The sequence below is a fragment of the Rattus rattus genome, chromosome 10 (genome assembly GCF_011064425.1).
Source record: "Rattus rattus isolate New Zealand chromosome 10, Rrattus_CSIRO_v1, whole genome shotgun sequence".
Taxonomy (NCBI): domain Eukaryota; kingdom Metazoa; phylum Chordata; class Mammalia; order Rodentia; family Muridae; genus Rattus; species Rattus rattus.
In genome coordinates, this window is record NC_046163.1 from 4,279,082 (window position 1) to 4,544,167 (window position 265,086).

Here is a 265,086-nt window from a genome sequence, read left to right on the forward strand (position 1 = left end):
TCCAAACCCAGTCAAAGTTCCACAGGGTCATTTAATTGAATAATGGCCTGTATAGTACTTCAGAGGCTCCTTTGAACAATAATTGGTCAGACAGTCATAGGACTATTGTTCAGGAGGTTTCACACTTAGGTATAAAACAGATGAAAGGACATAGAGATGTGTGGCAATGCTGAGAATCTTAGGTCCTGAGGGATTCTGAACAGCTGACTCACGCAGATCCAAATGCGGAGATCGAAATCACTATCAGTGTAGGCTTAGGACTTTAGTGTCCACGACATAAATGCAGCAGTCTATACCTACTTCCTAGTCTACCATGCCTCTGTCATCAGCCTCTTCAAGCCGTCACTCTTTATTCTCTGTTTATATTCAATATGTAAGCTTTTCTATGGGCTGAATTTTGTTGTTGTTGTTTAAAGACAAGGCCCCATGTAGCTAAGGTTAGCCTCAAACTCACTATGTAGCCAGGATTACTTTGGAGTCTTGATCCTTCTGCCTTCACCTTTAGTGCTGACGTTGCCGGAGTGCATCGCCGTGTCTAGCTTCTGGGTTTAATTTTGTCCCCACTAATATACATCTGTTAAAGTCTGAACTCTCAGTATTTCAGAACAAGGACTTCTTTGGAGATAAATGCTGGTGTCCTTATAAAAAAAGGAAATTGGAGACAGACATCACAAAGGCAGGACACCATGTGAAAACAGCCATCTGCAAGCCAAGGAGAGAAGCCAGGAACAGACTCTTCCGGCAAAGCTCTCAGAGAGATCCAGCTTGCCAACGCCCTGATCTTGTGCTTCCAGCCCCTAGAACCATGAGACAATATATCTCTGCTGTTTAAGTCCCCTAGCTTGGAGTGCTTTGTCACAGCAGCCCTTGCAAATGAATGTCATTGGTTCTGGCCGATGAATAAGAAGTTCTCTTAAAAAAATAATAATAATAATGAAATGAATCTGTGGAATGTTAGAGTTGGAAGGCATCTCAGGAAGCGTATTGCTTAACCCTTTTGTTTTGAAACAACGTTCAAGGCCACACAGCGATTAGGGCTTAGTCCCCCTTTCAGCTCAGCCTCCAGTCCATCAGTGTCCTATTACCTTCTGCCAACAAAGTTAATGATTGGCAAAATCTGCCAATGGTGGTGATTACATCCAGAGTGTTGGCATCTTCTGGGGGAATGGTATATACGTCTTTAGCCCTCCTAAATATTTGCAGATAGAAATATTTGCTGGGTAGGGGGATTACCTGCTAGCTGGCTGGCATACAGAAGATCAGTGAGCAGTAGAACAGCATTGACCTCTGGCTGGGCACACGGGCTCCAGCATACTGTCCTCAGGTGAAGGTCCGGTTCCACCCCACTGAGGATGATTCAGCAGAACGGCGGTTTATCAACGGACAAGTCAGAAGCTCAGGTTCTTTCGATCAGAGTGGGGGAAAAGGGATGCAGAGTCTGAGTAATGTTTCATCATGAGTGTGGACGCTTGTTAGACTAGTAAGCGTGCTCCTGATGAAAGCACACGACCCAAGTCATTGCTGGAGATTCCAAACCAGCCATCACCAGGGATCACAGAGTTCTAGTATCAGACCAAGAATCCAGCTTCAACTCTGCAGCAGAGACTTTTGAGAAGTCTCAGGGACAATTGGCACTGAACTCACCAACCGCCAAAAGGAAAAATGTATCGGTATAATTTGATCATCAATTACACTTGATTCACAGTCCCAGACTGGGTAGGAGTGGAAATATCTACACATTTATATATTTAAGATACAACTTTTATGTCACCAAGAATTCAGTTCTGTCTGAGTTATACAGACAGTGATAGTTGTTTTCCCTTGACTGAGGACTAAGCAAATTATTTTGGTCAGAGAGTAAATGCTACAGCAGGCTGCTTAGTGATTGCTTTTTCTTTAACCCTCTTGCCTCTCACTGAAATACTGGCTGTTCTCTTCCTGGCGAATAGAAGGGGCATCCACAGTTTATAACTAAGAAGTGCTGACCACCGTTTTACTTCATAAAGTGTCACTGAGGGTGTCTCTCTGGGTATTTAAGGAGGATATCCCTCTCTTTGAGAGTATGAACTACTTGTGTGTATGCTTTTCCCTGCAGGAATGGTCTCTTGTACCATAAGGGCAAAGGATTAAATATAGTTGTGGTAGGTAGATGCTGCAACAATCCGTCCTGTACCATGTGAATTTTGGCAATGTGACTTAGCCACAACTCCCATAAAGAGATGAAGTCTATTTTTCTCTCCCCTGAATTGAGACCATCCTTATGATTGACTTTGACCAACAGAATGAGGCAAAAGTGTGACTTCCAGATTTAGCTCACATTTTTAACTTCTTAGAGAGCAGCCACTACATAAAAACCAGACAGAACCCTCAAGCTAGATTACTGAAATGGTGGGAAGACGAACCTAGGAAAAAGGGCTTAGCATTTAAGGAATCCCATCTTGTGAGTGGAATCGTCTAGGGCCTGTTAGAGCGGAATACTTGATAGCTGAATACAGCCACACACACACAAAACCACGTGAGATCAACAGAACCACTCCTGATTAAGTGTGGGAGAGGGTTGTAATCGATAACCGAAAGATCAGTGGGTTTCAGGCTTGCAAATTCTAAAGGGACAAGTACTAGGCAGTCTCTAGAAACAAGAAGCCATCCACATCTTTACACAGATATCTGTCATTTACTTGAGTTATATTATGTGTGCTTGCTTACATGAATTAAGGTATACCTCATACATGCAGGAGCCCTTACAGGCCAGATTCCTGGAACTAGAGTTGCTGGCCATTGTGAGCCTCTATGTAGGTGGTGGGAACCAAACTTGGTTCCTCTGCAAGAGCAGTAAGTACTCTTAACCAGTGACCCATCTCTCTAGCCCTGTTACTAACATCATTTTATTACTACCGCTTTTTTTGAGGGTCTTATATAGCTGGGGGTGACCTTAAACCCTGACCATCCTTCCTCCATCCCGGAAGTTCTGAGAGTACAGGCATGAACCACAGTGCCTGGCTTTTTATTTTCCAACAGAGTCTACTGGAGGCTGGGTCTCCAACCTTCTGTGTCAATGAGCCTGCCCTTGAATTCCTAATCCCCTTGTTTCCACCCATGTGGTGAGACTGTAGGCATGTACTATCTTGCCTGGCAAATCTACCATATCACTTTAGTCATGATCTAGGCATCCGGAAGGAACTATATTTCAAGCCATATCAAGGCATTATGTTGGATTAGCAAAATGGGTAATCAGTGTGTAGTCACCATCCCTTTTTCCAGTGAAGTTGGTTCTGGAATCGACTGTACAAATGCATATGTGCATATAGCTAACAAAAAGTAAATTATACACAAACTGCTAGCTGCAAGGGAGTCTGGGAAATAAAACAACCTTTAAAAATGTATTATAGAAAGGTATTAAAGGGTTTTTTTCCTTTAATGAGTTGTAAAAAAAACTGTAATATTTAAAAATAATGCCCATAATATAAAATATGCTAAGTGGTAATAAATACAAGATATGATTTAGAGATGATGGCTTCAGGTTAGGGCAGAGTATGGCATCCTGTATGCCTAGAATTCTGTTTCTGTCATTTCACTTCGTGAATATACACTGGAAATGTCCAGAATTCTTTCAGATTCAACATTTTTCCAGAGTAATAGTTTCTACTTTTGTTACTACTGTATAATCATCTTAAAATAAACATGCTTAATCTGTTTGCTTGCAGTAAATTTTCATTACAAGTGAATTTGGGAGGGTGGACAGGAGCTCCCGGAGGCCAAACCCATCGCACCTCCTGCAGCTTTTGCCATCATCTCTTTGCAGGCTTGTTCTTGAGGACACTGACAGCTTGGCTTCTCTGGGTAGTGTCGTAAAGGAAATTAGCTCAGTATGTCTTCTACTGAATCCCATCTGTGGCTCAGTATTCTAAGGTATTTGGGAACGTGGTTACGGAGCCATTTTGATGAGACAAGGCAATGTTCCAATGGCTGAGAATGTTTCTCCTTAAAAAAACATTTTTTTTTTTTAAATTCACTGCACACCCTGGGAATCCACCCACGCACAGGCAGTCTCCCACAATCCTCAGGTTGCTTTTCAGGTGTCATAGCCATAATAACAGGTGCTTCCTCCGGGGAGAGAAAAAGATATGGCAAGGAGAGAGAAGCAGAAAGCAAACTGTTGGGCTATTCCGGGTGCAGCACTCCCATATGCTGCTTCTGCTGGGGGCCCTTGGCAGAGGGGAGGATTTGTGTGAACGGGGGTGGAGACACACATTCTGGTGGCAAACTTCAGTGGGGCCCATCCGGGGCACATCCTATGGATTGTTAGCTGTTTGTCCAAGCTCTCCACCACAAATACCAAAATGCAAAGTGAACATGGATCTAATACCTGCTTTTTTGTTTTTCTCCTAATACATGCGTAATCATGAGTGAAAAAAAATCAAGTAATACTCATTTACAGCAAGATAGCTTCTGAAATTATACATAAATATACTTTAAATATAAACTTATAAGAAAATGGAGACCAGGGACATTTGCAAAAGGTAGACGTGCATTTTTTTTTTTTTTTTTGCTTTTAACAGGATTTATTTTTTTCCCATCTTTATTAAATTGGGTATTTCTTATTTACATTTCAAATGTTATTCCCCTTCCCAGTTTCTGGGCCAACATCCCCCTAACCACTCCCCCTCCCCTTCTATATGGGTGTTCCCCTCCCCACCCTCCCCCCATTACCTCCCTCCCCCCAACAATCACATTCACTGGGGGTTCAGTCTTGGCAGGACCAAGGGCTTCCCCTTCCACTGGTGTCCTTACTAGGCTATTCATTGCTACCTATGCGGTTGGAGCCCAGGGTCAGTCCATGTATAGTCTTTGGGTAGTGGCTTAGTCCCTGGGTAGACGTGCATCTTAAAGCATTTACTGTACTGTTAACTTTTGTTATTTGAAGGCTGAAAGTCTAAACTTGTGAAAATGACTTCATTTCCAGACAGACATACAGCAAAGCTGGGAATTGGGAAACCTCCCAACTCCAGTGATTTATAAGACCAGCTTTCTTATCAGGTGTGGTAAAACACGGCTCTCTTGCTAAAAAGTGAGATGCTGTTCCCATCTTAATTTACAATAAACTCACTCAAGGATAAGAGGGAAACGTGCACAGGAAGACTGATGCTAATGGACACTTGACTTATTTGAGTGGAAGTCAATGATACTGGGAACATGAGGAAACATGGCTGTATGCTGATTAACTAGAATAACCCTCTGTATTTCACAGCGCCGTCATTTAGTTGCTCCGCCAGCTTAGGAAAGGTATTTTTTCAAAACCTCTCTCTGCCTCAGTTTGTTTATTTTTTATGGCAAGGATAATAGGAACTAGCCATTAGGGATTATGTGCAAAGAAAGCACTGTGAGTGGCAGCTGGCACACAATAAACACTCACTGAATGTTCCGTGTTTTCTTCCTTCCCCTCAACAACATGGCTGTATTTCTAGCATCTGTTTGGTGCACAGGAAGGTCCACAATATTTGTTGAATGGATGAACTAAAGTAACTGAATTTTGAAAGTCAGAGAAAATTTCCCTTTGGAGGGGCTAGAGCTCAGTGGTAGAGCGCCTGCCTAGCGTGCATGAGCCCCTGAATTTGATCCCCAGGGGACGGGCAGTGTGTGTGTGTTTCGGGGGGATGAGGGGAGCACACTTAGAAAAATTTGTCCTAGGTTTCAAAGCTTGGGAGGAAAATAGATTTCAGGCTCTTTGGAAGGAAAGAGAGATTCTCCCTAAACAAAAAATGAGAAAACTCAAATCTACTTTACAGTCTTTTAATTCTTTAGGTGTTTGAGTTAAGATTTTCTCTAGCTTAGCTGGGCATAGTGGTGCCCATTTGTAATCTGAGCACTTGATCAACGAAGGCAGGATTCCTGCAAGTTCAAGACCAACCTATGCTAACCAGTGAGGCCTCAGGAGGCGGGGGAGATATTCTTAATTTGTAAAGTGAAAATGAAATGATTGACTCTAAAAGGATTCTAAGAATTACAGGACATGTGACAGCTCTCAATAAAATATAAAAAGGTGACACTGTCAATTTTTACACTCTTAAGTTTGTACGTTGAGTAACAATAAAATCATTCTTTAATGTTGGAAGAAAGAACCTTTCGTTAAAGATTTAAGTTCTAAAAATATTCAACCCCAGAGGTACCACAGACATAGACTAATTTTTTCCATCTGTGCAGTTTAGGGTAGATTTGGCATACACTCAATACCAGGAAAGAAAGAAACTATGGTTTAGTCTGCTTATAAAGGAGGGAGGGGGAGAGAGAGAGAGAGAGAGAGAGAGAGAGAGAGAGAGAGAGAGAGAGAGAGAGAGAGGACAGAAAAGAAAATATTTCCTTTTATGAGCATGAATGTTAAAATATAGAGTCACCATCATGTAATTCACTATTGAAGCAAGAACATTCAACCCGTTCCCTCCCTATCTCTGCCTCCGCCGTTTGGATTCTCTATAGCTAGTTGTTTTCTAAATTGTGGTTTATATATTATGGTCACTGCCTTCTTAACAAAGGAAAGTAAATATAGATAATTCTTAATCAGTCCCATGTGACTCAGAGGTCAAAAGAGCAGTTCTTAATAGGTAACCTCCTTTAAATACTAATATCTAAGGACAAGCTTTTAGAGCCTGGGGCTATTAAAAAACATTATAGTTTAAGATTGGGTTCCACCCAAGATGCCTCCACAGAGCCTGGGGTTGGGAAACTGGCTGAGGAAGAGATAAAGTGGCAGCAAAATCCACAGCAAATGAACAGATGACTCATTGTCCCTTCTTTGAACTTCAGGAATGGTGAGATGGAGAGGGGAAAAAGGCAGGGGCTCTCTGAAAGACGAGAGTCAGGGAGCGGCAGGAATTACACATGTTTAAAGGGCAAAGAAATGGCATTCTCAGTCAAGTGAAGCCCTTCAAGGAAAGAACATTAGAAAACTGTAACTTGATTAGACTTTAAGAGAACCATTGTCCTGAATATGGTAATCGTATTCCCTCCTTTACAACTCCAACGACTACCGGGTGAAGTCTGATGCTGACAAACCGTGCTTTATCTTGAATTAGTCCTTAATATTTCCTCACCAGGGATGGGGGCCACTTGGAATTCCCTAAGCAAGCAAGAGAATTTCATCCCTTCATCCATTTCTTCACATGTTCTCTGCCCCAAGCTCTCATCCCAGCTGGCAAACTTCTGTGCACAAAGCCTGCCTTAAGTGTTATTTTTTTCTTTAAGAATTTCCCAACTCCCACTCTCTCCTTTTACTCAGTATGATTGTGCTTTGTCTCTGGTCTCACAGCCCCTTAAGCGTGTCTTTGTTAACCTACTTGCTGCTGTGAATTAGATCCTCTCTCTGACCCCTGCAGTCTCCCTCAAGTCACATGGAAGCGGATTATTGTGCAGTTCTTACCACATGATAGGAGCATGATATAAATTGTTGAGTATTATTAAAAGATGACAAACACATAGATGGTTTTAAAACTGTCAATTATGCCAGGACCAGAAAATCATATGCTACACACATACATGATTCTGTTTTGGTCTTTCCAGACTATGTAATTTGCTTTTATTTAGTAGCTTAGTGGTAGATACCTTGTCTAGCATGCCTGAGGCCCCAGGTTCAATTCCCAGTGCAAAGGGGAAAAATTTAAAAAAATAAGCATCATCAATGTACTTCTCGAGGTAAAAATGTATGTATGAATTCATTTGCTATCTAAAATGGGCTATCTAAATGTAGCTGAGTAGTCTGAGATACTGTCCAGCTGTCAGAGAGCATTTGGGTTTATTTAGTTCAGTCAGTGTGCCTCTGTCTGGTATCGCCTCTTCAGAGCACCCAAATCAAATAGCATGTGAAGACCTGAGCTGATGGGGGCGGGGGGGGCAGAGGAATTCTAGCGAAGGTTAGCCTTGAATTTTAACATTCTTGACTCCAGCATTAAACTCTGTTTCTTTAACTGGAGAATATATAATGTGTTCTGAACTTCATTTTTGTTGTTTTAAAGCCTACCCAAGTATCCACCTTTTTTTTTTCCAGTTCAAGATTGAAGAGGACAGGAGAGCAGAGAGCTGATTCTGCCCCCAGCTGGCTGAGGCTGGGTGAGCCAGCAGGGCAGTCCTGGAGAAGTCATCCTGGTAGTGGGTGCAGGAGAACTGGTGAGCTGACCGGCTCATCTACCACGCAGGGCCAGATCCGGGGCTCTGAGTTGGCCACCATTCAACTGTATGAATTGTGAACATGTGAAGGGTCTGGTCCACAGATCCAAAGCTGCAGGAGCTCCATGACACAGGGCAACAACAGGAGATCTGAGAGGTGTCCCAGTTAAGGAGCCAGTATTGATGTGTAGCAGAAGCCAGAGGCCTTGAAACAGACCAATGACTCAGGGCAACAAATATTTGTAAGGAAGGAAGTGGGGCACCCTGTGACACACTACAGCTTCCACAATGAGATGTTCTTTCTTTTGGTGAGGAGGTTGCAAGAATGAGGGTAGGTAAGAAGAGACAGGGGGGGATGAGTAGGATTGGGGTACATGATATAAAATTCACAAAGAAGAAAAAAGAAGACAAGAGCAAGCCAGGCCTGGATATAGTGTCAGCTACTGAGGAGGCTGAGGCAAAGGATTATAAATTTAAGGTCAGCCTGATCTACACAATGAGTTCCAGGCCAGTCAGGGCCACATGGTGAGACCTAGCCTCAAAGTCAGAAACAATGGAAAAAGAGGGAAAACTCTTTTATAATGTGTGTTGGCTTTAGTATCGCTGCTTTAGTTTATTCCTATTGTAGGCTTTGGACCTAGACCACTTATCTACAATTCGTAATTCACAGAAAAATCCCCAGGGAGTGGATAACTTAAAGAGGAAGGCTGACTTCACCTGGCTCACGTGGCACAATAGCTACAATGGCTTTAGAAGAATTTAAGTAATTAGCATTTCTAGACAGCGTACATTAATGATTTTTTTGTTAAACTGATGTCTAATACCTCTTTCTTTTCTTTCTCTCTCTCTCTCTCTTCCTTCCTTCCTTCCTTCCTTCCTTCCTTCCTTCCTTCCTTCTTTCCTTCCTTCCTTCCTTCCTTCCTTCCATTCTTACATATAAGCACACTGTAGCTATCTTCAGACACACAGGAAGAGGGCATTGAATCCCATTACAGATGGTTGTGAGCCACCATGTGGTTGCTGGGATTTGAACTCAGGTCCTCTGGAAGAGCAGTCAGTGCTCTTAACCACTGAGCCATCTCTCTAGCCCCTACCCCTTTTTTATTACTAACACCACTTTCAATACTAAAGCAGTCATTACCAAAAAAGCATATGATAACCAGTACCCACGGGAACCTGACAGCCTGATCTTTATTATTATTATTATTATTTTTAATCATTATATGCAGTAGAGCCTCATATTTTGTGTGGCTGACATAGGAGGGGGTATTAATGTTCTTATTCAGGAATATAGAATCATGCTATCTGGCATCAAGTTATAGAAAAACTCTCCCCATTTGGAAGTGACACATGAAATTTCCTATTTGAAGTCAAGAATATGCCAATTGGAGCAGAGAGTTAGGGGAGAGGAAGCAATAGAAATAGAAGAAGAGAACTGACTTAAGTTGAATTGAAGCAATTAATTTGAAATCGCAAATAAAACAGTAAATGTTCCACTGGTATTTTAAACCACCAGCAAATCTTTACTAGCAATGTTAAAAATTGACCAATTAAATACTTTAAATAGAAAAATTATAAAAACCTTCATATAGTACATCATAATTCTCTCATCGAATATACTCTTCTGCTGAAATCTCTAGCATTTCTTCATCTGTGCATTCTTCTGTCTCTGGCAAATTGCCCCAAAGTAGGAAGTTTACACCTGAAAATAAAAGGCCATAAAATTCTTCAGAGCTTATTACTACAGTTCAGAACACGATATATAAAATTTTATATGCCAAGCTTACCATATAAACTCTGGCATCACTAGTGAAGACAGTGGCAGAAAGAGATGTCTTACAAATAAAACTAATATTATCCATCTATCACATGAGCATTTTTTTTTACCTAATCTTTTTTTTTTAAGATTTATTTATTCATGTATTTTATGTATATAAGTGCTCTGTCTTCATGCACAACAGAAGGAATCAGATCTCATTACAGAGGGTTGTGAGCCACCTTGTGGTTTCTGGGAATTGAACTCAGGACCTCTGGAAGAGCAGTCAGTGCTCTTAACCGCTGAGCCATCTCTCCAGCTCTCAACACAAACACTTTTAAGACCTGTTTAAGCAAAAGCTTGAATGTTAGACTCTTAGAACTCAAAAGGAACTCTGGAGTCCCCATCTGCTCCAACCCTGTCTCCAGGTACTCTACACTGATACTTTAAAATATATTTCAATAATTTTTAGAATAGAGATTACACAGGATTCTTTTAGATTAAGTATCTTTTTGCAGGGTACAAGGAAAATTTCTTAATGAATCATTTCCTCAATATACAGAACAGTAGCTAATATAATTTTTCTGATCAAGATAAGGTGGACCTGCTGGTATAGGCTTTAGTCCCAGCTGTTGGGGTAAATGCAAGTTCCAGGTCATCTTGGACAACTTACTGAGATACTGTCTCAAAAAGTAAGAGGCTTTAGGGAACAGTTGAGTGGTGGAGCCCTTGCCCCGGAAGTGTGAGGTCTGAGGTTCAGTCCCCAGCACGTTGGTGTTAAAGCAGTCAGTTACGATGTAGTTCCTTAAAGTAGGCGGGCTTTAGATTACAGGCTGTCAAAGTAGAGCTGTGGACTGGAGGACTAGGTCACAGGGTCGCTGTAACAAATGATACTCTAAAGCAGCACTGACAGAGAAATCAGACTTCATGTCAACTAGCCCAGCACAGGGACAGGCCAAACCTACTGAGGAGAATGAGAGGACTTAAAGTACTAAGTTAGGAGAGAATAAAAACCATCCTGAGACAATCTCAAGCTGTCTAGCTAGCAGTGAGAGCAAAAGGAAGGCCGCCCAGCTCAGGGTATCTGCTCTACACCAAGACAGGGGCCACGTGGTAGCATGGAATGAGCCAGGGCTTACAGATTGGTTTGAGTTTAGCTTCTGCCACTACTGGCATTTTCCGCTGCCCAGATGTTCACTCAGTTATTCTCCATATCTACCATATTGGACACACGGTGACCAGTAATCACTTGCAAGGGATAGGTTAAAATCCCAGTGTTTCACTGCACCGATGTAATATTTCCTTCACTCACTATCAGCATTTTTACTTCAAGTGTACACAACTGTAGATAGAGATTATTGCTCTGTGTTATCTAAAGTTTTTTTGTTGTGTTTTCTGTTTCTACGATAGTCGCATGTAGCCTAGGCTAGCCTCTAAGTCATTATGTAGCTGAGGATGACCTTAGACTCCTCATTTTCTACCTCTACATTCCAAGTGTTGAGATCACAAGCATGTGCCAGTACATTTGGCTAAAATTTTTATAGAATGGTATTATATTGTGTGTATTTTTCTAATTTATCTCATTCGTCTTATTTCTGAGTTTTATCTGTTTGACATATGGTGTCGATTTACTTGACTTACTTTTTATTCTGTAGAGTATTTTATTGAGAATATTTTGTTTTTAACTTAACTGGTGTGTGGGCACATGCATATATGCTAGTGTACAAGTGGAGCACTGGACAGCGGCTTTGGGACTCTCGCCTTCCTTCCACTGTGTTGAGGTGGGGTCTTTCTAGTTTCTACTACACTGGTCCAGCTATGCTTGTATATGAACTTCCAGGCAATTCTCCTGTCTCCAACTCTCGTGGGGACTGAACTGAGATCAGGCATGTACAGCAAGGGGCTTTTACCTGCCGAGACATCTCATCTTTTAGATCTTTTAAAACACATTGAAAATTCAGCCTGTCATTGCTGAGCCCAATTTGCTTCGGCACCAAGTAAAATGTGCACATGGTTGAAGCAGTGGGGCTAGACAAGTTTATCTTGTTTGGCAAAGAGATTGCGATCTAATCAGGCAAGAAGTTAGTCCTTATTTGAAGTGACAGAATCTAGAGATATCTATTATGTGCTTTTCCTTAATGGTTTTGTGTCTGAATTGCTTAGTATAAAAAAACATTTCCTAACAGCCATTCCAAGAATAAATGGTGATCTGCTTCTGTAACATGTGCTGAGGGGCTCACCAGATTGCAAAGAATTGCGAAGCCAAAACCTAAGTAAAAACTAGAATCCATAAAGGTAAACTGAATGCCTTGGGAGACAGTCTAGGGAATCTAGCTGATTTCCCAAGTGTATTTGGGAAAGTTCTGGGAAATTAGATTGATACGTGTAAGCTGACCTAAGACACAGACCTTTTAGAGAACTTTCTGGAATTTTATATAACTCCTATATGCATTCCTCTGGTCTACTTATTCAGATGATTCAAGGACAGGTCCAAAGCCATTAGAAAGCTCCTTTTGACAAGCATCTAGGAACTCTTACTTTAAATCACAGTATTAGGATTACAAAGGAGAAGTTTGATATTCTTGGAGTCTGTACTCAGGAACCATGAAGCAACTTAGCACAATTGGTTCAAAGGAGGAAAAAATAAATGAGGAGATTGGATCTGACAGAAGGACCACCTTCCTCTCTCTGTTAGGAGGGGGGAAATCCTGTGATACATCTGTTTCTCATGGATTAGAGTCAGTGCAAATGAAAGAACGCTGGTCTTTTATGTTTGAAAAATTGACCAATATTCTAAAGTAAATCAAAACTGAAATATCTCCACCCTGTGTTTTGAATCCTGTGAAGCAGGAAAAATCGTATCAAAGCAGAAACTTTCTTTAATGTGTCCCATGGGCAACACAACACAAATATAAAGTGAAAAACCTATATTAGGAGCCTCTATTTTACTTGAGAGACTTAGAGGAGTCCTTGCTTGAAAATGGCCATCTTAACATATAAAGTTTTAAATTAAAAGGCCGAAGCAATGGACTAGAAAGCCACTGTTGAATTCAGGCAAAGAAAAAAAAAAATCAATCTTGAAAACACAAGCATAATTGGAGGGTTTAAAATGATCTCTTAGTCTATCAAAGTAAATTATACACACAGACAGATAGACAACCACAGCCACGTTGTCACACACACACACACACACACACACACACACCACACACACATACACACACACACAGACACACCCACACACTCACTCACTTACATACACACACACACTCACACACACACACACACACACACACACACACATACACACACAGTCACACACAGTCACACAGACACAGACACACACATACACACATATATACACACAGCCACAGCCACAGCCACAGCCACAGCCACAGCCACAGCCACACACACACACACACACACAGCCACACACACAGCCACACACTTACACACTTTTGAAAGGAGCATGCTGGGCTAGAGATGTAGTTCAGTCAGTCTGGCATACAAAGCCCTGAGTTTAAACTTCAGGATCTCATAAAACCAGGCTTGGGTCAAACCATCCTTGGATGCATAGTGAGTTTGAGGCCAGCTTGGGCTACTTGAAACCCTGTCCAAAAAGAAGTAAGAACCTGAGTTTGATGACTGTAACCTATATGGAACAAGGGAGAATTGACTCCACAGGTTGTCCCTCTGATCTCCATATGCAAGTCATTGTGTATACACATGCATACACACACACACACACACACACACACACACACACACACACACCATACTCTTAATAAAATGTAATGAATTTTTTAAAAGAACAATTTATAATGTACTTTCCTTTTTCTCCTTCCTTCTACATGTGTGTGCACATTGTACATGTGCAGAGGTCAGAGGGGGACACTGGGTATTTAGCTGTATTACTCTCGACTTAACGTCTTTGAGACAGTGTCTTTCATAGAACTTGAGGCTTGCTATTTTAGCTAGATATGGTTGTCAGGGAGATCCTGTCCCAGTCTCCCAGTGAAGGGAGTTACAGGTACACTCAGTTATGTCTGGCTTTACATGGGTGCTGGGGGTTCAAACTCCAGTCTTCATCCTTGTGAACTCTCTCTTATCCACTGAGCCATCTCCCTATTCCCTAGCATATTTTATTACTAAAATAATTTATATAACACATTAGAATTAAATATTTCCCTCGACTAGAATTCTACTGTACTTTATTGATATACATGTTAATATATATGTATATATAGTTTAACATTTATTAATTTTGTTTAATGTGTATGTGTGCTTGTCTACTTATCTGCATGAGTATCACAAGCATGTAGGTGCCTGTGGAAGTAAGAAGAAGGCACTGGATCCCCAGGAACTGGAATTACAGGCAGTTGTAGGCTGTCTAATGTGGATGCTGAGAACCAAACCCTGGTTCTCTGTAAGAGTCATAAGGCTCTTAATCACTGAGCCATCCCTTCAGCCCCTGAAATGTATTGATCTCACAGAATCCTTAAACAGAGGCTACTCAGTCTTCTTCCTATTCCTCACTGCCACGACCCTTCCCTCCTCTCTTACAGATGTTTGCATGCACACACCCCCCTTGACTCTCCATGTACTGTCTTCAAAAGCTATCTGTAATCAGAATGTGTATTAGCATACTATCTCACAGAAATAAAGACAGTGTGTGGTGGTTCATACCTAAAGCACTTTGGAGGCTGAGGTAGAAGGACTGAGCAATAGAGGCCAGCCTGGGCTACTTAGTGTGACTGTGTCAAAGAAAACCAAAAACCAAAACCGAAACCTAATCTGAAGTCTTCCCTCAATTCAATAAGCGGTGACGAATTTTGGCTGATAGTTTTCATAACTGAACGTGTAGGGGGAAAGGGACCAGTTGTCCACTCTAGCTAATCCAATCTAGCTGTGGAGGTTACAGGGGGTTCCTTCAGGTACTGATAGAGAAGCGTTACAAGGAAATGTATAAATCAGTTGTTTCTTACCAGTCGAGTCTAGTCTGTTTATACCATAAACCGCCTGGCTGTGAAACATCCAGAAGTGTCCGTTGTTGCAGGAAAGAAGGCAGGAGCTACACGGAACAATCACATGGTAGCCTACAATGTTCCCACTTAAAAAAAAAAAATAAGTAACTGTTAGTAGATTTGTCTGCTAAGGTAACCAGACCACATAAGTTTCACGCCTCTCCTCTACACGGAACACAGCACTCACAGGTCTGTGTGTGAAACAGTCCTAACATTTCTGCATTTCCTCGCTCACATTATTTTATTCTTGCTCTCACTGAAGGCCAGTTTTGGGAGATGATCTGTTCTAGAAAGTACTCAAAACTTATGTTGCTATACAGAGAAAATATATGAAATAAACTCAGATCTATAGGTAAAGGATTTTGTTAGCCTTGGGACTGTGACAAGGTGAGTCTTTATATGTCCAAGTTTTTAAAAATTGTTTCAACAAAGCGGAGAGGTAGGTGAGGGCATGGGTTCGCTTAATTAAACCCAAGATGGCGGCTCTCATTTAGTTGCAGTCATTTTGGAGGACTTGAGAAGCAAAGCAAATCTCCAGCCCCTGGAGAAAGTGGAAAATGGTTTTACTGTCTTCAGCAGATCATGAAGTTTCTCATTCTCACAGCTTCTTTCACAAGTCTCATGCTAGCTACAGTGAACACACAGAGAATGTACTGTTCCCCCTTTTTTTTGCACTATGAATTGTTTATACCCTGATGGTGAAAATGCTTACTACAGCTCAGTACCCCGTGAGATTTGGGGAGCAGTTCCTCTCACAAGACCTTACAGAACACTATAAACTAAAACCACCCTGTCTTCGAATCACAGCACACTGAGCAGGCAAGTGAGTGAAAACCAAAGTTATTCTTGGACCAGAGCTAACAGTTATTTGTAAGGCTAGGCTGCAAGAATATATAGACTCAGCCACCACCCATGTCATTCATTTGTCTCTCCACTCACCTATGCAACTAATATTTGTTGACTATCTACTATATGCTGGGTGCTGTTCTAGGTGCTAGAAGTCCATCAGTGAACAAAGCCAAGCCCTTGTTCTTAGGGCACAGACATTCCAGTGGGTTTGTATTAGATAGTTTTGCTCCCTTGCCAGCCCCTTCAGTGACTTTCCACTGGGCGAACAGCTTAACATATTCAAAGCACATGTTAATTTTCTTCCTGCCATGGGTCTTCATATCCACTATTCCCTCTGCCCATTCTGTACGTTCTTCTTTTTTTTGTTTTTTTGGTTCTTTTTTTTTCCGGAGCTGAGGACCGAACCCAGGGCCTTGCGCTTCCTAGGCAAGCACTCTACCACTGAGCTAAATCCCCAACCCCCTGTACGCTCTTCTTATACTTAGGACTCAACTCCAGCGTTCACGTCTCTATGGGCTATCCTTCCCTCACAACGATGTCTTAAATGGCTCTTACTTGCGTCCTCAATTTCTGGTATTTCCTATCACATATTGTCATTTTCTCTGTAGTACTCCCACTGCAGTAAATATCCTATTGATCTTAGTATTAGATTGGAACGATCATGTTTCTACTAGAATACTATGTCCAGAGGTCAGTAACTTTATCTTATGGATATCCTGGGTTTCCAGTCCTGACATCAGCAACTGGTACACAGTAGGTTCAAGCACAGCTTGAATTGGTAAGGTCAGACAGCCACTAACACATTAACAGTCTGCTGACTTGTAACTCTCAACCTCTCTGCAATGATATAACACAACTTCATCCATCTTTCAGAGATACTAGTAATAGACCTCGTCCTCCTTTCACTTACACTTCATGCAGCTTTCAACATTCAGCCATTTATTTCCAGCTTACAATTTGAGAAGCTAGATTCCGCATCTAATGCTGCTTCTTAATTCCTATCTTTATGAAACTAAATGTTCAGACAGAATTTCAGAGCCGGTCATGGTGGCACACACATGTAACCCTAGTAGCTGGAAGCGGAAGCAGGAGGAGTATGAATTGGAGGCCAATGCTAACTCTATAGGAAGTTCAGATCAGGCTTGGCTTCATAGGACAGCAGTGTCTCAAAAAAGGTAGGAAGGAGGGATGGAGGGAGGTTGTGAGGTGGGGAGTGTGAGGGAAGGAGGGAGAGGAGAGTTGGGGAGGACAGAAATTAAACAAGTTGGGTGTGGTGGTTGGTGCACATAATCCCAGCACTCAGGTGGCTGAGTCAGAAGAGTTGCCAAAAATTAGAGGCGCTCCTGGACTAGATAGTGAATTCAAGATCAGCCTGAGTTACAGAGTAAGAACATGTCCCAAAAAGAAAAAAATTAGCTGTGTGTCACATCATGCCTTTAATCCCAGCACTCTGGAGGCAGAGACAGACAGATCTCTATGAGGCCAGCCTGGTCTACAAATCAAGTTCTAGGACAGCCAGGGCTACATAGAGAAACCTTGTCTCAAAAAACCAAAACCAAACAAACAAAATTTCTAACTCTACAAGTTTCCTAACTTTAGAGGTTTAAAGAGTTTATTCAAGACCATGAAGAAAACAAGAATAAGGCAGGCCTCAGATCTGATTTATATGTGGGGTCAGGTAGCATGATGTGGCTGAGTGAAAACCACAAGTCAATCTGGGGTTTAGCTCTTCAGGGGCCTTCCACCTTTTTTTCTGAGAAGGGTCTCTCACTGAAGTCTGAGGCTTGTCAGTTAGCCTAGGCTGGCTGTCAAGGGAACTCTTTGGATCCCTTTGTCTTTGAGCTGGGACTGCAAGTGTGTGCTACCACATCCAGGTCAAATTCAGATCCTCATATTTCCACAGCAAGCATGTCGAGCCATCTTCCCCTCATCTCTGATTTTTTGTGTGTGTGTGTAAATCCTATTGATTTAATTTACTAATTGATTTAATCTCTTAGGTTACACAGGTTTATTGGGGAGCAGATATTTGCAAATATACTTTGAAAAACTATAAACTGTATTTGTAAAGTATCACAAAGACTCTTTTAAAACAATAGTTCTAGGACTGGCAAGATGGCTCAGTGGGTAAAAGTTCTTGCTTCTAAGCCAGAGGACCCAAGTTCAATCCCTGGGTTCCCTATGGTAGAATGAAAGAACAAATTTTCACCTGCACACGTGTCACGGCACACATGTTACACATACATACCCATGCACATAAGTAGATAAATGTAATTAAAAAAAAAAAGCTCTACGAAACATGTTCTTTTAGTGGCTCACTGCCCGAGTTACATAAATGCGGATGCAGCCTACAGAATCTTTCTGTGGGTTTTTATGTCAATATCTACCTTCCAAACTCAGGCTATCTACAACAGTGGCCCAATTTACCATTTTAAACATGCGATGTCCTTCAGTTTACACTTGCAGATTCCTGTGAAATAGCATCTTCCAATGAAATCCACTGTGCTGGAGGAGAAAAGAAGTTTACAGATAGTCAAATATTCTAAAGCCTTTAATTCTAAAATGAGATAAAATTTTGCCATATGTCCTCTCTAAAAATTGTATGTGAATATGTGTGTGTTTGTATGTGATGTGATGTGAGTGTGTGTGTGTGTGTGTGTGTGTGTGTGTGTGTGTGTGTGTATGGCAGTAGAGATAGAACTCAGGACTTTATAAATGCTAGGCAAGCATGCTACCTACCATTGGGCTATATTCCAATAATTCAATCTTTCTTTTAAATATGTAGAGTTTTTCTTAAATTTTATGTGTATGAATGCTCCTGCAGGCCAGAAAAAGGCATCGGATCCCATTACAGATGGTTGTGAGCCACCATGTGGTTGTTGGGAATTGAACTCAGTTCCTCTGGAAGAGCAGCCAGTGCTCTTAACCTCTGAGCCGAGTCCCCAGCCCCAAATATGTACAGTTTAAAAGTATTGAATACGGTCACATTATTGTGGGATGACAATCCAGAGCATTTTCATATTGCAAATCTGAAACTCTATACTTATATAACCCTAATTTCCCCACTTCCTAGCTATCACTATTGTCCTTCAGATACTTCATATAAGCAAAGTCATACAGTATTTATTGTTTAGTTACTGGTGTTCCACTTAGCATAATGTACTCCAGGTTTATCTCCTTACAGCAAGTGAAAAGATTTCTTTCCTTTAAGGCAAATTTCTGGGTACCCACTTACTAGATGAGTCAATGGGAAATTAGATTATGTCTATCTCTTAGATTGTGGATGCTGCTGCTATAAATGATGCTGATCTGAATTCTTTGGATGTATACCTATAAGTGGAATTATATGGATCATATGGTGATTCTGTATTTAATAGTTAAAGAATCACCACATTATTTTTCTTTTTTTCTTTTTTTTTTTTTTTTTTTTGAGCTGGGAACTGAACCCAGGGCCTTGCGCTTGCTAGGCAAGTGCTCTACCACTGAGCTAAATCCCCAACCCCGCCACATTGGTTTTCTACAGCAGCTTTACCATTTCACGTTCCTGCAGCATGCCAGGGCCCTGATTTTTCCATAGTATCCCAAGGACACTTTTAGTTGTGATTTGGCACAAATTTCATAAATTCAGAGCTGAACTAGACTCTAAAATATAACCGTAGTTCATTTTTGTAAGAGTTGGGTAATATTTGTGCCGACTATAAACATTTAGCAGATTTACTCCTCTTGCAGAGGACAGCAGTTCACTTCCCAACACCCATATCATGAAACCTACAACTGCCTACCCAGAGGACACCTCTAGCCTCAAGGCACCTGTGCACACATCCACCCATCCTCGAACAAACACACACATAACACATAGTGACAAAATAAGATAAATCTTAAAGATACGTTCACTGATCCACACCCATTTAGCACATGAATCCATTGTGATTTTAACACCAACAGAGAAAAACAAGCAACACACAAACCCTGATTCTATGCTATGCACCAATATGTGAGACTTCCTTTAATGACCACAGCTGTTGTAGAGATAGAATATTTCAAATTCTTGTGTGAGCATATCTAACTAAAACAATACATTGGATCATAGAACCTTTGGGACATTTGGTTCTACGATTTTATCATCTAGGGCTTTCTTTTTCACCATACAAGTACACATACACAAATAAAATCGCACCTCATTTATCTCTGTAATAAATGATGACTGCCCTTAGGCAATTCACAGAAGATTTCAAGGGGGCAAACGAAGAGGTTATATATAGCTTTACTTCCCTATATTTTAAAATGTTCAAATTTACTCTCTTTATCAATCATGAATTTCACTTTAAATGAATCATTACACACTTTTCAAGTGACGGTTAGACTTGCTTCAGAAAGGAAGCAAGGAGCCTTAGAGTCAACATAAGGGATGCGCAAACACATGACTCTTAAGTGCCTGGAAGCATGACCTCAGTACCGACCACGTTGGGCAAACCACAGACTTGGTCCAGACAGTCTGCCCACTTAGATAAACTCCAAGGGAATCATCAGACTGATGGGAGTGGCTGGAACACCAAATGATAACCTTGACTCTCAGGGACCCATGCCATCCACTGTCCAGTAAAGGGCCACCCGTAAGACTTACTTGGTAGGAGGGATGTCTGTAGAGTAAAGGTCTATGTCAGTGTCAGCCAACAGAACAGCCTTCATTCCCCTAGAGCTGAGAACTTGTTTACAGAATTTGCAACACAGGATGGACACGCATCGGTCCTTGAAAGTACAGTTGTTGGTAGACATAGTGTCCCGCGCAGATAAGAGGTGCAGAGTTTTGAAAGGGGAAACCTTGATTTCCTCAGGCTAACAATCGAGTTTAAGGAAGGTCTTGAGTTCTCTAAGCTCTAAAACTAGGAAGAGAGTCCTGTTTTCCTGGTGGAAAGGTAAGATTAGTATTTATTGAGTAGGCGGAACAAATTTTACTTCTTTTTGACCTGGGGAGGGAAGGGAAATGGGAGTTCGAGGTAGGGAGAGACAAGTGGAGTTGAAGGAAGACTTCGCCACAGGCTTTATTTTCTCTGGTCTTCAAGAACCTTCTGCTCTTCAGCTCTGACTCCAGCCCGGGAATTTGGCGATTCCCAGAGGACTCTTCCCTTTAAAGCCTCGCCTCTCTGACCACTCCCAGCGCGAGCTCCGCCCGCAGAGCGCTCCAATTCCTTGCTCTGCTCCACGCGGCTTCTTCGTAGGATTCAACGCCCCTTAGTCCTTTCCGTGCCGGCTCTGGACCTGTCCTGCTCTCTCCTCTCCGAGCTCGGCTGCGGGCTCCCTCCCTCGCACCACAGCTCTCGGAGTCCTCTCTACCCAGCTCTCGCACTCGCTGCCCGTTACCCTTAAGGTCTCTCCCACAGAGGTGGCTCCAAAGTGAGCAGCGATGTTGCGAGGTGGAGGGGAGAGGCCTTGGAATAGGCTCGGTCAGCACCGGAGTCAGTCACGGAACACGCCGGGTTTTGCTCTTTCTTCCGCTTTCTCTGCTTTTCTAACCCGCTGTCAGTTTGAATTGTCTGCGCCGAGCAGGGATTGGGAGGACTAGAATTCGACCAAGTCCCACATTGGAAGGCCAAGGGCCTTTTCCTGACGTGGGCTCAGAGGCCGCGCCCCAGTAACGGTGCCGATGTCAGATGGGCTCTCTGATTGGTTAAGCTTAGCTCGGCCTCTAAGCTCATTGGCCAGCATCTGCTTGGATTAAACCCTTCTTCCCCCTGTGAACTTGGAAGACACACCCCGAGTTTCTTATTGGTAGATGTGCTTACTGTCCAGGCCGGTCTCTACTGCTTATTGGCTGAACTTCTCTCCTCCCTTTACCGTCCCGATTGGTCCTGTCTTCTCTTGCGAGTTTGTGTTTGGTTGTCGCTTCCATTTTATCCCGCCCATCAGTTCTACTTTAGGCTTTCACAGGCCGGGGAGTAGCTCACTCTGGGACTGAGCCTAGGCAGCTAGTGTTCGCCACACCTCTAAGTTTCGTCAGCCCCGCCTCTATTCCTGGCGTCTATGGATCAGTTATTCCTATTGGCTGGAGGCCCCGTCAGTCGATAGAAGGCGGGCGGTGATTGGCAAAGGGGTGGGCTCTGCTTCCCGGCGGGGTCTTGCGGAGTTGGCGGAGTCTCCTTAGGGAACTGGGGGGCCGAACTGCGTAGAAGAGGGTGGCGGGGAGGAGAGCGCTAAGTGGGAAGCGGAACCTTGGGCCTGGGACCCGTCGCGGCAGAGCCAGGTAAAGGCTCCTTCTCTCCTTCTTCCCCCGTATGCCCGGCTGCTGCTCTGACTGAACAAACCGGGACTGGGCGGGTGGACGCGTTGCGGATGCTGCTGCCCTCGGCGCCGCCTTAGCGGTGCCGCCGCCCGCGGTCCTCACACCGCCCTCCTCGGCCCTCCAGATCCCCCAGTGCAGCCCATAATACTTCTCAGGACTGCTCATCTCTCCGCCCATCCCTGCACTGCCGAGGACTGTCCTCACGCGGCGACACCGCCCTCCCGCAGCCCCTTTGCACACGGCTGGCCGGGTCCACCTAAGGGGCCTCGCCGTAACGGTCCGCTGGCCTCGTCCCTGGTCTCCTAGCCTTGGCTGCCAGCCGAGGACCCGGAAAGATGGGGTGTTCCTCACGGCTTGCAGGGCGCTTTCTCTGTTCAGCCCTCCAGTCTGTCTCCCAGGGCTCTCCACCCACTCTGATACCCAAACCTCATGCGGGTCCCCAAAGTTGCCAACATCCTGCACTTCACGTTGCAGTCCACCGCGGTTTCTCTCACTGCCTCGCCCCCAAAGCCGTCCTCCCTGCGCCCTCTCTGGTCGTCCAAGCCTGGGCGGCTCGAGCTGGCCCGGGCTCTCTCCCGCCTCAGGACCCCACCTCACGCCCGCCTCCCGCTTCCTGTCCTCCCGCACCGCGCGGCCTCTGCTCGCTCTTCCTGCGCGCGGCCCTTCCTCCAGCCGCCGGGAGTAGGCGACACTGCCGGGAGCCGCCTGTGCGCCGGCGGGGACAGGGCGGCCTAGGAGGCAGGGGCCCGCGGTAGCACTGGAGCTCTTGCCTCAGCCTTCCTGCGGTTGCCTCTCGCGCCTCCTGGAGCGACTATCACTGATGCCTCTCACCCGACTGGGATTGGGTGCGGTATTTGTGATCCCTGGGCTTGGGGGACAAAAAATACTGGGGGTACCATTTAGAGTCACCCTCATACCTGGCTTGGGGGAGGCGACTGTTGCCTGCTGCCTCCTATCTCCGGGTTTTCCCGGTTTAGACCCTCGCCTCTAGCCCGTTTCCTGCTTCTGCCGACCACATTGTTTTCCTGGACGTCCCGTGCGGAGCGGGCCCTTCCTGCAGCGTTCCCCCCTCACCCCCCTTTTTGCTGCCAGGAGAAGCTAGTTACCAAAAACAAAACAACTGGGAGGAGGGGCGGCAGGAGAAGAAAAGTTGTGCCCGTCTGGTTTGTCCCCTCTGGTATTGATCTTGTAGATGTCTGGGAGGTGCCCCAGCCGGGGGTCAGGGGCCGTGTCTCAGGCTAGGCAGGAGGACCCCTCTTGGGCTAGCTGGGCTGGGAAAGCGCCGAGGTGCCGCAGTCCCCACCCGCATCTCTGCTTTCCCGCCGCAGTCTCCGCCCGGAGCACGCGCTGCCGGCTGCTCCAAAGTGTTCTCTTTCTGCCTTGAAGCAAAATCTGGAGGGAGCCTTTTTCCTCCCCTCAACGCCACGCCGGGTCTTCTGAAAGAGCGGGCGTTGTTAGGCCAAGATGAATGGGCCAAAGCTGGACTTGGAGTGTCATCCCCGACCCCACCCCTGTTGCGATTAGGATCTGCCCTAGGACTGATCGCCCCCTCCCCCCTTTTCTTGCATTTACAGCCCTGTGAACCGGAGCAAAGGACTTCCGATCCACTCTGCGCTGCAGCGGCACCCTTTTGGGATTTGATTTGCAGCATCTTTGAGCTGGTACCACACCAAAAAAAAAAAAAAAAAAAAAAAAAAAAAAACCGCGAAGAACGCCTAGGCCTCCCCTGGCACCCCAAGACAAACCCACTCTCTCCAAGGGACACAGCTGGGCGCGTCCACACCCCCGCATCCCCTACACCATGTTGTGCGGAAGGACTTCCACTCCCCGCCTGTGTCGTTGATGTCAGACCCCAGGCCAGCCTCCGGGCTCTGCAGTTCTCCTGGTTAATGCTGCGGCTGTGGTTAGGGCTTTAGTACATAAGCCAGCCGCCGCCGCCCCCCGCTTCCCCACCCCCGGCCTCAGCGCCCACAGCCTGCATGTGTGTGCGGTAGCCGACTGCCCATCCTGCCGCTCGTGTTCTCCGGGAGCTCTGGATACCACCGCGGGGTATTTCTCTGCCCCTGGGAGAAGTGGCCTTGGAGGAATTGATATTAGTGGTTGGATTTTTCCCGTGGATCTATCAATTCACAATTCGGATTTGGAAGAAAAAAGGGAAACATGACGTCTCCAGCCAAATTCAAAAAGGATAAGGAGATCATCGCAGAGTATGATACTCAGGTCAAAGGTAAGGATTTTGAAAATTAGCATAAAGCTGATGTTCTGCAGACTGGTGAAGCATGCGTTTCCACCCCAATTTTCAGGGCGTTTGTTTCTTGGGTGGAGCAGGTGGCAAGTTGACCCCAGAGGTGGTTTCATGGGTGGATCAGAGCCTTGGAATGATCAGCAGTGTCAGGGGCCACAGACACTGGAAGTGGGTTTCAGGAATATCTTTGTGGAGCTGGCCAGTAATTTGGCAGTTCTTTCCCAAAGGGTGGGGGAGGGGCAAGGAGGATCTCCGGAGAGAGAGAAAAAAAGCTGCGATTTGCCTTTGGGTGTCTTGAGTCAAGCTTCCTTGAAGGACAGCTGAGATCTGACAGGTGTTTGGACATTTATTTCAAAGGTTGAAGAGAAGTCCAGATGGCAAGGCAACCTTGAGAAGGATATACCATTTGGAGAGACCTGGGAGAGGTGGGGTTTTTCTGGTGTACTGTGTTAAAGCTTGAGATTTGCCAAGACATTGGATTCAGGAAGTCCCTAGCCGTATTGGGTGTACCTTGTACTTGCCTGACCCATGGTCACCCTACATACAATCAAAGATCGAAGACCAGAAAGAATAAGACCATCCAAACTGGTTTGTACCCTCACCCAAACCTTACAGAGTTAGGCTGTTAGGGTTTCAGACTGGTGCTGAAACTGGAAAATAGGAAGACATAATTGTTTAACCCTTCTGTGTTGTCACCCCCTGCTCCAGAATACACGCTTTTAGGTCCGTTTCCTTTCAGCAAAACTGCGAAGGGGTAAGGCAGAATGTAGACCTGGGGAGTCCAAGCCTTGTCTCCTCGAGTAGTCCACTGCTTAAATGGGCTTCTCAAATCAAAACCTATACCCACATGGCTTTCCTTCTCCAGCATTTCCCTTAAGAGGTATCATGCCTGGGAAGGAGCCCTAGCCTGTGTTTGTGCAAGGCACTGCCCCTTTCTGACCAGTCACAGGGAGGAGCCATGTGGCTCCCGTTCATTGAGACCTTAGCTGGGAAGTGGGAGAGGTGGGTGGCCTTGAATGTTTCACCACATGGTTGGAGCTCTGGGTTTTTCCTTTGTTTCAGAGTAGAGAGGGAGGGGCCCCTACTCCATTCCCTGCACCAATGCAAGGAGACCTTTTCCTATCTTAGAGGACTTGGGAAAGGCCATGCCTCCCCTCTAATGACTGCCTTGGATGTGGGTTAGAGGTAGAGTGTGAAATGCATAGTCCCTTTTATCTCTTGGAAGGTTGAAAGGCAGTTTGAAGTCATCATTGTGTCTTCAGGATTTAAAAAAATATATATATTATCAATTTAGTCAATGCAGGAGTGTCCTAAGGGACCTTCAGTCCACTTGACTACAAATATTGGTCAGTTTTATTACAAGGATGGGGTAGTTGAATGATGAGAGCTTCTGCTGGATTGGAATTGAGAGAGGTGTGGTTTTGAGTTATAGCTGAGGTCTTGGGCTCTTGTCATTATTTTCAGCCTGTTTTGTAAACAATGACCACTGGCCTCTATGTCCTGTCCAGCACATTTTGCTCTTGTAATGCACTCCCTATGGTTTTAGCCAGATATATCATTAAAAAAAAAAATCCAATTCTTAACTGTTGCCGTAGGGATTGTTAATAACTTTGACTTTCCCAGGTGTTCTCCATAAGTATACATTTGACTAAGATGAAAAGTGATTTTTATATGTTGGTGATTAACAGGTATCAGAATTTGCTGATTTTTAAAAAATTGATAACAGGTTTCTCATGAGGGTCTCAAAAATTAGATACTTTGTGTATTTACAAATATTGCTCATTGAGATGATGTAATGCAGTTAGCTATTTGGAGTTTCTCTTCAATCCTGCCACAGGCTAGACACCTTTGTGTGTGTGTGTGTGTGTGTGTGTGTGTGTGTGTGTGTGTGTGTGTGTGTGTGTATTTTTCCATTGACTCTATTCAGGAGTGTAGAATTTGGTAGGTGGCTGACCCTGAGTTCTCAATCAAGGAGGTGCCCATGAACGATTTTGGGATTGATTTGGTTTAGTCCCTCAGTTTACTGCTGAGGAGGATGTAGAGAACTGAAGAGGTTTGTTCAAGGTCACACAGCCAGGTGGCAGCAGATCTGAAGGGAGGAGTAGGTTTACGGACTTCTGTATCTTCGCAGTGAAAATAGCACCTGATCGTGGTGAAAACAATTCTTAGGGCAAACGTGTATGATCTATAACAGTGATGTATAGCAGCGATGTGGTGACAGTTTACTTTGGGTGCTTATCATGCTCTATCGAATCCCAATGAGTGGTCTGTGTAATTGTCACATCTCCCCAGGAAGTATTGTTATCTGAGGAAACTGAGGCATGAGAAGGTAAAAAAAAAAAAAAAAAACCCTTTCAAGGTCACACAATCAAAAGTGGTAGCTTTACTTCCTTGTTTTATTTATTTATTTATTTTTAAAGATTTATTTATTTATTATATGTAAGTATACTGTAGCTGTCTTCAGACACACCAGAAGAGGGTTGTGAGCCACCATGTGGTCGCCGGGACTTGAACTTAGGACCTCTGGAAGAGCAGTCAGTGCTCTTAACCCCTGAGCCATCTCTCCAGCCCTGTTTTATTTATTAACTGTTTGTTGAGTGCTTAGTATGTGTTCTAGGCCTTTCTATCTCAGTCAAGAAGACAGAATGCCAGACCCTGCTGGAGCTTACATTCCTAGAACCATAGCCATGGTGGAAGACTATAATTCAAAGGGCCTTGGGTCGGGGTTGGCACTGTAGCTTGCTACCTCACCTCTGTGAGAATTAAGAATTCCAGCTTTTCAAAAAAATATGTTTTGTTTGTTTGTTTGTTTGTTTGTTTTGCTTCTTAGAGACAGGGTCTCAATGTGTAGACCATGGTAGTTTGGGATTCACTCTGTAACTCAGGTTGACCTTGAATTTCTGAATCTTCCTGAGTTAGCCTTGTGAGTCTGGGAATACAGGTGTGAGCTCCTACCCTCACCTAGTAGAGTTTCCGAGTTCTAAGCATTCTGTGGCAGTAACTCCTGGTGCTGCTAAGATTTTTTTTTTTTTTTTTAGAAAAAATGTTATACTGCAATTAATTTAGTGTGGCTGTTAAAAGTAAAGGTGTTGAAGGCAGAGAATCCAGGTTTAAACCTTTGTTCTATGTACATGTCTGAGTTTCTGAAATAGTGTGCATTTCCTATTCCTGTGAGGAGTAAAGGAGCTAGCTCGTCTGTAGATTTCTTGTAGCTCCGTATCTGGCTCCTGTGAGTGCTCAATGACTGTATAGTCTACTTGACAATTAGTCAGGCTGCCTTGAATGTTCACCCTCTTAGCACCAGCTGTTAAATGATAGGAAACCAGAGTAGGAATGAAACAGTTCTAGTTGAAGTTTGTTGAGGAGTAACACAATGTGTCATGTGCCTGTCATTTAAATCCTTAGGCCAGTCATGGTGACTCATGCCTGTAATCCTGGCACTTGAGAGGCTGAGGCAGGAGAACTGCTGAAAGTTTAAGGCCGGCCTGAAGTAAAGTGAGATCCTGTTTCAGAAACAAAACAAACCACATGCAAAACAAACACACAAACAAATAAATAAAATAAAAACAAAACAAACCCATCATCACTAAAAATCTCCCACACTCTTTGAACATTAATTTCCTCTTATGTATGAATAGGTAAACTATCTGAAAATGTTGTATGTATCTCTGCTTTTTAGTCAGAATTGTTTGAGTCAAGTAGATTTTCAGTAGACTTTGGACTCTCTTCTATTCCTTTGTTCTCTCCTGTTGTTATTATTCCTTAAAAGCACCTGCTTGCATGTGCTCTGAAGAATTTCTGAGTTTTTAGCAGCAGTCTTACCTCAATGTGGTTTTAAGGGACAGGAGCAATGTTCCCTTAGTCAGTCTGATATGTGGCTTTGTAAAAACCACCATTGTTTCTGCTTGTGGGTGTTTGGATTCCTTGGAAAAGTTCATGTCTTTCAGTGTCCAACCCAAAAGTACTAATATTCTTAGTTTTCTTGCATAGCTTTTTAAAAAAAATTATAAAGTGCTTATACATACTGGAAATTCTTGACAGCCTTGATGAGAGCCATGATTAGACACTGGTTCGTTTGACCTCTAGCCTGGTAGCATCTTTGCTGGCACTTAGGTACTGGATAGTGAAGAGTGGGTCATGGAGTAGAGATGGTTGTCTGGGGGGGACTTGGTGGATTCATATTACTCCCCACAATACCTCTACACCTCTAGGTCCTTCCTTAATTAGCTGTTAGGGTTCTCTTCCACATCCCCTTCTGTTCCTTCAACTTCGTGTACCACAGAACTAAGAAGTAAAATTATTATCATTTTTATGTTTTGAGACAGGGTCTTTTGTTGTTCTTTGTTTTCTTGAGATAGAGTGTCTCTAGGTAGTTCTGGAACTCTCAATATGCCTCAAACTCAGAGATCTGCTTAGACTGGGTCTTACTATATATTACCCAGATTGGATGAACTAACTCACAATGGCTCTCCTACCTTAGCCTCCCAAATGCTGGGATTACAGTGTATCCTACTACAGCCAGAGAGAAATGAAATCTTTATAATTTGCATCTGGAGCATTTTGATAGGAAAAGAACAATTTCCTGGAACAGTTTAACTCTTTTGGTACCCTTTGGGAACTGGAGATGAGATTTCAACTCTAGCCATATTGTGTGTGCACTCATGCTTGGGAATGCCAATTGGGGGTATTAAACAGGCTTGTTCTCAGGGGAGGGCTGAGAAGTTCTTAGCTTATGCCAACAAAGGTCTTTTCCCTGAAGCGTCTTTCCTCCCAACCTCCACACCCTTACTCCCCAAGGGAACTTTACATCTAATCAGTTTGTGAAAAGCTGCAGTAAAACATCTCTTTGGAGTCCTCAAGCAGATGCTCTCATCTTCCTGGGAGAGAGCGCCCCTCCCTCGTTTAGGGAACATAGAGACTCAGCAATAATGTGGACTCCTAAAAGAAAATGAAGCTCTTTGGGAAAATCCAGGCACCCAGAGTAGCAGGGCACTGAAGGACTGCTAGGAGCTAGGCTAGGTTGTACCCTGTGGCTATGCAAAACAGCAGCAAATGGGAGCTGCTTAGGAATGCTCCTTACCTGAGCCACAGAAGGATAGGACAGAAATTTCCTTGGGAGAAGCCCTTTGCGTTCTCATTGATTTTTATACCACTCAGGCTGAAAGCCAAAGATAAGCCCTTGTGATGTTTATAGAATATGACCTGGCTTGGTATATTTTCAGCATCAGCTAGCTCCCAGATGCTGACTTTTCAGATCCAACTGTCTGCCCAGTGTGGTCCCTGTAGAGCTCCCCTTTTGCAAGAAAGCCTTTCTTTAGGGGAGTCATGTCTACCCCACATCCTAGACTTTTGATGGCTACATTAGGAAAATACTGCATCATGCTGAAAGGAAAAACAGTCAGTGTATGATTTCTAGTAATAAAACTCAAGAAAACTGTTAGCTTCAATGGGGAATCTTAGAAAGTTACTTTTGAAGACACTTAGTTTGAAAATAAATAAGGAGAGCCTTAAATATTATAGACAAATACCTTTGATGACAATGTATAAAAACTATTTTAAACTGTTTAAAAGCATATGTTTCTTTATATTAACCAATCTTAAGTGTTATTAACTATATTGACATTGTTTTACGACCATTATCTATCCATACAACTCTTTTCATTTTTGCAGACTAGAAGCTCTGTACCAACCAAATAGTAACCCTTCACTCTCCATCTCTTGCTCCAGGCACCTACCCCCTATTTTCTGTCTATTATTATTCCTATTGGAATAATGCTGCTATGAATATAGGTGTTTTCTTATTCGATTTTTAAAATTTAATATTTTTTGTATGTATGAATGTTTTGCATGCATGTATATCTTTGTGTCATATTGTGCCTGGCACCTTCAGTGGCAAGAAGAGATTATAGATCCCTGGAACTATAATCATAGAAGGTTATGAGCCATCTTGTAGATACTGGGTATCAAATCTAAGCTCTATGGAAAAGCAGCTGAGCCATCTCTCTAGCCCCTAAGATTCCCTCTCTTAAAACATGTTCTATACCAATATTTTATAAGTTTGCTCATCTATATTTGTATAAACACCATCTCAATAACTTTTAGTTACAGTTTTAATATATGCATTTATATTATGAATATATAGCTATGTTCTTAATATAAGCATTGCATTTTATTAACAATAAGAATTTTGCTTAGCAGCTTTTTCTATTCTTTTTTTATGTATATGAGTACACTGTAGCTGTCTTCAGACACACCAGAAGAAGGCATCGGACCCCATTATAGACAGTTGTGAGCCACCATGTGGTTGCTGGGAATTGAACTCAGGACTCTTAACCACTGAACCAGCCCAATAGTAAAAATTTTGTACTTTTTAGTAATTATCTTAATACATTTTCTATGTTTTAAACAATTTGCTGAATTGTTTTGTTTGTTTAGAGACTGGGTCTTTTAGATAGCCCAGGCTGATCTTGAACTTTCAGTGTACCCAAGGCTAGCCTCAGACTTACAGTGCTCTTCCGTCATCTGTCTTCTGAGCGCTGCTGGGATTACAGGTATATGTCACCATTGCTGGCTTGTTTTTGTTTTTAAAAAACATTTAATAAGTTGTACATATTTAAAATATACAGTTTAGGGCTGAGGATGTAGTTTAGTTGCAGAATAGATGGAATGCTTGCCTCATATGCATTAAAAATGTGGGTTTGATCTCCAAAGGACACTACATTAACCTGGGTATGGTAGTGTGCAGCCCTGTAATCCTAGCACTCTGGGAGGTAGAGGCAGGAGGATCAGGAAGTTCAAGGTTATCCTTGGCTGCATAGCCAGTTTGAGGCCAGCCGAAGCTACAAGAAAATCTTGTCATTGAAAAATTTTAAAAATATGTAATTTATATATATATATGGAACTATTAGTGCTAAGATAGTGAATATAACCAGATGTTAGTTAGCATAATATACTCTTATGTTTTTCATAATATAATATAAAAAATGAGAACCATAATAACCATTCATGGGAAAACAGATACAAGGTAAGATAAGACAAAGAGGTAAAAGCTAGGAATTAATTACCAAGTTTTAAAAAATAATTAATAATGCTGCAAGTTACTGAAGCTGGTTCCTAGAAAATTGGTTTAACCTTAATGATAAAGAGCAAAAAGTGAACTGTCTCTAGGGGGTTGGGTTAATAATTTTATCTCAGCCATTACTTTATTTTTAGGAGAGAGTATGCAACAGAGAGAGAAGAAAGGAAGGTCTTGGCCTTGCTAGGAGCTGACATGACAATATCTATTTTCCTACAGACCTTACTAGCACCAGCCCCTAGGGCATTACACCTCTGTAGAAGGGGTCATAAGTGAGCCAGGTGCCAAGGGGAGGGACTCCCATGGGAGAGTCTCTCTGAAGGCTATGGGTATGACTTTCCCCCTAATGGCTGATTACCCATTGCCTGCCGAATAGAGACCAGCTCTCTTAGGTAGACATGAACTCTCTTCTATCTGGTTACACCTACTGTTCCAGCCATGCTGTCCTTTTGGGCTTTCAAAAAACTGGAGACCTGTCTGGACTGCTTGTTGTTCCTTTACCATATGCACTGCTAGCTACAATGTTGTTTGGGATTACTGTGCACTCGGCATTATCCCAGAAACTTTGTATTTTATTATCCTTACACAAGGAATGCATTACTGCCATCACATTTAGTTAATGACAACTGAGGTGTAATTCATTTGGTGACTTACCCAGAGTCTGCCCTCTGTGCATCTTCTGTCCCCTGCAAGCAGGCATTAGTACTTTGGTTGTCACCTCACCAGTGTCTGAGTTCTGAGTGCTCTCAGACATGTTCCTCTCTTCTACCCCACATCTACTGAAATCCCATCCTTCTAGTCTCTTCTATTCTGGGATGCCTTCTGTGGTCATAATAACCAGAAAGACTCTGCTATTTCATCCACATAGTACTTCTCAATAGATCTCCCAGGAGATTAATGTTGTATTGCCTTATGTTTTGAACATTTGTATTTTTGTCTTCTGCGAGGAGTTACTGTCTTTTCTTTTTGTGTGTGTGATGTTTATATATGTGTTTGTGCATGAATGGGTGCATGTGATAGTGTGTCGATAATAAGAATCTTCCTGATTGGTCTTCTGCTTTGTTCTCTTTAGGTAGGGTCTCTTACACCCATAGGTTGCTGATATAACTAGTCTCACTAGCAGGCTAGCTACTTGGATCTCCTGTCTTTCAAAGATACAGTTACACACACCCAGAACTTACATGTGTTCTGGGAACCTGAACTCTGGTCCTTTTGCTTATAAGACAAGCTGTAACTGCTGAGCTATCTCTCCTGCCCTCTTTGCCTTTTGAGATGTAGGGTCTTCTGGTTGGCCTCAGACTTATGATTCTCTTGCCTTAGCTTCTTTTGTATAGGCATTATGGGTGTCTGCTACCCTAACGGCTTGTAGGAATGTCTCAATGTTGTCTTATATAATGCAAAGAATATAGGTGATGGAGTCTTATATCACCTTTTTGCTCATTACTGAAGTTCTGTTCCAAGCATCTTCTGTTGTGATATGTAGTGAAGACTTAACTTCTTGTTATTGCAAGTGTACTATAAAAACATTAACTCAATGTATGACAGTTATTAAATGCTCAATAAGAAGCTCTTTTCATGAGTCCTTTCACATAGGAAAGATGTCTAGAATATGATTATAGCCTAAATGGTGGATTTTAGTGAATATTTATTGACTACGATGATGAATGAGTAAAAGGATGATCTAGAAATATACTTTCTTTTACAAATAATTTTTAAGTTTGACCTTGATAAATCACTGAAGCCATTAGGAACAAACAAGCACTCATTATTCTGCTTGGGTCATGGCATGTAAGGTTGTTTACAGTCATTACTTCCCATTTATCCTCATCACATTTCAAACTGCTGCAGAACTGAACGGTCTCTAGTTTCCGTACTGTCATGCTAAGGCATGCGTTGTCCATGTTCAGTTCTCTCCCAGAGAACCTCGGTAAGTTCCTTCCTCGGTAAGTTCATCTATCCTTTAAAGCTCAGCTTAGATACAGTCACCTCCGGGAAGCCTTTCCGCTTCTCTGCATATTGATGCCCACTTTGTTTACATGTGTACAGCTTCTAGCACTTGCTAAGCACTTTAACATATCTACAAATTAGGGCTGGAGAGATGACTCAGCCATTAAAGGCTAGACTAAACTGAACTCTTGTCTGAGTTGAGGTTGGATGTGACAGAATCCCATGTCACCACACTTCTGCATTTTTCCTCTCTGTTGCAGAAAAAGCCCACTCCCTTCCCTACTTGAAATTGACATAGATTAAACATTGCGAATATTGTCATTTCCTAAGGACAAGTACTGATGGTCCAGCATGATGGAGCTCCCCTGCAAGTGAGAAATGATTCTTATTTGTTATACACACACCCTTATCCTCTTTTGAATCTAATTTCCTAGAACTATTTGAGCTGTTCAGATTTCTTCAATCATATATCCTACTTTGTGGGGGTGGGGAAAGAAAAACAGAAAAGATTATTATTATTATTTTATTATTATTAACAGTGTCTTGCTTTGTAGCCCTGGAATTCACTATGTAGTCCAGGCTGACCCAGAACTTGTAGTAATACTTATTTTCTCCATCTCCCGAGTGCTGGGATTATGGATGTGAGCCACTGTCTGTACAAGAATATACTTATATATTCATATATATATATATATATATATATATATATATTTAGTGTGATATTCTCAAGAGTTCAAAAAAAAAAAAAGTTAAACCTTTTTGTAGTTGAAGCAAAATACATTCTGTACTTACCCAGGACTTACTTAAACATTTTAAACAGATATTGAAAAATTCCAATTTGAGTAAATTTTGGTCTTGTCTTGACAAGGAGTTAAGAGCATTAACTTACAGAAGGAATTGTGAGGATTCTGTTTCAAAGCATGGCTTTTGCAAGAGCCGTTACCTGGCTAGAAACAGCTGCATGGTCTGTAGCACACGCAGAGGAAAAGTCCAAGGGACAAACAGGAAAGCTCTCTTCCTTAGTTTTCAAGTCATTTGGATTTAGTAGCCTTGACCTTATTTGTGCATTGTGAATGGATGGCCTTAAAATTGAAATATATATTCCTGAGGAAGGAAAACAGCGAGGATGTGTGCCGATTTCTTTCTTTTTTTTTTTTTTTAAGGATACCATCTGTTGGTAGAAGGCAGAGTCTCTCCCCGACCAATCTGTTTTGCTTTAGATGCATTAATTGGTAGGTAGGTAACTCAGAAGGCCTTGTGGAAGTTGGCATTATCCGTGCTGCTGAAAGCCCAGCCTGTGTTAGAGTCATGACATGGAAGGCAGGGTCTGAATGTTCTTCTCCCTGGGGAAGACTTCCTCAGCCATGGGGAGCTGGGATGGCCAGGACTCCACAGGATACTAGAGCACAGAAAACAAAGGGACCCAAGAAAGGGTGAAACTTGTCAAGACATGTCATGGCAGGAGCTTAGAAAATAATTCCTCTGTGTGTGTGTGTGTGTGTGTGTGTGTGTGTGTGTGTGTGTGTGTGTGTGTGTGTGTGTGTGTGTGTGTGTACGTGTGTGTGTGTGCACAAGGAGGCTGCTCTTTGGGAGGCATCTTGGCTACAGGTAGTTATTTTGGAGCTGTTTTTCTTAACTGCAAAATAGACAACAGTTCCTGGCTTTCGCTAGTAATGAAGATGATGGTTAGCATTTATTAAGGGCCTCATAGTTCCAAGCGATGTTTTGAAAGCTTTACATATATTAGTTTAAGAATTTCCCAATTGCTCTATGAGGTAACTAGTATCATCCCAGTTTCACAGGTGAAGCAAAATGAGGTTAAATGACTTGCTCTAAAGCACACCAGTAAGTAAGTGATGAAAACAGGGCACTCGCCCAGGCTGACTTAATACTGCTGTGAGGCTCAAATTAAAGTATTCATTTGGATGCTGGAGAGATGTGGCATGTACCTGTAAGCCTAGCATAGAGGCAGGAGGATCAGGAGGATCAGGAGTTAGATATCCTTGGCTACATGGTGAGCTGAAGGCCAGACTGGACTACATGAGGCTCTGTCTCAAAATACCACCACTGCCAACAACAAAAGAGTTCATTTGAAAACGCTTTGATATTCTGAGATGTTATACATCTTTAGTTGACTTTTCTCATTTCCCAGTGTCTTAGTTAAAAGATCAAAACAGTTAACACAATGTTCTAAATGTATTCTTGGCACATATGTAACATGTCCATGCCTTGGTTTTCTCATTTGTGAAATTAGGAGTTAAATTAGAGCATCTCTGAGTTTTTTGTTTGTTGGTTGGCTTTTTTTTTTTAAAGGTTTTAGAGCTTATTGTTCTTGCTTATTTAAGAGATTAAAGATATCTCTTGTAGGAGACATTTCTACTTATGGGTATAAAAACTGTCCTTAGGACAACACTAGTGCCTGTGCCTGGATAGTTCATGCACACAGAGGTGGGCTCTAGCTAAGTGGTATTTGCCCAAATATTATGGTCTGATGGGAAGATGTGCCTTATAGGTGGACAGATGGAGGAATAGTTGAAATGTTTTCACAGGTTTTTTTTCCCAGCCAGTGCATAGGCTAAGCAACAGCCTGTTGTTTTAAAATGAGCATCATTAATAATAACTATGGCGCATATTTTCATTGCTGTAAGCATTTGAGAAATACATTCATGGGAAGAGAGGTTTTAGGGTATTGTAGGACGAGTTACCTGATCCTGAACAAGCCATTCCACCCTCAGAATTTTAGTTCTCAACTAGATAGTGAAAAGATGCAATACCATTTCTTTTTAGGATGCAGGATCAAAAGAAGTCTGGTTTACATTAAGTGAGTTGCCACAGAGTCCAGAAACTGATTATTGTCTCAGGAGAAAGATAGAAGTCAGATTAGACCTGTCCTGGGCATTTCTTAGAGCTCCTCCTCCTGGTTTAAGTTTTGTCTTTGACATAAATAGGCCATATGTTTTAGGCATCTTTAAAGTCAATTATGCAGTATCTCTTCATCTATATTCAGTGGTTTGTGGTGATGTAAGTTGTCTCAGCTCTTTGGTGTCAGCAAACATTGTAGCATTTGGGGTAGATGGCGTCTGTTACTTGAATTAATGAAATTTTTGATTTGAGTGTGTTAAGGCTAATAATAACACAGTTTTGAAATACCTACTTCCCCACCCCAAACAACAGTAGTACTCTGACCACCAAAGGATGGATCTGGTTAACTGATTTGTGCCAATTACATCTTTCTAAGTGTGTGTGTGTGTGTGTGTGTGTGTGTGTGTGTGTGTCTGTGTGTGTGTGGTGAGAGAGAGAGAGAGAGAGAGAGAGAGAAGAGAGAGAGAGAGATTTTCTCCTTATTTCTTTCCTTCCTTTGTTTTTCAAGACAGAATTTCTCTATATAGTCCTGGCTGTCCTGGAACATTCTCTGTAGACCAGGCTGGCCTCTAGGGTTAAAGGCGTGGGTCCAGAAATGCCAGTTTTTCTGGATTCAGCAGCAAAAGAGTTAATCATTATCCTGGCAGAAACAGACACTGCCTAGGTTTTTACCTTTGTGTTCCATTTCCCTCTTTTTGTCTTAGAAGAAAAGAACTTGAATACACACGTAGAACACATACATGCATCTTACTCTTTCATTCAAGACCCAACATTGAATGATCTAATGCTTACAAGAGCAGGAATTACTTGGGAGGGGTACTGTGTTCTGTGAGCTTCGTAGGCATGATGTGAAAGCAGGACTGTTTGCCCTGTGAAGATTGCAGATAAGAGTGATATGTAATTGAGTAAGAATTTGAAAAATTATCCGATAACATTAGGAGCAGCAGAGCAACTGCTTGTGCCTTTTTATGCTCAAACTATTTGGAGTAGGAGTGAGGAGTTCTCATTGTTTTCAGGGCGTGGGAACCCTCTCTCTATTCCACCAGCCAAATATGTTTGCCCAGACACAGAGTGTGAGGTTTCTGAGTGATCTTAGTATTTAGAATAGTCTTCTGTCCCTGGGCAATTCTTGAGTTTAATCATTTCTGGAAAAAGGCTGGAAAAGGCCTTTAAACTCCTTTCTAGAGCCCAGCCCAGCCCACCTTTTCATTGTGTTCTTTCTGTCATTTGCAGAGCTTGAAATCAGAGCGGGTGGGGTGGGGGCAGGGTTGCTGAATGAACTGCTGTCACCATGCGCTCTAGGTAGACTTTATTCATGAAACTTGCAAGGCCTTGGTTCCTGGCTGTTGACTACTGGGTTTTGTTCTTCCCAGTTCCCTCCCATCCTTACTTCCTCTAGTATTGGGACACTTTGTATGAACAGGAAGAATGAACTAAACGTAGCACCCATTCCTATAGAACTCACTATGTGCCTGGTGCTGTTAGGTTGTGGACATACTCATAAAGAAAGAAGCATTTCTGTCTTTAAAGTACTTCAGCCTATTGTAGGTATGGATAGATAATACAGACACAGTGGGAGAACTGCAGAGAGAGGATGGCCCTGTGGGTAGGGGATGGTAAGTCATGTTGGTAAGGTTGGTTGATAGGGAGGGTGATGATTGCCATCTAAGTGATAGGATATAGATATTATTCACATTACTTTCTAATGATTTATTTTATTTTATTTCAGTTACTACTACAGGCTTCTTTTTTGTGAGTCATTTTTGAAATGGTTTATTTTGAGATTTGTATATATTTGCTTGTAGATATAAGAATATTAGAGATTGTGTACAACTTTAGTTTTCTTCAGTACTTAATAACTTACAAAATGATAGTACAGTGTCACAACTAGGACCTTAACATTGATCTAGGTAACAAACTGACCAGTTCAATCAGCACGAGCATCCTTCATGTTGCACTTGTAACCTTGTCCTCTTCCACTCTTTACACTGTGCCTTTCCATGCTCCATCCCTAGTCCTGTAGTTACTGATGCCATAATCTCTTTTCCACGTCTGTAATTTTATCATCTCAAGAATATAATAAAAGTAGATCCGTGTGCATGTACCCTTGTAAGGTTGACCCTTTCAGGCTCAGTGAGTTAAGGAGCTTGCCAGCAAGCCTGATTACCTGGGTTTGATCCTAGGACCCACACGTTGGGAAGAGAATCGACTTCCTCACATTTCCCTCTGATCTCCACATGTGTGCCACGGCAGAGCACACACACACACACCACATACACAACAAATAAATGTAATTTTAAAAATTAACAAAAAAGATTGACTTTTTTCAAGGATGCATTCCTTTAGATTCATTGGCTCAGTAGCTAATGGTGCTTATCAGGAAGACGGGCAAGTTAAGTTCAATCTCTGGAATCCACGGGAATGCAGGAGAAGGAACCAGCTCCACGGAGTTGTTCTGGATTCCTACATGTGCACTATGATGCATGTGCCTCTTGCCTAATCCCAAACACATATCACAAGTGTCTGTGAACCCCCCCACACACACACATGCACACACAATGACAATATAATAAAATAGGGCCATGAAATGACTCAGTGTTAAATTTTAGTCTCTGGGACCCACACAAGAAAGGGAAAGAACTAAGTCCTAAAAGTTGTCCCCTGAACTTCTCACTTGGGGGTGACACCCTCATTCCAAATAAATAATGTAATTTTAGAAACAAAGTACATTTCTTATTTATTACTAAATACTGTCCCATGGTATGGCTGTGTGACTTAAGCATTTACTCACTGAAGGGTCCCTGGGTTGTTTTCTATTTGGGGCTATTATGAATAAAGCTACTATGAACACTCAGGTACAGATTTTATGTAATGAGATTTTTAAAAAATAGTATTGTGGATTATTAATTGAAATTCAAAGGTTTTGCTCATTTATAGATGAAGGTAATATAAAATAGTATTATTCCTACATCTCAGAGCTTTGTATATAAACAGATAATATGTAACAACAAATGTTATAATATATAATAGAATATTAACATATATAAGTGAGACAAGATGGTAACTCACTGTGCTCTATCCTTTAATCTTAGCTATCAGAATAATGCCTTTAAAAATTACTCACATTTATTTATTTATTTTGTGGTGTGTGTATGTTCATGCAATTGCATGCATGTGTACTGTGTGTAAGTCAGAGGACACTTATGGTTTCTCTGTCTCCAGCATGTGGGTCCTGCAGACTGAATTTAGGTTATCAAGCATTGTAGAAGGTGCCTATACTGGCTGCCTTATTTTATTACTGATGTATAGGTGGTCCTTATACTCTCTGGCTGCTGACGATTACTGGGTAAAATACCTCCTGTCAGAGTTTATTTTCTTTTTATTGAGTGCATCAATATGCGAGCAGTGTAAATTTCTTTATATTATTAAATTGTCTAACCACTTTATGACATGGATTTGTTGAAAGTGCATGCATACTTTTCCTATTCTGAAATTATAATGTATTTGTATTTTCTTTTAGGAGTTTCAAAGAGTATTACTTGTTATATATATTTGTTGAATACACCAGGAATTAATTTTTGTAAATGCTGTGAGCTAGGGATCTAACTTTATTTTATATTCAATACAAATGTTTGTCTTGCCTTCATAATTCTTTCTCTCCACTGATCTGTAATAGATACCTTTGTGCTTACTTCAAATTTATACAGATTTGTGGCTAAGATCAATTCTCCATTATGCTGAAGTAGTATTGCCCCCTGGATGGATATAAGGTGTCGCTGTCTGTTAAGGGCCTTAAATGTTCTCTTCTATAGTAGACAACACTGTGCTGACACGATTGTATGTGGCATCTAGTTACTATTTTTGTTTTAAATTTTTTTTATTTTATGTGTATGGGTATTTTGTTTTCATGTATGGCTATGTGTCATGTATGTGCCCGGTGCCCATGGGTCCCGTAGAACTAGAGATACAGTTGACTGTTAGCTGCCATGTGGGTGCTAGTGCTTAAGCCCAGGTCTTCTGGAACAGCAACCAGTGCTTTTAACCTCTGATCCAGCCCTTCAACCCTTGTTTGGTTTCTAAAGATAGAGCCTTTATTATTCAGCCCAGTTTAGCTGAGACTCACTGTGTAGACCAGGCTGGCCTTGACTCGGTGGGATTAAAGATTTCCACAACCACACCTAGCCCAATATATATTCTTTTTGTTTGTGTATGTATGTATGTATAGTTGTGTGTGTGTGTGTGTGTGTGTGTGTGTGTGTGTGTGTGTGTGTGTGGTGTATGTTATTACATGCCTATGGAGGCCAAAGATTGATGTTGAATGTTTTTCTAGATTGTTCTCCATCTTTCTTATTGAGGTAGGGACTCTTACTTGAACCCAGAGCTCAATGGTTCGGCTTTTCTAGCTAATTAGCTGGCTCTGTATGGAGATCCCATTTCTGCCTGTCAAAGACTAGGATTATAGATGGGATGTCAGGCCTCTCTGATATTTACATCGGTGCTGGGATCTGAACCCCAGTTCCCATGTATGTGTGCTCTATCTATCGAGTCTTACTTCCCTACTTACGAATTTATTTGAAGAACTAACATTTTTTAAAAATTGAAAACTGTCATCATTCATTCAATGTGTGTGTGTTTCTATGTGTCTCTGTGTGTGTACATATATGCCATGTGGGTATGCATGTACCTGTGTGCATATACATGTGGAGGCCGGAAGTCATGTCAAGTATTGTTCCTTAGGTACCATCTGCCTTGTCTTTTTGAAACAGGATCCCTCACTGTTTAGGACTTGACGATTAGATTAGATTGCAAACCTGGGTGGACTGTGCCCAGCAAACCTCATGTATTTGCCTGTCTCTGCCTTGCTGGTGCTAAGATTTACAAAGGTTAGCTATGCTTCTTTATAGAGGTTTTGGGGATCATGCTTGCATGGTAAATGCTTTACTGACTGAACAATTTCTCAGACTCCCCCGCCTTGGGGGTTGGGGACAAGATTTTATGTCATTCAGGCTGACCTCAAACTCACTATATAGCTGAGGCTGAGCTTAACCCCCAACCCCCAGCCTTCATCTTTGAGAAGTACAGAGGTGCACTACCACACTTTAACAATTTTTTCATTGTTGGGACAGAATCTCACTAAACAACAACCCAAGCTGACTTCTTAACTCACTGTTTAGCTCAACTTGACCTCAAACTTGTAATCCTCTTGCTCCTGTTGCCCAAGGACTGAAATTACATCATTCTCAGCTTAAACTGCTATTTTAGCAGATTTTATTTTGGAATGTTTTTAGTTATTTTTACTGCCAAAGTTCTTCTCTTTCATTTTGGATTAGACACAAAAAATAAGAGGTCAGGATCTAGCGGTAAGGTGACAGCGTACTTTTAAAAAGTAAAATAAAAGTCTTATTTTGTGTCTATATGTGATTGTCAGTAGTTCCATGTATATAACCTTTACCATAATAATTGTTTTATAACTTCCATAATATTGGGTTGTCTACAATCTTGTTCTTTTCCTTTGTACTGTATAAATCAGGGAAGGAAAGCAACTTACATATAAGAAAAGTAATTAAAAAAATTAACCCACAGAAATACAAGAGATGACGTCAGCCTGGGGTGACTGAAAATGAGTGATGTTGATAAGCACTTGAGGAATTCTGAGATGGGAGAGGTGTTGGCCAGAGTGAATAAGACCTCGATTTATGGAGTGGGACTTGGTTAAGCTGAGAGTAGGAGGGAAGAACAGAGGCCGTGTGTCTTCCCTTAGTGGCATTCCCACAGCCCTCTCTGTGCTCACCACTCCTGCCTCACTTCCTACACTCTGATACAATGATGGTTTTATGTACTCTCACCCCTTCTCATTTCTCTCTTAGACACACATTCTGTATGAGAAAGCTTATGAGTTATATTGGATGGCGGGCAGTGGGTGCCTTTCATCTCAGCATTCCCAGCATCCAGCACCACGTTTGCATATGGTAGGCACCCAACAAGTGTGCCTGGCTGGAGTTGAGTCATAGACAGGAGTAAGATCAGGCTGGGCTCTGCTCTGTTCTTGGGCAGTGGAGAACAATGGAGACAGTCAGAGCTGAGGAGTAGTGTGATGATGATGTTGCTTTTCAGGTCTCCTTGGTTGCTCTGGGCAGCCAGGTTGGCCACAGAAGGGAGGGGAAGGCCTGTTCCTGTCCATGCAGGGCTTGCTAGTTAGTCTGTGCTGGGCCCTGCCCTTGGTGCTGCAAGTCTGTCGCTAGCAATGAGACCCTGGAGCCACTGATGAGCAAACTGATTCCTGATAGCTGATTTGCAGTGCAGTGGGGGTTGCACTAAAGGACAACTCTGAAGCCTTGTTTGTTCTTTAACCCTTGGTATCACGTATGACCATACTATGTGGAAAGATGGAAAAGTGAGCTGTGGGGTGGGCATTAAGGGTGGGAAAACATTCAAGGAAGCCTGAAATTTCTAGCTTGAGAGAAGACAGGACCATGGCAGAAAGGGACAGAGGAAGATATGCTGCAGTTGCTAAGAAAATGAACTATTTTAGTCATCCTGACTTTGAGGTGACACTGTGACAGTGCCACCTTCAGTCCCTTCGTTAAATCTGTCATTTTCCTTTCTTCTAAATTGGGGATGTTGCAGAGAAACCTGCAAAAGAGATGACACCTCTTGTACTTGTCAAACACCTGACCTCGTTTGCAGCTGCTTTACATTTCAGTCTGAGGAGTGTTCTCTCTTGAAGAGGATTTCATTTTGTGTTTGTTTGGATTAAGTTGCATTTTCTTTCCCTCTGTAACAGCTAACCAAGGAAAGGAAAACCTTGAGTTCTAAGCTGCTCTGCCTTGAGAGTTATTTAGAAGCTTCTTCAAAAAGTCAGCTGGGAGTTTAAGAGAAGTCAAGTCAAGCCCTGTTACCACCTAAGTGCCTATGGTTCAACTAAAGATCTGGATAAGGACCAAGTTATTTTAAAGGCACTCCAGGGAGTGTTGGGAGAGGCTGAGTTCAGCAAAACATGCCTGGGTGGTGCTAGTCTTGTTTCTGGGTGTGGAGGCAGGAGTGGCTAATCACCTTAATTTTAATAAATCTGGGATGGTGAGATGATTCTCTGATTGAGGATTTGATTAGAGATTGTAAAGTGGGATTTGTTGAAAGAGGGGATCATGCTAAAGATATTATAAAAGAATACATTTCAGGTATTGACAGTTGAACTTAATGTATTCTGTCATCATCTCCAAACCATTGGGATTATTAGTGGGGTTTTTTCATTTGTTTGTTTATTTTGAACGAAGTGGCTTGTAGTAACTCCTCATCTAGTTGTTGGATCGCAGGAGACTATAGCAGTTTACTCCTCTCACTCCCTTTCTGTAAGTAGCAAAGCTGGTTGGGCTGGGAATGCCAAACCAGAGTTCATAAACACAATAAAACAAACAGCTAGAGGTTGAAAGGTCTGGATACCAGCGCTAGTGTCATCAGATGCACTTAGGCCCCTGGGTACGTCCCTGCATTACCTGGCCTCAGCTTTGCCAGCCCTAGGAAGAAACATAGTTTCTACAATTAGGGGTTGTTGTGTTGATTCAGTGAGATTATGTTTATATAGGTGTATAAATTTTTATAATTCAGGCTTTGTAAATTACACAGCTCCAACACACATGAATTAAGATTTTATTTGCTATTACAGAAGAGTGTGGATAGTCTCTCGGTGTTTATTTTACTGGGGCTTGACCCATATAACACTGTCTCAAGGATGTTTGTTAAAGTGAATCACTTATTGCTTTCTGGGCCATACCTGAAATGACATGCTATGTTTTGGTGAACTCCTTTTGTACCGCCCCAGTTTAAGATTGCTCTTACACAATTTGGGTGAAATTTCTGAATATACATATTCTCCTGTCTTGAAAACAAAACAGTGACTTGGGCATGGTACACACTGGGAACGTGACTTAGCTGGTAAATATGTGATTAATAATGTACCTTTGGCCTAAGTGTTGGTTTGGCCTAAGTGTTGGTTGGTATATGATGGTCAAATGATAACTAGCCAGTCAACCAAGTTGAGCATGTTGGGGAACCTATTGGGTTCTGTTCGTGCTTGAAGAGTGACTCTGCCAATGCTATGCTAGTTAATTAACAAAATGAGCACATCCCAGTAACACTGTTTGCACTCGTTTGTTTATACCTCTTTGTCAATTGCTAAGCTGGGAGCTCCTTGAGAACAGAGACTGTTCTTGCTTATTTTGTTTTCTACTATTCAGTGCAGTGTTTGGTATATGGTAAATCTTTATTGGGTGAACGAATAAAGGGATAAATAAGCAGATGAATGGAACTTGGCATTTGTATTCAGTTGGAGGGATTTTTGTGGAAGGCATAGGTGTGGGATTATGTGTATCATCACCTGGTATTTCCATAGACACCTTCTCAACTGTGAGGGAGAGGCCGTGCTTATGCACAGGTAGGTTGTGGCTCCTGGCCTGGTCTAATATGATAGTGGTGAGGACTGATGCAGTGTCTATTCCTTTCTTAGAATACCTGACCCCTCGATCTCTCTTCCCTCTTTGCCTTCCTTTCAAGACTTGAAACTCACTTAATTGTGCTCTAAACGACATACACTTGTTTTGGGTTGTGGATGTACCTGTATGTGTAGGCCTGAGGTCAACCTTGGAATTATTCCTCAGGCTCCATCTACCTTATGTTTTGATACAGTCTCTTGTTGGCCTGGGCCTCACTTACTAGGCTAGGCTATCTGGCTCATAAGCAGCTGGGATCCATCTGTATCTGTCTCCTTAGCACCAAGATTGCAAGCCCAGGCCACTAGGCCAGACCTGTTTACTTGGGCTTTGGGGGATCAGACACTGGTCCTTATACTTGTGCATCAAGTGCTTTACCGTATGCATTATCTACCCAGTCTCCCACTTCTTTATTCCAAGTGCCTTCTCTTTCCTTACCTCAAGGAAATCTTTTCACACCCTTGTTGATTAGGTACATTTCTGTTCATGAATTAAAGCCAAATCAAACACCTGCCCCTGGGTACCTTTGCTGTGGCAGATGAGGTTGAAAAACCCCAGTGAGGGGCCTGCAAAGAGGAAAGGCCTGACCACAAGTCCTAGAATGCAACAAAAGCGACAAAGCAGGAGTAAACCTTGAAAACATCTAACAGTGCTCCTGATCATGAAATCTCAGTTGACTTCCTCATCTTTCTTAAATGAAATTCTTAGACTTCATTCTTAAGAAAACAAAGCAGGGGCTGGAGAGATAGTTGAGTGGATAAAAGTGCTTACTGTTCTTCCCAGGGACCCAAATTTGGTTCCCATGTTCAGTTTAGACCCAAGTCTAGCACTAAAATGACTCACAGATGGCTGTAACTCAGGCTCAGGAGACCTAACACCTCTGCTCTCTGATAGCACATGTACTCACATGTACTCACTCACAGACACAGATGTCCAATTTAAAATAAAACCAATCTTTTTTTTTTTTTTTTTTTGGTTCTTTTTTTCGGAGCTGGGGACCGAACCCAGGGCCTTGCGCTTCCTAGGCAAGTGCTCTACCACTGAGCTAAATCCCCAACCCCAATAAAACCAATCTTAAAGCAGAGAAAACCATCTATGTATTTCTTATTTTCTTTCTTTCTTTCTTTTTTTTTTCTTTCTTTTTTCTTTTTTTGGTCTTTAGTAATGCAGAGGAAATGGGATTTAAAGTTAAGAAGGCCAACATAGGCCACTTAGTAGCTTTGCTACTCTGAAATTTTATCAGGTTTTCTGTGCTTCTGTCTCCTTTTATGACCCATGTATGACAAAATAGCCACCTATCCATAGTGTCTTTATTAAGTTTATATATGAAAAATTCTTTGTGGCTAAGGACCATCTACATGCCTGATATTTTTCATGTTATATCAGTTTTCTGTGTTGTTTTTTTTTTGCATATATTTAATGCATTTCAGTTGCATTATGGTCAAAGGAGTTTGCCATCTTAAGAATTGAAAAGACGGGGCCCGGAGAGATGACTCAGTGGTTAAGAGCACTGGCTGCTCTTCCAGAGGTCCTGAGTTCACATGGTAGCTCACAATCATCTATAAAGGAATCTGATGCCCTCTTTCTGGTGTGTCTGAAAACAGGGACAGTGTACTCATACATAAAATAAATAAATCTTTAAAAAAAAGAATTGAAATGATACACATAGCATGCCTTTTATAGCAAAGTATGTTTGAACTCCATCGAATTGACAAACAGTGTTGTTACACAATGTACCCTATTGGTAAATCAATTGAGGGTGTCTTCAAATTCAGCCAGGATGGAAAGATTTATTTCGTACTTATTTGTTCCTGCCACTGGTGTTTAGCAGTGCTGATCACTTCAAGGGTGATTATGGTATGCTGTTGGTAGTTTTAATCGTGACCTATAATCATTTGAATTTAGTAGTAAATCAAAATACCTTGAGAATATTAAACTCATTTATTTTAGAAATGAGAATGGGAATTTGAATACACTTCTTGGTCCGTTTTGGTGTTGTACTTTTTTTTTTCTCTAAGTTGGATAAATTTGGGTTTGTAAAATCATATTTGATTGCAAAATACTATATAAAAGCACATGTCTTCTGGGTGGCTTCCTAGTAGGGTACTTTTTTTTTTCAGAATCCTTTCCCTCCATTTTCAAGATGACATTTATTCCCAACTAATTAAGAAAACCATTCCAAATTCTTTCTTGGGGTGGGAGGGAGCTATTTCAGAAAACTATACGAGGAGGGAGAACCAGGAAGGAGAGAATGTTTATAGTCACTTACTTTATGGAGATGCTCCTGGTTTTGACACAGGTTTTCACGGTGGATGGCGGGATACCTTGATACTCACTGTATAGCTTAGGGTAAAAGGTAGGCTCCTCCTGCCTGTGCTTCCCACTGTTAGCTCCAAATAGGTATTTGTTAGTGTTGACTTTAAACATTTTTCTACCGGGAGCGTTCACATTCCCAGAGTCCAGTGTTTGTGGAGCAACTGGATACAACAACAGAGGCAGCTTGTCACATCCCCTCTCCACAGAGTTTAAAGAGAAGTGTGAACTACTTCATTAGCTAGCAGCCAGTGGGCTTGAGTACGTTAAGACAGATTTTTCATTATTATTTCTCTCTGAGCAGCTTATTTCATTTCTGCAGAGATTATGTAATGTTGGAGTCACCCCATATCAAATGTACTCTTGGCTTGATTTGGTTTCACTGTTCTTAGGTTCCCTTTGTCTTATCTTCCAGGCATGTCACTTGGAATGCTTAAATCATTAACAATTCATTTAAAGTCTTAGCTCTTCCCATTTTCTACCACCCTACAACCTGGGTGTGGTGGGAACCTGTACCGGCCTGCTGGGCTGAGCCACACCTGAGCACCTTGTATTTTGGTTGTCAAAAGGCCTTGGACTAAGCTGATTGATTGGTGTGGAGGACGAGCTACTGAAAGAAAGCCCTTGTGTTTAGGAGAGGACCACAGGATAGAGAACCACAGCCTAGAGTCAGTCTCCTGGACCTGAGGATTTGACCCTTAGCACCTCAGTGTCTTTTCATGTGGCAGCCTTTGTTCTCTCTTCCTCAGCAGCTGTCTTTGTACTTGCGTTTTTCTTCTTTCAGACAATCAAAAGTGTTCTTACTTCCATTATTACATTTATCTGTTACAGAGACAAGAATGTAAGTCCTTTCCTCCCGTGGTGCTAGGATTGAACCCCAGGGCCTTTACATTCTAGACAGATCTCTTTACTGAGCAGCAGACTGCAGGAAGTAAAGTCTGGATAGAATGGCACTATGTATCACTTGCTGGGCGGTGGAGTCTGCTCTAAGGCAGTCACAATAGATGTTCTGGCCGTCTCTCTGTGCAGCAATGGGAACGTGAAGTGAGAAATGCACTCACTGGCTGATTTTGTCATAGTGCGCCCATGGTGGGATGTATTTAGACAAACCTGATGTAGGTGGAGGTTAATCACCTCTTGATGCACAGTAAGAGGTGTGGTCAATGCGCAGATGTCTGAGTCTGCTGCCACTAGTGATGCAGTAGACTGTTTTCCAGGAAGTTTATTTTTACATAAATAATATATTCTAATATAAAAGTATAGCTTAGTAAATGACATGCAACATAATTGTTTGTTGTCATTATTTATATATGTGCATAATTACACATGCTGTACTTTTATATGGATATGATTGGCAATGCAGTAGTTTTGTTGACACAGCATCACCACAAACATGTGAGTCAAGCGTTAGGCTATGTGGTGATACAAAGGCCACAAACATGTGAGTCAAGTGTTAGGCTATGTGGTGATACAAAGGCCACAGTATCATTAGGAGACAGAAATAGTTGAGCTCCAGTATAACCTAAGGAGACATATATACTCCATTGTTGACCAAACTGTGGTTATAAGGCATACAACAGGGTTGGGGATTTAGCTCAGTGGTAGAGCGCTTGCCTAGCAAGTGCAAGGCCCTGGGTTCGGGTCCCCAGCTCCAAAAAAAAAAAAAAAAAAAAAAAAAAAAAAAAAAAAAAAAAAGAAAAGGCATACAACAATTAAAATCACCGTATATTATTAAACATGCGTGTACATACATGTATACAATCACAAATCAATCCATCTTCTTTTATTCCAGAGATAGTTTTAATCTGCATCTAATCTTCCTCTTCTCTTTTTTTCTTTTTTTCTTTTTTTGGTATTTCGAGATAGGGTTTCTCTGTAACTCACTCCATAGATCAGGTTGCTCTCGAACTCAAAGAGATCCTCCTGCCCCTGCTGGCTAGTGCTGGATTTAAAGCCACCTTCTTCTTCTTTTCTGTCACAGGATCTTTCTTTCCATCTAGCTCACGATGGCCTTGAGGGTTTGATCTTTACAACGCAGAGATTACCATTGGTATGTGATGGTTTAGTGTCTTTTAAGAGAGAACTTCAAGTGTCAGTGTTTTATATACTGGGTTGTTTTGTTTTTGAGACAGGGTCTCACTCTGTAGCCCTGGCTGGCCTGGAACTTGCTATGTAGACCAAGTTAGCCTTGAACTCAGAGAGATCTATTAAACCCTGCACTGCTTCTCAAGTGTAGGGATTAAAGGCATGCACCACACCACCCATCAATATTTATATATATATTTAATATCTTATTTTTTATACATCAAGAGGAAAATTTTTTTTGAGATAGATTTGATTTGAACCTTTGTGAATTGATCACTTGCAACTTGTTTTGAGAAAATGGAGTTCAATCAATCAAAATGTTTCTGCTACATAAGCATATTTTAAATGGAAATGAAGTAACAGCTTTTTTTTTTTTTTTTTTTTTTTGTCAGTTTAAATGAAAATGTCTCCTTTGTTCATTGCAAAAGTTAATGGTTATCTTAGCCCATAAGTACTGATGATGAATTATGGCAATGCCTGATGGTATTTGATCTTTATTTTTGCGTCTCTTAGATGTTTTTCCTGTTGAAGCGTGTGCCAGAAATGACATTTCTTGACAGTTTTGATATTTCTTGCAAGTTCAGATGTGACCCAAGACAATCTCTGTTTATCAACCTGAGGGTCTTGCCTTATCTTTAATACCTTCAATTTATTTATTCAAAAAACACATCCACTTGCCATGCATTTGTGGTGCATGCCTTTAATCTCAGGTGGATCTCTGTGAGTTCCAGGCCAGTCTGGTCTACAGAGCAAGTTCCAGAACAGCCAGGGCTACACAGAGAAACCCTGTCTCAGGAAAGCACAAACAAACAAACAACCCACATTCATTTATATATTCATTCATTCATTCATTCATTCATTCGTACATGTACTCAATCCATGCTGATGCTTGTCCATTATATATTAGGGGTCTTGTTTGCTGTGAGTTATTGATAAGACTGAGCAAGTCTCTGCTTTTGTGGAACTTTAATCTTCAAGAACTATCTAGCAAATATATGGATAAGTTAATAGGATGTTTTAAGCTATTATGTTGGTGCAAAAGTAACTATAGTTTTTGCATTGTTAAAATCTACTTGAGATAAGAATATATTTTTAATAAAGCGTTAATGTTCCATGTAGTTTTATTTTTACTTTATGGCTTTGCTAATGACTTATTACTTGGTATTTTATGCTGTGGACATATTACCTAGAAAACAAATTCAAATGGTTTTCTTAATGGGTTCAGAATGGGTCATATGCAGTGAAGACCAACTGACAACATGGACAAGGCCCTGGACCTACCAACAAAGTTACATTCAGTGGTGGATTAGGAAGTGTCGCCTTGAAGACGAGGAGTGTAGTGGCTGGCTGTTACAAGTTCTAGTGACGGAGAGCAATCATCCAAAGCTGATCTTTTACAATTATGTGAGAAGTTGTTGAAGAACTCAGCATTTTGACATTTAAAGCAAATTGGAAAGATTAAATAGCCTAAAAAGTGTGTACCTCCATGAGCTGATTGAAAAAAATCACTATTTTGAACTGTTATTGTCCTTTCTTATTCTATACAATTAGAAACCATTTCTTAACTAGATTGCGACATGAAATGAAAGTAGAGAGTATATAACTGGTCATGGCCATCTCAGAGGGGTTGGACTGAAAGAAGTTCAAAGCACTTGGAAAGCCAACCTTGTACCATAAGAGGGCACAGTCACTGCTGCTGGGCTGATTTACAGCCTCTTGAATCCTGGCAAAATACATCTGAGAAGTGTGCTCAGCAAACCGATAGGCTGAACTGAAAACTGCACACCCGAAGCCAGCATTGGTCAATAGAAAGGTCCCAGTTCTCCTCCACAATGCCTGAACAACATTGCATAACCAAGGCTTCAAACGAAACTGGGCGTGGTGGCAAACACCCTTGATCCCAGCACCAAGGTGGGAGAGGCAGGCAAATCTCTTTGAGTTCCAGGCCAGCCTAGGTTATATTACATAGTAAGACCCTAACTCAAAACAAAATACATAAAAAAGAATGAATTAAGCTATGAAGGTTTGCTTGTCTGTCATTATTTACTTTTTATTACTGACTACTGCTTCATCGTGATAGCTTTTTTGTTCTTTTTGAGACAAGAAGAGGGACTTCCTCAATCACTGGTGGGCAGGGAAGGCCTCTTGGAGAGAGGATGCCTGACATTGTGATGAAGACAAGGAGCGAAGCAAGGGAAGATGGGGGTGAGGCAGCAGGTCCAAGGGGAGATGTGAGTGAGGCAGCAGGTCCAAGGGGAGATGGGGGTGAGGCAGCAGGTCCAAGGGAAGATGGGGGTGAGGCAGCAGGTCCAAGGGGAGATGTGGGTGAGGCAGCAGGTCCAAGGGGAGATGTGGGTGAGGCAGCAGGTCCAAGGGGAGATGGGGGTGAGGCAGCAGGTCCAAGGGAAGATGGGGGTGAGGCAGCAGGTCCAAGGGGAGATGGGGGTGAGGCAGCAGGTCCAAGGGGAGATGGGGTGAGGCAGCAGGTCCAAGGGGAGATGGGGTGAGGCAGCAGGTCCAAGGGGAGATGTGGGTGAGGCAGCAGGTCCAAGGGAAGATGGGGGTGAGGCAGCAGGTCCAAGGGGCTGAAGTGGGTAGAGGAACAGGGAAAGGTGCAGAGAAAGGATGGTAGATGTGATGAGCAATAGGCAGGTGTGGCCAGACGGTGCAGAGACTAGGAAACACTCTAGGGTTCTGTGTTTGCTTGTGCAGTAGGAAGGCAGGAGGGCAGCAAGTAGAGATGGGACACATCGTATTGATTTACATTTTTAAGGTTATTCTGCTTGTTGTGTAGAAAGTGGGGGTTAGTGGGTGAAAAGCTGGAAGAAAGAGCACCAGTTATAAGGTTCTTGCAGTACTTGAGAATATGATGGATTAAAACTAGGTGAGAAAGGTGAGCTTGTTTCCTTTTTCTATTATGTAAAGCCAGAATGAGTGGTATTCTCAACATATGGGCATAAAAGGAATCTTTGCAAGGAAGAGTGTGTGGTATATGTGGAACTCCGATTCTTTTTAGGCAGGATGTATAGCATCTTTCCCTGGGACAGTATTGCTATGTACAGAACAGACTCTGAGATGACAAGTCAGGTTTGCAGGTGACACCCACAGTTCTGCAGGTCCGCTGAGCAGATACTGTAAGCCTGCTCGAACTTCTCTGGATGGACACTCTTCTAGTTTGACTACTGCTTCATTGACAATTGTTTGTTTTGTTTTGATCTCATTGTATAGATCAAGCTGGGGGTATGGTGGCATGTGTCTTTAATCCCAGCATGAGGGAAGCAGGGGCACACATGCTAATCTCTCTACATAGTAAGTTCCAGGCCAGACAGAGCTATATATTGAGGCCTTTGCTCAACAAACAAACAAACCACACCATGACCAGAAGCAACTCAGGGGAGAAAAAGATTTATTAGTCTTGCATTTCCAGGTCATAATCCATCATTGAACTGAAGTCGTAACTAAAGCATAGACCACAGAGGAACACTAATTACTGGCTCTCTCCCGGAGATACATTTTTATGTCTGTCCAAGGAATGTACCACTCAGAGTGGACTGGACTCTCCCATATCAATTAATAATCAGATAGTCCATCATAGACAAGCCCATAACCAACTTGGTAAAGGTAATTTTTCACCTGAGGTTTGAGGTCCAGTGAGAGACCCTGCCTCAGTAAAATGCAAAGTAATAAAGTCAGAAGACAGCAGATAGCCACTTTGGTCCTCAGGATCCCACACATGTGAAGAATGCCTACACATGTGTACCCAAAATTAGCCTACTTGTATGTCTGTGTGGTGTTTGTATGTACATGTGTAACATTCCTGTTCACTTCCCTTAGAAGAGAAGAAGAATGCACACTTTCAGGAATGGTATCTGTCTGGTTTCTATATTCTGATCTGATGGATGTCCTCAGTCCCTAGGGCCAGTGTTTGGATGATTATTTGTTGCAGCCAGAAGGCCTACAAAGTCACAGTTAAATTTTCATAGTAAAGTTTGGTAAGAAAGGAGGGAAAATACTTTGACTAAAGTCTTCCAGAGGAAATACTTTAAAAACAACCAGAAAATGGACATAGTTAAACAGAACAGAATCGTCCTTCTTTAAGATCACCAGGAGATCTAAACCAGAAGAGGTTCCAACTGTTTGGTTATATAGTTGCCTTATATTATATTTGCTTAGTATTTGTGCTTTTACAGATGGGGTCATATGGCTGGAAGATAACTCAGTTGGTAAATGCTCTCTGCAGCAGTCTAACCTGAGTTTGATCCCCAGAACCCACATAAAAATGTCCTTTGTGGATAATAATGAATGCTGAGAGTGGGATAAATTGAGCCCCTCAATTGGTTATCCAATTCTGAGTGGTTCAGCCCTTAAGTCATAGACATAAAGTGACGTTATAGGGACTGAGCAGCTTGTACTTAAGCATACTTAAGACACGTGTGTGTGTGTGTGTGTGTGTGTGTGTGTGTGTGTGTGCACGTGCGTGTAACAACAATTAAAGACATAGAGGCCATGAATTTGAGAAAGAGCAAAGGGATGATGTATGGGAAGGACTAGAAAGGGGGAAGGGAAGGACAGAAGTGATGTAATTACATTTTATTTTAAAACAAAATGCTCTGTATGGTGGGTTTGCGTTTATAATCTCAGTGCTGGGGAGGCAGAGACAAAAGGATCACTGAGCTTCATGGCTACTTCGTGATGAGCTCCAGGCCAATGAGAGACTCTGTCTCAAAGAAGACAGTGTTCCTGAGAGTGGTAGTTGTCCTCTGTCCTCTATATGTTAACACAGACATACATGCACATATACATGCACATTCACATTCGTCCACACATATCAATCTTAGAATAAAAGTGGGTTTATATATATTATTTCATTACAGAAATTGTTAGTCTCATTTTAAAAGATGAGAAAACTGAAGCATTAGACTAAGTCACACAAGTTAAACAGTAAGGGTAGAGGTAGAATGTAGAACACCTAATTCTTTTTAAAACAACTTAGTTGCCAAACACTATAGCATATACTTGTAATCCCAGCACTAAAGAGAATGAAGAGGGAGAAGCAATAATCTCAGGCTAGCCTGGGCTACATAGGAAGCCTATGTCTCCAAATCCACCAACTAAACAACCAAGCAACCTATTGAAATGTATGTGATTTTCATACAATAAATGATGACCTTTTAAATTTAAAAGTTCAAGTTTTCACTAGGATATGCTCTAATTACATATTGAACATTTCTTTCACAAGCACCACACATCCCCTAGTGCTCCTTTTCCCCTTCCTCATTGTTTTGATGCCTCATCCAGTGTTCTTTTCACACTCCCATACTCTGATTTAACATCTTTCATCTGTATCTTTCTGGAGCAGTTCTGGTTGGCAGTCTGCCAGCTTCACCATGTTGAATTATAAGACTGAACAGGAAGCTAGTAGAGTAGGTTGGTTATTCTATTGAGTTCTTCCTTGGAGTTTTTGCAGCTTCGGGGCATTGAAAGATATTGTGGCTTCTTTCCAGGTGAGCTTGGGAAACTGGACACCCACTCATTGTCTGCACTTGCTTTCCTGTAGCGTGCAGAGAGGTGGAGGAGAGTGGTGGGCTGGTGAAGGAGATGACCTCTAGAGGATGTTCTGCTTCTGTATGTCTATTCAGCCTCCTCCTTGGAAACTGCTCTCTGCTGCTTAGTTGCAACTCCCTGGGGCCTTAATTAGTCTGAATTCCATATCAGGTGACTGAATCCCAAGGGCATAAAGATGCCCTAGCTCTGACAAATGAGCAAACCTTGGGTTTCATAGCTATGTAAAGCAGGTCCTAGAAGAGCCCTCACTCTGTGTCCATAAGGTTGTAAGTGAGGACAGGCACTTTCTAATGTGCTGTTCTCATAGTCCTGGATTTTGCTCATAGTATCTTGAACATTAAAGAGGATCAGAAGTTTTTCTTTCCAGAAGATTGGCCCTGGACCATAACTGCTTCTAGAGCTGTTATGTGGCAGTATGCTGGCCTTGTTCCTAGCAAAGCAAAGATACAAATACTTGAGCTGAACCTCAGTAGTGCTCACAGGAAGTAACCCAGAATACTGTTTTTAACTTCCCTAGGTGTGGTTTGCTTCCATGTAGTCACCTAACCTGGGGGTTGTGGATATCTTCTGTGCTATGGTAGTTATTGCCTTCATTTGTTTGGGGCTGTTTGAGTTTTCCGGAACCATCTTTTTAGCTATCATTTCCTATTTGGTACTTTTTGTTAAGGTGAAGCTGGATCTGAAAGGGCATAATAGACTCAGACTGCCCCTGTAAGGACTCAATCCTCTTACTCTTGGTCCGCAGAATGAATATTCTTCCTAGTTAGCTTACATTTCTCTGACTTTGGGAACAGTAAAACAGCAGCAAGCTAGACTAACCTTCAGCTTCAGGTTTCTCCCTTGCTGGCGACAATCGGAGCTAATATTTTGTAGAGCCCGAAGCACTGGTTTCATTGTACTCCCTTGAATGTGACTGTCAACAGTCGGTGGCCGTTCCTTGCTTTCCTCTTTAGTTTGCTGGCTCATTGGATTGGTGGATCTCTGATATTGACTCTTTGACCTCACTGCCCTCTTTCCCTATTATGGAAACATGAAAAAGAGTGGGTTTCCTGTGTTTTTTTCTATCAGTAAAGCTTGGTACTCAGAGGCCCTTGTACTGACTCCATTGTGCTTCAGGAAGACACAGTGGTAAGAACAAAGACTTAGTTTAAAACACCACATATGTACATCGATGATAACTGCACAGAGATTGTGTGTGTGTGTGTGTGTGTGTGTGTGTGTGTGTGTGTGTCTGTCTGTCTGTCTGTCTGTCTGTCTGTCTGCAAATGGTTGTTCATTTCTGCAGGCAAAAAGACAGTTCTTTTGTAGAGGCCACAGGCTATTGCAATGAGTTCTTCATTTCCCATTGGAGTTATGTTTCCAAAGGCCCAGGAGCATTTCATTCCTTTCCATACTTCAAGAGAAAGTTCCATAACAATGGAAGACATATTAAATATTAAAAAAGAAATATTAACGATGACAGGGAAGCTTGGGGCACAAATAGCCCATGCAGGTAGCAGGGAGGAGGAAGGAGACTCTGGATTTCAAAGGTTAACTTTCTGGAGACACTCTGTAGGTGCTGCTGATTATCCAGGGAGATTGTGGATTTATTTGACAGTTCCTGGTTTGCATTTAGGCTTTATGTGTACCTGTCTTTGGGAACTAGGGACGGGAACACTAACTCTTCACAGAGCTGTGGCTGAGCTTCTCGTCCACTGGACCAGACAGAGCTGCGGTAGGTAGGAAGCAGGTTGGCTCAAACATCCATAAAGATCTCAGAGTTAGGTGGTTATTTCCTGTGTTTGTTTGTTTTTTTCTGTCATACTGTCCTCCTTGCAGTCTCTATCTTCTCTTTCCACAGGAAGTCTCCGCCACTTCCCTTTTCTGCAGCTGTCCCTGGGTTATGGGCTTCTGCCCCTTCCTTTGTGCCGCTTAGTCCTATCCCTTCTTCACAGACACCCTGGGTGGACAGTGGGTTCTGATCTGGTGCCCTCTTTCTGGAACGGCTGCACCCTACCAAGACAGATGGCTGTCTAGACTATTTTTAACTGTGTCTGGGGAAGAAGATTCTACAACCTATTTTAAAATTCCTTCCACTGATTGACAGTTCTCAACTCAGGATTTCTTGTTGATACTTGGTTTAAAATCTAACAGATATAAATGAAAATCTTTTTCTTTTGTTCTTTTAAAATTATGTAGTTGGAGGTGGAGAGGGAGTTTGAAAGTCATTTAGGCCCACCCCTAATGAAGAAAATGAAACCAATTCTTAACTCCAAATTGAAATGGAAGACGCCTTTACATCCTCCCATTGAGAATCCCATCTGTTTTGGGATCTGCCTCTGAAAGCACACATTTGGGTATCATTTTGTGAGAATCAATTTAATTTTCTGGCGAAGAAACAAGTGATTGTGGAGTCAGAAGTGTAGAATGCAGGCATTAACCGACTTACTCTATTTTGTGTCTAGCGAGAAAGTTAAATGGTGCTTGTAGAATTACCTTGCCATAAAGGTAAAAATTAAACCAATCTTCTAACATATATGGCCCTTTCCAGTTTATTCTTCTCTTTTCCATTCTCTCAAACCTTTTCTTTAAAGGGAAGAGGGGGTAGCAGTAGTTATTTTTCTCCTCTCCATTAGTGTGAGCCTCTGCGTGTTAACTATTTGTTGTAATGGTTTTGTTGGGTGGCTGAAACTCCTTTGAAGCCCCCTTTACACACAGGGCTTTCTGCTGGTGCGCACTTCCCTTGATGCAAGTCTCTGTCGTGCCTCCCTTGACTGACAGCATCTCGATAGCAAAAAGCTCTGGTGAGAAGCAATAGTGCCTCAGTTTCAGTGCAGGCTTCCACTGCGAACCAGCACAACTATCTTGTGACAATAAAGGGGTCTGGGAAGGGCGCTCACTTCTTTTTGATAATGGGCACTTATAGCTTTTCTACCTCACCTGAGATATTTTTAAACAGCAGAGGCCATTTCACATGTCAAGTTTGGGGGTAATGTTCTCAGATCAGCTGACAGACTATTCAGACCTGTGGCCAAACCTTGAGTGACACTTGGTGTAGGCTGCCAGGAGTCAGTGTACAGATTCTTTTCTACAGGAATTAGCATCTCAGTCTCTGAAAACAGGGCCAAAATTCAGTATTTTTCACCTTACTGTAACTATTTGAGGTATTTAGTATATCTCAGGTCATTTTTCTCTGCTACATAATTGGCTTTGTTTAAGGGACATAACCTCATTTTACTATCAACCTAAGAGAAACGTGCAGGTGTACTAGAGACATCTTATCTGGGGCAGTTAGGCCAGTAGTGTGTGTCTGTGTCTGTCACTCTTTCTGGTTTTTTGAACCCACATGTAAACTGTTCCCATTCCTTAGCTGCTTACCGTCGTGCTTGGCTGAACATTCATGTAGTTCTCAAATGTGCTGAAAAAGAACTGTACCATTGAGACTATCCCTAGCTCTTTTTCATTTTTCTATTTTGAGACAAGGTCTCATAAGTAGCTCAGACTGACCTTGAACTTGTGGCATTAGCCTCCTGTTTTGTTTTTGTTTTTTTGTTTTTAAATGAAGTAAGTTATTAAATATGTTTGAACAGTGAAATGCAGAAAGCACCCAGATTTCTAAGCTTCACCACTGTCCTCTTTTATTGCTGCTTTGCTTATCTAATTCAGCAGCAGTATTTAAAAATACCTGTCTTCATCGAATCTTTGCAAAGCATTAAACTTTTTTAAAAAAAAAAATGTGTGGTGATTTGTCAGCCTGTGCCTCTTGTATAACTGGTACCTGCAGAGGCCAGAAAAGAGGTTAGATTTTCTAGAACCAGAGTTACACACAGTTGTGAGCTGCCGTGTGGGTGCTAGGAATTGAACCAAATTTGTCTGGAAAAGCGGTCAGTGCTCATAACTGCTGGGCCATCTCTCTAGTCCCTCACTGTTTTTTTGTTTTTTGTTTTTTGTTTTTCCCCGTTGCTAATTGGTTAATATGAGTTAACACTTATGGGTATGACTATGAACTATTGGCACTAGCAAAGCATATAGCCTGGTCGTTTGGAGACCATGTGAGCACATACACACAATAAAGGAGCCTATTAGCAAACATCTCAGTGTATGTGTGTCTGTATACATACATTTGTATATGAATTTATCTTAACTATATGTATATGGTTGTATGTATGAATGTATCATAAACACAGCTATACACACACACACACTACATAATTAACAGCTTTTTCATTTGCTGTGTATGTAGCACTATATATAAGATACTGAAAATCTATGAGAGTCTTTATGATTTAGGAGTTTTGTTGGACCACTTCCTTCTGTTTACAAGAGAAACTGAGAATTAACTGTGGGTCTTTTGTACATGAGTTGGAACCATATATTATAGGAAGATCATCTCTTAGTAATAACTGCATCTCATTCTTAGAATAAATATAATAAAAATATCAATAATAACTAGTATTGTTGGGCAGTTACTATGTTCTAGGCACTCTGCTATGTGATTTATTTTCTTTGTTAATCTCTTTGACCATGAAAGAAAATACAGCAAGGCATGTTGTGTTGTTATTCCTATGTATAGACGAGGAATCTTTAGGCGCCAATGAGGGTAATAGTATAAGGTCTAACCCTTGAACATTCAAATAATTGGTACTGTTTTCATAGTATTTGCTTCATTTTAAGGGTATGGGGTACTTCTGGGCAGAGCGAAAAGTCTCCTTATGTCTTCAGCGACTGTTTAAAGGGAGAAACTGCTCTTACTTTGGGTTTGTTGGGAACCAGGGTAGGTACTCAATTGACTTCAGAATATAAATAGAACCCTCAGGGCTTATGTAGAGTATTTGGATTCAACTTCTGGTTCAAGGGAAGTAAAGCCAAAGAGGCCGTGAAAGTAAGCTGGTGTGGCACATTAGACTTTGTCACTTTCCTTTCAGGGTTATCCCTGTGGCAGGGCCCCTGTAAAATTCCTGTTGCTTTGGCAGCCTGGATATGTGTGATCCAGCCCTTTGATGAGGCCAAGACAAACAGTAGTGTGGGTCTTGGGGCGGGTGCTTGGTTGGGAGTTAGGCAGAAAGTGGAAAGGCTGTATTGAGATTGATAGAAGTGGTTTTCCTAATTGCTGTCACAAGGTTGTTCTGAACTGAGTTTGAGTTGAGGCCTTTTGTCTGTTCACACTTTTTGAAGCCTTCAGATAAGGAAAATTATCTCCAGAAGGGAACGTAAGGAAGTGCTAAACTTCCGGCCTCTTAGGATGATAATTGCAACAATGCCAATACTTGATGATGATGATGATGATGATGATGATGATGATGATAAAAACAGGGAGACTCTCCTCACCTAAGTCCCACTTAGACTATTCCTGTATTTGTTTGTTTTTCAAAACAGAGTTTTTCCATATAGCCCTGGCTGTCCTGGAACTCTCTGTAGACCAGGCTGTTCTCAAACTCACAGAGATCCACCTGCCTCTGTCTCCTGAGTGCTGGCATCAAAGGTGTGTGCCACCACCGCCTGGTTTTATTGCTGTTTTTATATGTAGGAAGAAAACAGCATTGAGGTAGACAGTTGGAAGCCACCTTCTCTGGTTTCCCTTCTGTAAGAAATACTTTGTGTGGTTTAAATTGATAGAAATACAGTATGGTCCACAAGTTAAATGAAAGGAGTCCTAATGTACTTCTCAGCCTCTGGGAGTTCATGTGGTTTCGCTACTTATCTGCAGTAATTTTTGACAGTTGTCTTAGAGTATAGATTTTGACTGAAGATATGATTACTAGCAAGTCCAAGTCATCTTAGGATAGATTCTGAGTCTTTCTTGTTTTTTTTTTTTTTTTTTTTTTAACATCCTTTGAAGAAAAAGACATTGACCTGACCAGAGTTCAGGTCCATTCTGAAGTAAATACAAGTGGCTAACTTAGAAAGTCTGCACTAGAGCGAGAACCGTGGAGTGTGTTGAGTGTCTGTGGAGGTGCTTAGTACTCTTCACATTGACACGTGCCTCAGCTGGCCCTCACACTCTTGGAGCTCGCGCCTGAAACGCAGGATCACAACTCTACATGCAGGCAGAATTTATTGCCATGTTTATCATCCAGAAGGCTTCTAGATTCTTGTGTCCAGGAACAAAGCAGTAGACAGACGTGGATGGTACCAAGCAGAATGAGAGAATTTCCTAAGACACTTTCAAGGGAGGAAGGGGGTCAGAGCAGGAAGAAAATTCAGAAGCTCAAAAGGCAACTGCTACACAAAGAACAGGCGTTCTTCTGCCGTACCTGGTGGGCATTCTGGCTCATTTGTAGAGAGCTGGGTTTTTGAATCATCCGTATAGTAAGTGTTGTCTTGCATGGTTTACCTATTACATGTGGTTTTTATATATAACCTCATGTACTGCAAGTCTTATTAGCGTCTTAAATCTCCACCTAGAGGTATGCATTCTAGAATTATGAAGAGTGCATCTGTCACTGTATCAGTGACTCATTCAGACCTAGTGTGCCTCGCCCTGGAGTTCCAAGCTTGTTCTTTTTCTGCTAATTCTGTAGGCCTGGGTAAGACCTCCTTCCTATCTTGGTCTGTATCCTGTTCTACGACCTCAGAATTTGTTCATACCTAGACAATAACTGAATATTTTTCACTTTCCTATCCAGGTTTTAACTTCTCTGAGTTAGAACGGAGTCATGTAGTCCTCCCCATATCTGTGGCCTTAGAAGGTCCAAAGGTAGCTCACAGAGCTTTGCGAGGTGGCTATTTTTATTCACAATCTGGATAGGAACATAAAGCGCAGAGAAATATGTTCAGGATCACACAGGTCCTGGGAAATGAGATGCCAGGAACTATTTATGTAGTCTTTGCTTTTCTCAGGGCTTCTGAATTTGCCCCTGACTTTTGACCACCTATTTCACCTCTTAGAGTCCTTGGAATTAGGTTGACTAAGAAGGGCTGAAGAGAGAAACCAGAGGAACTGTACTATGGATGTTTACTTGCTAGTGGAGGTTATCCTCTACCACAGAGGAGTAACCGGCCCTGTCTGTTTTCCTTTATGCACAGACTTCCTCATCCACTTCTGCTGACTTCACTAGGTAGAAACCGAGATGCAGTAATAGTGAGGAGGGAGCTGAGTGTAGTTTACTATAATTTACATAATAAAATCAGAACCTCCCTAGCGGCTTTTCCTGCCTCCTGATGGCTGTGATGAAGTGGGCCACCCTAGGGACTGTTTAACTTCGGGCCTCCCCATGGCTATTAGGCCCACAAAGGGTCTTGGGATCAAATGTACAGTTAAATTGAGGAGATCAATTCATTAGGATAAAGACTTCCTTTACTTTTGAAGCAGTGCTGTATTCCATCCCATCTGCCTTTAGAAGTTAATTTGTAATTGGTATTCGAATAGTGGCAATTGAGAATACCTCTTATTTATTTCTCTCAGGTTTAGGCTAAAATACACATATTACATATTAATATATGTATAATATATACACAGTTAATATAAGGAAGCTTATAAAATAGACTTCCATAAGGCTTTTTCAAATGGTCTTAATGTTAGTTATTCCTTTCCCAACCCCTCCTCTGCCTGACCTCCCATTTACACATCCTTCCATTATTCCCTTCTGCCCCTTTATACCATGCTTCTTACTGTGTCTACTTCCCTTTTAAGTTAACTAAATGTTCTGAGACAGGGTTTCATGTAGCCCAGGTTGGTCTTGAATGTACTTTGTAGGATGACTTGGAGCTTCTGAGTGTTTTACTTCTACTGCCCAAGTGCTGGGATTACAGACGGATCCAGGTTTATTCAGTACTGGTACCCTAACCTGAGGCTTTGCACACGATAGGCAGGCACCTTCAAGATAAACCACATCCCTAGTCCTAGATTTTTTTTTTTTTTTTTGGAGCTGGGGACCGAACCCAGGGCCTTGGCTTGCTAGGCAAGCGCCCTACCACTGAGCTAAATCCCCAACCCCCCTAGATTTCTTTTACTGGTACATTTCATTTTCATAAAACTACAGAGAAGGTCTTGGAGCATGGTCATCTACATAGATCTTTACCAGAATGCAAGGATAAACTGCATTCAGTAGCTTTTAAAAATTAATCTGGCCTGATAGAGGAGATGACCTGGTGGGGAAAGCACTTGCCTTACAAGCATGAGGACCTGAATTTGAACCCTAGAGTCCACATAATGCCAGATAAATTGGAAGCCTGTTCCTAATCCTAAAGTTTCTGTGACAAGATGAGAGGTTGTTATGGGAAAATCTCCTGAAGCTCATAAGCCAGCTATGAGCCGACCAGCCTCTTCCACAGCAGTGAACACCAGAGAGACTTATTCAAAACCAGGCGGAGGGGAGGAAGAGGGGATCGACACCCAAGGCTGTCCTTTCCTCTCCATGTGTGCTCTGTCACACATGCACCTGAACTCTCATATACACATACACACATCATATATGCAAATAAAGAGAAATAAATAAATAATATGTAAGTAATCTGATCATACACCATGTTGTTCTTTTTGTGAAAGTCATTTTGATGAATATAGCGTCTAATTGTCAATAAGCAGTCTTTGAGATGGAATGAGATAATCATTTTCTGAGGGCATGTGCCCCTAAGTTTATACTGTACCCAAGAAAACATTCTTCACTGTACTAGAGCATAGAGCTTGAAGCCTTGGACCAGGACTCTTCTCTAAGACTGCTTTTCCCTAATGTTCTTCAATAACCCCCCCCCCTAGTTTCCAGGTAAATGCTAAAAAGGAAGCAATTTGATCAAATTAATTTAATCTCAGAATTTATATATTATTTATTCTGTAATATGTATACTATTTAACCAAAAGAATATTTTTAAAAATGAAAATGCTAATTTTGTCATACATAGTATATATGTATATATGTGTTCACGCAGGTGTGTGTGTGTGTGTGTGTGTGTGTGTGTGTGAATGTGTGTTGGTGAGAAGTTGACGCTAGTGTCTTCCTCGGTTGCTCTCTAATTACCCCTTCTTTAAAGCGACTTTCCCTGTAGTTTAAAAAAAAACAAAAGCATTGTCAAATCAGCCAAGAGAGGAGTGAAGAGGCATGTTCACTAGAAGTTGATAAAACTTTCGCAATCTTTTACAAACCATAGAAGGCCTGGAGCAGTATAATAACATGGTTGTGTTTTTATAAAAATGGGAAAAATCAAACAAGCAAACATAAAAACCTCTGTAGGTAAAATAGTTGTGTATTTGTCATTTCTGAGCCCTCTGTGGGCTGGCTGGTAAAACATTTACCCAACAAGCCTGACAATCTAAGTTTGATCCCTGTAACCTTGTAAACGTGGAAGGAGAGAACCAACTTTGCAAAGTTGTCCTCTTCTATGTACAGGCTATAGCAACTGTATAAGTAAGGTACCCAGTAGTAGTAGTAGTAGTAGTAGTAGTAGTAGTAGTAGTAGTAGTAGTAGTAGTAGTATAACATCATAAAATAAAAAAACCTTTTATCTTTGGAGCAAAAAAGAGAAGCTAATATATAGATAAAAGCATAGCAGGACAAGATGTAGGCTGATGTTTTCTAAAACCTTCATTATTTGAAGGGTGGGGAAGGCTACATCAAAGTAACAACTCTAAAAGATGAGCTTTGGGGAGAGGGGCCAGTCTCCTCCAACCCAGCCTGTCTTCAAAGTGATTAAAATCTTCATGCTTCTACCTCTAATAGGCCTGTGCCATCATCCCTAGTCTAACATAGTTCTAAAGATCAAACCGAGGGCCTCTGTCATGCTAGGCAAGCACTGTACCAGCCAAGCACAGCACTCCCAACCCAAGATAAGCTCCTTTGAGGTTTATTTTCAGCCCACTTTTTTCTGTTAGAAAAGCGGCTCTAATAAAGGGTTTCATAGTGACTGCTTTCCTCACATATGTGAGGAAGGCCTAGCAGTCATCTTGATTCTTTAACATTTAATTACCCATTTTGTTGCCTGTATGAATGATATTAATTCTTTTAAAACCATTTCGAATCCATAAAAGATAATCGCATTCCCCAAAGGGGAATAGTGCATGTTCGTTTGTCCTGTCAGTGGACGCTTTTCTAAATGACCAATGAGACGTGTGGTGCTTTGAGTTTGTCCTCCCTTGCTTTAAATCATAGAACCCTTGTGCTCCCTTTACTGATATTATTCTGTACTCACCAAGTAAAGAAAGCCAGTTAAAGATTTAAAATATTAAACTGTATTCCCAGTTAGGAGCAGATTTTAGCAGGCAATTTCAGTTGTTGTTGTTGTTGTTGTTGTTGTTGTTGTTGTTACAATGTGTAGTGTGTTGTGTCCCACCTCTCCCCCTTTTCTTTGTAGTTCTATAATTAGCAGTCTAGTCTGAAGTATAAAATGGAAGTTTTTTTCCCTAGTAGAAATGCTGTTTATTCTCTTTATTTTACAAAGAGCCTGCTCAGTCTTTAAGAGTCATTCAATAATCCAAGAAACATCACTTAGAATGGACTGTGTAAAACAAGTGTGGGGTCTGGATAACTGGTAAAGAAAGCTTCCCGCTCTTTCAGAGCTGGAGTTTGGTTCCTAGCACTTATCTGATGGGCCATAGCCGCCGGCAGCTTCCGCTCCAGGGAGTCCGGCTTTCTTCTGGCTTCTGCGGTTGCCAGAAGAGATACTGCTCTTCTGTGTGCATCTACTTACACGCAGCACACACATACATAACAGAAACATTGTGTAAATGCTGATTTCTGAGTATCCAAGGACAATTCCTAACTGTACCTCATCTAATTAGAGGCATACATGCAAACAACCAGGTGACCAGAGGCATGTAGAAAGTGCTGGCTTTTTCATATTGCTCTGTTTGCCTACTCACTTGGCAGTGCTGTAAGGGCTCAAGGGCCAGGAAGAAATATGAATATGAATGTGAAGTAAGTGAGTGAATGAGTAGATATCTCTCATCAGTGCTAGGCCTGGCTTACAGGATCTCTTCAAAGTTGGATCACTTGAGTTTGAGGGTAGTCTAGTCAGTCTACATGGCAACTTCCTAGGCCAGAAACTATAAAGTGAGATCCTGTCTCAAAAACAAACAAGAATAACAATAACCTCCCCCAAAGAAAAAAACCCGACAACAATAACAATAACAACAGTAACAACAAAAACACAAGGTATTCTGCAAAATGTTTGCTCACTAAAGATTAATAGGAAATTGGAGTAGAGATGGTTGGATAAAAGTGGATTTTGCATTCTGGCTCATCAGCACAAATCTTACTTGATTTTTAGGACTGTTTTGGTTAACAATGAGATCAGCATTTGTAGGTGATTTCACATTGCTTGACCTGTTAAAAAGAGACAAATTTTAAGGCTCAGAACATGCACAGAGATGAAGTTCTAGGTAGATGTGGACATGCTATGTTTTGCTGTCCTGTTGCTGACTGTCTGTCTGGAGTTGTAGAAAGGATGCTTATGCCCCCTCAGTTCCTATGGGTCTTAGCTCTTGAGTGGAATTCCCCCAGGCAGTGCTTTTTGATAGATTGGGCAGGAAATAAATCTGTTGCTCTGTGCCTATTTAAAAAATGTTTCCATTTACCTTGGATAATGTACAAGAACAGGGTTTTACACATATTTAAGAGAAAAGTGCAAATAAAGAGGATGTGTACACAGTAGCATGAATGGAGTTCTATTCTTAGCTTGGGCTGTAACCCAGAGGAGAACAGGAAACAAGATGCTTCGGAATGGCGAGCCAAGAGTCTTCAAGTCATAGGGAAACTCATGACAGCTGGTAGCATCCTCCAGACCTTCCTGTTTGGGTAGAAATTTATCCTCCTATATTGAGATGGAGGAAGAGATGCCTCTTTTCTAAGAGAGCTTGGAGAAAGTAGATCAAGTCTCAAGACACGGATCTCTCGCTTGGCCCATTTCTTCTGCAGAAATCCACTTGGTAGAGGGAACTGCTTTTCTCATGTTTGGAAGGTTCAGCTTCTGATGAGAGAGACCAAGTGCTCTAAACCTTCAGCAACTTAAATGCCCTTTCTTTTATTCAGACTTTGTCATTGGGCTTGAATTCCGTTGAGCTTTGAAAGTTAAAAGGCTGGACTTGAAATGCATGATGCATAACTACAGCACACAGTGGTGAGCAACTAGAAAGTGTAGACAACTCTGGTCACTCAAGATTACAGAATCACTGAGTTGAATATATTAGTGTCTGTTGATGGTCTAATCATCCGGCTTCCCTGTCTGATATGTGGTAGAGAGTAATTTGCCTGTTTAGCATCCTCCCAGAACCCCTCCTACCTGTCACTACCCTCAGATGATAATTGGTTTGAACTTAACTTGATCTAGAGAAAGTAAGTTAAATATACATCACTAGTTATTATTTACTATTAACAATTACACGCCAGTGGGGTATTAATAAAAGGATACATCTTAAATTTGAACCTGATATGAGATGGGTTTCTTCAGAGGGCCTGCTACTGCATTTCCTCCAAGCACATTCTCTGAAAAGGACCAGGCCTAGATATAAACCATGGTACTTCCTCATTTCTTTATGTATAAAAAGACAATCTCATTTCTCCTTTTTTCTTACCCTAAATACCACATTTATCTGGCTACTCCAAAAGATATCAACAGGGTAACCCTCATGAAAGAACAGGAATTTTATCTTAACAGTGATACATAGAAACTTGGAATCTCTTTCACCACTGATAAAATTTTGTGAGAAGTAAGTGTAGGAAAAATACTGCCTGTAGACTTGAAAAACATTTACTTAGTTAAACAGAATGTTCTCAATTATGTTAACTATGTGCTTTGATTATTCAAAATCTATATGCTCTTATTAATAATCCAGTGTTCTGTTGCCGCTATGAGTTGGCCAGTAGCTGTCTTCATTTGATGAGAAAGAGGGGAAGGTAAAATGAAGACAATCAATTGCCGTCCGATTCTCCGTGGGTGTGGCGACCACGCTAGAGCCAGACCGTGGAGACCTGGCTTAGAGAGAGGCATGGAGGCACCAAGTGTATGTGATGTCACATGCCTGTGATCCCAGTTACTTTTTAGGATACAGTAGGAAGATGGTAAGTTGGAAGCATACCTGGGCAATTTAGAGAGGTCTTGTCTCAAATAAAATATAAAATTAAATGAAATAACAAAATAGGCTGTAGAGGTCGCTCAGCGATGGAGAACTTACCTAGAATATCTAAGATCCTAAGTTTATCACAGGACCACAACAGCAGCAACAGGCTGTAAGCCAGGAGATCCACAGTCACTGTGAGTGGCTCCTGTAGGTCCCGCCTGAGTTAAATGAAGTACAGAGACCGCGGGCAAAGTCATTTCCAGATGCTTACAAGAATATACTTTGATTTAGAGTATGTCACATTAGGTTTTCTGGTTTACTATTGCTACTAACTTTTTTTCCTTCCTCTGACTCCAAACTGCTAGCCTTGATTTGAGAGACAGCAAGGATTCCACTTTCAATAAGAAATTTGGAAGGAAGTAGGCTAGAGAATTGATCTTGCCTTAATCTGCCAAGTCATGATTAGTTCTTTTGAGTATGGTGAAGCTCAGAGTTGTTATTTTGCAGTTGTTCTTGGATTGAAATTCAAAGACAGGTATATAGCAGAGAATCTGGGCAAGGAAGTGTCTTTGCAAAGCAAAGCCTTCCTATTCATCTTGTCTTAAGAACTTGCTTTTGAGTTAGTGACTGCAGGGTGCCAGGCCAGTCACTGGTGTGGATTCAGAAGCATGGATGCATAGTCAACCAACCACATGTCAAAGGTAGGTGGGAAAGTGGAGCCTGAGAAGGCTGCAGCAGAAGAGCCACAAGTGGAAAAGCTTAGGCTGCCTAGCAAGATTATCTTTCTTCCACAAAAGGCAAAAGATTCCAGAAAACTCCAAAAGGCAAATGGTTTGTTGTGCACCGAGTTCATGTGTGCCTGGCTAATGGAGTAAAGTTACAGCATATTCCACTCCTCTATTTCACATAATCTGCCTCTGTAGCATTTATTTTGAGCATTGTTCACCCTGTATTCTAAATAGTTAGGTTTATGATAATTGACTGTCTTAAATATATACAGACATTTTTCTTGACATTGTTCCCTAAACAATACAGTGTAACAATGATTTATATAGCACTTATATTGTATTAAGTATTATAAGTAATTTAGAGCTGATTGAAACCGTATGAAAGGAACATGGAGATAGATGTCTCAGTGGGTGAGGTGCTTGTCCTGAAAGCCTGACATCCTGAACTTGCTCCCCAGAACCCATGTAAAAACGGAAGTCGAGAACCAAATTCACAAAGTTTTCCTCTAGCACTGTGGGATGTGTGCCCCTGTGCTATCAAGCATATGCATGTGTATGCACACACACAACACACACCCCCCACTCCCCCCCCACACACTCATGCACACACATGATAAATAAGACTTTAAATACAAAAAAAGGAATTTGTATTTCAAAAGTGTATTGCAGAATATGGCAGATCATGTGTAAATATGCCATTTATGTGAGGCTTGAGTATTCTTGGATTTTGGTATCCATGTCTGTTTTGGAATAACCACCAATAACCAAGGAGTGACTGTATACTAAACTGTATTAAGTGTAGGGGTTTAAAGGAGAAATGATGAGATAAAGGCTCAAGGTCTTCCCTCTTTTCTAGAAAAAAAGATAACCTTTGGTGTGAAATCTACTTTGTCTAGCTAATTGGAACTATGGTCTGGTTTCTGTCCATAAAAACTCTGCTGATGATATTGGACTACTTAATTCTCTTTACTTGACATCAGTAGTTAAGGCATGCAGTTTAATGTTTAAACTGTGAGGTTATTATTACTGTTGTTGTCCTTGCATTCTTAGAATAGCAGAAAGGATCCAAGAAGGATAACATAGTACAGCCCAAGCCTCACCTAAACAAGCTCGAGCAACAGAGACTTGAGCCATTTCAGCCATGCCATGTAAATTGTGAGAGTAAACTGCTTAATCTTCTAGAACCTCCGTGTTCTTATTGTAGAGTGTGAACAAGGAAGGTAAAAAGAGCCAAGCACACAAAAGCTCATAGTGAGCTTTAGCAGTTTCTGTTACTATGTGGGAAGTGTACAAACCCACTCTGTCCCTCCACACTTCCTACTTTTTATTCATAAAGTGAGTTTGACATTCCTTGTGTGGTGGTTGATTGGAAGCCAAGTGAGAGATTTGAGCTAGTGAGGATGGATGGATATCTCAAGATCCATATTTGGTCCGTACAACTTGTAGTGTATTTATAAATTGTATAAAGTACTATATTAAAAACATACCCTAACTGTTTCTCCTATCAGTCCTCTCCTTCAGAGGGGTGCTTTCTGACCACGCGCTTTAAATAACCTTCAGATGGTAATGTGGCTAGTAGATGAACACAGGCCTTGTGAGTCCATTCGCCCTATGCTTGGGAGTTCTATTCTTAGATTACAATGGCCGGAATAGAAAGCCTTTGACCCCACATCCCACTAGAGTCATGTGTGCCTGGCTAATGGAATTCTTTGGGAGCTTAGGACAAAGGACAATCTGCTTGTATCATTGACTAGACTGGCATGTAGTAGACCATTAAAAACCAGTCTCTTGTTTGGGATTTATGAGCCAGGGTTACCTGGGACATCCCATGTTACAATGCTAATTAAAATTTGGTCTGTTTAGTCTGCTCTAGTCAAGGAGTAGTAAGAAAAATAAAGGGTAAGCTTTTCTGTTTTATGTTTCCTTGGATCTGTGATTAAAGTATTAACATCGGTCACTATTTGCTAAGGAGAGCCCTGAGAAGAAGGGCTCTAAGCATATATTTTGCTTCTTTACTGAGCCTAGGGCCAGGCCACCTATATTTCACATATTATCTTGTTTAATCCTCAATATTATAAAACCAATAATAGAGGTAGAAATTGAGGTCAGAATTTGCCCAAGGGGTCATAATCATGGGTTTTCTACTATTGCATACTGCACAATGCCTTATTTCATAACAGGTGACAGTTGTGGTCATTTCAGTAAAAATACTCATGATTTAAGAGTATCACTAAATATTTATAAAACACCTGAGTATAATTATTCCATTTCTACCTAGAACTCTTGACAGTCTCTATAAAGATGTTTTGTGAGCGTATTTGGTTGTCTCATTCTGAAGCCAAATGATTCTGGGGAATCTTAGAGACTTTACCACAGGAAGTATGGTGGGTGTTTCCAGGAGCATCTTGGTTTTTACTTATCCTGCTAACAACCAGATCCTCTGTTTTGGGAGAGCCTTTTTCCAGGGAACCTTTGGAACTTCCAGAGACATGATCTCAGCTTCATAACATCCCTGTTCAGATAGGAGAGGGCTGAAATACCTAGTGAGTGGGAGAGTCAGGCACAGAGGGGAGACAGAGACACTAAAGTTAGATAATTAGTCCAAGGTCACATCAAATGGTTTGCAGCTCAGGTGATAAATGTGTCTAGGACCTGGTCTCCTAGATGTTGCAGCTTCCCTTAAAATATAATTTGTGCACAGTTACTTATCTGTCAGAATCTTTCTTCTTCCTTTTTTTATTTTGGTGAGTAAAATGTTTTCACACTTAATGCCTGATTAATGTTGGGTTTTAATTTAGCCCTCACATGGTCCATAACCTAGCTGAGAAAACTGCTTTCAGATTGTGGTTTCTAAATTCTAAATTCTACCTTTATTGTTGTTTCTCCCATGTGGTAACTTTTCTTATCCTGTACTTTGCATATGTTTAGTCTCCAGGAGTTGAGAGCCTTGGGACTCCAAAGTTTATCTTGACAGAAGAGCTTCTGAAGCTGAGAATTGTTGCCCCTTTTAAGCAACTTTTGCTTTAGGGCAAAAATGTAGAAATTCCTGTTTTCAACTTAATACAGAAATGGAGCACATACTAGAGGAATCACTGGTCTTCCGTCTAGAAATAATACAGATTTGGCTTTTTTTTATTAGTTGTTTAATTGTAATATTATTTATAGAGGTACTTTTTTAGCTGCCACGACTACTCAGTATTTGTTGGAACATGAACTTTCTCATGAAATATTTTGTATGTGTGCTATAAATCGGAGCACTGAGGTGCTGTAAAATTCAGTGACTACATATGGTCTCTTCAGGGAGTAGTTGAGTTGCTTAGATTCTCAGCTGCTTATTATGACATATTTGTGGAAGTTTTAATATTTAATATGATGAATAAGTTATGAAGGAGAAGTTTTTACAAAAAAACCATTCACCTATAGGAGAGGATCGTTAGTGAAGTAGTGATTTAGTGCTTTATAGCTTTTAGTCTACAGATCTCTTGGATTTGTGATATATTCCATTTCATCTTTATTCATTTGACAGTGTCTGGATACAGTTTTCTGTGCTGGGTACCGTGGTGGACACTGAGTGACAGACCTGGATAATTCCCTCATCCTTGGATCTCATGGCAGATGTTTGAGTCTGCGTCCTTGAGATGCTTTGGATTCTGCTATAGAATTTTCTTAGATTCTGCGCTGCACTCACTGTCTTGTACTTCAGCAGATGCTGCAGAGCCTGACTCCCTACTCCTCGCTGCTGCTGCTGTGGCCCAGAACTACCTATCACCTTTCACTGCATTGTGTCAGTAGCCGCCTAACTGGTCTTCTCACTTCTCTCCTGTCCCTCCCATCTACTCTCAATAGGACAGCTCAACAGTCCTTAAAGAATGGAATTCAGGGAGCCAGAGAGATGGTTTAGTGGTTGAGAACACTTGTTCTTGTGGAGTACTTGGGTTCTAATGGTGGCTCAGAACCATCTGTCTGTAATTCCAGGTCCAGGGGATTTGACTCCTGCTGATCTATAAGGACACCAGGCACACCACACACATGCTGTATATACATGCATAAAGGCAAAAGCACTCATACACATAAAAATAAATAAATCTAAAAATGGAATTCAGATCTTCATTCTCTGTTCATATCTACCTGTGCTTTGGCATCACAGGGTTCTTCTCTTCTCCCGATGTGGGCAGCCATACTTTCTATCATTCCTCACCTTGCACTCCATTGCATAACACTGGACTCGTGTTGTTCTCCAATATGCTTAGCAGAGTCCTGTCTTAAGGCCCTGATGCTTCTTCTTCTTAGAATACTAGCATCTTCATAGCTCGTTTCTCTGCTGTCTTGAATCTCTACTTGAAAGTTACCTTATTAATAGCTTTCGTGACAGCTCTCTGGAAAGTACACCCTGACCTGGTATGTTCTATTTGATTAATTTTAAATTACTTCTCTTTTTCCAATGTACTCTAATGTTTCTATGGGAAAAGGATTTTGTCTGGTTTATTCTACTCTAATGCTTACACAGTGCTTCGTAGGTATTTGTTGATTGAATACATCTGTCTATTTACTGATTCAGTATCCTCTGTAGAAGGAGTCTCTTGACCAATGTTGCAATTTCGAGAGGCTGTGGACAGAACAGCTCTATTTGTTTAGAATAGGAATTTTCTTAATGTAAAAAAGGTATTTATTAATCTAAGTCCCAGTTTTAGCTTTAGGAGTATCATTTATTAATCAAAAAGTCAAAGGATGGATTAGAAGGGAATCAGGAGACCATTTGATCTTTTTCTCTCTTGCTGTATATGTGAGAATAATAGAGTCCTGAGAAGATAAGTGAGTTTTCCAAAGTCATCAAGCTGGCTGGGGATAGTCTGAAATTAGGCTTCTGACATTTGAGTCCATAGTCTTCCTTACATGTGTTTCCCTAGAGGAAGGAGTTCTTGAACTTTGAGATTGGACACTTTTCCTCCAGACTCTAAACAGGAGCCTTTCTCTGCACATTATAGGTCAGTATAGATGGGTAATGACTCAGTAATATGTGGAAACTCCCAGAGACCGATGAGACTAGAAACTACCCAAGATGTGCCACGAACACCAAAGCATGCTTCCTCTTTTTATTGGCAGGAGATGCGTAGGGTGTAGAGGAAATGAGCCTTTGACACCCCAGTTGTTTTGTTACAGGCCACAGGGAATGTGTCTGCCATTTAAATTCAGATTTTTTTGATGACTGGCCAAACCAGCTGCAAGCCTAACCCTTTGGGATAGAAGCCTTGATTTTGCCAACTGTTCATTTTCTTGATAAACTTCATTATTTCAGGCATCTGTGTAAAGCTAGCTTATTGTGGGGTTGTCAGAGAGGTATAGAGCCATTTCTTAGAGACAGTCATTCCTCCCCTTGTAGCGTGTGTCTTGAAGCTGGCCCATCTCCATTCTTTTTGTAAGCATGTAAGGTCTTTTGTCTTAAAAGATGATGTGAGTACAGACTGTTTAAAGAGGGAGGAAAAGCAAATATTGGTAAGAACATGTTTTTAAATGGACCAAAGTGTAATTGTGGTGGCATTAATAAAAAGACAAGTTTATTTAACTTCTTGCTATCTGGTTTGTGATACAGGTTATACTAATTTGATTTAGGAAACACTTTGATCATTAATGAAGGAGATGCCGCCTTTAATCCTCCCTATAGCTTCTCATTATACTTCTAATCACAATTATACCCCTGCTTCTACTACATCTGTTTTATTTAAGCAAAGGTTCTGAACTTGTGTGTTTATCCACACATTGCAGTTGAGATTTGATGTCCTCTCGAGATGCTGACTTCCAGAAACATATTTTGGAACAAGTAAAGTTCCAGTGTCTTGTGTTTTGCAGCTATGCCACCTAGAAAGCTTCATTTTGCTTTGATTACAAAGCTCATTTTAACTTAGTATTTGTATATTAGGTGGCCAAAATACAGAGCACAAAGATTTAGGGCTATGCCTTAAGATACCCAGTGAAACAAAACTCATAATTAGGAACCAGGAGTTACTTTGTCTGTAGATGGGTTCTCGTTTAGGTTGGGTACCAAGTGATTTTCTGTTTTCTACCTCCTGACTTTGTAAGGTTATCGTTCGGGTGACTCTCACATGTGAGTCTCACTTGATAGAGAGAAGACAGTCCTCGAGTAGCTGAGTTCTGGTTCCTGTAGGATAGAGAGAAGACAGTCCTCGAGTAGCTGAGCTCTGGTTCCTGTAGGATAGAGAGAAGACAGTCCTCGAGTAGCTGAGCTCTGGTTCCTGTAGGATAGAGAGGAGACAGTCCTCGAGTCTGAGTTCTGGTTCGAGATAGAGAGGAGACAGTCCTCGAGTAGCTGAGTTCTGGTTCCTGTAGGATAGAGAGGAGACAGTCCTCGAGTAGCTGAGCTCTGGTTCCTGTAGGATAGAGAGGAGACAGTCCTCGAGTAGCTGAGCTCTGGTTCCTGTAGGATAGAGAGGAGACAGTCCTCGAGTAGCTGAGTTCTGGTTCCTGTAGGATAGAGAGGAGACAGTCCTCGAGTAGCTGAGTTCTGGTTCCTGTAGGATAGAGAGGAGACAGTCCTCGAGTAGCTGAGTTCTGGTTCCTGTAGGATAGAGAGGAGACAGTCCTCGAGTAGCTGAGTTCTGGTTCCTGTAGGATAGAGAGGAGACAGTTCTCGAGTAGCTGAGCTCTGGTTCCTGTAGGATAGAGAGGAGACAGTCCTCGAGTAGCTGAGTTCTGGTTCCTGTAGGATAGAGAGGAGACAGTCTGAGTTCTGGTTCCTGTAGGATAGAGAGAGACAGTCCGAGTAGCTGGCTGAGTTCTGGAGTAGGATGGAGAGGAGACAGTCCCGAGTAGCTGAGTTCCTGTAGGATAGAGAGGAGACAGTCCTCGAGTAGCTGAGTTCTGGTTCCTGTAGGATAGAGAGGAGACAGTCCTCGAGTAGCTGAGTTCTGGTTCCTGTAGGATAGAGAGGAGACAGTCCTCGAGTAGCTGAGCTCTGGTTCCTGTAGGATAGAGAGGAGACAGTCCTTGAATAGCTGAGTTCTGGTTCCTGTAGATTTTCTTGTGGAGAAGCTAGAGGAGGTGTCAGGATTAGAAGGCGCCTGACGTTTTTGGTGGTTGGGACTGTGCTAGATTCTGATTTGGATTCTTTTAACCCATGGTGAATTTCCTGATTCTTTTGAGGCAAAGGCAGCTTACAACATAAATAGTAAATAGTTAAATCCTCACCAATTCTTATTTTCCATGTTAAAACATCTTAAAAGAGTTTAGGCCTGTTTTTCTCCTTTTCTCTTTTTTCTAGTAGTATTTTTAATTGGCCGTTTCATTTGAACATAAGCAAAAGGATATTAACCCAGCCCTGGAAATAAAACTAAGCCTACATATTAGTTCCCTAGTTATTCTTCCTGTTCCACTTTTTGCTATTTTGGAAGTAGGCTGACTGATCACCCCCCACCCCCACCCCATCTCTCCCTGTCTGTCTGTCTGTCTCTCTCTCCTCTCCCTCTCTTCTTTCTCCTTCTCTCCTTCTTTCCCCTTTCCTGCCTCTCTCTCCCTCTTTCCCTGATGTTTTCTTTGACAGACACTTTTGTTTTAGGAGAACAGATGACAAGCTCTGTATAAGATTCTATGAGTGGGTACAGATAGATGACAATCTTTGCTAACGGCGACCAGAATTAGGATAAATTAAATGAACTAAACATTGTCCCACAGTGATAGGAACACAAGTGACCACAAGTGTTAAACAGATCTGGGAAGGGATTCTGACATCATCCCCAGAATCTGCAGGGAATTCATACTGCCTAGAGACCCATTCCCCCCTGACCCTATAAAGATTTTTTTAAAACAGTAATGCTTTAAGTGGTTTTCTGGCCAGCTTGCTTGCTCATTTATCTTTGAGAGAAAGGAAGAAGGCAACCTGCCTTTGGAACCTCACAACCTCCAGAGGCAGAGGTGTGTGGATTCTGCATTTGAAAGTACCAAGCCCTTGGTGAATGCTTCTCTCTCTCTCTCTCTCTCTCTCTCTCTCTCTCTCTCTCTCTCTCTCTCTCTCTCTCTCTCTTTTTCAGAGCTGGGGACTGAACACAGGGCCTTGCGCTTGCTAGGCAAGCGCTCTACCACTGAGCTAAATCCCCAACCCCAATGCTTTTCTCTATTCATTGCCCCTATACAACTTCCTGGGAACCAGCATTGACGTTCTTTCAGTTCTTTCCTGCTGCTGAAGGTGTCTGACAGTGGTGCAAGCTTTCTGGTTGCTTTTCTGGCTTTTTACGTGAGTGGTAGTTAGGGAGAGGCTAGACCGAGCTTTTGAGACTAGTGTCTGGATCCTTGTAGATGATCCCTTGAGAACTTTGTCTTCACTCTGCCACCTTTTGTGGTACTGTGTGTGGTTCCTGAGATGAGAATGGAGATGAACTGGAGTCCTTTGGGAAAATAGTTGTCTTAGTTAGGGTTTCTATTACTGTGATTTATCATCATGACCAAAAGCAATGTGGGGAGGAAATGGTATTTCATTTTACAGTTCTGAGATCACTCTCTATCACTGGGGGAAGTCAAGGCAAGAAGTCTACGCAGGAACCTGGAGGTAGAAACAGAAGCAGAAGCCATGGAAGAGTGTTCTTTATTAACTTGTTCTTCATGGTTTGCTCAGGTCTACTGTCTTAAACCATCCAGGACCACCTGCCCAGGGGTGGTACCACCCCCAATGGGCTGGGCCCTCTCACATCAGTCACTAATTAAGAAAATGCAGCATAAGTTTGCCCACAGACCAGTTTGGTGGGGGCATTTTCTCAGTTGAATTTTCCTCTTCTCAAGCAACCCTAGCTTGTGTTGACATGACAGAAAACCAGGACAATAATCTAAACCATGCATGGGTGGGTTTTTTGTTTGTCTTTTTTGTTTTGTTGTTTTTTGTGTGTTTATTTTTGTAACCCTTTCATCATCATTGTTATCGTTATTTTATTTTTTGTGGTGTGTATGTTTGTGTACCTGGTTCCCAAGGAAGCCCAAAAAGGAGTTAGATTCCCTGGAGGTGGAGTCCCAGACAGTTCTGAGCTGCCATATGGGTACTGGGAATGAAACCCAGGTCTTCGGGAAGAGCGAGAGCTGAGCCATCTCTGTAGTCCCACTCCAACTTTTCTTAACCTATGCATTTTTCTCCATGAACTCTTGTTACATTTTCCATTCCTCTGAATTTTCTACCTTCTCTTGATCGAGTTTACATAATTCATCTCCATTTTTAAAATCAGGCTCTTTTGCATTTTTGGAACAAATTATTAATGAATGGTAACTTATAAGCACTCTCTAGGAAGCCACTGTACAGGGAGTTAGAATTCCAGATCAAGTGCTAGGCAACCTGATGACTCTGTAAATTTGACACCTCTTAGTTGACAGCCCAAGAGGGTTTAGATTGCTCTTCATGTCGTAGTCTCTCTCCTGTTCATAGAAGCCTGACTTAAATCTTAAATCCTGTTACTTGGCTTAGGTTCTGTCTTGGTATGATGGTAAGCTTTGTCAACTTGACACAGCCTAGAAGCATCTGGGAAAGAGAGGGATTGTCTACCCTGGACTGTGGGCATGTCTGTGGAGGATTGTTTTAATTAACTTGATCGATGTGGGAACACCCAATCCACCTGGCTTTGTATTGTAGTGGAGAAGGTGAGTAGTAGGCATGCATGCATTTGTTTCTCCCTGCTTTTGGCTGTGGCTCTGATGTGATGTGGATAGGAACTTCCTGTAGTTGCCTGCAGTGGTGGACTGTAACCTGGAATTATGAGCTAAATAAATCCTTTTTCCCCCTAAGTGGCTTTTTGTCAGGATATCTTAGCACAGCAGCAGAAGTGAAATTAGGACACTTAGAGTTTTTGCCTGAGTCCAGGGGAGGGAAGGTTCCAATATACATTCATAAAGAAATGGAGTGCTACTGCCCCACACACCCAACAGTTAGATTAAACAGTTACTGCCCACTTCATTTCATCTTGTTGCCTGGGGGCTTCTGGAGCAGGTGTTTCAAGAAGAAGGAGAAGGAGAAGGAGAAGAAAGAAGAAGAGGAGGAGGAAGAGGAGGAAGAGGAGGAGGAGGAGAGGAGGAGGAGAGCAGGAGGAGGAGGAGAGGAGGAGGAAGAGGACGATGAGGAGGAGGAGGACGATGAGGAGGAGGAGGACGATGAGGAGGAAGAAGAGGAGGAGTAACAAGGACAAACAAAGCACATACAAATTGTAAAGTATTAAGAAGTTTCATTCCAGAGACTGCAGGATATAGTGGAGAGGAGTCAGGGTGGGTTCTTGAGTGCTCAAGAGCATCAGTTACTGCTTTGAACTTTCTGTTTATGTGGTCCGCCAGGAGAAGTTGGTTGCTAGGGACATAATGTGGACAGTCTTCTGTTTTGATGGACAGGCTTGGGTTTTATATGTCTTTACTGCAAATGTTTTTTTCTCCCATGACGCACATGCTCTTATGCCTAGCTAGGCAAAGAGTAAATAGAAGATTTTACTTAAAAATTCACCTAGAGAACATAGCTTTCCTTACTGTGTACCAGTCATCCTAAACTGGCTCAGGCTAGATCACTCCTCCACCTCTAGTTCGTCATGGATTTATTTGGGGACATGTTTCAGTGGAAACTAACTACAAAAGAGGCATTATCAAGGAGTGCTGAGGGAAGAATGGTCTACTGACTTGTTTGCAGGAGGTTGTAGATGCAGCCAAATGCATTCCAGGTTATTTAAGCTGTCTTATGCTTGCTTGCTTCAACCCATTCTAAACCACTTCCCTCAGCAACTAGATAAATAATAATTTCCTCCACCCTGTTCCCTTTTCCCCTTTTTATTAGTTTTTGGAATAATGAGTTAGTTATGAAGTAACTTTCACTAACGTACAATATATGTTTTTACCCCTGATGTCATAAACTTACATATCTTTTTGTTTGTTGAGATGCTAGAGGTTAAACCCAGGATTCCTGGATTATTTCATGGGTGTTAACCCATTGTAAGCATTACTTATTAATTGTTTTAGATTCTTTCACTGCCTGAGATTAGTAGGTAACCTTCCCAGTTAACTCCATAGCTTTAAAAATATATTCTTTTGGATTTATTTTATGTATGAGTGTTTACATCCATGCATGTATATGTGCCACATGAATGTCTAGTGTGCTACCAAGGACAGAAGGAGGAAAGTGCTTTTAAGAGCTGATCTACTGGGGCTGAAGAAATAGCTCAGCGGTTAAGAGCACTGACTGCTCTTCCAGAGATCCTGAGTTCAATTCCCAGTACCCACATGGTGACTCACAACCATCTGTAAAGAGATCTGATGCCCTCTTCTGGTGTGTCTGAGGACAGCTACAGTGTACTCATATACAAGCGTACTCATATACATAAAATAAAAATGAATCTTTTAAAGAAAAGAGCTGATCTATCTTTCCAGCCCCTGATTTCATGTTTTATTTCGGAATTAAGTCTTTTTATGTAGTTCTGAATATCCTCAAATTCCTAATTCTTCTTCCTTAGTCTCTTAAGTACTGATTCCACATGTTTTTGACATGGTTTCATTGGACTCAGTTTCTAGTTCCCTCTTGTAAAGATTCATTGTGATAGTCTTGTGCTTTAGCCCTAGCCCTCGTCTTCTTGATTCTTTCACTTTTGTCTCAGGTTTTTTGTTTTGTTTTGTTTTGAGATGAGATTTACTTTTTGTAGCTCAAATTGGACTTGACCTCACTATGTAGCTGAAGATGGTTTTGAACTTCTGATCTTTATGTCAAATGCTGGGATTACAGATGTGTGCTACTATACCTGCTTCTACTCATTTGCTAGCCCTGTCCGTGGTGTGCCTTGGGCTGTTGAGTTGTTCTTGCTGGGGCCAGTTTCTCTGACTAATAATAGTAAAGCTACTTCAGCCCACATGTGTTTAATAAATCTAGTAAGAAGTTTCTGCTTTGGCTAAGTTAAATTCTGCCATTTTAGACCCTGGGTTCTATCAAGTTTCCATTAATCCCTCTCTCCACTGAGAACCTATCTGGCCTTTTATACTGCTGCTTCCTGGGGTCTTAGTTCCTGTGTCAGTTTGAAAACCTTAGACCTGGCTCATCACCTTGGCCTCAGCCCAACTAAGATTAGGTAGGAGCAGTGGAGAGGTTTAGTGTAGTTTAGACATAGCATGCATCTGACTGATGAGTTCTTTCCTTTCTTCTTGTACACAACCCACATATTTTAGCATCTTCAGGATGGTATTTGCTAGACCATTCTGATGATTTTATGTCAGGGACTAAGAGCCACTGCTACTGAACCATCGGCAAACGCGTGTCAGAATGGGTAATGGGATGCGGTTTTGTTAAATGTTGTATGAGGAGATAGTCTTGTAAACCACTTGGCAGCAATCCTTTGAATAATTACTTCTTGGCTCTTGTGTTGATATAAACAGATCCTTGACAAGAATATTACATGGTCTTAAACCTGGAAGATACTGGTATATATCAATTAGATTTCTTGAAGAAGATTTTGGGAATGTCTTGAATGTAGATTGTAGTTCTAAGAGGTTTGCACACAGGGCTGATCATTTTGTTAACTTAGTAAGTTTGTTTAGCTTCTTCATATGGAGAGTCTAAATGTAAAGGAGGTACAGATATCAGGGGAAACTATGGAGCCTTGTTTTCCCCTTTCTTAGATTCTGTAACTGGACCATTGGTGAATGAGAAGATAGCCAGATGTAGCTTTGGTTTGTTTCTTCCAGTTCTTTATCAGACAACTCAGAGTAGAATACAGAGTAATTATTCAGACTGAGTTACCTTACACTTTATTGTAGTGAACAGGAAACACAATGATTCATTGTCATTTCTGGAGTCTGGAGATGGCTTAGCATATGCTTCGTTGAGACAGACTGTGTGGCATTAGAAGAGAACTCAGCTAGCTCACCCAACCCCCAGCCTTCAGATGCTAAGCAAGAAGGTCATGTCGAGATGACAGATGACTAGACTCAGTCTTCCAGCTGAGGGAGAGAAGGATGACTTTCTGAGTTGGTCTTTTTTCATTTCCCTTTGGTTTTGAGAAATACATTTCTTCTTCCCTAACTAGCTGGACAATTTGATAGTTCGGAACCCTCAGACCCAATTTGGTGAAAATCCCTTGGTCTTACAAGGGGCCAATAGAAATTTTTCTAAAAGCAATCATTTCCATTCTACTAGTCAGGAAGTTCTGGAAAACCTGAATCTCTTGGGTCAACAACAAAACATCCAAGTTAGAGCTTCGTTTTTGTTGTTGTTGTTGTTGTTGTTATTGTTTTTGGTTTTTTGCTAATAGATAACAGAGAATATGAACACTTGGAATCCTTGAAGAATCTTTAAATTGAATTTGGGGCCAAGTATTAAGTCTTATTCTAATGCTGCTTATAGGATATAAAACAGATGACTCTGCATTACTTCTCCTCCTGCCTCCTTTCATGAAAACAAAGTATCTTGTGCAAAAATCCTGCCTTGTTGCCTTTAAACTTAGTATTCGTTAAGTTATTACATCCAAAATTACCATTATGCTGTTTGTTGTATCCCTGTCAATTGATTTCATTCTACATTCATGGAACCAGCAGTGTTCCTAGTACTCCGATGGGTACTTGAGATAAGCAAATGTCCTTGCTTAGTGTACCAAGAGAGCATCAGAAGGCATAACATGAACTGTAGCAGCCTTGACACATAATTTGTAGTTTTGTTCTGGAGCCATTGGGGAATCTGAGGTATTTTAAGCAGAAGATTCTCTTGTGCTTTAGAAAGATAACTGGTACAAGAGATGATACCCAGGCATAAGTGGGTGAGACTGGAGGCAGTGACAGTTCTGACAACAGATACTGACTGAGCTCCTTGCTAGTTGTCAGACACAGGTCTAGATGCTGGAAGTAGGGATGAATCTGCTTGTGGGGGAAAGGTGTTGACTCAGGGTTTGCATTGCTGTGAAGAGACACCATGACCAAGTCAACTCTTATAAAGGACAACATTTAATTGGTGCTAGCTTACAGGTCCAGAAGTTCAGTCCATTGTTATCAAGGCAGAAGCATGGCAGTATCCAGGCAGATGTGGGGCTGGAGGAGCTGAGAGTTCTATATCTTCATCCAAAGGCAGATAAGAGAAGATTGGCTCCCATGTATTTTGGAGGAAGCCTCATTGCCCACCCCCACAATGACACATTTCCTCCAACAAGGCCACACCTCCTAAAAGTGCTACTCCCTGGGCCAAGTGTGTTCAAACCACCACAGGTGTGGTGATTGGGAACACAGATCAATGTGAAATACATGATTTTTTTCAGTTGATGACAAATAATTTGAAGCAAACAAATAGAGCATGGGAGTTAGAACATTTCGGTCTTGGGTGATCAGAAAAGACCCCTCTGAAGAGGTGAGTTCAGGCAGCTAAGGAGCCCTGAGAAAGAGGGTAGTGATAGGGAAATAGCTAGCGAGGGACCCTAACTGAATGGATGTAGCACAGTGCGTAAGCTCTGTAACGGTCAGAGTGGCTGGAATATAGTGGACACAGAGGAGCAGCTGGTGGTCAGCTGAGGCTGGAGGATTTCCTAGGTCATAGGAAGAAGTTTCGGTTCCTTCCAGTGGAGCAACAAGCAATGTAGTTAATTAATTAACTTGGGATCAGCAGGCTATAGTCCATTTGACCCATCTGACCTGCAGTCTATATTTCTGAAAATTACTGTTTTGGGATGGCCACACTCATTAGCTTCTGCGTTATAAGTGGTTGTTTTTATATTACCAGAGCAGAGTTGAATAGTAGTGACCGAGAAAATAGGACCCAGAAGTCTACACTGTTTACCATCTGACCTTCCATGATAAGTTTGTTCACTTCCTACTGTAACAATTTAATTTAAAATTTGAGGAAATAGTCAGAGTGCAATGTAAAGAATGAGTGGAAGGAGACAAAGCATGTGTGAACAGTGTGGGTGACAAATAATGAGACGCGACACCACCAGGAAGCAGGGATTGTACTGCTTTTATTCTGTTTAAAAGCACCTGAATAGCTGGGTAGGGTGGTGCACATCTGTATGGCCTGCTTTGGGGAGGCTGAGACAAGAGGATTGTAGTGTGTTTGGCCTGAGCCACATAACAAAACCTTATCTCAAACCTTTCCCATCCCTGAAGCAGTTCCTAGCTGTGATCTGTCCTTACTAAATGCTGCTGAATGAAGCAGGAAGTTACAAAATAAGGAGGTGTCATTGGAAATACTGGGAAGGTGAGGCTTTGAGAGGTATTTGAGGAGGTGAGAAATCAGTACAATTATTTTTAGCTAATTGCATAGAAATAGGGCTGAGGCATTTTACCTTTAGACTGCGGATGGGAGGCTGGCATCTGAAACCCCTAGAATTTCCTCAAACATGTTCCACTTTCCCTGTGCTTTCCTTCTTGGATTCTAGAGTCTCAGACCCCTAACTAACTTTCTCTTTTTGTCCTTTACAAATTCATGGTAAGTTTGAAATTGATGGGGGAGATGGCAGAGGTAGAAAGTAGGATGCTCTTTGCCTTCTGGGTCATTGGCTGAGATATATGGAAGAACCATTTACCAAGGAAGGGAAAGGTCAGATAGAAACTGTATGTTGCTAGGGAAAAGAAGTTCATATTTGGCCAAGGGATATCTATCCAGGCTGAAGCATCCAAAAGGGAATTGGGAGATCAGGCCTGGAGTGTAGTGGCTTTAGTTCTAGATGACAAGAATTCCAGTCACCAGCTAATGTGGGCCATACTAAAGGAGTGTATGGGACATAGAAAGCAGAGACAGATTACACAGGCTGTCTATGACTATTGAATATCTTTCTGTAATCTGGTAGGCCCTGATGAAGGCTTGCTTATGCTAACATATGCTCTCTCTCTCTCTCTCTCTCTCTCTCTCTCTCTCTCTCTCTCTCTCTCTCTCTCTCTCTGTGTATCTCTGTATCACTCTCATTCTTTCTGTCTTTCTCTCTCCTTCTCAGTTGCTCTCAATTTAGATCTTTTATTTGCACATGTGTGTACATGTGTGCCTGTGTATGCCAGTGCCATGGTGTCCAGTGTAAGGTATTAAATTCCCTGGAGCTGGAGTTACAGCCACTAGGCATGGGTGCTGGGGACCCAACTAGGGTTCTCTGAAAGCAGCAAACTCTCTCTCTCTTTTTTTTTTTTTTCCTTCGAGCTGGGGACCAAACCCAGGGCCTTGCGCTTGCTAGGCAAGCGCTCTACCACTGAGCTAAATCCCCAACCCCAAGCAGCAAACTCTCTTAACTGCTGAGCCATTTCTTCAGCCTCTGCGACTTTCACTTGGCTGGGGCAGCTCTGGGGCTTCTTTCCTGTGAGCTCCTGCCAACAGTGCAGCTTGTGACCATGTAACTGCAGTCGGTTCATGTCTACCCCTCTCTGTAGCTATGTAGGAGGGTCTAGTTGTCTGTGGTGCTAGACCAAGAATTCTCTGACACTGGTCTTAGACAGATAACTTAATTTTATTCATTTTGATGGCATTACTCGTGACCCACAAGACTAGATAAAACTTTAAACAACAGTTGCTTTTTTCCTTTTTTTTCTCCTGTTTTCTGGTCTGGGGAAGAGGAACCATGGATGTGACTCAAAATCACACTGGTGTTGAAAGTAACCTTAAGCTAAAGCTAATCATAGACTACCAATCTCACATACATGTCCATGTACGTATACATATACTCCTTTTGAAGGTCCATTATGAAAACAGGAATAAAACGAGAACTACAAAGGTGATAGAGAAGGACCCCTTACTATGCTATTCTCCCAACCCCCTTAATTTCCTTTAGTATTGGATTGAATCAGGTTTCATACATGCTAGGCAGTGTTTCACCACTGAGCTATACTTACTTGGAGAGCCACTCCTCTTCACCTCTGAGGTAGAGGGCCAGTGTGTCTTATTGTAAACAATCAAGTCATACATAGTCTGGCTAATCTTCTGATAAAAGCTATCTCTGTGCTAAAGTTGGCGGCTTCTGACAAGCATAGATGTGCTTCATATCTGGTTTCAGGGTTATAGAGACTGTCTGCTCTCTCATTCCATCCCCATCCTGCTAGGTGAATTAAGTAGTAAAGGCAAATTAGACCATGAAAAATATTTGGTTTTTTTTTATTTTTTTTGTTTTTTTAAATCAAGAAATATTTTCTACCACATTCTAATCCACTGTGCTGTCACCCATCCTTGTTTTTATCTATCTATCTATCTATCTATCTATCTATCTATCTATCTATCTATCTATCTATCTGGCATTAACTAATGAAATATAAACAAGAGTGAATATATTCTTCCCCTATCGTTTTATACAAATGCACAAATGCTAGTATAGTATACAGTCTGTTTAATACAGTTCTGATGGGTGAAGTATCCGGTTTATTATAAACACACTGGGCTATTCTCATTTGAGTGGGATGCCTTTGGTCTTTGCCATTATGCCCTTGGGAATCTTTCTGTATTGGTACAGATAAGGTGGTCATGTATCATTTTTTTATAGAGTTGCATATTATTCCATTGCATGGATGGCTACCATTGCTGAACCCATCTTCAGGTAGACACTTGACTCACTTCTGGTGCTTGCTATTATAAACAGTGGTTCAGTGAACAAAGGCAGCATCTTAAAGGTTTGTATAATGCTGTACCTTTAAGTGAGATTATTAAGTTTTATTTATTGCTAAATTCCCAATTACTGATATTCACTAGTGAAACATTGAGAATGGGACAAACATCCCTTTAGAACTCAAGAATCATTAGAACGACTTCTCTGTAGAGACATATTGGTCTATCTTGGCTTATTTTAATAATAAAACCTTTGGAAATTTTAATAATGGAGCCTACTTAAGGCCCTTTGCTCAATAAGTCTGAATCACTGATCACTGTGATTACTGCCACAGCAGCTGTAGAGCAATTTAACAGGGTGATAGTGAATGAGACAAATTACACTTCAGACTCTTAATGGAGTGATACGCACAAGTATGCAAGGGAAGATGGGGGCGGGGAAGGGGTGCCTTTGAATTTCAGCACATAGCTATAAAACAGGGAACAGGGTCACTGTGGCCATTACTACAGAGTTCATCATCCTGCACCAAACTCTAGAGCTCTGATGGGTAAAGTGGCCTATTCATTGTAGACAAAAAATTAGGCTAATTCTCTTGTTTGTGTGCCTCTGTGGAGTGGGTGGCAATGCTAGGTGACTTGCTAATTGTTTGCTTTAGAATAACCCCCTTTCTACTGCACACTGAGTGTGGTTTTGATGGGAAAAGAGGAAGGCAGAATAGTTTCACAAATAGCTCCTGGCCAAGGGAGTATCGGTTTATGCCTTGTGAATATGAATGATTGAAGTAGGCAGGCTGGGAGAATAACTGGGATGCTAGACGTTTCACTCTAGTTTACAAAGTAATATAAAGTATCCGTCTGCTGGGAACTGGGGAGAGGCGGGTCAGTGAAGAAGTATGGTATTTACTTTGTTTCTGATTTGGGTTTAGGGGAGACTAGTGAGGGTATGGGTCATATGGGACTTGAGGGGAAGCTTTGAATGGGCCCAAGGAGATAATCCAGGGGATTTGGCTGCATTCAACCCTTATGGACCTTTCCTGATATCTGGTCATATTGTGGATACCTCAACACCTGTGAGGTATTAGTGATCTTATAAACCTTCATTCTCTGTAATGGACACTTAGCACACATTATCTGGTTCTCCGTGGAAGCCCTTGGAGGCGAACAGGAGAACTATCCTGTTTGTTTGTTTGTTTGTTTGTTTATTGTTCAGGCTTTTGTCTTGATTAACATGTCTTAAAATACCATTGGATTAAGAGTAGTGTGTGTTGGTATAAGTCAAGTTCATGTCTTCAAGTGTATAATGCCTCTTTGGAAAAAGAAGCAGAGGCAGAGTGATGAACAAGATCTGTAGTTCACTCTTAATCTGGGCAAAGTCTAGTGCTGATGGAAGATGCCTAAATCATCTTAGAGACAGTGCGGTCTGAGAATTCTGTGTTCAAATCCTGCTTCTGTTCCTTAACCAAGTTGTGTGACCTCTAATTTGGTTATTTTATCTGTTATTTAAAATAAGGCGAATGGCTACCATGTAGTTTTATTTTTAATTATTAAATGATGTAATAAGTACAAAGTTGGTTTTTTGTTAAAGATAGCTGCTTTGGTTACTAACAGAGTCTCCTAAAAGGCCTCATTTCTAGGTTTGAGGAACAAGCAGGTGCTAGGAGATTGGTGCTTCTGGCAGTATATCAAAAAGTCCGCCTGTAGGGGAGGGAAACATATTGACAGGATTGGAGGAAGGTGTTAGTTACCATAGCAACTTGGGAATTCATTTGGAGAAAGAGTTGTGTGACTAGAGGTTATCTCACTGTAAGAGACTGAATGATGGCGGAGAAAGAAAGATGAAAGAGAATCCTTGTGGGACAGGAATTGATTCTCACTTGTTCTGTGTCTGCAGGAAACACTGTTAGATGTGCTGTAGAGAAAGCTTCAAGTGTGAGTCATAATGCAGTAGGCCTTCTGTGGTAATAATAGGGGATGGATTGTAGTGGGCAAACATGATGCAACTTATTTACTGTTTTTGTTTATATATATTAAGTTAAAACAAATTAATGTGTGGTGTTATTTCAGTGAACAAAATTGCTTTGGTGATCTGAAAGCCTGGCATCACACAGTCACACATTTTCCCTACAGTGGTTTCTTTTCTAGGGTTTTTAGTTGCCAGGAGCACTAGTGTGGAGTACACTTTAATCATTTGCTTTGTTCCTAAATTAAGTGGCATGATGAATACAGATGTCTTCTCTTGATTGGGCAATTCACATATATTTCCTTTCTGAAAAGGCTCTTTCTGTTATTTATTTATTTTGTAATTGCAACTTCAATTCTGCCTAGAAACAGGAATGGACCAAATGAAACCTTTTCAACAGTAGGGTTCTATTAATAGATTTGCTGTTAAGTCTCCTCAGGCTTCCAATAGTCACTCGCATCTACTTGAAGTAAGTAGTGACTGTGGCTTATTCTGAACAGCAAAATATGGTGAAACCCAACACTGCTAAGCAGAAGCAATTTCCAGGATGCAACAGCTTAGTGCTCTATTTTCTTGCCTTGGTCTTGATCAGATCTTGAATGTCTGTGATCAGATGCTGTGTTGGTCTGGGCCTTTAAACTACAGTGATAAACAGATTCCCTATTCCTTGCTTTTGTTGGACATTGTAAGAAATGAGCTTTTGTTGTGTTAAGCCTCTGAAATTTAGGGGTTGTTTGTTTCTGCAGAGAACCTACCTATCCTGTTTTAGTAGACAGTTTGTATTTACCCAATTAGAGTCTTGGTTAGATTTCTCTGCTGTTGCAATAAATACTGTGGTCAGAAGCAACTTGGTTTATTTTGTGTGCATCCAGATCACAGTTGGCCACTGAGGGAATTCAGGGAAAACTTCAACTGAGAGTGGAGCCATAGAGGAAAGCTGTGCTCCCCATGACTTGCTTAGCTTGCTTTCTTATACTACCTGTCCAGGGATGGCACCATGGAATGGTGGGCCCTTCCATATCAATCATTAACCAAAAAAGGGAAGGAAAAAAGCCCCTACAAACTTGTCTACAGACAGTCTGATGGAGGCAATCCCTCAGTGAAGATCCCCTCTTCCTGGATGACTAGGGCCTAAGGATGTTACATGAATGAGACTAATGGAGTCTCCACCTTCAGGGACCTTACATTTTAAAAGGAAGATATTTAATAGATAAGAACAAAAAATAAGTTGGGGATGGTGGCTCACACCTTTAATCCCAGCATTGCTGAGGCAGACAGATCTCTATGAGTTCCATGCTAGCCTGGTCTACAGAGAGAGTTCCAGAGCATCCAGGGCTACACACAGACACAGACACACACACAGACACACAGACACACAGACACACAGACACACACACACACACACACACACACACACACACGACCAACAAACAAAAGAACCAAAAATAAAAATTGATAAAAGAGTTATGAAAGAAAACAATTTGAAAGGTTATTGTCATAGGTAAATCTTAAGAAAAATCAAAGAGGAAGAAAATAGGATCCTTCAAGATCTTTGTTATTATTTTAATATTTCTCCATGTGTTAATATTTTTGAGTGTTTCTAGAGTCGTTTCTTATGCCACAGAAAGGAGATAAAATTGAAAGAAAATTAGAGAGACTTATGTTACTTAATACCATTGTGCCTAAAGAAAGTAGCTAGTGTACACCAAAATAAATGGCATCCAGGACTATTAGTTTGCTTTGTGGTCTTAGAAAACTCATTAGTATCTCAGTGGATTTAACTGGAGATTAATTCCTTGCTTTGTTTATCTGCTCTTAAGCCCCTCTGCAAGGATACCCGTGACACTGTTAAGATGTCTGATGGCTTAGCAGAGATGATCCAGTTTAGTCAGTCATGTTAACCAGGCTCTTATACTGGGATAATTGGAATGGAAATGGATATATAATCTGCATATTTTGTCTAATATGATTTTGGAAGTAGACTTCAGGAAGTAGGAAAGCATGAACTGCATACACAAATTGTTCATTTTCAGAATAGTTCTACAGCTTCAGAGAAGGGAAATCTAGAGAGTCATGTACAGTAATAAATACATAGTATTGTAAGTATAGTATAGTAAGTACATGTATAGTAAGTCATGTAGTGTTTTCCTTTTTGGTCCAGGCAGTCTTATAGTCATCCCTAGAGGAAGATGGAGAATTTATAAATTGTAAACAAGACTTTTTTTTTTGTTCTGAATATTCTGATCATCTCATGGAGACACATGCTCAGAAAATTTGATGTGGATGAAACTCCAGGCCAGTAGGAGAAAATGTGTAAAAATGAGAACTCCCAGCACATACACACATTCTTGCAAATATACAGGTGTCTTGATACATTACCATGCTAGGGCACACACCAATAGTTTGAGGATATGTAGAGCAAGTCTCTTATTAGACCTATCCAGAAATGCTAAAATTGTGAGAATGAAAGATCTGAAGATGTATGATCATGTCACATAGGGTCTCATGCATAATTCAGCTGAATTTAATATTTTTTCCATGGTGTAAGTAAAAACTGAACTGTTTGACATAATGTAGGCAAATTATACCCCCTTTTGGGGGGGAAGGTTGGTCATGGGAATATGAGGGAAGGTAGAAAAACAGAAGGACACTTCGTATTTCTTTTAACTAAATGTATGGAATCTCTCAACAGTCTATCTCTACAAGAAGTAAATATGTAAAAGTTCAAATTTTAAATGTAATGGTGTTTGTTTTGAATGCACATTTTTAATAGCACTTAGAAAATTACTCCAACATTCTGACCTCCACACACCTACCCACATTCTTTTATGCCAATACTCACAGACATGTGAAATGAACATGTGCACACACACCATAGAAATAAATAAACAAAATTCAAAATACTACAATATCTATGAACTCCCTTTCAGGACTTTATTCTGCAGATGTACTTACATTTACAGTCATTACAGCATTGAGTGTAGACAATAAAAATGGCAATAATCATCAAAATGGGAATAGTTGCAAAAGTCAAAGTACAGCAATTTGAATGCTTTTGTAGCCAGGAGAAAGAAAAAGCAAATTCATAATGTACTATTTGGAAAACTCTCTAAGATCTACTCTACAATTAAACACACACACACACACACACACACACACACACACACACACACACACACACACACACACACAGAAGAGATCTCTAAGACATAAGAAAATAGTACCAGTGTCTTCAGGATGCAAAGCTTTGGGACAGAGTAGGAATAGAAGGACACATCCTTTTTATTGTTTATTGTTTTGCATAATTTCCAAAGTATTTTCCCAGATGAACGCATGCTATAACTTTTTTAGGAAAACATAAGACAAAGCTAAGAGAAGTGTAATTTCTACTATAATCTATAGTGGTTATTTTGTTGTTACTGCTTTATCTTTGAAAGAGGATCTCTTTCTTTGGCCAAGTTGATAGAGAATTCATTGTATAGCTCACATTGGTCTTGAACTTGTAGGAATCATCTTGTCTCTGCCTTCTAAGTGCTAGGATTATAGGTGTGAGCTATCATGTCTGGCTCCCTTAGTGATTCTTACTGTAGATGCTGACGGCATGTTGGATGTGTGGGAGTGTCCACATATTACAGGACATTATAGTAAGCACAAAGTTCCTTTGTGGATTTGTAAATATATCAGGGTTTTATGCTATGTCCTACAGGGTTCTTTTTTTTTTGTTTGTTTGTTTTAAGATTTATTTATTTATTTATTTTATATGAGTACATTGTAGCTGTCTTCAGACACACCAGAAGAGGGCATCAGATCCCATTACAGATGGTTGTGAGCCACCATGTGGTTGCCGGGATTTGAACTCAGGACTGTTGGAAGAGCAGTCAGTGCTCTTAACCACTGAGCCATCTTTCCAGCCCAGTCCTATTGGGTTCTTAACATGGGTATCTGTGGTCTTTACTTACACAGAGGAAAAATATCAGTGAGCTTCTATACCCTGATTTTCCATCAGTTATGCAGTAAGTACATCGATATGGACCAGTGCTTGACTAAGGGTGTAGATTGCATGTTGATGGGAGGGGTATGGTGTTCAGACAGTTGGTAACAGGGAGTAAAAATTTAGGATTTTGTTTCCCTTCCTTAAAGCCGTGGAAGATTGATTGGTCAGTTTCTCTGTGGCATGTTGCGGACCCGCCTTTCACACTAACAAAAACCATCCTACTGCATTATTCTCTGCCAACAGATATTTTTCCAAGCTGGAAGGAGCAGGGACTTCTTCTAGAAATTGGCATCTGCCTCTTGCCTCTCTGCAGTGTTGTTTCCTCCAAGTCCGGGCTGTGTAACACTAAATTCACATTAGAAAGCTATCTCCTGAGACTCATGGAAAGAATCATTAAGACTTCAGTCTTCCAGGAGCCGAAAAGAGATGAACTGAGATCTCCTCGTGTAAAGTAGTGGTCTGTCCTGCCTGCTTGGTGATGGCCAAGAGCCCCTAGTGTAACAGGAGACAAGCTACTGAGACACAGTAAGCTTTGGATTTTAGCATTGTCTTCCCAAGCTTTATCGATCGGACCCAGCCAAGGCCAAAAATTACCCGGATAGAAACCTTTCTCCCAAGAAGACATTCGGAAATAAGGAATCTTTGTCTATTTGGAGTACTTTGTCATGCAGTGAGTGCACTTAGCCACCAGATGCCTTCTGTCATAGTTTGTTTCTCTGCCGCAGTGTGCACACGGAAGCATAGGGACATGCATATACCCTCTCCCAGTCTCCAAGGTTTTCTTCACTTTTTCTTTTATTTCCTTTTTGTTTGTTTTCATTTCTTAAAAAATTTAAACGGGACTTTGCCTTTTCTTCCATCTTCCCATTTCCTTCCCTAAAACATTGTCGGAAAGCATTCTGGGTAGCACTCCTGCTGATCTTACTCATAATTATGGGGTGTGTGTGTGTGTATAGATCAAAGGACAACTTTTAAGGAATTGGTTCTTTGCTTCCTCTTTCCAGAGATTGAACTTGGGGTATCAGGCACCTTTACCCACTTAGCCATCTCACTGGCCCTATTCCTACTGATTTTAAAGTAACATTAAAGAATATTTTTATTAATTACTTGAGAGCTAGTTCTATACAAGGTAATTTGTTCATACTTACTCCCAGTTCCTCCCCTTATCTTCTCTCAGGTCCACCTCTACCTCCTTACCCACCCCCACCCTCTCAGCACCAGTTTCACATTGTCCTTTAAAAGAAAAAACAAAACAATTTGCCTGTCTATATATGTACTTCAGGCTCTGAGGCCATGCACTAGAGCTTGGTTGGCCTACTAGCCACACCCCTAAAGAAACCCGACTCCTCCTCCCCAAGAGGCCAGCACTGTCCATAGACCCTCAGGCATGGAAGCTCATGAACCCCTTGCCACTCCGTGCTGTTGACTGGCCTGGCTGTGTGGGCAACCCCAACTGTTGTGAGTTCATGTGTTAAAATAACATTTTACTGCTTTCTCTAGTTATACAAGCAACATGATTGTCATAGACAATTTGGAAAATTGTCTGAGCAAACTGAAGAAAATACTCATTAAGAAAGACAGTGCCACTCTTTTTCTCAGCCATTATTTTTCCATCCTCTTTGTTCACTTTTCACTTCTTATTGTAGCTATGGGCAAGTGGACGATAGAGGTCCCTGAGCCTCACCATTGCAAAGACACTGAAGCGAAGCAGGTTTGCAGACAGAGAAATGCCAAGATATCTCCCTGGAGACTTTAGGGGAGTGGTTCTTGGGAGGAAGGAGCAGGGTGAGGGATCTCCATGGGACTCTTCTCTTCTGGCAGGCTTACTGGACATCTGGCATTTTTATCTTCTACCAGCATTCAGGCTCTGTCCCCTCTGTGCCCTCGCTTCTGTGTCCTGGTTGTTGTTGTTGTTTCCTACTTAGTGACATCTCTGTTGTAAAATGTTGAGTGAATTACTGACTCTTTCAAATTAATGTTGAGATCCAAAGAAAACATTTCTTCTTGAGGAGGTTAGACTTAGGCTGTTGGCTAATTCCTGGCAGATACTGACAGTAGGACAGGCAGATCCTGACTAGGGCAGAGAGGTCTGATGTCACCTCAGTTCCAGACTCTATCTCCTTTGCAGGACAGCAAGAGATTAACTTAAGGTTTCTGGGAGATTTTCATTTTTCATAAAAACCTTTCACTAGGTTGAGAGTTGAGAATCTGAGAGCCTTTCTGGTTGGTATCTTCTCTGTCTCTGTCTCTCTCTGTCCCATTCTTCCTTGTACTTGACTAGATCTTAATCTAGTCCTCATTGGCTGAAACTTGATGTGTGGACCAGGTTGGACTCCAAACTTCTCCCTCTTGAGGACTTTAATTACAGCTCGTTCTCTCTCCCTCTCCCTCTCCCATTCCTTCTCCCTCTCCCTCTCCCTCAACCTCTCTCCCTCCCTCTTTCCCTTCCTCCCCCCCACCCCCCACACACATGCAATATGTGTTTCCGTAAGACAGCTGGGGGTGTAGATATCCTGGGGGCTGAGTTTCTAAGAGTTCCTTTTCCAAGCTCGTTGGTTTCTTTTTCCTGCTCTGCCCCTTTACACAGGTGCTTGTTGCTTCCTGACATTTTTGTCCTAGGTCCTAGAACAAAAAGTACTTTTCCTTTTTCTTCCTCCCTTCCTACCTCCTCTTCCTCCTTCTCCTCCTTCCCTGCTTCTTCCTCCTTCCCTTCTTTTTCCTCCTTTTTTGAGACAGGGCTTTACTATGTAGCCCTGGCTCACTTGAAACTCACAGAGGTCTGCCTGCTCCTGCTTCCGGAATGCTGGATTAAAGGCGTGCACCAACACACCCTCTGTGAGAAGGGCTTTTATTCCTAACTCTTCCCCTGAAATGTGTATGCTTTTCAGGAGATGATAAGAAAAAAATAGAAGAGATTTTTATTAGCTATAGTGGTTTTGTAAATTGTAGTGAATAACGTCCATTGTGAATTATAATTTCTTGAAGAATTTGATGTAAGGATTTTTTTACTCTTCCTGCCAGATGTCTCATTAAGAAGAATATATTTCTTAGCTTTGTAGGCAGCCATCTGGTTCCTCTCTTTGCCTCTGCCTTGGCTTCTAAATCTTCTTTTTGCCCATCCGGTGGCAAATCAGTCTGAGAAGTTGCTCAGAGTGACCATGGGGTAGGTATGGGTTCCCATTCTATCCTTAACCTGGAGCCAACACTGGATTTTCCAAGACGCTCTTCCAGGTGTATGAACAGGAAGCCTGCTTCAGTTTTAGAATGAATGGGTCTTTGGCCTACTGTGTTTGATCTTTACTTGTGGGCACAGTAGTGAGTGCTTAATAAAGATATGTTGCATTGAAGTGACTTGAATAAAATATGATTTGTGGGTAATTTTATATTCTTATAAAATCTGTTCCCATCTGAGCTACTTTTCAAATTATATGCTGCTATTCTGAAATTTGCCATTTCCTAAATTTTCTTTTTCCTTTTTAACCCACTTACTTCTGTTGTTCCAAATTTAGGCATATTTAAAGCAGGACCAGGTGGGTATAGAAATAACTGTTGAATTAATTGTTCAGTTCAGGGAAGGTGGGAGAAATGGCTGAAGCAGATTTGAGGGGTAGGGAGGAGTGTCTAGGCAGTAGGTGTAGAAAATGGAAATTTTGCTAATGCGACAAATACCAAAGTTACAGGCTGTTTGGGGGTCTTGGGGGGTGGGGATTAAACACAGGTCCTCACATACTAAGCAGGTACAATACCCTGATCTATGTCTCCACCAATCCCCACCTCTACATTGGCTTAAATTTCAGTTTGCCTTAGAAAAAACTGTAGTAGCATAGTGAGTTCAGGCTTTGCAGCATCCTTACAACTGTCTGTGAGTGTGAAGTACTTTAGTCTTTGGGTTGAGGAGTCCCTGTGCCTCCTAGGCATAGAATCATTTCCCCTCCTTCCCCCACCATCTGCCCTTCAGCACTTGGCCCTTGATTTCCCATGTCTATTCCTGACACCCCTACCCCCATAAAAGTGCAGCAAAAAAGCCATTAGCTTCCTGTCTGCCCTGCTTTTAATCATCTTCCAAGGGCAGCAGCAAGTGCAATCCTAGCCCCTTCTATGTGGGTGTCAGACTGAGCATTTAACTTCTCCTTCTTTATGAAAGTGCACATTAGCCATTCAGAGACTTAATCTCCTAATGATTTGTGTGTGTTGGTAAAAAGGAAAAGCTATCATCCCTGACTGGTATACTCAGATGTTCCCTTTGGTACATTGATGGCAGGATTTCAAAAGAGAAGGGCCATTTAATTTAATTTTGCAGATGGCAGGAGGTGCTGCAGGAAAGCTTGGTCACAATATGCCCCCTCCTAGGAGAGTTGCTTCAGGAAATTCAAGTTGCTGGAGGGATTTAGATGTGAGAAATTTAACCCTCTGGCTTCTTTCCACTTCCTTTCATTATACAATATGGATTGGGATGGGGGACAGTAGGAAGGTGGAGTGTAGACATTGCTAGGTCGAATGACTGGTAGGACATTGCTATTTGTAACGATGCTGTTCTTGGACATATGGATTACAACCAGCTACAGATTAACTCATTTCCTATTAATTATTTTATGGCTTCATCTTTCTTAAATTGCCCCCTAGAGGCCTGAATTTTTTTTCTGTAGTCTGGAGACTGCGCTTGGTGGTTAAGAGATTAAGCTACCCTTTCTCCAGGGCACTAGCACCTTTTAGAGATTAAGAGGGTTTTTCTCTGAACTTTTATTTCTAGGGACTGCCTTCCCACAAAGAGAGCCATGATTCTGATTTGGAGCATAGAACAGCTGGGTTTTTGCTGCTCAGTTCTGTGAAAGTTTTAGGATTGGCAATCCAAACTTCATTTATGAACCAGTAGACAGACTTAGAATCTTGGTGCTTTTCATTCTGGCTCTTGAATAAATTTCATGTTTCAAATCTTGGCAGAGTGAGGAGGAATTGATTTTCTCTATGTTTTAAAGTCGTGTTGTTCTCTAAGGAAGTCTGTTTTAAATACGTTTTTTTTTTTCGTCATCCTAGATAGTATGGGGCAAAATATCCTCATGAAATAAATATCTGTTCCTCATGGAGAAATGAAACTGATAATCACTGGGAAGTTTCATTGTTACTGTCTAACTTTCATAGTGCTAGAAGGTACTGCTGGAGGAGCAAGGGATGGCCAGTCTTACCCAGCAGTGAGCACAGGGAACCACACCCAGGACTGACCTGCCAAGACATGTCCACTGGTGCAGAAGTAGCTTGTGTGACCATACATTACTGACTCAGAGGACACCTGGTCAAGTGAATACATAGCTGCTACCATTATGGGGGCCATCGGTGGTGGGTGACTACAAGACACTGTTTTCTGGATACAGCAGGACAGTTGCATATACGAGTTCACAGCGGTTGAGACAGCATGTAAAAGACCTCTGAAGGCTCAAGTCAGATGATATTCCAGCTTGGAGAGGGGAAGTGGACATTAAGGAGCAGCTGGCAGTTGATACCTGCTGCAAGGGGAAGAGTCAGGTTTTTTTTAAGGATGCAACCCCTAGTAGGTAGACCACCCTCCAGTAAAGCCACACACACACACAGACACACACACACACACACACACACACACACACTTCAAAGTGTATGAACAGAATAAACTGTTTTTGATGAGTTACAAAAACCCAGGAGAGACACTAACTTGGTTGGTAGGGAAGGAGAAATGGATCTGAGAGGAGTGGGCTGAACATGATCAAAATGTATCATATAAAACCCCAAGGAACTGGGCCAGCAGGTAAATAAATAGTTCAGAGATGCACTGTGAACATTTTTTTAAAAGACTTATTTATTTATTATATACAAGTACACTATAGCTGTTCAGACACACCAGAAGAGGGCATCAGATCTCATTACAGATGGTTGTAAGCCACCATGTGGTTGCTGGGATTTGAACTCAGGACCTCTGGAAGAACAGTCAGTGCTCTTAACCACCGAGCCATCTCTCCAGCCCAGTCTTTTAGATCTTGTGCAGAACTCTGTTGCTTTTGCTCTTTCTACCTCCTTTATGATGTCTGCTAACCTCACCCTGTAGTCACTCTTTCTCCCTAGAAATAGAGAAGAGTCTGATATTATTCATTTATCTTAATATGTTTGTCATTAAATTTAATGTGGATGAGCATGTGCATTTCTGTCATTTATCTGCTTCTGTGTTGAAGGCCCTGTTTCTTTTTATAGCCACAAGCAAGTAGGAAAAGAGATATTACATCCTACACCATGTACTCATTTATTCTTCTGTTAACTAAACATAGTTTATCATGTATCAGATGCCACTCTAGGGTCTTTAGTTTGGTTATTAAGATGAATATTTCTGAGCTAGCATTCCAGCAGAGTTTGAGGAAGGAGACCAACCCTACCTGATTAGAGTGCAATTATATAGCATTAAGGAGATAGTGTGTAGAGTAAGTTGGATATCAGTGTCGGGAAGTGAGGTCAGATTTTATTTTAAAATCAGGATAGAGAATGTTTAGGTGAGCTTTGTAGCATAGGTCACATTTGTGCAGAGATTTGAAGGAGGTGAGAATTTAACACTTATGGGAAGAACATTCCAGGCGGAGGACAAACATCTTGTAGCAGATCCCTGAGGCTCAAGTGTACTTGATGTGTTTGAAGGCTTAACAAGAAATCAACTACAGCTGAAGCAGAATGATCTAGAGGAGATGAGGGGGCAGTGCTATAAATGGTCACCAAAGGGGTGAGGTGTGCATAAGAGTTTGTAGAGGACAGAGAAAGGAATGACTGAACATGTTATGCCCGATTAGGACACTGGCTTGATTTTGTAAGCCCTCTGGTTTTAGCCCTGTACCACCAGGTTTTACAGTTTTCCATCTCTGCCATCTTCTCAACTCAGTAAAGACTCTCCTAAAAACCTGGGTGGGGCAGAATGGGTGACTGTAGGGAGAGCACAGAGGATCCTGCACCAGAGCCTTAGTCTGGATCCTCTGCTGTAAATTGGAAGGATCCTTCCCACCTTCCTCCCTGGCACATACAACAAGAAAATTACACAGCTTGCTTTAAACTTAACGTCTCCCTTTGTTCTACTTCAAGGCTCCAAATATTTATGATTTTGACATATTTGGCATTACTTTAGTCAATTTTTGAAGGTGTTTACCACTGTTGACCCTCTTATCGCAGAGAACATCCTTAAATCCTTTTTTGTACTACCTGCTTGATACTTCTAATTCTGGAAATGAACTTCCTGACATCAACTCATCAAATCAGCATAGGCGAAAAGCATGGAGAAACTCACACATGAGAAGAAGTGGACAGGCTGTGTCCATCTTTTCTTTTACCACTGTCAGACTTCAGTCGGGGATGGAGGAAGGATACATTTGATTTTTTCAGGAGCAGCAGCTCTTTCTGGCATTGGTCATATCTGGTCTAGTTTAATCTTCACCTTTTTACCAAGTCTAGTAGTGTTTTTGTTTTCTGAGTGAGGATTAAAGGATTTTTGTTGTTGTTGTTGTTGTTGTTTTCCGGTGGACATTTTATCTTGGATCTAATTTTTTATTGGTTTAGAGTTAGTATTTTGTTTTGTTTTGAGATAAGGTCTTGATACGTAGTCCTGGCTGTCCTGGAATTCACTATGTAGACCAGGCTGACCAAGAACTTGTAGCAAATCTCCTGCCCCTGCTTCTCTAGTGCTAGAACTGCAGCTGAGCCACATATGCAATTATTAGTTTTGTTTTTAAGAGTTCTATGTTGCCCTTTAAAAGCTTCCAAAGTGATTCTGGAACACTGTTCACAGCACTGTATAATACTTATTTGACTAGAGTTTTTCTTCCTGTAGATTGTGATCCTTTTGCTGGGCAGGTTATGAATTCAGTTTCTTTAAAAACTTAAATGAAATAATTTTTTTAAGCACAGAAAGAATAAAAGAAAATTGTATATAGAAAATAAATATGACTGCATCAGAAAATTTAAGAGTGATTGTACACATCACACGTGTGTGTGCTTTGTTTTATACATGTTCATACTTAGTCAGGGTGTAACATGAACCACTCGTCCTGGGGGTTGACCAAAGAGTTCAGAACGTTGCCTTAGCCTGTCAAAAATTTACACTTGTGTATTATAAGACTATAGATAGAAATGAAAGCCTTTCAAGGAATACAAGTTATTTTTCTGTCAACTATCAAAGAAATTTAAGAGAGGAAGAATTTACTTTGGCTTATGATTTCAAGGGATACAGTTTTTAATGGTGTCAGGAAGCTCCATGACAGTGGGGCATGAGACTAAGACCCCTCACCTCTTACCATCTCAGGGGCTGACTTTCAGCTGACTTCCTCCTCATATCCTTTGCTTTCAGTCTGGGGCCCCAGCTCATGGGATGGGGCTACATCTGTCCCCTCAATCCTCTCTGGAAGCACCCTCATAAAGACACACCCATAAAGATGATGCACAATGTCTACTTGTTTCTAAGGAAGTTGGGGAAATCAAAATTAACTGTCAGAGAAGGTGTTATTTTGGTAAAATATTGATCTTCAAATGATATTTTTGTTTAAAAGAATGCTGGCTTGGGTTTGCAACTCTTTTGTCAAAGTGGGCATGATGGTTAGTATTATCAACTACTGTCTTTAAAAACACCGAGGAGACAGTCTCCTACAAACACTTATGGGGGTCTCTAGATTGTTAGCCTCCAGGCAGGCCTGTGAGGGGTTATCCAGATGGATTAACTGAGGTAGGAAGACCTGTCTGCTAAGAATAGCACAGTTCCATGGGCTCTAGTCCTGGACTAAAGAAAAAAAATTATACTGAGCAATCCTTCCTCGCTTCCTGACTGTGCAACAGGACCAGCTGCCTCATGCCAAGCCCTTCCTCCATTAACTTGCTTCTTGACAAGTGTTTGGTTCGAGCAATGAGAAAAGGAATTAAGATATTGGAAGAGCTGTGCCAGGACATCATGTTGCCCAGGTCAGCAGGAACTAAACTTGTTGTTTCTCTTGCACAAAGAATTGTGCAATTTCCAGTGGGAACTCCCCACTGGAGGTGGAGAAGCAGGGAAAAGAAGAGTGGAGAAAGAGCCAGATACACAGAAATCTTTATTGTGCATCTTTGCTAGCCCAGCTCTGAGGCTTTGTTGGAGTCTTCCAAAGAGTCACTGTTGAAGACGGGGAAAGCCTAACTTATTTTCATTAATTTCAGTTCAACATTGATACAGGTTTGTGGTATGGGAATGTGAAAATAAGACATGGTGTTAGACGTAAGGTGCTCCTAGCCTTGCTGGGAAATAAATGTGAGCTGCCAGTTTCCTTCCAGTGTGTTGAGTGTCATAAGAGAATTGTTCAAGAGCTACAGAGTGAGATCATAAAGTAGAGGAATTATGCTGTAAGCTTTTTTTCCCTGAAAAATGTGCCATTTAATAAAAAGAACTAGGGACCAAGGAGATGATGGCTCATTGGTTAAGAGTGCTTGTTGCTTTTGCAAAGAACCCAGGTTCAGCTCACCACTAACACCCACATCGTGTGAATCATAATTGCCTATGACACCAGGTGTACATGTGGTGCACATACATACATACATGTAAACATTCACACATATACATAAAATAAAGCAAATAAACCCAAGAATAGGGATTTCCTTTATAGAATTTGGGAAAGCTACTCTGCTGAAAAAGAAAATGAAGTTTCTTAGTCTGTCTAGTCCAGACATGGTGCTGACTAGTTTGTATCTTTTACTCAAATGTGTTCTATTGTTTTGTTCAATATTAAAATCAGTTTGGGGCCATTGTCACTACCAAGACCAAGATGGCCAGGAAAATCTCCACCTTCCTCAAGAATGCCTGCGCAAAGGAGCCAGTGCTGGTAGTGTCTGTCCTCCTCTGTCTGGGGCCTCGCTATAATTATCCCTATGGTTAGCCCCAACACCAAGTATGTTGGCATGATCAACCAGGCCACACCCTACAACTACCCAGTGTCTGCGAGAGATAATGGGAACATGCCTGATGTGACCAGTCACCCACAGGAGCCTCTGGGCCCAAGCCTGGAAAGGCTGAAGAACCTGGGAATGCTTCTGCTGATGAAAGAGGTCCCTTTCCTGTTGTCCTCCAATAAAAATATGAATACTAACACCCTCCACCCAATAAAATCAGTTTTGACATAATTCATGCCCAGTCTAGAGACATATAAGATCATTTAAATTATTTTTCTTCTAAATGCCCTTTAAAAATACAAGCATATACTAGGAGCTTGAGTGTTTTTTTGTTTGTTTGTTTTGATGGAACCTGTAGTATTCTGTTTTTATTTTCTTGATCTTTAATATCAGCAGTAACTTTTTAAGACATGTGAAATCATGACTAATTTTGCAATAATAATATCAACATAAGTCACATGCTCTATTCAGGGACTTTAATGCCAGGCCTTCCAGCGTAAGGTCGATTGACTGCTGTCGGCTCCATTAGCCTAAGCCTGGCTTATGACTCAGTGAGTTGACTGAATCCAGACCTAAGCTTTAATGTTTTGTATTTGGTTTTAATTTTATTTAGTTCAGTGTTTTTTATTCTTAGCTGACTTGGCTCTGAATTATGTTCCAACGTCAAGTATATTCTAAATATGCCCATCTATGGATTTGAACATGAGGATGTCTCCTCCCCTCTCTTGAGGTGTGAAACAACCAGGCAAAGCATTTCTTGTGTTTTTCTGGTGGTCGAGTTAAAGTCCTTTTCGCTTCTGTTGTTGACTCATGTGGTTGAGACATAGCTTTTGGTGTATAGTGGGTAGGCAGGGCAGAAATACTTAACCACAGACGCTCAGATGGGGAAAAAGAAACCTAGGCCTAACTGGCCTGACTCATGCAGTTTTCTTGCTGTTGCTCTACTGCCTAACTCACTGGACTGATCATTTGCAAGATCATAGCTTACGGTCATTTCTGGCTAACCTTTGGTTCACCATGCTCTTTGTGCTTGGGAGGAATTTCAGTTTTTATGGAAGATGCAGGTTGAAGGAGTCATTAGAAGAAGACTGCACTCCTGACCTCTCCAAAACTGAAATGGTTCATTCTTTCTTGTGTTTGGGCACTCCAGAGGGTGTGCTTACCATCTTTGAAAGCAGTTTGCTGTATAATTTCTATATGAGATCTTTAAGGGCTTGCTTGCCATTGCTCTTAGGAGCAGTCCTATGCTGCTCAGTACCTGGTATTGTCCAGCATTGTGCCCTCTGCCTCTTCTGTCAGTCTTTGCTCACCTTCCTACTTAAAGTTGGATGTTCTAGTTAGTCTGGATTTCTTTTGTTATTTCAGTTCCTCCAATGAGTCTTTCTGTCCCCTTTCCTCTGGACCACTGAAATACACTCTTCCCTTTGGCTTAGGGAACATTTCCTGTACTCCTTTTCTGGGTAACCCGGATCCTTGAAGTCTGGCTTCTGGAAATAACTTCCTGAGTATTGGACCAAATAGGCTTGCTTCTTTTCCTAATAATGAGCTTATCATGTTACAATTCCTTCTCACGGTCTACCTTCTCTAGAGGACATTCCTTTGGAAGGCAGGCTGCTGCTTAAAATGAGAAAGTCTCATATGTGTTGGCATTTCCCAATATTTAAAAATTTATAAACTCTTCTCAGGATAATATAATTCCATGGTATCCCTCAGGAGTTTAAATAAGTATCATTTTTATAAACTACAACAAAGATGCGAATTTAGGCAAATTTTTCTTTTAAAGTATATTAAGATATATATTTTAACATACTTTAAATATTAATAACTTTTGTTATATGTAAACCTATCTAGCAAGTGATGTGCACTAACTTTTGAAATAAAGTATGTAAGAAAAGATTTGATTTGTAAAAAAAAGATTAAAATGATATGTTTGGTTTAGATCAAATACACATTAATGTACTTAGAAGTTTAATTATTTGTTCACTTGTTTAGAAAATTGTGACTGACATTATATTGCTGTGGGCTAGTTGGAGGGTCGGGGACAGGACCCCGTTTTCTTGATGGAACGTGTGTGTCTCCTGACAAAGGCACTTTGAAGGTTCTCATTGGCCGCTGTGATCTTGTGATTCTGGTTACTACATGCCTAGAAATATAAGCATAGTGAAAGTGATAACCTTTATCTTCTACTTAAAGACTGTCATAGGCCATCACTCATTTGCAAGATGGCCTCGTGCTGGGTTCTAGTAACAGTAATGAAAGAGAAAGATTGTTACAAGGGACTTTGAGATTTAGGAAAAACCTTGCTAATTTTTGCTCTGACTGGGATAGTGTTCATGGTATTTGGCCAGCCCTGGGGCAACTGAAACTTGGTTTCATAAAGTTTCCTCTTAAGAAGAGTTCATTAATTATAAAAAAAGCCCTGTGGGCATATACATTGAGTCCTTTTGTATCTGTCATAAATAATGGAGAGAAAACATTTGTCAGAACAGAGCTGACTAGATAATGCATCTCCCTCTTCTGAATTTTTGTGGGGTTTCTTTTTAAAAATTTTTCAAAGACCAATTTTATTTATGTGTGTATCTGTGAGAGCATATGCTTTGTATATGTGTTTTTCTACAAAGGCCAGGAGAGAGTATCAGACTTCTTGGAAATGGAGTTATAGAACATTGTAAGTCACCTACTCTGGGTGCTGGGAACTGAACTCAAGTTCCCTGATCCGCTGGGCCTTCTCTCCAGCGCTTTTTTCTTTTTAAAAGGAATAGTTACTGACTCTTTGGGGTATTAGCAAATAATCATGACAAAAAGTCTTGGGGAAAAAACAATAAGTTGTCTCAAATCTCATAAAATCAAAGCAACTCTTTGTTTGCTAAATGCATATTCTTTGAAGACTTTCTATATGTTGCTCATTAAGGCATCAAGGTTTAACAGGGAATGAAACAAATTCTGTGTGTCATCATGGGGCTTGTGTCAAGGGAGAGGGGAGCACAATAAATACCTAGAGTTATGCATATAGAAGTTGGAGTGGACAAATTGAAATGAACATTAAGGCTGGGATTAGATCTCTCAGTCCTGCTTTGAGAAGACAGCCTCTGAGCAGAAAACTGACTGAAGTGAAGGAGCAAGGTATGCAAAGGTTGGCAAAGGTGCTTCAAGCTAACGGAAGCAAATGTGAAAGCTTCCCTTAGCTGAGATAGAGGCGGGCTTGCTTGTCTTATGGCCAGAGAGGGCGAGTTTCAGAGCAGCTGGGCCATGTAAGGGTTTAGGAAGTTTTCACCCTTTCTTCTGTGGGAGGCCATCAGAGGGTGATGATGGACGGCCAGGAGGAGCAGTGAGTCAGAACAAAGCCATGGCACATTACACTTAACATGCAAGTAGAGAATGAATGGGTGGCTGGGCTAAGAAGAGGTTGGATTCAGGAGGCAATTTGAAGGCAATTTCAGTTGACAGAATACGAAAGAGAGATTTCTCAGCAGTAACTGAAGGGCTTTGGACTGGCAGGTAAAAAAGTGCCGTTATTAGAATAGGACCCAGGAGAGACAGAGGCCAGGGCTTGTATCAGAGTTTCAGTTTGGGCTTAGGTTGTGGATACCTGTTAAGAGAACTAAGGAGAGATGGCAAGTCAGTTCTGGGAGGCTGGAGAGGGCTCGAGTATAGCTAGGTATAGACGTAAAAAGAGGAATTCCAGCAGCAGTTGTTTGGAATAATTCTTGCCAGTGAGGAGTTCTGTGCCTTCTTCAATAGAGGGAAGTAATGAGGGAGAAGATATTAGTCATATTCTTTGAGGGAGAGACTTGCTGTTTTCTAGTTTACTAAAGGCAGCTCGGTGTGTTTTAAAACATCAACTACTCGAGGATAAGGACCAGTGTTGGCCCTGGCAGAGTGTGGTATTGCTCGTAGATTGAACGTGGCACCCGGAACCTGCTTCACAACGCTGTGCACTTGCATTATTTCACTTTCTGTAACTTTTTGTTTATTCCCCACTATCTTGCTAACTTTGAGGGAGAGTTTTTGTCCATGTAATCTCAGAGTACTAGGAAATAATAATTGCTTAATAATAATAATAATAATAATAGTGTTGTGATGACTGTAAGAAAGAACCTCAGCTTGAAAGTTTAGCTACTTGGGTTCCAATTCTGAATCTACAACCAAACAGTGATATTCACCAGTACTCTTCTCTTCCTTGGGCTTTGCTTCTCACTTCTGTCTAGCAAGACTTTTTAAGAGCCCTGGAATTAGTAAGTTTGTAGAAAGGCAAGTGAGCAGAGTAAAGAGCACAACTTGGCAGGGCATCCTGCTTTGTTTCCTGGGGATCAATTTGGAGAGGAACTGATTAGTGTTGGGATCAGAAGTCTCAGTAAGAAATAATGGGGGAGAGAACCTGATGAAAGCCTCAATTGTGTTCTTATATAACACCTTCTGGAAGGTACTGTGAGTCAATATTCTTGAGGTAGCTGAGGTGACATCATATGTTTGTGAAAGGACTAAAAGCAGGTGAGGTAGATTTTGTGGAAAAGACTGGCAATCAGACCAGGTTCCCAGTGGGAAATATGGGCTAGTATTATGTTTCATGTTGGCAACAGAGCCTGTGGGAGTCGGAGTACCTGTTTCCAAGATGCCAGCGCACCAAGAAGGGAAGGATACACCTCTGGGACTTTTCTAAAGAATGTGTCATTTTTCTTCTAGCCTGCCTTCACACTCCCATTTTTTTCCTTAAATATGTGTGGTATTTATGACTGAATTTGAGAGGTTCTGGAATATGGAGATGAATTTTGGAAGGCCAAAGAAACGAACTCTTATTTCAGGATTAAAGCATTAGGGAACACAATCCCCATCTGAACCTTGATGAATTCACCAGGTGTTCTCTGAATTGAGGACAGTTTCCAGAGGACTGGTTCATCTGCACTGGAAGTGCTATCATTTAAAGGTACATGCGTGTCAGTGAAGCAGAGCCTTGATTATTTTTGCTAAAAGATCAGCATCTTCCAATGATACCCTTACTGAAACCTGTTAGCACCTTTTAAAAGAAAGATATAAATCTCCTTCTAACTCCCAAGACGTGTAGTTAGTAGTGTCTCAACTGTACCCAGGCATAGACCAAGAGGCAAACTGCCCAGGGGAGACCCTGTTGGCTATGTCTGCTGATCCTGAGTTTGAACCTAAAACATTACTTGCTGTGGTTCGATTGGACATCCATCAAAAATAGTAGAATAATGATGTTCTAGCCAGTGGAGTTTAGTCATGACCAAGCCTGCCCAGACATACTGCTTGCACAATCTGCTATAGTGATATTCAATGCAGAACTAATTTCACCCTAAAAGTTGAGAAATAGAAACCAAGAATTCTTTATGGTGTCTGTTTGGGGCCATTTCTCTGTTAGTAGAAAGGAACTCAACCTCAAAAGAATACACTGTACCAGTTGGTGTAGTTAAAGATATTCAAGTGTGTGTGTGTGTGTGTGTGTGTGTGTGTGTGTGTGTGTGTGTTTGTGTGTGTGTTAACAGTCACATACTATAAAATTCATTCCTTAAAGTGATTCAGTGTGTTTTCACATACTCACAAAATTGTGCAAAAGCAAAACAGCAAAGTTAAATTTTGACTTGAATCAATGAATGAAATAGCAAAGGTCACTCTTGAGTACATGAAACTCATTTAAAAACTGTAGACCTTTCAAAAAAAGATTTCTTTTTCTTGTATCACTTTTAAATATGGTAGAAAAAGTTATTTTTCTTAAGACTCACAGTTTGATTTCCTTTTGTCATTGGTTATATTTGATTCTTGGGTCTTCACATTTACTCCGTGAGTTGTTAGATAGAAGAGTCGCGGCATAACCAAGACTTAGGTGCCCAGAGGAGAGTACTTTGGGCACTCCTCCCTCCGTGCAGCTAGTCCATGGCGGTCCTAGTACTTGGTACTTTATAGATACCCAGGGTGCTTTCATAGCTCAGAGGCAGCACTTTTAGAAAGTATAGCTTGGCTTCTCCTGCATAGTCTAGAGAGAGAAGCTACAAGGGCCCTGTCATCTCCAAGGACTTCTCTGTGAACTACAAAGGAGACTTGTAAAGTCTTGATTTGGTATGGTAGAACATGATGTGAATAGTGTGTCTTTGAGTGTGTTCACATGTGCACATGAGCACTTGAGCACACAGGGAACTTTGAGAAATTCCTTGTGCTTTTATAAATTGCCCCTTTTTCTTTCTGCCCTTATGGTCATCCAGAGTATGGAGGGGTCTTCGGCCTGGGCACATGGCCCAAGTGTGCTGACAATCAGTGCACTATTGTTTCTTTCTCCTTATGTGCGTGGACAGAGGCTGGCACAGCTGCCTTATTGAGGACCACTGTTTGTTGTAACAACAGCAGCCGTACATTCTGCTCTCCACAGAGCAGCCATTCTGTCTTGGAAGAGGGGACCCAAGGGTAGGGGTGGCTGGAATCTTTCTTACTGCCTTCTTCAGTGTTCTAAGGATAACAAAGGCGAGACTTCCTTCTACGCATGATGTAGGGGAGGGGTGCTATGTCACAGACTAGGGACAGGTGGTGTCTATTAGTAGGCTCTGCTGGATTGGGGTAGGGATATCATTTCTCCCCTTTTCTTCTGGATGTGTTCACAAGGGAAGGGAAGGACTTTCTTTGAAGCTGCCATGGAGAACAGATCTAGGATATAGGGAAGGGATCCAGTCTGGTTGTGGATTAGTCATCAAAAATATGTGATGGCTTGGGGCCCTGAATCTTCCTCTGCAGGAAGATGAAGTTGAGATTCCAGAGATTTAAAAAAACCATTTACTCATTGCCAATTCAACATGGAATCTCATGCTGGTGAACTTCTAAGACACATTGATATAACTCACACGTGGTCTCTGTTATGTGGATCATGTGGATAGTACAATTTCAGGGTAGCCTACCATCACCATCACCACGACCACCACGACCACCACCACCACCTCCTCCTCCTCCTCCTCTTCTTCCTCTTCTTCCTCCTCCTCCTCCCCCTCCTTTTCCTCCTCTTCTTCCTCCTCCTCTTCCTCCTCCTCTTCTTCCTCCTCTTCTTCCTCCTCTTCCTTCTCCTCTTCTTCCTCCTCTTCTTCCTCCTCTTCCTCCTCCTCCTCCTCTTCCCCTTCCTCTTCCCCTTCCTCTTCCTCCTCTTCCCCTTCCTCTTCCTCCTCCTTCCTCCTCTTCTCTCCTCCCTCTCCCTTCTCCTTCTCCCACCTCCTTCTCCCTCTTCCTCCTTCTACCTCCCCTACCCTCCTTCTCCTCCTTTTTTCCTCCCGGAGCTGAGGACTGAGCCCAGGACCTTACACTTCCTAGGCAAGGGCTCCACCCACTGAGCTAAATCCCCACCCCCTACTTCTTGAATTACATTAGTATCATGGGACTCTGTCTATAATCCCCAGAACAGTCTAGAGTGTTTCTTTCTGCATCCCTGGCTAAGAGGTTATTAGTCTTAAGAGAGTCATAGATGTCTCAGAAGGTCTTGATAGCCTCAGTATACCTCTTTCTCCCTTTGTATCTTTGTTCCTGGACAGCCATTATGCTCTAAGAGATGATTCTTATTTAATGGACAAGTTTTAAGTAATATTGATGACCCACACATGCTCTCTACCCCCAATCTTTCTACCTACTGGCAATTACTGCTGTCTTTTCATTAATATCTACAAAGGGGGCAGATGCTTCTAGCAGTGATCATAAAAAGGGATTTTATCCTTAAGAGATCCAGATTTAGGACAGGAACCATATTCATGACATGATCTCTGTAGATCTCTTGCACATGCGCACACACACACACACACACACACACACACACACACACACACACACACACACAAACACTCCTACACCCCCTTGTAATCAGACTCTAGAATACAAGAACAAGAGAGCTTTGATGAGTGATGATGCAGGCAGCTTTTTTGTGAAGCATTCTGCTTGCTGGAGACAATCCTTCAGTGCTCAGTTTCAGTTCAGGTTGGGTTACTGGAGGGCTGGCCAGCATTGGTGGTTGGCAGGAGAAAGAGATGAGGAAGAAGATTGCTCTTGGAGATTACCTAGGGTCATTTGCAAAGAACTAGCTGTGTCTGTCATACAGTGATACCTACAGAAACAGAAACTTTATAAAAAAAAGAAGATAGGAACAGATTTTGGACTTTAAGTATTCTAAGGCAAAACCCAGTGCACCCTTGTCAATCCTCATTGCTTTAAGAAAGGAGTGGTTACAAAGATTTCAGGATCATGGCCCTTATACTAAAATTTCATCTAAGGCTCAGATGAAAACTTCATTCTTCCCCTTCCCCACCTGCCAGATCTATGGGAAAAGAACTTGAAGCTTTGTAAGGAACTGCATAAAATAGATCCTTCCTTTCAGCCTCAGTTGGAGGCGTGCTTGGAGGTGAGCGTGCTGGCAGAGGAGGGATGAAACAATTGCTCTATTTTGATGCTAATGGAGACTGGCTGTAAACTAAGCTGGGCATACACTGTGTGCCTACTCCGGGCAAGAGAGCTGCCCAGTGTTGGCAGGCTGTTTGCCACGAATGCCAAGTCTCTTATCAGCAAACCATGTAGTATTATATTCAAGGCAGGTCCAGTTGCAGCTGAAGCTGCCATTGCTGTGGTTCCACACTGATGGCGATCTATGCTAGCCCCATGCAGGACTGGGTAGGACTCTGCCAGCAGAAGCATAACCAGACATAGTTCTGCCTCTGACTGAGACGACGACGACGACGACGACGACGACGACGACGACGACAACGTCGTCGTCGTCATCATCATCACCACTATCTTTTGCTGCTCTTCCACCTCTAAAGATAGGTTCTTGAAGATTCACGTTCTGTGATATTAAACTATGAAGCCACTTGACCTTAAATGTGATTTTCTAGAAGTCATGGTAAATATTTTGTTTGTGGTTGCTGCCATTTGACCTTGGAAAGGCATCTTTCTACCTCCCTGCTTCTCAGTTGCTGAAAAACATTTTGAAATGATGAGAAAAAGTATAAAAAATAAAGTGAGTCATATGCCTGGGTTTGAGTCCTAGCTTACTGGGATTTAATCACTTGTTTTCCTTAAGACTCAGTAATTCCATCTTTAAAATGGGGTTAGCAGGGGTTGGGGATTTAGCTCAGTGGGAGAGCCCTTGCCTAGCAAGCTCAAGGCCCTGGGTTCGGTCCTCAGCTCTGGAGAAAAAAAAAAGACAAAATAAATTTATTTTAAAAAAAAATGGGGTTAGCATAATTCACCCAATTCTTCTTTTGGATTTCCTGGCCAGAAAAGAACCCAAATTCTGGATAGTGTTGGCTATAGTAAATTGTTAGCACTGAATATTATTTTGTCTCTTATGTAACTTTTTCTAAGTCACAAATAGTCTCCAGTGGTCCAAAAAGAGTTGTTAGAGGTTTTTGGAGGTGCCTTATATCACAGGGCCAATTCCGTAGGCTTTGATACCACAGGGTACAGGGAACAAGCATGTGTAAGGCAGGTAAATATCTGTGTGTGCGGTGTATATTTAGAGCTGTCTGTCTGACCACACTCTTTTGTTTTCTTGCAGAGATCCGGGCTCAGCTCACAGAGCAGATGAAATGCCTAGATCAGCAGTGCGAGCTCCGGGTGCAGCTGTTGCAGGACCTGCAGGACTTCTTCCGCAAGAAGGCTGAGATTGAGATGGACTACTCTCGCAACCTGGAGAAGCTAGCCGAGCGCTTTCTAGCCAAGACACGAAGCACTAAGGACCAGCAATTTAAGTACGGACTTCATGGAAATTGTTTTTACAAACTTTGAGAGTGAGGTCTAGGGTACAGAGAAGGAGGGGTTGCCACTTAGATCCAGGTTGATTTCAAAGTTGTTGAAAGCCCTCAATAATCCTTCCTTTTTCACATTAGTCTTAAATGGACAGTTGTCTAAACAGATCAAAATAAATGGGGGAGCCCAGCTAATGAGTTTTATACCTTTTCCTGTATGTCTGCCACTGGTCAAAAGTGTGTGTATTCAAGAGAGTTATTAGCATATGTAATAGGTTTCTTTATGACATATATATGCATATATACTATTTTTCAATTATATTTACTCCCTCCTCTACCATACCATCGTACTACTCTCTCCTGCTCCCTCCCACCTACTAATTCCCTTCCTCTTCCTAGCTAGCCCCAAAGGGAAGACTTCTTAGACATTCATGAAACTAATACCTTATTGCACATTCCTTGAACTCCTTCATAATGCCTTGAGATATGGCAGAGAGCAAGCATTTCCTTTCCATGTGGCATTTTAATTAGGATGAGGTGGGGAATAAACACATTACAATCAGGCATTTGAAGTTGAGGTGAGTACTGCGGATGTGTAGTGCAGTTGGTGCAAGGACTGGAAAGGGAGCCATTTCTATTCCTGTGACTATTACTTTATGTTTGATGTGTTCCAGCTTATTCCTGACTTACCTTACACTGAGTAATAATGCAGTTGCTAGCCCTCCCACCCCGTTTTAATTCTTGCTCCGTACTGTGCTCTGTCCTGGTTCCTCTGGGAATAAGATAAGCTATAGAATACTTGGTTAACAGGGAAAAGAACTATAAAGTATATAGAAAGGGGGGGGGTTAATAGAGATAGAAGAAAATAGATATTTTCAAAAGCAGGGAAAAACAAGGTTAAGTAAGTAGAATGGGTCCCAAAGGATAATGCTTTGACAGCAAGCATAGAATTTCACATTTGACATGCCCTGTGGTAATGAGCCCTTGAGGATATTATGTTGAAAAGTATGGGCAAAATTGTGTGTGTGTGTGTGTGTGTGTGTGTGTGTGTGTGTGTGTGTGTGTGTGTGTGTGTATGTATGTATGTATGTATGTATGTATGTTTAAATCAAAGAGAAGGATATTAAGTTTGGGGGGGTAGTGCATATAGAATTGGATAACAGAACAGTGGTTATGTATTAGTGTTAGTAAACTTAGTTAGTTCCTGTGACCAGATAACTAAAATAAATAAACTATGAGGAGAAAAGTTTTCTCGCCTCATGGTTCCAGAGGTTCTCAACCCACAGTTGTTTGATCCTGTTTTGGGGGAACTTGTGGCAGCATATGACAAGAGCATAATGGGGAGGTCTGTTCCTTTTTGATGGTCAAGAAGCAGAGAGAGGATGGGACTAGCAATCCATTAAGGACAGTCCCCCAGTGTGCCAACCTCCTGTAACTAGGTCCTACCTCCTAAAGAGTCTGCTGCTGTCCTCAGATCCACCACAGTAAGCAAGTCTGTAACACACAAGCCTTTGGTGGACATTTTAGTCTTCTGTGATAGCAGTATTCAAGGGTTGTTTGAGAAAGTAAACAGGGTTGATAACTGATTAGATAAAAAGAATCTTACTGGTCACAAGAAACCTGATGTCTGTCTCTAAGCTAGGAACCCGAATAATTGTGGTGTCTTTTCTAAACATATAAGCATTGAGGAAGTGGGTGTTTTAAATAGTGACTCCATTTTGAGCATGTTGAGTTTGAGACATTGTAAGGATTTTAGGTCCCCATTTTGAGATGTGGTGCTGCCGACCAAGTGGTTTTGAGTGGGAATATTTATTGAAATCTTTAGTGTAAACAATAGTGCAGATGTTAATGAAAGAAGAAGAACCCAGTGCTAAATAAAAACCTAAGGCTCAGAAGGCCTCCCAGCGTTGGGAGGTAGTAAATATTAGGAGAAAGGAAAGTGTCTAAAAGGAATGAGTAAGAAAAGTTGGTCCCTACTCCCAGGCAGGATGGAGGGCCCTGTGTCTCAGGGAGCTAGAATTATTGGAAGGAGTAGCTGATTTGAGTCAATTTCAGCAGTTTCTTACTAATAACTTTTATTAATAACTAATAACCTTACTAATAACCTAGGCGTTCTGAGAGAAGCAGAGCCAAGTAAGGTGAGCCCGGAGGCTGGAGTGGTTAAGATGCTTGCTGCCCTTGAGAGGCTCCAGGTTGGATTCTTAGACCCCTGTCAGGCAGTTCACGCCATCTGTAGCTCCAGGAATCTGTTGCCCTCTTCTGGCCTCTATGAGCACTGTACTCAATCACACACACACACACACACACACACACACACACACACACACACACACACACTCTCACACACACACACAAATATAAATGAAGTAAATCTTTTTTTAAAAAAAGAGCTTGAAAACAAAAGGCTCTCTCTCAGAATGGAACACCTGAATTGCCGTGTTTTATGCGTCAAAAATGGTCACATAATAAATAGCACGCTTACGCGGTACAGCGTACTAGCAGAGGTGTTGGATGAGTCACATGGATAAGATGATAACCCCAGTGAGCATCTGGAGAAGCCACAGACCTGGTTGACTTCTGTCTTGTCTCACCAGTGTGGTGATGGGACCTCTACTCAGTTTAGCACTACTGATGGAACCTTCATTTTGCCACTTCCCGCTCAATTCTGAGTTAAGAAAGATAAGCAAGTGCTCGAATGCTTGTGTACTGTAAGCATCGCTGCAGAGACAGCTGTGCTCCTGCAGCTGCGCTGCCATTTTGTAGGTAGCACGAACAAAATTTGGCCTTTTCCTTTCTAATCTGTTCTTTCTTCCTTGCTCGCTCTTTCTTTCTTCCTCCCTCCCTCCCTCCCTCCCTCCCTCCCTCCCTCCCTCCCTTCCTTCTTTTCTTTGATACAGAGAAGACACTTTAGGCATGACTACTTCGGTTAAGATAGGTGTGGCTACTATAATAGACTTTAGGTAATATTAGCTTATACAAGGCAGGCGTAGATTTTTCTGTACATTAACAGCCTGCTAACAGTCAGGACTGTGTCAGGCTCCTTATCTCACCCTTACAGTGTTGTCCGTTGCTGTGTAACCCAGAGTGGCTCATTGTCACCACATCCCATTTCATCCATTGGGAAAAGCAACAGGGCAAGAGGGAAACATGTCTTTATTCTTTAAAGGTATAGTCTAGAAACGGCACATACATGCATTTAACTCATCCAGCTGGACAGTACTTGGTCACATGATTATCTATGATGTAAGGGGGACTAGACAATATATTTATTAATTTGTGTGACCTGAAAAGTAGAGTTTCTATCACTGTAGAAGGGAAAACACATTGAGGGACAGTATTTTGCAACATTGCCAAAGTTTCATGGTGTGTAGGACAGGTGTGTGAGAGAGCAGTGCCCCTCGATCATACATAGTGCACATAACAGAGTGATTTGTTCTAGTTGGAGGGCGAGGAAGAGAGCCTTTCAGAGGTGAAGTCCACTGGTTAGGAATGGAAAAGTAGAACTAATTTTAGAAAATATTGCTGAAAAGGTAATACTTTCCTAAATATTTAATATAATTGAGACAATGGAAGAAGTTAGAGAAGGAAGTATTTTAGATAGAAAATAGTGTTACCCACAGCCATGGTTTTACCAACAGCCCTGAGGTGAGAAAACCATGGCTGTGGATAACATCTGCTTTTCTGGACAGTAGGAATTATATCTATAAAAGTTGGTAAGCCAGAAGATTATGGAAGGTTATAAATACTAGCCAATAGAGTTAGGGCTTTGTTCTGTAAGTATAGAGGAACCACTGACAATTTCTGAACAAGGAGTTGAATTATGTTCATGCTTTTGAAAGGATGTCTCAGGGATCATGAGCACTGGTTGTTCTTTCAGAGGACCTGGGTTCAATTCCCAACACCCACATGGCAGCTCACAACTGTGTATAACTCCCAGTGCAGGGGATTTGACACCCTCATACACACACACACACACACACACACAGAGGCAGGCAAAACAGCCATGCAAAGAAAATAAAAATAGATAAATCATTTAAAAAGGGAGGAAAGAAACAAAGAAATAGCCTAGATGAAAGGACATAGTAGGGAGATAAGGCAGTTTAGTGATGGAATAATAGGAGCCAGAATGAAAGTCAGGACCCTGGAGAATAGAAGGATGGAGCTGAATGTGAGTCACCTAAGCCAAACGAGCTGGGCCGGAGAAAGCACTTTTTGGTTTTCTAAACTTTGGAGTAGGAAGTGTACTGTATCTTCATTCAGCCTGCAACTGTAGCCTCAATTTTGCTGACTCTGTGACTGGTCCCAGAATAGCTCACTCTCAGCAGGCACTTGTCACTTCCCCCAGCGCTGCAGCAGCTGTTGGCCCAGTAATGCCATGAATCTGTCTGCCTGTGCTGCCAGGAGAACAGCTGCCAGCAGCAGCTCGGGGTAGAGCCTGCTCTGGGATGTGGACTTTATTCAGCTTGGGACGGAGCAGGTTGGCCAGGGCTAAAGGCAGTACACATGGATTCATCCCACCCTTTTCCAGGCCAGCCTCTTACTCTGGCTCCGTTTCAGCCATTCGCCCCGGGTTAGGATGGTTATTTTGTTACAGCTTTAAGTGGCTGCATTTAGGAGCAAATGTTGCTGAACTCCTTATTTTCATCTTTTGGACAAAAAACATTTTCCACTGGAAGTCATTACCCTGTGGCCCTGTGACTCTGCTTTCTGTTCTTTGTTCCTGTTCACCTTTTGTCCTTCCCCACATGGCTCAGGGAAGATATCCTACTAAAGCCTGTCCAGCATGACTCATGTAAAATCTGACCTGATGCTCCCATTCCCTCTGCCCCAGTGAGAGAAGCTATAGACAGCTAGACTGATTATTCCACTCTACCTTCAGCTTTGAGATAGGTAATGTGGCCTCCCTGTCCCCTGACTGTTACAGCCTTGTTTGATTAAGAGCAGAGATAAAACGTTCTGAGAGGTAGGAAGCCTTCCTATGGAGGATGTTTTGGCATTTTCTTTGGCTCTCTGAAGAGCATAAATGTATTCCTCTTTGTTGTTGAGCCTTTGATTGTCTCTTCAAGTGGAATTTGTGTTAATATTGCCCCACAGGATTCTGAAGGATTCTAATTAATAATGTGCTGGCTTTTCTTCTTTTCTTTCACCAGGCTTTCTGTAAATTACTTTTCAGCTCATTTGGTTTTGATCTTCTGCTTTTAATAACTAATGTCTTTGTTTTAATTTGAGGTACTTTCTCTCCCCCACCCCTACCCCATGTGGAGGTTTAGAGAAACACTCTGCTTGGCTATCCTGCTGTGTTCCCTACACAGACCTTGTGCTATTTTATAGCCTGTTGTCAATATTTTCCCACCTTTTCCTTCTCCTTAATAAATATTTGTTGGACATTTTAAAATTATGTTCTAGACTCTTAGAAGAGGGAGCCCAAAGAAATTAAAGGGACTTTAACTTAGGACCCCACCTCCACCCCCGCAAAACAATATTTTCTTTTTTCTAACATTAAGTTAGCAGTACGTGAAGTTGGGCACATGGAAAGTAACTGCCTACTTAATGTCTGTGAGTTGTTACTCTTGGGACGGTCTCAAGAAAGCCTGGCCTTGCCATCTCATGAACTGGTAGGGGCTGGAGAGTTGGCTGGGCAGTTAGAGCACTGGTTATTCTTTCAGAGGATCCAGCTTCAGTTCCTACAACCTACATGATAGCCCCCACCCTCTGTAATTCCTGTTTCATAGGATCTGCTGCCTTCTTTTGACTCTGGGGCATCAGGCACAGACATAATATATAGACGGGCAGGCAAAGTAGTCAAACACACAAAAAATAGAAAACAATGAAATTTGATGGATATTCAACTTTCAGTACTCCCTTCAGTGAAAGAGTAAGTGCACAATCGATTAAGATTCATGTAGAGGCTGTGTTCTTGGTCTCAGGCCTAGCCTATGTGTGTGGAAGTTGCTGTAAGTACTTCCCTTCTTCCTGCTAGTGGGGTCTTCCTTCAGAGTCAAGTTCAGTCATCTGCTACTCTCACAAGATGACATTGGGTTGAAAAGCCATCAGCTGGCCATAGAGAACATTAGAGCTCTGGTTGCAAGAGAGAAAAAAGTGGAGAACCAGAGAAAACAGGTTCTCCTTGAGTATGGGATCACATAAGGAGGGCAGCAATAGGAAAGGTAAAGTTGCTAGAAGGGAGAACTCCTGACTTCCTGGGACTTGCACATCATTCATTCATTTTGGACTTACTTGGCAATTGTTTGTTTCCCCCAGGAAAGTTTTGCTCAGATGTAGTAGCATCTGGTGTTAGGCATGGGTTGAGTTCCCTTCCCTGTGGCTCAAGTTCCCTTTTTATTGAGAAATTAACAGGAAATTCCTTGGTATGTTTTCCACTAGCCCATTCCATATAGAACTTTAGGTGATGGTCCATCCTTTTTAAAGACGGTGTTGACAACTGGCAAAAGATGAAGAGACTGCAGAAACTCAGTCCTAAGTGAAACATATATTCTGCACTCCCTCCTTCTAAAGCTCAGGGGTCACTGCAGAAGAGGGGCTGGAAAGGATGTCAGAGCCAGAGACTGACTACAAGGAAACAGTATCTTCTAGTCACAGGGCAGCTGCACATCTCAACTCAATGCAGTTGTGACAATGTGTACAAGACCTCTGCAGACCAAATCAGACCAGAGGCCAACATGGAGATGGGCATTGGTCACAAAATCCCTCCGTTTGCCATGAAGCCAATAGCAGTTGTTAGGTGTTGGGAGAAGGAAAGACAGTTTTCTCTGCATATAGCTCCTATTAAGTTAACCATGCTCTAGTGGAAGACCATACACCCAAGAATATTTGGGCAGCACAGCACAAATTGGTCTTGTTTTTGTTTTTTTTTTAATGGTACCAAGTTGGGTGGATACGGACAGGAATAGAATAGATCTGGGAAGAGTTGGATGGGTGATGGAAGTGCATATGGAATTCTCAGAGAACTCGTAAGAAAATGAAAGGTGTTGGGAGGGCTCCTTACACAGGATAAAGGAGGATGGGAGTTATCAGAAGGCAACTTGAGTGTGGGCAAGACCAGTTGCTTGACCAATCTTTGGAACCGGAAAATAATTTTGGTGCAAGCCTTTTGGAAAGTTTTGCAACTTAGTAGAAAAACAAAACAAAGCAAAACTCCAGAGCTTTGAACCAGGTAAACTTGAGTCTAAACTTGACCTCTACTGCTTATATCTGTGTGACTTTGAACTAGTCATTAAAACCCCTTTCACCTTTAGTTTCCATGGGAAGTACTAGGCTAGCACCTGCACTTAGTAGGTACTCAGAAACTAGCTCATAGAATTACCACCACCACAGAAGAGTGTAGCAAGAAGCTGTTAAGATTTGTGCAAAGAGCATGAGACCTGAGTAGGAAGATGGCCAGTTCTATTCAGCTCTCTGCGGTCCATGGAGACCAGCGGGCCAGTGCAGCATCGAGTCAGCCACATGGGAAACAGAATATGGTTCCTGGGTTCCAGGTTTCAGGAGGCTTCCACACTTGTACTTAAATGGCCTTATTTCATCCTTCTGGGATAGAGAATGATAGAGGGCAGGTCAACAGTGAAACATGCTTTTATGAGCATTTGGGAGGATGCCAGACTTCCAAGAGCTTCCTATGCTTCCTAGGATCTGGCAGGAAAGGGTCAGCAGACCGCACTTCAAGCTTTTAATTCCCCAGGCAGTAGCATGCCCTTTGACAGGGGAAAAGGGAAATCTACGCCTATAAGTATTGCAATAAACCATCTCTGCATCTTTAATTCTTAAGAATTCACAGCCAATTAAATGCATTGTCTTTGACCCAGTTCTCTTTTAAAGACAAAAGCTATGCCTTGGAATTGGGAGCTGACTGTGTGAAGTGGGAGGGCTTCCAAAATAAGAAGAAAAGACAGCTAGCTTCTGCTAGACAGACTTTATTTTTTATTGTTGATTGGGGAAAGCCAGGCAGGCTGTAAGAGAATAATAGCACATATCCACACAGGCACATGAATCTAAAAATAGAATCCTATTTAAAGCAGATACCAGTAGTTTCCTGAGAAGGGAGGAAAGGTGGAATATTCAGGAAAGGACTCGTGCTTGGTTCAGTAACAGAAAGGTAGAAGATAGCACAATTATGTTCTCAATTAAATTTGGTCCCATGTTAATTGAAGTAAAGGCTTTAATATCTAAGTCCTGTGCGTGCTGAAGCATCATACTGTGAGGAGATACAGAATCACGAGGGAAGAGCTCAGTGTTAATGAAGAATTTAAGGAGGTTGAGGGAAAAGGGGGGGGGGAGGTTGGATTTTTCATTGCTGCAAGATAATTTTATTCTGTTAGCTTCTGTTTCTTCTACTAACGGACCCACCGCCCCCTGGGTTTGACATTCCGGAAGGATCAATGAAACAGGTTTGGATCTTAACATTTTTGGCACACTGATTAAGGAGTCAGGATTAGAATAAACCAAACAAACTCGGGTTGTATTCAGTGGTAAGATGCTGAGCTGTATTAACCTATTTCTGCTTAAGTGATTGGAACAGGGCATCCTTGCATGAAATTCAGACATCCCTCCCTGGCAGCCTCTGGTGCTAAAGTAGAGGTTGTAGAACAAGTCTGGCAGCTCTCAGTCTGAACCTTTGTAAACAACAGATGTTCCTAACTAAGTTCTAGGGGTGGAGGTTGAGGTTTCTGTTGATGCTTGAAATTCTTTGAATTTATAGCAGCGTCTTGGGGATTCAGCAAAAGGAGGAAGTTGTAAGGGACCAATTCTGCAATGTACAGGTGGAAATGCCTCTGACAGATTTCCTTGGAACATAAAGCGCTATTGAATGGACTCTGAATAGAGAGCGAGGCACCCAGGGAAGCAGGCACAGTTAGGAAGGCTGAGCTTCAAAGGTATATTGATTTCCTGCCTTCCTCCCCTTCAAGCTTGCTCATTTGTACACATGTGACTTTGTTCGCCCCTTCCTTGTATGGATAGAAATGTGTGCCCTTCCTACCACAACATATTCTGACAGCTGCACAGCAGAGACTTTCATTAGTACCTTCAAAGTCGTTTGCATCTTACAGTGTACAGATTTCTGGGTTATGGGCTTTTCTAGGATTTTCTTTTAAGGTCAGCATCTCACTCTTGAACCCATAGTCCTTCCTCCACTGCTTGAGTCCTGGGACTGCAGGCATGCACCACCACGTGGCACTTTTCTTGGATTCTGATCGTATTTTTTTGTACTTTCTCTGTGCTGATTTTGTGAGATTCCCATTACATCATTAATCACCATCAGTTGTAGATAGTAAGGCTCACAGCAGTTTCAGTTCTGCCCCCTCTCTTTCCTCCCTTCCTCTTGTGGCACTAGGGCTGTAACCTAAGGCCACACATATGCACATATGCTAAGCAAGTGCTCCGCCCTGAGAGCTTCCTTTTCTTTATCTCTATCACCCAAACTCCAAGTTCATGTACTAAAGCAAGATGACTTAGAAACCTTATACTTTACCATATAGTCGGGAAAATCAGAATGGAAAATAAAAGACTACAGTATATAATACAAAATTAAAATATGCTTAGAAAAGGTTCTCACCTTTAATAAAAGAAGAAAAGACAATATATCAGGTTTGGCCAAATGTTGCACTCTTGTTAGCCAGAAACAACTGTTTTCAAAATCTTTGGTTAAAAGCATTTGTCGTTTGGGGGCTATAACAATACTCTTATATTGTTAATGATTCTGGAAAGCAAGTCACTGGCTGTTTTGTCCAGAAGTTTAGGAAATAAGTAGTATTTCCTAGTTGGCTTATTTTTTTAAGCAAGCAAGCATTAATGAACACTTACTATTTGCTAGGGCCCTGCCATGAATGAACTATAACTAGATCAAGCTGATATTTTAATTAATGGAGGTTACTGACTAATGTGAAATAGTGTAAGTATGTGTGTGCACATTTTTATGTTCCAATAAAACATGGAGTTCAAGATAAGGAACCAAGAATGTTGAGGAATGCTTTTAGACACTGAGTGAACATTGGGCTGCATTTCATTATCAACAGTGAATAATTCTGCACAGATATTGCATAGGTTCTGGAGTCAGAGAGATGACCGACCTCCCCTTTTTTCAGGAGGCTCATGGTGCCGTGTGGGAGAGAGGCTTATATGAAAAAACAAAGTAACACATACTTACTGCCAAAGGAGAGATGAGGAAAATGGCATCACTTTCTTCCAGAATGGAATCCTTGATAATTTTTTTTTATTTTGACATATTTTATAATTATAGGACAAAATGTAAGAATAATACAAAATATCATATGCCATTTTACCCATATTGAAAGTAAGGTTAATATAGCACACATTTGCTTTGCATACTTCTTTTTCTTTCCATGCAGTTTACAGTGTTTATGTTCCTGAAACACTTCAGAGTAAGTTTGCCGACATGGTACTCCTTTATCCCTGTGCACTTCAGTGGGTGTCGGCTAAAACTGTTTTCCAACATAATCACAGTAGACCTGTCAAAATCAGACCATGAAGATCACCATGATAATACCTAAGCCATGGCCATCCAGAGTTTACCAGTTATTTGAATAGGAAAGTTCACATTGTGTAGGTCATAAGTTGTCTTGTCTCTAAATGTCTTAATACAGACTAAATCCCAAGTCCCTGTATTTTATTACACTGACTTTGTTTTTGAACATTTGACCCAAAAATTACTACTTAATTTGCTATTTCTGGAATGAATTCTTTTTTGTTTGTTTTTGTGGTTGTTGCGGTTGTTTTGAAACAGGGTTTCTCTGTGTAGTGAAGGCCGTCCTGGACCAGATTCGCCTTAGAGATTCGCCTGCCTCTGCCTCCTGCATGCAAGCATTAAAGGCAAGCATTGCCACCACCCTTAATTTTCTATTTCTAATCTTCTGATAATACCATCTGTGATTTGATTCAGGTAGCATGAGTTGATAGGAGTACCAAAGAGGTTACTGTCATGGTTTTCTCAGTGTGCCATGTCACTTGCTGGAGATTTACTGTTATTTGACCTTGAAGTGGTATCTTTCAGGTTTCTCTATTTTTGATATAATTCTTAGAGCTATTCTGTCTGTGCTTTGGAATTACAGGACATGTGGAGACATACTTTTCACCTGCAAATAAATACTAGTAGTTTTGGTCCTCTAAGTTAGTAATACCAATCTACTGGAGGAGAAAGAAGGTTATCCAAAAGTCAACTTCCCAATTCTGTCTATGTTTTTCAGGTGGGATTTTGTAGAAGCAAGTGATTTCCCACCATTTTTTTGTCTTGTTTATATCAATATGAAGTGGTAGATATGTACTTCCTTTAACAGTTTATGATCTCTGAATATTTTTATTTATCTTACATTCATGGTGTCCTATTTGGTTTCTGGAGTCAGGATCCTGTGACCCTGTGACATGTCTCCTTATTTCTCTGAGTGCTTTCGTACTGTGTAGAAAATGGTCCAGGCTCAGACTGAATTTTCCTTGTTTCTGCTCTAGAAGGCCATTTCTTTACAGAGTCCTGGTTGCATTTAGTATGGAATTAAATCTAGAAACAACAGTTGCTTATGCGTGCTATTTTTTACTGCAGTTTAACTATTTAGAGTATCTGTCAGCAAAGGTAGTAGACAGATGGGAAACCAATACCCAAGTACTTCTACCTTTTTTCTCCATTTATATTTACATGCTCTTCTGCTTCTGGCAGGATTACATCTGATAAATTCATAGTGAGCTGGAAATGTAAGTTGAAAGTGCATGTAATACACTTAATAAGCCCCATGACTTAGCAATAGAGCACATTCTGGAGTATTATTTACACTTGTGATCATATGTTGGCTACTGACCAGAATCACCAAAGAGAGTCATACTGCATAGAGCTAACCAGGCCATTTAAAATATAGTTTTTACTGAATGCTTATTGCTTCTATGCCATTATGAGGTAAAACGTTTTAAGCTCAACCATTATTAACCCAGACCTGTAGCAAAGCCTGTGGATTCACATTAATCATCAGCGCTGGTTTAGTGCCACCTGTTCCATTTACATGTCTCCACTCTGCAGATTTGCTCTTTTCTTCTGAGCAGTGAGGACTCTGCTCCTATTATCCACAATGTATTAATTAGATATTTACTCCTGGACTGCACAGAATGTGGTTTCAAAATTGTTAATTCAAACCTCTGAAAAACAGTGACCCAGTTACTAGTGACTTAGAGTATTCAAGGTTTTTGTCTCCAGCCAAAACATTGTGTTCAAAAAGTTGCTCCTAAATACTTTATCCTTTAAAGCTCAGACTTTCACTGTTTTGTTTGAAATAGTTTGTTTATGTTTAATTTTTCTTCTCCAGGTTGGGAGATTGATAAACTGTCTCACTTCCAAATCTTTTCTTGATGAGAGATAAAAGCTTAAGGAAGTGCTGGCATGGGCATGGTGGCACACCTTTAATCCCAGCACTTGGAGGCAGGGGCTGGCAGATCTCTGATTTTGAGGCAAACCTGGTCTATAGAGTGAGTTTCATGACAGCCAGAGTTAAACAGAGAAACCCTGTTCCAGAAAACCAAAATGCAAGAAGGAAACGAAACAAAACAAAACAAACAAAAAAAAAAAAAAAAAAGAAAGAAAAAGAAAAAAGAAAAGAAAAGAAAAGGAAAGGAAAGAAAGAGAAAGAAGGAAAGAAGAAAAGAAGCTTAAGGAAAAGCAAGGGACTTGCTCATCCATCCAAAGATTGTATCAGGATGTTAGCAGAAGTCAGTGATGGTGTCGTAGGGCAGATGGCAAATGTATCCAAGGACTGCTATGGACTTGTCTTCCTATCTCTGAGCCAGACGTGACTCTAGGACTAGATATTCTATGGATGTGGACCCTTTTAATCTTAGGCTTGTGCTGTGATTGTGTAGACCATTTACCAGGCTCTCATGTCATGTGATTGATGTAGGACCTTTTGCAGCCTTGATCTGGCCTAGGCCATCTCTCCATAGACCCCCTCCAACTCCCTGTTCTGATGCCCCTTACGTTTCCTTGTTAGCTTTCTTCACGGTGACATCGTGGCTTCTCTAACAACTCAGCTCATTTTGACCTGGTTATCTTCCTTCTCTCCGAGGATGGCTTCTGGGTTCTCCTTCCTATGCCTTACTTGACCCTCATCCCTCTACCTCCCACACTCATTTTCTTTCTTCTCCCTCCAGATAGCTGTAACCTGGTCAGTGCTGCTGTTTCCAGTTGTTCTGAATCTTGTGCAGCCTAAGTTCAAAACCAGATGGGCTCACAGCCTCAGAGGCTGAGCTGGTTTCTACAGCTTGGAAACAAATTACTAGAAAGCACCAGAACATTGTAGAGTATTTTGGGGTTTAGTGTTCTCAGTGGCACTCCTTCTTCTTCCATTCCTCCATCCCCCTGCCTCTTCCCTCTTAACCCTCACTATTCGTCCTTTGTATGCCTTCCTTAGCATAGTTCCCAGAACCTCCACTCTATTTTTATTCTCTCCACATGTTAATGGATTTAATCCATTATGTGACAACCAAGCTGGAGATGCTGACATTTTTCTAATTTTGCTGCTTTTGAATCTTCTATTTAGGACTATATTTTATGTCCTTTTGGTCATATAAAGGAGACAAGGCTCAGCTTCTCTCAGTGATCAAGAAGTCACCCACTTAAGAACAAAAGTGCCCTCCTATTGATTTTAACCGTAAGGGTATGAAAGGGGGCCTCCCACTTCCTGCCTGCCTGCCTGCCTGCCTTGCCAAGTGTGTGTAGACGCTTCCTACAGTTAGCAAGTGTGTCACTTAGGAGACAAGTAACATTGTGCCCACATCATTATTTTCAAAATCTTTCTTCTTGGAAATTGCCAACCACTTTCTTCCCATGTTCTTTAGAAGATTGTTTAACTCAGCAACTCTAGGCACTGTAAATAAAAAAGAAATCAACATAGTGGAGCTATTTATCATACAGATGCACAACAAAGACAGTGGCTGTCAGCTATAGAGCGTCAGGAAGAAGATAGTATAAATGTGGTAAACTTGGGATGTCTGCTGTGACCGGAGCACTGAGTACCTGTAGGGGTTGTCCTGAAAAGAGCTTCTTAGGGAATGGGCTTCCAGAAGCTCAGGGAATTCTGTACTTACGTGGAAGTTAGGAGATTTGTCCTTGATTTCTCTCTCTGGCCACAATTCCTTTGTGTGTGTGGTTGTAGTCCTGGAGAGGGGGGGGTGCTCCTCCATACATGGAGTATGAAGCCTAGAGATCAATGTTAGGTGTTTTTCTCTATCACTTGCTACTGGATTTGTTTGTTTGTTTGTTTGTTTGTTCGTTTGTTAAAGGCAAGGTCTCTCTGTGAACCTAGAGCTTGATCTTTTGGCTAGATTAGTTGGCTAAACAAGTTTCCAGGATCCACTTGTCTCTACCCACCCCAGTATTTAGGCTACAGATGCCCATCACCATCCTAGCTTTTATGTGTGTGCTGGAATCCGAACTCAGGTCCTGTGCTTGCACAGCAAGTACTTCATATCCAGTGGGTCATTGCAGGGCCCCTTCCCTCAATTCCTTTTCTCCGTCCTCCTTTCTTTCTCACTTCTGGCTCTGGATGAAAATACTTTAAGGAGAATTTTTAGATTCTTAAAAGGACCTGGGATATCTGATCATCTTCTGGAATTTAGGACCATTGGCTAAACTTTTAAACCATATGGTAAGCGGTAATACACAGGTCTATTCATAAGAATATGTGCCAGCCATGGCTGTCTACAACTGAAATCTATATACTGGAGAAACTGAGGCAGGGGAACATGAATTCTAAGCTAGCCTGGGCTACATAGTAAGACCCTGATTAAAATAAACAACTAACAAAACAAAACAAAGAACAGAAAAATACAAGGCAATGTACATTTGTATTATTAAGTAACTGAGGACATCCCTTTCAAAAACAAAGACAAATTTTGCTATATACAGTATAGCCTGTGATATTTTATTTTAAAAAATATTTATTACTGAGTTAATGTGTCTGTGTGAGTATGTGCATGTGTGAATGCCAAGAAAGGACATTGGACGCCCTGGAGCTAGAGTTACAGGTGGTTGTGAGCTGCCTGACGTGGGTGCTGTGATCCAAACTTGGGTCCTCTACAAGAGCAGTACTCACTCTTAAAACAGTAGCCATCTTGCCAGCCCCAGGACATTTTCTACTATGTTCTGTTATTCTGCTCTACTGTTTTCGAGTTTTAGAGGTTGGGGAGTAGAATACTAGTTTTAAATTTATTATTATTTCAGCTACATTAGTGACTCGTATCACATAGATTGAAAAGTATTCCTGTAAGAACATTAGTTCAAAGTGTTTTGGCAGTGTGCAGAGTTACCCAGAGTGCTTATTTAAAAAGGAAGATCCCTGGGCATTCCTCCAGTTCCCAGTTTAAGCAAGCACTCCAGGTGATTCTGTTGCAGGGTGATTTGGGGTCACTTAGAGAAAAGGCTCTCTTAGGAATTTAGGAGCCTGGCTGTCTAACGAGTCAGTTCACTTACGAGCTTGGACAGTAGATAACAGGATTCAAATCCTGATTGAGAATCTTCTGTTTCAGAATGACCCTAATCACCTACAGTGCCTCATGGATCTTCCCTAGTAGGCCTTGACAGTTCTCTTTTAAAAATGTTTGTTAAGGTTCTTATACAGCAGAAAACATTTCAACTGAAGCCACAGAATAGAGAATGAAGGAACTGAAAGGTCCTTTTACAGAGTGGCCGGGTATGGCACAACCCTCCAGTAGGTGCCCAAAGCCAGTCCCAAATTAGAATGGGTGGGATTCAAAACTGTTTTCTCTTCACTTGCCTTTCATGTGTAACCACATGCAGTGTGTCAACATGTTTCCTGGCGCCGCCAGTCACCAGCAGCTTTGCTCCCTCTGGGTTCATGGACCCTTGGTATTCCTGTTATGTGTCGTCTTAGAATAGCTCCGTGCTCCGGGCAGCTAAGCATTGTCCATTAACACTTTCAGCACTAGGTCTTTGTAGACACTAAGTTAGGCGTTCTGAGTGAAATGTAGTGACCATCACAATGAAATAAGAAATGGCTGCCAGTCAAGAGACCTGGGCTCTTGTCTTGTTCCACCACTATTTGTGTGACCTCAAGATCCATGAGTATCATTTTTCTCCCATGGAAAATGATGGGTTTGGTTTAGACTCTTCACCATCCTGAAAGTCCCTTCTATTTCTGAAATTGCATGATTCTATTTTTTGTGCCTTCTGGCTTTTTCTTTACACTTTAAACTTTTCCCCTTTCAAGTCTGGGCAAAGTTGGGTGCAGCAGATTTACTAAGCTTGGAATTTCCCTAGAATTGGCTGATAAGTTAATAGTAGTAGCAAGACTTATTCCTATTAGTGCACTGACATAGTCTAAGTGTGTCAAACATATTCATTGTCATATTTAGAGTATCCGAGAAGTTTAAAATGTATTTGTCTTTAGGAAAATTACAACTTCATTGAAGCCATTTTGTGAGTGTAGAGTCATTGAGTGGGCTGTCAAGTAGTAATAACAGGTGTTAAAGTGATAAGTATTGATGACATGGCTGCAGAACACTTCCTGTGGGTGAAACTTTTTAATACATCACCTCGTTTAATTTAATCTTAACAGGAGTCAGATGAGTTAGGCATTGGGTCTGTTGTTTTCATTTATACTTTTAAACAGGAAAAGAAACTATGAAGGCCACAGTATATTGTCACTTAACAAGATCACCTGGCTATCAAGTAGCAGAGCTGAATCTAGGTCTTAGGGTGCTTTATACAGAATACTTTCTCACTGGGATAGAGTCATTAGTCGTCTAAATTCCATAAGGAACTGAACTCAAATTTTGACCTACTAACCTGGAAACTTACTAGGGCATCCTTACACCACCAAGCCCTTTAAAGCTTCACTAATAAAGTACTAACCTAGCTAATAACATGCCTGAGTTTGGAGTGCACAAGCCAACAAGGATACAAATGCGGTCACTGGGCTGCTACTCAGAGAGTAAACACGAGATAACAGCACACGGGGAGTAGTAATGACATGTGAAGCTGCTCCGAGGACTGCATGACTCTGTTCCACTTACCTTTGCTTTCCCCATTGTTACCATGAGCCATAGAGTAAGGACTCCCATCCCAAGAACATACATTGGAAAGGGAGGTACGCTGTGGTTCCCCTTTCATACCAACGGGCCGTTAGTACTCAAGCTTATCCCCTCCTGGCTGGCAATCAGTCATTGCTGGCTATAGATCAGATTTCTGCACTTGCGCCTGGTGCCTGAGATGCCTGCTCCTAAAGGGAGCATTTGATGCTTTGAAATAGTGTGTGGCTTTCGGAATGGTGCCGTTCTATTTTGGCACACATAGGTATTTCATTCCCTGGCATAAATGACCAAGACTGAGCCAGACAGTGTGCCCCAGTCATCTTTCAAGGTTTTATTTATTTTAAAAATATGTTCACACATCTGGGCTTTCCCTATACAGTTGCCATTACTTACAGGGCTTCTGGTGACATCTTAATTAAGTAGAGAAGGAAAAACTGAAGATTTAATTGTAGAATTGTTCACAGTTCTTTCTACAGAACACATGGATCCAACTGAAAATGTAATGGTGGTGACGATAAACTGTCCCAGCCCAGGAGCCTCTGATTCCTGTTGTTTGCTTATTGCTCAAATCTTTGCTGTGCATTTCTGTCTCTTGCTGTATTTTAGTTCTGCCGATTATTTGTACTTCAGGCCTTTCGATGTGATCACTGCCTTTTTTGAGACATGGTATCATTGTATAGGTCTAGCTAGCATAGAACTTGCAGCAATCCTCCTGCCTCCCCCTCCCAAATTCTGGGATTATAGACATAAACTATGCCTAGTATTAATCCCTGCTTATTCCAGTGTGTCTTGAGAAGGGTCTGTCTAATGTCCAAATGACTTTCTAGAGATTACATAGAAGTTGAGTTCATAGTTTATGTTCTCCAGTATTAAGATTATATGTATAGCATACAAGAAGAGTTGAGTAAAGGAGGAGAAGGCCCCAGGTCTACAGAAGCCATAAAGAAGTCTGTGATAAGCAGACTTCTAATTCAGTCAAATGAGGCTTTCTCAATGGGCTTGTCTATATCTGTTTACACACAAACAGTGAGACAAAGAAAGAGAGAAAGAAAGAAAGAAAGAAAGAAAGAAAGAAAGAAAGAAAGAAAGGAGAAAAGAAAGAAAGAGAGAGAGGAAGGAGAAAGAAAGAGGTAAATTTCTAAAGCTCTCAGTCCTTGGGCGTGCTTCTGTCCAAAGGTTATGAAGGTTGTAGCTGAGCTCCATGGGACTGCTCCTCCACTGATGCAAAAATCCCATTCACAATAGCTCTTTCCCCAAACCTGATTAGAAGGGAGGGACAGTTAGTCTGTTTTGAGTAAGGCACATACACAGCTTCTTGAATCCTTTCTAATCAGCTGTCTAGGCAAGCATGGTCCCTAACTTGACAATTTGAAAGCTTATTTCTTCACTCATAACGTGTATTGGTTTTGCCTTGGGTACCTCTCTGTCCCTGTCTCTAAGCTCTCCTACTCTGATCTCATTGTTGGCAAAGCTGAAGCCACAGCTGTGATAAATCCAGAGAAGTGTGCCCACCCCCTGTCTGCCTGCCTGTCTTTGAAAGGTACCTCCAGGCTGCCACTGTACTACTGTATCACACAACCAGAAGCCACCATTACAGATGAAATCTTTTTAAGTCAGTTTCTGCCTTGGCAATTTAATTTTTAAATTCTCCCCTCCTTTTAACACCTTCCCTAGCAAATCCAATCCATCCTCTGGCTTATCTGGGTCAGCAAGGGTCTGATTTTATGCACGGCACTGTCAGACCACAAATCCGCTGCAGCTTTTCCTCTATGAGCTCGTCTGTTTCTGTCAGCATCAGCAAAATGCATAATAAAGAAAATAAGCCAGAAAGGCTAATAACACTCATCTGAATAAAATAATCTCTTTGGCTGCTTCAGTTCATTTCATTTTAATCAAGGTGCCAAGAGGGAATTTGGGTTTACATTTTTTTATTTATTTTATTTCTTTGAATTCAGCTTCTCTCTCGTCATTCGTTTGCTGTCAAACCATCACCAAATGAGCTCCTTTATCACGCACATACCTGCTCCTTTTCTCATTGGAGACTTAATAACATATATTGAGCGATGAATTTAAATCATTCAGAGTTTTGTCTGTCATCGCAGAACTGTTATCTAAAAGTGGGAAATTGTGTTCTTAGATGCATTGGCAGTTGCCAGCCTTTTAGAAACTGGCAGCTCTGGTGGGGACTCTGCTGTGGCTTTGGAAGTCTGGTGCTACAGGGATTCTGGGCTCCCTTTGAATTCTTTCTTGTCAGCCTCGGCACACAGTTCCCACTGAGGGACACAGGACTATTGTTCTACCTTGTCTCTTTGGGAAAGGACAGTGGAGTACTGAAGGCTGCTCTCCTTTCATATTTCTCTCCTGTCTTCCCAGAGACATGCAGCTGCTTGGTTAATTGCCTGTCGCTGTCTTCTCCAACTGCGATTTGCTGAGTGTTGTGCACTTTGAGCAGGCTGCGCTCTTGGCTGTGGCCCGGTGCCTGTTGCAGAGCATGTTGGGAATGGATGAAAGCTAAGTCCTCAAGTATTTGGAAATGAAAATACTAATATTTCTCCCATTTGCATAGTGTTTTGTGTTGCTAAAGTTCTCTCGCATCCATCATCTCAGCTGATCTACAACAACAGCCCTGCGGAAGGGCAAATAATAGACTGTAGACCCAGAAGGAAACCTCAGAATAGCAGTGCAGAAGCTCTAGCCATCCGAGCATCAGGCTTGTGCTCCAAGGGCCTTAAATGTAGCTGTGGTTAATTAATAGCCATCCGTACTGGAGGAGCTTCTGGGAGCTTAGCAGTGATCTATTGAAGCTGTGTCAGGAGCTAGGTGGGCACTGTCCACTCTGTAGATGAGCTGGTAGGAAATTGGTGGGACAAGTGTCTTTGTATGTGAGCTTACTAAAACAACTAGGAGATATGAGGGGGAGATAGTATTTAATATACAGATTTTATGATCGAGGGGCTGCTTTTTATCTTGGTCATCTTAGAGATCTTTTTAGTCATCTGTTCAGAAGTTTTTGAGCATCCATAGGTGTAATCTCTACTGAGGGAGAAAAACTGGGCTCCTGTCTTCAAACTAATGTTAGCGGTTCAGTTGTGCAGGTTTCTCTCGTGTGGTACCTTTGTAGTGACAATCTCTTTTGTAGTTGTACACTGGCTTGTGACTCTCTGGGTTTCCTTTCTTTTGACTAAAGTCATCTCTTATGCAGCACAGTGGTATTTTCTTGATCTTCCTCCTGAATTTTTTTAAGTAAGGAAAACACTTCTGGATACTTTGTTTGCTTTTTAGGGATGGGTTTAAGGAGGTTCACAGCTGTGTTCCAGCACAGTCCTAAGAGACGCAAACCCTTTTAAATGTCCAGGGATTGTACAGCCTGAGACTTGGGGTTGGGGACAGGAAAGTAAAGACAATGTACTAACAAATGTTAGATGGAAAAGATATATAGACAGATTTTAATCTCCTAAACAAATGAAGTTCTCCCAGTTTCATTGGCTACAAATCAAACAAGCTGCAGAACTCCTAGAGCAGGAGGCCGTCCTCTCAGAGCCTTGCTACTCTCCTAGGAAAGCATGTCTGACTGGCTTGCTTGTTTTCCAGCCTGAAGAGTGTTGCGGCTTTGTTCTTATCAGCCAGGAAAATTGCCTGTGTAGTGTACTTACTTCTCCCTTCTCCACAGTCTCTTCACCTTTCTTGTCCTGACATGGCCTGAAAAGAAAAAGCATCTATTTGTATGAGAATAGTGTCTGAGAAATAATTCAGATTTATAGAATCCAGACACTGCGTTAAAAGCTATAGTACTATTAAAAGACTGCAACTCCTGGAAGAAACGAGGTAGCTGTTGATACTGGCTTGTGTCTGCTGTTGTCTTCTGCGGCAGGGTCCTTCTGTGTGTCTGTCTGGTCAGCCCACACTAACTTCAGATTCTGACCCTTACACCTCTACCCTGGATTCGGGGATTATAGCCACCGTGCCTGGTCATAGACTAGACAGACACAGATAGAGAACACGATATTTTTAAACTACAGCGTTTTAGAGTTTATCAGAATCAGTCATTATGAACGATGAGGCTGTGTTTATGAATTAAGAATATTGATACCAGAATTATGACTAAAAGTAGTTTTCTGTAGTTTCCTCATCACCTTTATTTCTGTGTTTGGTTTAGATTCTTCACTATTAATAAAGTCCTGCAGGATAGAGATATGGCTCAGCCGTAGAGTGTTTGCCTAGAATGTACAAGGCCCTGGTTCAATCCACAGACGCTCTTGCCACGCCTCCAATTTTTTTTAATAGGTACTCTTGGTATAACTTCAAATTGATTGGGGTGTTTGCAAAAGAACAATATTTTGTTTTAAAATTAAGCCATTAATATTACCTAGAGACTATTCCCATAACATATTAATTGTGTGAATCCTAATGTTTAAAATAAGCATTGTAGCAACTGGATAATGAAATGACAAGACTCAGGTGTTGATTTTCTAGCTACCCATGGTCTCCCATGAATCTTGCATAGACCACTAACCTATCTGTGTACTCTCATAAGAAGCAGATAGAAACCAATTGTAAAATTGAGTCTCATAAAACCTCCCCTTTAAGAATTATGTGTAACAGCCTGACATATTCTTTTCTTACCAAGGACATGGGTTCTGCCAAGAGAAATGTCCTGAAAAAAATGTTAGAGTTTTAATACTGCATCTTTTAAAAATTTAACATTGTGAATGCATGTCACAGCATACATTGGAAATCAGAGGCCAACTTTCAGAGTCAATTTTTTCCTTATATTGTGGGATCCAGGGATTGAACTCAGGTCATTAGGTTTGCATGGCAAGTGCTTTTACCTACTGAGCCATCTTGCCAGACCTCTTTAAATACTACTTTTTAGGGGGTGGAGAGATGACTCAGCAGTTAAGAGCATTGGCTGCTCTTCCAGAGGACCCAGGTTCAGTTCCCCGCATCCACATGACAGCTCACAACTGTCTATAAGTCCAGTTTCAGGAGTTCTGACCCCCTCACATAGATATACATGCAGGTAAAATACCAATGCACATAAAATAAAAATAAATACGTTATTAAATAGTACTTTTTAAAACTGTGTGTTTTTCAGAGTATTGTTAACTATCTGTTAACTAATCTGGGGATTACTTTGAAAGTTTCCTTGAATGAAGATAGGATATCATTTAATACATATATTGAAATCTGTTACCATTGTGAAATTAGGATTATTTTCTACTTATGCCCCCACCCTGTGCTAAACATTTTAACGGAAATAGATTAATTATATCTCTTTACCCCCTTAGCTAGTGTATTTTTAAGTTTCCACAGAAGTCCATTTATTTCCCAAGAAAGTTAATGGTCACTATGGTTAGTGGTTAGTACTTAACATTGGCAATTTTGTCTGAAGAAGAATGGTGGAAGGAGGCAGGGCCAAGGTTAGAACAGTTTCAGCTTGACCTCACGGGGTTACTGAAGCAGCTTCTTAGATTTGGTCAGGTCAGTGTTTGGTTTGCTGGTGAGGAGTGTCCTGAAGCCCAGCGAGCTGTAACGACATTACTTGTTAATAGCTGTTGTTGCAGAAGTGGAAAGCCGCTGAGTTGAGTTCTGAGCTGACAGGTTGCTTGGCAGCCTCCAGCTCTGAATGGTGACAGTGCTCTTCTCAACTCACTACTTTTGTGCAAAGAATCTGAGCAGAGGGAGGAAGAGAAAAGGGCTGAGTTCACAGGTTTGCCTCCTTTCTGTGGCCATGTGCACCTTTTGCGGTTGCAGGCTTGTCCAGTGCCACCATTGCCATTCTGCAGTTGTCACTTAGACAGAAGCTCTCCCGTTTCTTTTTGCTTTACCTCTCCTCAGCTTTCAGATCACCTCTCGACAAGCTGTGAGCTATAAATTAAGCAGCAATGTAAAGTACATGAAAAAGAATGTCAAGTACATAGCATCCCTTAAGAAGGCACCATAATAGACCCTTTTTTCTCTCCTTAAAGAAACCCAACTTCGGGAGGTATAGCTATGTGTTCAGATTAGAAGTGCAGACTGAGCCGGTAACTGATGTGCTTTGGGAATCACATTGTTTGCATTGGAAATGAACATACAGGTTTAGAATTTATGGTCTTACCAAAGCATGAATACTAGGAATACATATATTCAAATCAGGTTACTTTCTTAGTAATATGGGACATGAGATAATGGTTCAGCCAGTGATGTCAAAAACCCCCTTATATGTGTTCCACAGAACTAATTTTTCATGGCACGTATCTTTGTGGACTCCTATAGTGGGCAAACTTGTAGAGGTTTTAGTTTGTAGTATTCCAGTGATTTTTATCTCTGATAAATTATTTTTTAATTTATTTTAGCTATGTATATGTACATGTATATGGGTTTGTGTACATAAGGGCAGGTGCCCATGGATATGAGAAGAGGGGTGTGATCCCCTGGAACTGGAATTACGCGTGGTTGTGAACTACCTGATGTGGGTGCTGGGAAGTGAAGCTAGGCCCTCTGTGAGAGTGGCAGGTCTCTTAACCACTGAGCCCTCTGCAGCCCTCCTGTAGAGAAGATCTTAACCTTGTCTTTAACCCTAACGGTAAGCCCAGTGCTCCAAGCTCCAAGTCTGTCTCTAGACTGTGGAGAAAGTCTGATGTGTCCCAGTCAGACAGTACAGAGCTGTGTTCTGACTTCCTCTTTCTCTTTACTAGTGTGAGAGTTTTAGTTTTCTAATCATGAAAACAGTGGTAATTGTGGATGCTTGACAAAAGACAAAAGGGAGGGAGAGGGAGGGAGAGGAGGAGAGAGAGAGAGAGAGAGAGAGAGAGAGAGAGAGAGAGAGAGAGAGAGAGAGAGAGATGCTGGAGTTTAACTGAGATAGAATATTTGAAGCTTTTTATCAAGTCTTCAGAAATGTTTCTGTCTTCCTCTCACATGTTTCCTTTTCCTCTTCTTGTTCTTTCTTACTCCCCTTTAGGGTTTTTCAAAAAGAAAAAATGTTGTGGTGTAGATGTGCTAGTCACTTTTCTTACTACATTCCTATTGTCAAACAATAACAAGAAGCAACAGCCAGGAAGTATTTATTTTGACTCCTGGTTATAGTAGGGCTCATCATGGCAGGAGATGCAAGCAGGGCTATTTGGTTGTGGGAGCATGGGGTTGCTATTGGCTCTTATCTCAGAGAGACAGTACGAAGTATAACGGCCTGTAGACCTTAAGACTCATTCCCACAGTGACTCACTTCCTCCTGCTAAACCCAACCTCCCAAAATGGTAGCTGGGGCACAGAAAGTGCAGAAATCTGGGTGCCCAGGGCTGGGGCACATTCAGACCACAGCAGTAGGCTTCAGGGAGGGTGCCCTGACGTCTGCTCCGGCTTTGATTATTGTGATTGTTGTGACATGGACTTTAATCATAGCTGCTAGCTCTACCTGCTTGCTAACACTAATTTTTTTCCTTTGATTTATTTCTCTGTAGGAAGGACCAGAATGTTCTCTCTCCAGTCAACTGCTGGAACCTCCTCTTAAACCAGGTGAAGCGGGAGAGCAGGGATCATACCACCCTGAGTGACATCTACCTGAATAATATAATTCCTCGATTTGTTCAAGTCAGTGAGGACTCAGGAAGACTCTTTAAAAAGGTAAATGGATAGCTGTTCCTAGTCACAAAGGCTCTTGGCTGGAGCAATGACATGACTTTGTAAATAAAAGAAAGGGTATTTTCTTGACTCACTTAACAGGTTTTCCACTGACCATTCTAGCCCACATACTCTTAAAACAAAAAAAATGAAGTGGCAAATGCTTTAACCTTCCTAAGCTGAATTGATACTCCCAGAAGACACAGCCAAGTGTCCATGGACCAGCAGCACTACCTACCAGCTTTATATATCGATGCTGTTCTGGCAGCTTCCTGTGGGCTTTGAAACCTCTAGGGACTCAGGGCTCTTTAGTGTTGTAACATGTTTTCCTCATCTAGTTCACTTAGTAATTCCTCCATGTTTATATTTTGAACTTAGCTTTCTTTCCAAGTTCTCTCTTAGCCAATTTGAACTCGTGGATTTGGTTACTCTTAGCGTGGACACCTCACTGCTTTCTGACGTTTCTTTGTTATCTCAATTTGTTGCATGTAGATTGAGCAATTAGACCAAGGAATACCTAAAAATAGTTGTCCTAATCTTAAGACATTTTTGTCAAATACTCCTTTTTTGTGTTAGTGTTAGAGCTAGCCTCTTGGGAAGCCAGGAACTCCCCTTTCTTGAACTCTCTGTGGAGTTGTTCTTTCATGAGGCTTGGTTTTAAGTGACAGCAGAGACCTGACTACTGTACATAGTAGCTGTCTTAGTCAGTGTACTGGTGCTGTGAGGAGACTCCATGGCCACAGCAGCTTGCATAAAACAGAACATTTAGCTGGGGCTGGCTTGCAGTTTTAGAGGTTTAGTCCATTTTCACCATGGTGGCACACAGGCAGACATGATGCTGGAGAAATAGTTGAAAATTCTACAGCCTAATCCATAGACTGCAGGAAGAGAGAGACACTGGGACTGGCTTGAGCTTTTAAAACCCATACTTCTCCAATAACGTCACTTCTACTTCCACAAGAATACACCTCCTAATCCCTCTCAAGTACTGCCACTCGCTAATGACCAAGCATTCAGATCTGTGAGTTTGTGGAGACCAGTATTAGTCAAACTCCATACATATCATGTCTGACTTTCAGTCTTTGACATTCCCCCAGAGAATTTCTAGAAAGTAAATGTCACAGAAATTCACAGAAAGTGAGCGTGTGTGTGTGTGTGAATGTATATATCTATATATAATGTAGATAGTATGTGGAGGTAGCGTGGTCGAGCGGTCTAAGGCGCTGGATTAAGGCTCTAGTCTCTCTGGGGACATGGGTTTGAATCCAACTAATAATATAGATAGTATATAATATATATATATTCACTGACTTATAGATAACATATCCAGAATTAAAATTAAAGGTTAAGTAATCAAAGAGTCCAATAATCAGAATTATCATTGCTATAGCTTAGCTCTTAATCAGTTTCCTACTTCTTAACATTGGAGAACGTTTCAGATTTGATTAGACTTGAAATTAGTTTAGCATTTCTTCCACTTTCACTGGCTGGCCTGAACAAAGGACTGAGTACTATACTGGGGTCTTAACTGCATCTATGAAGGAGCACTCTGTTTACAGGCAGGGTATTGAGGGTGCAACATCTGAAGAAGAGGAAAGGGTGACTGCCCTCAGTGCTCACTGACAGGCTGTTGTGACCCAGTCTAGTCACTGTGTTCTGTGATTAGAGTTTCCTTTGTTTTGGGTTGGGGACACTTTCTATCACCTCATGGTTCCCAGCATCTGCTCTGGCATACTTATTGTTAATCTGAATTTCTGTGTATCACACATTAATACATGTTTAGTAATATCAAATGGTAATGCATGTTTCCATGATTGAAAACACTTATTTCAGGCTGTGATCTCTTTTGCCTTTTGTGACCTTGACACCTCCTTATCTTAGCCCTGCAAAAGTTAGACTAGAAGTTTCCTCCTTCATTTTCTCTGTCCATTTGAGAACAACACTTCCATGAGAGGTATTTACCTAACTCAATTTCAGACAGTCTCTTGGCTTCCTTTTCTTCTAGCTTTAAGAGTGTATTAGTTCCTTTTCTGCTGCTGTGATAAAATAATACAGCCAAAGGCACCTTACAGAGAGAAGGGATTATTGGATATATGGTTCTAGAGCAGTAAGAGTCCATCGTGGTAGAGAAGCATACATTTAACATCAGGCATGGTGGCGGGAGCAGGAAGCTGAACGCTCACATTCCAATGAAAGTGTTCCAGAGGGTGAACTAGAACTGGAGTGAGACTTTACTCCCAAAGCCTACCCTCTATGACTACTTCCTTCCGCAAGGCCACAGCACCTAAACATCTCAAATAGTGCCACTAGCTGGGGACCAAGTACTCAAATGTCCAAGACTATGAAGAACATTTCCCATTACATCACCACAGACAGGAATAAGCTGAGAGAGATTTGTAACCTCCACATCTCAGAGAAGTCTGTAGTAGCAATAGCCAGATGCCAAAACCACTTGTGTCCTGGCTTCTCCAGTACCCATCTCCATTTCACCAGAGACCTGGGGCATGTCACCTTTAGAGGGAAAAATCCTTCCACTTATGGCATTACTAACCAGCACCTCTGGGCTTACCTCTATAAACTGTGTTCCTATACTTCTGATAGAAGGAGGAATTCACTCTCAGGATTGTTTATAATACTTTGTAGAAGAAAAACCAACATCTGATAAGTTTCTAGTTAAGTACATTTTCACAAATGGAGTACACCTACATAACCAGTTCTCTAGTCAGGAATCAGAACAGTTCAGTACTCCAAAAGCCCCATCTTCCTTTCCCAAATTCTGAACCCCTAAGGACAGCCACGTCCCTGATTTCTAACAGCAAACTTTGGTTGTGCTTAGATTCATACTTTGTATGAGTAGAATCATACAGTAGTAAGGACTTTGGGTATGATTTCTCTCGTTGTCCTTAAGTATATTATAATATTGTATCAGCACAGATCTTAAGACAGTTTCTCAATTGTCATTACTTGGTTTCAATATATTATTAGTTAGAAATATGAATAGGAGTGTTGCATTAAAAAATTCAGTGTTTCTCTAAACCCCAGTTCTCCAGTGTCTTGTTTAGAGTATATTGCACCTGAAGAATTAGAATCCCACTGATAAAGATATAGTAATGAGATGTGAGACCAAAGGAATGGCTCCGGGCATCTTTTCTATAGTATGACGCTTTGTGCTACTTGAATAGTACGGGTGACCTTTCTCATGTTGGATCTGCTGTTAACTTTGAGAAACTGAGCTCAAGACCTGGACTTTTTTATTTGCTACAGTTCTTTGACATTAGAGAACAAAGCAACAAATCTCCACAAGGTCAGTTTAGGCTAGAGACCTCCGTGGTATCTTCTGTGCTACACTAGAGGTCTCTTCTGGTTGTTGGGTAACTTCAGTTACATTTTGAAAGGTAAATCTTAGTTCTGGAGGTTGGCAATCATACATGGGGCCAAGGGCTAGCTGATTTGCACAGTAGAAGACTGAGTATGACGAGGATTGACCCATCATTTCAAAGGTCCTTACTGTGATCAGCAACCAAGAGATAGCAAACTAGAATCCTAGCATAGATAGCATCTTTTGTTTTACCAGTAAATTTGGATCTAGTATCAAAAAGAAAGTTGATTTCTTCAAAGACATGGGCTTCAGAAAAGGTACTTTTATTCCTGATCTTGCTTGTGTTTTATGTTAGTCTAGGAAAGTTAACAACAAGGATTATAAGGAAAGTCCGCTCTTTGCATCCGCATATGCTGAGTGTTGTGCTAATCCTTGTCCATGTCCACCACCCTTGATCCACGATGTACCCATGGTTACTGTCTCTTTAAAGACAGAAAACCGAAGCTCAGGGATGGAAGCAAAGCAAGCACTGAGGCTAGCATTCGGTCAGCCGTCTGGCTCTAGACGCTGTTCTCATCCACAAGCTCTCTCAGGAGGCTGTGACGCATCGTGCGAGGGAGAACCTTATTCTTTGCCATTGAGTCTAGAAAGCCACCTAGAGAGTTGGACTAGTATTCTCTTCTGCACACAAACCTCCTGGAAACATTTACTCTATTGTTTCTCTATCCTGATGTGGGCAAGAAGCTCAGAGTTGTAGTGGAAGAGGAAACATGTTTTTTTCTCCCCAGGTTCAGAATTGTTAGCAAGAAGGGAAACAAGACTCATTAAATGTGAGGTATGGCCAAAATCTGGTTCATAGTTAATTCAACTAGTTTGGGGTTGTCAATTTGGCTACACAATTGGCCCCTCTATGCACTGAACTCTCTTGAGGGATACTCCCTGCTGGCCCTCTGGTTTGTGGTTATACCTACTGGGACATATTATATATTTTGCATGAAGCTGTGTTGGAGATTCCTTTAAGCTAAATATAACATCTGGAAAGTAGCCTTCTGTCTACTGCTAAGAAACAGACCCACTTTGTCCAGGATTCTAGGGAAACTTGAGTCCATTCGGTGTTCCTGACAGCTCCTTCATTTAATGAAAGCTCAATCTGTCCGACCCTTGTTGGAAGCAGTTTGGATAAATATTATTACTACCACCTTCGTTTATTTAATGTGGTGGCTTCAAAAATGGCGACTCTCACCACCATGTGGAAGAGGAATAATTTTCCCATTTTATCAGTTAAGCCATAACACATTTAGGTATGCTATTCCCCACAAAGGGGAGGACGTTCCTATTGGCTTCCTCCTCTCACCATGCAGATGACACTTAGAGCACCCCTGGCTCTGGATTTTTTCAACTCATGTAGCTTAGCTCTTGTCAGATACTCACATTTAAGCTTGGGGGCTGCTCGGTTCAGGCAATCCCACGGCTCTTGATTGTACCCTTGCTTTTCCAGTTAACTGTACTTCTAATTTAGCTTTACTGCTCTATTTTCCTCTGGCAGAAACTCAGCTCAAATTAAGAAAGCTAGGTCACATTCCCCACAGACTACTAGTTCTCAACTTTGTGCATAAGAGTTATTTGGGGAATTTTAAGAAAAATCTTTGTGACCTTGAATTGACAAAAGTATCTCAGAATATTAAAAAGTGTGCACTATAAGAGAAAAAATGTTAAGTCAGACTTCATCAAATCATGAACCTTTTGAAAAGATATTGTAAAGAAAATGGAAAGCCACAGACTGGAAGAAAATATTGCAATGTTCTAACACAATAGCTGAGACTGAATACTTTTTTCAGAATAAAGGTTTATTTCTTGATAGTTGTGGAGACAGTGCACATGGGCTTGCCTGGCAGGGGCCTCCGCACAGTGTCATAACATGGCAAAAGCATGGTATGAGTGACGGGGCAGAGAAAGGAAGGGAGAAGGTGATTTATTGTCATCCTTTTACCAGAAACTCACTCCTGAAATAACTAACTCACTCCCATAATAAAGACATCATCCACTAACCGAATCACCCCTCTTCATTACTGTAGCGAGGATTAAGCGCATGAACTTTTAGGGGCACATCAAATCATAGCAGCATATATCTGACCAAGACTTGTATCAGAATGGAGAATTAAAAACTACACCTCAACCATTAAGAAGACACACCACCTAATTATTTAAATGGGCAAAACTTCTAGTAAACAGTCCTCTAGTAAAGACACATAAGTGACCAGTCAGCATGTGGAAGATGTTCTGCGTCATCCATCACCAGGACATGCTCATTAGAGTAACGAGGACACGTGCTAGCAAGTCCCTAAAGTGCCTAAAATGAAAACAATCGACAATACCAAGTGTTGTCCAGTGTGTGTGGACATCTCATGTTGCTTGTGAGAGTGTGAAGTGATAATAATCACTTTGGAAAATAGTTTGACAGCTCCTTAAATATTATATACTCACTGTCTTGATGCAGCAGTTCCAGATGTCATTCACTGAAGAGAAATAAAAGCACGTGGCCAGTGCAGCATGGCTCTGGCAGTCCTTTACCTTCTCCCTGATTGCCGCCCTTCCTAAAACCGTTAGATTAATATTACTAAAGCTAGCCATTGAGTTCTATCTATCTGGCCACTTCCTCCTCTCTAGGCACACTACCAAAGTCTAGCTATCAAAGTACAAATGAAGTCCAGCTCAAAACCCCCTTTAACTCACCCAATTAACACACCCAATTAAAATTAAATACCTCAGCCTAACTAACACAGGGATTTCCCCCTGTACCTTTATACACTGCCATTTTCCAGTGTACCACATCTGTCTCCTCTCTATCCAGAGGCAGTCCTTTATCCCTCAGGGATAAATACCCCCTTCCCTTGTTCTCTCCCCCCACCTCCCTCATCCTCTATCTACAGTCTGTTTCTTATTCCCTGCCCCCTGTTCCTCTGGGAGAAATAAATCTTTGTGTGAGAACTTGGTCTTGGTTCCAACTGATACTTTTCCTTTCAATATGTTTGCCATCAGTCCTGCACCCGATTATTCCTAGCAGTTTCTGATATAATTAAGTTAAGTGTCTTATGATGAGGATGCATGCTTGAGTGGCCAGGTGGATGCTAAATGTAGTCAGCAGTGTCCTGATGGGAGGGAGACCACAGACTTCTCTCCAGAAGAAGGCTACGTGATAGAAAATGTTGTGCCACTGGTTTAGAACATGGGAACAGGTCATAAGGTAGGGCTAGATGCTAGAAAACTGAAAGGTACAGATTCTTCCGGAGAGTCACAATGTAGCCCTGCTAGCACAGCAATCTCTTCACAAGAAAATTACTATGACGGGTCAGATTTTCACTGACACCAAGTATCTTGTCTTAGTTTTCAATTGCTTGATAAATAAAACACCATGAACAATACATGGCAGCACGGGAAGGACTCATTTCCTTTTACAGTTTGTAGTCCCATCAACCAGGGAAGTCAAAGCAGGGACCTGGAGGCGGGAACCTACAGATACATAATACAGAGGCCATGAAGGAGTGCTCCTTACTGGCTTTTGTTCTTTATAGCTTACTCGACTCTTTTCCTGTACAGTCGGGACCACTGCCTCGAGGTGACACCACCTACAGTGAGCTGCACCATTCCATATTACAAAACAAATGAAGAACATATCCCACAGGCTTGTCTATAGGCCACTCTGGTTGGAGGCGTTTTCTCTTGAGGTTCCCTCTTCTCTGACTCTAGCTTTCGTCAAGTTGACATAAAAATTAACTAGTACAGCAAAGAAATAGGGTTGGTAGTAAAAGAGGATAAATGAGATTTAAAGTTAAAAAAAAAGCAGTACGTGTTACTCCTTGGATGGTAACATGATTTCCCATGTATGCTGAGAGAAGATGATTATTCTATGAGACATGTTCTATAGTGTTATTGTCATAAATAATACTAGAAGAACTGACACGTACTTTTATATGTTGATTAATGTCTCTAGCAGGTATAGCTGGCCTTCTATGTCCACATTTTCAATTGTAGACTAAAAATATTTGGGGAAAGCAAGCATGTGTATTGTACACAAATAAGATTTTTTTCTTGTCATTTTCCCAAATCATGTAACAACTATTTACCAAGTGTTTGCAGGTGATATAAATCCTCTGGAAATGATTTACAGTATAAAGGAGGTTATGAATGCTTGTATACAAATACTGTGCTACTTCATAAAAGACTTAAGCATCATTGGATTTTGTTATCCTCGGGAGTTCTATAAAACATTGCCTGAAGACACTAAGGTGTGACTGTGCTATTGATTGAATGGGAAAAGAATGGATCCTAAAGGTTATAGCCCTGTATTCTGCTTCTTTGAGAAAGGATTTAACATACAGATGTCTCTAGAAGAATAGATGAGGGCTTTTATCCCCCTGTCCACCACTCTCCATCACCTGTCCTCCACTGAACTCAGTATCTCTAAGTGACTGAATTTCTTCCTCATTATGACATGGTTACTGACAGCATTTTATGATGCTTTGTAGACAGCTATTTCAATTGTAGTCTATTCTCTTGGTAGAAAAAAAGAATTTGTTGTGATTACTTGAACTTCATTCTCTCATTTCTGATGAAGAGATTGTCTTTGTAGAAACAAATAGGATGTGAAGCCGAGATTATCTGAGTAGAGAATGGAAGGCTGCCAGAGACTTCAAAGGTTTAGCTGCTGATAAAAAGTCAGGTTTGCCACCAAAGCCTACACACAGGGGAGACTGAAGCTAGGGCTGTTCATGGTGTTTTAGCTTTGGTTTCTGTGACACTGAGCAGTATCTGTGCTGTCCCTAAGGGTGTCTCTCTGGATGGTCCAGGATTATTTTGGACTTAGGTAGCTGCAAGCTTTTGCTTAGGTTAGCTTGTATGTTGCCTTTTGGTTCCATCTAGCTGCTCTTTCTGAAGGATCCCATTGTGCTAGACATAAAATATTCCAAGGTATAGTGGTACATCGATTTTTAGAATTTTTATAAAGTATAAGAGAATTTGAAGACATACAATATAGGGGGTATGAGGCGTAGATATCAGGAAAACAAGTGTCTAAGAACAACCTTGTAAGTTGACCTAAATTAGAAAATCAAGAGGTCATTAAATATATTAGTTAATACTTAAACAGTGTTATGCTAGGTACTAGGAACTAGCTCAGGAACCCAATTTAGTAGGAAGGTTTGCCACAAGGATTGTCGAGGGCATTTCATCTCACTTAGAACCCCACAAACTTTGTGTAAGATTGTGGTAAGGGTTAGTACTAACTACTGTTCATTAAATGCCACTCAGTGTAGTAAATAATATTTGCTGTAACCCTTTTGTCTTCTTAGGGAAAAATTTAGTACTTAAAGTTTACATATTTGAAAGCATTTAAGTCAGTGATTTTTTACAGATACCTCTTTTGTTCCTTTCTAGTCATTAACCCCTTAAGTGCTGGCTTTTGACAAAATGAAAGCATTTGCCTCTTCAACTTTTATGTTAATGAAATCTTCAACTATTCTAAATGTGGTTTTTGGTTTTTTGTTTTTGGTTTGTTTGTTTTGTTTTTTTGTTTTGTTTTGTTTGTTTTTTTGTTTTGTTTTGTTTTTTTTTTGTCTCCTGGTCACTGTCATTTACACAATGGGTGTAATAGAAGTGCTGATCTTCTCTGAAGTTTTAAACTTTGTTAAAAAGGCAGTAAAATTAACCAATTGATTACTTTGAACTTTCGGGGACTTGGCTTTCTGTTTTCCTGTGGTGGATATATTTTGCTTTTATTCTTAGTCCTGGGACAGTCTGTATAAGGCCTTTCTTGGGTTTCTATAACAAACACAAGATGTTTATGCCTTTTAACATGGCAGCTTCAAAATCTGTTTCCTGTATCTCCCCCTACTGTGGGCAGTTCCTTAGATGGACAGCTCACCCAGTTTGCTTGGAACTGAGCAGCTCCCGAGACTGGGGTTTACAGGGTTAACTATTCTGCTATTGATGGCATTTTGGTAGGTTCTGCTTTGAAACTATTATTAGTAATATTGCTATGAATATTACATTGGATTATTTCTTCCTAATGTATATCTGGCAAATTAAAATTCTCGTTGTTAAAAATATTCCTATAAGACCAGGAAGAAGTGACATTGAAATTTGAACTCTTGTGCCATTTCCACTACAACATATTGCCACCTTAAGTTTCAGGGTTTACGGTCAATATCTTTAAGATCAAATTGTTGTACCTGATCACAAGCCAAGCTTTCAGGCAATGAATTCAAACCAGAGCCTGCTGCTTGCTCTCTCCTCTCAGTCCTTTAATTTCTCTACTGCTTTTCTTCCTCCCCTTTCTTTCTTCCTTCCTTCCTTCCTTCCTCTTTCCTTTGTCTTGTATTCTTTCCCCTTTAGCCCTATGACTAATCTTTAAGTCTTACAGTATTGTTTAGCTTCTGCCTATAAATTGGAAGTTTGTTCTAAAGCCTAAATGGAATTTTGTATTTATTATTATTATTGTTATTGTCATTATTAGTAGTTGTAGGAGAGAGAGACAGAGAGACAGAGAGAGAGACACTGACTCTCTCTGGAGCCAAGGCTGATCTGATTTGGAACTTGAGATCTTCCTGCCTTGGCCTCACAACTGTTTTGATTATAGGCAGTACTATCATACCCAACTTTTTTATTTAAAATGTGTAATATATGTTATATCAATACTTCATGTTAGATTAACACTCCATAAGGCATTCACAATCTAAACTCTCAATTTTGCAGTAATTTTTCTCACATGAAATAAAAGAAGATAGATAGATAGATAGATAGATAGATAGATAGATAGATAGATAGATGTCATAGAAAGGTTGGGTAATGGTTCATCCTTTTATCGAGTAGTTTAAATATCACCTGATAATTACTCATGTTATCATTTACCATCTCTGTGCCTCTTATATTCTGAGAAAAGGAGAGGTTATTAGTGAAGCTCACCAGGTGAGCAGGCAGTGGTTGTAAAAGAGTACTAATGGTGTATGCAAGTCAAGTAGGTACCGATTTTATTTTTATTATAAGGTTCACAACACTAATAAAAATAATAATTGTAACTAATACTAAACGAATGCTAACCATGTCCAGGGACATCGCTACATATTTACCTATAGCCCATTTAATCAACACAACAGGCCTTTGCAATGAGTATTCCTTTTGTCACCTGTGTTTATAGATGAGCATAGGCAGAGGGGTTAGGCAACTGCTTCAAAGTTGTACATCTGGCTGACAGGAGAATGGAGATTCAAGCCTAAGCAGTCAGCATCCCCCAAGTCATTTCTTCGCACCACTATGCTCTGTGTCTAGTGTGCATGGGAGGTAGCAGTCATGTGGCTAAGCCGCAGAACCAGTTCTTGTGCAAGGAATAATGGCCTATGGATCCCACAGACATACATTTGCATGCTATTATCAGGCCAAGCTTTCTACCGTGTTACGCTTCGTGCTCAGCTTGTCCACAGAGAGGCAGCACTCTTCCTGCAGAACTAGCTTCTTTTGACTCTCCAATTTATCTTTGTTAGGAGTTATCTTTTGAAATTCTACCAGCATGTCTGAGCATGATTTTTATTTAAAATGAGAACAAAATGTACAATTTTCCATCTTCTGAAACAGAATCTTCATGTTTTCGTTTATATTTTTCTTTGGTAATGAAATCTTTCTGATCCCTTATTTTTTCCAGTCAAATCTTCGTCCTTTTTTTTTTTTTTTTTTTTTTTTTTTAATCCCTCTACCACCCTTTTTTCCATCAGACAGGGTCTCAGTGTATCACCTAGGTTGGTCTTAAACTTCATTTTGAAATAGACAAACTCCTGGGCCTTCGTTGCGTTTGTTTTATTTTCTGTTGTGTGAGTCGTGCATTCAGCTGGAGTCACGTGTATGAGCTCAGTACTCAGGAGGATGAGCACAGAAAGGTTGCTACAAGTTCAGGGGAGCTGCAACTACATAGTGAGTTAAGGCCAGGCTGAGCTACATAATAAAGCACTGTGGGAAGAATAACAAATAGGAAGTTATAATTATTTGGAATTATTATGAACAATTTGATATATTTTCAAAATTTTCTGTGTTTTGTAGAAACGAGGATTATATGATGTCCGTGTTTTGTACTTTTCATATTTTTTCATCTCTCCTAGTGGACATTTTTTATGTCATCGCATCCTTTTTAAAGAACACCACTTTCTGTAACTGTGCAGCATTCTCCTGTCTCCCTCGGTGTCTTCGTGTTCTTATGGTTCTTAGGTCTCTGTTGACTTGACTACTTGGGTAGTCTTATATATTCAGAAGCAATCTAAATTCTGTTTGACATCTTCAGGGAGTGACTTGTTTTTGAGGTGATTAGGTAGCCTACAGTTGCATTTAGTATTACCCTACTTCCATTTAATGTAAAATAAGAATATATTTTTTTTAATATTTATTTAATGTATATCAGTACACTATAGCTGTCTTCAGACACACCAGAAGAGGGCATCGGATCTCATTACAGATGGTTGTGAGCCACCATGTGGTTGCTGGGAATTGAACTTGGGACCTCAGGAAGAGCAGTTGGTGCTCTTAACCGCTGAGCCATCTCTCCAGCCCAAGAATATATTTTTACCTTTCTTTTCTTCCTTCATTATTTTCTTTGATCTTAGCTGAGAATGGTCTCAAAGCTTTGCTTGAGTCTGGGCCCTGGATAGCTCAGTATAGTTGTCCCATTGCTGGGTATCAGTTTCTCATTTCACAATGAAGAAAATCACTCACACACTTCCTTGTTCTTGCTCAGATGTCACTAGAATCAGTAAAACCCTGAGAAGAAATTGCTATATAGAACTTTTAAGGCCAAATGATATCTGGGTGTGTTTGCATAAAATGGTGCAATTGTGTTCCTTCCCCCAGCTGGAGAGGTTTCAACCTCTCTAAGCATATCTTTTAAACAGTTTTATTATCACATATGTTAGAAAGGAAAGAAAGTAGACGAACTAAGAGATCCAGTATCTAGCTTTAATTTTCTCTTCTCCAAAGTCAAGATAAGCCAGTCCTTGCACCCATGCAAGCATCACATTCTTCCTTGCCCCGCCTCTCCCCATGACCTTGTTTTCCTTCTGATTGATGTTCATGTTGAGAATGAAGAGTAGAAGAGAGTGGGGGAAAACAGACTCTATATTTTGTCACATTCTCTGAGTTAGTGTAGCATTTCTGGGCCTTAGTGTTCTCAAGGTAAGAAAAAATTCGTGGCCTACTTTACCCTTCTTTTGGGGACTCCTTAAAGTAAATAAGTAATTTTAAAAAACGTTGCCTTATTTAAATGCAAAAGCACGATTAATCATCACTACTTTGTTCTGTCCAATTCCACAGTATTATGTGACTGTCTACAGTTGCTCAGTATTCTGACTGACATAATAAAATTGCAGTAATGATCAAGGTCTTCACTTCTCAACTACATAGATAGGTCACAGGCTTCTAATGGCTACTAAAGACAGCAGTTTAATTAATGGTAGTTTATAATTTGTTGTCTATAGGAACTAAGAAAATAAACAGATTCTTGAAAGTTGAGTCAGGTAAGATCTATTAGTGGGAAAAATAATTGAGCTTTTAATTATCCACTTCCAGGATAATTCCTTATCTGATCTGATAATTCCAGTATCTATCTCCTTATCTGATGGGAATATCTTTTGAATGTTGCCATGCTATCTGATACCAACTTCCTATCATGGTTGTTTTCGTCTATTAGAAATACCACCCATTAGAATGATCTGACAGCACCAAAGCTGCAAGCAGTGGGAGAACACGTGGGGAGAGCTCAGAGCCTAAGTGTGAGAGCTCTGAGTGGAGTTCAGAGAGTTTGAAGTATACATAGTTAAAGAGAAACACCGGCATGTTAAGTAGAACAGTGAGATCTTGAAGACGCATTTCCTAGTCACATTGCTTCAGATGAAAGAAACTGTTGAGGATCCTGCTGTTGTAATTCAGGGAGATAATGAAGCTGGGACAATGAGATCAACTAAGAGACAGATCAAGATAACAAGAGATTATAGATGTGCCTGAGAGAGCAGACAGCAGAAGAAGTAAAATTCACTTCATTTAACAGATCCTTATAGTCCTGTGTTATAAGCACTGAGCTGCCACAAGAAAACAGCAAAGGACAAACAGTCCTTGTCTTTGTGGAGCTTGTATTCTATAGGAGAAACACCGTCAGAGAGTTTGTGAGGGGTGTGTGTGTGTGTGTCTGTGTGTGTGTGTGTGTGTGTGTCTGTGTGTCTGTGTCTCTGTGTGTGTCTCGTGTGTGTCTGTGTGTGTGCGTGTGTGTGTGTGTGTGTCGTGTGTGTCTGTGTGTCTGTGTATGTATGTGTGTGTGTGTGTGTGTGTGTGTGTGTGTGTGTGTGTGTGTGAGAGAGAGAGAGAGAGAGAGAGAGAGAGAGAGAGAGAATAAAATGAGGTAAATAGCCCATAGGTCCTAGAAATGTAGAGTGGCCATGGAAGATCTCACTGCTATTTTGCTATTTGAACTGACTCTCAGAGATAATGAAGAATTTTTGCTGTTAAACTGTTTGAGGAAGATATTTCTAGTAGTTAGATATTTCACTTAGACTAAAGGAGAAGTAGAATCAAGGAGAAGAGGTGAATAGAAGAGATTTCTGTAAATAAATTCAAGTATGAGAAAATAGATTAAAGCAGGATGGTGACCCTGACGACACTGAGAGGCTGTGAGCCTTGGCTTTGAGGATGTATTTTGAAGATGGAGCTCATAGGATCTGCTGCTAAACTGAATGTGGCACAGGAGAAAAAGAAGTTAAAAATGGCGCCCAGCATTTGGCTTGAACAGAGGGAAGTTGGACTTCCTGTTTGTTCATATCCCACATAGGAAAGTATGTGGGACAGCCTTTGTGGGATAGCCACTCCTAATCCAGTCTTGTAATTAGTGAGGCGTTTGAGCACCAAGAGTGACCGGCCTCCGGTCATTCAGGTAGTGGTAAAGATAGAACCAAATATCCCAGAATGCACCTAGTTCTACTTACAGCACTCCAGGACTCAATACCACACTTTCTAAGTTTTGTTTCAGTTATGGGAAAGGGAAATGTTTGTAAGGACAAAAGCTGGAAGGAATACTTAAAAACAAACTATATAAAATGGACAGTTGAAACCAGAAAGAGTAAAGGCCATTTGAGAGAAGACTGAAAATCTAGCAAAGAGGAGAGAACATGTTAAATGGACAAAAGGAAAGTGGGAACAAGGCTCATGGACTTGAGTGTGGAGGTGACTTGATGCTAGGGACCAGGAAGGGCCCAGGAAGGACAGGTCCTGGACAAATACTTTAGACTGAGTTTGAAATCTTCTGAAACTGGTACGTAGGACAGCCTCCTTCTCCTTTCCTTTTCATGTAAGGTAGTAGGTAATGGTGTAAGCCTGAGACTGTTTTGTCGTTGATCCTGTCAATGGCAAGAATCCCATATTCCTGTACCTCAGTTATGAACTGAACAGGAATCTTCCTTCTTGCTCACTTTGCCTCCCGAAGATTGTGTGAGGATAATAGGGACACATGAGTATAAAATGACTTTGGAAAATAAATATTATTTAAATAAAGATATCTTTTCTTAGATTTTAATTTTTTTAATTTAAATACCCCTGATAGAATAATAGTCTTTACATTAGCTATCCATTAAACACAGAACACTTGACCAATAAGCTGCATACTCTTTGGAAACAACGTCAAGTGTTCAGCATCACTTTGTTTAAACATTGCTTCAAAACTATGTCTATTGGATTCATGTCAGATCTTACCTGGGCTTTGAAAGTTTTGTAGTCATTGTTACCCAACCAAAAGAAAAAAGAAAACAACTTACCCCTGCTCCCTAGCCCTCACGGGCCTTTAAAGCATATATAAACTAAGGCTTTCCATACTGCATTCTGAGCACTAAGTTTCAGAGCTGCAGGCTGGAGCCCAGTGGAGTTTGATACTGTCCATCTAATCCCCTTCACAGAACAGTATATGAAGAGTGGGAATGGAGATGAATTACACCCTGTTGGCAAAATTAAAGTCATCAGTATATATCCCCTTTGTGGCAGGAAAGATGAAAATGGGTATTGTAATCAGAATAGATTATTTCTGACATACTGGGTGGGCTTACCCACAGGTTAGATTTAAGGATGTGATTTGAGTTTGTTGCCTCTGACCTGATAACTCTAGGCTCTGTGGTCTCACCTCATCCTCCCTCTAGCCCTACATGAAAGCCAGACTTTTTCTTAGGCCAAGAATCATACCTTTTCATTTAAGACAAGGATTTTCTGGTGGCACATTCCTCATGAGATACGTGCGTTCATGTCTTAGGCCAGAGCTTGAAGTCTTCCCTTGTTCACTTTCATCCTGAATAAAATAGGTAACTGAAGGGCTTGCCACCTGGTGATTGATTACATTCGTTTTAGTGAGTCTGCAATACCACACTTGTTCCAGACAGTTCTGTCTATGTGCTTCATTGTCTATGTCTATGGTGTTTTCTGGTTAGGTAGAAATGTGCCTCCGTTATCACTTATGACTGAAAAAGATCTGATCTGCCACTATGCCTCCTATTCTGGTTTTCATATCATCTCTCAGTAGGACTAGGGGCTGGGGAAATGACTCAGCTGGTAAGAGCACTGTGGCTCTTGCAGAGGACTCTGGTTTGGTTCCTAGCATCCACACGGAGGCTCACAACCATCTGTAACTCCTATTCTGGGAAATCTAATGCCCTCTTCTGGCTGCTAGGAGCATCAAATGTGTGTGGTACACATGCATACGTGCAGGCAAAACACTCATACACATAAAATAAAAGCTTTTTCAAAAAATTAGACTCGCTTTCTCACTCTCTCTTCTGCTCTTTCTCTCTCTCTCTCTCTCTCTCTCTCTCTCTCTCTCTCTCTCTCTCTCTCTTCCTCTCTTCCTCTCTTCCTCTCTTCCTCTCCTGGCTTGAAAGCTACAGGAGTTTCTTCCTCCTCTCTCACTCTCTTCTGCTCTTCTCTCTCTCTCTCTCTCTCTCTCTCTCTCTCTCTCTCTCTCTCTCTCTCTCTCTCTCTCTCTCTCTCTTCCCTGGCTTGGACACGATAAAAAACAATTAGACTCTAAGACTTATTTCTCTAACATTTGCTGTGGGGTGTGTGTGTGTGTGTGTGTGTGTGTGTGTGTGTGTGTGTGTGTGTCTGTCTGTCTGTCTGTCTGTCTGTCTCTGTCCCTGTGTGTCTGTGTGTCTCTCTGTGTCTGTGTGTGTGTGTGTGTGTGTGTGTGTGTGTGTGTGTGTGTTTCTGTCTTGTCTGTCTGTCTTGGGTTTGAACACATAGTCGACATGCACTCTATCTCTGACCTGCGTTCCTAGCTCTGGCGTTTTACAAAGGTTACTTTGAGAAGTTGAGCATTAGACATTAGAAAAGTAAGGAGAGTTAGAAAGCCATTGCAGGCGATGAAGCCTGATCTACAGCAGAAGAGGAATAGAAGAGATGGAAGAGATAGCACATCTCCATTTGCATTAGAAGGAACAGGGTGTTCATTTTTATGCCATAGGCATAAATGTTGGGAAAATACTAAGACAGGAAGACAGATCTTAGTCTCTCTAGATTATCAAGTTTCTAAGTAATTTCTAAGAACTAGAATAGCTGTATATATTAAACATACTATAAATCTTAGTCAGCTCTCAGATCATGGTCCTGTTGTTGAACCCAGAGCTATCTGTAATCCCCACTGAAGATGTGCCCCTTGTTAACAGGGTGTGATCAAATGAGTTGCCATTCTTCAAAGCCCAGAAGCTACTTCTAGTTTCCTTCCTTAAACTTGTACTTCCTAGCTACTAGTATCCTTCTCTTTTGGATTCAGGATCAGTATTGGCTTTCCTTACCCCAAACCTAGATCAGGCTATTATGGCACTATCAGTGGCACAGAAACATTCCTTACTGGCTTTTCCAGAAAGATAGAGAGGGAGAGGGAGAGGGAGGGAGAGGGAGAGGGAGAGAGGGAGAGAGAGAGAGAGAGAGAGGGAGAGAGGGAGAGAGAGAGAGAGAGAGAGAGAGAGAGAGAGAGAGAGAGAGAGAGAGAGAGAGAGAGAATATAAAAAAAAGGCTTAGTTTTCACCTTGGGAAGAAACCTGGGAAAGACTACTGTTTACTTAAGAGGGTGAACATTTGCAGAATAACTTTATAAGGGAGCTAAAACAATATTTCTGGGTTTTCAGAACTGGAGTTTAAGTTTATGGAACTACTTGAAGATAATTTCTGAATTGTTCTAAGCACATAAGGTTGTTTCTGCCGAGGTCTAAGCTAGGCAGAAAGGAAAGAGAGTTGAGAGAGAATTGACCTTTTGCTCTAAAAGCCCTCTTGCATTCAGAAGTCCTTCTGGGCTTCTGAAAATCCCTTGTAGGCGATCTGAAACAGTAGTCCCTTGGATCTATTTCTTCCACTGCTGATTTGAACATACTATATTGCCAAATGAATGATAAAGGAAATGGGCTATAAGTCCCAGGAGAGAGGTTGTAACAGTTGGATTTGTGGTCAACAAAGGAATTCAACACACTTTCAGATCATCTCTTCAGCTGGATCGAGTTCTCCAAGCCTGCCTTGGGCCTTCCTCGAATACTTTTGACCCCTCCTAACCCATTAGACTTGTGCTTCAGACGTTTGACTTGACACTCACGAGTCAACTGTGCAAAGTGATGAAGAACAGTGAAGCTTTTTGAAAGATAATGCAGAATAGAAAAAGTATGAGACCAGAGTCAGCCTGGATTGTGACCCGGAGCGCCCCATGGTTGCGTTGTTTATCTTCTTATTGGTTGGATGTCCTACCACAATGTTGACCTTATCTTCTCATATCACCTGTAGACTATAAAGAACTTCTAATTAAAATTTGGTTCTAGGGTAAAGCAACTGAGGTATTCATTCACGGTTTGCGGCTTTAAATGAGTAGATTGAGGCCCAGGGTCAAAAATACCAGGCACAGGGGGCTGGAGAGATGGCTCAGCGGTTAAGAGCACCGACTGCTCTTCCAGAGGTCCTGAGTTCAATTCCCAGCAACCACATGGTGGCTCACAACCATCTGTAATGAGATCCGATGCCCTCTTCTGGTGTATCTGAAGATAGCTACAGTGTACCTATATATAATAAATGAAAAAAAAAAAAAAAAAAAAGAACCATTTAAAAAAAAAAAATACCAGGCACAGTTGTGACAAGCTTACCTTTTTTCCTATGCGTTCTAGAAGTGTGGTTATGATTTCTTTTTAATTCTGTATTTATTAATTTACTTTCTTTTGATTTGCTTTGGATTTTTGTATAATAAAATATTTCTCAACTTCTTAAGAATATTTGAGAGTAATTTAAATTATGATACAGCCACAGGTATAGTTTACTCCTGCCTCGATTTGTACAGAAGATTGACGTGCTCTGGGTTGGGGATTCTATCCTCGGCTTTTCAAATTGCTTACGTCAGCCCGGCATCCCGTAGGAATGTAGAGCTGACAGTGCTATCTACAAGCTAAAAGGGCATCTTAATTAAATTGGAGAGGGAGGCATTTAAAAAGAGAGATACAGTGGACTTTTTTTTAAGAACCTCATAGTACCTATAGAGAACGTTCTGGGCAAACGTCTGTGGCCTACAGTGCTGTACATGCTAGAGACTTAGCTCAGGAGCTGTCCATGGGAGTTGATGGATAGAGATGACCAGATGAGAGGCCAGCTATGCAATGGTCTCCATTTCCAAGTGAGGAACCAGCCTGGCAGGAAAAAGCAGAAATATAGAAAGGCTGTGGTTGCTTTCTTTCTGTCATCACTATGACTAGCAATGATACACAAATTATATATTCTTTTTATTCTCTTTTTTCTAAATACTATTTTTACTATTTCTTTAAGAATTTCTTTTTGTTTTTAAATTGGTTATTTTATTTATTTACATTTCAAATGTTATCACCCCTTCTGGGTTTCCCCTCCTCAAACCCCCTATCTCATCTCCCCTCCCCACTGCTTTTATACAGGTGCTCCCCCACCACCCTAGAATTCCCCTACACTGGGGCATCAAGCCTCTACAGGGCCAAGGGCCTCCCCTCCCATTAATGCCAGATAAGGCAATCCTCTGCTACATATGCTACTGGGTCCATCCCTGTGTACTCTTTGGTTGGTGGCTTAGTCCCTGGGAGCTCTGAGGGGTCTGGTTGGTTGATGTTGTAGTTCTTCCTATGCAGTTGCAAACCCCTTCAGCACCTTCAGTCCTTCCCCTAACTCCTCCATTAGGGTCCCCATGCTCAGTTCAATGGTTGACTGTGAGCATCCACATCTGTATTTGTCAGGCTCTCACAGAGTCTCTCAGAAGACAGCTCTATCAGGCTCCTATCAGCAAGCACTTCTTGGCATCGGTAATGGTGTCTGATTTGGTGACTGCAGATGGGTTGGATCCCTAGGTGGGGTAGTCTCTGGATGGCCTTTCCTTCAGTCTCTGCTCCATTCTTTGTCCCTGCATTTCCTTTAGACAAGAGCAATTCTGGGTTAATATTTTTGAGATGGGTGGGTGGCCCCATCCCTCAACCCAGGGACCATGTCTAACCTCTGGATATGGTCTCTACAGGTTCTCTCTCCCCTTTGTTGGGTATTTCAGCCAGTGTCATCCCATTTGGGTCTTTGGAGCCTCTTGCTTACCTGACTCCTGGGACTTTCTAGTGGCCAACCCCAGTTCCCCATCCCCCACTGCTACATACCTCCATTCAATTTCCTGATCCTATGTACAACACCCACCCCCCGCTCCTTCTACACCTGATCCTGCCCACCTCCCTTGCCCTCCCCATTCTCTCTCTCTCCCAGGTTCCTCCCTCCCTCTACATCCCGTGATGATTTTGTTCCCCCTTCTAAGTAGAACTGAACCATCCACACTTTGGTCTTCCTTCTTGAGCTTTGTGTGGCCTGTGAATTGTATCTTGGTTATTCTGAGATTTGGGGCTAATATCTACTTATCAATGAATGCATACCATGTGTGTTCTTTTGTGACTGGGTTACCTCATTCAAGCTATTTTCTAGTTCTATCCATTTGCTTGAGAATTTCATGAAGTCATTGTTTTTAATAGCTGAATAGTACTCCATTCTGTAAAATGTACCACATTTTCTGTATTCATTCCTCTGTTGAAGGACATCTGGGTTCTTTCTAGCTTATTATTATAAATAAGGCTTCTATGAACATAGTGGAGCCTGTGTTCTTGTTATATGTTGGAGCATCTTTTGGGTATTTGCCCAGGAGTGGTATAGCTGGGTCCGCAGGTAGTTCAATGTCCAATTTTCTGAGGAACTGCCAACTGATTTCCAGAGTAGTTGTACCAGCTTGCAATCCCACCAACAATGGATAGCATCTGCTGTCACCTGAGTATTTTGATCTTAGCCATTCTGACTGATGTGAGGTGGAATCTCAGGGCTGTTTTGATTTGCATTTCCCTGATGAATAAAGATGTTGAACATTTCTGTAGGTACTTCTCAGCCATTTGATATTCCTCAGTTGAGAATTCTTTTTTTTTTTTTTTTTTCCGGAGCTGGGGACCGAACCCAGGGCCTTGCGCTTCCTAGGCAAGCGCTCTACCACTGAGCTAAATCCCCAACCCCTGTACCCCATTTTTTAATAGAGTTATTTGGTTCTCTGGAGTCTAACTTCTGGAGTTCTTTGTATATATTGGATATTAGCTCTCCATCGGATGTAGGGTTGGTAAAGATCCTTTTCTAATCTGTAGGTTGTCGTTTTGTCCTGTTGACAGTGTCCTTTGCCTTACAGAAGCTTTTCAAAATGAGATCCCATTTGTTTATAGTTGACCTTAGAGCCTGAGCCATTTCTTACAATTTTTTTTTTTTTTGGTTCTTTTTTTCGGAGCTGGGGATCGAACCCAGGGCCTTGCGCTTCCTAGGCAAGCGCTCTACCACTGAGCTAAATCCCCAACCCCCATTTCTTACAATTTATTTGGATGGTATTCACACTTCCTGGACCCATGCAATATTCACCCTCTCCTTCTATTCACCTAACTTTGTGCTTTTTGGGTTTTTTAAATCCCCATCTAATCCAGTTTGTGTTCTTCAGTGACTCTTGGGAGTGGAGCATACTCTGGAGTGTGACCAGAGGTCACCTTTTCATCCAGTAAGGCTTCCTTAAGATGAGAGGGCATATGTGACAAAACAGTATGGATAGTGTGGAAGCTTGTGAGTTCAAATTCCAGTCCTTCACTTAGTAGCCAGACAATTGCTTGATCTTTCTAAATTTAGCATCTATAAAATAGAGACAGTGATAAAAATTGTTATAATTCAAGGAAAACTGGCACTCTCCTTGCAGCTATTAAATACCAACAGTGCCTCGGCTAATGGTGGAAGCTCATACCCATCTAACCTCTCTTCGTGCTGGAATTCTGTCTGCCTTGTGCTTGCAAGGGTCCTGTGCATGCTGTCAGAATCACTGTGCATTCATATGTGCATCTTACCTCTTGTATCTGGAAAGCAGTTTCCTTTTTTTTTTTTTTTTCCCGAGCTGGGGACCGAACCCAGGGCCTTGCGCTTCCCTAGGCAAGCGCTCTACCACTGAGCTAAATCCCCAACCCCGAGAAAGCAGTTTCCTTGATGCTATCTATGGCCTCTGTCTTGTATTATCTTTCCTCTCCCTTAAAGGTCCTGAGGGAGGGCTGTTATATCATTCTCTTTCTTTGTGTCAAAGTTTATGGAATTTCTTCCCCTTGTTTTCATCCAGTAAAGCTTATTTAAGATTAGAGTACATACATGACAAAATAGTATGGATAGTGTGGAACAGTGTGTGAATTCAATTCCAGTTCTTCACTTCATGGCTGGACAATTGTGTGGCCTTTCTAAGACTTAGCATCTATAAAATGGAGATAGTGATAAAAACTGTTACAACAGTTAAATGAAGTCATGCCCATAAATTAGCACATATTAAACACTGAGTAGAAGATATAACTATTATTTTTAATTACTAATTGAATAATGAAGTCTAGATCATTCAGAAATGCACAATGATAAAAGGGAGGAAATATTTGCATGACTAACTCTTATCTAGGCAAGGAAGGTATGAAAAGATGGCATAGGTAATATTGCTGAGGAGTGAAGTCCAAGTAGTAAAAGAAATTTTCATATATAGCTCGCTTGCTTAATGAAGACACTGAGCCAGTGTATACTAGCAATTAACGCAGGTTGGCAGGCTTGGCAGCAGGGTCCTTTACCCACTGAGCCATCTCTGCCTGCCCCTCTACCGTGTTTTTCACTACTTCTGGAGCTCAACAGTTCAGCAACACTAGCTGGCTAGCAGGCTCCAAGAATTCTTGTGTCTTTGCTTCCCTAATGCTAGGATTATAAGTGTGCTTCACGCCTGGCCCTGTTTAAGACTTGTTCATATATTTATATTTAGAGCTTTGTGTAGAATTCCTTCATTAGGTAAAATGTAAGTCACCAAATGATCCCTGAGATTTGATTCTCGATTTTCTGTCACTTAGGTGATTCAGAAGATACCCTTTATTTGAGTTAGATTCATCCTCCCCTTTATAGATTGGGGATTTGAAAAAGTCCCTGGGGAAATAAGAGGAACCACATTTAAATCCTGAGGTTTGTTTCTCTCTCGTTTTCCCAGAATGTCCTGAGAAGGGAAGAACTTGAGAATCTTATGTGTGACAAGCTTTCGTTATGTCCAATGTTAAACTCTTCTGTGTAAAGCACATTGCATAATGCTTATTGGGAATCTAGAATTGCACTAGGCCTGCTGAAGGCTATAATGTATTCTCTGAGCTCAGTGTTTACACCGCCATTTTAGGTAACTCCGTCTGAATTTTATGCTTCGGTAGAGCAACCATGACTAGAAGCATCCACCATTCTAGAAGACAGCTAAGGGGTATGAAGTTGAGTGGAATTTTGAGTAAACTTGAAGGGCTAGACATGTAAAAATTGAAACTGAGACAAAGGAAGAGCCCAGCCCAGTGGTGCAATCCTACTCTGGCGGCCAAGGATTGCTTCTGCTACATAATGAGTTCAAGGTCATCCCGGACATATTCATGAGCTTGTCTCAAAATACACATTAAAGCAAAATAAAACAAACAAACGAAAAAGACAGGCTTGGGAGTGTAGCTCAGTGGTAGAGAACTTGTTAGCATTCGTGAAGACCTGAATTCAGTTCCCAGTGCAAGGGATCTGGGGAGACCAAGGGTACTGATTATGATTCCACACACTTTAGATCAGCACAGAAAGGAACTTAGAAGTAAGGGTAGGGCCTAAGTGACTTCAGCGATCTCACAGGGACTGAAAACTAGCTTTAAGCTGTCCGCATCTCTGACTGGCTTAAGATGATCCAAGATTGGTTGTGACTAGAATCTGATTTAAAGCCTCCCTCAATACTGATGTATTTTTCATTGTTTATTATAACATAGTTTGACTTCCAATTATAAATAGGCACATGTAGAAATAAAATATCTACGACCAAAAACTTAGAGGTATTTGCCTCATAGAAGACCCAAATAAGGATGTTATCAAACATATTTTTACACTGTTTCATAGTCTAAAAAAAATTAAATGATAACAAAATTATAAATGATAACTTTAAATGAAATATCAATGTACAAAACTTTCTAAGAACACTATCAAGGAAAAGAATAGATGGCCCCGTAGAATAAGAGAAAATATTTTCAAATCGTGTATTTTATAAAGGGTTTGTATTTATAGTGTAAAAAACTCTTATCTCAACAATGAGAGGCAATCTAATTTCATAGATGAGTAAAAACTAGAAGAAACTTTTCTCCAAAGAAGATCAGCAAATGGCCAGTAAGAAATATAAGGTCTCTGCATTGTCAGTTATTAGTGAACTGCAGGTCAAAACCACAATGGGGTAACGTGGCCATACTGAGAAAGAAAGAGAGAGAAAGTGAAGTGTTAGTGAGGAGCTGGACGTGATGCACGGGCTTCTACGTTTAGTATTTAGGGTTACAGGCAGAAGAACTACCTAGAGAGACCCTGCATTAAAGAAAAGTTAGATAATTCTATAAAAACTGAAGCCTGGAGTTAACCTAATTTAGCACTTTTGCTCCTTCCAGAAAACCTTTGCACACAGTAGCATTATATATAAAATCAAGAAGTGGAAATAATCTATGTTCATAAAGCAGTTAAACAAATGTTAACAAAATTTGTTGTTCATTTCTAATATTTAGCTGTTGAAAAAAAAGGCATGACGAGGGGCAGGGAAGTGTAGCTCACTGATGCAGTATGCTTATTAACATGTGCATGGCCCTGGGCTCAACACCCAGTCGTTGTTTGTTACGCTCACATGTCAGAAAGGAGGTTCTGATACATTCTTCTAGGACGAGTAAGCTCTGAAAATACTGTATTGAATAAAAGAAGCCAGATACAGAAGACCTCATACCATGAGTCCATTTATAGGAAATGTTTAGAATATTCTAGTTTATTCTAGAAAGTAGATTAGTGGTTGCTAGGAGCTGAGGGGAAGGTGGAAAAGTGATTACTAACAGTCATCAGGTCTCTTAGCATGATAACAATATTCTGAAATTAGTGGTGATGGTTTACAAATTCTTTGTGACATTAAAATGTATTGAATTTTAAATATCTTAAATTAGAGTGTGTATTATGTCAATTACATATCAATAAGAAAAAACAAAACAAAATGTTATGATGAAAATGTAGTAACTAAAAGAAAAGCTTAATGCCTGGATTAAACAAAGCTGAAGATAGGTCATACAGCAGTACCCTGAAGATCGGGGTGATAAAAGGATGAACACGAAGAGAAAAGCATCAGACATGAACAGTTCTAAGGCGATTATCTGAAGTTCAAACAGGAAACAAAGAACGAAGAGAAGCATCCGTTGAAGAAAAATGGCTATAAATGGCACAACTAACGAAGTTACTACAGAGTAAAAACACATCGTGAATTCCAGGTAGGATGAATACAGAGAAAGTTGCATGTTGGTGAATTAGCGTCACATTGATGACAGCCGTGACAGAGTGTCTTACAGCTGCACTCAAGCAACAGCCAAGTTAACTCTGGGTTCTCAGTAAGAGCAATGAAAGATAGGAGACAGTGGAAAGAAGTTTCCTTAGGAGAGAAAGGCCAACTAATGAGATTTTCACAAAAGAAATATGAAAAACTATCACCAGCAGACCCACACTGAAAGAAATAATAAAAACTTATGTTCCTGCTAAGTAACCAAGGCTAGCTTTGGACTTCCCTCCTGCCTTAGCCTCTGAGAATTGCTGGGATTACAAGCATGTGCCACCATCCTTGACTCTGATATTTAACTGGAATGGAAATGATCCCATTGAAGGTTGGATATGCAGGAAAGAATGAGGAGCATTCTGGAAAAGTGAAGCTTGGAACCATGACCAAAATTAAGACATGTGACAGTACCATCACCCTCCAAAAGCGTGGTGCTACCCTCTGTGGTCAAGTCCTCCTCTACTGACAACTAGAATTCAGTCTCTATGCCCGAGTGAGTAACACATTAGCAGATGAGTTCATTCCTTCTTTTTTATATGGTTTACAGAGTTTTCCTTCCCTTAGATTGGTAGTGACACTATTCCTTTAGTGGTTACCATAAATTACTACTTGTATTCTCCTTTTAATATTTTGCTTTGTTTTTTGATACAAGGTCTCACCATGCAGCCAAGGCAGGCCTAACTTTCCATCCTGCCTGAGATTCCTGAGTGCTAGGATTGTTATGGTGTATACTACCACACCCAGTCTATATCATCTCTTTTCTTTATTTATAAATCCTGGCTGCAGTTTCCCCTCTCAGTCCTCCCCCCGCCCCCCAACCTCCCAACCCTTCTTCCATATCTCTTCAGAAAAGTACAGGCCTCCTGTGAATAGCAACCAGCCATGGCATATCACGTAGCAATAAGACATGGCACCTCCTTTATTATTAAGGCTAGAAGAGGCAACCCAGTAGGAGGAAAGGGTCTCACAGGCAGGCAACAGGGTCAGAGAAAGCTCTTGCCCCCACTGTTAGGTGCTGTACAAGAACGCCAAGCTACACAGCTGTGACATATATGATATGCAGCTGGCCTAGGTCACTCCCGTCCAGGCTCCTGGTTGGCAGTCCAGTCTCTGAGCCGCTATGGGTCCAGGTTGGTTGATTCTGTGGATTTTCTTGCTACATCATGTATTTTTTTTTTAAAGTGTTTTTTAGTTTTGTTTTTTTTCTTGGAGGGTGGAGGGGGTGTGTGTGTGTGTGTGTGTGTGTGTGTGTGTGTGTGTGTGTGTGTGTGTGTGTGTGTACACACGCATGCATGTGCATGGGTGATATGCCTGATGTGAATGTGGAGTTCAAGGGATAACTTGCATGAATTAGTTCTCTCCTTCTACTTCTTAAATCTTAGGAATCAAGTGCAGGTTTTCAGGCTTGGTAGCAAATGCCTTTATCCACTAAGCCATCTTGCCAGCCTATGGGGTATATTCTTGACTTGCCAAAGTTTACTATGGTTTAACTCTCTACTGCTTATTTAACAATATCTTTTCCCCATTCTGACCCAGATTCTGTTGTTGATTTACTGCCCACTAATTTTGTGTATATTTAAAACCCCACAAAAGATTACTAATTTTGCCTTTTAATAGTAAATATTTAAACACACACACACACACACACACACACACACACACACACACACACACACACACACACCATCAAAGCCCAAACTCTGGCCTTTTCCTTCTCACAGTTAAGTGATTTTCATGGGGTGAGGTGATAGTAAGGGGCAAGTGCTATCCAGAAGGATCCGGATTTTTAAAAAGTGTTCATGGACCATGACTGAAGGGAATAGCTGTCCCTGTAACTAGTGTGCACAAAGACAAGAAGAAATAAACCAGCACAGAAGCTGGAGAGATCTGCTCAGTACTCTAAAGTTGGCATTATGGTCCTCTTAGAGCCAACCCTGCCACCTGAAGTGTCAAGAAAATATTATATTCATGATTAAACCCCTGGAGCCTCTTCCTTTCTCTATACTGGGATTCTAAGGCAAGCCAAGACTTCTGACACCACACTGATTCCTGATGAACTGGCTTTGCTGCTAAGTTCCTCTTTCTTGTTTGATCAGCAGTTTTCTCATTTAGGCATTTCCTGTAGGGTGCTGCTGACTGTTTCATTTCCTACCAGGGTGTTTTCCTCCTCTCAATGTTCACATGCCAACTTTCAGATGAGCTCTGTTACCTCTTGTCCCAACCCAGCCATCTGAGAACCACAAGGTACTTTCCAGCTCCTGGGATCCGACATTGTAGGAGGACATATGCTTGCAGGCGCTTACTATGCTGGCTCTTTTCTTTCTAAGCCATTGCTTGCTTTTCTTCCTGAGTTGATGTTATGTCCTGAGATCTGTATCCTCTTTGCCGTGGTGTCTTTTGTTCCTTGTATGTCCCAGTCTGCTTGAGGGTACCAAAGTCACCAAGACACTGTTTCTATGCCCCTATGTCCAGCCTTGGAAATAGGTAGACATTCACCTTCAGGATAATGTCACTAAATGTTTTTGGAACCAGAAATCAGAACCTGAAAACATACATTGTCACTGAAGTCACTGTCCTGAGCAATAGCCACGGTGGAGATTTGCCAAGACAGCGATTACAATGTCGACTTAAGAGAGAAGGCTTAGATCTGATTTTTCTTTCCAGGATATTGTTGTGAGCTTATTTTCTTATTACAGGATGTATCTTTCTAAGAGGCTGGAACACACATCAAGAAATATTCAGACTATGCTACTAAAGGTCTTGAGAGAACAGGTGGACTTCAGTGTCTCCCTGCCTCCTTCTCCTGTCGACCTGTCCCCATCCAGTGGAACTCAGTCTTTTTTTGGATTATCTGTTTCACTTAGAAAAGGTAGTAGGTTCCAGGTTCTAGGGGGAAAGGCTGTTTTTCCCCATGTGGTATAATCTTGGCTGAGTTTGTCACGTTGTTTTTATTGTACTGAAGTATGTTCTTTCTACTTCTGGTGTCTTCTGAATTTTATCGTGTTAAATTGGCCAGCAGCCTTTTCTGCATTGCTGTGATGATCATGTGACTCCTAGTCTGAAATCTACTTATGTGTTATATCACACTTCATGATTTGAATGCTGAACTAGCCTCCTGGAATAAAAGCAATGTTTGTTGATGATCTTAACCCATTCTTAAATTCCATTTGCAACAGTTTTTGTGTTCATGGGAAAGTTGTTTCTGTGCAGCTTTCTCACCTGGTTCTGGTATCTGGGTAGTGGTGGCTTTATAGAATGTTTGACACAATGTCCCTCCCTTCTGTGTATGGAACAGTTTGGAGAGCATTGGTGTTTGCTCTTCTTGAAATGTTTGGTAATTGGACTGTGAGTCCTTTTGATCCTGACATGTTCAGTGTTGGGAGATTTCTTGCTACTTTATTGGCCTTATTGCTGTGGGTTTGTTTAACTTGTTTGAATCTCCTTTTTTTGATATTGGTGGATGAACCTGTATAGGAATTTACCCATTCTTCTGAATTTTCAGGAATATAACTTTCCATGGTAATCACTAATGATTGCTTCTGTGGGTATCACTGGAATCTGCAGTAGCCTCCCCCTTCCTCTCAGTTTTATTAGAGTCTTCCTCCTCATCAGCTAATGCTTCGTCAGCCTTTTCCATCTTTTTAAAAGGTTCCACTATGATTGATTTTTATATTGTTCTTTTAGTGTTTATTTTATTAATTTCTACTTTTATCTCCATTGTTTCTTACTGTCCACTGCTTTGGGGTTTGGCATGTTCTTGGTTTTTTCTAAGGTCCCAAAGCACATTGTTAGGTTTGGGGTTGTTTTTTTAGTTGTTCTTTTATATATTTTTCATGTAAGTATTCATAGCTATAAACTTTCTTCTTAGAACTAGCAAATTTTCTGATATGTTGTGTTTTTTATTTTCATTTGATTTTAAGAAAATTTAAATTTCTGATTTCTCATCCTAGGATGTGTTTTTCCATATATATTTTTTAAATAGTTTCTAAAATTTTTCATACTATTGTTTTCTTGTTTAATTCTGTTCTGATAGGATAAGATACAATTAGTGATCCTAGTTCTTTTGTATTTGGTAAGTCTTGCTTTGTGGCTAGAATACGGTATATTAGAGAGCGGCACATGGGGTACTGAGAACGTAGATTCTATAGCTTCTGGATGGAATATCCTGTCTTGATCTGCTTAGTCCATTTGAACCATGGTGCTGTTTGGTCCTGAGGCGTCTTTGCAGATTTTACTTACTTAAAAATGACAATGGACTATCAAAATCACTCTGTATTATTATTAATTTGGGACCTATCTGACCTTTTATGTCCATCAGCGTTTATGAAATTGGGAGCTAGAATGTTTTTGCATATATCTTTACAGTTGTATCTTAATGATTTTTCCCTTTATTGGTGTGTAATGGCTTTCCTTATCTCTTGTAATTTTGATTTGATCTCTTCTTTACTGGATATCAGAATAGATATGCCAGCTTGTTTTCCAGCTGCCATTTCTTGATAGCTTCTCTTCCGCCCTTTATCTCTTTACCAATGAAGTGTATGCCTTAAAGACTGCAGAGATTTGGATCCCATTTTAATGTACTCATCCAGTCTGTACCAGTGTATTGGTAAGCTTAAGCTTATTATTGAGAGATATTTACTCATTCTTATAATTTAAGCAGCAGTTTTAAAATTAGGCATTCTAACACAATCCAGTCTAAAAATATGCTAACTTGGTATCTGCTGAAGGGTGATGGTGGGAAAATAGTAAAAGTCTTTATTTTTCATTCATGATCTCTGATGCTTCTCTAAGAATAGTAATCTTGGTACAAGAAAAACATTGCAGTTGCTAACATAACAAACACTCTTGGATCCATGCCAGGTGTAAGCTACTCAAGAGAAATCGCCCCTCCATTAGTTTTCAGTGATTTTATATTTTAGTGTCTTTGGGTTGTTATTTTGTTTGGTTCGTTTGGGTTTTGTTATTGTTGTGTTTTGTTTTTAACTTTTTATTTAACTTTGTGAGTTTCACATCATGGGTCCCAGTCCCTCTCATCTCCCCATACCCTCATATCTGCCCTTTGCCCTGGTCATACCCCCAAAATAAATAAAAAAAACAAAAGATAAGCAAGGCATAGAAAGCATCTCACTGTGAAAGCTGTAGTGTGTCCCAGTGTGTCCCACAGTGTACCCCTCTGACCACACACATCTTCACTTGCAAATGTTCATTGCAATGAGATATTGGTCTGGTTCAAGATCTATGACTTCTATGATACATTAAACTCCTTATCAGGACTCATCCTGGTTATCCTGTTGTTGCCCTGTATCATGGAGATCCTGCAGCTTTGGGTCAGCAGGCCTGGACCTTCACACAACCCAAGCATTTACAGATGATATAAAGTTTGAATCTCAGAGCCCTGGCTCTTTGACTGGGTGGTAGCTGAGCGGGTCAGCATGCAGGCTCTCCCTTAACTGTACCACCAGGGTAAGCGCTCCAGCACTGTCCCAGCTAGACCATCTAAAACCTCCCTCAGCAGAAGAGAAGGCGGGGTCAGCTCTCCTGCTCTCATGACCTTGAGGATGTCTCACCAGCACCCATGCCTCTGGAGCCAATTCTGCTGTGCCTAGTCAAGGAGTGGGGCCTACTCGCCCTTGTGTGCAGCTTTCAAGAGGGTAGGGGGTAGGACAGCACTCCTGCTCTCACACCCTTGGGGCTGGCTCACCCATGCCTTTGCCTTCAGGGACAGCTCCACTGTGTTGTCTAGGTGAGGTGCAGGGCCCACTTTCCCTGTGTTCTACAGCCAGTGAAAGGGCAGGGCTAGCTCTCTGGTTCTCATGCCTGCAGGGCCAGCTCTCCAACTACTGCACGTGGCAGCAAGGGAGGGGTATCACATCTGCACCCACACTACCTCATGGCAGATGAGTGGTGGGGCCACCTCTCCTATGCTGTTGCCTTCAGGCCTGCTCAACTGTGCCTTCTCCACCAGGGCCAACTCTTCTACTGTGTTGCCCAGGCAAGGTGCAGGACCAGCTCTCCTGAGTGCTGTAGCCAGCTAGCAATAGGGCCAGCTCACCTGCTCTCTCTGTGACACCAGGGCCAGCTCTCCAAACTGCTGCAGGTGGCAGGGGGAGAAGCTTTGGGGTATTTTAATACTATGTTTTTTAAAGATAATTCAACAGGAATCTGAAACAAGTAGTGATATTTATAGTGTGGTGTCAGGTTTCTGACATTCTTTTTTCCTGTAATATGACTTTTCCCCTTGTAGGAAAATTCAGCTATCCTCATTAACTTCTAAATGAAATGGTTATTGGTGAAATTAGCTTTTATGGTGCTTACAAACTCAAAGGATTCCAAACATTTTTTAGCCAGTATATAAGCTTTTGAGATTCCCTTACTCTAAAGCAGTGTCATTGTGACTGAAACAGCCATTTGTAATTAGAAAGGCAAATGCAAAGTAGAAGGATTTACGTGTAATAGCTGGATTTTTTTTTTTAAACTCAGATTTCTGTTTCTGGCAAGCTGGCCTGAGATAAGTAAAGAGAAATTCTTACACTAAGATCATCCCATTTCTGTCAATGTCTTTGGGGTGGATAAAGACTTACATTCTGATAGGCTCAGGCATTAGGTCAATGTCTATCTTTCTCAGCAGACTGTGAACTTTTAAACTTGCTGTTTTATATTCAAGCCACAAGTATATGACATATAATAGATGTTCTATAAATATTTGCTGATGGATTTTTTTTGTTCATTCCCTAAAATCCAGCTGTCTTTCTGCCTTGCCAGAAATCAGTAATTGAGCCTAAACCTACTTCGAACTGTAATCAGCTATCTCAAGAGGGGAAGTTATTTAGCTCCTGTCTTGTCTTGGTTGGTGGGCTCTAATCCTATCACTGCTACTTTAAATTTAGTGAGTTATGACCGGTATTTAGAAAGTAGAACAGAATAGGAAATATAAAAAGGTGCTACACATAAGATTTTCATTGTAAACATACTGGATTATAATTTCAAAACATCCTTGCCTACTACCCAGATTCAGAATATCAAAGCACTCCCAGCATCTCTCACACGGCAGCTCCAAGCCAGCCTTTCTTTAAGATATTTGTGCTTTGGTGAAACTACTGCCATTGTCACTTGTCTTGCTGGAGATTCACCACCCCGAGGCCCTGAGCTGCTGGGAAGCCTGCTACCACCAAACTATACTCCAGCATTGTATCTGTATATTGTATGACCTTGATCTCCCGCAGTATACGTTCCAATAGAGCTCAACCTTGCTAGTCACTGTCGGTTTTCTCATCAGCTGGTGAATGGGGACTAGCAAGGTCCTTCCTATATACGCACTGACAAAGAAATGTGGTTGAAGGAAAATTCAGAAGTCATTTTTCAGCTCTGACCTGCTATGTCACCATTCTCTGTGTCCTTGTAACAATAGCCCCCACCGAACCACTGTTTGTTTTGTTTTTGCTTTTTGAACTAAGTTGGATGGGAGAGGCCAGCCAGGCTCAGTTACCACCATCACCTAACATTGGCCTGATACCTAATAGCCCACTCCCATGAGCCCTGTCTTAACCATTCAAAGCATTCTGGGCAAAGTGCCAGCTCAGGAACTCGGCCTCTTTGAAATCGAGTGCCCCTGAAACCTCCACCCCGGATCGGGTGGCTTGTCCCCTGCTGCAGAGCTTAATAGAACATTTATATCGCTCTCCTCTGAGATCTGGAAATGTGCATTCGGTTTTAAATTAGACTTTTTGGAACAGTTGGCCTCTGATACATCTTTGGGGGTAAAGAGATGATGCTAGCACTGATGGAGATCTGTGCACTTGAAAGTTTCATTCTTTTTTGGAAAACTGCTGACACAGTCTCATTGTCACAGAATTAAATGACCCTGCTGTTTCTACCTGCTCACAGCTTCTACCTGAAATTAGCTCCTACCACATGGCAGAAACATTGGTTCATAAATATACTCATCTACGAACAAGGAGAGACTCTGTGCCTAATAAAGTGCTGCAGTGTAGATAGGCAAGATGTACTGGTCTGAGTAAGGAGAGGTAAAGAATGGGTGCTGCTCCCGGTATGGACTAGTTTTAGAATCTTGCATAAGTGGTGGGTCATTTGTTCGTTTGTTCGTTCATTTGTTTTGTTTCTGTCTAACAGAAAACCCCGTTGACTTCAGGAAATGTATTAATATAAGAAATTACAAAGATGGGGCACGGAGTGGTTCAGAGCACGGGTGCGCTTCCACGGGGCCCAAGCTCAGTTAGGTCCCAGTCATCTGTCAGCTCGTAACTGTGACAGCAAATGCAGGGGATCTGGTGCCTCTGGCCTCCTCGGACGTCTGCCTTCACTTCCACATCCCCACATGCAGACGCACACACCTACACATGATTAAAAATAATAAAATAAGCTTTTAAAAGGGAGCAAGAGACAGTCCTACATCCAGGCAGAGCAGACCACACATCTGCTGCCTTACGCTTGGGCGGGGTGGCGGACAGTGTGGAGATGAGGCTGTATGCTCCAGTTCTGTCCCGCCCTTATCTGTTAGAAAGGGAAGACTTCTTGCTGGTTTTGTAAGCACACAGCTGGAAGGAGCTGTTGCAATCTTATTTGACTACTCCTGCTTTTGTCCCAGGCAGAGTGGGGCTCCCACTCTAGCCAAAAAGGTTGTGATAAGTTTCAATATAAAAACCCAGATCTGAGCCCACCATCGCACTTCCTAGTCCATTGTTAATTGTGCTGCATTTCTATTCTAAATTTAGCTACCTTTCTTTTTTTCTTTTCTTTCTTCTTCTTCTTCTTTTTTTTTTTTTTTGACAAAGATAACTATGCAAACATTTAAAAGAAAAACTTTACCCAAAGTTAACCACCCCCAACTTCTGTTGGGTTTCCTGCAATGTTTAGATGACTCATTCTCTTCCAAGAAATCTTAAAGAAAAGCGATCCAGGCCGTGTGTTGGTGCACAAAGACCACACTGTAAATTCCTTTTCCTCCCTGCCTAGAAACCCCTTTGCTTCTGTACAGAGAAAGGAAAGCTCTGCAGCCCTCATTGTCTTCTACTTGGCTTCATCCATTTTGTTGTTCCTAGGAATAAATGTGCTCCTTGTCTTTGGGTGGGGCTCCCTGGTAGCTTCCCCGCTCCTTTAGCCCCTCAGTGGAGATATGTGCGGAAGTACTTCCTGGGGCCTTACTTTTCCCTGAAGGCCCACTGTTAAGGCTTCTGGGTTGGAGAACAGGTGGCCTTTTATCATCTGTGAAAGGAGAGACACTGGCCAGTTCCTGCCTGTCTTCTGGGCCAGAATGGCTCATTAGGAGCTCTAGTTGTATATTCTATCTGAGCTAACTAGAGCTAGCTACTCGTGTGTTCCCAGCCCAGCCAGAGGGAACGGTAAATCTGATTGCTTCAGCAGCGAGTTCAAATAAACAGGGATAATAGTTCATTGGTCCTCCCGACTAATCAGAACACAAAAGGAAACATCTGCCGTCTTAATTGCTGTTTTATTGGTTAGTCTTTCCCTCCTCTTTCCCTCCCTTCCTCTTTCCCTCCCTTCCTCTTTCCACTCCTGGACTCCTACTAGTTTGTTTAAGACCAGTCTAAGCGGTGTAGCGCAGGATCAGGTACATCTCATTTAACCTTTGCCATTTAAACTTAGGATGAGGTGAGGAAGGCAGAAAGGCTGTCAAGAGGAGCTTCTGGAGCTGGGAGGGCGGGCAGCTGATAGTGACACTCATGGTCACCTCTGACCTGTTGACTCTGAGGCAGAGGGTGAGTCATTTTCTCCTCTCTTTACCTTCTTGCCCCTCTGTGGAGCTCAGCCTTCCTCTCCATGAGAGGAAATTCCATGGGAAGTTATAGACTAACAGTTGAAAGCTCCTGTCTTCCCAGGTGACTGAACCACAGGAACTAGGAGTGGGAAATCTAAAACAGGCATGATATCCCTGAAGCTTTCATTTTGCTGCCATCAGGGTCCTCACAGAAAACTGTGCCTGGTCTTTTACTCTGCTCTGAAGCCAGTCTGCTGACTCTAAGATGGACACACAGTTAGAAATAAGTTTGAGCCACAGACAGACGATTCCAACTGAAGTGTCTTCAATAAGGCAGAACTGTTTATCAGGAGTAAACAAGAGAAGTTTCATTCTTGATTAAGGCCAGAAGGCCAGAAAGTCTTGGTTTTTATTCTAAAGCAGGTAGTGACTGTCTTTTCCCGTGGGATGGGATTCTACTCCAGTCCTTCGTGACTGGCTAGTCTTTACAAGAATCTGCACGAAGGAAATAAGAACGGGGCCAAGAATGCAGCAGGGCCTTTGTATGAATAAAAGCTTTACTGAGTGGGGGATTAAAGCATTTACACAAAGGTTTTATGAGGTGGAGAAGAAACAAAAGATTTGAATTCTTCCTTAGAAACAAAATGTGTTTGACAGAAAAGACTGATATTTAATGTTTTTCTTACAATGAGGAGACGGGCAAAACATGGTGTAGAACCAAGAATGGTAGAGGTTGTCATAGTAAGCTTCAGCTGTCAACTTGACACAGACCTAACAGTCAACTGGGAAGAGGGAGCTCAGAGGTTGTCCTTGGCATCTGTGAGGTATTTTTAAACTGCTAATTGATGTAGGTGGTTAGCCCACGTGGGCAGTACCATTCCTAGGCAGGTAGGCCTGGACTGTGTAAGAAATGTGGCTGAACGTGAGTCTGGGAGCTAACCAGTAAGCATCCTTCCTCAGTGGTCTCTTTAGTCCCTGACTTGAGCTGCTGCCCTGGCTCTCCTCAGTGGCGGACATAGACTGGGCTATGTAACCAAACAAACCCTACTTTCCCCCAAGTTGCTTTTGACCAGTGTTTTGTTGTAGCATTAGAGAAACCAAGCAAAGACAGGAAGAAAAGGTCTTTTTGTTGTTGTTGTTGTTAGTATTTTAGGCTACCATATAAAGTGATGAGTCCTGTCCCAGCACCTTCATACATGTGTGTCATTATATTTTGTTCCCTCCCTCAGAGTTCTGTGTTCCTCCCTCGAGCGGTTTCCCTTTCCTTCCCTGGTTAACACCAACTTCTGCTTTCTTAGGACGTGGATCTCATTACTCTATTTCCCAGCTCTCTTAAAATCTCTTCCTCCCCTTCATCATGCCCTGTTCAGTTTCATAACCTACACATGCAGTTTTCAATCTGGATTCTCTATGAGAGAACAAACATAGTATTTGCCTTTCTGAGTCCGACTTATTTCACATCACGTAGTTTTCAGTTACAGCTATTTTCTTATTTTCTTTCAAAAGTCATGATTTCATTTTTTTTTTACTACATAAATTTTTCTTGTGTATATGCACATTTCACTTCTCTATTCATTTGTTGATGGACATCTAGAATGGTTCCATTTCCTGGCTATTGTGAATAGTGCAACAATAATCATGTATGTACATGTATCCCTGGTGTGTAACCCAGAGTCCTGTGTTGTGCTCCCAAGATCGGTATAGCTGAATCACATCGCTCCATTGTAGCTTTTAGAACTCAGCTTTGTCGTTAGTTTTCTTATGACACCATTCTGACTGAGCTGTGATAGAATCGAAAAGCAACTTAATTTGCATTTTTCTGGTAGCTAAGGATCTTGAACATTTTTTCAAATATTTCCTGGATGTTCTGTGTGTGTGTGTGTGTGAGAGAGAGAGAGAGAGAGAGAGAGAGAGAGGAGAGGAGGAGGAGGAGGAGGAGGAGGAGGAGGAGGAGGAGGAGGAGGAGGAGGAGGAGCGGCCAAGGATATGTTTGAGAGAGTGAGACAGGGTGAGGGGGGGGGGGTGCCCTCTGTGGGCCCTTGCTGAGGCATCCCTTCCCCCTGAGGTACCAGCCATAGGATGGATATAGTGTGGAGTAGGGTTTATTTAGGGCATCGGGAGGAGGAACAGAAGGAGGAGAGAGACACAGAGAGAGGAATAACGGGGGGAGGGGCTGGCCAGGAACAGGTGGAGAGAGGAAGAAGAGGCAGAGAGCAGCAGTAAGAGGATAAGAAGTCGAGGAGGGCAAACAGCCCTTTATAGTGAGTCAGGCGGAGCATCGCCTGGAAGGATGCTAACACTGACCACTGCATTTCTTTCTGTAGGAACTATCTGTTCAGCTCAATAGCCCATTTATTGACTGGACGATTTGTCATTGGGGTCTTTAATTTTTGAAGGTATTTGTAGATTCTAGATAACCAGATGGTTACTTGGAAAAGACCTTTCTCCCATTCTATGACTCTCTTTATTCTGGTGGTTTTCTTTGTTATACAAAACGTCTTTTTAATTTGATGTTACCCACTTTCTCAGTTTTTAAGTGTATTTTCTGTGCTATTAGAGTCATTTTCAGAAAGTCCTTGCCATTGCATATATCTTGGGATATCTTCCCTGGGTTTTCTCTAGACTTTTCAAAGTTCCAGGCCTTACAATATGACGGAGAGATTTTCATTTTACAGAAAAGAAATTAAGCCTGGAGAAACAGACCAAAGCAGCCAAATTACAGCAAATGCTGGTGTTTGACTATGAAATGTCCTTCATGGCCCATGAACACTTGACCCCAGATGAAGGCACTATTTGAGAAGTTTGGGGAACCTTTAGAAGTTGGAAACTTCCTGGAAGAAGGGAGTCATGGGTGACAGGCCTTGAAGTTTTATAGTTCGTCTGGACAGCCTGCTCATTCTCTGCTTTGTGATCTGCCCACTTCCTCATTCCTGCCACCCTCCCTTTCCCAACCGGAGGGAAGGAAACCTTCTTGAACTGTAACCTCTGTAACCTCACCTTCCCCAATTGCTGCTTGAAAGGTCTTCTATCATCGCAACAATGAAAATGACAAAGACACAGCAGGGCTGGAAAAGCTGAGACCGGCAGCCACTGTTGTAGTTGCTCATTCTTGGTCCTTCCGCCCCATTTTTAAAATTACCAAATACAAAACACATAAATATTCATGATAGAAGTCACACTATATTATATCCCATAATGAATACCCTAATGGAAAAAAAAATTAGCCAAAGAACTCAATAGTAAAGTGGCAAAACTATTTTTAAAATGCTCAGGTTCGGGCTGGCAAGATAACTGAGTGGATAAAGGCGCCCAGAAACTATGTGTGGGAGAGAGCTGACTCAGGCAAGTTTTCTCTGCCCTCAGTGTGCCCTATGGGGGGCACACATGTTCTCTCCTCCCCTCAGCCGCCTTGAAAATGCAGTGCGAAAGCGGTGTGAATGAAAGGACTCTTCTTGCTTTGGGAATGAGCTGTGATGAGTGTTATTTAGAGGCTGGAGATGCAGCTTGGTGGTAGAGTTCTTGCTTGGTACCCACAAGATCCCAAGTCCAATTCCCAGTATGGGAAAGTAGAAAGAAATGCGCTCAGCTGTTATACGTATCTGAATTTTGGGCATTGAAAACAATAACCAATTGTTTTTATTCTCTGCATTTTTGTATTAGTATCTGATATAAAGATACGTTTCTTTCCTGCTTCCTCATTCTTCTATTTCTTTTATTCTTCATGGTTGGATCTAACGAGGGTAGGCAGTAACGACAGATCAGAGAGCACTGCTGTTCAGAATTAGTCTGTTGGAAACTCCTTAATGTATATTACCAGAATCAGGTAGCATTAGCTGATGTTGTAAGACATTATTAGTGAAGAACCACGACCTTGGGAAGTTGTGGAAGAAATGAAACAAGTGAGAATTGGGTGGCCTGTAGGTCTTAACATCCAAGTCAGAAAAAACAAATGCACTCAATTTTAGGTGCTTTTTCCTTCTATGGAGGAGGACTGTGCAGACCAATCCTGTGGATCCTATTAGCAAGTTCGATGTGCTGTCAGTTTAGAAGTACAGTACCTTCTTGCTTGGAGTTTTCTGTTGAGTTTAGGGTCTTTGAAGTCCTTGAATGTTTGTATTCTGTTCCTTGTCCAATCCTGTTGAACACCTTATTTTCCTTAGTAATCCAATGGAGTGCGTGCCTCTAAATATCTGAGGAAGTGCGGTCTACCTGACCTCAGTTGCTAGGTAGGATGTGGCTCTCAGGCCTGCTTTTGAGACCAGTTGAAAAATCAAGGGCTGTAACCCATTTCCCTCTACATGATTGTCTCTACTGGGCTATAGAAAGGGCCCATTTCATTTCATTAAAACTCTGAGTAATCTGACATAATTGTTATCTGATTTGCTAGGTTAAATACTGTGCTGTAATCGAAGCTGTGTCCTTTGTAGAGCCTGTGCTGCTCTTGTCTTTGCTGCCACCTCCCATCTCCTTCTGATTTTCAATTAACCTTCCTTCCTCTTTCTTTACAGAGTAAAGAAGTTGGCCAGCAACTCCAGGATGACTTGATGAAGGTCCTGAACGAGCTTTATTCGGTAAATCGAGCTTTATTGGTAAATCGGATGGATGGGCTGCCCGGCTCTTCTGTCCTAGAGAGAAGCAGCATTTGGCAGTTTGCAGCCCTACTCACGTCAGCAACAGAACTCAGCTGGGGCCGATGACAGTGCCTCTTCCCCATTGGGGGTGACCCCACCCATTTTTTCCACATTCATTTTTTTTTAAAACCAAATGAGCCAAAAAATATTTTTCCAGTTGTGCAATTTTATTCTGGCTTCATCTGGGGCACCATCGAAAGAAGCCAGCCAAGGTCTCAGTTACCAGCACAGCTGTCACCATTACCGGCAAGGAATGTAGCCTACATCACACTTCTGCTTATTGGAAAGGATTTATAGTCTTAAATTATGCATCAGAACTTAGGTTAATTGTAGTTTGAGATTAGAGCAGATGCTGTGAGGGAAGCACAGATTCCTAAAGTCTGCAATGTGAAGCACCATTTCAGGCAAGGAGAACGTAGCACACAGCAGAGAGGTAAGCGGCGGCTTAGACAACAGAAGGCAGTCTGCTTTGAACTCTTCCGACTGTGGCTTGTAGACGGAAATGAGCAGTGTGCCTCAGAAGTGCTGCTGGCTGTTTTCTCTCAGTTAATTATATTGAACACACATACATACACACACACACACACACACACACACACACACACACACACACACACACACACACACCAAGGAAGTTCCTGCTGCAGTAGCAGGAAGGCTTCCGTTATACAGCTTGTAGCTTTTCCAGACCCTGTCCAGAGTTTGCTTGTGCCAGCACCGTGCTGTTTTCTAGAGTGCCCCAACCTATTTGACGTGAAAATGATTTTCTGTAGTTACTTCCTCGATCCCTCCCTCCCTCCCTTTTTTTCTCCCTCCCCTTCTTCCCTCCCTCCCGCCCTTCCTCTTATCTCTCACAGGATGGGAGGGCAGTGGTGATATGCTCCGCAAGCCTTTGAGATCAGAATTCCAATTCTTGATCCAAAAGTTTAGGTGTGGCCAGTATGTCATGGCAACTGTTGGTAAATAGACTTGAGCGGTCATCTAATTTGTCTCCAGTGATGCTGCAATTGTTTTGGAATCTCTGAAGCCAAGTAATAGGTGGTACTCTTTGTCCCCTAAGTTTTTAATTCTCTCAAATGAAGTTAAGGCTTTTTAAAAATAGAAGCATGGTATTGTGAACCATTTTCAGAGTGGATGAGTTTCCTGAACCTTATCTCTTCATTGCTTAACTTCTCTTATTTTTAGAACATTTTCTACGTACCAAGAAGAGCTGAGGCTTGCCTCTGTAGAATTCTCTAGTATAACGGATGACACATGTTATTCTTTTTCCCAATAACTAAGCATCTTGAGCCTTTGCTCTTTGCTATTGTTTCTCAGAAGTCAAGCAGCAAACCTCAAACCAACTAAGACCCAGCATATGCTTTTGCAGTGAGGCAGCAGAGGAAGAGCAGTGTCTGAAGAGCTTTGATTTAAAAAGCAAATGGTAGTGTGTAAGCTGTGGTGGGATGAGGAAGAAAACCATGGAGCTTGCTGCTCTTTCTGATGATATTCTCCCCATTATTTTGAGTGTGCATAAGGGACCATTCTTAGACGTTTGTTCTCTCCTGCCACCTTGTGGGATCTGGGGATCAAACTAAGGTCATTAGGTCTTGTGTACTCAGCCATCCCCTAGCCCTGAGATCTCTATGCTTAGTCTTCAGACCAATATTGGCAATTGCTTCTGTGGCCACCATGGGCCCATAGTTAATACAGAGCATAAAGCCTTCCCACTAGCATCCACATGCAGAATTAGTGAGTGTGCTGCTCCCCGCTTTGAGGTCAATTAGTATACTTAAGATTTGTCACGTCCCAAATAAGGCCTAGTGATTTACATATAAATGGAAAAAGAAAAACAGAAGAAGACACCAGGAACTCCGGTATACTGAGCCTTACACAGGGTAATATCCCCCATTCCTACAAAGTAGAATGTGTAGCAATGTTTGCTGATGTTTTTAGTTGTCGTGACTGGAGGATTTCGTGGCCTAGTGGCATCTAAAACATAGGGGCCAAATATGCTGCTAACATCCTACAGTGTACAGACAATTTACCACAGTAGTTATCAAGCTCCAAATGTCAGCAGTACCAAGATTGAGAAGCATGTGTCTGCTGACCCCAGACTGCTAAATTATTCACCTGAGAGTGCACTGCCCTGACTACTAGCTGCATGCACTTGGAAGAACACCTCCCACTGCAAATGATGAGAGTTGGTGTGAAGTTTGTTGGGTTTTCCACCCAGCAGTTCTCCAGAAGCAGCAGCAAGTACCATGCTCTGGTACCCGAATGTCATGTGTCTGACAATGATCGAGGAATTCATATTTCCAAAATATGAGGCTATAGTTAAGGACCAAATGAGTTTGAAGAGTCTATATAGATCATTAGAAAAGCTGCAGACTAGAATTAAGAGTCATTGCTTATGTAGGGTGAGATTAACTTAGGACTGGCCTGAGATGTGGGTGACTATCCGTCCTTTTTGCTGGTTAGTCTAGTGCTCATGAAGAGAGAGCCACATTTAATTCAATACTTGAGAAGCAGAAGCAGGTGGATCTGTTGAGTTACAGGCCAGCCAGGGTGACACAGTGAAACCTCTTAACCAGTTTCCAAGGACATATTTTTAGTGCTGAATTGGTAGTATTGAGGAAAGAGGATGTTGGTCACTCTGCATGAGATCTGGTTTTCTCAAGCAGGAACTTGAGACCATGACCCTGCACTGGCTTTGGAAAGCAATTTGCCATGCACATACTCTTTGGGCCCTAGGAAGAGATGGGGAGAGTGTCTTCCAAAGAGCATTCCTAGTTGCTCTATTTAAGAAAACAGGAAAGGACCTCTGCTTTCACTGATCCTGTCAGCAATAGAAATCATGTGTGACTTGTGGGTCATTGAAAGAAGAGTTGAAGGTATTAAGAAACCCACTGTATTTTTCAGTGCTCTTCCTACAGTTGCCCCTAACACCCATGAATACTTATTTTGGGGGAACCAATTACTCAAGGGTTGATCATCTAAGTACTTGATGAGCCAAGGGGCAGAGCCCAGGTAGTTCTGAATAAAGATGCCTTTGACAAGAAATCCAGAACCCCGCCATAAGTAGCCAGCTGCTCCTCTTCACCTTCCTCCTCTGCCTGAAGGGGCTTTGATTTCCCTGACTTAGCATCTTGTGCCAGGGGGAGTTTCCCACAGCTGTTCTTGCAGAGAGCAATCCCAGTGATTCTTCCTCATGTATATGCCCGTCCATTATCCCCTCTCCATCACAACGAGCTGGCTAGCCTGTGAGCCATGGTAAAGTGGCTTTCATTTTCCTTCTGATGTTGGAGGAATGCCTTTGAAGTCAGAGTGCAGTGCTTCCCAAAGACCTCTATACTGTCTGCCTCAACTGTACAGAGTGACTGTGTCTGGAAAACACAGGAAGCCCCCACAGGAATGAGTATATATGGAGGCAGGGAAGCCACATGGATTGACTATGAAGAGCCAAAGAAACACTAACCAGAGAAGGGGGGATGAGATAGTGAGACCCTCTGGGGCTGTCTTTACTCCAGAGGTTGTATGCTTCTGTATTACCTGGATATGTCTCCTTGACTTGGTGCAGCAGCTGGTTTCAGGGCTGCTTCAAATTGAAATTTGGCACCTGTTCCCGTGAAACAATGTCTGCTAATAGTCCCCTGATACTGTTGGTCTATTTGACTGGGCATTAGGCACTAGCCATAGAAAGACAAATGAGAGATAGTGCTAAACTCAAGGCATTTGGTCTTAATATAGGGGGTAGGGGCAGAAAAATGAGGCAGCAAGTGAAAGTAAGGTGGTAACATTTTACAAGTCTGTGGTAGGGAGGGGATGGCTCATGCTCTTTGAAGAAGTGCAGGAATGGAATCTTAATTGCCAGTTGCCAGGAAGTCTTAGGTCTTTCACCCTATGTTCTCCCCAAGTCCCTTCATTGAGGTCTTACTTCATATTGCTGGATCTTCCCCATTCTCCTTCATCTCTCTTGGGCTCTTACTGATAAACTGTTTTCAGTCTTTTCTTCTCTCTATACTGTTTCCTCTGAGTTGCCTATTTGGGTCTTGCAAATTTTAGCAGACATTGAGAACTTCCTCAAATGGAAGTCTGGAAATCTTCCTATGTAAATATGTATGGATGGTTTTTGAGGCAGGGTTTCTCTGTGTAGCCCTGGCTGTCTTAGACTCTCTCTATGGACCAGGCTGGCTTCAAACTCAGAGGTCCACCTGCCTCTGTTTCCTGAGTGCTGGGATTAAAGGTGTCCACCACCACACCTGGCTGTCTGCTCTTATTTTAAAGTGTGGCACGTATGACATCTCCTAACTATGGAAGAGAATGCAAAGGAAAAAGTCATGCGTCTCAGAATTTAATTTCTTTTTATGAGAGGCATCTTTCTGTTCTTTAAGGGAAGGAACAATAGAAGTTGCTGGTTTGTTACATTGAGTGCTTTGCTCTCCCATGCTCATTGCCAGGTTTCCTCTTCACCCTTTACTTCATAAAATAAAAACTCACTGTTTCACAATGCTTTACTCTAATGCTTGAATTCCTTAGTCTCATTCAAGTTAAAAACGAGAAAAAGACCCCTTGTCTGTTCTTCAGCCAACTGGGCAGGTGCCTTTCTAACTTCTTAAACCTGGAAAAGTAGTGATCTGGCCAGGTTTCCGCAAAGCTTTGTTATACCATTGGTTGTTGGTACACAGAGTATATGAAGGTAAAACTTCCAGGAAATGATGTCAGATTCAGGTGAAGTGAATATTTAAATTTCTCTCAGTCTAAAATGCGACATAATTGAAGCTATACTGTACCTCTGTATTCTCTATTCCTTCCTCCAACTGCAGGTGAGCCTCAGCGTGCCCACAGGGCACCAGGTTTTCCCTGTCTACCTACTAGCAACTTCTAAGCTCCAGACATTGCCAGTTGCTCTGGAGTCTAAACCAGCCCCTAATTGAGATGCTGCTCTCAGTTGAGCAGTTTCATTTCTAAATGAGATCAGCATCTTTCTTTGGGATTTCCTTGCCTGTCCTCTATCTTTCCTCCCAGAAGGTTCAGCTTCAGTCCTATGCAGAGGAGAGTCCTATGCAGGAGAAGATGTAGACTTTGGAGTTAGGTTTAAGTTGAATTCTGCCTCTGCCATCTACTAGTTATAAGACTCTCAGTGCCATAAGTAATGCCGTTGAGACCTACTTCCTTTATCTTTAGAAGTGGGAATGCTCATAGGGTTGTGAAATTGAGTCTGCATACGCAAAACTCCTGACACACAGTGTGCACTGAATGCTAGAGATTATTAGTAATATTGAATCAATGCCTTCTCTGTTGTCAGCCACTCACAAGGACTCCCTACTCCTAGGCTTTCTGCCCTTGCTTTTCAAAGAGACCTCATGGCATCAAAATTTCAGCACTTGTGAATTTCCAACTGCTTGATTTGTTATCAAGTATTTTAATCCCACATAGAATCTGAAAGCTGCCTGTGTGGAAACAGAAACTTCCTGCAGAGTAGGGCTGGCCCCTGTTTAGCTGGAAGTAATATATTTCGGAAGATTGGGGATGAGCAGAGATTCTGTCTTCCTGGCCTTCTTGCTAAGAAAAAGTGTTCAATTCCTAGACAATAGCTCTTTAGGAAAATTGTGTTCCTTACCCCCCAACTCCCCTCCAGTTTTTATAGAGTCTCTATAACTTTTACAAAGTCTCTGTATATAATTCTGGCTGTCCTGGGATCACTTTGTAGACCAGGCTGGCCTTGAACTCACTGAGATCTTCTTGTATTACTTCCAGACTGCAGGAATTAAAGGCCCGCACCACCACACCTGACCCTATGTCGGTCTTTTATGTTACATCCTGCTTGTGACCAATTCATTTACTTGATATGAGTTGTCCTGTTTCCCATCCTCTGCCCCGAGTTGTGCAGGTCTATAGCCTTCATAGGACATTGTCTAGGGTGTAGAATTGTTACATGAATGAAATTAACGTGTGCGTGTGCGTGTGCGTGTGCGTGCGTGCGTGTGTGTGTGTGTGTGTGTGTGTGTGTGTGTGTGTGTGTTAGTTACATGGCACAAAGCCAAAAATATATTAAGTACTCAGTACATGATAAGTGCTATGATGTTTCTGTGAGAAACGTCAGGTATCTAATAGAGATAAAGCAGAGCCTTGGGATCTGAGAGAGGTGTTCTTAGTTCTTGTCTACTTAGTACTATGAGGTGACCAAGCAGTAGAAATCACTGGGCCAATATAAGAGTCTCATTTACAGATAATAATGACTAAAAAGGTTTTTAAAAATATTGAAATTAATATGGAATCATTACAATAAGCTGCCCTACTCTTAGGTGTAGACCTTAATATATATGTGCTAAACCAGACATTACTGGATTTTCCCCCCTGGAAAGATGTGAATATTATTTCATGAAGGAGGGGCCCTGCTGAGTTTTGTTAGTCTGTAATGTGAAGTTGGATCCATTGGCTTGACCTCTGGGGGAAATGTCTTGCAGGTCATGAAGACATATCACATGTACAATGCTGACAGCATCAGTGCTCAGAGCAAACTAAAGGAAGCAGAGAAGCAAGAAGAGAAGCAAATTGGCAAATCAGTAAAGCAAGAGGACCGGCAGACCCCTCGCTCCCCTGACTCCACGGCCAATGTCCGCATTGAGGAGAAACATGTCCGGAGGAGTTCAGTGAAGAAGATCGAGAAGATGAAGGAGAAGGTACATGTGCTCTGGCAACTGTAGAGGAAGGGATGCTTGGAAGGCAAGATAGATAATAATGGGTGCCACAGGGAGCTGAACCAAGCACTTCCTCTCACGCATGCCTAATGACCAAAGGGTCCTTCTATGTCTTGCCAGGAATCCTAGCTTCTGGAAAAACCTAAGCATGTGAATCTCAGATTTGAACTTCGAATTTATTGACAAGAATCAGTAGTCACTTTTCTCATCCCATTTTCCAAATCAAGTGAGATGCCCTATTGCTTTGAGAAATAGTGGAGACTGTAGACCTTGTGTTTTGACTTTCAACAGCAGTGTTTATGGTAGAAGTTAGAGGCACCTCTTCAAGGCCAGCAGCAGGGTGGAGGATAGTGTGTGAAACAGGATTGTTATAGAGTGCACATCTGGACCTTTCCTCTCATTCATCAGAGTTGGGATTCACTTGAGAGTAGGGATACACAGGAAATAGCAGCAAAGGGAGCTCTTAATGTGCTGGCCTTCATCTCTCACAGAACAGCCTTCTCTTTAAAACAAAATCATAACAGTAACTGGGATGGGTCATCAAGAAGGCTCATCAGGTAAGCTTGCCACTTAGCCTGGCAACCTGAATCCAAACCCAGGAGCCCACATGGTAGAAGGAAGAAATGACTCCTACAAGTTGCCTTCCAACATTTACAGAGACACAAAGACGTGTGCATATGAACATACGCACTGATTCCCATGAAATGAGCATTTTTTTAATCAAAAAAACTAAAGTGAACTTGTATTTTCTTTTCAGCGACAAGCCAAGTACACAGAGAACAAGCTGAAGGCCATTAAAGCCCGGAATGAGTATTTATTGGCTTTGGAGGCAACCAACGCATCTGTCTTCAAGTACTACATCCATGACCTGTCTGATATTATTGATGTAAGTATTTAAAGCTGGGCTGGGAGGCTGGGGCCACCTCTTGCCTAATTTCAGAAACCTCATGTTGCATGTTCCTCATTTCTGTGTTCAGGCATCTTGGTCATTTTGAGAGCAATGTGAAGATAATAGCCACGGTCCATTGTGTAAAGGGGTGCTTTATGCTCCGTACATTTGCTCCTTACAGCAGTCCAGGAGAACCAAGCAATGCAATCTATTGCTGTTGACTAACTTCAGAAAGTTTAGTGATTTACCCTGTTAGTAAAAGGCTGAGACAAAATTTATATCCAATTCTGATTCCTAAACCTATGTTCATGACTTCTGTGTTCTCTGTTTCTCAAGACATAGTCTCTTCTATTAAAGCTTGTAGAAAGAAGCAATGACAAGAAGAGTTAGAATGCCTTCCTCGTGTTTATACATCACTTCATGTTTCTTGGGATCTTCTCATTCATTGTCACATCACCTCTGTAGATGCACAATGCTGTCTCAATGTGTGACCCCGAGAATTAAGAGACATACTTGCCTAAAGTTTGGGTTTACAATGTGCCACAAACTAGGATCTTGACTAGAAGGTATCCAGTGCCACTGATATCTGCCGTTTTCTTTGGAGATGTGGCACAAAAATGAGAGGGGGGTGGGGTTAGTATGCATGTGTGCTTTGTAGGCAGCAGGCACAGCCATCGGTCTTTAACCTTATGGGTCAGTCTTTGCTTTGATCTCCTACTGCTTCTCCTCGATCCCTATGTTCTAACATGTCTCTCACGTACAGACTGCAGTCTGACCCAGTTCCCGGGCCAGCTCTATATGAAGCTACACAAGCGCACCCTCTCTCATGTTTTTTCCAGTCACCAAAGTGGGTCCGGAGCCAGCTGATTGAGCATTATTAGCAGCCCAGTCTCTAGGGCATCAGCAGTATCCTTTCGGAGACCTGTGGTTTACCTCAGGTTCTTGGCACAGCCGCTGAGCTGTGAGACTCTAGCCAGACTGCACATGACTTTGTATCGTGGTTCCTTCACAAGCACACCTACTATGCTTTACATCATGTGGGGATCTGGGCTCCGAGTCACTATTATGTTACTAGCGAGCACTTCCTGGGCTTGCTCCTGAACTCTTCTGGAACCCTCTTTTATTTCCTGCCCCTCCGCTCCTAGTCAAATAAGGACCTGGACTGTTTAAATCTGGCCCACATCAGGGCTGCTGGGGGAACTTCTCTAAAATACAGACTGGTACCCTTCCAGCCAGCGAGTTGTGATGAGTAGGTCGGGCCTCCTAAGGCCTTCGATGTCATCGTCTCCGCTGGTAAGCCGAGCCCTGGTCTCTGTTCAGACTCCTCTTTGTTCTCTGTGCTTGTTGATGCCAATCTGAACACTGTCCTTCAGTGAGGTCAGAGCCCTAAACCAGTCCCTTCATTCTTCTCCACTGTTAGTAGAGGCCCATTCTCAGCACGGGGAAGACAGTCGCTTTTTATGCTCCCTTTCTGCTGCTTATCTCACATTCGTTAAATGAATAAGATTTAAAAAAAATTAGACCAGACAGGGTGTTACACTCTGTTACTGGTCTGTCCTCTTCTTTTTGCCTCTAGAGAATATTTGTACCAATTCCAATAAATTGCTTACTTGAGGAGAAAAGAGGCTTTTGCTGTATGAGTTCCAGTCTTGGTAATCCATAGGCCTTTCATCAGGCATGGGTAGCTCAGGCATGGGTAGCTGTTTTAAAACATCACATAAGAAGCAGGACATTCTGTGCTCTTGCCTTGCTGAGAGCCTAAGCTTCCCAGGATGAGGTTTGAAGAGCCACTGGGGAAGGAGGCAGCCTCTGTAGTACCCGCTTAACAGGACCTAGGGTTAGAGGATGACGAGCAGGTCAGGGCTGCCACGTTCCTCTGTAGTACCTGCTTAACAGGACATAGGTTTAGAGGATGACGAGCAGGCCAGGGCTGCCACGCTCAAGATAGGTGGCATTCCAGGCCCTGAGCAAATGTGGTCTGTGTTTGCTTGTGTTTTAACTGTATCTTATTTTGTTTGTTGTTTGGTTTTTATTTTTGTAGAATGAACATTACCCCTTTTTTACAAAGCAGATGCTACTACTTTTCTCCGTAACCAGCTAGTACGTTGAGGGGGTAGGCATTCAGCATCAGGGTCATAAATAGAATGTAACTGGTTTTGCCTAAGACACAGTCATGCACTCAAGTGTTTTCAAACCACGAGCCATGATCCATTAAGGGGACAATGAAACCATATTTATTCACTTAACTTATTTTAAATGATTAGACTAAGGGAGAAATATCAGATCAGGTCACACTATTATGACTAAGATCTTTTTATGAAAATTTTATGTTTGTCGTGTGTGTGTGTGTGTGTGTGTGTGTGTGTGTGTGTGTGTGTGTAAGTATGTACGATGTATTTCTTACTGTGAGCTGAGGACTAAAATGAAGGTCACTGTATGTCTCTTTTAAGATCCAAGATAGCAGGAACCAAGACTTACTTTACCTTAAGTAGTAATGTGTAGCCAAGTCATAGTTTATTGAATGGAAAAAAATTATCTCCTAACTCAAGACTTACTTTTTTATTTTGCCTTTTTAACATTCTTTCCATGTGTAATTTACATTTCGAGATTAATTAACTTGAATGATTGGTGTGATTGTTACAGTTTGAAGAATTTTTGATAAATTTGCATATTCCTGTAACCTATGCTTTTAGCAAGCTATAGAATAAGTATCTTTAACAGGCCCTGGCAGCACACGTCTGGAATCTCAGCACTTGAGAAGTGGAAGTCTAGGCTCTGAGACTGTCTCACAACAAGGAGACATAGGGAGAAAGACAATATGAAAAATATATTCTCATTATTTCAGAAAGTTCTTATTTCTTAACTCCAGGCAATCACTAGTCCAGCTCTTCAAACCCTAAGTTAATTCTGCCTGTTGGAGAATGTCATCAAGCTAGGATAACACAGAATATAACTTATTTTATTTCATGTATTATTTGGCCGTATGTGGATGTGTGCATGCTACAGTGTATGTGTGGAAGCCAGGGGACAACTTTGTAGACTCATTTCTCTCCATCCACCTTTATGCAGTGTTTTTCACTTCTGTTGCTGTGATAAAATAACAAAATGCAGCTTGAGGAAGAAAGCAGAGTTACAGTCCATCATTCCAGGGAAATCAGGGCAGAAGCAGGAAGCAGGAGCAGGAAGCAGGAACAGGAAGCAGGAGCAGTCCTATCACATCCTCGGGAGAGTAATCATTCTTGCTGGCTGCCTCCTGCCTGCCTGCTTGTTTGCTTCCTCGCTTTCAGCTGGCTTCTTCTCTCTTTACAGTTTAGGACTCTCTCCATAGGGGAGGGTCTGGGTCTTTCTACATAAGTTAAACTCAAAACAATCCTCTGTAGACATTTCCACAGATCAACCTCTCCCAGATTATTTAGGTTGCAACAAGTCAACAGTCGCAATAAACCAGGACACGTGGGGATTGATCTCAAGCCACCAGGCTTACACAGCAAGTGTCTTTACCCACTGAGCTTCCTTGCTATATCCAGAATATAGTTTTTGTATCTGGATTTTTTTTTTTCACCAAAGAAGTTTTAATTTTTTGGCATTATTCAGTTTTTTACATCTATCAATAGTTTCTTCCTTTTTTTATGCTGTTCTATGCAATGTAAAGTGCCCAAACTATTGTGTAGCAAAGAAGCATAGAGCCTGCATGCATGGACATAATGAGCTTAGCAGTATTCAGGAGTTCCTCAAGACATGGAATGAGTGTCATTCCAGACCATTGCTGTCAATGTCATATGCCACTGCTTGGCCTCCTTTCTAAGGGTCTGACTCGGTCTGTACTAAGACATTAAAGATAAATAAAAAGTTCTTTTTAATCAAGGTCATTTAACTAACATAAAGACTAGCCTACAATTTCTTTATAGTATAATAAAAGATGTAAGAGTCCACATGAGAGACATCATACACATGGTAGAAAAAACTTGACTCTCGGCCAAGGACCTTCCGATCTCTCTTGTTGTTTCTCAGGACCGCAGGCTCTCTGGAGTGTAATTCCCTCACCTAAGAGCAGATGAGTAAGTGAAGTACAGGGCATTGCCATCATGGGTAGCTGGAGTGTTGTGAGTGTACCTAGAAGGTCTGTGAAGCCACGTACACTGAAATCGGACATGAGAGAGCTTGGTTTTCCCATTATGACGTTTTATTGAAAGCAATTGTTTTTCTCTCTCCTGTAGGAAATTGAAGGGTGATCTGAAGCACTCATTTTTTGTTTCTAGGTCTTCTCTAGATTCTCTGAGGGAGAATATTAGCTGGTAAGGGCATAGTGAACTGTGGACTTAAGTTCATACATTGAGATGTGTTATTCAATTTTTTATAAAAATTTTATTTCTTCCGAGAGTTTTTATCGTATTTGTGTAGCATTTTATAGCATTCGTATAGCATTTATTTCTGGTATAGACAAAATTGTGTGTTCTCTCTACCCTTTGGGATTCTCGTGGGAAGTATTCAAATCCCAGTTAACCCTGCCAGATACTGCTTTTTTACTGAAGGCTTAATTTTGCCCATACAAATATGTAGATGGCCAAGGCCCTATCCACATCACTTAGGTTAGCTGAAAGCATGGCAGAACCAGAGGACACATTGTGAGTTTGACCCTGACTCACTGGCACAGAGAAGCTACAGAATGGTTTTACAAATAGAGGCAATGCTCCCACGTAGGGAAGCTCCCTGCTGTTCTGAGACTGTAGCAGCAGAACATGTGGGTGAGTACTCAGCCCACTAGGTGATTTCCTGAGAGCTGGAGTCTTTCTGTGGCATCCCTCAGTCAACTTTATGGAGTGCCTTCTGAGAATCAAACCTACTAAGACAAATTGTAAGCAAGAGTGAGATGCTGGAAAGTTCTAAGATACCTGCGTTCTGGGTGGGGTGATATGAAATTGCAGGCCTCAGAATGACCGAGTGTACTGGGGGTCATATGAGGATGATGCAGTTGAGTCCAAGTGGGACCAGGAATGCAGGACTGGCTGGCTTCCCAGAGGCTGAGAATTTAATATGGATCTTAAAGATTGAGTCCAAGTCCAGCAGGTGAAAGTGAAAGGTAATATTTCAGGAAAAGAAATATGAGGAGCTGAAGAGTAGAGGTCAGTAGATTGGAAGATACTTGTGATTGGCGTTAGCTTCAAGTCTACATAGTGCCAGATATGTGTGAAGTGTATTGTCTGTTTGCCACATAACCAGTTACAAAGCTGGTATTTCCCCCTTTTACAGCCCAGAGGGATAAACTCGCTCTCTAGGCTAGAGGCCTAGGCTTTTTCAACACTCCATCCTACGCAGAGAGTCAAGCACTGCAGTTCATCAGAAGAGGCCCCTGCAGTTCAACAGGGGCATGCTGGGAGGTGATGCTGAGTAGGTGGTCTACACACAAATTACAGTGTGGGTGTTTCATGTGTTTGTTTGCCCATTTAACTTTGGTCAAACTGTAACTTCATAGAGCTTTTCTCTTCCTTGTGTGGAACAGGCTTCAGTGGGGGTAATTATGAGGATTAGGATGTAGAATACACATAACTGTCCACCGTCTGGCATATAGTGAGCATTCTTAATGAACAGTAGCATTCTTTCCAAGTACAACCTGAAGGTGAAGTTTAGTTTAAGTAGAGGTAAGTTATTTCGGTACCTCAACAGGGGCATGATAGAAATCATATTTTATGACAGACAACACTGATATAAAATAAGATGTGGATTAGGGTAGAGATAGAAGAAAGAGAAATTTCAAGAAATATATGAAGATTTCTGAGGAGCACCACCTGCCTCTCCCTAATTTTTCTCAGTCTCCCATACACTCTGTTGGCAGTGATACCTTTGTTTACTACACCAATAAGTATAGAGTTCATCTCAGGAACTGGAGGACATCTTAGAGATAGGCAGGAAGATTTACAGGTTCAAAGGCTGCCTGATTAATTAGTTTAACAGCATCTCCTAGAGGAGGAAGGGACCCTGCACGTGCAGCCTCCCAATCAGTCGCCTTTGTCTAGTTCCGTTTGCTCTTCCTCTGACTGAATGTAGTGTTTTCCTATCCTCTGACTACAGTTATGCTGTCACTGCTGTTACCCCGCTGAAGCCAGGCACCTGCCAGAGTCTGTTGGCACTGAATCCAGAGCTCAGCTCAATGTGCACTCCATTGCAAGCTTCGTGTCAGATGCCTGGAAGGAGGCGGCCTGTCACATGTTTTTTTTTTCTTCCCCAATAGTGGCTGTTCCTGAAGTGATCATGATGAGAGGGAAAGGCTGAGGAAATTAATTTGATGCTTATTTATGCAGTGAAATTACAATCAGGCAGATGGCCTTACTCTATCCAGAGATTTTCCTCTGACATTTCCTCTCAGGCTCTGGACATCAAAGCTATGTAAATAATAGAGGTGATAATTGATGGCCATGGAATTTGGATCTTTATTGGAGGGGTAGGGAATATTGTCATAGTATTACAGAATGCCTTTGCTAAAAAGAGCATTGGGGGTTACAGTTAATCCAAAGGGGTTTTTTAGACTTGTTCTTAAGAACTTATTCTTCAAACCAGACCACACATAGAATCAGAGTTTATTATGAGCAGAGTTGTTTTCATTGAGGTAAAGATAAAAAGGGTCCAAGACCTCCTAGCTGGGTCACCACCTTTGCCCTTCTCAGGGATAACCTGGGTGCTGACATTGAACTTGAGAGCTGTGATCTACAACTTGAAAACCACTACACTGGTCACATTTGCTCATTGGATTGTCAAGGACACAGGTCTGGGGATGGGATAGGAGTAGCTTTGCCAGGGTAGCTTGATTCTACCTCTACTGTTTTGTTTCCACTGTTTTGTTTCCATGTGTGTGTGTGTATGAGAGAGAGAGAGAGAGAGAGAGAGAGAGAGAGAGAGAGAGAGAGAGAGAGAGAGAGAGAGAGAGAAATACATGCACTTGAGTACAGGTGCCCATGTGAGTCTAGAAGAGAGTGTTAGATTTCCTGGATCTGGAGTTACAAGCAGTTTTGAGCTTCAGATACGGGTGCTAGGAGCCAAACACAAGTCTTAAAAGGGAATAAGAACTCTTAATCACACAGCAATCTTTCAAGCCCTGAACTTGTTTTTTGAGACAGATTCTTAAAACTTCATCTTAACTAGCTAACCGTCAAGGCCCGTTTCCCACCTCTTCAGTGCTAGATTAGACACCTCAGCCACATAGGCATGTGACCAAACACAATTCCTCATGTGCACCACAAGGACTTTACTAATTGAACTGTTCCCCTACCCCTGGTTTTGTTGTTATTTGTTTAAAGACAGAGACTGGCTTTGAATTGACTTTGTAGCTGAGGATGACCTTGAACTTCTGATCCTTCCTGCTTTCCCCTCCTGAGTGCTTGAGATTACAGGCCTGCTTCACCACACTCAGTTTATTCAGTGCTGGGGGAAATCAAACCTAAGTCTCCATGCATGCTAGACAAACCCCTTCCAGTTGACCTACATTCCCCAACCCCTACAATTGCCTCTTTCATAGCATTTTCGTCTTTTCATTTTTGTTGTTGAAAATCAGAAACATGATAAGAATCTTCCTGGTAACGCTCATACTTAGGACTTTTTGGTTTAGCTTTCCTCAGCTCAAGCCTGTCCCACATCACTAAAAGTTGATGTCATAACTTAAGCAACCTTCTTTTCTCCTTCTCCCACCTACTTAGAGCTGAGTGAATGCGAGTTTACTGCTGAGACAGCACTCCAGATTTTCCTGACTGCTCCATTGGCCTGGAAAGCTTGCTATGTAGTGACTTCTAACCACAGCAACCCTTAGGGAATCGAGGCAGGCTGTATTATTATTGAATGTTGTTGTCATGACATGCCCCAGACAAACCAGAAAACAGAACAGAGTTCTCTAACTATTCTCATTCTTATGAAATATCATTTGGTTAACTCTTGTCACTGTTTCTTATGAATCTTCTTCTGTCTAACCACCTCAGTGCCCTACATGGTCTGCTAGCCACTAAAGTAGGGGGCAAGAACTAAGGAATCTTATCCAGGCTTTGAAATTGTTATCTCAGCTTCCTTCCTATTGCAGTCAGTCAGTCCCTTGATATGGTCAGATCTACCCTGAGACCACTTCCCTTGCTGCCAGGCCTGGGGTGTCTGTGGTATGCTTATGTGTGTGCCGTCTCCTTCCCACAGCAGTGTTGTGACCTCGGCTACCATGCTAGCCTGAACCGGGCTCTACGCACTTTTCTGTCTGCTGAATTAAATCTGGAACAATCAAAACATGAAGGTCTGGATGCTATTGAAAATGCAGTGGAAAACCTAGATGCCACCAGTGACAAGCAACGGCTCATGGAGATGTACAATAATGTTTTCTGCCCCCCTATGAAGTTTGAATTCCAGCCCCACATGGGAGATATGGTAAGGCCTTTCCCTACCTTGCACCTTTCCCCAAAGGGACTTGAATGTACTAGACTTATGTATAGTTTTATTGCATCTGAAGGAGAGGGGGCTTCCTGTCAGGTAAACTGTTCCATTCTTTCAGACCCTGCAGTATATCTCTTTGGTTTTGACTGTTGTGTTTATCCTTGAGCCTAGGTTCATGTTCCATCTAATCCAGCCAACCTGAGCTGTAGAGTGTAAAGTGGATGATTCTCCCAGAGAGAATCCCACCCTCTCCCAAGTAACTGTGTTCTAGAAACCTGACTGGGGTGACCGGGGAATGAAGAAAAGCAGACACACACACAGAAAAGCTGGGGCTGGGTAGGTTGGGCTAGCTCTGATGGAGGATACGGCATTGGTCCTTGACACGACCATGTCTTGTCAACAATACACGTTCACTCAGGACTTCATCCACTTTTTACAGATTCTCTCAAGAGCGTCCTCAGCTCCCCACAGTAGTTAGTGAGACCAAAACGAGTAGATGAGAAGAGACCACAAATCAGCAAGGTGCTCTGGTCCCTGGATTAGAGTCTGGGCTCTAGAAGCTTTGCTCTACCTGAAAGCAGTAGTGTGCTGCTAGACAGTTGACGGTCACAGGCTGGCCACGCTGCAGTGGCACATCTCTGTCCTCTCCTTTTCTACTTGGGGAAAACCAGCCCCTTCCAGTTTGTTTCCACTGCTGTGGCTGAGTGATGCCAGCATCTGAAGAGATGGAAAACTAAAACAGCATCGCGTTAGCTACAGTTAGAGGGGCACTGCCAGCCTCCAGGAAGCCCAGGCTTCACCTGCTTTGACTCTGTTCAGGTTTGTCTTCTAGGCCATTCTCCAGCTGCCGTTGAGATTCTTTCCCCAGAATAAGTGAACTTGGGACTATCTGAAGGGACTGGTTGATTATCTGAGTTCTCTTCTGAGCCAAACAGCATGTGTCCATGAAGGGGAATCCCGATGATAGGCCCTCAGGCCCTCCTTGCACAGTGAGAACCACATTTCTGTACACAGATGGGGTGCATCGCCTTGCATCCTGGCAAAAGGTCACTGACAAAGCATGTGTCAGCAGCTCGCTGCTCCTTAAAGGAACAGCGTTGGAGGTGGTGTCTTCCTCTAGCGCTTCCGTGCTAGGCCAAGTGACTGTAACAAATAAGAGTTCATTCTTTCGTCCTGTATATGACACAGCTGATCGGTGGCTTAGCCAGAATTCCCCATTCTAGTTTAGAGTGAGATGCCAAATCATTCTTGGGCCCTGCTAACATATAAGCAGAAGGAAGGAGCTGCCTGGAAGTCCTTTAAATGGGACCAACGTTCAGTGGCATTTTAATGGAAGCTCTGAAATTGGCTACCCTGGTGTTCTTGGGCCACAGGTGGATAGGACTGATGTCAGCTGCTCTCAGATGCACTAGGACTTGGTGCCTGTTTCTACTGTTGGTGCACCCAGAGGTTTGAGGGGCACTGGATGCACGACTGATGAAGTCAGGGCCAGAAACAGACATTTCATTCTTGGCAGTAACCCATCTGGCCAACAAGCTTTCTCCATTATGTCTACTTCTAAAAGCCATAGTGAAATCAGCTGCAAAGCCTGAGCAAGCCTCTCAGCTGAAGAGGAGATTGGAATCTTAAATACCAAAGGGGAAAGGGTCAATTTCCAGTCCCTCCCTTTGAAGAGGTTTTAGTTTTTTGAGTAAGCAAATGGTTTACAAGTATGTGAGTCTGCTCAGTCTTTGCTGAGGGCAAAGGAGCCCAGTTCTATCCAGATGTCTCCTCTGGTAATAAGGTGACAGGCACTGCCTCCACGTGGGTCCTATCCTTCACCTCCCAGCCTTCTGCCTGCCATCAGTCATCCAGGAGATTATCAGATTACCTCATGCCGTAGCCTTACCTTTATCAAGAGACTCTAGGTCTGCGTTCCCTCACAGAGGATAAAGTTGGTTAATTGGGGATGGGGGTGCAGGGGACCCCACAATGATGGCTATCTAAAAGATGTCAAGTTTCTTCTGTCAGATCTCATGCCTTCTGGGGCTTTCTAACTTGGGCTTAAGAACTTGTTCCCATATTCACATGAACTCTTTCCCATTGAGTCAAAGCTCTCGTGCATGGTCCAGATTTATAAACATACAGGCTGCCAGCAGCAGCAACTTAGCTTCCCGGCCCACTTCTCTCCTTATTTCTAACTCTAGTGGATGGAGTGGGAGGAGGGAAGAGCAGAGAGGTGACCACTTGGACCTTTGAGCATTGGTTTCTGGGCTGGGGCTGCCTGAGACACTCCCGTCCAGCCTCCTCAGAATCCCCTAGGTCTGCAGATGCTGCTGGACCTACCCTGCCATCACCTGCCTACAAAGAGAGAAACGTGGTCTTTCCAAACAGATCTCCTCCCCTTTCACATAAAGACTGCAAGCTTTCCATTAGCTGGGATACAATGCAGTGTAAATCGTTCATGAGCAGTAGTGAGAACTCTGGAATCCTCCTCCTGACCTTCTGTTGCTTTTTCTGACAGGCCTCTCAGCTCTGTGCCCAGCAGCCTGTCCAGAGTGAGCTGGTGCAAAGATGCCAACAACTGCAGTCTCGCTTATCCACTCTGAAGATCGAGAATGAAGAGGTGCGTTTCCTTCCTAGGAGGCTGGGAGCCACGGTTTCCTTGTTGAACTATTTGTGGTCGTCCATCAGGGACAAGTGGAAGGAGCATGCAGAGATTTCCTGGCCAGTGGAAGCTTGTGCTTTCCCTGCTGCTACATCCTGCCCTTGACATTCAGGAAGTTGTTTGTACGATGCCAAAGGTTGTGCTCTGTTTTGGGCTTTTACAAAATGCCCCTCCCCACTACACATTTAATCAAAGTGGCACTTGGCCACCGTGTGAACTATATCAAGTCTCTGAAATGACCCACTCATGACTGGCTTTTTCCAGCATTTTCAAAAAGAAACCTTTTGACTTTGACACTTCAGACATCTCCTTCCTCCTACAGGAGGGTGACTTTTTTTTTTTTCTCTAAACACAGCATATTTTCTTTTAATATCCAGTTTTACAAGGCAATTTTTAAAAGTTTAAAGGCAATCCAGTTTAAAAAGATAATTCAGGTTTCTGTTGAGCTCAGATGGCTTCTTGTATTTTAGTAAGTCTTAATTTTACTAGGAAGTAGGGCTGGGTCACTTAGTTTGCAAATAGGACAACAAACCCATTGTTTGATCGAGGGTCATGAAATGGTGCTGGGGCATTGAAGGACGAGTCTATCACATATTTTAATTAGCTCTGGTATGATGGAAATACTGTTTTGCAATTATGTTATTCTATTTTCCTTTGCACTTCCATTATAATAAAGAAATAGCACTAACTCTTAAACTAAATTTTGGAGCTGGAGAGATGGTTAAGTGGCTAAAAGCACTGGTTGCTCTTGCAGAGGACACAGGCTTGGCTTCTAGCACCTGCATGGTGGCTCACAGCCATCTCTAACCTCAACTCCAGGAGCTCCAAAAGAAATCAGGCACTGTGTGAGACACACACACACACGCGGGTACAACATCCTTACACATAAAATAAGTCTCTTTGAAGAAAGTAAACATTACATAAGAGCGCCGCATCGGGTGCACAGCAGGAAGAGTGGTGTTTAGGTGTGTGCTGGGGAGAGCAGTGTGCTGAAGCTGGGTTCCTGTCATATTCATCACTCAGCACTGTTCAGGGAGAAGTGTAATCTCTGCCTGCCTGCCTGCCTGCCTGCCTGCCTGCCTGCCTGCCTGCCTGCCTTCCTTCCTTCCTTCCTTCCTTCCTTCCTTCCTTCCTTCCTTCCTTCCTGCCTGCCTGCCTGCCTGCCTGCCTGCCTGCCTGCCTGCCTGCCTGCCTGCCTGCCTGCCTGCCGCCTGCCTGCCTTCCTGCCTCCTGCCTCCTGCCTCCTGCCTGCCTGCCTGCCTGCCTGCCTGCCTGCCTGCCTGCCTGCCTGCCCTGCCTGCCTGCCTGCCTGCCTGCCTGCCTGCCTGCCTCCTTCCTACTGCTCTCTTGAGAGGAGAGACATAGCCCTCTCAAGCTCCTCCTAGTTGCTCTATCACCTGCCATTTTATAGCCTGCTTCTCATGATTGCTTTGGCTATTATGGATATAGGTGAAAAAGACGATGGAGGCCACCCTGCAGACCATTCAGGACATCGTGACTGTTGAGGATTTTGATGTATCTGACTGCTTCCAGTATAGCAATTCCATGGAGTCTGTCAAATCAACTGTCTCAGAAACGTTCATGAGCAAGCCCAGCATTGCTAAGAGGAGAGCTAACCAGCAGGAGACGGAACAGTTCTATTTCACGGTAAGGGCACGCTTTGGCCTTACAGGAACATCAGTAGACACTGACACCCACAGGAGCTTTTGTCTGAAAAGCAAGCTTTAAATACACAAGGTGTGAACCTGGCATTCTTGGACACCATCTCTACCCTTAAAGCAAAGGCATCTCCAAGTTATTTGTGTCAGCTGGGGACCTGACAGGGCGCTCCTAAATAAATCACTAAGAAAAAGACGGAACTCTTCAATCAGCTAGTACGCTTTCATTCTCAGTCACAGGAGAGCATGTCAAGGGAATTAAGTTTATTGCTTTTTTTGAGAACTATATTTGCCAATATGTATATTGTTTTAAGAAATTTAAAGTCTCTCCTAAGTGATTTGAATACATTATCATATAACTTCCATTATTAGGAAGTGATTTTTCCTAATTATTTGTAAAAGTTAAAGAGACTTAAATGAGCAACTTGTTGGGTTTGTAGAGAATTCTAAAGCAGAATATTTTATTCATTTTTCTCCTTTTAGATGGGTAGGTGTGTGTCTATGTGTGAGTGTCTGTGTGTACAATGTTGAGTTTTTTTAAAAGCTGTCAGCTGGTCTTTTGTGCTGCTTTTTAATAATTAAAATGTTCTGAACTTGCCAAGTCTGACTTTTTGCCTGCACCAACATTTATTTCCTTATCTTCTGATGACCAAGAAAAGAAAAACTGACTTTTCAGTTGTAAGATAAAACACGGCCACTGAAAATGCACACTGACCAAATGAAAAGACTTCGCTTGTCTTCCAGTCATGAAGCACTCTCAGCATGGAGCAAATTAGATTTTTTCTTCCAGCTGGGACAATTTGTTTAATTTTTTTTGAACGTTCTCCTTTTTTCTTTAAGAGCTCTAACATGATTGATTGATGTTTTTGTAAATCTGTTTCAGTTAGTTAAGCTCCAAATCTTTGGTGTTTTTGTTGTTTTAAATCCCAAAGAAGACTTTTGAAAGAATATGATTTAAGAATATTGTTCTAAAACAACTCAAATTTTTTTGTTATATAAAGAAAAACATTTTAAAACATACTCATTATATAAAACCTAAGCAGAAAGAAGAGAATAAATACATATGAGCATGTATTTAAAATTGTATTTACAAAAATGAGACATTGTGATATGAATTGCATTATAAATTTAAGTCATTTAATTATATTTTCTAATTGCTTAGGGTGCAGTCATTTGCTTTTTTCTTGGTGGAACTTTCATATGTGCTGGGTAGGAGGTATACCACTGGGCTCTGTCTCCAGTCTACTACAGAGAATGGAATGACACATTGCCTAGTTCCCGGCACTCAGTAACTGCCCCCATTTTACCATCATCACTATCAGTCCATGCATCAGTCATCGTTAAGTTATTTACTGATCATTTATCATGTATTTGCTGTGTGCCAGGTTCTATGCTACAAGTTGTGAATGTTTAGAGTTGAAGAGAAAGAAGAGAATAAGGGCTTACACATATACCAGGGGACTTTGGTTGTGACTTCATGTGTTTCTAAATAAGGAAGATTTAAGTGTAGGAATGTGTGTGAGCAACAACAAGGACGAATGGTGCTGGGGGAAGCATCACACTGGCTTTTGTGTTTAATATGAGTAGATCAAAGAGGATTGGCAAGGAGAATAAAATTCTTCAAGAAGAGCAGACTATGTAAAAGTGTAAAGGCCTTCAGAAATCTAAATTACACATTACTACAACTTCTTGACTCTAATGGGGCTATCACTGTCCTCCTTACCAAACTATATTATCTCTTAATAATAGAATTTTTGGCAACTCTTTGTGAGTTGATTAAATATCAATGATGCAGTCTTATTATATTTCAGAAGATTCCATTTTTAAAATATACGTTTAAATGTTTTATACATATATATACACATTATGTATAAATTTTATATTTATATTTTAAATTTAAACTTGAGAATTCCATACATGTGTATAATGTATTTGACCATTTCACCCCTTCTATTCCTCCAGTAAAAAAATTTGAGGGCTTAGGGGTTGGGGAGATGGCTTAGTCAGTAAAGTACATGCCACACAAGCATGTACACCTAGGTTTAAACCCAAGTAACCCATGTGAAAGAAACCCAGACACCTGTAATTCCAGAACTGGGCAGTAGAAGCTGGGTCTCAGTAGCCAGCCAGGCTAGTGAGTTTGTAAGCTCCGGGCTCAGTGAGAATCCTTGCCTTAAGACATACGCTAGAGAGCAATTGAGGAAGACACTGTGACTAGCACAGGCCTTATATGCATGCACGCATATGTGTATACACATGTATATATGTATGTACTCAACAAAAGGGAAGAAGACGAGAAATTTTGGATATAAAACATCTTTACTCACCCAGTCTTTTTCAGAATTACTTTCTGCTTTGAATGAATCTATAACATACAACTTCAGAAGTTGAAATTTGTTCCAAAACAAGAAGGCTGATGAGATGCTTCAGCACTCTTAAGAGCTCGCATAGTGCTCTTGCAGAGGACGTGGGTTTGATCCCCAACACCATGGCTGCAGGCCATAACTGCCTATAGCTCCAGCTCTGAGAGTTGCAGTTCCCTGGCCTCCGTGGGCACCAGCACTCACATGCACATGCCCACACACAGACACACAATCCAAATAAAGCTTTTTAAGAAAGAAATAACTTTATCCAAACAGGTGACTTCTAAATCTTACCACCTGCAGTACACTGCAGTTCTGCAACACATTCCTGACTTGGTTAGCCATGGGACTCCATGTCAGCGTTTGTACACATTGCTTTAACTAGCAGCAATGAGCTTGGGCTTACCTAGATTTGTAAGAATTCATTACATTTCTGAGTGGATATGAAATGTGTCAGGTAATTTATGTCCTGATAGCAGGGCCTTTTTGGTAGTAGTAGTGAAGTGGGCATTCAGGTCTCCATATTAAAACAGAGGCCTGACTATGCTTGCTAACCAGGGAAGAAGAAAAAACCAAAGCAGCCCAGCTTGGAAGCTCCCTGCTCTTGGAAAGTAGAAGATGCCCCTCACCATGGCTGGACTCATAGCTAGTGTGTCCAGTGATCACGTGGGCTTTTGGGATAGTCTATCACTGCTTGCTGCTGTCATCAGATTAATCTGCCCATGTGACATCAATTAGAAGCTTGAAGCATGTCTTACAAAGATCAGTTGCTTGCAATAGCCTGTGGAAAATTACAGAATTTTAAACTTGAAGCAACTTTTAAACATCCTCTAACTCAGCCTCCTCATTGAAAGCTTTGTGGGGAAAGAAAAAGGGAAAAACATGCAGTGGATGGTTAGCTTGAACAAGGCCGTCATCAAGAGCTGAAGCCAGAACTCAGACCACCTGCTAGCATGGGCTTTCCCTCTGTGCCCTGCTGAGGAGCTAAAAGGGAAGGCTCAGCAACTCTCCCCTCATTATAAGAAGGGAAGTGCTTTCTGACCTCCTTGTCTTTTTGTCTGTCACTCATCTTCTACAGTACATCATCCCTCAGTGTCTACTTCTTTTTTTGTTGTTACATCCTTTAAAAAAGACTAAAATATATCAAAAGGAAACTAGAGAGAAGGCACACACGCTTTACCTTACCCCTGACACCTCCTTTTCCTCCCTTCTGCCATGGATTGCAACTAGTATATTCCGTCCTTTCAGAGGTTTTCAATGCATAGGCAATCAGTGCTCTATCAGTGAGTGCCTCTTAATACAATCAACTACACTGGAAATGTATCAGATGTGGCTGGGAATGTAGCTCAGTAGTTAAGAGTGCCTTGTGTGATACTGTGCTTGCCCTGCAAGCGGAACATTAAGGACTAAAGTGTGACAAGCGAGTATATCACCCTCACTGTTCCCCACTGGACTATCATCACTTATTTTGAATAAGATTCATGTAAAGGAACTGTCCCATAGCTCACAGAAACCTTTTTCCAATGGCTGGACAGAATTCCACTGTATAGTTACATCATCTCCATTTAAACAGCTCTCTGCTCTGGTTAGCCAAGAATCATTGAACCTTAGAAGGTAGAGTGTCTCCAAAATGGAAAAATTGGACTACGGGGTTTTTGGTTTTGTTTTTTTTTAGTATTTTCCAGACTTACTTTTATGTGAGTTTTTGTCTGTATGCAATTGCATCAAAGGTCAGAAGAGGGCACTGGAACCCCAAAACTTTGCCTCACTGTTTGTGAGCCATCATGTGAATGCTAGAAACTGAACCCAGGTCTTCTGCACGTGTAGTAAGTGCTCTTAACTGCTGAGCCATCTCTCTAGCCCCAAGTGTGGAGTTCAAGTAGGAGGTAAGATGAGGAAGGGATTGAAAATTGTGGCTGATGAAATAGTCAAACTGTCTGAATTCTTAGGGGTAGATTTGGCCGTCTTTTGTCCATCAGGCAAAATACTAGATTTAGAGCTGTGGTCTGGTATATTACTCTGTGTGTATGTGTGTGTGTGTGTGTGTGTGTGGTCTTGATATTATGCTAAATCACCAAAAGGCTACTTATTCCTCCCTGGCCTTAGCTGTCTCAGCTCTGTGTCTGTTCAGCAGCAACCGAACCCTTCTACCTCAACTCCCCTGATAAAACAGGATTATTTATTCCCAGCATGTCTGTCCTGACTTCTGGGTGAGATAAGGCAGTGATGGATAGCATGTCTGCAGACTCTGGGATCCCTTTGCCTTCCCACCTAGATGCCAGACCCGGAGTTCTTCCTGCCCTCGTATTAGGGATGCAGAGCATATCTTGATACAGTTTGATCTTTTAGATTAATGGAACCTGAAAAGGTAACTTCATACTCTTTTATCAGACTGTTATTTGTTTTACTGGTTCACCAAGTGACAGCTGAAGTTACCCAGTGAGCTGTGAACATGAACTTGAGGCTGGGGGAAGGGTTGGGAATTGAGAAAAGAAACATGAGTTAGAGAAAGGAACTTTTATTCATTCCCTTTCAGGATTGTAGCTGTATTCTGAGCATTCTGGTCTGTGTTAGAGGTTATAGCTTCTTGAACTTTCTTCTTTAGGAAACCCTTGAGACTCTTGGGATAACCTTCCAAAGATCGGCCTTTCGGGGTTGTACTATCAGCAGTGGATACTTCCTAGAGGTTTTTCCACTCTGGGTCCTAAGTATGATTCCAAACCTGCAATTAGGCCTTGTTTGGGGATTAGGATATCATCCAGGAAGGCTGACAGCAAGTGAGCTAACAGCTGGAACAGATGGAAAGAGGAAGGTGACAAGAGAGCCTATTTTCATGCAGATGTTCCATGCAAAGGCATAAAGGATCAGAGAACAGGCCTTAAATAAGGCAGCAGAAATGACTTAGCATAGGGTTTGCTTCTGGTTTGTTTTATTTAGAGTGGAGGCTGGGTTTATAATTGTGAGGAGCAGCCTCGACAGAAGAGAATGAGATTGTTCACCATTTATTCGTTCTTCATATTTAATAAGTTTCTTCCATCCAGCACTAAGCATCAGGATAGTCAGGATAGCCAACATGGTCTCTGGACCACCTTATATTTATTATTAATGAAATGGTAATAGTCATAAAAATCAAAGGCTTGGTGTACAATTCTTTTTCTTTCTTTAGTGCACAGTAAAAGACAAAACTATTATTATTAAAATGTTTATTCACTGGAGCAAAGCCAAATCTTTCTAGTGACGCATGGATCATGCTCTGAGATACCTTCCCATCGCTTTTAAGTTAAATGCCATCATATGAACCAGTGCATCAGGAGATAGATAGCCAAGGCAGACTCAGATTCTCAACAATGGCTTAGAGGAGAGTAGAAAAAGATCCTCACCTGGCATTACCACCTACAGTCTGCAGTGATACCCCCCTCTTAGGGTTGTCTTATCATCCCTAAAAGAACTACTATTGTCTTCCTCAGATATGGGTAGAAGAATTATGAGAATCAGATGAGAGACTGTGTACTAAAGTAGTCTAAAGCCTCCTGTGTTGCTGTTAATGTTAAAAAGATGACTACTATGAAAGTCTGTTCCGCTTCTCTTTGGCTCTTTAATGGAGTAGGTGGAACATTTTATTATAAAGCTTCAGAGCACACACCATTCTGTCAAACTGCATGTTGGATACTATTATGTGACAAGATTTTCCTGGGAAGACACAACACACATCTACTCACCCCAGAGAGAGAACCCATGACAGACTAAAACAGGGACACCACTGGTGAACCAGTGGGTTTTGGGGGGGTTACCTACAGGAGCAGGGATGACTCAAAGACATCTTCATCCCCAAAGCTCTCAAAAGCTGGGCACCTGGGGAGCACTGCATAGCCTTCAGGCAGCTCAGTTGAAGAGTGTCCTTTCTAGGTGGCTTAGTCGGAACCTCTGCTGGTCTCTGATTCTTTCCAGGCATCTTGGCTGTCCCGCTTCTTTGTAGCAGCTGGGCTTGTCTGAAGTGACTCAGCTGTTTATCTATGTTGTTACTCTTGGGGGAGGGGCCTACTGAATCTGGTTACTTTTAGAAACTTCCTGGGCCAGCTTTTGAGGTTTTTTTTTTTTTTACTTTCTCTCTAATGGGGCTTCCCTGGGAAATGGACTGTTTTGATGGGGGTGGGGGTGAGGGGGGCACCTGCTACACAACAGATAGTAAAGCCATTAGTTTGTTTTGGCCTTTGAGAAATTTCATTAATCTCTTCAAACCACACCGCCGTCTTCTCATTACTCAAGTAAAGTGGGAGTAATGATACTAGTAATTTATGTAGTTATTTTGAAGATTTGGTGAATTATCCAGTCAAGCATAGTCTCTCACAAGCCAGACAAGAGTGGATGAGATGTCAAAACTGAAATTGCAACAGCAGTCATTTTCCACCTGCCGTCGCAAGTGTGATGGCACATTTCATCTTTTGCTTGGCATCTGTAGGTACAGGTACTAGGTGGCAGCCACTCCAGCTGAGCACTGAAACTCCCACCTTTCAAGATGCCTGTGCTGGAATAGAAGGGGAGACATGTTAGGGTCTGTCTGGCTTATACACGGGGGCTCTGCAGTTAGGCTTACCCTGACCCAGCTACTACGGCAATGAAACGCACCCTGGGGTGAGCAGGATACCAGCCTAAGTGGCAGACAGCAAGCGCATGTCTTCACACCCACAACACTGACACTCAGGAAGGTCGCCAACCCTCCTGGCCGCTCTCCTTCATTACTGGGACTGAAGGAGACAGATGAAGGACTTTCCTTAGAGAATAGTTTTCTTATACAGGCTAACATGAAATTCATAGGAAAATCCTAGATAGAATATGCACCTACCTTGAAAGTCAGCAGAGAGACAGATTTTAAAAAGAAAAGAAAAAGGAAAGAATTTGAATGGACTTGCCTGAAATTTGAGTCAGAAAGTCAGAAATCAAATGGCCTCTCAAAAGTAATTGTCCAGTTGAACATTTGTATCTTGTGTTTCTTCAAGAATCTAAGTTCTCTTATTTCTCCTCTTCTCTTACAGAAAATGAAGGAGTACTTGGAGGGTAGGAACCTCATCACTAAATTACAAGCCAAGCATGACCTCCTGCAGAAGACCCTGGGAGAAAGTGAGTATGAGCATGCTCTGCTGGAGGCTGGTGGAGCAGAGAGGCCTCCGCCCTCAGCCCGCCAGCCCCAACTGGTTATATGAATGTACTTCTCTTCCTAGACTTCAGTGTGAAAGCACTCCTTCAATGGCTGCTTGAGCAGTGGGAAAACAGCAGTGTGTGAGAAACGCTAATGTTCATCATGGAACATATGCTCTTTCCACCCAGACCCTTCACCGTTCTGCCACGTCTGTAGTAAAGGAGCGCAGGGCTATGGCCTCTCCAGACGCTTGTTAAGACTCCCAGTCCTGGGGAGAGAGAGGGACCTCAAAAGGAGGGGATAGACAGACTTGTTGCTTCTTTAGCTATCGGGGTGAACATTCATTTCCTTTTACTTCATCAGCAGCCATCTCTCTACTGTGGCTGTGCTAAAACCCAAGTGCTAAATGTATTGTCTCATCTCTGGCAATGATCTTACCCAGACACTGGAAAGTCCTGAGGCAGAGAACTGGACAGACATTCTGGACTTTCTCTCCCCAGTCAGCTGTCAAACAGAAGGCAAAGCGAAGGTTGAAAAGAAGCTTCCCTGAGGTTGTTTGGCACCCTGCCAGGGTCTCCTGCCTCCTTCTCAGCATCTTATGATTAATGGGATTTCCAGGTTAGGGATGCCCCTGAATGCTCTGCCCTCCTCCCGCTCCTACTAGCCTGTTCTCCACAGGGAAGCAGTGCGGTCTCCTCACTGACAATGCGTGTTAACTCATACAGAACTCAACACCTTAAAGTCAATTCTCGAGCACTCAGAAAACTGGGAAGTAAAGCAGAATTTACAAAGAAAGACACATTGGGTTTTTAGCTCAAGAATTGGACTATCCCATTTTTCAGACCAGACTAACCTACCTATCCTTGCCTTGCCTTTGTCCTGCCCTGGCCAATTCCCCCAAATGATTTTCTTTTTCTTTCTCTCTAGTATCTTTGATCTTATGATTTTTTTTTTTTAAAGATGTTTGCTTTAATGTGGGAGGGAAAAAAAGCCTTCTAGTAACTTCTGATCTTTTCCTACCTAAACAGTTCAGGTCTAGGCATGAGAGCCAGATTTGCTTACAAAAAGTCTGTACTCTCGAGCTACCAGATTGCTGTATGGTGAGTTGAAGGAAAGACAGCTCATAAAAATTATTGGAAGAAACTTATTATGATTTCTTTTTCTCAAAACAATTTGAACACAGCCTGGAAGACAGGCAAAAAGGCTTTGGAGCTGTGTGTGTGTGCGCGTGTTTGTACACATATATGCACCAAATAATACTACTCTAGAGGGACGGAGGCTGACCACTGGGGCTCTAAATTGCCATAATTTAAAGATGACAAGTTCCAGAGATAGAGAAAAACAATAGCTATAAATCACCCTGTGTGCAAATCATCATGTCCCTGCCTTCTGTAAGTATCTGTCACCGTAATGCAAGAGCCTCTTGTTCTTGCCACAGAGGGATAATTGATGTGTATGAATATTCCAGAATGGAAATGGGACAGATGTTGAAAATAATGGCTCAGAATAATATTTTTGCAAATGAAAGCTGAGCCTTTGGTAACAGGGCTGTTGAAGATTGGGGGATGGTACTGCTGAAAGTAAGCTGAACTGTCTTAACAATTAGCAACACAAAATGAAAGAAAAACCTGGCCTTCCCCAACCCTCGGAGTTGCCTTTCCTGATCTTGAGTAAGGAGTATAGGAGTCAATCTTGTCTTTCCTGACTCAGTGCTCACCCGAGTTTGCAATTGATTTAGCTAAGACAGGTCAAGCTTCATCAACTGTTGGCCCAAAGAAGGCACCATATTACATCATGGTTTATGCATGCATATGTGCATATTTCTTATTAAAAATTTTTCCTTACCAACTTTAAGGTTTTCCATTTTATTTTTCAAAACTGTCTATGGCCTATGAAAATCTTACCACCTGTCATGAGATTGAAAGCCTTCATTTGCTACCCATGTGGGTATTGTTATCCCTGCCTTACTATGCTGGTTAACAGGAGAATTTAGTATGCTTCTAAAACTAGAACCTACATGTCTTCTCCTTCTTCCTTCCACAGTCCCTTTTCTCCTCTCCAAAGTCAACTGTGTGTGTGTGTGTGTGTGTGTGTGTGTGTGTGTGTTCGTTCATATAGTGACACACTAGCCATGTCCTGTGTTCCAAAACCTACCTTTAACCACCATTACGAGCGTACTCAGCACGTATGTAAGAAGCTGAACTGTGTGTATGGGAAGGCATACTGTAAATTTTGTTCTCTAAAGTGTGACTCAACTTGTTCTTCCACACATCAATGCCTGTTTTCTCATTTAGGAAGTAGAACTGACGAGGTTCAGAGGACCTGGAGCAGTAAAGTTGCTGCCCCAAAATGAGGTTCAGGGCAATCCTTTTCTTTTCTGCCTCTGGCTCCCTAGGAAGATAGGAAGGACATGGTAATTCCTAGGGCGTGCAGCTCTCCCCACCCCTCTACTTCAACAAATGCATTTTTCCCTTCTCTTTCCGCAGGTCAGCGGACAGACTGTAGTCTTGCCAGGTGAGTGACCCTGGGAAGGGTAAGGAGAGGCCTGTGGGAGAGAGCTGTGATGTCATTGTAAAAGTTATGGATGGCTTTGCAAAGGAGTGGCCCAAGGCAGGAGCTGCTTCCTTCTCCTTGCCTCACTACCTCCATCTCCTTTCAAGTGGCTATGGAGTTGCTCCGGTTTAGGGTAGTCTGAGCAAAATAATGTCATGGGAGATGTCACTTGATTAAGAATCTTCAAGAAACTCCCCAGAGCCACAATACTGCAAAGAAAATAAACACCAGACTCTGGATCTTGATAACCTCCTAGCTAGAAGACTTCAGTGTGTGACCTTGGGGAAGTCTCTGATACAAGGAAGACTAGGTAATCTGAGCGTTTGATCTGTGGTTGTTTTTAAGTGCATGCAAAAGACGATAGGCACTAATTAGTGACGTTGTGGAGAATGAAACATTACATTGCATTGGCTTGCCAAATAGCACTGAGCGCAGTCTTCACTGGTGTTCAAGTATGCAGTCCTCCCAGGCTTTCTCGACCTCCCCTCCCACTCCACCTCAGCCAAATATTTTCCCTCACAGTCATAATGGTGCTATGAGCTGGCAGAGAACACGACATTCATTCAGCCAGCACCCTGAGATGCCCGAAACGTGCTGGTTTAAAAGGAGAACGCGCTTTAATGAAGCGCATTGCCTTATATCAACCTGGCAACTCATAGTCGTGAGGCCACTTACAGTTAAGGCTCACTAGTGACGAATTATCTGATTTCCATCATTTCGTCATAGTGGATTAGAGCTGAGGTCCCGTGAGTACGCCATTCCTGAGGACTGTTCTGGCGGGGTAGTCTTAGCTTTGTCAGAGGCACCGCATCACTGGAAAGACTAAAAGGAGCTGCACTGACTTCCCACGCTGGTTATCCCTTTCTCCACGTGTGCCCTTGGACTATTCATCTCTCCTCTCAGAATATCAGTCTCCTCTTCTTGAAGACAAGAGCATTTTGTTAGCTCATAAAAGCAGTACAATTTCAGCAAGGTGCTTTAAGGGCAGGCTGGCAGCAGTCAGAACAAGGCCCAGCCCACCTTCCCAAAGCAGGGCGGTGCTGCCTCCTCGTTGAGTAGTGTGGTCTCTGTCTGATACCCTCGATAGAAAGGCTCCCACAGCTAAGCACAGCTTGAAAACACTGACAGGGCCCTGAGGTCCCACCCTCTAGATAAAAAACAAAAATTAATTAATGAACTTAAGTGCTCCTTTCCCCACCCCCAGACTCAAGAGAAGATATACACTCTTTGGTGTTTAGTTTTTGTTTCCTTTCATACAGAAAGACCTTTAAATTGTCTAACATGACTCTGCTTTACTACAGAGTAAACTACTTGCCGCCTATTTACCTGTCGAACAGTGATAGACATTAACCCTCTATGCTTCTATGAAAGACTAAAGTTTATTAGGCTTTTGTTGGGAATTAACTTGGCAAGTCTCTTAGCTTCCTCTGGGACTGATCTCAGAATCGCGATGGGTCATTGCCTGCTGCTACAATTGTTTTACATGGTTTAAAGCTTTAGTTCTGGACTTAGGAGTGGTCATCTCATTCTGTCCCCTTTTTCTCTTTTTCCTTCCTGTTGCTGGACTGGACCTTTCTGATTTGGTGGGACAACAACAGGCGAAGCTCAACCGTGAGGAAACAGGTAAGAGCCCAACAGAGCCAGACTGCCCAGCCTGGCTCATGAAGATCAAGTATGTCCCTCGGCTGTGATGAATTTCATGATGTGCCTCTGACGTCGTGCTTACGATTGGCTGTACCTTTAGTCACCGCATGGTTAAGACGGTAGCAGCCACTGGTTCCAAGCTGGAATTATCATAGGCTTCCTGATCCGTTCTTCTCCTTGTTGGATCTGCCATTTAACTTTCTGGCAGGTTAGGTTTGACTTAAACTTGGACAAATTGTTCTGTAACAGCCCATGATGTCCTTCCCTAGGAGAACATGAAGAAGCCTCACACGTCCTTACATATATACTAATACACCAGTCGCTCAAATAGCTGATCCTCAATCTAAACGTCTCACTTAAGTTAGAGGTTTTGCTTGCTTCTGTTCACGTTGTCCTCTTAGATGTATTCCTGATGTACCCTAGTGTAGGCAGGAACCTGTTCTAGGAGTGATAGGAAGAAATACTCATCTTGGCAGGTTTGCGCTGACTGTCACCACTGTATTAAAACTCACTGCTGCACAGCCAGCTGTCACCCATGTTAGGGGACTCTTAGCAGGGGCCTTGAGTGATCCACAACAGGGGAAATTGCAGCACAATTCCTACTTACTTTAAAAGGAAAAAAATTTAAATGAAGCGTATTTTTGCAGTAGCAAAATTCCATTCACTAATTATAGTCTATGGTAAGCCGTGAAGTGACTTCATGTTCCCTCAGCTTCTCACACCAGCTTTGCAGGAGGGAAAGTTAGCAAGTACGGGGTGGAAGGCAGGACTCAGAAATATCCTTCTGTCTACCAGGAAAAAGCTGATCCAGACCTTTAAAAAAAATCATTTGCAGGGCTGGAAAGATGGCTCAGCAGTTAAGAGCACTTGCTGCTCTTCTAGAGGTCCTGAGTTCAATCCCAGCACCCATGTCACTGCCTGTAACTCTAGCCCCAGGAGATCCAACACCATCTTCTGGCCTGTTGGGTACCTGCACATACGTGATATAAATACACAAATGACTATAATATAACGTTATATGTCGATTTGCACAGAGCCCTAGCCTGGGGCAGTCTCAGGTGCAGGGGATACAGGCTTCCTCTACTCTTCCCAGCCCCAGCTCTCTTCATGCATCTGAGACTACCCTGCCACGGTGGGAGTCCACCATGGCATTCACTGGACAAGCTTTGCTGTGTCCTCAATTTCTCAATACACTGGAGATTTGTTTTATTTCATGTGTATCAGTGTTTGGCCTGCATGTATGTGTGTACATATGTATGCATGCCTGGTGCCTGTATGGAAGTGGGGGGGGGGTGTCAGATCCCCTGAAACCGGGGTTACAGATAGTTGTAAGTCACTGTGTGGGTTCTAATCCGCTGAGTGGATCCTAATCCAGACCTGGGTCTTCTGCTAGGACAGCAAGTACTCTTAGTTGCTCAGCCATCTCTCTAGCCTTCGTCTTCCTCCTGACCCTAGATGGAACTTTTTTTCTCTTCAATCAATCTTTTTTTCTCTTTTATTTTTATTTTTTCCTTTATTATTATTATATTTAAGGGCAGCATCTTACTTACTGTGCAGTCCAATCTGACTTTGAACTTATGACCCTGATACCACTGCCTCACGAATTCTGGACTATAGGCCTATACTGGCAGGCCTGGCTATTTACATCTTCTAGATGAGAAAAACCTCACTGTAGCTTTCTACCATCTTGTTCCTATAATTCTTTTCTCTCCTTTCTCTCAGGGTTTCTCTTAAAACTTGAGAGGAATGGAATGCCTCTCAAATAATTTATTGTATTTAAAATTAGTAGACATATATCTTATAGACTAAGCAACCACTTTTCCTTTATTACCAAAAGTAGGCTTGACCTTGAAATTTACTTCTTCATTTCTGATCAAAGTCTAGACTTCCTGCTTAGACCTAGAGCTTCCATGTGGGAGCTTTGAAGCTTCTGCTCTGCAGGAGTGCTGGGGTTCGGTTGGTAGGATCTGCCCCTGACTAGGGTCACCATCAGCGGGGATGGCACCTGCCTGGTTTACAAGGCATATTGCTGCACTAAAGCATTTGCGGGCAAGGCGTGTTCCCTGTACCAGATCTGCATCAGAGGCCAGGGTTCACTACATCCGATAAGCCCCTTTAATTGGCTTTTCTTATAGTTTCCCTCTGGCAAGAAGTTTTTCTTAGATGGTAAGATTAGTAAAATTTGGCTGGAGAAATGGCTCAGCGGTTAAGAGCACTGACTGCTCTCCCAGAGGTCCTGAGTTCAATTCCAGCAACCACATGGTGGCTCACAACCATCTATAATGGAATCTGATGCCCTCTTCTGGTGTGTCTGATGATAGCTACAGTGTACTTATATATAATAAATAAATAAATCTTTAGAAAAATAGTAAAATCATAATTTAGAAGATCTTGTTTATATAAATAACCAGGAAATCAATGTTTGTTTCTTATAAGTCAGTTAAATAAGAGAAATAATCTGGAAATTTGTTCTCCTGTAGAGACTAAGTTCAAACCAGCCCAGACCTTCCCTAAAGAGGAGGAGAGCCCTGAGCTGGCGCTTACTGGCCTCTTTGCTCCACTCAAGCCCGTCGCTGCCTCTCCCTACCCGCTACTTCCTGACCTTGCTTCCTCTGATCCTTGGAATTTAAGTGTTTTCCTTAAATGTGATCTACTCTGTGCTTGTCTCTTTTTAAAAGGTTCATTTATTTTATTTTATGCATATTGGTGTTTTGCCAACATGTATGTCTGGAGGCCAGAAGAGGGCATCAGCTCCTGTGGAACTGGAGTTAGAATGGTTGTGAGTTGCCATGTGAGGGTTGAAAACTGAACCTGGGCCCTCTGCTTTTAACTACTGAGCCATCTCTCCAGACTCAAGCATGCAGTGTCTACATGTACTAAAACAAATAGTATCCCATTAATACCTACAGATTGTATGTACCAGTTTAAAAAAATTAAGTTTTAAAACAAAAAAAAAAATTTAAATCCAATTAATCCTAAAAGAAAGAAAGTCTTCCAACTATGGATATTTTATAGTCGTCTTCCTGATAGTTTTCTCCTGTAAATTACTGACTGCTGTTTTACTCTTTCCAAATTATACCAACTGTCAGTTCCCTTCAGCTTCCTTAATCTGATCGAATGGAAATTTGCCCTGATTGTCCTTACTGACCCTTTCCAACTAAGATTATATGATCAAAGACATTGTGAGCCAAATAGGAAACTGACCAAACTGACATTGCTTCTAACATTGAGAAAAGAAGGGAGAAAGAAAAAGACAATGGGTGAAAAATATATAGGAAGTGCTGGGGTAGTTGTATGTAGTTAGTGTAGGTCTTTGTGGGTACGTTGGGAACATATGGGCACATCCGGGGAAGTGAAGTCACTTGCGGCTTAGAAGCATCACAGGTAGCAGCCAGGATGATGGGGGCATCTGAAACCTCTGTGCCCTTGTTCCTTACTAGACTCTGCCTTAGCCACCATTCTAGCCTTCTGTGGTAGGAGAGAGCTCTGCCCTAGCCTTGTGACTACAAAATATTCCCATAGATCACTTCTGATGGGTTCTTGGTGGCAATAGGCTTGCACGTTGGCTTTCAGGCCTTGTTCCCTGAGAACTACAGAAGTCATCCTGCTGGTGGTGTTACATGTCCTGCCCATCCAGACAGAATTCGACATTTCGCAGTTTACTAGTGCCAGGAACCTGGATGTTTCCCAGTGTCCTCCTTGAGTGTTAGATAAAATCTGGGACCAGAAAAACTCTACAAATCTGTTCTGCTACCTTCATTGTCTCTCCTGCTACATGACTTCTGAAAAATGGAGGCCTTTTCTCCTTATAATAGTTGAGCCTTGTATTTCCATTAGAATAAGGAATAAAGGACAAAGATTCTCCTAGGGTTACTTGGCCTGACAAGGTCACTTGATCTAAGGATGTCAGATGCTGGCCGCTGTGCCTGAAAAGCTAGAGGAAGCAGTCAGGTTTGGGGCTTACAAGGATGAGCATTAGGAGCAGGTATGGGTTTTCCACATCACCAATCCCAGGGAAGCAGAGAGGCAGGCAGGTTTCTGTGTGAGTTTGAGGCCAGCCTGATGTACATAGTGAGTTCCAGGCCAACCAGGACTACTTACTGAGACCCTGTCTGTCTCAAAAGAAAATAACAATAAAATGAGCATTTTATGACACTGAAACCTTTCTGGCTCCAGCTTCACTTTGGCAGCATCCTGAACCCCTGGCAAGCTTGGAACCTACATAGGCCAAGCCGTCTCTTCTCTCAGCCTGACTCTCTCATGAGACCCAGATGCTTCCCTTATAGTAGCCAAACCCATGGCCACAGTTGAAAATTGAAAGCCAGATGGGTATAATCCAACCTGTGCAATGGGCAGAAGACACAAGGCTCTACCACACTGGAGCAGTCTTGCCTGGACATCTGAAACTAGGTTTTAGAGCATCTCTTATGTTATTCTTTCATACATATGAATGTTACTCATGTGGCTGCATTACAAAACCTTTCTGATTTTCAGTAATAATTAGCAAGCATTGTTTACTCCCCTTACAGTCTGTAGTATGAATGACGGCAAAGTATTCAGTAACAAAGCAAGTCCTGGCTTTTCCACTTGCTAGCTGAGTGATACAATTAGCCATTTAACCTTACTAAACCTCATTTCTACATTATCTAAAAGACTTTTTATAAGGCCTAATGCCTCTATGAATGTAGACATTAATATTCAGGTACTTGGAGCTGGAGAGATGGCGAAGTGGTCACGAGCACTGGCTGCTCTTGTAGAGGACCCTCATTCAATTCATGGATGGCTTACAGCCATCTGAAACCCTAGTCCCAGGAGATCCAGTGTGCTCTCTGGCCTCTTCGGATATCAGACATACAAGTATCACACAGACATGCATGTAGGCAAAACACTCATACACACAAAATAAAATAAATACAGCGTAAAACTTAAAGACACAAACAGGTATATTCATGTACCAGTAAGACATGTGACCAGCCCTTTCACTAGTCCCTTCCTCTGTTTGTAGACAGTAAGTTGAAACCCATATGAATTCAGTGGAACAGTCAGGATTGTATGGCAAAAGCACAAAATAAAATGTACATGTGGGGATCCTGCTATACATATTCCCAGGTCACCCTTAATCTTCAAGAGATGTCTTTCTTTTATTACCTTTATTGTGCCAACTAAACCATTTTTCTTTTAGGTTTCTTTCTTTTAGATTTTTAAGTATTTTTTATGTGCATTGGTTGGGTGTTTTGCTTGCCTCTCTCTGTCTATCTCTGTCCATCTCTCTTCTTTGTTTACCTCCCCCCCCTTCTCTCTCTCACACACACACACACACATTCTCACCTGCTAAAAACTATAGCCCTTTTTGGTCATCTTTAAAACCTTCTCCTTCCACTTCTGCAGCCATATCCATAACCACCACCTTAGGGCCAGCCTGCACTTCCTCTGCAGTACTGCTCCCTTCATGGGCCCATAATCTGTTCACTGTTATCCACTGTAATGTCTAAAATCTTTATAGCTCCCTCCAACAAAATTCTATCCTTCATTAACACATATCCTCCTCCACCACCACATCTACCACCTTGGTGTCCATATCCTGTTCTTCACCAGCATTGTGCCTTAACTACTGTAACCAGGACTGCCACCATAGTTGCCACCATCACCTCCAAATTTATTATATTGATCATCATCACCTCCACCACCACCATAACCAGGACCACACCATGTCCTCTCTACAGTCATAACCAGACCACACCATGTCTTCCTCTATGACTATAACCAGGACCGCCACTGTAGCCTCCTCTTCCACTAAAATTTTCACCATGACCAAAATTACCTCAACTGCCTCCAAAGTTCCCTTCTTGACCTGTAAAGTTGCCAGATTCACCTCCACCGCTCTGTGACCCAGCAGATGGCTCGTCTTGTTTAGAGAAGACCTAATTCCCTCACATTTATGACCATTAACTGTGGGCTTCCTAAATAGTTTTACCAACTACAAAAGCAAGTTACAAAAGAAAATCCTCTTTTTCCACTCTTGTTTATCCTCCACAACTTGTACGGTTTTGATCTTGCCAAACTTTTCAAAGTAGTCTCTCAAGTTATAGTCTTCTGTATCTTCTTTAATACCACTAATAGAATCTTTCTTCACTGTTAACGGGCACCAGCCTTTAAAGAACCAGCCTTGTGAGGTCGAGCACACATTGCTGCATCTACTTCTTCAACACATGAGTTAAGGTCACAGAAACAAAGCCCTTGGAATATTTTGTTTGGGGTGTCTCTCACTACTATACTGTCTGTAAGTGATCCTCATTTCTCAGAGTATTCTCTTAAATGTCATCTGTATTTTCAAACAGCTTCCTCAAGTGCTCTGGTTCCTTCAGATCATGGCCTTCCTTCTCCCCTCCCCAATCAGTATCAATAAAGAGTCAGGGGGTGACTAGACAGCAGTGTTATCTCCATTTTGAGACCAGACTCACTTCTTCTATTTTTGGTTTTTGATTTCTGTATTCCTTTTTTGTTTTTCAGGATTCCAGCCAGGCAATTCCTCTGGTGGTAGAAAGCTGCATCCGGTTTATTAGCAGACATGGTAAGCAGAAATACAGCTTTGCTCATACCTTTGTGCAAAAAGTTAGAACTTCAAAGACTCCTTTACAAAACAATAGCGGTAGTTGGAGCTGGAGAGATGCTTCAGTGGTTAAGATCGCTTGCTGCACAGCCAAGAGGACCTCAATTCAAATTCCCAAACTGCCATAACAAGAAGAGCCACATCTTATGCACAGCTGTAACTCTAGTTCTGTGGAAGGCAAAGACAGGAGGATCTCTGGGGCTTGATGACTGCCACCCTACCCCTAAAAAGAATCCTATAAGATCTAGGTTCAGGGGAAAGACACTGACTCAAAGGAGTGTGTCAAAGGCAGAGAGTATTAGAATAGAGAACAACCAACACTGTCCTCTGCCCTCCATAGCTACACACAAGCACATGTATACATTATGTGCATATACACCAGAGAGAGAAGAGAGAGAGTGCTTTCCCATCCTCACATTCTGAGAAAAGGAATAAGTCTTAACTCATTCATGTACTGCTGGCTCCCTCAGAAAGACCGTGTCTACCTGTTTTGTCCTAGCCACTTACCATGCTTTTCTGTAGCTCCAGAGTTTTAAATCCCAGCAGCCTTGTGAAGAAGTGCAGTTAGACCATGTGGTTGTGGTGGTAATGGACCTGTAGTTATAGTCTTGGTGTATGTAGGTACCTTCCATGGCATAGCCTAACCATTTTGTCCCATTAGCTGTACTGGGATGGTTTGAAACAGTTTCATCTCTGATGTTGCATTGATTGTGTATATAATATTTGGATTTTGTTTTAATTTGGCCTCACTGGATATAGTGTTCCTATGAGCTCCATAACTGTTGTAAAGTTGTATCCAACTTTTGAGAGTCCTCAGGGACTGGCTCTTTCTCAACATTAGTCAAGGTGTACTTACCCTTCTGCTTGGGCAAAGCCAAGAGATTTAACTCTGTTCTTTACCAGCTAATGGCCTCATTAGACAGATTTAATAATTACCAGCAAGTTTATTTTCCAAAGGTGAGAATATTTAGAATATCTATACTGGACTTTAATTGTTTAGAAACCACATCAGAAATAGTTTTTAAATACTTTAAAAGGTCATAAAATGGCCATCCTGGAGCTAAAGAAGCCAGATATTGCTTGTCTAAATTCCAAGGATCTTTCTATTCTACATCCTCTTCTCCCTATAAACTGGGACATTTCTTAGAGTCATTGTTGAAATAATAATTATTTCAGCATTCTTACATCATATCCTAATCTCGATAAACTGTAAGTTTCTAATGTTACCTCAGTTCTCTTGAAGTATGAGCATGGCTCCTCGCTGTTGAACAACCAACAGGGAGGTTATGAGCCCCTGACCAGGGCTGAGCATCATGTATTGCCAAAAAAGAAAACATACAGAGAAGTGATTTACTAATCTTGTCTTTAAGTGATTTTTATGATGCATTTGGAAGAAAATAAGTGAGCAGATACTAAGTTAATGAAAGAAATAAAGCAATAGTAATTGATAGTGGCAGAATAAGAAATTTTACAAGATAGCAGTAATTAATACCACGGAGCTGGCAAAGACAAATTCAAGCTGAGTTCAGTAGAAGAGGTTCCTAACGAACAGTGGGAAGAAGTGGATTCTTTTATTCACCCATGCATTCATCTGTTCCTTCAACACAGAGTCCATATATTGGTTGCTTATTATCGACCAGTGAAAAGGCTCCTGCTGGGACTTCTGTTCCACTGAGGAACAAGCACGATTAGCCAGTAAACACACTGACTTGCAGTATTTCCAGTGCTGGTGTATGTTACGAAGAAAAGAGAAACAGAGTGTAGGATGGGAGTGGAGAGAGGCACTGTTTAATGGGTCATGAAAAGTCCACACTTTGGTGGACTTGTGAGGAAGAGGTAAGCAATGTGTCCGTCTGAGGAAGAGTATTTTGTGGTGAAAGAGCACAAAGTGCAGGACCTGTTGACAGACGGAAGAAAGAACACAGGCTGAAGCAGAAGGGTGAAGGGCGGTTGACTGGAGGTGAAGCCACAGGCCAGTGCTTTACAGCATTTTCAAATAGTTTACACTAATCCAAGAGCACTTTACGCTTTCATGTTCGTGTGTGCTAAGAAAAACAAAGACTAAAGATTATAGATATATTATTTTGGTTATACATTATACCAAAATGTCAACTGGTTTTTCCTTTCTAGAAAACTTGTTTCTCCTCTCAGAATTATTATACCACTTACTCAAAAGATTCTGTCTGGTGTGCCAGTGAGATGGCTCAGTGGGTAAAAGTGCTTGCCTCACAAGCCTGATAATATGAGTTCAATCCTCAGAACATGGATTTCCACACGTGCCATAGCATACACACACAAGTGTGCACATGTGTGGATGCATACGCACACAGAGACATGCATAGACACACAGATACACATAAAATAATAATAATAATAATAATAATAATAATAATAATAATAATAATTGGTCCTAATAGTAAGTGGCCCTAATCTAGAGAATCTATTCTCTAGGGGAACTGGAAACTAGACTGAAGGAGAGCTCAGTATTTTAGGCCAGTTGTCTGATTTCCAGCAAGTTCATCTCTCATTTGTTCTTCCCTTGGTCCCACAGGCCAAGGCTACATGTCCTTAGCCATCAGACTTACCCAGGAGCACTGAACTGACCCTCTCAGAAAGTTGTGTAGTACTTTCCCATCTAAAACACACCAAGTAGCCTGGTTTGAGGTGATATTTCCTTGTACTCTGTTTCCAGTTAAGTCCTGGGTTATGTTTCTGTTTCTGTCAGAGTCTCGGTATTTATGATACATTTTATGTTTAAACAACAATTTCTGGCTCTCATACCCCATTTGGTAACTGATATAGTACCACCGCACTAGCACTGATGGAATTTTAATGTTGCTTGCCGTTCTCTGAGGAGTATTTTAGAGATTGCCTCAGAGGAACAAACAGCTTACACCTTACTAGAAGCCAGGTAATGACATTCCTTCACTTACTTACTTCCAGTCAGATTCCACAATTTCAGTCTTGTTATACCTCCAGGACCTAACTAATTGAATACAGCTCCCCTCACCTAGAGGACAATTATGAAATAGCCAGCAAAATATAGCCTCATTCTGTTTTGTTTGCTTTTCTAGAATCTGAGGTTTCTATCAAGGTTTTGGAATATCACAGAGAAATGTTGACAAAGGAGATCTAGGCTTAGAGAAAGGCTAAAAGTCCTAATACAGCTGGAGATAGTAGTTAGGCCAATCAGTAGTGATTGTTTCCTGATTTTTCTTACTGAGAATGTGTAGTGTGTGGTGTGTGGTGCTCGATGTAACCCGTCTAAGTATATCAGGCCAAGATGGCTTCCCACCCTCTCTGTACATGCACTGGAATAAGCCCTGAGTCTGACACCAAAAACTGATTCTGTGATTGCAACAAGACTACCTTTGAGCTCTGGTCCTGGTTCTTTGTGTCATCGGTCACCAGCCCCTCATCTAGAACATGAGTTACTGCTAACCCTGACCTTGGATGGTTATATGAGGACAAATACTTTCTAGGATAGCATTATTGGCAATCATTATATAAGCATTGTCTTTCATGACTATCTCCACTCCAGCAAAATCATGAGAAGATAATTTTTGTGCACCTTGTAATGCAGTATTAACATGTTTTCTTTAAAAAAAAAAAAAAAAAAACAAAGGGCAGCCATCAGGGACCAGTGCCTTGAACAGAGATTGACAAAGTCATCCACTGATTGGTCACATTTGTTTTTATGTCATCAGTTCAGAGATTTTCCTAGAATAATGGGAATAGTGTTAAAATGCTAACGAAGTCATAACAACCCATCTTTCTCTAACCTCTCATGGTACATAATGTTCTACCTGCCAATACCTGCCTCCATTCTTGGACCGCAGGCAGTAAGAAAGCACCCAGAGGTGATTTCCCACTCTATAGTCAGGAACAGTAAACTAAAAGTGGGGAGACCACAGCCTGGTAGTCTCCCTTGGAAGCAGAAGAGGCTGTGAACATCCCTTAAATCTTTGGCCTGATGCTTCCCTTAAAACTAATGCCTCATATCTGATGCCCTCTTCTGGTGTGTCTGAAGGCAGCTACAATGTACTCATATATAATAAATAAATAAATCTTAAAAAAAAAAACAAAAAACTAATGCCTCATGATCCTTCCAGAGACTTGTCTAGTATCTATGCCCTCCCTGTTTTTTCTCCTTTGTCCTAAAAAAGACAAAGACATAGTACCAGTGGAGGTGGGAATTCTAACCCCATCTTTATGGGATTTATGATTGTGAACTTGCTGTTTTTCACTTTGACCACTTTATTTCGTGTGTTTCTAGGCCTACAACATGAGGGAATTTTCCGGGTGTCTGGATCACAAGTAGAAGTGAATGACATAAAAAACGCCTTTGAGAGAGGTGAGGTGGGAATAAATAGCCAAAAGATAAGACTAAATGTTTGCCAGCCCCAAGAGCTGGCTCCACCTTTTCCCTTAGAGTTCTCTGCTTATAAAGCCAAGAAATTGTCTGTTTTCTCTGTACTTTCAGTAGACACACGGAGAGACACTGGGGCATGCCCCGGCTTCCTTCTTTCTTAGCCCCACCCATCCTGCCTCATTCCTATGGTGATCCGCCAAAACCCCAAGTCCTCACTATATATCCAGGCAGTTTATAGCCTTATCCAGAGCCCTTGGTAGCAGTTAACAGCAAGGCTAATGTGCCTCTTCATTGTATCCCATTTATCATCTTGTGGTCTATTAAGGTAATGGGCAAGCTTTGGCAATTTCTGTCATTGTAATTGATATATATAGTTTCAATTTAGGGTTGGTGTTATCATTAAATTTAATTACACTTGATATGAAATTTTCCATGGGGATTCTGGGATGACTGTTCTGTCAGTGGGTGTCCTCTGCTATGGTAGTCAGAGAAACCGGCCTCTTGGTCTTGTTTCCCCTCCACCATGGGCTCAGTCTCCTTTAAGAATCCTTTCATGATTCTTATGAGAAAAACAATTTCTGGTTTCTGTCCCCCAACCCACAGGGAATGTTCATTAGCCCAACAGTGCCACATCGCGGCCATTGGCCTTTGCTGGATAGAGAGATACTGAGGATATAAATGGGTCACCCCTCCACCATCTCCTGTGTGTTTGCCTAACTCTCTCTCTTTCCTTTTGGGATGGGGGCTACCTTCTTCAGGAGAGGACCCCCTGGCTGGGGACCAGAATGACCATGACATGGACTCCATAGCTGGCGTCCTCAAGCTTTACTTCCGGGGGCTGGAACACCCGCTCTTCCCCAAAGACATCTTCCATGACTTGATTGCCTGTGTCAGTAAGTATCACCACCCATGCATGGCAGGCAGCAAGATACTTGGAAATTTTCATCCATTTGTCTCCTCCTAGGCTTTTAGATCAAGTTTTTTGTTTTTATGTATTTCTTCCAGTGAGTTTCTCCTCTTTATCTCTCTGTTTATCCCTAGTAGTGGAAGAGAAAGAATGATTTAACAGTAATAGTATAGAATTCGAGTCAAGACACCTGGCTTTTTTTTTTCTCCTAATTTATCTCATCATTAATTCCTGTCTCTGGGTTTTATCTTTTTTAGTAAAATGCTTGTACACTCATCTGTAAGATCCAGTCTTGTCAGATACTTGAAGCTTATACACAATGTTGGAGCTTTTAATAGGACCAAAGGAAACTATAAACACTGACCATGCTCCCTGCTTGTTGTTTTATATGTACACTGGCTTACCTACTACATATGCATATGCATGTATACATACATACATACATACATACATACATACATACACACACACATACATACATACATTCATATGTGTCTGAAAACAAGAAAAGCCCCTCTATGCACTTAAAAGTACCATTTAGTATTTTCCCAGAGAACGATCTCTGTTTTCTTTAAAGTTCTCTGTAGAGCTTAAAAAGCCATCCTAGGCATTTAGCATAGTTGGTGATCCTGAAGCATCCTACCACTTGATTCCATGAGAAACCCGTGGAAATTTAAAATAATATCAAGTCATTCGGGAAGCAGATTATATTATTTGGGGTTTTATTGCTGTGATAAAACACAATAATCAAAAGCAACTTGAGGAGGAAGGGGTTTGTTTCATCTTACATTCCCATCACTAAAGGAAGTCAGAGCAGGAACTCAAACAGGGTCAGAACCTGGAGGTAGGAACTATGCAGAGGCCATGGAGGGGTGCTGCTTCCTGGTTTGATCCTTGTGGTTTGCTCAGCCTGCTTTTTTATACAACTGAGTCCACCATCCACCCACTTTGAGCTGGCCTTCCTACATCAAACAAGAAAACACATCACAAGTTACCCACAGGCTAATCTAGTGGGTGGGTGGGGTTCTCAATTGAGGTTCCTGCTTCCCAAATGACTGTATGTCAAGTTGACATACAGATAGCCAGTGCATAGACCTTATCTGAATGGTGGCCCCAGAAGGCAAAGGGAGTAAATGCAGGGAAGCTCTTTCCCCAGTTTGAACAAGGCCTTTGTGCCTCCTGAATTCAGTTTGGCTCAGTATTTGGACTGAATACTTACTTGTTCCTCTTTCAGTTGTTCTGAGAAAAGCCCAGACATCTAGGATACTTGTTCCCTTTGTTGTCTATGTGTTTATAAGAGTCTAATGGGAAGGAGTTACGTGACAGTTACAAACATGTGTTACTTAGGTCACATCTCATGTCTTTCCTTTCCAAGACTGGACCCAAGTGAAGTCTCTTACATTGGGCTGGAGTTGCCAAGGCACAGCAGATTCCTCGGCTGCCCAGTTCTTCCTTATTCTTGCTCCTAATCCAGTATTTGCTATTTCTTATTCACATAAAGGCTGCCAGATCATGTTCATATTGTCACACCGCGAAGTCAGAGGCTGTTCATGACAGGTCACAGGCATATGGCCAAATCTGTAACTAACCTGACCATAGCACAAAAGCTAGGAATCTTCTCCAGTCGTCTTCATAGATTTTACTACTTTTTCCAGCATCTGCTGTCTTCTCACTCTACTCAGGCTCTGCTCATGTCTACTTTAGATAAGGAAGAAGGAAGCCAGACTGATCCAGAGTTAGAATAGATAACTGTGTACACAGGGGTCAACAAAGGACTTCCACAGCCGCTGTCCCTTCTCATGTGTGGGACCCTTTAAGACATTATCCAGCAGTCATGACAGGTTTATCATGAGAGACCTCTTTGCCTTCCTCAATCAATGAGTAGCCTTCGCAGTGAAAGACTTGGCTTTGACTACACAGAACTCTCAGAAACACCAGCAACAAAAAAAGAGAACTAGCATTCTAGATGCCCGGAGTTTTTCTCAAAACAACCAAAAGAGGAACAAGTAAGTATTCAGTCCAAATGCTGAGCCAGACTGAAAATCCAGGAGGTGTGAAGGCCTTGTCTATGTCTGTCGTTGTTTAAATTAGAGAGGGAACATATCCAACTTTCTGTGCCTATGGAACATACATATACCTTGAGTCTGTACTAGTCAGGGTGTAGGTCCCAGCATGTGATCTTTTGAAACAGTCTCATCCCACAGAACATCCCGGGGGAAGCCTCTGTCACTATCCCAGGGCGATGTGTGGGCCAGCTTTGCTCGCTCTGAGTTATGCTGCTGGTGACTGCAGTCATGCAGAGGATAACATGCCTTCTTCTTTCAGCAATGGACAACCTGCAAGAGAGAGCTGTGCATATCCGGAAAGTCCTTCTGGTCCTGCCCAAGCCCACTCTGATTATCATGAGATACCTCTTTGCCTTCCTCAATCAGTGAGTAGCCTTCACAGTGAACGACTTGGCTTTGACTACACAGAGCTTTCACATGGATCTGTGTCTTATTGTCCATCCTAACAGACACTTACTGAGCATCCACCATTCACCAACTACAGTGCTAGGCTATTAAAAATACACCGCCAAATGGGAAGAGAATAGCCTTTTATCATTACCTCATGGTACAAGGAAGGAAACAGACAATAGTTGATACTTCAGGTAGAATGGCTGCTAAGGGAAAAAGAAGAGTAAAGTTGGGGACAGAGTTCAGGGGTCATAATGGACAAAAGATAGGAAGAAGAACCAATTTAGAGATGTGCTTGCCACAGAGGCCTCTCTGAGAAGACAAGGTACAAGCAGTAGCCTGAAGGGTGAGGAAGGGGCCTGTAAGGACATGAAGATTTGAGAGTTACAATAATAGTAGATTTGAATTTGGGGATGACTTAAAGCCTTTAAAGAGAAAAATGGTACAATCTGGCTTTTAGGTACTTATTTTCAAACCTGCCAATTAATTTGTGGAGAAGTTACTGCAAAGGGTTAAAAAGAGAAGAGAGACCTATTCCAAGGTTGTGACATGGTCCAGCTGAGGTGTTAGTAGATGAGATGACAGAAAGGGTCAGGCTTTGGATCTACTTTGAACACAGCATTGACAGGACTTGCTTATAGGCTGGCTGAGGCAAGAGAAATCCTAAATTCTTTCCAGAACATAAGGGCAGTTATGAACTTAGGGAATTAGGGAAACAAGGACTAGAGAAAGATGCTGAGATAGGTGCTGATGTGGGCCAGGTAGTTCCACACTTCCTTTACACGTCCAAGAGGAGGTTTTTCAGCAGCTAACCGTGGGAACCAGATCCAAGAAAACCCTGAAGTGGAGATACCAGTGTGATAGTCACCTATAGTACATGTGGCTGGAAAAAAGTCAGGACCAGAGAGGCCATGGGCTTAGATGGGATATTTCTTATTCAAGCAATGCCTGCTTGCCTGGGACAGATGGGTGTCCCCATGTTGCAGACAAGGCAGGAAGCAGAAACAAGCACCTTTCAAGCTCTTCTGTCTTCATTTTACTCAATGATCTAGAACAAAGATTATAACCTGAAGGCCCGAGAGGCACTCCAGTATATTTCCTTTGGTTCCATTGTGTCCTAAAAACATTAAAACAATATTTAACTGTTTAGAATTCCTACTTTTAAAACTTTAGATTCCTAGCTTTTGAAAAGCTGTTATATCTAACTAACATTACTAGACCTGTATTTTTATGTGGCAGTAATTTCCCATGACAACGTGTCTATCCACTGGATGCGACATAGCTTACCTTGGTCCCCAGCCTTCTCCATGTTGTCATCTATTGTCATGCTGGCCCTAGGTTTCCATATAGCCGAGAAGTAGTTCTATGGTTTCCTGAATCCATCAAAACAGGGAAACCAAAGATAAACCAAAGGAGTTTGTTTTAGCACATACTTTGTGAGTGTGAAGCCTTCATACATAGTTAGTGTTTGTTTAAAATGACTACAACTTTAGAGTCCATTTCATAGGCCCATCCTGGTTACGCCTTCATGATCAGCCTGGCCTTATAGGCATCTCGATTAGTGGCCCCGCCTAAAACCCTATTGGAAGGCCCTCACTGTCACCCATCCCACTGCAGAACTACAGAATCCTGACTCTTCAGTCTGCGTCCTCCCTAAACTGAGTCCTAACCCAGCATCCCATCTGCCCTTGAGATGAAATCCTCATAACTCATCGATGTGCTTATGCATAGCTTGGAAACACTGCTCACTACTCTGGCTAGACCGTTTCCTCAGGACCACAAGTCACTGCTTGTTCACATCACCATACCCATGTTTACCTGTGAGCCTTGTTTGTCCCCCAGGAACTAGGAGCATGACAAGAGCAGCCAACTGGAGCAGCTGGTAGGGACAGAGAAGACAGATAAACTGTTATCTTTCCCTGGATTTGCAGGGGAGAGAAACAAGAGAGTAAACATGGTGCAGTATAAGAAGAGACATTATTGGAAAACAGCACAGGAATGTTACTAATTCCAATTATTAATTTGTTTGTGGGTATATAATTTTTAAAATATTGTTTTACTGATCAACAGGTTGTTGTATTGAAAGGGTAAAGCACAGTCTCCATGGGAAGATGACAGCTTTTAAGTATGCAGCTGCCAACAGTTGCAGCCAGAGTTGGCAGCTGCTTCCTCATGGAGCCCTTACCTGGACCCACACTTTGGGAATGCACACGTTGATGTAGCTGATGCTTATTCTTGAATTGTACACATATTACATCGCAGAGAACCAAGCTAATGGTATCTATGGGTTGCCTCTTCATCTGCAGCTTAGTTGTTGACCTTAGCCCTAGGCTCATGTTGTGAAGACAGTGCTGGGTTAGAAGTGTGGGCCTCATCTGAATGCTCACCTTGGGGAAGTTCTGTCTCTAAGCTTACAAAATGGTCCTTATCATAGAATAGGATATTGTTTAGCCATAAAAAGGGATGAAGAATTGGTGCATGATACCATACAGGTGAATCTTGAAAATACCGTGTTGAGTCAATAAACTAGACACACACAAAACACTCAACATTGTTAGAGTCCATGTCCATTACATTTTCAAAACAGCCAAATCCATAGAAATAGAAAGTTGGTTCCTGGTAGGGCAGCCAGGGACTGAGAGGAGGGCTGGAAAGTAACTGTTTAGTGAATACCAGATTACGTTCAGGGATGATGACAGCGTGTGCAAATTAGAGATAAGGGTTTTACAACATTGTGAATATGCTAAGTGCCACCTAATCTATACTCTTATTTATTGTTATTCCTATTTGAATATAAAGTGATGGGTTTCATTATGACCTTTTCATATGTATGTATCATTTTACTTTGTTCTTCTTTGCCCCCCACTTCTTCTTACCAGTCCTCTTCCTCTTCCAAAGCCCTGTATCTGTTTGCATGGCACATATACTCCACTACCCTTCCTTTCGTCCCTTTCCTCCCTTTAGGCCTTCTCTTGTCTCTTCGTCCCTTTTGTTTGGCATGGCCTACACACACACACACACACACACACACACACACACACACACACACACACACACACACACACACACACACACACACACACACACACACACACACACACACACACACACACACACACACACACACACACATACACACACACACACACACACGCACATACACATACACACACACACACACACTCATATAAACACAAACACATACATACACACACGCGCACACACACACACACACACACACACACACACACACACACACACACACACGCACGCACACACACACACACACACACACACACACGCACACACACACACACACACACACACGTACACACAAGCAGAAAAGAAAGGTATATTGAGAATCTGTTGCACATCAGTCCAACCAACTGTGGAGCTTGATGTTCTCGTAGGACATAACAGTGGGAGCGGGGCTGCCCTGACTCTCTGGCTTGCTTTTGGGACCCTTTTCCTCCTACTGAGTTGCCTTGTCCAGTCTCAGTGTGAGGATATGTGCCTGGTCTTATTGTGGTTGTTATGCTGTGTTTAGTTGATGTCCCTGGAAAGCCTTTCTTGGGGGAAGTTGGAAGTTGGGGGTGGCTTGGTGAGAGGGAAGTTGGGAGGGAGAGACTAGAAAGAGGGAAAACTATAGTCAGGATGTAAATATGAGAGAAGAAAGAAAGGAAAGAGGAAAGAAGAAAAGAAGAGAAAAGAAAGAAAACAATGGACAATAAATGTTGGTAAAGATGTCAGGAAAGAGGAAACCTTATATGAGATTGGAAAAAGTGCAAACTAGTACAGACACTATGGAAATCAGAATGCAGGCACCACAAAATGCTAAAAATAGAACTACCACATGACTCAGCTAAAACATTCCTGGATATATTCCTGAAGGACTTGAAGTCAACATATATTTGTTTATGTTTATATGCAGATATACTTGCATTTCCATGTTTACTGTTGCACTATTCAAAGGAGCCAAGAGATTCAACTAGCCTAGCAGTAAGTCTGTCAGCAGATGAAGATAAACATAGTATTTTATTAAGGTATAAAGAAGAATGGAATTATAACATTGGCAGCAAAGTGGATAGGACCAAAGATCATTTAGGCCCACAGTGGAATTGGGCCCCAGCTCCCAAAAAAAAAAAGAACCAAAAAAAAAAAAAAAAAGAAGAATGGAATTATCTAAAAGATGGCAGCAAAGTGGATGAGGACCAAAGCATCATTTAGCAATCAAGAAACCACAGTGGAATGGTCACAGGCCCTGTCACCTCCCATCTACAGTCCTACATTTAGAAAACAGTCAGGCTTATCTGCTAAAGAGAGAAGCTGCCCACTTGTTGGGAAAACCAGCTCCCTGCATCAAGTCTGGGCAATCAAGAAAAATTCCCCCAGACAAATGGTGCTCACAGGCCCATGTCACTTTCCAGGGTCCATCTCTGATGTCCTACAGTGATTGTAGAAGGAACACAGGTACACATCATATGCTTCAGCAGAGAAGAAAGCCACTTGTTAGAGGAAAACCAGCTTTGTAACAGAAGTCTGGGTGAGGGACACACAAGAAATGAACTTCTCCCAGTCCAGACGAATGGTGGTAGAATCCCAAGACCCTAGTTTCTTTCCAGGGTCTGTCAGGATTGGACACTGAGAGCTTACTGCTAATGACCAGGGTCTGTCAGGATTGGACACTGAGAGCCTACTGCTGATGACCAGGGTCTGTCAGGATTGGACACTGAGAGCCTACTGCTGATGACCAGGGTCTGTCAGGATTGAACACTGAGAGCTTACTGCTAATGACCAGGGTCTGTCAGGATTGGACACTGAGAGCCTACTGCTGATGACCACAAGAAGGGCAAATGCCTCAGCAGTGTCCATAGCCCTTCAAGCTTTGCGAGGATGGACCCAAAGTCAGCCCAGGCTTCTGTGCCAGGACAGGCACTTAGTTAGGGCTTTCTTACAGTTTCAGAGGATTAGTCCACTGTCATCCTGGCAGCAGAGAAAATGGTGGCAGGCAGGCGTGCAGACATGGTACAGGTAGCTGAGATTTCTACATCCAGATCTGCAGGCAGCAGGAAGAGAGAGCCAGGGCCTGGCTTGAGCTTTTGAACCTCAGAGCCCATCTCCAGTGGGCTTCCTTCAACAAGGCCTTAGCTACGCCAACGAGGCCACACCTACTAATCCCTCTTAAGTAGTGCTATTCCCTGCTGACTTAAATATTCAAATATATGATCTTACGGGGCCATTCTTATTCAAATCACCATAGATAGGGACCCTTGGGGACTCATCAGGCGTGGTGATAGTTGCGTATTTGGGTCCTTGGCCAAGGTTGGGTGTGACTGGAGCAGCTACTGGCTGAGAATGGAGGGAGAAAATCTCTAAATAAATAAGCAATAATAAAATTAGCCTATGTCCAAGGGAACCCCAAACAGAATATAAACAAAATGCATAATTAATTCCTGGATGAAATAATAATACAAAGGGATATTAAGAAAATGTTAAATAATTATATTAGCTATTCTAGAAAGAATTCACTGTCCTGGTGGAGTGAAAAAATTAATCCGTTGACTGTATTTGTAGTAAGTAGAGAATTTGGAATAGAAAATGCCCAGTAACATGATTCTTTTGTATGCATGCATGGAAACACATGATGCACAGTTCCTGCATCCTGTGCTGGTTTCCCAAAGCAAGCTGAGGGCCCCATCTGTTCTGATAGTTTAGTGAATTGGTCTGTGGCAGCCATATCCAGTTCTGCAGCGTGTTATATGATCCGTTCTCAAAAAAGGGTAGCTCTGATGTGTAAGGTCAAAGGCAAGGGTGAAGATGAGACTCAAGGATTCAAATAGGGAACTGGAGAAGAGGTCAGACCTGCAAGGTCTTTCGTGTTTCCCTTCCTTGGCCCCCATTAGCAGTGGCCCTTCCCAGATGACTTTCCAGAAGGCCTGCGATACCCAGAAAGGCAGGTGGCAGTTTGTGGACTTACAACTTTCCTTCTGGCAATGCCTCTTATGTTTGTGTTTTCTGGGCATTCATGTGAGAGCTTTCCAATTTCCTCTCTCTCTCTCTCTTCTCTTCCAGCTTATCACAGTTCAGTGAAGAGAACATGATGGACCCCTACAACCTTGCCATCTGCTTCGGGCCCTCACTGATGTCAGTGCCAGAGGGCCACGACCAGGTGTCCTGTCAAGCCCACGTGAATGAACTGATCAAAACCATCATCATCCAACATGAGAACATTTTCCCAAACCCCAGGGAGCTGGAGGGTCCCATCTACAGCAGAGGAGGGAGCATGGAGGATTACTGGTAAGGCCCACGGAGGGGAGGAGAGACGAGCGTGCCTGATCATCACTGCTGTAGGGGCCAGATGGCCAAGCAAAACCCGAAGGAAAGCAGCCAGGTCCTCACCTCCACATACAGGTTCTGTAGATTGCTAGGGTCTGGCTGTCCTCCCATCTTGGACCCACCCACAGAATAAGTGCCACTTCACCCACCTCCCTTTTGAAATGAGTATTGTGTGACTAGGAACCATCTTGAAAATAAAGGCATTAATAGCAGTTTGCCAGAGAAGGAGAGTTTATAACGCAGTGTTTAGACCTACTGTTCATTAGGCAGTGGTGCCCAAGCTGTGTATCGTGAGGAAAAGAGAGCTGGATCCCAGGGAATCCTGTTCTTAGTTGGAAGAATCTGTATATGAGGCACACTGAGTTTATGGGGTGGCATGTTAGAATGATTTCAGATATTTGTAAAGAGAAAAGGTGTAAACTTATTAGGAGTGGATTACGCATAGTTCCACCCCCTGTAAAAATATGAGATTACGTAGACAAAGTTTTTCATGACCTAGCCTGAGCACATAAATTCTAAAAGGAACCTTCTTAAGTATATGTATTAGACTGCCTCTTTTAGAAAAAGGAATCATTTCCAAAAATTGGAATACTAGTTCCCTTTCAGATGAACCCCATACAATCCAGAAAGGTCAGTGCAAAGTATCCACCACCCCAGTGATGGGGATTCAACCCTGAGTACTGGCTTTCTAGGATCAGGCTCCATCCACCGCCCCACACAGATGCCCCAAGACCACTTCACAGTGCCATTCTTCACTGACTACAAGGGCAGCTGCCTTCTCACCCCTGCTGTCTCGTTCCCCCTCCCTTCTTCTCTAAATGGTTCTCAATAGAAACTGAAGGCACAAGCCAGCTCAAATCCTATTCCATCTAAATGAGCATCTGGAACCAATCCTTCCAGCCCCATTGCTGGTAGGAAAGGGCACGGTGCTTGCTTATGTAGTTAGCAGTCAGCTGGTCCATGGTTTCCCATGATCCTCTCAGAACCCAAGGAGTGAAGAAAATAACATTTGTCTGTAAACTCTTATGGCATCCTTGGATCTATTCTCTCCTGGACTGCAGATCCTTGGCCGGCATCTGAGCTTAGAGACAAAGCTTTCAGTGGCTGACAGATGGTTCATGGTGACTGAGCCTGTCGATCAGTTGATCACCTCGCCTGTGAGCTCCAAGGATCTATTTTCCTATACATTACTCCCCTTTGCATGAGTAGTTAGAAAGCTGTGGAATGGTCCTTCAGTTCCTACCTTTACCTGTAAAGTTAAATATCAACCACTACAGGTTATGGACCAGTAAAAGGGGAGGAGGTATAGTGGTCCCAGCTCCCTCATCCCCAGTCTCTATCCAGGAAACAGAGACCAAGGAGTGTGGTTTATTAGAACACACCCATGGAAACTCTTCTAGTTTTCTCCCAAGTGTTTTCCTCAGCCCTTAACCCATACGTTGTATACGTGATATTTATTAGTGGCCTTTGAAAACACCACACAGGTAATCTGGGAACATTTGTGCCACTGTCCTTGCCCTTAGGCCAGTGGCATCAAGGAGCAATTGTCATTGACCTAGCTCCTGACTTCCCTCTTTAGGAAGAAAGATATTATCACAGTGAGCTAAGGAAGTGAAAAGGTAAGCCCTCCCACCTCCCAAATCTAGGAGAGTAGCCAAGGAACCAGGACCATTAGGGTGGAGCACCAGCCTGCTTAGCCATTCCACAGATATGAAAAAGTACATTTTTCAGACTACCTACCAGTCTCCAGACTGGATTCTGGTTGCCTAGGACTGCTGTTGGGATCTTGGGGCCTCAGGTGTTGATAGTATTAGCCATGTTGTCAGGGCCAAGGGCGCAGGAGGGGAGAAGCACAGGATCTTAGGACTACATAGAACCTCAGAAAGTATCATTCCTTTACCATGGTACAAATTGGAAAGTGGGAAGTCCAGACCAACAGCACCAGGTCCTGTGAGATCAGAATGAAATGCAGATTCTCTTAACTCCAGACAGATTTTGTGACTCAGAAAAGCTTAGAGTGGGATAGACAATACATGCTTTTTAGCAAGCCCTCCAAGGCTCCCTGCAGTTTAAGAACTGATGCTTTGATGCCTTAATGGATGCATAGGAATGAACTTCACCCCTGGGACAGTCTTTAGGCCCAGAAAACAGTAAGGGATTATTCCCACTGTTTTATTTTTTCTTTTTCTTTCTTTCTTTTTTTTTTTTTTAACAAAGAAGAATCCCTATTGATGTCTACCAGAGTATTCTCTGGAACTTAAGAACCTTCCTTGGGACCGACTTGTTGCCTAGTCTTTAAAGGGCTTCTTAGACGGGAGGGGCTTGTGTACTGGGCAGGGAGAGGCAGGCTGTATGTGGGGTGTTTATAGGTCTGCCTGCCTGGAAGGGTGTGCTTGATGGTTCCTACTGACAGAGGAGAAAACTTCAGACAGGGTCAGAAGGTTGTTTCTGCTCTTCAAGAATGGCCATCTCCTCCCTGAGCCAGAAGATAAGAGAAGAAACACGTCCACAGTAACTTGTAGCCATCCTCAGTTCTGCCCTGGATGACTTAAGAAAAGATACATGTGTTAAGGACTAGGCTGAGCTTCATCCCCTGGCCTCCAGTAAAATCCACTGCCCAGAGATCCTTTCCTTTGCTCTTGTTCCACTCATGCTCCACTCACTTCCTGCTTCTCATCAGTGCCGAGGCCAGTGAGTCACGAGGCACCTAGGGGCATCGAGTGAAAGGAAGAAGGAAAGATGTCACACTTACTGAGCACCCTCTTGCCACAGCCTTCACTAAATTACACCACTGATCCTCACACACCTCTGTATCTATTTTAAAAGTAACAGCAAAAGTAGCTATCAAACATCAGAGCTGGTTTTTAGATCCAATTGTCCCTGCTACAAAAACCAGAGCATTCCTTCTGCCATGCTCCCTCCTAAAAACCAGGAATGAATTCATGAAGAGAATTGACCTCTGAGTAGTTGAGTTGTGTTTTCTAAAGAGTTTATTTGTAACTCCAAAGCCTACCCTTTCTCTCAAGGCAGTTCAAGTCCCAAGTACTGACAAGTGGTTGGGGGAACAGAAGCTAAACTAGAGAGTCACAGAGATCTTTTATCCTTAGCAGTTGATGGCTGCGTTCTTAGAGTCTAGCAAGCAATTGATTTGATATAACAAAGGGGAGGAAAACTTTAGGAGCAAACAGTGATGTCCCTGTCATCACTCTTCTGTTTCAGTGACAGCACTCATGGAGAGACTATCTCTGTCGAAGACTCCACCCAGGACGTTACAGCGGAACACCACACAAGTGACGATGGTATGCTAGGGGCTGCCTGCCGGTCAGTAAAGCAGGCATGATGCTATATACTGTGCATTTGACCAACTCTGCTGCCAGTGGGCCCTAAGGGGAAGAAAGGAGTTTCTTGTCTCTCCCTTCCTTGGAGGGCATTCTCAAGTAAGAAATTAAACCAGAGGTGAATAATCCACCTTTTGTAGTCCTTAGCTTCCTTGCCCCACCTCTTAGCTCCCTATCTAACCTGATCCAGTAGATATCGGCCCCTAATGCTGCCAGGTTACTGGAAACCAAAGCAAAGCTCATTTGAAAAACATCAGGCCTGGGGAATAAAGACTGTGGGTGCCAAGAACTCAACAGAAGCCAAGTGAGGGGGGTGGGAATGAGGACACAGAAACCACACGCTTGCATGCCTGCCAACTGGAAAATGTGACCCCTTCCAAAGTACAGACGTGTGTGCGCTGAACAGCGTGTGAGTGTGCATCCCGGGGCGGAATGCTCGGCTGTCCCCCTCGGAGCCCTCTAGAGTGCTCGTGATTTATTAGAGTCTGTCCAGCCAGCACATTCTCCTGGCTTCCAACAGCTCCACACCTCTGTTTCTGGATCACTTGGTCTCTGGAAGTCTCAGCAATTGACAAGGGGCCTCAGAATTTTATGGGCAGAAAAAGAAAATGGCACAGTCTACAGAGCCTTGCCTGCACCCTGCCTTGCTAGGAATCCTGCATCTAGAGCCAGCTTTTGAAAGAGGGAGAGATAGGACTCCTTGTTAGATTCTGGTGTGAGAAGAATCCAGATGATCTCTATGAGAGAAATAGGTGTAACAAGAGAATTCAGTATTGGTTAGGGCTGCCTTGTTCTCACACTGTTAGAGGTTTATCTCTAGTGAGATCGGTGGGTCAGCTGAGAAAAAGGAGGTCACAGAGCCAAGTGCTGTACTTGAGGCTGTAGCGAACGGAGACGGTTCTGCTGTGGAATCTTCAGCCAGCCCACTTAGCAGCAGACTTGCCGCCCAGGGCTTTATGGGCATGGGCTTGGTTTTAATCAGCCTTCCTCCCTGCTGTGGTATTTACAATCTAATTGTTCTATGTTTTGGAGAGCCTTCTACTTACTATCCAATCTCTCCTGCAGCTTAGAATGGATAAATGATGACAGCAGTGACTGTCACATACATGTCACATGCATGTACACGTAGCAATGGATGTGCACATACCACAGTGCCAGGCACTGTTCTAAGTATTTTTCACAGTTGTAATTGACTCCTCATAACAACTTCATGGAAAAGGGGGCTAATCCTATCATCTTCATTGTATTCATAAGAAAAGCCCACACAGGATAAAAATGCATTGCACTTACAAGCCCTTTTTAACCTCACAAGTTATTTTCATATGCATTTTCCATACACTGGTTTTAAACCACTTTATATATTTTACATTCTACTGAGAGGACTGAATAACAAACAGAAATTACCTAAAATATGGTACAATTTGAGTGTTAGGTTGCTGATAAATTTACTATATAACCAGAAAGATGCTCAAAAGTATAGTATGTTAGACTGGGTATAGAGGTCAATAGTGGAGTGTGTGTATTTGGATGTCCACAGATGAAGCCCTGAGTTCAATTCACAGTACTGCCTAAAAAAAATAAAAAACAAAGAGTGGCATGTTGGATGGTTGACAGTCAGCATAAACTGCTATGGGATCACCAAGAAGTTATCAGGGGAAGCAGCGTCCCTGTGTTACTTAGGCAGAGGAGAGGAGTTGAGCAGAGAAGACAATGCCAGGCTCTCAGAGCTCTCTGGATCCTGTGTGGCTTAATTTTCCACTGCGTTATCCTCCCACCACTGTTAGCAGTCTTTTCACCCAGTTCCCTGAGTCTGTAGATCCCAGAAACATGTGCTTTCTTCTTTCCCACCCTTCCCAGAGTGTGAGCCCATTGAAGCCATTGCCAAGTTTGACTACGTAGGCCGGACAGCCCGAGAACTGTCTTTCAAGAAGGGAGCATCCCTGCTGCTTTACCAGCGAGCCTCTGACGACTGGTGGGAAGGCCGGCACAATGGTATAGACGGACTCATCCCCCATCAGTACATCGTAGTCCAAGACACGTAAGTGGCACCTTTGAGGGGGTCCCTGCTACACTGTAGGAGGGAGACTAATTCCCAAAAGGTTCTTAGGCTTAATGCTCCATGGAGAACACCCTGCCCCTGCAACTCAGTGGAGAATTGTTTTAATCTCCCACTTTCTCTTCTCCCTTTAAATTCCACTTGATCCATTTGTTTTAGAAACATGCCAGCCAGCATTTATATGTATGCTTAATGAGTGATAGCATGGACCTTTTAATTTGACCCTGCGTTATTTCCTTTCTGGGAAGATTAGGTTGAGAAAACACTTCACATCTCATAATTAGGGTTATTATTGCTGTAATGAAACAGTATGACCAATGCAAGTTGGGGAGGAAAGGGTTAAGCTCGTTTTATGCTTTGATCACTGAAGGAAGTCAGGACAGGAACTCAAACAGGACAGGAGCCCAGAGGCAGGACTGATGCAGAGGCCACAGATTACTGATTACTAGCTTGTTCATCAAGGCTTGCTCAGCCTTCTTTCTTATAGAACCCAGGACCACCAGCCCATGGATAGCACCACCCACAATGGACTGGGCCCTTTCCACCCCCACCCCCACCCCCCCCATCAATCAGTAATTAAGAAAATGTCATACAGGTGGATCTTATGGAAGCATTGTCTCAGTTGTGATTCTATCCTTCCAGATAATCTAGCTTCTGTCAAGTTGACGACTGGCCAGCATAGCCTTACTCTGTAACTTAGGCTGCTTGAGCTCACTCTGTATAACTTATATCAGTCTTCTTGCCTTAGCCTCCCCCCAGCTAAGATTATAGGACGAGCCAATAGACTTGGCTTCTCTTTGTAAACCTCTGTGGACACCCCAATGTGCTGAGCCATTAATAGTATTTCCACCTGCAAATGAAAATTGACAGGTACTTTTCAGGACAAATCTTTTTAGAAAGATTTTTAGAAAGAAAAAGAAGCCTTGTAAAAGAAGCAAAGTAGGGCAAGGAGGGACAAGGATGTCGGAGAACATGGGAAATCAGAGTTGGCTCTAGGGGTCCTACTGGATAGCCTGTCTGTTGGTTCCCATCCTTTGGAGCAATGTCTCCTAGGCAGAAAGCAGCAAACCTTGTGGCCTACACATCCCTGCCTCCCTTTGCCCTACCCCAGCCCCACACCTCTCTAGGATACAGCATTGTCACTGGTTTTAGTCCTTCCCTTACTATTATCTTTTTAAAGGTTGATATCCTGAGTCTGCACCCTCCCAGCCTCTCCCGGGCTTGTTCTGCGGGGAAATCCTCCCTGTGTTGATAACATCGCAAACCTGGTGGCGGTCTGTGCATGGACAGGACTCTCCCAAATTTAGCATTATGACTTCACTACGGGATCGAGAGAAGATGAACTGTGGGAGAAAAGGGGCTCTCCTTTTCATCAGTAGCCAGAGGGGCCAGGAGAACAATGGAGAGACCTGGGACCATCTTGAATGCTCAGAGAGAGGCTACATGTGTCCACACCATGCCTCATCGATGGCATCTCCCTCCAGAGCCACTTCAGAGCTGCCTGTCCTTACCAGCAGTGCTCAGAAGCTCAGCAGATAAACCACAACCTGGACCTCACCTCCTTCTCCAGGAGGTGGTCCCCTCGTGGCCACCCCACGAAAGCAACATGGGCCCAAAGGCAGATACTTTGAATCTAGGTGTCCCCTAGCCAAGCTTTTCTGAGTTGCTGAGAGTCAAATAGAACTCAGCGAACTATTTATTTATTTAAGTGACCCCCCCCAAGGCCCTCAGGTCCCCTTGCCTCTGCTTACAAAGCTAGCCCCAGATGGGGGTTGCTGCTGCCTCCACACTGTGTGGGGTTATGTATGTGTATGTCCAGGGGGGCCATCTTGCTGATTTAACACTGCTTTTTGTGTTGTTTTCCCTTCTCCCTGCCTGCCTGTCCCTTCTGCCCCAGCGAGGACGGTGTCGTGGAGAGGTCCAGCCCCAAGTCTGAGATTGAGGTCATGTCTGAGCCACCTGAAGAAAAGGTGACAGCCAGAACGGGGGCCAGCTGTCCCAGTGGGGGTCATGTAGCTGATATTTATCTTGCAAACATCAACAAGTAAGCGCTGCTTTTCATTTTCTGCTCCCCCTAAATGATTCACTCAGCCTCACCCCTGGCCTAACCCCACTCCGCTCTGTGCTATACGCAGGGCTCCCAGCTCCCCCAGCCTAACAGTCTTCATGTGTTGTTTGCTGCTGCAAAGTGTATGGCCAGGCCGAGGAGAGGAGGCTTATGAGGGTCTGAGGGCAGGCCCCAGCCTCCAACTGTCTGTTACCATCCTGTGGTACTCTGTGTGTTCCACAGTGTCTGTCTGCCCAGACTTCCTGGCAGTCTTAGCCAAACCTTCATCAAAGCTTTGGTCACCTTTGCAACTTGATTTTGTGCTATTTCTTCTAATTCTTATCAGTGCCTTCACTTTTCCAATTCTTATTCAAATAGTATTTGATAACATCTTGGACCCTTGTGTGTCTGAAGAGTCAGAGTCTCGTTTGTCTTCCACCAAGCTAATGTCCCCGTGTGGGCTCACTTAGATGACATGTGTCTGTTTCTCCCTATCCTGCATTCATGGCCATGGAAAAGAGAAGAGCACTGAGCCCAAGGGAAGCTTTGTCCTGAGCTCCTGACTCATCCTGTGATTTCCCTTCGCTCCCTTTCACACTAGCAGAAATCACTTTTCGTCTTTCCCTGTTGCTTTAGCACTGTGTGCTATACTTCCCTAGCAGTCCCTCTGCAGACCCCCACCCCCTGTCCAGCAGGCTTACTCTCACCCCAGCTTTCACTGTGGCCATTAGCAGTATTCTGAGGTTCTAACTCCATCACACCTGCTGGCTATCTAGAGGGATTCCTCGTTCGCCCGCCCATGAGCTGCCGCCTCCCCAAGAGGCACTCAGGCTATTGGAGAACTAATCTCATCTCAAGGGGCCAGACACCAAGTCCTACAGACCTCTTTCCGCCAGACCCTGAACTGTGGCCCAGTGCCAAGAGGATGACAAGCCCCGGGGCACTCCTGGTGAACGTCGATTGGAGATGACGTACAGTTTGTATTCCTCCTGACTTTGGAGGGGTTAAATGATTTGCACTTTGATACCCTGTTAACCATAGCTTTTGGACACTGAGACTGGAAGGAGAATAAAAGATGCTTATTGTTTTTAAACTGCATGAGGTTGCCAGATCTCTTGGCTTTTTTCCACCCAGACAATAGAGGGGGTTGGGGGAGAAGGTTCTTTCCTATCTCTTTACTCTCAGGTTCATCTAGCTTATTCAGCTGACTTACCCAGTACAGTCCTAATTCAGACCACTAAACGAGCTGAGGATTTTATACTTCCCTCCAGTCTGCTAGGAGACCAAGGTAATAAGATGTAGCTGCCAGCTCACCACATTTCTTTGAATATTTATAAGTCTCTGTTAATTATGAACCTACAATCACAAGGTCATAAGCCTGTTAAGCCAGAAACCAAGGCTGGATATTGGAGGGGAAGTTAGGTATTTATTTATGCATGATTATTTTTGTTGTTACGGTGTTGAGGACAGAACTGAACAAGTCACATATTCAGACGGAGCACTCTACTGCCAAGCTACTAGCTTCATCCCTGGGCTTAAGTCTATGTCAGCGTATATTCGATACCATTTACCACAAAGGAACTATAGAGAAAAGAAGCTGAAAATGGTCAAAAGGTAAACATCTGGTAGAAGGTTGAGGCGGTTCCCATGAACTGCTTGCTTGTGGTATCAAGGTTCTTCTGATGAATTTCCTGGGAGCAGACCATAACCAAACCATGTCAACATGATCTAATCAACCTTTCCCAGGCACCAGCCAATCAGTGCATGAGTGACAGACAGCCCCAGTATGCCTGGCCCTTAGGATCGAGTCTGCCGTTCTGCCTTCCTGACTACCTCTACAATAGTCCTCCCATGCAACATCAGTTTCCTGATTGCCTTAGAGAACTCTCTCCTCCTGGACCCTCTCACCTGGTTAACTCCTCCTCACCCTCCAAGACTCAGTCTAGGCATTACTTACTTGGGGAAGCCTTCCTGACACCCTAAGTTCCTTGAGGCTGAAAACACAATGTTCTCATTCTGCATTCTGAAATGACTTGAGTTGTTGGTGCTCAGTGCTATGCCTGGTTCCTCCTTCAGGCTAAGCTTATAACCAGCATCTCTGTCTTCCTCATCTTCATGGCCCTCATAGAGCCTGGGATGACACACTACCACAGCCTCCTAAATCTGCCTTCTCAGCAGTTCTGACTTGTGAGTCAGCCATCCTTGAATGGAAAAAGGAAATCAGCCGAGTTCTTAGGGTGTGGCATTTCAATTTAATTCCACATCCTATATTAACCATCTGCGTTGTGCCAAGCACCAATGCTAGTTATTCAGAGCTCACAATCTGGCAAGGCAACAGACCATATGGAAGGCACTGAAACACAGTCCTGTGCAAGCACTGAGGGAATATGGGAGGGCGGGAATCTCTCCAGTCTGCCGTCGGAACCACTAGTGTCTGGAAATTTTGACAGAGGAGGGCTTATTTCAGCAGGGCCTTCCTAGACTGAAGAGCATCCCTTTTCCTTGTTGAAAATGGCTGATTTACCCGGAAAGATAAAGCAGATCTCAACCGTAAGCAGGGCAAGAACTTACTTAAGGTTCAGAGGTGGCTCCCAATCTTCAGAGTCCTTACCATCCAGAGTCCCCAGCTCAGCTCATCTTCCTCAGAGCTACCCAGCTGCTATCTGAACTAGCAGCTTGATGACAACCTAGATGAGGTCCTTTAAAATCCAGTTCAAAAAATGAAATTATTCAGCGTTGGGCAATATTCATATGACTAGGATCCTATCATTTGAGAGCCTTTTGCAATATGAAATAAATTGGGCCAGTGATGGGTGACATATGAGTTGCATAAATGCCCTTTCCACCCTAGGAGCTGGCACACAGTGAGCCCTCTGTCTGTGCCAAAAAGCAGTTCCTTAAAAAATCTTTTCCATGTCTATGAATAGGAAACAGCCTCTTGCTAGAGCCCAGATGATGACAGGCTCGCTATAGACAGTTGAGCAAACCGATTTGGAAACATTAACCAGCAGTTCTCCCCTCCTTGGTGATGGTGAGACTTTCTAACCTGGGGCCTTGGGTTTCTGTTCAGGCAGGCAATGGAGTGGGTCTTTTCATGAATCTTTCTCCCACTAGAAACTTTCTCTTAAACAGGCATTTTTTTTCTGACAGCATCTTACATGTTTAGAACTCAAAGCTCACAGCCACCAAGTAAGTATGCATCTGCTCTACCCAGGTTGGAGGGTTGGAAGGGAACAGATCCATAGAGAAAACAGGAGAAAGAAAAACTGAAGAGTTAGAGTATTCTATTTGACTCTTTTTAGAAGTCCCAGGTGCCAGCCTCTGCCCCTCTGTCACAATCCTAGCTCCCTTGGAGCCAGGGCTCCCTGATCAGATGCCATTTCTGTTTGTTGAAGGCAAAGGAAGCGTCCAGAATCTGGGAGCATCAGAAAAGCATTTCGGAGTGACAGCCATGGGCTGGGCAGTTCTCTGACTGACTCCTCCTCCCCGGGGGTGGGGGCTAGCTGCCGTCCATCCTCCCAGCCCATCATGAGCCAGAATCTCCCCAAGGAAGGGCCAGATAAGTGTTCCATCAGTGGCCATGGCAGCCTCAACTCTATCAGCCGCCACTCATCCTTGAAGAACCGGATGGACAGTCCACAGATCCGAAAGACTGCCACAGCAGGAAGGTCAAAAAGCTTCAATAACCATCGGCCCATGGACCCCGAAGTCATTGCACAGGTAACAGGACTCTGAACAATTAAGCGATAATTACACTGGTCATTTCCCCTCAGCAGCCCCGGCTAATCCACAGACATTCTGTGCATTTTATAGAGAGCACTGCAAGTATCATACAGTGAACCTGCCAAGACAGTTTACTGAGCAGTCTGCCTAGTCCTCCCTCCCGTCAAGAACCTGAAAGAACAATTAATAGAATTTACCTTCTTATTCATGTGCTGGCTGTTTGCAGACTTTTAACTTTTAAAACTAGCGGTTACAAGTATTTTGATAAAAGTCCATTAGTCTTACTAAGGTAAGGTCTGGGGTGACAGCTCAGTGGATAAGAATACTTGTTGTGGAAGCAAGATGAACTAAATTCAAATCCACAGCACTCACATGAAAGCCAAGCGTGGCCATGTATGCCTGTAACCTCGGTGCTGGGGATTAGGAGCAGGCAGCCAGCTTAGCCAAACAACCAGCTTCCAATCCAGTGAGAGACTCTGTCTCAAGATAGGGTACACACACACACACACACACACACACACACACACACACACGATAAAAACATAATAGTAGACGTTAGTGAAGCTGAGACTCAAATATAGTCCAAGTCACATTTATATATTTCTCCCTGTCACCCCACTTCCTGAAGCTGATCTCAGTGCTTGTGGGTAGATAATTAATCCACCATCTGACTCTGTCATAAAGACCCCAAAGCAGCCGTGTTGTTTGAAGCTCAGGTACTCAAAGGGCCTCCAGCCCAAGGGTCCAGGCAACACTACAGATGAGCTCCCAGACTGCAGGACTTTCCTTCTCATCTGCACTACACTGATGACTCTGTGTTTTCCATGAAATATTAGAAGCCCAACCTGACCTCTAAACATCCAACTACTGGGGCCACTCCAAGCAGTTCTCTCAGACGTCTCTCCCAGCTATATAATTTTCACTAGAACAGGTAGGAACTGAGGGCTCAGTTTTGTCCTTTTCCTCACCTCATCCTCTGGGGTGAATGGGAAGGACAGTAAAGGCCCTGTATGGTTCTGTTGGCTGCATTGTTGCTCTGCTTAAAGAGGTATGCCTGGTGAGGCCAGAGTTAAACCCTGGGCCTGTGATGTCTTGCTTTGCTAGCCTTCTCTTCTGTTCAATCTCCTGACAACAGTCTGCCTTGCACCATGGGAATCTTCCTTGATCCTCTTTTGGCCAGCCATTAATCAAAGTGTTAGAAACTACAAACATACTAGCTGCATAACAGGACAGCACCAGGAGATAAGACTTCTTCCAGAGCATCCTAAAAGATTTGGGAAGTCTTAGCTCAGTGATGCAAGCTCAGAATGCTTGCCTAGCATGCATAGGCTCCTAGGTTGCATCCTGGGGTTGCAGGAAGAAAAAAAAAGAGAGGAACTAATTAATGCCGTAGTGATTAGTGAAAATGAGTCCCTATCATCCAGAGTAAACATAGATCGGGCCATGGAACCAAAAGCCCTGAGTGGGAAATCTGAGGCTGACTTGAAACCTAGAATGTTTGAAAGTATTCTTGATCCCAAAGAGGAGTCCTGTGGTGGCTTTGGGGCGCAATATTAAACACAAGTTTGCAAGGAGGGTATGGAAGCTGGGTGCTTACATACAGTGGTTCTGTGATCTGCCTTGAGCCCCTGCTAGGACTGCTTTTTTCCTCACGTCTGCAGTGTCCACTGATTTGCAGATGCTAACTTACCCGTTGGCCACTCTGGGTTCTCTTTCATGGTGCTGGGTAGAAGGAACTGGTTTCAAAGTACACACTTGGATGAGCTGGGAAATTGAAGCATTGTTCCGATCAATCTTCAAGGACTTGGCGTTTGTGGAGGAAGGAAGGAATAACGTCCTTAACCATTGACCTTGATGTCAAGAAAATAAAGATCATACTTGATCTCTACCACTTTGTAAAATTTGTCCACTATGTATACTTTCAGCAGACACCGAAATACAGGGAATTATATAACGAATCCGCATGTAGTCATTGACCTTTCCTTTCTCCATTTAACTGTATATAATTTTATCCAGAAGTGTTTCAGCACCTGTCACCAAAACCAAGGACTCGAGTTGAAAGGACTCAGCTCCCCTTTCCTTTTTAATAATTTCTCTTAGTTGTTAAACTTAATGCATTTAATTATTTATTTTGATCATGTCCTCCACTACTCCCTACCTCCAGCTCCTCCTAGTGCCTCCCACTCCGATTCCTTCCCAAACTCGTGTCTTCCTTTTGTTATTGCTACTAACACCTGCCCCCAACTCCAACATACGTGGATGGATACTTCCCGTATGTATTGGAAGTCTAATACTCTCCATATATGCATAAGTCTAGGGCCCCTCTCTGGGGCACGGTCAACCTACCAGGAGCCCCTTCCCAAAACCAAGTGACCCCTCCTCAGCAGCCGTCAGCTGCCGGAGCTCCTCCGTGGGCTTGTGGCAGCTTCTGCTGGCGTGTGACCGGCTTGATGGCTTGATCTTGTGGCAGGTAACCACAGCAGGCATGAGTTGGTGTGGGCAACGGCCTTGTCATATCCAAAAGTCACCAGTTACTCTTTCTAGATTCCTCAGGAAGACAATCTCTCTATACTCTTTCTCCATTTTCTTGACACTCATGGGTCCCAGGACTTTAGCCAAGTGAAATAAGGCATTTATAGCTGGTTTCAGGGCTTGGTCTATTTGAGTGAAATAGGATCTCTGGGAACATCTGTCTTGGTTTGTCTTACTTCTTCCTTTTTCCTGTTTTGCAGGATATTGAAGCAACAATGAACTCTGCCCTGAATGAGCTTCAAGAGCTAGAGCGGCAGAGCAGTGCTAAGCACACACCTGATGTGGTTCTGGACACCTTGGAACCCCTCAAGACCTCCCCAGTGGTAGCCCCCACATCCGAGCCCTCCAGCCCCCTGCACACCCAGCTCCTCAAGGACCCTGAGCCTGCCTTCCAGCGCAGCGCCAGTACTGCTGGGGACATTGCCTGCGCCTTCCGGCCTGTCAAGTCTGTCAAGATGGCTGCTCCAGTCAAACCACCAGCCACACGGCCCAAGCCGACTGTCTTCCCCAAAACAAATGCCACTAGCCCTGGTGTCAACTCATCTGCTTCCCCACAGTCCACTGACAAGTCCTGTACTGTCTAAGGGGTATAACGTAATTATTCTAGACAAGGAGACTGGCCGTTTTTAAAATCTTCCTATTTAACTAGCTTGGGGACTCGGTTGAAAATTAGGGTCTAAGTTGTTCTTACAGGAATTAGCCTTCCCATTACCCAGACCTTGAGAATGAAGCCCTTGTTACTGCTTTTCCCTTTCTGGTCCTTCCCTCTGCTCTTTGCTTCCCTCTGTTGTTATAATCCAACCAGCTCCAGTGCATACTCTGCTTAGGTTAGCCAGTGGCAGGCTCTCCTTTATCAGGTTGCTGTGATGCCTGCCAAAACAAGACACGGACATGGGCCTGTCCTCTGTCCCTTCAGACCGTAGAGGACACCGCGACCGGATGTTCGGCTGCAGCCAGTCAGCTCTCAGTGGCATCTTGTTTTTCAGTACTGACTTAAAAACTCATATATAGCCCAGTTTTCATTTTATATAAATATGTGTGTGTGTGTGTGTGTGTGTGTGTGTGTGTGTGTGTGTGTGTGTGTGTGTGCGTGCACATGCTCACCCATACACACACACAGGTTTCTCTGGTCTCTGGTGTAGCCTCTCTGGTCGCCTCTCTTTGTTGTGGTGGCAGTTCACACAGAAGCCACCAGGAGTCTCTGTTCTCATCACAAACTTTGTTCTGTTTGGAACAGAGAAACCTGGCCTTTGAAATCTCCCTGTCGTAAAAATTCAGCAGAATGGGACAGCCCTATGATCTGATGTGCAGGGGGATCCTGTCTTCTTCCTCTTGCTGTGAGTTAGTCACTGGTTGTTCCCATTTGCTCTGCTCCGTTCTGTAGAAGTGCATCCCAGTCTTATTACAGAGCTTTTGAAGTGTTTCTGAACATAGAGACTTTTCTTCTGTTCCTGTCTTTGTCTCTGACACAATTTTCCATGTAAGATGTTTTCCAATATAAGACAGTTCTATAGCTAGTTCCTTTTAGAGTTAAAAGGTCTTAATTAAAGTTTTATTGTGTTTATAACAGGTTTGAAAAGGGTAGGAAATGGGTCTTCCTCCCACCATTTTTGGCATTTAAAACTTTTAAAATTCACCATTCCATTAAAAAGAAAATTAAGTTGCTCTCTTCTAATCCAAAAATCTGCCCAGATTAAAACTATTTCAAGTTCACCTCTTGGCTTAGTTTTTTTTTTTTTTTTTAATCAAACTCTTTCTGGATGAATAAGGGCTTGAAAAGCCCTTGACAAATTCTTAAAGTACTGCCTCTTGAAACTGTTTTGTCTATCCAAACAAGGATGACTAAGGGAACTTTGACCCCCACAAACTCGAAATTGCTTAAATCTTTAAAAAGGGAAAAATTGAATGTCTCCCATTGGGTCCTGCCTTTGGCCTTTTTCAGATGTGCTACCATTGAATGCTCTCCCAGCCTACAAGCCTGGTGCTTGGAACACCTACTCCTCTTACCCTGTGCTAAATCATACTTTGGGATCCTGTGTTTCAACAGCGCCTTGCAGCTCAGGCTCATTCTTCCTCTCTGTTTCCTGGTGTGAGTGCTATGCTTTGACCATATTGTTTTCTATAGTTCAAGAGAAATGGGTTTGCCATTCGGGTTGGAAAACCTGAGTGTTCTTAGATTTGAGCTAGAAATGATCCTGCTGGACCACTTGCGAAGCTGGTAGTTGGATCTGTAGAAAGTGGTGGATGTCTCTCTCTGGGTGAAGGGATGGGGAGCCTAAAGGGGTCACTAAGGAGAAGAGTAACTTGCAGCACCAGGAGACGGCTCCCGGAGCTAGAGAAGAGCGCCCGAGCACTCCATGAATAGCGTGAGTCTGACTGCGTGGGGCACCCGTGTCCTTTGGATGTTGGTTCTTAGTGTTCTTTTCACTGACCTGGGCTTGTGCTGCTCCTGAGCCAGTAGGGGCTCCAGACCCGAGGATCAGTTTCCTTGCTGAACATGAAGCTCCACCCTTTACTTTGTACATTCCTCCTCATCCGAGTGATCAGTTTCCAGCCTGCCCTTTACCTCTCTCTCCAGGACACCACCTTCTAAGAAGGAAAAAGCAGAGGTTCTTGAAGACCATACTTTGGGCCTGCTCTGTTTTTCTCTCTTAACCCTGTACATTATTTGTGTTCTTCACCCCTTCGGTCCATGTCCATCTGCTGATTTGCATAATGAACTGGACAGTGTCCAAGTGGTTCCCTACTAACCCCAGCTCTGGGAGCCTAGCTGTCTTCCTTATCTCTGGTGCTTCTGACGCCTGTGAGATGGTCCTGTTAAAAGGAATAGGAACCAAAAAGAGGAGAGTCCTCCTCAGCAGAGCTCACTTCAACTGGAATTGAGGTTGCACACTGTGATTTCACAACCAAAAGCCAAAAGGAGCCGGCCACCCCAGGCCTTGGGCAACCAGCCTTCCTCAGATAGGCTTGCCCGAAACCAGCATGATGCTTCCAAGAGCCCTGCTCTGCCCCTCGTGGCATGGATCCTTTCCCTGGTATGGACTTAAGTCTCTGGGGAAGAAAAGTGGGTGGGGCTACCAGCATCCCAGTTTGGAAGGTAGAGGAGTTTGCCACCAGCAGCTTATAAACTGGAAATGCTGGTCTCTGCCAGCCTCCTCAGCCACCCTCATTTATCCCCAAGGAGATGCGAAATCCTTCCAGTACCAGGATGAACAGACAGACCACTGGAAGGGCTGGTGTGCATGGACTTCGGTTCAGAAGAGAACTTAGATCTTCCAGGGAACTGCAGTGTCGTGGCGTCTGATTTGTATGTCACATTTGTGTAAAATGGTATGTTCTTTAAAATGGTGTTGATAACTGGAATATTGTATGTATGCTTGAAGATGCTTTGTGTGAACCTAAGACTCACTCAGCCGATGTTGGATTGGGGAAAATCCAAAGCACAACTTCAAAATAAAATACATTTTTAGGTTTCGCTGCTGCAAGTCACCTCCCTTCCCCTCTCCCTGAAAGTACCGAAGAAACAGAGTCTGAGCCCAGGGACAATAGGAATTAGGTGACCTTGAGTGCCACCTTCTTTCCGCTTTGTTCCCATTTAGCCTATGTGTAGAGCCTCAGAGGTTTTATAGGAAGTCTCCAGCATACTATTCACTGGTCTGTGGTTGTAAGAACTTCCCTTAACAGAACCACCTTTTGTTTTCAATGAGGACTGCTTTCATTTTTAGCTTTATGATCAGAGTTCCCCCACTTGAAAGCCTAGGCAGGCCATGGTGGTACGTACCTTTAATCCCACTACAGAGGTGGGTGGATCTATGTGAGATTGAGGCCAAGGCCAGCCTGGACTACAGAGCCATTTCCAGGATTGCTAAGCTACACAGTAAAGCCAGCCCTGTCTTGAGGGTGTGTGTGGTGGGGGGAGGGAGGGTTGCGGGGGAGGAAAGAAAGACAGACAGACAGACCTATAAAGCTGGTTGCAAACTATGACTAAGGGTTGCCAGACAAGTCTGTGTTATAAGGTTTCTCATTTTTACTTAGTGTGTATGGGTGGTTTGCCTGCATGTGTGTCTATACAATGTGTGTATGCAATGACATGGAGGTCAGAAGTTGGCATCAGATCCTCTGGAACTGAACAGACACAGCAGGCAATTGTGAGCCACCATGCAGGGCTGGAAACTGAGAACTCTGGTCCTCTGCAAGAACAACCGTGCCCTGAACTGCTGAGCCATCTCTCCAGCCTGCCGATGGCTCTTGACTTTCACAGCTAGATCCCTGAGTCTGCCTTTGGCCATCCCTGTATCTGGAAAAAGGTCTGAGTGACATGTCTTGCTGCTGGTGGGGGCGGAGGATACAGGGGTGCTTCTACTCTCTTAGAGATGCCTTGTGTTTTAAGAGAAATCGAACCCGATGGGGGAGTTCATAAAAAGTAACAGCTGTTGCTCTACCACATGTTCCGGCCAAGATGTGTTTCCAGAAGCCCAAAGCAATGAGTCCAGCCAACCATGAACTGAATCCTCCAAACTTGTCCCCTGGAGTCTGTAGAGTGTGTGTGTGTGTACATGCGTGTGTAGATGTACATATATACATGTGCATTGTTTGAGACAGGGTCTCACCTTCTAGCCCTGGCCATCTCTGAACTCACTATGATCTCAAACTCATAGAGATAGATTACTTGCCTCTGTCTCCTGAGTGCTGAAATTAAAAGCATGTGCCACCATGCCCTTCAGAATTATTTTTCTCTAAGCTGTTGCTGAATTCTTAAAAACAGCACAGTTGTCCTTGTCCTATCTATTTGATGGATATACAAGCAGCCCAGCTTTGCACACTTTCCTGTCCTGCACACAGCTTCTGCCTCGCCTCATGTGGGGCTATTTGACTTCTTACACTGTGAGTTGCTTTCCTGTCCCAGGTAAGAACAAGTGTGCACACATGCCTATATACATACATATTTAACATTTGAGAATTTCAGAAAGCGTGTTTGATCATATTCATCCTGCCCCAGTTCTTCACAGATTCATCCCCTCTTCCCTACTCTTCCCTACCCAACCTTGCCTCCCCCCATCAAGGATGATTGGTGCTGCCCCATGTTGTTGTGAAAATATAAAAATAAAAAAGTATGGTTGTCTTTTACCTTGCTAGGTCCAGCACCGCAGTATCTTGGAGGAAACACATCCCAACTCCATGGTGGCCCAGTGTCTCTTGCCGCCACACACTTTCCTACACTCAAACTGTCACATAAAAGAACACACAACTCAATAACCTTTGACCCAATTGGTAAGATATAATTGCGCACCCAAACATACAAAGCCCAGTACCACCCATGCCTTAGGAACATTAATAACAACCTGTAAAAACACAGAGAAGGGGGTTGGGGATTTAGCTCAGCGGTAGAGCGCTTGCCTAGCAAGCGCAAGGCCCTGGGTTCGGTCCCCAGCTCCGAAAAAAAGAAAAAAGAAGAAAAAAAAAACACAGAGCAGAATCTTTACATCAGCCTCCACTGTCCTGTCATGGCTTCTCTCTCCTCTCTCCCTCCTGTCTCCTCCTTTCTGTTCCAGTCTCCTCCTCTTCCTTCAAACTTCTCTCCCACCCATCCTTCCTTCTCCTCCAATGACAGGCCTCCTTCTATCTTGTGCCTGCCTCACCTGTGACATCATCCTACAGCCCCATGTTCTTGGCTGTGTGAGCACTGTCTGCTTCTCAGGGGCTACACTCTTAGAGAAAACTGATCCTCCCTTTCCCAGCTGCTAACAATTGCCACTCACTCCTCTGCTAGGGATGGCACTTCATGTCCACCTCCCCTCTCCATGCTGGGATTTGGTCTGGTTTGTGTTTGTGCAGGTCTTGTGCAGTGCATGCGTTTTTAATAAATAGATACCAGATTAACAAAAGCAGCAGAATACCAAGAGAGGTAAGAAATTAGAATGGATTCCACAAAACCTGGGGTCAACATTGATCTTTAGAGCACTTATTATAATCTGAGACATCCCTGAGGATAAGTCAAGCCTGACATGTTTATTGGAATTGTCTGTGTTCAATAGTGATACAGGGGATCCTACTCCAGCCAGGGAATGCACATCTTCCTCTTAGATTTGTCATTCTCTCTCTTAGGTATCTGGTACTCAGCTCCTTGCCTTACCAGCCTGTCTTAGCTCCCTCCGTTAATGATGCTCTTACAGCATTGTTGCCTGGGGTCAGTAAAACTTGAGGCTCTTCTGGCACCCTGTGATACATGTGGGCTCCCATTTTAGCGGCAGTCTATGAAGGGGGGAATCCCTGAAGCCGATGAGTTGCTGAGATGGAGCCAGCTCTTGGGCTACGGGCAAAGCATCAGAGAGACTTAGAGAATCTACAGGCAAGAGTCATGCTTTGGGGGTCCCTTTTCATATGTATTCTTGGATGGAAACCAGTGGCAGTGAACAGTCAATACACAAACCCATTCCAACTGGATGGAAACCAAAACGAGACCAGGTTAGCATGACCTCATCATTCTAGAACATTAGGTAGGAAATAATCTCACAGTGTACTCACAGTCCTCCCGCTTCAGCCTCTTGGGTGCTGGGATTTCCTAGCATGAGCCACCACAGCTTGCAGGAAGCTTCCTTTGACTCAGATGCCAACCCTGATATTAAATACGGCAAAGAATCATTTAATCAACCGACTTTTATCTATTCTAGCATTGTATTGAGCAGGAAAACAGACTGTAGGGCTTTTTTCCACACACCCGAGCACACAAAGCAAAATAAGTGAATGTGAAAGTGAAACGATCCTGGGTTGGACAAGAAACCATCATGGAGCTGTGTGATAACAGTTGCCAGTAGTCTCAGATAGTCATTAGCTGAGGCAAGAGGATCACAGCTTGAGGCCAGCTTGAGCAATTATTCCATTTTTAAAAGAGGGAGGAGGCCATTGTGGCGTGAAGTCAAGCATGGAAATTTTTAATTTCTGCTTAGTGCTAATTTAGATGACCAAAAGACACTCAAGTGGGAATAGCAGGCAGCGGATGTGTGAGTCTGGAGTTTGGGGGCATGAAATAGAAACCTGAAATCCAGTAGGATATGTTCAAACCGAGACTCCTGAAATGATAGATGGAAAAGGAAAATCTCATAAAGAGGGGCCAGCAGAAAAAGATGGAGTAGATCCAGAACCTCGGTGTCAGAAGAGCATATTGTCAGGATTTAGCCACAGAGTGCCTGGCAGGTAGGGGCCAGGATATGCCCCAGAGATTACACCATGCAAAGTATTTTACACGAGGGATGTACTGGGCTGGGGGAGCAAAAGGCCATCTCAGAGCAAGGATATGAGAGAGGGACAGACAATAGGAGAGAGAGGACTGTGCCGACAGGAACCAAGGTAGGAAGAAGCTGCCGGGGTTAAGTGGCAGAAAGCAGGCTCAGGGAGAGAGCCTGATTTCTGACACATGCCACAGGATCCAGGAAAAGGAAGTATTTGATAAAAATAGGGACCAACTGTTGAATGTGCCAAGGAATAAAATGAAGCTGGTGTTGAAGGTAAGCATTTTTGCTGGACATGGTGGGGCACGCCTTTAATCTAAACTTGGGAGGCAGAGACAGGAGGATCTCTGAGTTCATGGCCATTCAGTCTACATTGCAAGTTCCAGGACAGAAAGGACTATAGAGGTACCTGTCTCAAAACACTAAAACAGGGGGAGTAGGGAATGGGACTTCTTGATACATAGACCCTGTCTCTAAAAACAGAAAGTAAGAAGGGGGTGGGGAGAGAAGAGGGAGAGGAGAAGAGAATTTTTCAGTAGATGATAAACGAACCTCACTGGAGTGGGCTAGGTAGCAAAGAAGGAAAGACCCAACCTCCAGACTGGTCAAAGACCAGAGCTGGATCTGAAGATAAACAGACTTGAGACACATTTGCTCCGTGTACAGACCCAGAAGACTGAAGGAGTATAGGGGACAGATGAGTTGCATAGCCCAAGTGGAGGTGGTGGAACCAGCAGAAGGGACACACAGTCCTGTCTCTTGGAGGTGACAACAGATACTAGGGTAGGTACCGACAGGCTATGGCTGTTGGGGAATGAGTTCACTTTCAATTGCTTCTTTAGTTCAGCTAAATTGAAGGCAAGGTCTTCAGCTGAGTGTGAGAAGGAAGAAACACAGATAGGAGTGATGACAGCTAATTGCACAGGGACCAGGTCCCTTGGGGCCTGGATAATACACCCACAGCCCCTTCCCTTTGCTCGGAAGAACCAGAGTTGAAATATGAAGGCGTCCGGGAACTATAGGTTCTAAGGTTTTGTCATTTAGCCCCTCTGACTAAGTACAGCCAGTATACACAGCCCTATACACAAGGCTCACACATACCACCCTGCCCCGTCCTTTCTGTCATTTATTTGCTTGAGACCTTTCTTACTTTTGAGGCCCTGGAAACAATGTGTGGGGTGGAGAGGGCGCTGTGGCTACTATTGGGCATGGAATTCAGCCTCATGCATGCTGAGCAGAACTACTGAGTTACACCCCCAGCTGCTGGATATTTTTTTTAAACAGTCTCTAGCTCTGTTGCCCTGTTCAGTGTTGCAAGATATTTGATCACACCGTGAACCCCAAGACTGTTAATTACTGAAACACCCTGTTTGTAGTTGTGGTGCGGCTCAGCCCTTAGCACACACCTTTAGTCCCTCTAGCTGGAACGCAGACACGTCCTTAGTACACACCTTTTATCCCAAACAATAAAGGTAAAATTAATTTATAGAAGGAAGCACCCATGTTTGAAAGTGATGTCTACTTGAGTGGCAGACAAAGTGAAATCAAGGATTTGATAGAATAGGATCTGCCCACCTCTCACGAGAAGGCAGAGGAAAGGCGATCTATTTAGCGGAGCAGTGCAGAGAGAGGAGAGAAGGCAGTTTTACTGGGACAGCTTTACAGAGAGAGAACAAGCTAGACACAGGTAAAGATAGAATGAGCCAGAGGATAAGAAGGACAGATGGAGTCAGTCTGAGGCCGAGCAGAGCAATTCAATCAGAGGCTGAGGAGACGGAATCAGTCAGCTTGTAAAGGGGTTTGAGTCAGAACAGCCGAGTTGTACCACTCAGCCAGAGCTCAGAAAGAGCTAGAAAGGGTGAGTAAGCCTCTGAGGCTGAGAACATTCTAGACCTAAGATGGTATAGAGGCTAGAAGCTTCCAGGACTAGGTCTGGGTTAGCAGACAGAGGACGTAAGTCTTGGAGATGACAATTAGCTCAGGCAAATAAAAGTTACTTTTACAGTTCAGGCTGACCCTGAACTCCTAGGCTCAAGTGAACTTCCAGCCGGTCTTCTTAGAAGCTGGGACCAACCACAGATACATGTCAATGTGTCCAAAATAATATCTACTCAAGACCCACTGGATACCAAGTCTCTTTGGTTTATACCAATCCTATAAAAAAGGTTAAATGACTTAAGTGCTGTTTAGGAAGTGACCTTAGTGACATATACCAGCCATTTTCCCACACCAGCCTCCATCAGTAGCAAGCAGGAGTGAGGTTATTTTTTCCAGAGTTGCCTCTCACTACACACACACACACACACACACACACACACACACACACAGTCACATATACACACACATATACACTTACACGTATACACATGCAGTGTCACACATACACATGCCACACACATGGTCACATATACACACATATACACTTATAAGCACGCACATGCAATGTCACACATACACACACACACTACACACAGTCACATATACACACATATGTATTTACACACATACACCCATACACACTCACACTTATACATACTCACACATAAATCACACAACACATGCAGAGTCACTCACACATATATACACATATACTTACACATACATACACTCACGCACACACATGTACTTACACACTCACAGAATATAACACACACACCGCACAAACTTGCCTCTGGTCCTGGTACTGCCTTTGGATTACCACTACTTCTAGGGTTCCTTGGACCCTGGGAGGCTATGGCAAGGCCTGTATGACCGTTCTCTCCCCTCCAGGCTTCTGAGCCTCCCGCACAGTGGGACACAGGTAGGCAACCCTAGATCTTGACCACACCAAGGATGTTCCCCCCAGAGTCTACAGGCGAAGCACCATCTGTTACCGCACAGTTTCACCGTGCTGGCTCTCCCTGGCGTCCCAGGGACAAACCCCTGAACAATTCATATTCTTTGCTCCTGTGGCTCTGCTTCCTAAGCTTGAACTAGTCCCCCTTTTCTGCCTAACTCAGAACACCCAACAAGACTGGCAAGCCCTTCCTGCTGCCCCTACGAGGTCCACAAAATCGCTGTCTGCTCAGTGTGCACTGCCATGCATTCATATCACATTGTCCAGCATCCCACATCTCTGGGATAAGATACCCATGCCTCCCTTTTCCTGTCCTGAGCACACGATGCCTGCTTCACAGAGATGCTAGGCTTCATTCTTGTGTTAGAAGGTGGGAAAGACCCTGGGGAAAAAAGAGAGAGGAGAGTGTGGGCTGGAGAGAAGACGGCTCAGAGGTTAAGAGCCTGGCTGCTCTTCCAGAGGTCCTGAGTTCAATTCCTAGTAATCGAACATGGTGGCTCACAACCACCTGCAATGAGGTCTGGTGCCCCCTTCTGGTGTGCAGGCAGAACATTGTATACATAATAAATTGAAGAAGAAGGAGGAGGAGGAGGGTGAAGAGGAGGAGGAGGAGGATGAGGAGGAGGAGGAGGAGGAGAAGAAGAAGACAACGGAAGAGGAGGGGGAAGAGGAGGGGAGGAGGTGGAGGAAGAAGAAGATCACAGGCTCATGGAGGAACATGGAACATGGGTATAGCCTTCTGGATAGTCAAAGTGATACTGCAAAAACCTGTGACTAAGTACAGCCAGTATACACAGCCCTATAAACCAGGCCCACACATACCACCCTGCACCGTCCTTTCATTTGTTTGAGACCTTTCATACTTTTAAGGCACTGGAAACAATGTGTGGGAGTGGGCAAAACCAGTACCTCTCATAGGCCTGAGGGGTCCTCTGACTATGAATGGAACCCAGTTGACTTTTAGACTGATGGAGTAGCCACATTGAACAGGCCCACTTTGCTAGAGGGTGAGAGACCTTAGAGAAGGGTGTCTTACAGCACCAGCTAAATAATGTGCTATAGAAAATACATGCTTCTGTCCTCTCCAAGCCCTAGGTGATCGGCAAGTGCAGTCTCCCATGTTCTTGCTGGGTGGAAACCTGTAACACAGACTGGAGTGTGGAACCCTCAGGGATGCCCCTCCTGGCCTTGCTGTGAGAAGCTATTGCAAGGGCTCTCTAGCTGTCACGTTATCATCCAGTGGATCTGTCAGCAACAAGCTCCGGGCCTGTTCTTGCCTCTCCTCCCTGTGGTGGGGTGAGGCCCGGCAGAGGAAATCACCAGGTGTGGCCAGGGGAAAGTCCCACCAACCTTCTCGAGAAACATGGAATTTCCTGGTTTTTAACCCCTTATCCAACTGCCCACTCAGAGCTGACCAGAGCAGCATGGACCCCTTCCCAGCTTCCTGGGATATTTGGGGTACTGGTTTATGGCTGGGAAGGTGGGCAAATCACTAGAGGTGTGTAGAACTTGATACCATCAAACAGGTCTGAAAAAACACTTTCCAGATTCCCAAAGTTTACCAGCTATTCCACCCCCTGCCATCCATAAGACCTAAAACATACAGTGCCTTTGGGCTGTGGTCAGAAAGTCGCCCCGGGAGGGGGTGGGGGCGGGGTTTGCTGTGTGTAAGGTCAGAGTAGGGGCTATGATCTGGGCTTGTACTTGTTTTTGCAAGCTCTAGGGAAAGCATGTCCTGTCCAGCATCTAGGAGGGGCAAGCACAGGTCCTGGGCCTTTCTAGGCAGTTTTCGACTTGGTTAACTTCCTGGACCTCTTTAGTTGACGTTAAGCAGAGACTTGAATTTCCCTCCAGAGATGCCAGATGCTTCTTTGTGGCTCAGGCGATGGCCCTGTGGCTTCCACTTGCCAACTTACAGGATCCTCTTTCCCTTTTCTGATGGGGGAGGTAGAGGTGTGTGTGGCAGCCGCTGAGATGCCTGTCCCTTTAAGAGAGAGAGGAAGGGAGGGAAAGAGGAGGGGAGAAAGAGAGAAAGAGAGAGAGAGAGAGAAGTGAATCAGGAAGTATGACAGACCTAAGAGCCTGGGGCTGGGTATCCCACTGCTATTAGAGAGGCAGGCAAGAAACCTTCAGGCTCAAGACCATCCCCTGCTTTAGTGGATCCCGGGGGCCCATAGCTACCAGGATCTTCTAGGCACTGCTCAGGATTGACTTCAAGGCCTGAACCCCTGAGGGTGCCACCCAGTCCCACAAGTCTGCATTCCCCTGCAGCTGAGATAGGAGATGGGGTGAGTGTGTAGTGTCTGTGGAGGAGGGCGGCGTGGGGAAGCCAGCTGGGGCAGCTTCAAGTCAGCACTCAGCTGAATGCCTGCTCCCTGCGTCTTTTCTGTGGCTGCGGGGAGCCTCGTGGTGTTCTGTGCCCCTCTGTGGGAAAACACTCTCAGAAAGGACTGCTTAGAGGCCAGTGAAGGGCAGGGAAGACTATGGCCCTGAGGAGAACCACTATTGGCCAAAAAGGCTCCCCTCCTGGGCTCTGCTTCTCACCATGTTAATGCAAAGCTGGAGCTCAGCTTTGGGTGCCTCTATTGGCCTCTGCCTGTGATCTTTCCCCTGCAGCCCAAGTAATCAGGAGAGGCTCCCACAACAGCTGGGAAGAAGCTGGAACCCCTTTTCTCCCCCAAGACTGTAGGGAAGGTGACAACAGGAACAGGTTAAAGGGCTGGGACCTGTGGCCTTTGACGGGGCTGAGAATCAAACGGCACAGTACTTAGGGGCCTCTCATCTACCCACTCTTCTCTTTCCGGTATAGCTTGGCTCCTGGACTTGCCCCAAACAGAAAGCATAGCACACAGCTGCCAGGGAGAGTCTTTGCCTGATTCTAGGCCCCTCGGAGTGCAGGTATGTATATCTGTGACAGAGCAGCCCCCAGGAGGACAGGAGTCTGTAGGCAGGATGGCATCCACTCATCGTGCTGCACCTCCTATCTACAGAAGGAGCGTGGGGTTGTGGGGATGGAGACAGAGGTGATCCAGATGTGCTGGAGTCGAAGCTGTTAGGCGCAGAACCCAGGACCGCGCTGCACATCTGGGACGCCCGTTCTGTGCCCCTCACCGCCTGTTTTCCCGACTTCAGCTACTTTGCCCCAGCAGCAGGGCTTGGTTGAGGACCAGCCTAGGTAGAGTTATGAAGGTGACACAATCTGCTGCCCCCAGCTCCCCAGGCTGCAGCCTTAGCCTGTCTGAGCCTCGCACAGGGCTGACCCCTCAGCCACAAGGAGAAGCCAGGGCAACTCGCACGGCACCTTCAGAAGGCCTCATTGGCCCCCTTACCTTTGCACAATGCAAACAAGAGTGTGTTGTCTGAAACTAGGGTGTGGCCACTGATCTCAAGTGGCTTCTGGCTTAAAAGCTTACACTCTCCAAAGCCTGCTTTTGTAAAATTGTTTTATATATTTATTTACATTCCAAATGCTGCACCCCTTCCCCGCCCCCCTCCAAGAGTTCCTCACCCTATCCCCTCTTCCCTTTGCCTCTGAGAGGGGACCCACCCCTCACGCCCACTACACACACACACACACACACACACACACACACACGAATCTCCCTGCATTTTTCTATTAGACTCCAAGCCGGGATAGAGCCCACTTGGTTTGTAAAGTGCATGTCTCACATGCACAAAGCCAAGGGTTCAGTCCCCAGCCCCGAGGTAATAGGTAATAGTGGTGCACACCCATAACCCATGCATTTAGGAGGTAGACACACGAGTTCGAGACCATCCTCAACACCAGTGATGGTATCTGGGCTACTCTGTCTTCAAAAACAAAAACAGAACAACAACAACAACAAAACGCCAGACAGAAAGGACTCAGAATCGAGCACCTTTGGACTGAGCACAAGTGAGATGCTAGAGGCCTGACTAATGCAGCTTTATTTCAAAGCATTTGGGGGGGTGATGGTCCTTCTTATGCTCCTGCCCTCAAGTATCCCCAAACGTCGGCCCTGGCCCTATTTTGCAGACAGGCAATAAGTGTAAGTTCCGAGACTTCACTTTCTGAAACCATTTGCTTTAGAGGAACCAGATTTTGGAGGGAACAGGATGAGCGTATAGATGGGGAGCAGAGTTGTAGAGGGTTTCAGATCTTCCCCCAGAGCTCTTGAGCCCTTGGGTTTGAGGGTCTTAGATCCTCCCACTCTCTTCCCCTCCCCCTCTTCGCGTCCCATCCTTCCTTCTTGGTGCTCTCCCATGCAGCCCTGCTCTAGTAAAACCCTGAGCAAGACCTGATACGCCTGGTGACCTGGTGAGCAGCGGTTAGCTCCCAGCAGTAGGAAGTCAGGGACCACAAAAGCAGAGAAGGGGTGGGGACTCCAGGCTCTGTGTTGCAATCCTGGAGATTTGTAGTGGTGTGACTGGCTCTGCCTGACCCTTGCTGACCCAGGGCCCTTCCTCCCACACTGTGTCTGCCTCCTGGGACAATCCCAGGTCTGGTTGCAGAAACTCTTGTCCCCAGTGCCTGAAAGAGGAGACAGAGAGAGGTCTGTCCCGGGAAGCTGGCCTACCTCTGAAGAGTTCTGGGAGGAACCTGGGGCACAGGACATAGAGAAGTCCCCAAGGATAGAACAGATGCAAGCTTAGGGCCCAGGAGACCCCACCCCCTGATGTTTTGCTTCTCTGGGGGGGAAGTTACTTAATCTTCCTGTGCCACCACTTCCCCAGCTCCCTTGCCTGTATGGTGGCTGCATGGAGCCCGTTTGGGATGTGCTTGGAATCTGATGGCTGGATACCAGTGTCTCCTGCAGGTTAGGCAGGGGACCTTGCCCCTCCCCCCCTCACACACCCACACATGTTTGGTTGTTTTGTTTTCCAGGAGGAAGGATGCAGAGTACCACTAACTACCTGTGGCATACTGATGACCTGCTAGGGCAGGGGGCCACTGCCAATGTGTACAAGGCCCGGAATAAGGTGACAGCAACTCTGGCCCCAGACCCTTTCATGCCCTAGAGCTGGGCATTAAGAGTCTATGGAGCTGGACAGGGTCCCGGGGCTCTTTCTTCCATCCATTCTGATGAGAAAGGACTCCATAGGTTTGCCCTGAGGTGTGGGATGCTGGAAAAAATTCCTTGGAATGGCGCCTCTGTCCGAGACGTGTTGGGACTAGAGAACAAGGCAAGGGAGGAGGTGACAGCAAAAGGGATCTAGGAACGGTAGGGCTGGGAGCTTGGGCCTGTTCGGGTTTGTCCTTTAGTGGCTGCGGAGGTGTGTCAGAACACACACGGTGCTCAGGAACTGCAGGCAGGGCAGATTGCCTGGGCAGTTCTTATCTATGACAAAAACGAGCAAGGACGAAAGTCAACCCTTGTGCAACATCAGATGTGTCACTTCCAAGAGCTGCTCAAGCCCCCTGAGTAGGGAGGGGAAGGGGCTGCGGATGTGAGCCCACCCAGTCGCTGCTTCTCTCCTCTGGGACTAGGTTAGGGGAGAGGCTAAAGAGAGGGAAAGTTGCAGGTCCCCCAACAGGGGTAGGTCCCCATGCTGACTCTTACTCTGTGCCCAAGCTAGAAATCCGGGGAGGTGGTTGCTGTAAAGGTCTTCAACTCAGCCAGCTACCGGCGGCCCCCTGAGGTACAAGTGAGGGAGTTCGAGGTCTTGCGGAGGCTGGATCATGAGAACATCGTGAAGCTATTCGCAGTGGAGGAAACGGTGGGTCGTCTGCTTGGTCAGAGAAGAATGCTCTTGGCCTTGACCTTCGAAGTCCAGGGAGGGCCAAGCCCTGCTCATCAGCAGTCCAGAGGCATTGGGGAGGGGTGGGGGATGGGACAGACAACAGACACGACATCAAGGGTGCGCAGCCACACAGGGAAATAACTGGAAAAGAGAAGGGGAATCAGTGCCCAGTCAGAGAGGGCTTCTTGGGAAAAGTAGCCTTGGGCTGATTCTGTGTCTGTGATGGGTGCGAGACACAACGAGAAGGCCAAGCAAGAAGCTGGGACCCGGGAATGAGCGCTGCGGGCTCTTGGTCGGCAACCTCCTGACAGGCGGAAGTGGGAAGTACCTTCTTCCATAAACCTCCTTCTGTCCGGTGCACAGGGAGGCAGCCGGCAGAAGGTGCTAGTGATGGAATACTGCTCCAGTGGGAGCCTGCTGAGCGTGCTGGAAGACCCTGAGAACACATTCGGCCTTCCTGAGGAGGAGTTCCTGGTGGTACTGCGCTGTGTGGGTGAGCCATGCCCTGCCCCCGCCCCGGCGCAGGCCCTGTATGTGGGCAAAGTCCAGGATGAGTGTGATCTTCTGAAGCAGGCGCCCCTGCAGGCCTGAGGCAGGGGGAGGGGCCAGGAGGACCCACGTGGTCAATTCAGCTCAAAGCTGTAAGGAGATAATTCTAAAAGGATGCGTTTGCCACAGTTAAGGCAGGTAGCTTCATTCACAGTAGTCCACAGGTAAAACAGCCCAACAGGATACATTACGGTGCCTGCAGGTGGCGGAGTATAGCTGCGCAGAGGAGGCAATATGGATGAAACTAAGGGACCCCATGCTGAGGGCAAGCTAGCTGCAGAGAAGCAAAGCCCACACTTCCACTAGGACACAGCCCCTTGGGGAGTCAAGTTGCCCGAGACACACAGATTGGAGGTGCTGGTTAATCTGGGGAGGAGGAGATGTTTTTGGTGAGGAGGCGATGTTTGCATGATAGTGTGTGAATATGCTTAAAGCCACTGAGCTGTGTGCTTAAAAACCCACTAAATTGAAGGGCTTGCTTGTTGCTTGCTCCCCACCCACACTGGGGAAACTGAGGCAGGCCGATCAGGAATTCTAGGGCAGCCTGGGCTACATAGTAAAACATATTCAAAGACAATTTTTAAGTGATAAATTTTGTTAGGTATATTTTACCTCCCCAGAGAATCCAAATAAGTCTTATATTCTGATGCCCTTGGGACTCCTTCCTTGTATTTATTTTGTGTGTATGAGTGTTTTGCTTATATGTACACACGTACCCTGTGTGTATGCCTGGTAACCTCAGAGGCCAGAACGTTTCAGATCCCCTGGACCTAGAGTTACAAATGGCTACAAGCCATTGTGTGGGCGCTGGAAGCTGAACTCAGGTCCTCGGGAAGAGTGGCAAGAGCTCTCAACCAAACCATCTCTCCACTACCACCACCACCTTAAAACTTTATTAAATTATTTTTACTTTATGTATATGGGCGTTTTTTTTGCCTGCATATGTTTGTGTGCTGTATGCGTGACTGGAGCCTGCAGAGGCCAGAAGGGGGAGTCAGATCACTGGATCAACTGGCCCCAGTCGTGAGGTGGCCTGTGAGGGAGGGAGTAGGGGGTTGAGAATTGAACCAGGGTCATCTGGCAGAGTAGCAAGTGCAATGGTAACCAATGATCCATCCGTCCCTTCTTTGCCCTGGGGGCATCTCTGTTCTCCAGTGTTTCCCGTGCCCCTGAGTTCCTTGTGCCAATTCTCTGTCTGTTTGGATCCAAGGAAAGACTCCTCACCAGGACAAACTCTAGACTGACCCATCCCTAGCTGTGCCAAGCCATTAGTGCTCTGTCTGTCCCCAGTGGCTGGCATGAACCACCTGCGGGAGAATGGCATTGTCCACCGTGACATCAAGCCCGGGAATATCATGCGCCTGGTGGGCAAGGAGGGGCAGAGCATCTATAAGCTGTCTGACTTCGGGGCTGCCCGGAAGCTGGACGACGATGAGAAGTTTGTTTCTGTCTATGGTACAGAGGAGTACCTGGTAAGTGATATGTTGGAGACCCCCTGCCCCAAGCTAAAGGTCCCTTGCTCTGTGCCTCCCTGAGAGTCCCCTAGGACTCCCCACGCCATCTCTCCATGGCTTCTCCCTGCCTTTCTCCCATAGCACCCTGACATGTATGAGCGGGCGGTGCTTCGCAAACCCCAGCAAAAGGCGTTCGGGGTGACAGTGGATCTCTGGAGTATTGGGGTGACCTTGTACCACGCAGCCACCGGTAGTCTGCCCTTCATCCCCTTTGGTGGGCCCCGACGCAACAAGGAGATCATGTACGGTGGGCTATGGGACAGGGAGTGAGAGGGACAGGCCCTGAGCTTCTTCCAGACACCTGGCCCTCCCTCCACTGGGCCCCGGGGCATCCCGTACCTCCAGTTCCTACCTCCACTGTTTCCTCTAGCCCTGCCCCCATCCCTGGCTCACCTCGTCCCCACTAAGGCTCAAGGAGGTTAACAGAGCCTACAGGGATAAAGATGGAGCTGGTACCCAGGTCTAGCATCTTCCCAGTGCCTCTCGCTGTCTGCTAGGAGGAACTTAAGACAGGGGTTGCCAGGATGCACTACCTAGAACAAAAGAGATAGGGGTTGGGGATTTAGCTCAGTAGTAGAGCGCTTGCCTAGGAAGCGCAAGGCCCTGGGTTCGGTCCCCAGCTCCGAAAAAAAGAACCAAAAAAAAAAAAAAAGAGATAAAGTGTCCAACCAGTGAAACAGGGAACCCTGCAGTACGAGGATCTGCTGAGCTGTTACTGATGCTGTGTAGGAGAAAAGCAGCAAATCTTGGGACAGATTCTCAAGGTTCTAGCCTGAAGGCAGCTAGGAAAGTTATCTACTGGACCCAGTGCTGAAAGTTCATCATAAATAACTCATAGGGAAGAAAAGCAGACGCTTACATTAGCTGTAGATAACGTGCAGTTGAGAGGAGACGGCTTCGGGGTGGCAGGGCAGTCCATAAGTACTTACTTGTGTCTGCACCGTTGGCTGGTAATGGTCTTCAGGGGTTATAGAGAAGTGGGGCATGGTGGCCTGGAAGGTCAGAGGTGCTGGGGTCTACAGCAAGCTTTCAGCATATGCTTGGGAATCTGAAATTGTTCTTGGTTGGTCTCCTCAGAGCTGACCAATGGTTAGCTTCCCCTCTTAGCTTTATAATAAATGGAAGACACCTCAGGGACTTTCTCTTATCAGGGTGTCCTCAGGAAGGCTGGTGTATGCAATCCATGTGGGGTCATTATTAGGGTTAGGGACAAGGGAGGAGTTGGCATGGGACCAACTGCCAGGGAAGGAGAGATTGGAGGAGCAGCTAGAAAACTGGAGAAAATGTATGGTGCTGAGCTCGGCATGCCACAGAGGTAGAGGTGGCTAGACCTGGTATAGCCATAGTGACAGCTAGAAGGGCTCTGCCTAAAGGAGCATGCCTGGGCAGAGGTGATCTCACAGGAGGAACGGGATACCACATTTTTATTTTCCAGCCTACTTTATAGTGGCTAAGTGACATGAACTGTGCTGTTTGGAGTTTATTGTTTCTTAAAGTATGATGGATGGGGAGAGGGGGTGTCTAGAGCTCTGATTCTGCCCCACTACAGGTATAGGATCACCACAGAGAAGCCAGCTGGGGCCATTTCCGGGACTCAGAAGCAGGAAAATGGTCCCCTGGAATGGAGCTACAGCCTCCCCATCACCTGTAGACTGTCCATGTAAGTGGGAGGGGCATGTGCGTTATAGAAGCCAGGCTAGGGATCACCTCTCTCGGCTGAGTCAAAACTATCTCAGCAGAGCCCCAGGGGCCCTCCACGTTTCTTCTGTAGCCTGGGGAGTTCCATCTGGACGCTTGGGCCCTGGCTCTGACAGTCCTCGTGTCTTATGTGTATAGGGGACTGCAGAGTCAGCTAGTGCCCATCCTGGCCAACATCCTGGAGGCCGAACAGGCTAAATGCTGGGGCTTCGATCAGTTCTTTGCAGAGGCCAGTGACATCCTGCAGCGAACTGTCATCCATGTCTTCTCCCTGCCCCAGGCGGTTTTGCATCACGTCTACATCCATGCTCACAACACGTAAGTGGGAGCACCAGAGAGAGGGAGTAAGAGTCTTCCCCGTCTAAGCAATGGTGTGGGTCCAAGGGGTCATCTCCCAAAACACATTTGGGGGAAGTACTATTTCCATCAAGTTCAAGTCAAGCAGACTGCCTTGTTTGTGTTCCCAATCCCACGCTCTTCCAATGGGAGCCAGCACTGACAATCTCAGAGGTGGGTGCTCCGTTTCCTGGGTCCGTAATTTATTGTTTATAGAACCCCCCTTTTCTCACTAAATTCTTGGTCTTTGCTGTTTAAGACAGGATCTTGCTGGGTAGCCCCAGCTGATAAACTCTCCATCCTCCTGCCTCAGCATTCCGAGAGCTGGGATTACAGGCACGTGCCCCTATACCCGGAGCACTGTACGGGATGGGGAGAATTTCGATGCAGTATGGCAGGGGTGGGTACAAAGGCAGAGGTTAGGCATTGGGATTCTGGGGTCCTCTTCCGGGTCTTTGTGGGAATCATCATTTAGATGCTTGTGCCTAGATCTGACAGTCCTCATGTCTTGTGTATGTAGGGTGTTTCAGAGCCAGTGGTGCCCATCCTGGTCAACATCCTGCCCTTGGCCTCTCCACCCAGACCCTACCCAAGAAAAGCTGAGTCTTCCCATGGGGCCTCCTGACACATGTTCTCCTCTCACGTGTGTAGGATTGCCATCTTTTTGGAGGCTGTATATGAACAGACCAACGTGGCCCCCAAACACCAAGAATACTTCTTCGAGGGTCACCCTTGTGTCCTCGAGCCAAGCCTCTCAGCCCAGCACATCGCCCACACAGCTGCCAGCAGCCCTCTAACTCTGTTCAGCATGGCCAGCGACACACCCAAGGGGCTGGCCTTCAGGGACCGTGAGTAGGGCCACTCAGGCTGAATCTTATATTCTGGACATCCGGGGCATGACTTGTTTCCTTAGTGAGTGTTTCTCTGGCCCACAGAGTAGAGCAAATTCGGGTTTGAATTCTATGCATGCCTCTGTGTTGCCATGCGACTTGAGCTGGTGGCTAGATTTCCTTGAGTTTCCCCAGATTTACCAACAGACACAGGACATTTGGAACTTTTATGCCTGTAACAGTTTCTGCTACTGGTGGGGGGCGTCTTTGATAGTTTGAGGTAGAAGAAGCATGAGTCCAGGCTTCTGGAGAGAAGGTAGGGTGTATCGGGACCTAGATTTTCTTTCCTTAATTTCTAGAATAAATATTTCCTCTCGTTTGGAACATGCTTAGTCGGCCTCTGAGATGAAGGAGGGAGGGGCTTTAACCTCGAGAGACAGGGCTTTGAGCTTTAGAGTGTAGTTCTGAGATTTGGCCACAAGGTGGCAGTAAATGACTGAGACTTCGAGGATCCTCAGGGTCAAGGTTTGCAAGGTGCTGGGCACGGGGAGAGTTGGGAGGCTTTAAATGGGAGATCAGCCGCGACTGTGTACTGCGGACGAGGAAAGATGACCTAAGAGTTGACCCAGTCTATAGAAGCGGGCCCCTTAGACAGAGTCTTTGTCTGCAGCTGCTCTGGATGTCCCAAAGTTCGTCCCTAAGGTTGACCTACAGGCCGATTACAGCACCGCTAAGGTGAGGGGCCACCCCCCAGGAGGCAGAAGGGGGTTTGACGCTAGGAAGGACTGATCCTACATATCCGTACGTTTCAGGGCGTGCTGGGCGCTGGTTACCAGGCCTTGTGGCTGGCGCGGGTCCTGCTGGATGGACAGGCGTTGATGCTTCGAGGGTTACACTGGGTTCTGTGAGTACTCTGAAGAGCTGGAGGAGTGCATAGCATATCCATCCAGACCTCTCCTCGCCCTCTCTAAGGCCATGCCTACATGCACAGTGGCCCCTGGAGGTGCTTCTGACTTGGGCTGCCCTCATACAGGGTGGTGCTTCAGAACACGTGCCAACAGACACTGGAGATCACACGGACAGCCCTCCTCTTCCTCAGTAGCAGCCTGGGCACTGAAAGGTAGGTGTCCTGCCTAGGCTAACTGGGGCCCCTCAGCTCTCCTCTCTGCTCCTCACCCCTGAGATAGGCCTTCCCACAACCACAGCTCTCACGACACTCCTCTCCCCCAGACCAGAGCTCTCACAAAACCCTCCCCTTACACCCCCAACATTAGCGCCTCATCCGGTCCTTAAAACCTTATCTTCCCAAATGTATGTCTAGCCTCAGCCAAGTCTTGCCTATCACAGGGAGACATCCACCCAGGCCCTGCCTCTCTGGGATATAGGGCAATCCCTTACCCCAGGGAGGGCAGCCTCACAACCCTCAAAAAGGTAGTAACTCTATCATGTCCCAGGAAAAGCAGGCCCCCTACCACAGGCAGGACCTTAATTCAGGACTCTGAATGATTCAGGACACTCATTCTGTGCCAAGCCCCACAGAGCATTCAGGGGAAGGAGTCATCCCCAGGCTCTGTCCGTGCACACCAACGATGAAAACCCAGACTGTCTCAGCCTCCATATCTTTTGCTCATATCTCGTCTGGGTCTTCCACCTATCCTTGCCTTCTGAGGTGAAAAGAAAGAAGGCCTAGGGAGGAGGAAGCTAAGCTAGTGAAGGGTGGAGAGAAAGAACCCAGGGGGTGGGGAGTTCACCGAGAAGGGAGCATCGCCTGAACTCTGAAAGGCATAGTGTGTCCATGATGAGCGATGGGAGTTCTGCAACCTGGGGAAGCCCCCCGCCCCTCCCCGACCTGAGCCTTTCTCTTGGAAGTACAGGGAGTTGCCCGGGGTGGGCTGGATGCCTGCGTGTGCCCAGGGCTTGGTTGAACTGATGGTGAGGTGATGTGGGAGGGAAGATAAAGGGCAAGAATGGTTTCCTGTCACACAACAGGGATGGAACCCATTGTGACAGAGGGTGGAAGCCATTGGGAGCACTCCTGTTGGACATCCTCCGGCCAGTCCCTTGGCCATGACACAGTGATGAGATCTATGAGAATACCTGCTGCAGCCGGTCCTTCCTTGGCCCTTGAGCCTGGGGAAGGGCCCTCTAGGAGTGGGAGCCAAGTCACCAAGGTTCTGAGCCCGGAAAGCCTAGGTTGAGAGGGGGGTGGGAGGAATGTCTGGGGCAAATGCTTGGGGTGAAGCTAGAGAGAGAGGTGGGTAGAGAGGGGACGGAGTCCTGGGGGGTCCACTTAGAGA

General features: G+C 42.9%; 3 protein-coding genes and 1 pseudogene across 5 annotated transcripts in view; 3 read left to right on the forward strand and 1 right to left on the reverse strand.

The window, feature by feature from the left end:
- Positions 1-9,657: 9,657 nt before the first annotated feature.
- Fam72a (family with sequence similarity 72 member A) lies at positions 9,658-21,730 on the reverse strand. Of its 2 annotated transcripts, XM_032914708.1 has the most exons (4): positions 20,408-21,730; positions 18,211-18,288; positions 14,899-15,023; positions 9,658-9,859 (listed from the first exon to the last, which is right to left on the reverse strand). In XM_032914708.1, the coding sequence occupies exons 1-4, from the start codon at positions 20,557-20,559 to the stop codon at positions 9,765-9,767; spliced, it is 450 nt and encodes a 149-aa protein (XP_032770599.1). In that variant the 5' UTR covers positions 20,560-21,730; the 3' UTR covers positions 9,658-9,764. The 2 variants fall into 2 exon arrangements, with proteins under 2 accessions (XP_032770599.1, XP_032770600.1); XM_032914709.1 differs by lacking the exon at positions 14,899-15,023.
- A 180-nt stretch (positions 21,731-21,910) lies between these two features.
- On the forward strand, positions 21,911-242,885 carry Srgap2 (SLIT-ROBO Rho GTPase activating protein 2). Of its 2 annotated transcripts, XM_032914707.1 has the most exons (23): positions 21,911-22,024; positions 23,638-24,290; positions 111,235-111,427; positions 135,925-136,087; positions 175,603-175,665; positions 182,175-182,390; positions 183,166-183,294; positions 191,467-191,691; positions 194,201-194,302; positions 195,794-195,991; positions 203,399-203,483; positions 205,989-206,016; positions 207,654-207,678; positions 214,210-214,270; positions 218,586-218,663; positions 219,440-219,574; positions 221,914-222,019; positions 228,117-228,341; positions 231,600-231,679; positions 233,576-233,756; positions 235,672-235,818; positions 239,217-239,541; positions 242,277-242,885. In XM_032914707.1, exons 2-23 carry the CDS (start codon positions 24,224-24,226, stop codon positions 242,658-242,660), a joined length of 3,216 nt encoding a protein of 1,071 aa, XP_032770598.1. In that variant the 5' UTR covers positions 21,911-22,024; positions 23,638-24,223; the 3' UTR covers positions 242,661-242,885. The 2 variants fall into 2 exon arrangements, with proteins under 2 accessions (XP_032770598.1, XP_032770597.1); XM_032914706.1 differs by lacking the exons at positions 21,911-22,024; positions 23,638-24,290; positions 218,586-218,663; ... (6 more) ...; positions 239,217-239,541; positions 242,277-242,885 and adding an exon at positions 130,853-132,763 and having other exon boundaries at positions 111,325-111,427; positions 214,210-215,449.
- LOC116910994 lies at positions 97,738-103,563 on the forward strand (annotated as a pseudogene).
- A 14,073-nt stretch (positions 242,886-256,958) lies between the features above and the next one.
- The window catches only part of Ikbke (inhibitor of nuclear factor kappa B kinase subunit epsilon), a 22,309-nt gene continuing 14,181 nt past the window's right edge, over positions 256,959-265,086 (forward strand). Inside the window, exons 1-11 of the mRNA XM_032915130.1 lie at positions 256,959-257,100; positions 257,698-257,838; positions 258,226-258,355; positions 259,702-259,883; positions 260,007-260,167; positions 261,475-261,585; positions 261,762-261,941; positions 262,611-262,807; positions 263,460-263,524; positions 263,602-263,693; positions 263,823-263,909. Coding sequence (XP_032771021.1) covers positions 257,014-257,100; positions 257,698-257,838; positions 258,226-258,355; positions 259,702-259,883; positions 260,007-260,167; positions 261,475-261,585; positions 261,762-261,941; positions 262,611-262,807; positions 263,460-263,524; positions 263,602-263,693; positions 263,823-263,909 — 1,433 coding nt within the window. The 5' untranslated portion in view covers positions 256,959-257,013. The remainder of the gene's footprint in view (positions 257,101-257,697; positions 257,839-258,225; positions 258,356-259,701; positions 259,884-260,006; positions 260,168-261,474; positions 261,586-261,761; positions 261,942-262,610; positions 262,808-263,459; positions 263,525-263,601; positions 263,694-263,822; positions 263,910-265,086) is intronic.

Bases quoted from the DNA above. Each gene is read 5' to 3' on its own strand.
- Fam72a (XM_032914708.1), bottom strand. From the start codon at position 20,559: ATGTCTACCAACAACTGTACTTTCAAGGACCGATGCGTGTCCATCCTG. The intron at 15,024-18,210 runs GTAAATTGGGCC...TTTTTTTTTAAG, and splicing joins GACATCGCATGTTTAAAATG to TGGGAACATTGTAGGCTACC. The intron at 9,860-14,898 runs GTAAGAAACAAC...TTTTATTTTCAG, and splicing joins AAACAGACTAGACTCGACTG to GTGTAAACTTCCTACTTTGG.
- Srgap2 (XM_032914707.1), top strand. From the start codon at position 24,224: ATGACGTCTCCAGCCAAATTCAAAAAGGATAAGGAGATCATCGCAGAG. The intron at 207,679-214,209 runs GTAAGAGCCCAA...TTTGTTTTTCAG, and splicing joins GCTCAACCGTGAGGAAACAG to GATTCCAGCCAGGCAATTCC. The intron at 233,757-235,671 runs GTAAGTGGCACC...CTTCTGCCCCAG, and splicing joins TACATCGTAGTCCAAGACAC to CGAGGACGGTGTCGTGGAGA.